Source organism: Thamnophis sirtalis, unplaced genomic scaffold (assembly GCF_051295495.1).
Source record: "Thamnophis sirtalis isolate CommonGarterSnake01/CBP01778 unplaced genomic scaffold, rThaSir2_p1.2 scaffold_12, whole genome shotgun sequence".
Classification (NCBI taxonomy): domain Eukaryota; kingdom Metazoa; phylum Chordata; class Lepidosauria; order Squamata; family Natricidae; genus Thamnophis; species Thamnophis sirtalis.
Genome location: NW_028261392.1, coordinates 52,971,876 through 53,214,204, shown reverse-complemented (window position 1 = coordinate 53,214,204; position 242,329 = coordinate 52,971,876). Strand labels below are relative to the sequence as shown.

The 242,329-nt window shown below is 42.3% G+C and overlaps 3 protein-coding genes across 9 annotated transcripts; all 3 read left to right on the top strand.

The window, feature by feature from the left end:
* Window positions 1-22,034: 22,034 nt before the first annotated feature.
* PDE4DIP (phosphodiesterase 4D interacting protein) lies at window positions 22,035-177,182 on the top strand. Of its 7 annotated transcripts, none has more exons than XM_087726564.1 (36): window positions 22,035-22,327; window positions 40,561-40,637; window positions 41,982-42,090; window positions 43,635-43,792; window positions 44,366-44,483; window positions 61,554-61,649; window positions 69,413-69,529; window positions 72,933-73,025; window positions 74,761-74,979; window positions 83,902-84,060; window positions 85,559-85,672; window positions 86,395-86,532; window positions 87,467-87,634; window positions 88,821-89,015; window positions 90,109-90,252; window positions 93,666-93,747; window positions 93,829-93,920; window positions 94,798-94,914; window positions 95,267-95,404; window positions 96,250-96,362; window positions 96,633-96,754; window positions 118,200-118,288; window positions 127,594-127,808; window positions 137,744-138,098; window positions 142,599-142,752; window positions 144,165-144,281; window positions 147,183-147,657; window positions 148,671-148,906; window positions 150,710-150,758; window positions 151,803-152,023; window positions 154,673-154,867; window positions 163,524-163,739; window positions 165,599-165,776; window positions 174,053-174,177; window positions 174,997-175,163; window positions 175,796-177,182. In XM_087726564.1, exons 1-36 carry the CDS (start codon window positions 22,187-22,189, stop codon window positions 175,991-175,993), a joined length of 5,700 nt encoding a protein of 1,899 aa, XP_087582690.1. In that variant the 5' UTR covers window positions 22,035-22,186; the 3' UTR covers window positions 175,994-177,182. The 7 variants fall into 7 exon arrangements, with proteins under 7 accessions (XP_087582690.1, XP_087582689.1, XP_087582691.1 ...); XM_087726563.1 differs by having other exon boundaries at window positions 69,410-69,529; XM_087726565.1 differs by lacking the exon at window positions 61,554-61,649 and having other exon boundaries at window positions 69,410-69,529.
* A 9,873-nt stretch (window positions 177,183-187,055) lies between these two features.
* Window positions 187,056-197,085, top strand: PLPP6 (phospholipid phosphatase 6). Its single transcript, XM_014060487.2, has 3 exons — window positions 187,056-187,139; window positions 192,396-192,834; window positions 196,297-197,085. Exons 2-3 carry the CDS (start codon window positions 192,417-192,419, stop codon window positions 196,662-196,664), a joined length of 786 nt encoding a protein of 261 aa, XP_013915962.2. The 5' UTR covers window positions 187,056-187,139; window positions 192,396-192,416; the 3' UTR covers window positions 196,665-197,085.
* A 33,956-nt stretch (window positions 197,086-231,041) lies between these two features.
* FAM78B (family with sequence similarity 78 member B) lies at window positions 231,042-241,661 on the top strand. Its single transcript, XM_087726552.1, has 2 exons — window positions 231,042-231,914; window positions 240,792-241,661. Exons 1-2 carry the CDS (start codon window positions 231,652-231,654, stop codon window positions 241,312-241,314), a joined length of 786 nt encoding a protein of 261 aa, XP_087582678.1. The 5' UTR covers window positions 231,042-231,651; the 3' UTR covers window positions 241,315-241,661.
* Window positions 241,662-242,329: the final 668 nt, after the last annotated feature.

The window sequence follows — 242,329 nt, the reverse complement described above, 5'->3', positions numbered from 1 at the left end:
TATCTACCCCCCTCACCCCCCTCCTTGCCTCCAATCCTCCAAGGATGCAAAAGAGGATCACGTGACCCTGGAACACTGCAACCATCATAAATATGAATCTGTGACCAAGCTGCTGAATTTTGATCATGGGACCAAGGGAATGCTGCAATGGTCATGTGAAAAATAGTCATAAATCACTCTTTTCAGTGCCGTTGTAACTTCGAATGGTCACTAAATGAAGTTGAGGACTACCTGTATAGCATATATGAATTGGAATTATTATCAGCTGACTTATCATCTAGTGCAGTGTTTTTCAACCTTGGCAACTTGAAGATGTCCGGACTTCAACTCCCAGAATTCCCCAGCCAGCGAATGCTGGCTGGGGAATTCTGGGAGTTGAAGTCCGGACATCTTCAAGTTGCCAAGGTTGAAAAACACTGATCTAGTGATTTGGAAAGGGTTTTTTTTTAGTCATTGACCAGCACAAGAGAATTGATATTCAAATATTTTAAAAAACCCTAAAATTAAATTAACATTAGGATAGTTAAGAAATGTACATACGGACAAAAAATAAAATGACTAAAAGACATTAAATCAAATAAGTCAAAGAACTTGGTCAGGCTACATATATGCAACAAGGAGAAAAGAAATTAAAAATAGCAATTTGGATAATATAGCAGTTAGACTTATATACCGCTTCATAGGGCTTTCAGCCCTCTCTAAGCGGTTTACAGAGTCAGCATATCGCCCCCAACAATCCGGGTCCTCATTTTACCCACCTCGGAAGGATGGAAGGCTGAGTCAACCTTGAGCCGGTGAGATTTGAACAGTCGAACTGCAGAACTGCAGTCAGCTGAAGTAGCCTGCAGTGCTGCATTTAACCACTGCGCCACCTCGGCTCTTTGAAGCAGTATAAAATGCATTTCAGTCCTGCAGTTATATTCCTGCCACACACTTAATTGGGAGAGGGAATAGTAAGGAGTAGAATTGTAGAATGTGTTGTTGTCATAATAGAACATTCCTTTCTAGAAGCCCAAGATCATTCTTTGTCTCCTCACACCTGCACCTGACCGGAAATAGATGGATGGAAATGCCAGTGTGGCAGAGGAAGATTGGACCATGTGATGGACTTGTAGGTGTGGGGACAAGGTCACAAACTTTCAACTGTGTGGAAACCAGATTTGGTTTCCACCCAGTTTCAGATTCGGGATTGCCACAGATGTACCAACATGTCTCTCTTATTAAATTGGAAGTTTAAGGAGAGTTCTGCCTTGGACTCTGATTTATTTCTGGATGTCATTATCCTGAATCTCCCTAAAAAATAAATCACCAGAAACCCCAGCACGGGGCTGGTGAGGTGCGCTGACTCCCAACGATGACCGGGTCAGTGTAAAATATCAGCGAACAATTAAGAGAAAGCCTTTTGAGATAAGAAGCTGAGATGAGACGCTTCTCTACATATCTCCCAAGCAGGAATTTGTAGGAGAGGAATTTTCAGATAAATAGCATCTGGAAATATGCAGCTGGAGGGGGCTGGGAAAACTAATTCACTGCACGGCTGGAGCCCAGATCAACTTGAGCAGCTAAACGTGAGTGATGCTCCCACTCCTTCCCCAGTCAAGGCTCCGGGGGGGGGGGGGGCTCGAGTGGAGATTTTGACTCCTTCCAAACAGCAATAAATGAAATGACCCATTACCCTGCAACTGAGTTGAAGACAGATTCCCAGTTAAAATGGGGAAATCAAACCAGCCAGCAGGAAGGATTTTGGCCAACATCTTCCTCTAGCCAGCAAACGATGTTTGGGCTGCAGCCTGTGAATCAAGCACCACCAGGTTAGGCTTTCTTCCCAGATCATGGATGGGACAGATGACAGTGGGCACCAGCTTGGCCATCAACATGGGCCATTTCTTCCCCTAACCAGCAACTGATGGTTGCCCTACAACCTGTCAATCAAGCAACCCCAAAATGGATTTCCTTCCCAGGTCATGGATGGGAGAGATGCCAGTGGGGACCTGTTGTCCCTCAGCAGATGGCACCATGGCAGATAACAGTGCAGTGGCCAACCCAGAGATTCACACACACCCCCACTGAGTCCAGTCTCACTTGCAATTCCCCAACAGGTTCTCACTCCACCTTCCTACAGAGAAGAGGTCTCGACAATGGAAGAAGGGATGAATGAGAGGGAAGCTGCAGGATGGATAGCGGAACAATGTGATAAGGTGGTTCCTAAATTTAGAGATGTAACTAGGTTCCTTCCCTCGTGGGGGCCAATAAAATTCCACCGTTGCTGTCAACTTGGCCACAGAGCGTCAGAGTGCTTGGCTCCAGCCCCAATGCCACAAACATGCATACCAACTGCCACAGCGGTAAAGAGAAGGCCCCAGATGCTACCAGAAAAGAGTCATCTGGGCCAAAAACCTCTGGAAGAGGATCCCCAACCTAAGGTGATGAAGATTCCTACCAATGGGGAGGCCTCGGAGGAGGAAAATGCCGAAGACTACCCAATGGTGAGTGCACCCATCCGTCCCTTCGCCTTTCAAGCCAACCTCCAATTACCTGAGACGGGGGTGGAAGGGGAAGTTGAAGCAGTTGTGGACACCTGTTGCACTCAATGCTTAATCAGCATGTCGATTGTAAAACAACGGCATATGCACAAGGCCTGTAGCCTGTCCCATTCGGGTTGAGCAGGTAGATGGAAAGCTAATTGGAGGGGCCCCAGCCACGCTAATAACTGAACTGGTGAAGTTACAAGTGGGCCACCACTATGAGCTTCTCAGATGCATTGTGGCTCCAGAGATGCCGGAATCAATTATCTTGGAGTTTGCATGGCTTGACAAGTGGAAGCCTATGATAAAATGGGAAGACGGTGGTAGGAAATTGATGATAGTGTTTGGGCCGCTACCATCAGTGGAGGAAAAGGACCACCCAGGGATGATTGAACCCAAGAGCCCAGAACCCGCAGCACCTGCAGCAGAGACAAAAAAAACCAGGGGTCCAACAAGTACCAAAATACGTATTGGGCAGTGGTGGGTTTCAAAATTTTTTGGAACCTACTCTGTGGGTGTGGCCTCCTTTGTGGGAGTGGCTTGTCGGCCATGTGACCTGGTGGGAGTGGCTTGCCAGCCGTGTGTTTTCTTTCTTTCTTTCTTTCTTTCTTTCTTTCTTTCTTTCTTTCTTTCTTTCTTTCTTTCTTTCTCCCTCTCTCTCTTTTCTTCCTTTTGTCTCTCTGTTCCTTTTTTCTTTTTTCTTTCATCTCTCACTCTTTTTCTTTCTTTTTTCTTTTTTCTTTATTTATTTCTTCCTTTTCTCTCTCTCTCTCTCTCTCTCTCTCTCTCTCTCTCTCTCTCTCTCTCTCTCTCTCTCTCTCTCTCTCTCTCTCTCTCTCTCTCTCTGTCAGTCTGTCTCTCTCTGTGTGTGTGGGGGCAGTGATGGGTTTCAAAAATTTTTGGAACCTCTTCTGTAGGTGTGGCCTGCTTTCCGGGTCCACTGGTGGAACCTCTTCTAACCGGTTCGGTAGATTTGACGAACCGGTTCTACCGAATAGGTGCGAACTGGTAGGAACCCACCTCTGGTATTGGGGGATGTTTTGTCGAGAAAACCGCAGTATGACAGTAAGAAGGGAGAAGTTGTTCACCCCATCATTTCTTCCTCCCACTAAAAGACAGCCCAAGTAACTAACCAAAACCAGGATAAGCTGATGACAGCTAGGAAATTGGCACTCCCAACAGACACGTGGCTCAACAATAACCAGGATATCCTAACGATGGAAGATGGATTAGCCTGGAAGGGGTCAAAACTGTATGTCCCCGCGGGATTGAGGCTGGAAGTTCTACAGAGAAGCCATGAGGCGGAACTAGGAGGCCACTTTGAATTCCTAAAAACGTTCCACCTCACCAGGCATCAATTTTGGTGGCCAAAGGTGAAATCGGAGGTGGAAAATTATGTAAAAAGCTGTGCTACTTGCGCAACAATGAAACCACTGGTGGAGAAGTCACCTGGACTACTACAATGAGTGGCCAACCCTAACCAATCATGGGAAGAGGTCGCAATGGACTTCATCGTCAAACTCCCAGACAGCAGTGGGAACAGAGTAATCTGGACAGTTATTGATTTGTTTTCAAAGCAGGTGCACTTCATCGCTTGCTATGGGTTGCTGTCTGCAAAGAAATTAGTGAAAATTTTTGTGAAACACATTTATCCCCTGCACGGGGTGCCCAAGAGGATCATTTCAGTCCAGTTCACAGCCAAGTTCTGGAGAGAGGTTCTGAGGTCCATTGGGCCTACAAAGAACTGAGCTCAGAGGTTCATCCCAGCATGAACTGCGCAGCAAAGAGGGTCAATGCGATGGTGGAACAATACATCCGGTGTTATGTGGACTATCAGCAAGACAACTGTTCGGACTTGCTACCCTTCGCCAAAGTGGCGTACAGCGACGCGGTCCACAGCAGCACTGAATTAACTCCTTTCCAGATTACCAGTGGCATGGAATTTGTTCCCATGCCTGAGTTGCTGAGAGTATCATTTGAGGGAAAGACTTATTTACTGATTCATGAACGAAGCACTAATAGAGCTCAGTTGCATTCCTTAACTAGCTTCCATCTTACCCAGCCTCTTTGGAAAGAAGATAGTCCAGGATTATTATTAGAGTGAGCAAATAGAAAAACAAATAGGAACAAAGAAATTTATGGGGGGTGTGTGTATGTTAAAGAGCTCCAATAATGTCAATCTCTCTAGAAACTTGAGAGACCGCCTGCTGCCAATTACCTCCACTCGACCGATTAGATCCCACAGATTAGGCCTCCTCCGAATTCCATCCGCCGGCCAGTGTCGACTGGCGACTACCCGGAGGAGAACCTTCTCTGTGGCTGCTCCGACCCTATGGAACGAACTCCCCGTGGAGATTCGAACCCTCACCACCCTCCAGGCCTTCCGCAAAGCCCTTAAAACCTGGCTGTTCCGATAGGCCTGGGGCTAAAGAACCGTTGCCCCCATCTCGAATGGTATGATTGCTGTGTGTTTTAAACCATGTATTGTTTTGTGTCATTTTTAATTTTGTCTGTATCCCCCCCTTCCCTGGTTTGAGTTGTGAGCCGCCCTGAGTCCCCTTCGGGGGAAAAGGGCGGCATATAAATAAAATCAACATTCAACATTCAAAATGGAAGAGATTCTCAATTATCCAGAAATTAATAAAATCAAGTTATTCTTTGAGGAGGAGGGAAAGACTGTAATTGTGCAAGACTGATTGTCACAAGAGCCAGGAGCAGTACAATAGTGTATGGCCTGGATAAGCTATCACAATGAAGCCTTCTGTCTTCCTGATGCACATCTAGGATGTGGTACAAAATGTATCCTGACACATCACCCGAAAGCAAGAGTTGAGCCAAAGCTAATTCCTTTCCATCCAAACCATTCCATTGGGACAGCATCACTTGGATGGTCAGAGGTAGAGATATATAACTGGGATTGTGTCACACCCTGTAGGAGTCTGACTCTGAAGCTGTAGACGAGCTGGAACAAGAACTGACAGCGAGTGAGAGGGCAGCTCCATTGGCCTTGGAGGAAACTGGGGAAGGGAAGAGTCAGTCCAGGCAAGGCTGTTCAGAAGGGAAGGTTTAAGATTGGATGAAAGTTATCTAACACTATTGGGTGTAAGGACAGCCTTTTAAAGAAAGGTCCATACCACTGCCTCTTTCAGTGAAGGCAGCACCATCCCCTCCATCAAAGAGACATTAATTATCTCTTGGGTCTAATCACATGCCATCTCCTATGAAGCCTTAGCCAACCAGGTGGGGGACAGGTGACAGAGCACCAAAGACCTTGTCCATTTCCTTGGAAGTAATTGCGTCAAATTCTTTCTGTCATTTCTTCAGTGACTTCCATAATCATTTCCATAGGATCTGACCATCTGGCATCCATGTCCAAATGAAATCAAACAATTTTATCTAACAGATGCTGAGAATATTCCTTGAAGCAGCCCTGCAAAGGTTCCCCTGGTCCTAATCATCCTGAGCATCTGGTTATCTCTGCATACAATAAGAGCAGAGAAGTAAGTATGTTTCACTGCTCTTATCACCACAATTTAAGCCCTAGATTTTATCTTTGCTCAGTTGGCTTCACCCCCCCCCCCCATCTCATCCTCCCTCCTCCCTCTGTGGGTTCCACCACAAAACCGCGGTAGACTAAAGCACATGTGACTAAAGTGCGGTGACAAAACCGCACCGTCAAAACCGCGCGACAACAGTGCGCCGACAACAGCGCGCCGACAACAGCGCGCCGACAGAAGCGCGCTGTAACATAACCCTAAAAATAACCCTAAACCTAACCCTAAACCTAACCCTAATCCTAACGCTAAACCTACCCTAAACCTAACCCTAAACCTAACCCTAAACCTAACCCTAAACCTAACCCTAAACCTAACCCTAAACCTTACCTTAAGTTAAATTGCGCTTCTGTCGGCGCGCTGTTGTTGGCGCACTGTTGTCGGCGCGCTTTTGACATCGCAGTTTTAGCGCCGCGGTGTTGTCGGCGCGCTTTTGACGTTCGCGGTTATGTCGTGCCACGCCCTCTGTGTATGTTTGTGCTAAAGTGAGTGAGTGAGTGACAGCAGAAAACCAAATCAAAGTTGAAGGATGAGGGAGAAAATATATTAAAGCTTTTCTGCAGAAATAAATGATGTGTGATATAGAATTATATAGGATTATACAGTGATGTGATATAGGATTATGCAAACTCAGTAAATTTGTTATTTTATGAGGGCATGAAGAACAGTGGTGGGATTCAGCCAGCTTGCATCACTTTGGGAGAACCAGTTGTTAACCTTCTGAGCAGTTTGGTGAGCTGGTTGTTGGAAGAAATCATTAGGGCAGAGAACCCGTTGCTAAATTATTTGAATCCCATCACTGATTCATTAAATTAAATCATTAAATTATTCAATATGAAATGATAATTTGTTAAATTATGTAATCATTAAAAGTGATGGCATGTTTCATGATTTGGGAGAGGGGCAGATAGAATCTGTTAATCAGCAAACATTTATATTGGTACACACGAGTACAGTGACATCATAGGAGAAAGTTCAAGGCAAACTGCAAACAGACAAAGGAACAGATTACAAGACTTATCTCAAACAGATTTGCTTCAATTTGACTTTGTTTCTATGTAGGCATATACAGCACATACACGAGTGTACAGTACATAGATATGAAAAATTCTTCATTATGATCTCCAGCCTCTCTTCACAAACTGCAGGAGCAATCTGGCTGGCTGTAATTCTTCACAATGTTTTTCCCTCCAGCTGACCAACGAGAAGCACTAAGAAAGGCAACTAGCAGTGTCCTGCTACCTTCTCTGTACTTCCTTTACAACTGCTTTCTAGAATGCTGAAAAAAATAAATCATAATCATAAATATAATTATGGTGTACCATGCAGGTGTATAGTAAAACCACCTTTCAAAAGAACCAGAAAGCAGCAGTATTAGTATTAGTATTTATTTGGTTTGTATGCCGCCCAATCTCGGAAGACTCAGGGCGGCTTAGAGGTAAAAAGGGAAAGGGAGGACATACAGAAAATACAAACAACATTAAAATTCGACAACATTCATGACTTAAGATGGGGCTGGAAAAATCAACAGCCCCAGGCCTGCCGGAACAGCCAGGTCTTTGTCACTTTGCGGAAGGCCGGAAGGGTAGTGAGGGTCCTGATCTCAACGGGGAGATCGTTCCATAGGGCCGGAGCAGCCACAGAGAAGGCCCTCCCCCGGGGGGTTGCCAGCCGACATTGACTAGCAGATGGAATCCGGAGGAGGTCTAATCTGTGGGATCTAATAAGTCTCTGGGAGGTAACTGGCAGGAGGCGGTCTCTCAAGTAACCAGGTCCGATACCATGTAGGGCTTTAAAAGTAACTACTAGCACCTTGAAGCGTGTCCGGAGACCAATAGGAAGCCAGTGCAGCTCGCGGAGAATAGGTGTAACGTGGGTGTACCTAGGCACACCCACAATTGCTCACGCGGCTGCATTCTGGACTAACTGAAGTCTTCGAGCAGAGGAACAGTGGCAAAACATCAGAGTGCCTTGACTCTGCAGGGTGAGCAGGAAGTTCTTGATGAAGACTGCATCATCTCTTTGCTAATCTTTGCCTATATTGATCGCCAAGGGAATGGTGAAAAACCTGGCGCTAACCTTTTCTTGCTTAAATGAATCTCTGGTTTTAAGGGAAGGTTCTCCCTCACTCCAAGTTGTAATTTAGATAGAACTGATGATTTCCCATTCCCATATACAGGTAGTCCTCAACTTACAATCACAATTGAGCCCAAAATTTCTGTGCTAAGACAAGGGTTAACTAAATTTTGCCCCATTTTACGACCTTTTTTTGCTGCAGTTGTTAAGTTAGCAAGATGGTTGTTCCCCATTAACTTTGCTTGTCAGGTAAAAAATGTGATCACATGACACCAAGACATTGCAACCATTATAAATATGACTCAGTTCCCAAGTGTCCAAATTTTGATAATGAGATTATACGGATGCAGCAATGGTTGTAAGTGTGAAGAACGATCATGTCACTTTTTTAGTGCCGTTGTACCTTGGAGCAATCACCGAACAAATTGTTGTAAGTCAAGGATTACCTGTATTTTTGAATAAATCGAGCTCCAAAACATAACGAAGGTCTGTTAGTATTCATTACTAGGCTAAGCCAATATCTGCATCCAGGACAACCATATTGTATGTATCTATAAATAAAATGCTGAGTCTGCTACTTAATTACTCTGGTAAAAGGATTTACTGTTGCGGTATTCAAAATGAAAAATTCTGTGTTGTTGCTTAAAACTTACTTGCAGATTGGCAAGAGAAAAAGTAACAATTCCAACATTCTTTTCCGATAACTCCATTACTACTGGGATATTCAAGTTCATTAAAATATTATCTTCTCTGCCAATGATCTGAATATGCATAATAATGGGAGAAAACTCTTGAAAAGGTGGGTTCGTAAGGATCCTTTCCTCTTGTTTTATCTTTAGATGGTTCCTTGTTTTATCAAGAAGCTAAAGGTTTCCAAGTTGCAAAATAAAGATTTATGAAAGGTGATGGAAAGTCTAAGTCCTAATGAACAACTTGAAACTCTTTTTGCTCTGCCATCCTGACGTGCTCTGATTGCATCACAAAAGCCAAGTTGCAAGATGCTGTAAGAATTTATGAAATCTATATATTATTGTGAAATACAGATTACCTATTGCAATGAAATGTCATCAGTTCAACGATGACATGCAACTGTTTCCCCAACCTCCAACATTTTAAGCAGTGGTGTCTTAATGCGAGCTGATCTCTCAGAATGGTCTACATGAGGCAAAGAGGGTCAGGCATTGTGAAGTGATTATTTGTTCTTAAAGAAGAACAAATCAATCACCTGGAAATTTTTCAGATTTTTCTGGATTGGGATATGATACTTTCTTCACTGTTACTTCCAAAACTGGATCACGTTTACTACCTCTAAAGACTAACACTGCTGGAAACCAGAGGCCAGCGAACCTGGCCCAAAACAGTAATTGTGAGAGGGACCTTGGAGCAGAGTTGGTATTCAGCCGGTTTGGATCAGTTTGCGCATACCGGTAGTGGACATTTTAACTGGTTCGCTGAACTGGTAAATATGACCTCTGGATGGTCCCACCACCACCTACCCGCTCGCCTGCTTGCCACTCACCACACCCACCTGGTCACCACTCGCTCTGCCCTCTCACTCACCCCACCCCACCCAGTCACTCCTCACCTCCAGGGGCAGCATAGCACACTGTGTGGCACTCGCACATGTGCACAGTCTCTACTCTGCGGCCTGCCTGCCTAAGCTGCCTTCCCATGCGGTGCCTGCCCTGCACCCCAACTGAGCTGCCTCCTCCTGCCTACAGATAAGCCTGTGAGTCGTGCTAGCCCCCTGTCCCTGGAGCTTGCTGTGTCACCCACTGGGCCTGCGTGGCTGGCTAAGCTGCCATGGCCCAGTGTGCCTCCATTCCAGGTCATGCTACCTGCAGACTAGCTTGCTGCAGGCCCCCCACCTTCCCCATCAGGCTCACGACCTTACCTTCTTCCTGTAGCTGGTGGCAGTGGGGTAGGTAAGTGCCCATGAGGAACTGAGGCTTGGAGCAATTTTGGACCTTGTTAAGGAAGACCGCTCCTCAGCCCAAGCCATGTGTTTTCAAGCCCGGGCAATTGCAATAGCTTTTCACATCAAGCAGCCTGGGCTTGCAAATGCATGGCTGGGGTGGAGAAGCAGTCTTCCTTAACAAGCTCCAAAACTGCTTCAAGCCTGGGCTCCTCGTGGACGCTGAAAGTACTGGCCTTCTACCTGGATGTTTCTGTGTGCCTGGCTTTCCAGATGGGTCCCTAAAGCTCTATGCTGTTAAAGATGCTTTGTCAGTTGCTGCTTCACTTAGTAATCAAGAAAGAAACCACTCAACTCCATTTTGCAGAATTAAGAGTACTTTTACTTTACAACCTAACATCTATAAGAGATGTCCATGATGCAGCCTATATTAAATTGTAAATACCAAAATTATATTAGATATAATAACATCTAAATTACAACAAAATGTTAATATCTAAAATTTAAATGAATTATAGCTGCATAGAATGCTTTACAGCAGTGTTTCCCAACCTTGGCAACTTGAAGATGTCCGGACTTCAACTCCCAGAATTCCCCAGCCAGCATTCGCTGGCTGGGGAATTCTGGGAGTTGAAGTCCGGACATCTTCAAGTTGCCAAGGTTGGGAAACACTGCTTTACAGAATATTAGCTCATCAGAGTCCAATAGATCTTCTGTGCTGCTGCAGAAAACCTAGCAATATGCGCTGTAACAAGGGGTATTTTATCTATGAGCACCATTTGAGCATAGACTGAATCTGGGCGATCAAGATATCAACTAATCAAAGACAGTATGGATCTGGTTCTGATGTCTCCATAAAAGGGGCAATGAAGAGCAGTTATATAGTTCCCACTTCTCCAGAATCACAGGGGAAGAGCATTTCAACCAAATGTACTTTTTTAATATTTACCATCCAATACTGCAGAGGGCAGCACAAGGCAGAGAAACCCGAGAGAACAATCAACCAATGGAACAGAAGTTGCCTTCAGAAGTTGAGGGAGCTTCATCACTGGACCCTTTCAAGAAGAGACTGGACTGCCATCTGTCAAAAATGGGGTCTGCTGGCAGAAAACCTTCCTTTTCTCATCATTGTATTTTATTTTGTTAGAGAGGACCCAGTGTTCAAGTCTGTCGAGATCCTTCAGGGTCTTGAGCTATACAGGTAGTCCTTGGCTTACAACAGTTCATTTAGTGACCATTTGAAGTAACAACAACAACACTGAAAAAAGTGACTTATGACTGTTTTCACATGACTGTTGCAGCATCCCCATGGTCGTGTGATCAAAATTCAGATGTTCAACAACTGGTTCATATTTATGACCGTTGCTGTGTCCCAAGGTGATGTGATAAACAAGAAATGTCAGTGGGGACACCAGATTCGCTTAACAATCAGGTTACTAACGTATCAACTACAGTGATTCACTTAACAATTGAGGCAAGAAAAGTGATAAAATGGGGCAAAATTCACTTAACAAATGTCTGACTTAAGTGGTCGTAAGTTGAGGACTACCTGTATTCTGGAGTTTTGGCTATTCCTGCCAACTTGGTGTCTCTGCAAATTTGATGAGTTCACCTTCCATTCTCTTAATAGTTTATGAAGGGATTGAAGAGTACTGGGCCTAAGACAAAACCTTGGGGTACTTGTTTATGTATATGTGCCTAATTTCTTTTAATGAATTTTTGGGGCAGCAAAATCCCTTGCTTCAAGCCTCCCATCAGCTTGTAAACGCTCCTCACGCCAAGACTGGAATGGTGCGAAAGTCATTTGCAAGCCGATGGGAGGTTTCAAACAAGGTAATTTCACTGCCCGCAAGTCTCGTTGATTTGTAAGTGATATTTGCGCCAAGACTGGGATGGCACAAAAAACGTTTGCAAGCCGATGAGACTTGGGGCAGTGAAACCCCTTCCTTCAAGCCTCCCATTGGCTTCCATACATCTTTCGCACCATCCCAATCTTGGCGTGAAGCGTATTTACAAGACAACGAGATTTTGGGGCAGCAAAATTGCCTTGCTTCAAGGCTCCCATCGGCTTGTAAATGCTCTTTGCACCGAGTCTGGAATGGTGTGAAAGACATTTGCAAGTCAATGGGAGGCTTGATGATTTCGCTGCCCCAAAGCCTTGTCAATGTGCTCTTCAGCTGGATCTGCTACAGGCCTTGGTTCACAGAGAACAGAGGCTTAAACTACTGTAGTGTGAGAGAAGTGCAAGATCTGAAGCTGCTGATCTCGTGTGATCTTACACTACAGTACTTTAGGCCTCTGTTCTCTACAAACTGAGGCCTGCACAAGATCAGCTGCAAAACATTTTGCAAATGAAGAGGCCTTCCTGTTTGCAAAGCCTTAGATCTCATGCAAGTCTCAGTTTGCAGAAAACACATGCTTAACGTACTGTAGTGTAAGATTACACGAAATCAGTAGTGTCAGATTTCGTGCTAGTGATCTCATGCGATCTCTCACTACTTCAGGCCTTTTCTGCAAATGCACCGAAGCAGACAAAGGAACTGACGCCTCACTAGATCATTGCAAGGTAAGTGAGTCTCCACAAGCCGAATAACTGTAGACCCTGGGCATCACAGTCAGAAGAATTCCAAATAATGTAAAGTTGGTTCAGTGGAAGGCTACAACGATGTTCAGGAGATTAGACAGATAAAATAAATTGAATGAATGTTTAGCATTGAGAAAAGATGACTGAGTAAAGTTATGATTACATTTGTCAGGCACTTAAGGAGAAGCATATGGTCCTTGAATAAAATTGAATACATTTTAGGGATAAGAAGGCAGATTCCAACTGAGTATTCTAAGTCAGTAAGAATAATTTAATAGGAAAACAGATTATGCAGTGAAGTTGTGGATTCAACTGGAAGTGTTTCGGTAGAATCCAGCTATCTGAAACACTTCAATTTGGCTACTTCCATTTAGTAGGACAGGAATGTCAAATTCAATTTCATTGAGGGCCAGATCAGCATTATGGTCATCCTCAAAGGGTCTGGTGGGTGTGGTTAGGGAGTTATGTGGCATGGCCAACTCGACCTTGCCTCAATGTTGCTCATGTTGAGGGGCACCTGTGATGGACCAGACAAGGCTGGGAGGTGTGATCCAGCGCCAAAACCTGGGGGGGAGGGGAAGCTGAGCATCGATGCTTGAGCATAGCTGGGGAAGATGCCTGGTAGGGATCAAAAGGTGCTGGTGCATGGCCGCAGCCAAACTGCCCATTTGGTTTTAGGCTGGAGTCCAGGTGCAGAAGCAAGAGCAGTAGGGAAAGGTGAAAATTGAATTGAATTGAATTGAATTTATTATATTTCTATGCCACCCTTTTCCCCGAGGGGACTCAGGGCGGCTCACAACCCAAGTCAAGGGGGGGGGTACAAGTAAGAAAAAGAACACAAACAAAACAATACCACAATTTAAAACACTCAACAACCATACCATTTGAGGGGGGACAAAAAAACTCATTAGCCCCAGGCCTGTCGGAACAGCCAGGTTTTAAGGGCTTTGCGGAAAGCCTGGAGGGTGGTGAGGGTCCGAATCTCCACGGGGAGCTCGTTCCAGAGGGCCGGAGCAGCCACAGAGAAGGCCCTCCTCCGGGTGGTCGCCAGTCGACATTGGCCAGTGGATGGAATTCGGAGGAGGCCTAATCTGTGGGATCTAATCGGTCTAGTGGAGGTGATTGGCAGCAGGCGGTCTCTCAAGTACCCAGGTCCAATACCATGAAGGGCTTTATAAGTGACAACTAGCGCCTTGAAGCGTATCCGAAGACCAATAGGCAGCCAGTGCAGCTCGCGGAGGATAGGTGTAACGTGGGTGTACCAAGGCGCACCCACAATCGCTCGCACAGCTGCATTCTGGACAAGCTGAAGTCTCCGAATGCTCTTCAAGAGCCAAGGTGGCGCAGTGGTTAAATGCAGCACTGCAGGCTACTGCTAGATCAGCAGTTCAGCGGTTCAAATCTCACCGGCTCAGGGTTGACTCAGCCTTCCATCCTTCCGAGGTGGGTAAAATGAGGACCCAGATTGTTGGGGGCAATATGCTGACTCTCTGTAAACCGCTTAGAGAGGGCTGAAAGCCCTATGAAGCGGTATATAAGTCTACTGCTATTGCTATTGCTATTCAAGGGCTGCCCCATGTAGAGCACATTGCAGTAATCCAGTCTTGAGGTCACAAGGGCACGAGTGACTGTTGTGAGGGCCTCCCGGTTCAGGTAGGGACGCAACTGGGAAGCCCCTGCCACTGCTGCCTGCCCTTTGCCCATGGTGCTCCCATTTTCACTCCCCCCCCATTGCAGTCTGTGCCCAAGACTGTTTTGTTTGAGCCCCAGGCACCCTCCTCAGTTGCGTACAAGCACTGATGTCCTGCAGCTCATGTAGTACTGTAGTGCAAGATCACAGGAGATCAGTAGCGCGACATCTCGCACTACTGATCTCCCACTACAGTAGTTTATGCCTCTGTTGTCTGCGAACTGAGGCTTGTACCAGATCCAGCCAAAGAGCATTTGCAAGATGATGAGATTTTGGGGTGGTCAAATAGTCTTGCTTGAAGGCTCCCATCAACTTGAAAACACCTTTCGTACCATTCCAATCTCGGCATGAAGAGCATTTACAAGCCTACTGAATGGAAGGTTTTAAGCAAGGCAATTTCTTTGCCACAAAGTCTTTCTCATAGGTCTGAGGCTGGACCTGGGCCAAACCAAGCAAAGCTAAGCAAACATGCTCAGAAACCATCAACCCAGCAATTGATTTATTCAGGCCAGAGCGTCGGTATACAATTAGTCCAGAGTTGGTGTAAAGTCAGTGCTGGGAGCGTCCGTCTCCCAGCCCGCTTTATTGGTGTTGGCCCATGCCCTCCAGCTGGCTGTGCACACCCACTTCGGAGAAAGTTAACCCGTATTGGAACAATATTTAAGATGTTTTATTAATTATCAACAGGATAGACCTGCCTTTTCTTATTTCATTTCAGTTCTTATTTCCTATTTCTACCATCTAACCACTTATACCATTTTCCCCAAATTAAATAGTACTCTCTTTCCTCCTTTCCTTGAATTTCCTTGGTCAATTTATCCATCTCAGTGCATTCTAAGATCTTCTGTATCATCTCATCTTAACTCAGTATTGTGTTGTTCTTCCATTTCTGCGCATATACTATTCTGGCCGCTGTAATAATATGCAGAATTAGATATAAAATCTCTTTATTATATTTTGTTGTGGTTAAGCCTAATAAAAATGTCTCTGGTTTCCAGTCTATGTGATCTTCTGTTATGGTTTCCAACCAGTTTTTGATTTTAACCCAGAATTTTTTGGCCGCCTCTCATGTGTGATAGTACATCCCATATGATTTCTCACATTTCCAACACATTGGGGATAAGTTTGAAGATATTTTTGCAAGTCTCACTGGCGGCAGGTGTCATCTATAAAACATTTTATAATGGTTTTCCTTGTATGTCACAGACGTGGTCAATTTCAAATTTATTCCCCAGAATTTTTCCCATCTTTCTAATTCAATGTTATAGCCAAAATTTTGTGCCCATCTTACCATAGTTTCCTTGACATCCTCCTCCTCCATTTTGTATTTCAGCAGAAATTTGTATACTCTCCCAATCATTTTCTTCTCCATATTTTGAATTATCTTATCTAGTCCCTGTTGTTCCAGTTGTAGTTCGTATGTTTTAATGTTACTATTGTATCTGGATTTGTTTTGCATGTATGTAAGTGAATCTACCTTTATGCCTTGATCTGTCAATTCTTGTATTGTTTTCAAATTCCCCCTGCTCGCTTATTAGATCTTTATATCTTATTAATTTATCTATGTCAGTAAAGTTTGGGTGCTTTATTGTTTCTATCGGAGAGAACCAATTTGGGATTTTAATATAGTGGGCTTTTAAAATTTATTGTCAATTTTGTAGCAGCACATTTCTAATTAAGTATCTTTGAAAATACTTGTGGGTTTTATTTTTCCCATCCCCCAAAATATGTGCCATCCCGCTTGCAGGTCATGCCCTTCTAATACCAGAATTCTCTTGTTTTTCAGTTCAATCCACTCCCTCAACCATGTTAGTGATGCTGCCTGGAAATATAATTCCCAATTTGGAGGTGCTAGGCCTCCCCTTTCCTTACTATCCTACAATGGTTTCAATTTAATCCTTGGCTTTTTTCTTTGCCATATAAATTTGGATGTTAATTTATTTAATTCTTGAAAGAATAATTTGCCTGGATTTATTGGTGTTACTTGGAATAAAAATAAAATTCTTGGGAGTATATTCACTTTTATCATAGCAATGCGCTCCATGAGCAACAATTGTATGTTTTTGCAGCTCTCTAAATCCTTTTTTATTTGTGTTATTAATTTATTATAATTGTCCTCCTTAAGTGAAGAGCACTTTGCCGATACCCAGATCCCCAAATATTTAACGTTCTTAGTTATTTGCATTTTAGTCGCACTCTCTTCTTTTTTCATCATGTTTTTGTTATTATTTTTGTTTTGTTTTTGTTGATTTTTAAACCTGCCACCTCTCCAAATTCCTCTAATTTTTTAATTAATCTAGGGCCAGATTCCAGAGGGTCTTCCAAAATGAACACTAAGTCATCGGCAAAGGCTTGATTTTTGTATTCTTCCTTTTTAATTTTTAGTCCTGGTATCTCCTGATCCTTTCTGACTTTATTTAGGAGTGTTTTTAATGTTAGTATGAACAGGAATGGAGAAAGGGGGCATCCTTGTCTTACTCCTTTCATTATCTCATTTTTTCCTGTTAGATCCCCATTTAAGAGAACTTTGGGTGTTATATACTTCTCCTATCATTTTGACAAATTTGTCTCCAAATTTCATATTTTCTAATTGTAGTATTATAAATTTCCAAATTACATTGTCAAAAGCTTTCTGGGCATCAAGGAAAACCAGTACAGACTGTTTCCCCAGGTATGTTTCATAGTATTCTAAAATGTCCAATATAATTCTCGTATTATTTTTAATTTGTCTATTAATTAATTTGTCTGGAAACCATTTTGGTCTGAGTGAGTTTGTTCAATTAGTATCTGTTTAATCCTTTCTGACATAGTTGTGGCGGATATTTTATAGTCCAAATTCAATAACAAAATGGGCCTGTAATTTTGGATTTTTTGAGGGTCGGATTCATCTTTTGCGATAAGAGATATTATTGCTTCTGTCCAAGAGGCCGGTATTTTGGCTTCTTCTAGCACTTTGTTAAAAACTTCTAAGATCAGTTCTTTCTGTGTTTCTTGGATACTTTTATATAATTCCACTGGGATTTCATCTGGGCCTGGAGTTTTGTTATTTTTCTGTTTCTTCAAAACCATTCCTAATTCTGATATTGTAATTTGTCTATTTATCATTTCTCTCTGTTCATCTAAATTGGGTTCATGGTTTCTGAGTTCAGATGTTGTTTGATTTTATCTTCTGAGATATTATCATGTGAATAAAGTTTTGTAAAATATCTTTGTATTATTTTCCTTTTCTGGTCTATGTTACATGACCCCGTCTTCGTCCTGTAACTGATATATTGTCCTTTTTTCTTTTTCATTTTTCAATTTGTATGCTAGCCAATGTCCTGGTTTGTTAGCATGTTTAAAATAGCTTTGTTTGGCCAATCTGATTTTCTGGGCTAATTCTTTCTGCACTATTAAATTGTGCTTGTGTTTTATTATTTCCCTTTTTTCTTTTTTAGACCTATTTTGTGGGTCTTTCTGCAATTCTGCTTTTGCTTCCCTTCTGCAGTGTTTCTTGCTATGCCCTTTGTTTCTTATTTTTCCTAGGCAATTATTAATCCCCTAATATATGCTTTTGTGGTGTCCCAAAGATTTTGTAATGATGTATCTTCTTTCTTGTTCATCATAAAGAACTGTTTCAATTCTTTAACTAATATTTGTACGTATTCTTTCTCTTTTACCAAATTTTGGTTCATCATCTGTCTTTTTTTCTTTTTCTGGCCTTTCCACCTTAATTTAATTGGATTATGATCGACCCAGTCATTAGTCACTATTTCTACTTCATCTAATTCATTTCGTAGACCAGGTGTCACCCATGCCATGTCAATTCTTGACCAAGATTGATGGGGATTCAAATAATATGTGTATTGACTATATGTCTCATGTGTTTCTCCATATATCATATAATATAAGCTCTGCTGTCATTTCAAAAAAAGATTTCAGTAAGATATTTTTCTTGGTTTTGTTCTTTTTAATGCTTTTATAATCTCTCTTATTGTTCACAATTGCATTATAATCGCCAATTATACAGATGTCTTCATAGTCCATTTCTGTTATTTTATTGTGTATTTTTTGTAGAATTCATATTGGTTGTGGCTTGGAGCATATATTACTATCAGAAGGGCGGGTTATTGCGCTATTTCTTAGTCAATCGTTAAAATTCTACTGTCCTCATTGGCAAAGATTAGTTTAGATCTTATTCTTTCTTTAATGTATGTTGCAATTCCTCTTTTTTTTAATTTGCTAAGAATGTATATAGTTTTCCCAATTTTTGATTTTTGGGGTAGATTGTTGTGATCCTTCTTAATATGCAAGTCCTGTAGGCATATTACATCTGTATCCAATTTCCAGAGTTTTGCAAAGGTTTGCATTCTTTTTCTTGGTGCGTTCAGTCTGTTTATGTTTATTGAAATAATTGTTGTTTCCTGTTCCATTTTTAGATGTGTTGTTTCCTAGAGCTTCTAGTTTGTATTTGGACTTTTCCTCTTGCACCTTCCCATTCCACTTGTTCCCTTTCTTGTTTCCTTTTCTCTTCTCTGGTTTTTGCTCTTTCTTCTATTGTTTCTTCTTGATTTATGCTTTCTGCTTCTTCCTTGCTTTCTTGTTCTTCTTCTGTCACAAAGTATCGTTCAAAAAATTCTTGAGCTTTTTCTACAGTGTCTATTTTGTATTTCTTTTCTTGCCGTGTTACAAGTATGCCTTCTGGCATTAGCCATCTATACATCACAAACTTCCAGCTTCTCCACTTTCTTCTCCATCTTCTTTCGTGTATCTCCTCCGCATTTCACTTTCTCTTATACGCTCATGCGCTGTCACTCTCCTCCATTCGCTTCCACTCTTTCTATTATCATCGGCACCAGCTTTAGACTGCAAGAAGTCTTCTCACAGGAGATGCTCTCCTTCCACTTCACCAGTTTACTGATCTTCCCTCCTCTTTCCTGGGGGTATTCGTCTATAGCGGTTTTCGCCAATCTTCTCTGCCTTCTCAAATCTTCCCTTCCCTCTTATGTGGTCGCCACCGCTCCAGACCTGCCTAATGGAAGGTTAGTCACTTCGTTGGTTTTAAGAGTTTTCTCCTATCTGCTGGGTTTTGTTTTTTGTTTTTTGTTTTGCTTTACCTCCCCAGTGTCTTCAAAGTACCTTCTTGAATCCGCCGGTCTCTCCAGGACCCGTGGTGTCCAAACCAAGCCCGACGTGGGAAATTTGGTATTCAGACACAGGCGCTCCATTCCTCAGCCCTTTGCGTGATCAGGGTTTACCCCTTTTCAAGTGGCCAGGGGCCAGCAATTCAATCCCATGCCTGAACTGCCCTCAGAGGACCCCCAAATCCCCCCCCTTAAGGAGTGGATCAACAAGATACATGGCCAGTTATCAGATTGGCCCTACAAGAGGCTAGAGCAGCTTTCAAAGCCTAAGCAGACAAAAAGAGGGTTGAACCAAAACCATTCAATGTGGGAGACAAAGTCTACCTCTCCACCACATTTTTACAGTCATTTCAACCCTCAAAGAAACTGGGGCCAAAGTTCATAGGCCCTTTCCCCATCACAAGGATTATAAATCCAGTCACCGTGGAACTACTCCTACCCAAAACACTTAGGCAGGTTCACCCCGTTTTTTCATTGTAGCGTATTGAAACTGGAGGTGACTTTCACCCTCAGACCACCATCACCCACACCCCCAATCTCCATTATAATAGAAGGCGAACAACACTTTAAAATCAAAGAAATTCTTGATTCATGTATACACCATGGGTCCACCCAGTACCTAGTGGCATGGAAACACCTCCCACCCTCCCAAAATGAATGGATTCAGATTCAGATTCAGATTTAGTTTATTTGTATGCCACCCTTCTCCAGGAGGGACTCAGGGCAGCGAACAACTCAAAAGGGGGAAGGGAACATAGAACACAATACACAATACACAATACACAAGATTAAAATAAACAAGAATCATACAGCCATACAGGTTGAGAGGGGAGGGGAACTCATCAACCCCAGGCCTGCCGGCACAGCCAGGTTTTGACGGCTTTCCGGAAGGCCTGGAGAGAGGTGAGGGTCCGAATCTCTGCAGGGAGTTCGTTCCAAAGGGCCGGAGCTGCCACAGAGAAGGCCCTCCCCCGGGTGGTAGCCAGGTGGCATTGGCTGGTGGACGGAACACGGAGGAGGCCGATCCTGTGTGATCTAATGGGTCTTTGGGAGGTAATTGGCAGCAGGCGGTCTCTCAAGTACCCAGGTCCAATGGGTGGCTAAAAGACATGTTAAGGCCCCTACACTGTTAAGGAAATTCCACCTGAAATACCCATCTAAACCCTCCTAATTATTCATTGTGTTTTCTATTTTCCAGGTGGATTATCTTTTTTTTCTAAGGAGAGGGATAGATCAGATCCGTGAATCTGCCATTCTTCAAGGGAAGAGGGTGGGGCTCTATACTTCCTCTAGACTTTTCTATCCTTCTTTCCTATATATCCTGTACCATGTAATTAATTGCTTTATAACTTCTAGCATGGTGCCTAGAGGACTGGCACTTTCTCACTTTTTGGGGAATGGGTGGGGAGGGAGGGCCACGTGGACAGCATTGCTCAGGAAGCACATCTGAGAAAATCTTCTTATCACTTTCCCAGAGCATCCCTTACAAAAAACATCTTCACATTTGTGGATTGGCCAAATCCACATTGGACGATTGGGAGAGGATTCTAACTTCTTTTATTCCTATTGTATTGCCTTAAGGACCACAGATCCTGCTTTGCTTTCACTCAATTATCACTTCTTTTTCAATAAAAGAACCCTTTTGAAATGCAAAGTTTCAAGAGTCTTTATTTCCTTGATTAAGGGGGAGAGGGGAGATTAAGGGGGAGCCTTACACCCAAGGTCATTGGTAAAGGACTGTACTCTCATTGATAATGTTTATGACACTCAGATTAGAGTGAAAGTTGAATGGCAAAGATAATGTTTTTACTCTGTACTGGATGCTTAACTCCTCAGAAACATAACTTGAAATCAATTATGTTAAGGGAGGAATTTTTACTTTAGATCATATTAATGTCAAAGCCAGAAAGCTGTTCAATGACCATAATTTCACTTGAGTTGAGAATTATGTTTCCCTCAAAATAGTGTCTCTATTCTTTTTTTCTACTTTTATTTTGAATTAGTAGCCTTGTCCATTAACTTAATTTTGGGGGGAAATGCTGTCTCCTTCCTAGCAATCCAAGCAGACAATTCAGAAGAGAGAATGGAGCCTCAGAGCCGTATCATATTCTGGGTTTTGCTTCTATTATTTGTCGACCACCACTTGTAGGGTTGCCAACCCAAATCACAGGCTTATTTGGAAATTCACTTGAGTTTTTTCTGTTTTTTATAATGCTTATTAGTCCACAGAAATGAAATTTGAGGGCTTCTTCCTATTCTTCTTGTCCTCTGTCATGGTGCTGTACTTTGTCTTACCCTCCTAACACCTGCTGCAGTCATTATCTGCCTATAGTCCTGAATGGAAAGATTAATTGCCAAATTAACTATTTCTCTCAGACTTATTAATCTCCTGCAGTTGGTGTGGGATGGATATGAAGTATCAGCAGAGTTACAGAGCAATCCTTATCTCAAATTACACCACTTGAACATGTGTCTGTTTGTCCATGAGAGTCTCTGCCAGGAATTTCTTAAATACTTCCCCGAGATAAAAAAAGAAAATGATTCTTAGGCTCCTTGTGTGTTGAGCAGGGCTTTTAGTTCCACAGTGCAGCTGATTTTGAAAGGTTGAGTTCACTTTTGTGATAAACTTCCACTACACAAGTATAGCCATTTTCTTGCTTCACAATATTATTGGAGTGAAAAGGATGTGAGAAGACTTTCACCCCATGGATTCCCAAAGATGTCTAATGGATATCGTACACTGTCTCAGCACCTCAATGACTTGAAGAAGGAGAACTTCAGCCTTAAGTTGCGCATCTACTTCTTGGAGGAGCGCATACAGCAAAAGTATGAAGACAATAGAGAGGATGTCTACAGGCAGGTGAGTTGGTAGTTGGTTATTTATTTATTTATCCATCAAACAAAAATTACAAATTTGAATGAACAAAAGGAAATAACTAAAATATGATAGGGATGATAGTGCAGGTCTCATGCCCACTTAGAGACCTCTTAAATATGGGATGAACTCCACAGAAGTTACGTTGGAATTAAAAGCGTGAAAGTTAATATCTGAGACAACAGAATAGGGTAAGATATTTCAGACTTTGACAACTCTGTTACAAAACTATTTTTTTTTTACAATTAAGATTAAACTGGTTTATATTACATTTAAAGTGATAGTTCGCATGCATTACATTATGATTAAAACAAGAGAAATCATTTATAGGTAAGATGTTACGATGTACAATTTTGTATGTAATATCTAAATCTGAATGCAAGCATCATTGTTATAAACTATGCAAATGAAGAATTTCAAGCTTAGTAGCATTAAGGTATTCTATTATTGGCAGAAGAGTGCAAGACTTCTTGTAAAGTACTTCTGAACTTGCTCAGAAGTATTAACATCTGATACATGGTAAGGTTTCCAAACAGTTGAACCATATTCTACGATTGGCCTAAAGTATGTTTTGTAAGCTCTAGTGAGCAGTACAGTGTTTCCAGGAAAAAAAACTTTGTAGAATTAAATTCACAAGTTTTAGTGCTTTTTTTAGCAATGCTGTTAAAATGAATTTTAGAACATAAATTGTAATGAATACATCTAAGTCCTATTGGGACTGGAGGATGGGGTGATGATGCCACAGTTGAACTTTTATGAATCTTTAGGAAGAGTTTAGATTTATTTTTATACTATGTTAAAACAAGCCATTGTAGGAAACTAACAATATTTCAACATGCTTAAAAAATGGTTTTGTCACTGAAAGTTAGACTCCTGGTAAACTTGGCTTTCAGTCAGGACCAAACAACTATTTCACTAAAGAAGGAAACAGGATCTGATCTGACTACTTCTGCTTTTATCAACTTTTATGCATAATTTCTTAAGGAAAATTATTGATGTCTAATCTCCAAAAATTCTGAAAGAATAGTGTGATATATCAAATGCCCATATGAATTTATGTGTGTATGTTCAGGGAACTGAACCTAAGGTGAAAAGTTTCAGTATCTGGGTCTATGTATGGTTTTAGTTGTAAAAAATAAAGTTGGGACATAATTTTAATAAATAAATGTAATGGCATGTGGCTAAAGATACAAATCCGCTCATTATTAAATATGCCTATAACTACTTTTACCTATAGCATGAAAATCATCAGTATAATCTGCCTAGCTGGTCATTAAATCAGGCAACATGAATAATTTATGTTAACTTTGAATCTGGAAAGTGATATCATTTAATAGTGTGTCAACAGTAAAATATAAAATACAATATCATATTTGGGCAAATAAAACATTTTTGAAGATGACTTCTTAATTACCCTGTTTCCATGAAAATAAGACCTCCCTGGATAATTAGCCTAATCGGACTTTTGAGCTCATGTGCTAAAATAAGCCATCCCCTGAAACTAAGCCCTCCCCAAAAATATTGCAACACAACAGCAGCCATGAGATGACCACGAGTGCTGCCACCTGCACCTGAAAAATAATAAGACATCCCCGAAAATAAAACCAAGTGCTTTTTTCATGAGTGAAAAGAAAATAAGACTCTGTCTTATTTTTGGGGAAACATGGTAGCAGTTTACTGATGGAAAGTGATGCTTTAATGTACAGTTGATGAATACACCTGGGTGCTCACCGAAAGAAACTGTTAGGTAGTTCAGATGTATTACTTGGCAGACTTGGGCTAATCAATATTTCTGCATTAATAGATTTCATAGTATTTTTGCTCTTCTACCTTTTTTCAACAAATTAACTATAAAAGGATGCATCTAAAACACTCTACTGCTTAAAATACTGGAGATACCACCTCAGTATTTCAAATGCTGAAATAATAACTTTTAAGCTGTGGTAAGAAATCCTGATGTTCTTTAGATGATTATCTGGTAGTTTCCACATAAAGGTCAGAAATGGAAGAAAAGCTTTCTTGAAAGACAGCTTGCCTGTCACTGTTGATTTTCTTGGCAATGTGCAGCTGTTACAAGTGATCAGACTTGTTTGGGGGCACATTCTCTATTCATTCGGTGGTAGAATGAAGGACAGACAGACTTCAAGTTTGTGTGGTCTATTTTGATCATTTACTAGAATACTGACTGCCAACTAGAGCTAAAAACTATATACGGCAATTCAGCAGTTTGAATCCCTAATGCCGCATAACGGAGTGGGCTCTCGTTACTTGTCCCAGCTTCTGCCAACCTAGCAGTTCGGAAGCACATAAAAAATGCAAGTAGAAATATAGGGATCACTTTGGTGGGAAAATAACAGTGTTCCATGAGCCTTTGGCATTTAGTCATGCCGGCCACGTGACCACGGAGACCTCTTCGGACAATGCTGGCTCTTCGACTTGGAAACGGAGATGAGCACTGCCCCTTAGAGTCAGAAACAACTAGCACATATGTGCAAGGGAAACCTTTGCACACACACACACACACACACACACACACCTTTTTCTGAAAGACTAATGTAGTCTAATGTAGCTGTCGGACTCAGTTTGCATAATACAGATACCCATTGTTGACCATAATATAACAGTGTACCACAAACCCAACACAGAGGTGCGTTCTCACCAAAACGAATTAAAACAAGGTTGGCTCATTTGGAATTCAATATGCCATGAAAAGCAAACATTAAAACTATGTACAAAGCAGAAAAAAGTCTAAAATATACAATTTATACTTATTTTACAAATGAGGAACACTTAGAGATAATGCATTGCCTCAAGATCAGTTATCCTACTCTTAAAATATCAAGAATCAAAAACTGTTGGAGATCTATTACAAATTACAAAGAAATCTATGTAAGTGTGTGCATGTGTGTGCGTGTGTGTGTGTGTGTATGCATGTATGTATAGCATACATACATGAAGGAAGTTAGCACCCACCCCTCTCCTAGAAAAATGAAATATCCTAGGAAAGAAGTGGAGAAACATGCTTTTTTAGGCAGGAAACAAATTCATTCTTATAGCCCCTACCTTCCTGAATAGCCCACAGCAGATGTCCTTAAGAGGTAAAAAGATAGCTAGGTCTATTCATAGGGAAATGCCTTCACTCAAGATTCAACAAAGGTAGGGTTAGCCTTCTTCCCATCTCACTATGTGGCACCTGGGAAGATTACATCAGCCAGCAATGGCTGAAGCAAACCTGGGACACAGACAGCCTACAAAGTTAGCTAAGACCCCCGCATCCTGGGAATCAGACAACCAATCTGAATACATTTCTTACACAGGAACAGGAAACTCTTAAGGTAGGGCCCAACAACAGAGGGCATAAAATCCAGGGACTCTCAGCACTCCCTTCCCTTCCCTTTTCAGCCAGGAGCTTCAAGGCATTAAACCATCTTTCCAAGCAATCTCCATGTTTCCAGTGTCTTTCTTCCCACTTGGAACTGAACCCAGATGGACATTTCTTACACACACACACACACACACACACACACACACACACACACACACACACATGTGTATAAGTTTGTATGTGTATATATATACTGGGATTTGAACTTGGGCTGTTTTTACATGTTAGGCAGTTATAATAGCCTCTAAGCCACAAGCTCTCCTTACTTTATCAGCTGAACCAGAGGAATGCTTAAGTGTTTTGTCAAAGCACCTGGTATGTCCAAATATGGGAGGGAGCATACTGCTTCCCTTTTGCCTTTCAGCCACACTCCAGGGGTCTTCCAGGCAGAAAAACCATTTTGTGTTGCATTTTTGCTGATAAATAGCTGATGAGAGCTAAATAGCTTGAAATAGATCTATACTAGTCTCCCTTCATTTATTTATCGGCAAAAATGCAACACAAAATGGTTTTTCTGCCTGGAAGACTTCTGGAGTGGGGCTGAAAGGCAAAAGGGAAGCAGTATGCTCTCTCCCATATTAGGGCATAACAGGTGCTTTGAGAAAACATGTATGTATGTATGTATGTATGTATGTATGTATGTATGTATGTATGTATGTATCCAAGCTTAAATGACATGGTGGGGTAGTTTTTAAAAAGAAAATAGGGAAGAAAGGATTAATGTTCTTTCCTTTAGATCCCTCCTTAGTATTGCCTATTACTATAACAATATTACGTTTTGGGCACTTCCACGCAGCATTTTCATTTCCTCCACACAATTTTGCAGCAAACTATATTATTATCTTTATCCTTTTCAGACCTTAAAGGCTGTTTCCCCAGATTATTAATAAAAGAGTGCAAATATAACATTTAGTCAATACTCTATCCTCTGAGATATAAACGTTCCTGGAGTGATAAATGTTCCTTTTCCAAAGAGAAAAGGGGAAGTTCCCCAGATATTCAACAGTGTTCCTAGTACATGAAAATTTTCCTGACATTTTTATGACCAATGAGCAATCTGATTATGGAGAGCAGAAACAAAACAAATGGTTAACATGAACTGGATTTCATGTTTTTCTGAGGAAATCTAGGCAGAAAACGAGGCTAGAATGCAAATGTTGAAAGATTGCTTTGAAATTCATTGCTTTGAAATGTGTGGTTTCTACCACTCCCTCAATTCATGATGAAAACAAACTTTTAAGAGTGGTCAAGAATGTATTGCCTTCTGTTCTTTTGGGGGGCATGGTGGTTCAGAAAGTAGTATTTGTGTACTTGCAGGCATTCTGGAAGGAGGTTATTTCAGTGCTCTTGTCAGGCCTGCAGCCGGTTCCTTTTAGGATCTTTGGCCTGCCACACTCTCTATTATTTTACTATGCTTTTTCATTAGTGGGGAATTGGGAGGGGGAATAGTAAGGAGTAGAATGTGTTGTTGTCAAAATAAAAAATTCCTTTCTAAAAGTCCAAGGTCGTCTTTTGTCTCTACACCTCTGAGCCTGACCGGAACTAGATGGGTGGAACTGCCAGCGTGGCAGTGGAAGATTGGACCATGTGATGGACTTGCGAGTGTGAGGGCAAGATCATGAACTTTCAACTGGGTGGGAAACCCAGGAAGTTTTCAGATTCAAGTTTTCCACAGATGTGCCAAAATAAATTGGAAGTTTGAGGAAAGTTTTGCCTTGGACTCTGATTTAATTTTGGATGATATTTGGAATGCTGACAGCTCTTTAGTCTGAGCTACATTTTGTTCTTGAATGGGGGAAAATACTGGTAGCAATGTTTCGCTTTATCCTTTGGGAGCATGGCACAAAGAATTTTACTACTGCTGCTCCTTTACCTATCTCATCAGACATTTTTGATACAGTTGGTGAATGTGACCCTGTGGCAAACACAGTTGTGTACTCCTTTTATAGAGAATAAAATTTGGAGTATCAACTAGGACAATACCTGTCTTGCTATATATTTTTGAATTTTTAAAAAGTATCAACAGCTATAGAAATGTGCGATCTAACACGATCAACCTTCTCAACCTGGTGTCTTCATAATATATTTAAAAGTAACTTTTGTAATCCCTGGTCTCCTTGATATTGACTAATGGTAATTTGAGACAGCAGAAATTATAATTGGACACACTAGGAAGGCACCAAGTTTAGAAAAAGGTCAAGGTCATACAATATATAAATTACTAAAAAGTTTGGACAAAAGTCTCCATAAAAATTTTCTGAGAAAGTGTGTTTATCAAGGTTAAGTGATAAATTAGGACATAGCAGGGAGCAATATATGGAGAATTTTTACAGTATAAAAATTAATACCAGTGGGGAAGGATGAAAAGTCTTTTACTATCCAAGAATGCGAACGACTCAAAATCATAGACAGCCACCACTCATCAAAACAGACTCTTGTTGATTCAATAGATCAGTAGTAACTAGGTATAATACAGCTTCACATCTTGATAACAAGAGCTTATACCAAGAGTTTGTAATCATATTTTGCTAGAGAAAGGTTACCATGGTGTTGACAGTTGCTGTTGAGAAAGCAAGAGCAGCTGCTATGGTACTGAGCTGCCAGCCAATGGCTTGTTGTTCTCAAATAGAGAAATTATAAATAACTGGGTTACTTAATCAGATGTTTATGATGGAGGCATGGGACTTATCAGTTTTTAGGAAAAGCAGTATCACATATAGTGGCTATGTCTCAGGAAAATAGTGACGCTGCTGCTTTTAGCAATATTTGCTAATTATTTACTAAGAGCTCTAACACATTATGGATACATAAACAGCTCAAAGAAAAAGGGAAAAAGAAAAAAATGGAGGAGATGAACTTTCTGATTCTCTTCTTTCTGATGTCTCATCAGCTGTTGGGGGCATAAACCAAAATATCCTTTTGGAAGGGCTATTTGAATATTGGACAAACAATTTTTCAATGATTTTAGAGAGCAGTGCAAAGATGTCGCTTGATCTTCTATGGTAGTAGTTCTACTTTGTTGTCAGGCAAATGTGCTGTTTAGCATTTCCATGATACCATTAAAGTTGGCTAGAAATGTGAAGTTTGTCATCAATGTTACATGATATCAGATTTCTCTCACACACTTTGTCCTTCTAAGTTTCTTAAATTAAACTGCTCAAAGTTAGTGCAACAGGAAGAAGCTGAGTTCAATGCAGAGATGTTATTAACTTCTTTTTTATTTCCTTTGTCTTAATATATTTTAGACTGTGTTTGTTAAAAATCTATACCGTTTACGGGCTCTGGGAAGTCAGGGGGGAGGGAGGTAGGGTGTTAGGGGGAGGGGGGAGGGGGATATATAGTATGTGTTAGATTTTAAAGTAACATGACTGCACTTGTATACTGTTGCTCTTTAATTCCACTGTAAAAAGAGGACAAGCTGAATATATTAATAGATAGTAGAAATACACCGAAGGGAGGAGTAGAGGGATAGAAGAAAGAGGGGTAGAGAGGGTAGGAGAGAGGATTGGAGGGAGGGTGAGAAGAAAGGGAGGGAGTGTACCGGGAGAGAGGAGTGGTAGAGGGGGAGGGGAAGTAGGGTAGAGGGGAATGAAGGAGGGAAGATGGAAAGTTGGAGGGGGGCGTAGGAAAGGGTGTATGGAGGGTCAAAGAGGTACATTGGGTTTCTATTTTAGGGGGTATTGTTGACAAGAGGAATGGCTGTGTTTATTGTTTAATGTTATATGGCCCCGGTTATGCACAGTATATATGTGACTGTACGAAAATGAAATGGAAAATAAAAAAAATCCCCTTTTCTCTGTCTTAACATTTGAATATCTTTATATTGTGAATTACTAATTCATATCATCATGCAGTTTGATCACATTGGGTTGAAATTAATAGATGGATAGATCGTACCTATTCTTTTCTCTTCACCATTATTTGCATCATTTGTTGATATTGTAAAACAAAAAGAAAAAACAAATAAAACCAAACTAAGTTTCTTAAATTTAGACAAGACTGCAGATATTCCATATCAGTACTTGAAAGTGATAGCGAACTGGATTAGAACTAATAAACTGAGGATACTTTCATACATCTGTGATCTTATGGCATTAACCCTTATAGAAAGTCAGTTTATTTTCTTCTTACTTAGCTGCAGTGATTTCTACGCAGAGATGTCTTAAGTTCGTGTATACGTCATCTCTTAAAATGTTTTCATTGGTACCAAGAAATACTTGATGCTACACTTAATACCAAGTGATTAATTAAAGGGATGGAAATGAAGAAAGGGTTTATAATCCTTCTTCATTCTCTGTAATCTATAGAAAATCACTACCTCTCAAGTCAATTGTTAAATTTAAAAGTTTTTCTTTAATTATAGATTGGATCTATTTAATCTTCCACCTATTGTTTCTTGTCCCGCCCTCAGGTGCTTTGGACAATAAGTCAACCCCCTCCTCTCTATGACAGCCCCTGAAAGACTGCTATGAGGTCATCCCTAATCATTCTCTTTTTAAAGTAGATATACCTAATTCTCTTAACAGTTCAACATCTGGTTTGGCTTCTTATCATTATTGTTGCTCTTCTCTGCAACTTTCTGTGCCTCAGCATTTATTTATCTTTTGTAACATGGTGACTAGAACTGGAAGGAGTATTCTAATTGTGGCCTCACTAGTGCATATACAGTGGTACTATCCAGTGGTGCGATTCAAATAATTTAACAACTGGTTCTCTGCCCTAATGACCAGCTGGGTAGGCATGGCTGGTTGATCATGTGACTGGGTGGGTGTGGCCAATTTAACGTCACCTACATCGAGGGGTGCTTCTCCTTGTCTGGCTCATGACTGTGGGGATACTGCAATGGTCATAAGTATGAAAAACGGTCATAGCTCACTTTTTTCAGTGCCATTGTAACTTTGAATGGTCACTAAATGAACAGTTGTAAATCAAGGATTACCTGTAGAAAAATACAAAAAGCTTCTTTGCTTGCAAAAAGCTGCCCTAAATACCAATCGTTAGATTAAAAAAAACCCTGCAAGCCAGAGTTACAAATCAGGCAGGGTGCCAGAGCACCTTGAGGAATTAAAATAGTTAAAATGCAATGATAACTATCAGCAGCCAACTCTTGCTCATAAAGTGAAACCCTTTAGCAGAGAGGTCATTTAAGCTCTCCAGAAAGAGTACACCCAGGAGAAGCAATACTTAGATCCATTTGCACCACTTAAAGATACTATCTGGTCTCACTCACCACACAAGATATCCTAAGGAAATTATCCAGATTTAAGGAACGATCACAAGAAAGGCAGTAAAAATATCAGTGCCAAGCTTGCATCCTGCCTCTTGGAAGTATACCCCAAAAGGACAGTGCCAGGAACCACTAAAGCAGTGAAGGAAAACTCCCTCCCCAGATAGAAAAAGAAACCATGAGGCAGGAAAAAATTCAAACGCAATACAAATAATTAAATCACAACAGTTTAAATCCTTTTAAAACTAAAACACAAGCCTTGTCTGGGTCATTGCCAGAGCTCACACCCCAGGCAAGCTCAATTGTAAACAAAGAAAACAACTAGGGCTAGAATGTAGCAAAAGAGTAAGCATAGTAGCTGTTGCTTGTTAAACCAATTACCAGAACAAATAGACACAGGAACTAGCCAGATTTCTCAACCCAGTTTCTTTTCAGGGACAGAGACTAACTTTTTTCCTTCCAAACAAAGCTGAATAGACAAAATTATCCCATCAATAAACACAGGATTAAATGTCACCAAGCATAGAATTAAACTTCACCAAAAACCAGCTTTAGACCAAAACTCAGAAAGGGTATGTAAACTCACGTTTGAATGTCAGTCTTTCTAGCTAGCCAAGAAGACTTGCTAAATGTCACTCATCTTGGTTCCTTGTCATTAAAAGCTTCTTTCCGGCAGCTCTGCTTCATTATCCAATTATTTCTTCAACGTGCTGATCATTGCATCCCGGCTGGAAAGAACTCCAACAGAGGAGCATTTCGTCCCAAAAGCAGTGTAAAAAGCTTAAAACACTTTCCCTTTTAAGAAAGTCAAGCCCCAGCAAAGTACCAGCAAAGAAAAAAAAAAAAACCCGGAGAAGCTCTGGAGGCAACAGTAAGTCTAGCATACTGCCAAGAATGTAATAAGGGTTAACAGGAGAGTTGGTTTCTGTAAGCAGGGCAATAGCGCTGGCTACCTGTCGATCTCCGGGTGCGCTTCAAGGTGCTGCTTACCACCCATAAAGCCCTCCATGGTAGTGGATCTGGATACTTGAGAGACCGCCTTCTGCCAATTACCTCCTCGCGACCAATTGGATCACATAGATTAGGCCTCCTCCGAGTTCCATCTGCCAGTCAGTGCAGACTGGCAACTACGCGGAGGAGAGCCTTCTCGGTAGTAGCTCCGACCCTTTGGAACGATCTCCCCGTGGAGATTCGTACCCTCACCACCCTCCAGACCTTCTGCAAAGCCCTTAAGATCTGGCTATCCCGTCAGGCCTGGGGTTAAAGTTGTAACTCACCCCCACCCGAATGGTATGAATGTTGTGTTCTATTTTAATTATGTATTGTTCTTATGTGTCACTGTTTGTATTCCCTTCCCTATGAATTGTAAGCCGCCCTGAGTCCCCCCAGGGAAAAGGACGGCCTATAAATAAACTTTAAAACTAAAACTAAAAACAATAAAGATTAGGCTAGAAACAACACCAGAATGTTTCCTTCTTGCCTTCTTTACAGGATTAGCCCTGTAAAGTGGAAAAAAACAAAAGGAGATTTCTTCCAACCACCAATTCTTTGAACTACTTAGAAAGTTAACTACAAGTTCTAGTGAATAGATGCGAACAGGTAGAATCCAACCCCTGGTACTATCATTTCTCATGATCTTTATGTTATTCGTCTGTAGATGCAGCCTAGGATTGGATTGGCTTTTTTGGCAGCTGCAGCACTTTTTACACAAGTGCATGTGTTTGCATAGTGCACATGCACACACATATACAGTATATATGATGAATGTTTTGCTAATCAGTTAGCTAAAGTACACAGGAAACACAGCACTGTAATAATGGGGGATTTTATTTACACTGACATCTACTGGGAGACAAACTTTGCAGCAACTGGGATATCAAACAGGTTCCTGACTAACCTAGCAAACAACTTGGTCTCCCAAAATGTAGTGGAGAGAACTAGAGAGACATAATTCTTACTAACAGAGATGAAATGATAGAGGGGGGTGAAGTTGCAGGAACTTTGGGGGAGAGTGACCATTTCACATTACATTCAATATAATGAAGACAGAAGCAATAGAACCAAATAAAACGCATGTCTTATATTTTACCATGTTTTCCCGAAAATATGACATGTCCTGAAAATAAGGCCATGGCAGATTTATGAGGTGGGCAAAAATATACACCCTCCCCTGAAAATAAGCTCCCCCTCTCTCACACACACAGGTCCCTAACCCCCCCCCAAACCTCCCAAGGCAGTCACATCCCTGTGAACTCCTGTGCCTCCCGCCTCTTCCGCCCCCCGTTGCCGCAGCACCAACAGTAAACCTTGAGCACCCATTCCTGCGCTAAGACATTGGCTCACCTGCTCTTGCCCCCCCCCCCCAGCCCTGGGACTTTCTGGCCTGGTCTCTGTCTCATCTGGTGACTCCCAAGGCAGAGGCGATTCCTGGGCTTGCCAGCGGGCATTCCGGTTGGTCATCGCTTGTGTGTGGGGACCATGGGGCGATCGGAGAGGAGTAGGGGAGGAATGGGAGGCCTCTGGTGGCTGTCACTATAGAGTGGCTGCTGCCCTGGCTGGCAGCTGCAGAGGAGGAGTTTGGGGAGAGAAAGAAAGACTTCTGTTGCTTCTGCCTTTGGCTGCATGCAAGGAAAACAGCCGAAGTAGCACACATCGACATGGTGAGGCCTGGGAGGTGTGCAAGCATGGTGTGTGTGTGTGTGTGGAAAACAGGTGTTCACACGGCTTGGTGCCTTTGGGCCACTCGCATTCCACACACACACACCCTGCAGGAGGGGAGGGACTTGATGGCAGCACATGGATTTGGATTTGGATTTATTGCATTTATATGCCGCCCTATTCCCGGAGGGACTCAGGGCGGCTCACAAATCAAAGGAAGGGAATATAGACAGGGGGGAAACAATAGCAATAGCAGTGGACTTATATACCGCTTCATAGGCCTTTCAGGCCTCTCTAAGCGGTTTACAGAGAGTCAGCATATTGCCCCCAACAATCTGGGTCCTCAACAACAACAAGCAAGCAGCTACAAACAACAAGCAAGCAGCTACAAAAGAATTTAAAAGCAATCCACAACCACACAGTTCGAGCAGGGACGGGAACTCGTCAACCCCAGGGAGGGAGCTTCTCTCTACTAAACTCCCAGCTCCCAGCTGTAAGTGCGCAGGCCGCCCAGGACTTCCTGCACTCCCAAAATAATAAGACCTCCCCAATAATAAGGACAAGGCCATATTTTGGTGTTCAAAAGAAAATAAAACCCTGTCTTGTTTTCAGGGAAACACAGTAAGTGAACTAATTTCAATAGATTTAGAGAGACCTTGGGAAGGATTCTATGGATGAAAAACTTAGAAGAAAAGAATTTAATCAGTTTGGAAAACTCTGAAAAGGTTATTATAAAAGCCTAGTACAGCACAATACCATTTTGGGGGGAAAAGAAACTAGCATGGTTGCATAAAGAATTGTCTGATAAAATGAAAGACAAAAAGTATTTAAAAATGGAATGAGGGACACATAACTAAGACAAAATACTAGCATATAGCCCAAATCTGCAAAGAGGAAGTCAGGAAGGCTAAGGCTCAGAATGAACCAATGTTGCAATAAATGTCAAAAATAATTTTATTATAAAAAGTTTATTTCAACATGTAAAAAACAAGAAAAAAGTCAAAGAAACAATCAGTCCACTAATGGAAGACAACGGCAAGGAAATGAAAGGTGGCAAAGAGAAAGCAGTGCTCCTTAATTCATTTTTTGCATATGTTTCACACAAAAGGAAAAAGTCAAGCCTACCAGAAGCAGAAATGAAAAAGACAGGCTAGGAATACCAATTAAAATAGGCAAGAAAATGGTGAGAGAACATCTCTCCACCTTGGATGAGTTCAGATCACCAGATGAATTGCGTGCTAGAGTTCTCAAGGAGCTGGCAGATGTGATCTCAGAACTACAGAACCGTATCTTTCAAAGATCCTGGAGCACAGAATGGGACAATTAACAATGGGCACATCTCTTTGCCTACTCTACTGCAGCTGACCCATCCTGGGCATTTATTGTAGCTGGCCCTCTGCCAGCACTTCTCCCCTGCCAGTGGTCCACTGACATTCCTCCAACACACCCACCTCCTAGGCAATTTGCTGAAAGATACTTGTCCCTGGCCAATCCATAGCGCAGGACAAGTAATCTCTGCCTTCCCATTGGATGCAGTCCCTTTTCAACTCAGTTTCTGAAGTGGAAACTGGAAAGGTTGGGGAGGCAAACTTGCTGTGCCTTGTGTGCCTGCAGGGAACTGGGATGGTGAAGCTGCTTTCTTACTGTTACAGGAAGTGCCTTAGCTGAATACTCCAGATTCATGGCAAAGCAGCAAAATGAACAAACTGTAAGGACCTGCCTCACCCCACCTTCAAAAAAGTGTAGACTCTTGAAAACCTTGTATTTCCAAAGGAATCTTTTTTATTTGAAAGGCGGTGAAAGCAAACCAACATTTGAAACAGGCTCTAAGACTCTCAGGCTATACAATCCATGATAAAGGAAATTAGGAACCCCCTCCTAACGTGGATTCCCACCAATCTGCAGGTGTGAAATGTTTTTGTATCGGCCTCTCTGAGAATCAGATAAGAAGGGATTCTCAGATCATCTTCCGGAGTTGCAACCTACATGGCTCCCCCACTGCAACCCCTAAGAGGTGAGGATTTTTCAAACCTCTGAGGCCCCAGACAATGGTTATAAGCTGGGCTTGTGGCTCAAAAACCATTAATCAGTTGCCAATGCTTGTTTAAAGGTTTGGGTGGTGTCATCGTCTGTCAACCTGTCTTGTTTTTCCTGGGATCTGGTGATTACTTTAGTGGCCAATTGATTGTTTTGTACTATGGGTTTTATTACATCGGCTTCGTACTATTGTATTGCAGTTTTCTGGATAGTGCATTTGACAGAAACCCTCCCCCCGTGGGGAGATATTTGAGAAAAAAATCAAATCATTTAAAGTACTGAGCCTATCATACTTGTTTTGGGGAGAGTTTCCTTGAGGTCTTCAGGGCTACTAATTTTTTGTGATCAGTCCAGACTTTGAAAGGGATCTTACTCCCCTCTAGGAAATGGCTCCAGGTTAAAAGCACCCACCGAACTTCATATGCCTGTCTCCCAAATGGCCTACCTTTGCTCAGTTTCATTCAACTTTTTGGATGTGTAAGTGCATGGTTGTAGTTGATCTTGCTCATTTTCTGAAGCAGGACTGCCCCTACTGTCACATCGCAAGCATCTGCTTGTCTGATGAATGGTTTCTCTGTGTCCAGGTGCTTTAGAATTGGCTCTGTTGAGAACAGCTGTTTAAGTTTTTCAAATGCAGCTTGGCATTCTAGTTCAAAGGCTGCTTTGGTTTTGGGTTGCCCTTCCCCCTTCATTTTTAAGAGGTTGGTAATGGGAAGGACAATCTGAGTGAAAGCTGGAATAAACTGGTGGTAAAAGTTGGTGAATCCCAGAAAGTTTTGTAACTGTTTACGTGCACAGGGTGTTTCCCAATCGAGTACAATCTGCACTTTTTGAGAGTCCATTTCTATGTCCTGGTGTGAAATGCAGAAATAGTCAAATTTTTCTTGGTGGAATTCACATTTAGAGAGTTTAACATAAAGTTTGGCAGAGTGGAGTTTGTTTAACACAGCCCAGACTAGTTTTACATGTTCTGCTTTGGTATCGGAATATAATGAAATGTCATCCAAATAAACCAGGACTCCATTATACAAATGCTCATGTAGTACTTCATTTATTAATTTCATAATAAATGGCTCCTTATAGACCAAATGAGAGTACTTTGAATTGGTAGCATCCAAGGGCGGTGTTAAATGTCATTTTCCAATTGTCCTCCTCCTTAATTCTGATGCAGTAGTAAGCCTCCCTTAAGTCCAGCTTTGAGAAAATTTTCCCTTTAGCGAAGTGGGCTAGTATATCTTTCATAAGGGGGAGAAGGTACATGTTCTCCACACTGTAGAAGCTCAGTGGCAAAATAAACTGTCTCCCCTCCCTGTCCTAGTTGGGGATAAACAGTCTTAAGGGGAGGGTAAGTGGTTTAATTAGTTTGCTTACCAGTGGTTCATCCTTTGGATTGCTCCCAAATGATTTTGGTTCCTCCTGCTGAGATGCCAGAGTTTTTTCCCCAAAGTGGGAAGGACATGGAAACTCTACAGTCTCCCTGCTCCTCAGGGCAGCCTCCTTCCCACACTGGCTAGGTTTCACAGGTTCCCCCCTTGATTGGTGGGTGTTTGAGAATGACATTCTGCAGCTCGGTGCCCAGCCTTTCCACACTTGAAACAGTCTAAGGGTTTTAGAGAAAAGGCAATTTGTGGTTTTAAGGGCTCTTGCTTCCATTGAGGTGGGGATTTCTTCCACGTTCATCCCGCTCGGTACTGGTTTCTGGCCATATCAATCTCAGCTTCTTCGGCAGTGAGATACCACTCATGTTGGTGCACCTTGGACCACACAGGCATTGTAGAGGTCATCACTCAGCCCATCCTTGAAATAGTTTACCAGGATATCTGCTGGCCAGTTCACACAACATGCAAGACCTCAGAATTCTTCAGTATACTCTACCACTGACTGCTGTCCCTGATTTACAACTTTAATGCGGTCATGTGCCTTGCGATCTGTGAGGGGGACCTCGAAATATCATCACAAGGCCATCATGAAATGGTTGAAGTCCCGCAGTTGAGGTGCATTGGCGTTATGTAGGGTCACCATCCATCTGGCAGCAGCTCCATCCAGGGCTAGGGTAACAACTCATACTTGGGATCCTTGGGTTTGGAACTCATGCCCTTGTTCTTGCATGTAGGTGAGCACATGTGCCACAAAAAAATCCAATTCGAAGTAAAACAACCCAGATGGCCATCCCTCCTATACATACCCCAAGAGGTGAGAAGATCCCAGGGCACTCAATGCCAGGATAGAAGTTATAAAATACCAGTTGTCACAGACAACACTAATGAATCGAATCCAAGGCTTCCCTTCTCTCAATTGAATGGCAGTATCACTTTTAGGGATTTGACACTGAGTGCATGTAAGAAGTGTGTGAGAATGTGAAAGGGATGAAGCTTCTCTATCACAGCTGGATCCCACCTTCTCTGTGCCTTCCTTAGCTGCACCCAGATTCACTGCGAGTCCCACCAGACTGTGAACAGTGAATTCTGAAAAGCAAAAGGGTTTGGCCAGAGTATGGACCTTCTGTCAGGGGAAGGAAAAATCACGTGAAAGAAGGACAAGGTATATATGTCAGTTTGCATTTGGGCAACTGATCAAAATATCTGACCAATGTTCCACTCTTCTAGGAGGAACCCCCATCCTCTGCAAAAAAAAGTCAGAGTTCTCCCAGACCCCTTTGTGATCTGAAACTGGGGCACAGGGCCAAGGGTGGCTTAAAAGGGTTGCCTTACCAAGGACAAAGGCTGAAAGACTGCCTTACCAGGGACAAGGGTTGAAAGATTTGCCTTGTGAAGGGCAGAGGACTCCAGAGAGTCCTGGAGTTTGAAGACTCGGGAGAGTCACGGAAGGAATCTTACTGCATATAACAGGAACAAGGGTCAGAGTCAGAGTCTTATCTGAAAATATGTGTAGCTTTTATTCCAAGGTCCTGCCGATGTCTCCTTTACGGAGACTGCTAAAAGCCTGGGATCAAAAGAAGTTACCTGTCCAGGCAGGAATGAAAAGGAAGCGCATGCACAAATTGTGTGAAGAGTGGTCTTTGCTCAAAAATGAGGCAGGGAGAGAGAGACTGGAAGTACCTCAGTGAGACAGACAGAAAAAACATGGGCTCTGAAGAGCCTCACATAAATTCTGGCTGACAAACCAATGCTGGGGATCTTTGAATCAGAACCTTCCTGAAGGTAAGTGAAGAAGGAGCTGCATCTCATCAGACCTAGAGGAATGCAACTGGTTCCTTGCAGGTCAGAGATTAGCTCTCTGAATTGGCATCGGGGGAGGCGGCATTGTAAAATGGCCACTACAAAGCTGAAGCTTCTGGACTAAGCATTGAGCAGGAGCAGTGTTTGGAAGGAATGTTGCGACCTGGCGAAAAGATTTAAATAACCAACTGACACAAATCAGAATTTGGAAAAGGCAAAGAATCTTGTGAGTACAGAATAACATTGATGGACAGATTGGGATTTGGGCAGAAAGGAAAGAAAGAAGGGGGGGAATTGCAGTTTAAATCGTTAAGCCCAAAGAGAACTGCTTCCTCTAAACAACTTGGAGACAGAAATGAGAATTGGCTAACCCATTGAAATACAAATTTTGAATTAGGATCTGAAAAGATTGTGTCTTTAAAAGAGATTAACTGACAATTGGGAAACTCACAGGAAAAGGAGGGGGAACGGAAGCTAAAATACTGATACTAAGGAGACTTGCTTTGTTGTAGCTTTGTGGCGTTGTTGCCACACTGGAGGGTCGCTCATGTATCTTTGCCTAATCAAAAGGAAAACACCAGGCAGAATTCCTCGGGATGAGTGAATGCCCCGAATGTACTCCGAGGGTCTCTTTTATTAGAAAAGTTAGTTACAGCGTCATCAAAAGGAGCGTATCAAATCACATGATACAAATAAACTAATGAAAAGGTCACAGCATTCCACAAACAAACCAATAGAAAATCACAGCATAGCATAGGGAGGGGAGAGGGGGAATAGAAAGTTACAGTGCAGCATAGGGAGGGGAGAAGGGGCAGGTGTGGGAGTAGCTTGCTCACATAGTTCATGTTACATGAGGCTGCATAGTGAGTCCTGACTGTTAGGCCGGAAAGATGTTTCTGATGCGATGTTTTTGCATCCCTGTGTGTGTGTGTTTCAGACAGACAAAACTGCCCTGCACACACACACACGGAATGGATTCCAACATAGCTTGTTCTAATTTACACATCTTAAGCAATCCTAATTAATGAGAGGTGGAAAATAACGAGAGGAAAAATCAAGAAAAGGTGTCGTTTCTTCGTAATTTTATCTTTCCTGGATTTAAAACTGCTAAGCTGTATCGCTGAAAATCATCGAGGTGAAAGAATACGGAGCCATTTGCCAGAGGGAAGAACAAAGAAAGCGAAGCGTTTAAGGAGGTCATATAGTTTTCATGTTAACATAAAATATTTTAACCAACCTTTAAAATAAATCCATAAATAAATAAAATAAAAATATTTTAAACAAAATAAAATAAAATTTATGACTCTCCTGCTTTTCCTTTCAACCAAAGATTTGTAGAATATATTGTTTTTGCTTGTATGTTTGAATGTTTCTGATTGCTACCATGAACAAGAGAAAACACTTAGGTTTTGCAATGTAATTTTGTATTGTCTATTTCCATCTTGCCAAAAAAAATCAGAGGAAGGCTTTCTGTAGCCTGTCAATAAATGAATATTTGCATTTAGGAAGCATCTCTCTCTGTGTTAGTAATGCTTTGATGAATAGCATTGGAAAGATATTTTTACTTACACAGTAAACTATAATATAAATTAAGTTGCACCAGTATGGGTTTGGATGAATTCTTCATAAATATGTTTGAAATAAAAAGCACTCACTTTGGAATTTGAATTTCTAGAGCAGAAAACCCAGCAGTACAGTTGATTATGTTGATTCTTCACTGGTTTTTTTTTAGAACATTGAGCTAAAAGTGGAAGTGGAGAGCCTGAAGCAAGAGCTCCAGGAGAAGCAGCAAAGTTTAGAAAAAGCATGGTAAGCAAAATATATCATATAGATTAACATTTTAATCTACATGAAGCCGCTGGGTGAGATCATTTGACAGCACGGGATAAAATACCATCAGTATGCGGACGATAACAGTTGTATCTGTCTGCCCCATGCCAACTCAGTGAAGCGGTGGACGTGATGTGTCAGTGCCTCGAGGCTGTTAGGGTCTGGATGGGGGTTAACAAGCTTGCACTCAATCCGGTTAAGACCGAGTGACTGGTGGGTTTCCCTCCCACTAATTGGCCAAGTTTTCCATCTCTCAGGCTGGGGGGTCAAACAGTACGCCCCTCAGACAGGGTTCACAATTTGGGAGTCCTCCTGGACCCACAGCTGACTTTTGAACACCACTTGTTGGCTGTGACCAGGGGGGCATTTGTCCAGGTTCGCCTGGTGCACCAGTTGCGTTCCTACCTGAACTGGGAGGCCCTCACAACAGTCACTCGTGCCCTTGTGACCTCAAGACTGGACTACTGCAACGTGCTCTACATGGGGCAGCCCTTGAAGAGCATTCAGAGACTTCAGCTTCTCCAGAATGCAGCCGTGTGAGCAATGCACCTCGGTACACCCACATTACACCTATCCTCCGCGAGCTGCACTGGCTGCCTATTGGTCTTCGGATACGCTTCAAGGTGCTAGTCATCACTTATAAAGCCCTTCATGGTATTGGACCTGGGTACTTGAGAGACCGCCTGCTGCCAATTACCTGCAATAGACCGATTAGATCCCACAGATTAGGCCTCCTCCGAATTCCATCCACTGGCCAATGCCGATTGGCGACCACCCGGAGGAGGGCCTTCTCTTTGGCTGCTCCGGCCCTCTGGAACGAGCTCCCCGTGGAGATTCGAACCCTCACCACCCTCCAGGCCTTCCGCAAAGCCCTTAAAACCTGGCTGTTCCGACAGGCCTGGGGCTAATGAGCTTTTGTCCCCTCTCGAATGGTATGATTGCTGTGTGCTTTTAAATTGTGGTACTGTTTTGTTTTGTGCTTTTTTCTTTCCCTTATTTGTACCCCCCCCCCCCCGATTTGGATTGTAAGCCGCCCTGAGTCCCCTCCGGGGGAAAGGGCGACATAGAAATATAATCAATCAATCAATCAATCAATCAATTTTATAAACATGGACCATGATCAATAGGAGTCATAAATGTAAAATGCTACATCAAGGAGCACACAACTTTTTCTATAAAATATCAAACCCTGCCTCTCCTCCACCTCTGTGTCACTGAAGTTCTGAAGGCCAAGGAGTGTGGCAGCCATTGAATAGCACTGGTCTGCCGGCAAGGAGGCATATTTTTCATTCTTTGACCATCATCTGAAACTATGAATTTCAGGACAGAAGCCGAGAATCAGAGCAATAAAGATGAAGCTGAGATCTGTCGTCTACCAAAAAATAAGCATGTCTATGAGACCCTGGGGAAAAAAATCCAGGCACTACATGAGGTAAGAAAAATACTGACTATTTTGCTTGACTCCATCAAACCATACTATTGTATAATTCACTGATGTGGCTATAGACAAGTTCGGGAAGCCTCACGGAAAAAAATCCTTCAAACTAAAGCAAATCTTATTTTAAAGCACAAAAATGAATATTTGTTGTTGCATTATTCCAGTATCCTAGTTTTGTGGATATTTTGCGGATATTCTGGATTCCATTATTCTATTGCAGCTGAAAGTGGTGTTTCCACTGGGGTGAATTATTATTATTTATTTCATTGAAAGAAAACATTAGGGAGCCACATGGTTGCAAAGGCTAGTAACGGGCATGATTTGGAAGCATGTCTAAAACGACTGAAGTGCATTTAGAAATTATTTTAGAGAATTTGGAAGAAATGTTCGTGTTTCATTGCCCCATCGGAGCCAAGTTCTGAGGGGGAGGGGTGGGTGGGGCTGGGGCTGATGGAGGAAAAGGCTGCAGCCTCTCTGGCCCAGGAGGACCAACTGGAAGAGCAGGACAAGGTAGTTCCAGATCCCTTGGGTCTCAAAAGGGTCACCAGAGAGGAAGAAAGGGCACAGGATGACCGAGTAAGGGGAGAGGAGATGGAAAGGGGAGGCAGCAGAGCAGAGGAGCAGAGGAGGTTTGGAGATGAGCAACTGCCTCCCTTGCCCAATCTATGAGCATGGAGAATGGAGAGGAGGTAGACTCAGAGCAGAGTAACCCCAACTACTCAGGAGGAGGGCACCCTAACTCTCTGCACAAGGCTCACCTGGAGAATGGGATTTAAGGAGATGCTGGGAGGAGGGGCTTTTGTCAGGAATAAGTGTTGTACTTGCCAGCAACACTTGCCATTATTCAAGAAGCCTTGTTATTGATGACTTGCTGCTTTGTTTTGCTTTGCCTTGCTCGGCCTTGTTCGCCTTGCCTTGCCTCACCTTGTCCAGCCTTGCCATGTGTGGGATGCAGCAACCCAGCTCACCTCTGGTTTGTGCCACAGCTCTGGCAAACTCTCTGTGTGATGACATAACCAAGTGTCCTGAACTGTTTTTCTTCTCAGAACTGTGCTGATCTCTCTCACTACTCACTTCAAGGAACTGCTTGAAGTGTGTGCATATAGAGCCTTGTTCTTGGGCTTACAGTGAGCTGTGGGAATTTTGGGGATGGTTGGTTCAATAAAAGGGGATTCCATCCTTTGCATTACCAGTGTTGCTTTCATGCCCCACCCCGGGTCATAACAGACTGTTAATGTTAAATGTTCTTGCATTTATTGAGTTACAAGAAAATGATCAATTGGTGCATGTGAATAGCCACCCGACTTCACCAAACAATCATTTTCCAGGAGCCCACAGCCATTAACTTTAATCTTTAACATATAAATATGAATTAACATGATTTTCAAACCCCCTGGTCTCTGATTTAGATATAGTAACAGCCACCATGATAGGTTATGCATCTTCATATTCCAGTGCAATACAGTACAATATTCAATTGTCTAAGTCTTCTGGAGTGTAAATATTATGTCTGATGTCATCCTGGGTTCTCTCTCCAGGAGGTGCAATCTGCAAAGACCAAAGCAGAGAAGATGGCAACCTTAGCTGAAATTGAAAAGAAACACAGTCTGGAACTCAACAAGCAACTGATGGAACTTTCTAAGAAGCAAGATGAAATTAAAAAAAGCCAGACACTTCTTATAGCAAAGAAGGACAAGTGCGTATATGTGGCTTTTGTATTATTACATCTATGTATTCCACCCATGAGAAGAAAATATTTTGTGATGTTCAAGAAAAGTGTTTTACTTTTCATTTTAAATCCTTCTGAATAGAGGCCTACAAACTTAGTTTTCTCTTTCTGATGTGTGTTATATGTTTAATTTTGAGTCCTACTGATATATGATGGAACAAAGCTTGAATTGCAGCTTCAGAGCTCTTTCAAAAGTTGCACTAATGATTTTATATTAATTTCATAGTAGAAAAATATCCATATAGTAAATAATATTAGCTAAACAATTTAATTTTAATTCAATTTAAATCAAATCAAATTTAGTTCTTTTTTGCCTCGTCCCTTACCAAAAAATAAATATTTATATCAGTCGTAATATTGATTGTAATAGCAGTTCTTGTTGTGGTGTTATCATCATCATCAATTTTACTCTCAAAAACATTAAATGGTTGATTATAAATGCTTGGTATGGACCAACTGCCATTCAAAAAGCAGTCATGTCCAAGAACCAACTATCAAGTGTTTCTCTTCTAAATTAATCAATCCATTTCTCCTCTATAGGAAGATTAATGAGCTGATAAAGAATATGAAAGGGAAGGAACAACTCCTTGAATTACAATCCACAAAGGAACTGAATCTGTCACTAAGTCTGGAGAAACCTGAACAAACTAAAGTGCAGGTAATAATACAACTTTTCTACATGTGGTTTTACAGAACTAGGTTAATGGATCTATGAGATGATTTTAGAAAGAAAGTTAACTAGGATGTTTGAATAGATAACAGAACTGGTTAGTCGTCTCCCCCCCAAACTAGTGCAGCTGGTGCTTGGGAGGAAAAGGATTGTGAGGGAAGCAAAACCAGCAGGATTTCTTTCCCCTTGATTGTGCCACATGGCTCAGTAATGGCTCAGCAAGGGAGCTACCTTCCCTATCCTGACCTCCTGAGCTTTGGATATCTTTGAAAGGTAAGTAACTGGATGATCACAGGGGAGGTGGGGAGGAGTGACTGGAACTTGGTGGGGGTTAGTTAGCAAAGAAGGCCCAGTGCCTCTGGGGACCTGGCAAGACAGGATGGGAGGGAAATAGGTGGGTAAGTATGCTGCAGCATCTCTGTAGTCAGTCATAAAGGTGAATGGGTGTGGGGATGCTGTAGGTTATAACTTTGAAATTGGTGTTTAGCTTTGGGGGGGGGTGTAACTTCAAATGTTTATTAAATGGCCTGTCATTCCTCAAGGACTACTTGAATAAAAGGGGAAAAAAATGAATGACATTGACATGGTTCCACCACAAAACCGCGGTGGACTAAAGCACGCTCGACAAAAGCGTGTATGTGACGTCATCACAGCGCGACAAAAACATCGCGCTGTGAGCGGTAAATTTAAAATTAAAGCGAAAACCTTACCCTAACCCCCCCAAACCTAACCCTAAACCTAACCCTAACCCTTAACCTAACCCTAAACCTAACCCTAAACCTAACCCTTAACCTAACGCTAAACCTAACGCTAACCCTTAACCTAACCCTAAACCTAACCCTAACGCGTAACGTAACCCTAAACCTAACCCTAACCCTTAACCTAACCCTAACCCTAACCCTAAACCTAAACCTTACCTTTATGTGAATTGGCTTGCTTTAATTTTATTTTAATTTTAAGTTAATTTATTTTTAATTTTTTCTGTCGCGCTGCTGATGACGTCACGTACGCGCTTTCATCGGGCGCGCTTTAGTGGACCGCGGTTTTGACGGGTCACGCATTGACATAGGCATAGACTACAGATCTTCCAAACAATCAGGGGAAATAGATACAAACTGTATCATACAAATAATGAATAACACAATCTGTCAGCTCTAGCTGCATTCGTGAGGGACAGCTGGGCCAGCTGCCAAGACTTGTGCTTACCAGATGGAGATTTCCCTCCTCCACAAGCAGTCCAGCTGAGAACACTACAAAGCTCTTCATGATTGACTGCCAGGAGGTTTCCACTGAGAACATTCCAGAACTGATAACTGACTGTGAACAAGCCATGATTGATTGCCGGGTGGTTTTCACTCTGGGTCACAAGTGATGGGTGTGTGCAGGGGAGCGGGGTTAGCCTAATTACCAAGTAACTATAAAAGGTGGTGGGGAGCACTGGGTGTCAGCTCTGACAATTTATTCATTGCCTTAGTGCTTTGCTGGTCAGTTCATGCTGGAGGAAGAAGATAAACTGCATTTTCAAACCATCTCCATGTTTGGCTGTTTTCATTACCCTTTGGAACCTGACACAATCTATATCAAGGGGGCAACATCAACATTAGCCACAGGAAGGACCAAAAGGAGAAGTTAGAAGTCTTAGAACTAAGGTGAAATTTCCTGACAGTGTAAACCAGGCATCTTCAAACAATGGACCATGGGCCAGATATGGCCCACTAATGCAAAATATTTGGCCCATGGAGTGGTGGGATGAAAAGCAGCTGCCAGCTTAAAGTAATGCTTTTAAAAACAGCCTTTCAGATGTTTTTCACAGCCATGTGATCCAGGGTCGGTGGGTGAGTAGGAGAGGGGCTGATTTTAAAGTAGCACTTTAAAAGTGGGTGGGTGGGGGACATGTCTCCATGTCTCCTAGCTTTTTCAAAGTCAGCTGAAGTTGGCTAACACTAATTCAAATGCAACCAATGTTAGCGTTCCAGATAGCATCCAAAATTAAATCAGAGTCCAAGGCAAAGTGCTGCTCAAAGTTCCAATTTATTAAGAGAGCCATGCTGGCACATCTGGGAAAACTTGAATCTGAAGCTTCTCAGTTTTCCCCATCCAAGTTAAAGTTCATGATCTTGCCCTCACACCCACAAATCCATCACATGGTCCAATCTTCCATTGCCATGCTGGCAGTTCCACCCATCCAGTTCCAATCAGGTGCAGAGGTAGCAAGACAAAGAATGACCTTGGCAATCTAGAAAGGAATTTTGTTTTGGCTACATAACATTCTACTCTGTACTATCCCCCCCTCCCTATTCCCCACTATAGAAAACAACATAGTAGAATAGAAGTGTGGCAGGCCAAAGATCCAAAAGGAACATGGCTGGAGGCCTGACAGGTGGCCTCTCCTCAGAAGAAAACAGTTTCCTGAAAAGAGAATAAGGGGGTTAACAGAAAAGAACTAACCACCTCCCCCCCCCCAGGGGGACCCTTTGGCTTATTGGGAAACTTATCATGGAATTGTTTTACTACCTAATCAGCTTTTAGGTTCCAACTTTTCACCCAAGTAGCTTCGGACAAAGAGTACCCTTTCCAATGCCCTAAATATTGTAAGCGACCTCTATACAGCCTGGAGTCTAATATTTTATTCACCTCATAATGTGTTTCCCTTTCTATCACTACAAGAGGAGGGAGAAGCTGGGTGGATGGTCTTATGCTAGACCCAATTACTGGCTTTAATAAGCTACAATGAGTTGAACTGTAACTGGGTTAATTATCTTCACTATTGGGAATGGACCTTGAAATTTTGGGCCATATTTCTTGCTAGGCATTCTTAATCTTATGTATTTGGTAGAGAAGAAAATGTTGTTCCCCACATGAAAGAGGGGCTGGAGCAACGGTGTTTATCAGCTTGCTTCCGCTGCTTCCGCTAGAGATTTTTTCATATTTTTCCACTCTTTCTTTAGAGTGTCCACCATTCAGTCAGAGACATGGAAGAGGGAGGTTCTCTGGGCTGTTCAGGCATGGAAACAAATTGCATGCCACTGGTAATTTGAAAAGGAGTTAATTCAGTGCTGCTGTGGACCGTGTTGTTGTACGTCACTTTGGTGACTGGTAGCAAGTCCGACCAGTTGTCTTGTTGATAGTCCACATAATACCGGATGTATTGTTCCACCATCACATTTGTCCTTTCCGCTGCTCCGTTTGTGCTTGGATGAAATGCTGACCTCAGTCCTTGTGTGGACCCATTGGACCTCAGGAACTTTCTACAGAACTTGGCAGTGAACTGAACTCCATGGTCTGAAGTGATCCTCTGAGGCACTCCGTGCAGGCAGTAAATGTGCTTAACAAACATTTTTGCTAACTTCTTTGCGATGGTAATCCTGAGCAAGCAATGAAATGGGCCTGCTTGGAAAACAGATCAATAAGTGTCCAGATTATACTATTCCCTCTGCTGTCTGGGAGTTCGACGATGAAGTCCATTGCTGTCTCTTCCCATGATCAGCTAGGGCTGGCCACCCATTGTAGTAATCCAGGGGACTTCCCTGGCCGTATTTTCATGATTGCGCAAGTGACACAGCTTTTTACCTAATCTTAAACTTCCGTTTTCATTTTTGGCCACAAAAATTGATGCCTGGTGAGATGGAGCATTTTTAGGAATCCAAAGTGGCCTCCTAGTTTCACATCATGGCTTTGCTGTAGAACTTCCAGCCTCAAACATGCAGGAATGTACAGTGTGGATCCCTTCCAGGCTAAGCCATCTTTCATCGTCAGTATGTCCTTGTTGTTGTTGAGCTATGGGTCTGCTGACAGCACGGATTTCATCACTGTCGTCAGCTTATCCTGGCTTCTGGTGGTGACTTGGGCCACCTTTTGGTGGGAAGAAAAAAGGATGGGGTGAACCACTTCTTTCTTCTTACTGTCGCACTGCAGTTTTCTTAACAAGGCATTTGCCAACAAGTTCTTCTCTGCAGGGATGTGTTTTAGTTCGAATTTGAACCTTCAGAAGTATTGTGCCCAGCGAACTTGTTTTGGGGACAGTCTTCGGGGGCTTTTGAGAGCTTCGAGGTTTTTATGGTTTTTCCAGACCTCGAATAGCACACGTTCCCTTCCAGGAAATGTCTCTGAGCAGGGCCCACCTGACTGCATACACTTCTTTCTCCTAAATGACGCACCTCCTTTCAGTAGCGTTGAGTTTTTTAGAGATGTAAGTGCATGGCAAGAGGTGCCCTTCTTTATTCTTTTGCAGTAGCACTGCCACTACAGTTACATTGCTGGCATCTGTCTGGATTATGAATTGCTGTTCTGGGTCAGAGTGTTGGGCTCTTGGGCAAAGAGCTGCTTTAATTTCTCAAATGCTTTCTGACAGTCCATTGTCCACTTAAGGGGGTAGGTTTGCTTCTGGCTTTGTCAGGGAAGGCCCCGTTTTTAACAGTTCAGTAAATGGGAAGGCAATCTCCACAAAAGCTGAAATGAATTACCTGTAGAAATTGGCAAATCCAAGAAAGCTTTGTAGCTGTCTGCGAGTACTTGCAGGTTTCCAGTCTAACACAGTTTTCACTTTTCCTGGATTCATCTCTATCCCTGCATTGGAGATGTGATAGCCAAGGTAATCTAGTGAGGTTTTGTGGAACTCGCACTTCAACAACTTTGTGTGCAGCTTGGCAGCTAGACATTTTTCCAGGATGTGTCATACCAGCTTCACGTGCTCTTCTACTGTTCCTCACCCATGTCCTTGAAACTGGTTTCTAGCTCTTGCAGGAATTTTTCAACATCCTTCTAGCCATTCATTTGCTTCTCCCTCTAATCCCACGGTTCACCATGGCTCTATGCGATCACTCTCACCCAAGATTCTGGCAACTGCAACTCCCTCTATCACTTATCTATTAGTAAGTATTAGGCCAGTATAATTTTTCCTCTACTTCACTCCTCTACCTTTTGGATGTCAAAATTATCAGCTGTTGAGCCATAAAATAAGCCAGTCAGAGAGACTGGCTGACATTGTGGCAACATGGTGTGGATTAGCAGGGCTCAACAAAATCAACTGAATTCTGCCCACCAGGAGGTCCTACATGGCCAAAGTCACGCCAGAGAGGTGACAAAGATAGAGGGACATTCCATAGATTGCGAGGAGATGGCAGTCTCCTTGCTCGGTCTGGGGGAATCCCTCAAATCATCAGGAAAAAAAGATGGCCATTATGGCCAGGCCACAGCTAGGACAGCCAGATTGAAGGAGGAATGAAGATTGACTGAGAAGCAGCATGGCAGATCTGGGTGAAAATTTTCTAACTTCTGTTGTGGAATCCCCCTCCCCCTTAACAACCTTTTTTTAGAATGGGACTCAAGAGAGGAAGAGGCAGGGGTTTTGTTTCCCACTCCCCAAAATAACTAACTAAGTGACTAAGGTTTTGAGCTATTGACAGATCCGGGGGGGGGGGGGGGAGAAAACAAGGATACTATAAAAGTGAAAGGAATATGGATAAATGGTGTTGATCTTTTTAGACGGGCAGAAAGCATTTGACAACTTAAATTGGCAATTTATGGTACTACAATTAAAATATATGGACTTTGGTGAAAAATTTACTAATATGATTATATATACTATTTATATTAACATTGGAAGGGTTAAACAGAAACATTAGGCAATACCCAGAAATAAAAAGCATGGAAAATTTTAAAAAATACAAATTACAGGCGTTTGCAGATGATTTGGTATTTATTCTAGAACAACCACAAGAAACTGGACCCAAACTAGAAGAGTATGGTGAAGTTGCAGGATTGAAAATAAAGAGAAAACTAAACTAGTTTAAAATGTTACAGATAGAGAAGGAGGAGCTAACATCGCGATGATGCCAATACTTTTACTGCTGGGTGGTCCATCTGGACCTAAACCATCCCGAAGAGTTGGTGACAGGGAAGAGTACGTCTTGCTGATCTCAGGGACATCACAAAGTCCCTGATTGATCCAAGAGAATCTCTTCTAGCTGGCGATAGAAGTGCAGCCCCAAGCTGCTGAAGTCAGGACAGCTCCACAACCGGAGGAAAGCAGAAAGAGAAAGTGTGTCCATCTGGTGAGGAAGTTTTATTTTTACAAAAGAGACTGCCCAAAAAAGATTAAAACCAAATTAAACTTGTAAAGAAAAGAAAGTAAGTGGTGAATTTAAGCTATTTTGGACAGTGTGTTATCCTTTTTCTAAATTGTCTTCTATGGATGGAAGTTTTGCAAACACTTCCTACTTTTTAAAGTGAAGGCATTGGCTTTTCTTCTACTACTTTTTTTTTCTTATGGATTAAATCTTTTTTTTTTCCACAATACTTGCTTGGATGGTTTTTTTTCTTTTTCTTTAGTTCCATTTAAGAGCCTTGTTTCTTTTAAGCTTGGAATATAAAGAGGATATAAAAGGAATATAAAGAGAGCAGTAACATCAGAAGAGAAAAAAGTTACACTGCCACTTGGACGTTGGAGGCTGAGTTCTGGAAATATTTTTCTCTCTGTTTGATCATTTTGACCTTGCACTTCAAAGGTTTTAGCTTGCAAAGAGATAAGATGGGTTTGTTTATGCAGGTGCCCTTTGGATGTCTCTTTGGCAGCGAGAGAGACGTGAAAAACAAAGCTTTGTTTTCCAACTAGAGTGGCAGTGTTTATAAATTGGACAATGACACAATACCAAAAAGAAACCATAACATTACAACAGATTATGTTTGAAATTCAAAAATTATTAGAAACATCAGAGAGAATTGAGAAGAAATTGGAAAATATAGATGGTAATATAGCAAAATTTGATGAAATTGAAGATAGCCAGCTAATGGAAAAAAATTGAGGTTAGAGTCTCAAAAACCCAAGGGAAAAATGAAAGATAACTGTGGATATTGACAGTGATCTGAGCGTGATTGGAAATGGAAAGAATGGAACATGGAAAGGGAAAAGAGATGGAAAGGAGCTCTACCCCAGATTTCAAGGTATAGAAGGAGAAAAAAAGAGAAGAATTGATGGATTTAAGGAGAGGAACTTTGACAAAAGCACTACTGATAACCAAAGATAAACTTATTAAAGAAGCTGATGGGGGGTTTCGATAATTTATAAGACATGCAACAAGCAACAAGGTGTGAAGAGAAGTCCACACAAAGTTGATTAAGGAAATAACCAGAAGATTAATCCCATATAAGGCAAAAGAAATAAGACTGCACTACTACTAGAAAGACACAGGTTGAGATATGAAAACTATTAACAAAATACTAGCTAAACAGTTAAAATTAGAGCATTATGTTAAAAATGAAGTGATAATGGATATAGCTAGAGAGATAATTGATAATGATATAATGTATACATATGTATTGGTTTGACAAGAGAAAATTTGGTATAAATTTTTAAATGGTGACCATGAAAGGAAGTTTAGAAATTTTGTTATGTATGAAAGCCTATAAGATTGAAATTGGATGGATCATGGATATAGTTAGATAAATAATTGATAATGATATAATATATACATATATATTGGTTCGACAAGAGGGAATTTGGTATAAATTTTATATGGTGTCCATGAAAGGAAGTTTTGAAACTCATTTATGTATAAAAGTCTATAATTGGATATAAATTGTAAACAGTGATTAAGAAAGGAGGTTTAGAAACTTTGTTATCAAACATAATTAATTTTTATTTAGAACATTTCACAAAGATATTGAAAATAGACAGTGAAATGTCATTATGTAGTTTTGCTTTGAATTTTGGAATATTTGTTATAAAGGGATGTTAAAACAACTATAGTCATATGAAGGATGAGGTATGATGATAGTAATATATATAAATATATTTGATGTAAAATATATAATTTGATATGGATTTTAGCTGATGACTGTGGAAGGGATGCACGAAGGTTCTGTGTAACCAATTGACACACTTTTTATAATTTGTAATGGAATATGTTTTTATGGTCTGTGTTGTGTCTTGTGTGTGTGTGTGTGTGTATGTGTGTATGTGTGTGTGTATGTGTGTGTATGTATGTATGTATATATATATATATATATATATATATATATATATATATATATATATATATATATATCTATATATCTATATATCTATATATCTATATATCTATATATCTATATATCTATATATCTATATATCTATATATCTATATATCTATATATCTATATATCTATATATCTATATATCTATATCTATATCTATATCTATATCTATATCTATATCTATATCTATATCTATATCTATATCTATATCTATATCTATCTATCTATCTATCTATCTATCTCTATCTATCTATCTATCTATCTATCTATCTATCTATATATGTGTAGGTCTCTAGTTGTTCGGGTTTTCTCCCGCGTAGTATTGGAGATGTCTTGGCGACGTTTCGACGAAGTCACATTCGTCATCTTCAGGCTGCTGCTGACTACTTCAGGTTTGGTGTTTCCTGGAAACACCAAACCTGAAGTAGTCAGCAGCAGCCTGAAGATGACGAATGTGACTTCGTCGAAACGTCGCCAAGACATCTCCAATTCTATGTGGGAGAAAACCCGAACAACTAGAGACCTACATACTAACACCCGCGAAAATCTCAGAAAACATATATATATATATATATATATATATATATATATATATATATATATATATATATATATATATATATATATATATATATATATATATATATATATATATATATATATATATATATTAGATTTTTACAACCCCTGGTAAGCCCCAATTATGGGAGGAAGCCAACTGCTTCCATCATCTGTCATTCGGCTCGTCACAAGAGTCCATCACGACAGAAACCCAACATTTTTACTGTTGCCTTTGTTATATTTGTGTGTGTTTTTTTTTTGTGCTGATAAATAAATAAAGGGAGACTAGTATAGATCTATTTCAAGCTATTTAGCTCTCATCAGCTAGCCATACCCTTACTGGGATTTGAACCTGGGCTATATTGCATATTAGGCATACTAGGCAGTATATATATATATATTTTGAGGTTTTCGCAGGTGTTAGTATGTAGGTCTTTGGTTGTTCGGGTTTTCTCCAGCATAAAATTGGAAGTGTCTTGGCGACGTTTCAACGAAGTCTCATTTGTCATCTTCAGGCTTCGTGCTTCCAGGAGCAATGTGAGATCTCGGCTGTTTCTTCCTTTTAACTGCCAGTGGGGGTTTGAGCTGATTGGGTGGGAGCTTGGCTGTGTTCTGATTGGGTGGGGGTGTGTTCTGATTGGTTGGGGGTGTGTTCTGATTGGTTGGGGGTTTGTGTTTCATGTAAGGATAGGAGGGGTTTAAAGTGGCTAATGGATCAGTGTGGGTTTTTGTCTGCTTTCTTTGTGGATGTTTGGTGGTGACATCCTGTGTGGCTCTTGTGAGTGTGGGCCTAGTGTAATTCATCATGTTAGGGACTTGTTTATCAATAAAGGCAGGCTTCCAAATGGCTGGCAGGCGGGAGGTATCGTCCCGCCTGTTCATGCTCTGTGGGCGTTTTTCTATCTCGATGGCTTCTCTGATTAGAAGAATAAGTGCACGCATTGAAGAACACAAAAACGCAATCAGAAAAGAGGAACCAACTTCTTCCCTGGTCCAACACCTTAAAGCCACAGGACATAAAATTGACTTCAAAAAGACCAAGAACTATTGCCAAGGCTGAACATTTTAACAACAGAATAATCAGAGAAGCCATCGAGATAGAAAAACGCCCACACAGCATGAACAGGCGGGACGATACCTCCCGCCTGCCAGCCATTTGGAAGCCTGCCCTTATTGATAAACAAGTCCCTAACATGATGAATGACACCAGGCCCACACTCACAAGAGCCACACAGGATGTCACCACCAAACATCCACAAAGAAAGCAGACAAAAACCCACATTGATCCATTAGCCACTTTAAACCCCTCCTATCCTTATATGAAACACAAACCCCCAACCCAATCAGAACACAGCCAAGCTCCCACCCAATTTATTTATTTATTTATTTATTATTTATAGGGTTTGTATGCTGCCCACTCTCGAGAAACTCAGGGCGGCTTACAGATAAAAGGGAGGGGGGAACATACAAAAAATTTAAAAAAACAACATTAAAATTCCACAACATTCATAGCTTAGGATGGGGCTGGATAAATCAACAGCCCCAGGCCTGCCGGAACAGCCAGGTCTTGGTCGCTTTGCGGAAGGCCGGAAGGGTAGTAAGGGTCCGGATCTCCACAGGGAGATTGTTCCATAGGGCCGGAGCAGCTACAGAAAAGGCCCTCCCCCAGGGAGTCGCCAGCCGACATTGACCAGCAGATGGAATCCGGAGGAGGCCTAGTCTGTGTGATCTTATGGGTCTCTGGGAAGTAAATGGCAGGAGGCGGTCTCTCAGGTAGCCAGTCCTATACCATGTAGGGCTTTAAAAGTCATGACTAGCATCTTGAAGCGTGTCCGGAGACCAATGGGAAGCCAGTGCAGCTCGCGGAGGATAGGTGTAACGTGGGTGTACCTAGGTACACCCACTATCGCTCACTTGGCTGCATTCTGGACTAACTGAAGTCTTCGAACACTCTTCAAGGGCAGCCCCATATAGAGCGCGTTACAGTAATCCAGTCTTGAGGTGACGAGGGCGTGAGTGACTATCCGAAGGGCCTCCCTGTCCAGATAGGGTCGCAACAGGTGCACCAAGCGAACCTGGGCAAAGCCCCCCCTGGTCACAGCTGACAAGTGATGTTCTAGCGTCAGCTGCGGATCCAGGAGGACTCCCAAATTGCGAGCCCTCTCTGAGGGGCGTATAGTTTCACCTCCCAGGCTAAGAGATGGAATAGCTGGACCATCCTTGGGAGGGAGCATCAATAGCCACTCAGTCTTGTCGGGCTCAATCAGCTCAAACCCCCACTGGCAGTTAAAAGGAAGAAACAGCCGAGATCTCACATTGCTCCTGGAAGCACAAAGCCTGAAGAAGACGAATGAGATTTCGTCGAAACGCCAAGACACTTCCAATTTTATGCTGGAGAAAACCCGAACAACCAAAGACCTACACACACACACACACACACACACACACACACACACACACACACACACCAGATTAAAAAAAGAATTGATGAAGATAGACATTCAGATAGCTAAAAAAAGTAAAGTACTTAGGAATTCAATTAACAGCAAGATGTGCAACCATCTCTCCCCACCCTTTGTTTTTAGAGTCTTGTAGCATTTTCAATCTTATTCTTGCTCCTTTGCCAAATTTATTTTAACATCATTTTATTTAGGTCTTCAAAGTATTTTTTTTCCTAAATTTATGAGGATTGTTTGGAACAAAAATAATGATCTCGGCATGATGTTCATTTTTATTGTAGCTATTCTCCCTGTCATTGATAATTTCAAGTTTTTCCATTTCTCCAGATCTAGTTTAATTTGTTGCAACACCTTAGTATAATCATCTTCTTTGATGGTTGCACATCTTGCTGTTAATTGGATCTTTGTCTCTGTCAACATCTATATCTTCATTGTTCCATCTAAGTATTTCTCCCATCTCTATCCTCCTAAACTGCCCAATCTCCAGAGTATCCGGCCTATCTCCCTTTCAAAAACATCTTCCAGGTTATCCAATTCCAATCCCATTTTTATAACTCTCAAAACATTTTTATCATCCTCTTGTTTTATTTGGTGATAAATACGGTATTTATGTTTTTAGTTTATACAGTTTTTTATGATTGTAAGTCACCCAGAGTTACCCTGAGGTAAGATGTGCAGCCTATAAATTTAATAAACAAACAAATAAAAACTAAATCCTTATTTTGAGTTTGGATCTCCCTCTGCTCACTGATTGGTTCTTGTCCTACCGGTGCAAAAATAAGTCCACCCATTCTTCCCTTTGATAACCCTTCAACTATTGGAAATTTGCTATCATATCACCCCTTAGTCTTCTCTTCTCTAACCTAGCATCCTCACTTCTTCATGGAATTTAGTGTCCAAGTCCCTCACCATTTTTGTTACTTTTTTTCTGCACTCTTCCCAAATCAGCATACTTCTTTTATTATGGTGAACAGAACCAAGAGATAGGAGGCATATAAATTTAATAAATATAATAAATAAATTTATTTTAAGCCTCATACATTCTTCTTATAGTCAAACCATCTCAGCCCTCTTTTAACTTGATCAATTATGTATTCAGTTCACCTATTCATGTTTGATCGGATTTGATAGGATTTATTCAGCATAGAAATACAGTAATTAAATTGCAACGAGGTTTAATCAGCAAATCAAATAGTTTTGGAGTCAGTAAGGGAATTTCTATACGAAAGTACGCTTAATACATCCCTTCAGTGCCTTGATTTCGGGGAAACCACGCGTTTTTACATAAAAGGAAGGTGCGGTTCGAGGCCGGTGGGAAGAGAGTGGATGATATGGCATCTTTAGCATTTATTCGCTTGGCAGGCTGGCAAACTACATTTCCCAAGAATCTTTGCGCGAAATGTGTGCTGACATTGTCACGGCCATCTTGAAATCCGAACTGCTATTAAAAATATTTGAGGGTTGCAGCATCTTCCACTCTTGCAGCGGCCTGGGAACAAAGTAGGGGAGACTCAGTAGCTTTTTGGAAGGAGGCGCTTTCGGGTACTGGTCAGCTATCCGATTCGGCTGGAGAGGTGTATGCGATTGAAAGGAGGGGCATTTTTGAGCTAGGCAGATCTGTGGGGAAGGAATTTTTTTGCTCCACCCATCTGAGTTAGTGCTCTTTCGGTTAGCTAAAGCTAACTCAGCTTGGAAATAACAACCGGGAGAGACAAAAGAGAAGGGAGGCCCCTGAAGAAATGAGGGAATCCTGTCGAATTTGTGGCCGGGAACTTTGTGGCAATCAGAGGCGCTGGATCTTCCATACCGCAACTAAATTGAATTTCCAGGTTTTGCTCTCGCACGTTCTGGGCAAGGAGATCTCACGGGATGGCAAAAACGAGTTTATCTGCAGCAAGTGTGCCTTTATGTTGGAGCGCATCTATCGCTTTGATACTGTTATTGCGCGCATCGAAGCGCTGTCAATTGAGCGGTTGCAGAAGCTGATGCTAGAAAAGGACCGCCTCAAGCTGTGCATCGCTGGAATATACAGGAAGAACAATGTCGAGGCCACCGACGAGACGACGGACGTCTCCAGCCTGCCAGATCTGCGCTACTCGACTCTCCTCCAGGAAGACTTCGCTTATTCGGGGTTTGAATGTTGGACAGAGCCGGAGGAACGGACTGGAGACCCACAAGGGTGCCCCGCTGCAGAAAGCCGCCCTAGGCGGTGTCGGAGTTGTGCTATGCTGCGCGTTACTGATGCTGATTATGAGGCAATTTGCAAAATCCCACGGAAGGTGGTAAGAAATCTGTCCTGTGGATCATCCAGGAGTTCTGGCAACGTTTGTAGTGAAGAGTTAATTCTATGTGAGCCAGTAGTTACTGACTTGCTAAGCGTCAAGGCGCCTTTGGATGAAGAAAGAGTGGAAGGGGAAAGTCCCGAATTGTCCCTTGGGTCGTTGGATGCAACTGCCATCGCTGATACATTACATCCAAAAGAGGAGGAAACGGACACAGAGGCAAAGAGAAACGCAATGTGTAACTGTGGAGCCCAGAGCTTTTCATTTCAGGGCAACAGGTTAGAAGTAGCCCTTAATTTGGTGAAAGCTTTTGACTGCAAGCCAGTCCAGAGTCCCAGAGGGAGCAAGTTACCTATTCCTGTAAAATCAAGTTCTCATTGGCAGAACTTCGATAAAAACTTTTCTTCTGGCTTCTCAGATGTGGTGCTAAAATCTCAACCTGGCTTTGCCTTAGAGATGTCTGATCTGCAGGAATTGTGGGAAGACTTATGTATGGATTATATTCCACTTCGAACTAAGGTAGAAGATTATTTCTTCCAATTCTGCCTTTCATATTGTCATCCTGCACTTTTGATGCACTTTTGGTTTGAGATGCAACCTGTAGTTTTTTTCTTTCTTTTAGCTTTCAGTTACGTTTGCTTTGCAAAGGATTACAATGAATATTATTTTTCTGCCTTACATGTGAAATAAGAGTTATCTTTTTAAAAGTCCTTGTAGAGTTGAATTTATTAGTCAAGATTTGTGCTAGCTGTGACCTGATTAGGATATTCACATAAAAATTGGCATGTCTTCTGTGGGTTTTTTAAAAAGGGAATTGTTATTGTCATAAAAATATATCACTTCAGATTGTCCTCACTGGCATGCTAGATACCTTGTGCAAGGAGATTGCATTATGAATTTCATTGACTTTGTTAACAAAATTTTATAAATTTTACTGATATGTTCAGTGGCTATACTTAACAAATAGTACCTCTAACAGCATTATTTAAAGATTTTTTATCCTGATTATTATTACTATAATACTATAGGTGGTGAGCATACATAATATTTTTTCCTCCTCCTACTTTCCCTTCAAGAGCAACTGCCCTATGAAGCAAGTTGGGCTGAGAGAGACTGATTGGTCAAAAGTCACCCAGCCAGCTTTCATGCCTATGGTGAGACTGGATCTCACTGTTTCTAGTTTCGAATGTCTTAACCATTAGACCAAACTGGCTTTATATTTATATATCTATTATATCTATGTTTGCATAGCAATAAATGCTAATTTCAGTTAGCAATAGCAATAGCACTTAGACTTATACTGTGTTTCCCCGAAAATAGGACGTGTCCTGAAAATAAGGCCATGCCACATTTTTGGAGTGGACAAAAATATACACCCTCCCCTGAAAATAAGCCCCCCTCTTTCACACACACAGGTCCCTCACCCCCCCCCCAACCCTCCCATGGCAGCTACATCCCTATGAACTCCTGCACCCCCTGCCCCTTCTGCCCGTCCACTGCCCGTGGCACCGACTATAGACCTTGAGTGCCTGTTCCTGCTCCTGCACCATGGTGATGGCCTGCCCGCTCTCGCCCAGGCGCCATGTCCGCATAGGCCGCAATACCAAGCACCTGCCACAGCAGCCACAGGGTCAGCATCGTCACCCCGGGGCTATCAGCAGGGCGGCCAGCAGCGGCAGAGAGGACTCCATGCATGGCGGGCGGACATTGGTGTGCATGCTTCCAGTGGGGGTGGCTGCTGCATGGTGGGCAGTTGCAGCTGGCGCTGGTCTCTTGGGGATGGCTGAGGCATTGCAGGTTTTGCTGCTGCTGCCGTTGCCACCTGCGGAGGCCCAGGCTAGCCCCTTGCGGCCAAGCTCAGCCGTGGGCGAGGAGTACTGGCCGTGGCTGGGCCAGCTGAGCTGCATCTGTCAGGGCTGCCCTCGGCGCGGCTGCTTGATGTCTCACTGCTGGGTGCCTAGGAAGAGTAAGCGTGAGGAAGGGGGGCAGGCAAGGGTACTGCGAGGCTCCCCTTCCCAAGAAGAGTCTGGCCACATCACCGTCCCATCCGTGACTCCCAAGGAAGAGAGGCTTCCTGGGCTTGCCAGGGGGCACTCCACACTTGGATGAGGAGATTGTGGGGTGATTGGAGAGGAGCAAAGGGGAATGGGAGACCTCTGGTGACTGTCACTATAGAGTGGCTGCTGCCCTGGCTGGTGGTTTGCAAGCCGCAGAGGAGGAGTTTGTGGGAGAGAAAGAAAGACTTCTGCTACTTTTGTCTGCATGCAAGGAAAGTAGCAGAAGCAGAACACATTGATGTGGTGAGGTCTGGGAGGCACGCAAGCAGGGGGGTAGGCACTTGTGGGGCTTGGTGCCTTTGGGCTGCTCACATTCCACACACACACTGAGGGAGGGGAGGGGCTTGATGGCGGCACATGGAGGGAGCCTCTGCCAGACTCCCGGCTGTGAGTGCACAGGCTGCCCGGGGTTTCCTGCACCCCTAAAATAATAAGACCCCCTGATAATAAGGCCAAGACCATTTTTGGGGGTCAAAAGAAAATAAGACCCTGTCTTATTGTCGGGGAAATACAGTAGTGCTTTACAGCACTTTCTGAGTAGTTTGCAGTGTCAGCATATTGTCCCCAATATTCTGGGAACTCATTTTAACCAACCTTGGAAGGGTGAGTCAACCTTGAGCCTGTCAGAATTGAATTCCAGACTGTGGGCAGAGTTAGCCTGCAATACTCCATTCTAATCACTGTGCCACCATGGTTCGTTACCTTAGAAAGTAGAAGAATACCTGTAACTACAGTATAGTAGCTGATTTTCGAATGACAATTGTATTTTCTTTCAGCAATTTTGTTTTCTCCTAGTTTTTTCACATTACAAAACTCAGTTAAATTATGTTAACTGCGTGGTGGAAATCCAGAGACACAGACAGAATTGAGTTTTGCTGAAGATTATCTTCTTGAAAAATCTCCAGGAATTGATTCTATTAAAATGATAAAGTTACAATTAATTCTGGAATTTGTAAAAGAGAAACTGCTTTCTATAATTTTAATATTATGTATGCACAATGTTAATATTATGTATGCACAATCCTACTGAACTCAGTAAGTAAGATTGTAGTCTTGCTTAAAATCATAAAATGTTACAAAGATATACTGGACTTAAACTAGTACTATTTAGGAAAAAACAGATTGAAGAAAATACAATAATAAAATACATATATACTAAATACAAAGAATCAACAATCAAATAAATGCATCATTTTTATGTGATATTCTGATCTGTTCAATATAACAGAGTTTTAGCTGAACTGTCTCATCTATAGGATTAGCAATTCTAATAACAATGTAGCTAAAATGTTAGAGAAGAAAAGCTGCATTCCATTAAAAAACTAATTTTACTTCTCTCTTATAGAGATATATTGCAGATATCTTAATGAAAGGTGTCTCTTGGGGTGTATACTTTATATTTTGAAATTATTTGCAAAAACTGCCTTCAAACTTGTGTAATTTCAGCACCTTCTCTGCTATTTATTAAATAAACAATGTTTCAGCTTCATGAACCAGAAAAGGAAGATAACGATGCTTTAAATAATTCCCTCAAGTTCAGCAGTTTAAAAAATATGGAGCTTTGTTAATAAATAAATAAATGTTGCACTTTGCCTCTTCCAAGCAGTTTTAGTGAAATGATATAACAATAAAAGGTAAACAATATCTCAGCAAATAATATTTTTCTTATTCTCTTTGTCTCTTCAGAATATGTTTGAGGCTAACCAGCAGCTAACATACTGCAACGTGTTAAATGATACAGAACATATGGAAAAAAACAGCTCTTTAAATGCTATGAATAAGGTATTTATTTAATTTCAAAAATGTTCAAAATTATCTTGGGAACAATACAATTGCTTCTAAATGTAACATCTTAAGTCAGCGTGCTGGCTAGAATACACCTTAATGTAATTTTGGCTTTCAAGGTTGGAAACAAGTAAATATATTACATGGCGGAAGGTTTTAACAAGCTGAAATATTGTGCAAAACCCAACACTATGAAATTTAATAGGATCAAATCAAAGTTATGAGTACAGAATGGTGGGCACAACAGTGCATGAAAAGAAAATTGGAGGTACCTTTGTAGCCGATAGAACTGTTCAACTGTTTAATGGGAACAGGTAAACTGTACATTTAAATTACAAGAAATTGATTTTAATTGAACATGAGGGAAAAAAATCCTACTGGAGATGCTAAAACAAAGGCTGGATGACTATTTGGGGGGGGGGATGCTATAGCAGTAGCTTTCAGCATTGAGAGTGTGTTCAAATATATTATCTTCCAAGTTCCAACTCATACATTCATATAGCAGTAATACCAAAGTAATACAAATTGATTGATTTATATTTGTATGCCACCCTTTTCCCCCGAAGGGGACTCAGGGCGACTCACAATTCAAAATACTTTTTGACTGTTAATGCATACAGTAATATTTTGTGCCTGCTAAAAAGGCATATTGATAATGCCTTAAATAAATGTGATTCAAAATTATCTGAAAGTCAGCTATAGATCTGGGGTTTATGGTGAAAATTTAGCTATTCTAAGTTTTTGGTTAAATATCAACAGTCTGACTAGCAAACCCAAGAAAGGTAGACACTCTCAGGAACTTTGTAATCCCAAAACTAAAACTTTATTGGATACACCATTTCAGCACTGAAGAAATAAAACCAGCTCTGGAGTTTTTCTCCGCAATGCTACATAGTTAAACATTAGTCTCCCCTCCTTCCCACCGATAAGGTCATGCTGTCCAATTATGAATCAGTCTTTTTTTTTGGGGGGGGGGGGAGAAAAGTTCATTTCTTTGTTGTAGTGACCTTGGTGAGTTCTTGGCTCACACAGTCTATTCTTGGATCGTCTGCATTCCTTCTCACACGTCCCTCTCCCCAGTTCTTTGGCAAGTTGAATAGCAATGTTTTCAAATGGTTCAGAAGTGGTTCAAATTTGACATAAAATAAAATTTAGCTAAGTTTATTTTTGACTCAGTTACAAAGAAGTTGAGTTTCCCCCTAGTTGAAAGCATCTTCAGCCATTCATTTTCCTTCTTTTGTTCTTGCTGTCTGAAAGTTAATACATTATTTGTTTAAATCAAGATGAAAGCCTTGTTTGTATGGAATATATCTTTCTAAATTAGCAAATCTTTATGTGCAAAACATGCCTGGAAATCTGAAAAGCTGCTGTAAGCTAATGTGCCATCTGGTATGTACATCATCTTTCTATAAGTATTTCCATGACTCGTGTACTGTAAATATATATTTATACCTGTAACTGTGCAGATTGAAAACAATATAGGAATTATCTAGTAAGCTTAACAAAAACTAGTGTCTAAGTTCAGGCCAGAGAAACATTGACATCAAGTATGTGAAGAAATTACATAAAACTTCATTTTTCTTACCTCTTTGTCAAGACTGACTCACATTTTCGCCTACATTTTTGCTTCACTCACAGCTTGACAATAAAAGGGGTGGTGGTGGTAGATGAAGTGCAAGAGTGGGAGAATAATTTCCAAGCATCCATTGGCTTCTGTGAAACATTGCTGACATCTCAAGGACACATCAAGCAGATGTAGCAACCGTTGCAGGGGTGGGTTGCTAATCCCGTTCCAACCGGTTTGGTTGGAACGGGGCTGGCGGCGTCTTCGTGCACGCACACATGCATGCGTCTTAGCGCCTGCGCGATGCTCCAGCTGCTCGCGGAGACTCACGCAGGCTCTGTATGTGCCATCCAGCTGCTCGCAGAGACTCGCGCAGGCACTGTATGTGCCATGCGCCTGCGTGGAAGCGCAGAAGCCTTCAAAGACCAGTAAGGAGTGCGGGCGGGCGGGCCCTTCGCCGTTCCCGGAAGTTACTTCCGGGTTCGCCAACCAACCGGTTCGCGGGGACCGCTGTGAACCGGTTGAAACCCACCCCTGAACCGTTGGTTCCCATAACAAAATGAACAGAAATGATTGGTGGATGTATTGGACTATGGATGTCCCGTGGAGAAAAGGGGAAATTAACAATGCTTGCTATTGCATGGGAAACCCAGTGCTGGTTTCGCTTCTTCTCTGTCAATGAGGTTTATTCAGTAACATTTTAGATTCTTGGTAAAATAATGTTCCATGAGCTTCTTTTTCTGGACTCACCAACTGGACAGTTGATACTCTGATTTGGAGTACTTCTCCATAATTTTTTGTGACTGACAAATTAATCAGTTGAGGGATGAAGTATTTATTGGGTGATATAGATAGAGAATTGAACAGAAAAATAAATTCTTGTTTATAATACAGACAACCATTTGTCATTTTTTTACATTCTTGAATTTAAATCTGTTGTGAGCTCTCAAAAGAAAAACGTACTTCTGTTTTTGATGCCAGAGTAGAATATAATGGTTACGTAGTTACATGAATCTGTTAATATTTTCCTTTATTCAATTATTTATTCCCTTAATAAAAAATGTAGAAGAAAAATGTATACCGTACTTGCAAGGCTATTGAAAGGAGAGAAACAGTGCACTCAAATCAGGCAACAGAGCAAGCTGGATATTCTTGTAGATTGCTTCTTACTTTCTCTTGAATTTCCATCCATCCATCCATCCATCCATCCACCCATCCATCCATCTATCTATCACCTGTGTCTGCAGAAGGCAATAGCTTCCCGGTGAATCCTTTACATTGTCAGACCTGAAAGCCATCTTTTACATTGGGCCTGCCACATTTTCTACTATGGGAAAATGGGAGGGGGGATTATATGGGTGTATGGTGATATATAGTCAAAATAACCTTCCTTTCTTAGAGAGTCAAGAACACCTTGGCCTGCAGCAGCCATGGTGTGACTGGAAGGCATCTCCAGTTTTGGATGGTGCCTGATTGGGCCTTGTGATGGACATGTGGATGCTGGGCAGGGACCTGAACTTTCATTTGGGTGGGGAAAACTTGGAAACTTTCAGATTTGGGTTTTCCCAGATGTGCCAATATGACATCTCTAATAAAATGGAACTTTGAGGAAAGCCTTGGTGTGTTATTTGGAACCCTGGCAATAAACCCTAATCCTCTTTAAAAATTCTACCAGCTCCTCCGAACTTCGGGGTGCTCTCCAGAGTCCAGAGCCCCAAGCATCGATCTGAACCCAGTGGTGAAAAGACTCAGGGAAGATGGAGGAAGATGAAAACCACAGAGGGAGCCACAGAGATGCTTCAGTGATTTATATTGAGACCATCTACTCCCCTTCCCAAACTCTGGTGGAAGTTGAAGAAGCCACAGAAAGAGAGCGCCAGCTGGGTGCCCGGCAAAAAGAACCGGCGCTCAAGCGGAGCCTGCAGCTGGACCTGACCCTGCAAGGTGAAGTTGTGGAAAGCACCCCACTTCAGGAGATGCTATTGGAACCACAAATGGGTGCGGTACAGGCCCAGACCCTTGAATGGAGAATACCAAAGCAGATGCACCGCAAATGTTCCAGAGAATGGGGATTCCCACTACCATTGCATAGTCAGTTGCTAGCTGGTCTCTTGGAACAATTTGACCAACTCGGCATGAGCAGCACTACTCAACCCCTTGGCACCGAACAGCCCAGATAGACCTTGGCACAGTCTACATTCACCTTCCTGGGCCAAAAAGTTACAGCGCAACTGAGCGAGCATCAGCTTTCTTCCACTTGGCGCAGAGTGGTTCAGTCCAAAGCCTCATGGAACGGACCAACTGTGGCCACGGTCACCACAGGAATGCAAATGACCCAACAACCAAACTTGCTGAACCAGCCCAGCCAGGGAATGATGGGCCTGCAACAAGGCTTCTGGGGTCTCACTACTCCACCGCAACAACCAGTCTTTGGCCAGTGGGCCAGATCCCTCTTGGATGGGCATTCTACCCAGACCAGGGATGGGTGCAATATCAGTGCAGCCGGCCCTGGTTCTGCAGCCGATGCCTTTCCAACAGCTCAGGCCTTTCCAGATACCAGCCATTGCTCCACAACAAGCACAGGCCCAGCTGCAGCTGCAGTTTCAACCCCAGTCCGTGATCCCTCAACAGGTCCCAGCCTAGCAGCAGTTGCTGGACTAACAACCCGCACAAGCTCAGCAACAGGCTGACCAGCCGTTCCCCCTCCATGTTTCCGGGCAGTGTTTGACGGGACTCCAGAGAGACTAGCCTATTTTCTCAATCAAGTCTGGGCTCACATTGACCAGTATGGGGATCAATACCCATTCGATTGGGAATTGATTTCTGCCATCACTGATGGCATGAATGAAGGAGAAGTGGCAAAATGGATAGCTGAGCTTCACGACAAAGAGACCCTTGAGCTAGAAGATGCAAATGAGTTCGTCCAGCTGATGTGGACACCATTTGAGGACATGGCCCATCGAGTGGAAGCCGAGTCTCAGATTAAGGTGCTGGATCAAGCCTGCTGACACCTGAAAGAATTAATTTGGGAGTTTCAGAGACTGGCCAGAATGCCTCCTTGTACATACTTTTAAGGAGACTCTCAACCCAGACCTCAGACAAGCCTGTGGAATCAGGAGAGTACCAGAATGTATATAGGCTTGGTACAACACCACTGTCGCCTTGGACCTGGAACGTCACTCCCATAGGAAGCCTGCCATAGACAAGAATGCCACTGGGGTGCCAAGTCCAAGTGAAGAAAGCCAATGTGTTGCCTCCCACACTGTCTGGGGCTGTCGAGTGCTATTGGTGTGGTCAGCACGGGCACCAGGCTTCCAAATGCTTGGCCCCAGCCCTGGTTTCCCAAGCCCAGCCTCCAGTCATGGCCAGGACAAGGCAAACCCTGCGGAAGCCGCCCGACAAAGGTGGCTGTAAAGGTTCCACTCCTTCCCAATGAAGTTGAGGGAACTCCAGCCAGTGAAACCCCACAAAGCCCCAGGGGGAAAACAGCTGTGATGACAACCCGATGGTAAGTACAGCCATCCGCCTCTTTACTATCAAAACTAAGATAGCAGTACCAGAAACGGGTCCAAGGGAAGTAGAGGCCATCATAGACATGGGCTGCACTTGATGCCTAATCATCCTCCCCATATTTGAACAGTTAGGTATATGCACAAGACCCCTAGGGCACCCCATCCATTTCAAGCAGGTTGATGGAACACTAATTGGCAGGGCCCCTGCCACATTAGTCATTGAGCTCATCAGACTGGAGATGGGTCACCACCAAGAACTCATTCGGTTTGTCATAACCCCAAAAATGACTGTGTCGGTTAAACTAGGGCTTGCATGACTGGACAAGTGGGGACCAACCATCACCTGGGAGGACGGTTATAAAAAAATATCAGCATTGGGCCGCTGCACCCATAAAACCAAGCCATTACCAAGAAACCACTAGCAGGGTCAGTGACCCCGAAGCCACAGCCCCCGCCACTGATGGACTATCTGGCAGCCAACACATGCCAAAAGAGTACTGAGGCCTATCTGGGGTTTTTAGTGAAGAAGACTGCAATTTCCTCCCCCGTCATTGTGCAACCTATTGCATGATAGAGTTTTTGCCAGGGGCTAAACTACCCAAACCTAAAGAAATGAAGGAATTGAGAAAATACATGGATGCCAACCTAGTGCCAGGCTTCAGCGCTGCACTGCCAACAAAAGGACAACATCTGGTAAGAGAACAAAGAATTATAGAAGTGAACCACTGGCTACAGGGTTGGTGTCGCCAGAAAAACTTTGGATTCCTGGACCATGGTCTGTACTATCTCCAAGATGGGCTTTTGGCAAGGGATAGATTGCACCTCACAAAGACTGGGAAGCATGTTTTCGGAAAACGACTGGCTCAAATTATCAGGAGAGCTTTAAACTAAAATTGAGGGGGGAGGGTGACCTGTCTTTGCGACTTCCAGGACCTAATTCCAAGTAAAAACCCCTAGAAAGCAAGGCAAATAATAAAGTAAGGAAGGATGGGAAGGAAGACAAACCCAAACACTAAATAGGAGACATAGAAAGCAAACCCAGAGTCAGACATAAAGATCTCAAGTGCACAAAGTCTGGGGAACAAACAGGGTGAACTTGAACTATTATTACATGAAGGTAGATATGACATAATTGAAATAACAGAAACTTGGTGGGATGAAACCCATGACTGGAACATACTGATAGAAGGATACAAACTCTTCAAAAAAGAAACAGACCCCATAAAAGACGAGGTGGAGTTGCACTGTATGTAAAGGACCACTACATTGCTACAGAATTGCATGAAACCAAAGAAGAAAACCTCATAGAATGCATATAGGTCAACATAAAAGAAAAAAAGAATGGCATGGCCATAGGTGTATACTATAGGCCACCCAATCAAGCAGAAGCAGTTTTGCCAACCAACTAACAAATATATGTAGGAAACACACTACAATAGTAATGGGGGACTTCAATTACCGTGATATCAATTTGAAAACTAATTCTGCACCAAGTGAGAATTCAAATAGGTTCCTAACCAACCTAGCTGACAACTTTGTCATCAAAAAGTTAGAGGAGAGAACTAGAGGGACAGCCATACTGGACTTAATATTTACAAACAGAGAAGAAGTGATAGAGGCAGTTGAAACTGCAGGAACCTTGTGAGAGAGTGAACATGTCATAATGCAAACACAAGCAATAGTATATAATGATACCAGAATCTTAGATTTTAAAAGAGCTAATTTAAATAAACTCAAAGAGAACTTGGGAAAGATTCCTTGGATGAAAATCCTAAAGGGGAAAACAATTCAAGAATCTTGGGAAACTCTGAAAAATATGATCATAAAAGCCCATACCAGCACAATACCAATGAGAAAGAAAAACAAGAAATCCAAGAAGAAACCAGCATGGCTTCACAAAGCTTTCTCTGACAAATTGAAAGAGAAAATGGACAAATACAAAAAAACAGAAAGAGGGACACATAACTAAGGCAGGATATCAGCAGATAGCCAGAATCTGCAAAGAAAGCAAAGGCAGAATGAACCAAGACTTGCAACAAAAGTCAAAGATTGAAAAAAAAAAGTTTCTTCCAACATATAAACAAGAAAAAAAATCAAGGAAAGAGTTAGTGCACTAAAGAAAGAAGATAGCAAGGAAGTAACAGGCAACAGAGAGAAAGCAGAGTTACTTAACTCCTCCTTTGCATTGGTCTTCACGCAAAAAGAAACTATAGCCCAACTTACCAGAAATATAACTAAATAACAGACTGGGTATGGGTGATATATAGTCAAAATAACCTTCCTTTCTCAGAGAGTCAAGGACACCTTGTCCTGCAGCTGCAATGGTGTGACTGGGAGGCATCTCCAGTTTTTGATAGGGCCTTATTGGATCATGTGGATGCTGGGCAGAGACCTGAACTTTCATTTGGGTGGGGAAAACCTGGAAACTTTCAGATTCAGGTTTTCCCAGATGTGCCAATATGACATCTCTAATAAAATGGAACTTTGAGGAAACTTAAGCCTTGGTTTCTTTTTTCGTTGGGGGTGTTACTTGGAAACCTGACATTCATGCTTTATTGTATCTAGTTATTTTAATGATACTTCACGGTTGTAAGACAATTTGCTGCTAGTTTGCCTTTTCTTAAATATAAGGAATAAATATAAAATTTAATTAGTGACATAAATTTATTTTTGGTATTCAGCAGCTCCAAGACAAAGTGAATGAAATGGATTTTGAACTGAAATCTGTCCAGCATGCATCCAAGAAACAGGATCACATAATCCAGAAATTGAAAGAGACGTTAGAGAGCAAGGAAAATGAGGTTTGTAATTCTTTGAAGAATGAATACTGATAGAGATCGAATGACTGAAATATAATTAGGAATAGAGCTGGAAAAGACCTTGGACATCTTTTAATCCAACTGCCTGCTCAAGCAGGAGACCCTATATCATTTCAGACAGTTGGCTGTCCAGTCTTTTATTAAAAACCACCAGTGGTGAAATACCCACATCATCTGAAGGCAAGCTGTTCCACTGGTTAATTGTTCTTACTGTTAGGAAGTTTCTCCTTAAATTCCAGGTTGCTTGTCTCCTTGATAAGTTTCCACCCATTGTTCCTTTTCTTGCCTTCTGGTGTTTTGGAAAATAAGTTGACCCCTTTTTCTTTGTCGCAGCCTGTCAAATACTGGACTACTGCTATCATAACCCCCAGTCCTTTTTTTCTCTAGATTAGCCAAACTCAAATCCTACAACTGTCCTTCATATGTTTTAGTCTCCAGGCTTCTGATCATCTTGGTTGATCTTCTTGCACTTTTTCCAAAGCCTCAACATCTCTGGTAATATGGTGGCCAAAACTGGATGCAGTATCCCAGGTGTGGTCTTACTAAGGTCTTATAAAGCAATACTAATACTTCAAATGATTTTGATTCTATGCCTCTGTTTATACGATCAAGATTGCATTAGCTTTTTTGGCGGCTGCTGCACACTTCTGGCTCACGTTTTAGTGATCGTCCACTAGTATTGCAAGGTCCATCTCACAGTTAGTTTTTGACCCAGGTTTCGCCTAATCTATACTTGTTCCTTTGTTTTTTTCCTACCTAAGTGTCAAACTTTGCTTTTCTCCACATTAAATTTCATTTTGTTGGATAGGGCCCATTTTTCAAGTCTGTCAAGATCTTGAGCCTACAACTAGCGTGTTGGCTATTCTTGCCAGCTTTCTGTCATCTGCAACTTTGGTAAGTTTCCCTTCTCCATAGTGAGGGGAGGAGTATCCAGGATGGGTTGACCTTGTCCTCTCTTGATTGGACTGAGTCAGATAAGCTCTTTTAGCCACACCTTGGTCATCAGGCTCCACCCAGTTATTGACTCAGTCCATCTGAAATCAGGTGCCGGGATTTCCCCCACCCCCTCTTGGAGCAAAGAGGAACATCCCGTTTCAATGAGAAAGGCTGATTATCTCTCCTGAGATGAAGGACACTGTTGTGATTAAGAAGAGGTGTTAAAAAGGGGCCAAGAGTTGCATGAGAAATGCAGCATCTAACACCTAGCTGATTCAATCTGCTCTGAAAAGTCTGTTTTTGTTTTTCTCTGATACACTGAGAAAGCAGATCCTGCAAAGTTAGAAAAGCAGGTTTCCTCTCTCTCCTTGTTTGAAAGCAAGATCGACTTTGTTTCCATCTAATTGAGCTCTAGGGGAAGGGATTCAGGAATCGCATGATAAAGCAACCCCACCCTTTCCCAACCTATGTAATCGGATCTGCTGTTGTTAAGGACAAACACATGTTGGCCTAACAAAGAAAGAGAAACCGATATACATATATACATATATACATATATACATATATACATATATACATATATACATATATACATATATACATATATACATATATACATATATACATACATACATACATACATACATACATACATACATACATACATACATACATACATACATATATATATATATATATATATATATATATATATATGCAAAAGACCACTCATGCATCATCACAAAATCTCCAGATCTGTAAAGCTTACAAACTTGAAATTTGGCACATATGTTCCCCTTGGCACCTAGGTGCTCGCTAAGAAAGGATTTTTCAAAATGACCATCAGATCATCAGTATTCCTTATACAGTATTATATTAACATGCGTCGATGCTAAGGAGTTAGACGTTCCCCTTATATGGTTGTGGCCAGAGTGTGATTCATCCACCCTGTGGGCTGGCCTGATCACATGGTTTTGTAGCGAAACACAGATATCCAGCTAGTTGACAATAAATAGAAAAAAAATATTGCAATAACATTTTTCTTTCACTAGATTTCCAATCTTTAAAAATGCAATGATTGTTGACACTCAATAGGTATTCCATAAATTAATCATGTGGTTTTAAGATGTCCTCTTATAAATAACTGTTTTTTATCTTCAAAAGGACATGTGGATTGAAATTCGATAAACTCTTTAAACAGCTAACCTGTTCCTAGGTCAATTAAGTATGCAAATGTTATTTGCAGATTTCTTAATTTAGTTGTTGAGCCTTATTAGCCATTTACAGTTCTACTATCAGTGAAGTAGCATTTGTTCCACTTTGGGCCCTATGCAACAAGATGTAGTTCAGTGATGAGAAAAGTAAGGTCCTACATATAGGCAAGAAAAACCAAATGCATAAGTATAGAATAGTGGTATCTGACCACCACTTAAGTATGAGGCAGCAATGTGTAGAAGCTGCCAAAAAGGCTGATGCAATCGTAGGCTACATCAACAGAAGGATAGTATCAAGACAAAGAGTACCAGAGGACACCCAGAGGGCAAGACAAAAAGTAATGGGTGAAAGCTTGTCAAAGAGAGATCCAACCAAGAAGTAAAGAGAAATTTTCTGACAGTGAGAACAATTAATTAATGGAATGGCTTACCTCCTGGTGTTGTGGGTGCTCCATCACGAGGTTTTCAAAAAATAGATTAGACAATTATTTGATTGGGATGGTATAAGGCTCCTTCCTTTCGATTTAACATTTTTATTGTTATAAAATATTGTAAAATAAAAAAGTAAATAGAAAAGCAGGGGGGGAAGGGAAAGGGAAGTGAGGAAAGATAAGAAAAAGAAGCATTAACTTCCGACTCTCTCTGTTACAGTAAAATAAGGCATTAACATCAAATCACAACTTTTTGCTTTTTCATAATAATATAAACAAAACATTTCTGTAAAGATCTATCAATCTACTCAATAAAACCCAAAATCAAAGTTTCATTCTTTTCCACATCTAGCATGAAGTTCAGAAGTGGTCTCCAGGTAGAAACAAAAGTACATGTTCTTTTCTTTAACCAAAATAGTCAATTTTGGCATTTCAACCAACTCCATCAACTTTTGCAACCATTTGTCCATAGTAAGAATCGAAGTGTCTTTCCATTTTTGTGCATACAATAGTCTTGCTGCTGTCAATATATATAACAAAGTTCCATTTTTTTTCTCCAGTTCTTTTTTCATTAGGAAAAAAATGAACAAAGAAAAAGAAAAGTTCTGATTTCATTTTTATCTCCATTTTCAAAATTTTCTGTATTAACATATGAATCATACTCCAAATTTTGTTTTGCTTTATCACATGTCCATTATAGATGATAAAAAGTCCCTTCTTTACTTTTACCTTGAGCTGTTTGGGTTTTTCTCTGGTTTCTGATTTACTTTCTGATTTCAAATTGCTCGGTCCTGTTTGCTGTAGTGTGAAGAACTAATTCAAGTAATTCATAATCAGAATGAGAAAATAGTCGAACTGCAAGACATGCTACATAAGAAACAGCTTGGACAATTACAGGTATGGCTTTTACTTGATTTTTTTTTTACAAATTAATGTTTTTTGTTCATATCTCTCCAAAAATGGGAGTTTATATTATTTGTTTTGAGTCTTACAAGATGATTAATCCTAATAATGAATACTAAAGATATAATGTATACTAAAAATGTTTCCCATTAAATTCAAAATATGCCTGCTAAAACATTTCTAGTATTAACACAGACGATACAGTAGTATATTATAAGATGCAAAGATCTTACTGTTCCCAATGAAGAAGTTTAAATAATTGAGTGCTTTAGAGTAAATCTTTACCTACTTATAGCTAATAATTAAGATGAGGAGGTAGAACAGTACAATAGTGATCTGCTGTCTACAGTTGAAAATCTGCAGCAGAAAGAAATTGATAGATTTTCTAGTTCAAAAAAACTTCAGGACTTCAGAATGTTGAATTCAGAGGTGGTATTCTGACCAGTTCTGGAGAACTGGTAGCAGAAATTTTGAGTAGTTCGGAGAACCGGTAAATACCATCTCTGACTGGCCTCACCCCCATCTAGTCTCTGCCTCCCGAGTCCCAGCTGTTCGGGAAGGAATGAGGATTTTGCAGTAACCTTCCCCTAGAGTGAGGTGGGAATGGAGATTTTACTGTATCCTTTCCCTGCCATGCCCACCAAACCATACCCACAGAACCAGTAGTAAAAAAATTGAATTGTACCACTGGTTGAATTGTGTTTGAAAATGAAACAATTGCTAAGAAGATATTGTAAGCCACCTGGAATAACCAATGTGTGAGTTAGGAAGCTAAAAAGTATAAACAAACACAAGCAAATAAACAGGCATCCTAGTTTATGACCTAATTCATCAATATAAGGCTTTGAGGTATATATGGGTTGCATCATACGAGGGTAGGGAGAAGTGTGTTCGGATAGAGCCTTGAAAATCTTAGCAGAATGACTTTAAAGAAGGGGACAGAAGAAAAGGCAAAGACACAGGAACATAGCTGCATATGACAATAGAAGGAGTCATGAGCCAGGAAATATAACTATAAATCTCAAGTTTTCAGTGATAGAGAAATGACTCAACAATGACATCTGTATGTTCCAATGTTTTATACAATTGTACTCAGAGAATGGATAACAAACAGAAAGAAATAGAATCCTAAAATGGGAAAGCAATGATTACATAAATATTAAAAAATGCAGTGAGATGAGAATCATGATTAGAAAGTAGAAATCAGAGAATATTAATTATTCAAAAAATAGACCCAATATTATCACAGTACAGGTTTCTCGACATACAACCATTCATTTAACAACCATTCAAAGTTATGACAGCACTGAAAAAAACTTACTTATGGCTGGTCCTCACACATGATTATTGAAGCATCCCTTTGATTATGTGAGCAAAATTTGTGTGCTTGGCAACCAGCATAAATTTATGATGGTTGCAGCATCCTAGATTCACTTGGGGACTTCTCATAAGCAATCAGTGTGAGTAATTTGCTTAATGACTACAGCAGCAAAAGTCAAAATCATGCATGACTCACTTTATGATCACAATTTATAGCAACTTAATGATCGCATCATGTAGCAACAGACGTTCCAGTACCATTTATCATCTTAGGTCAATGAATACAATGATTTCTGATGTCCTATGCTATAACTCAGAATGCATAAAACCTATGATCATGTCAGCATTTTAATGACCAGTGATTGCCTAAACTGCCTCTGTTCTGTTTCCTACTTTTGAATCTTTTTAGAACTTAGAGGGCTGTTCTTCATCACAACAGAAACAAACAATAGCATTTCTTGATGCGCAGAATGAACTTTTCTTCACTCAGTTGGAAATGCAAAAATTGAAATATGCCCAGCAGCAAAAGGATCGACAGTTAGCTGAGGCTAAAAGGACCAGCCACTTTCTAGAGACAGCATTGCAAGAAGAACAGCTACAAAAAGAAGCAGCTTGGGAACATAATAAGGTATGATTTTTGAACAACTAACTTTAGCAATGAAAGTGGAAGATACCTTTTCTGAATCATCTAAATCACAATCAGAGGAGAGAAACAAACCATATTGTCAGTGCATAATCCTCCCAATTAGAGAAAGGGAAGGAAAAGAATCCCTGTAGATTTTACTCCACTGATGGTTGCCAACTATAGGGGGCAACGCTGACCTCCATTTTGAAGCCATGAGCCAGCACTGTCTGAAGGTGTTTCTGAACTGGATGCAGTATTCTAAATATGGTCTCAACAGTACACTGTAAAGCAGTACTGTCACTTCACTTATCATAATACTATCCCTCTATTGATGCAGCCTAGGACTCATTGACTTTTTTTGGCAGCAGCAGCACACTATTGGCTCATACTTAAGTGGTAGACCACTAGGATACCTAGATTGGTCTCACAGTTACTACTGTTGATCTAGGTCAGAGGTAGGTTCCTACCAGTTCGCACCTATTCGGTAGAACCGGTTCGTCAAATCTACCGAACCGGTTAGAAGAGGTTCCACCAGTGGACCCGGAAAGCAGGCCACACCTACAGAAGAGGTTCCAAAATTTTTTGAAACCCACCACTGGTCCTTGGATATGATTATTCTACACTGTCATGCTCATATTTATAAAACTCAGTGCCTCTGTGAAAGGTAAGGATGACTACTGCGTTTGTGATGCAATCAGAACATTGCATGTGTTGAAGTTGTTTTAACGCAAACCAAAGATGCCTTTCAAAAAACAAGTTTTCATCATATTCTTATGCATGCCAGTGCTGTGTGTGAGGTAATTTAAGGTGGTTCTGACAAGTGTTGTTGGCATCTTCATATCCGGTCACATGGGCAGCAAGCCACTCCCATCCAGTCACATGGGCGGCAAGCCACTCCCACAAAGGAGGCCACACCCACAGAGTAGGTTCGAACAATTTTTGAAACCCACCATTGATCTAGGTACTGTCTATTCTATATGTCTGTATTTGGTTTTTTCTGCTTAAGGATCTTGCTTTTCTCTCCACAGAACTGTATCTTGTTACTTAGGGCCCAGTGTTCAAGTCTTTGAAGGTCCTTCTGGACCTTTTTTTAAATAAAGTTTTTAATTTTTTCCTTTTCATAACATATAATCACATGTATACTATTACATAGCCAACATCATACTGTATTATTAAATGTTTACATCAATTCATCTTACCATCAGCTCCCAAAAATACTCTCTTCATTTTTCCCCAGGCCACCATCAAAAGGATATTTTATATTTCTCTTTGTTGGGGCATAATCTCCTACTTCAATTTTCCTCATGCCACTAACGGCCTCCAAAACCTCTTTTGTCTGCTTTTTATTCCCTTTTGTTGGGACACCTCCACTTTTTACAGTTTTCCCTATACCACTGCCAAGACCAATGGAGTTTTTTGTCTTCTTTTTATTTCCCTCTATTTCTACCCCTTCGTTGTCTTGCCCCTCTTCTTCTTTGAATTCTTCTTTAGATATCTGCTTCTCTAGGCTCAGAATTCTGTTTAGGCTTGATTTTAATGGTTTATGCATATTTTTTATAATTTCACGTAGTTCTTCAAATTCACAGTTTTCCATGATGTCCAGTTCCAAAGTTACAATTAGTTATACAGTTCTTATTTCAGAGTTCTGATCAACCTTAAATTTATCTACTTCAGCTGCTGTGGGGAAGAGCAATGGGAGCCATCTTGATCTTTTGTTCTTCCTTAATGTCCAGTTCCAAAATTGCAGTTAGTTATACAAGTCTTATTTCAAGGTTCTGGTCCACCTTAAATTTAATTAATTCAACTACTGTAAAACTGGAAGAGAAGCTGCGGCCATCTTAATCTTTTGCAGAGAAAAAAAGGAAGAAAGGGGGGGGGGCGAAACCCCGTATTTCCCAGTTCTTGATTCTGTTATTATTCTTTCCCTTGCCACCTTCCACCTCGGGTCGACTACAGCCACTCAAAATATATCAATTGGAACAAACTTGCAAGCAATCAAATTTGGGTACGTTTCTCTTTTGCCTCCTGCTTTCCCAAATTCTGATTTATGGCAGTTGGTTAATTAAAACTTCCTGCACAGTCAAGGTTAGGTTACCAGTTATCAATGAGAAGAAGTGCTTTTTTCTTGATTTTTTTGGAGTTGGTTAAGATATATTAGTTGGAAGAAGTTCAAATGAAGAAAATCCTTTGGAATGTTTGGTTTCTATTTCAAATCCAAAACCAAATTTAGAGTTTATAGAGTGGATTTGTCACTTCTCTGCTTTTTTTTCTGTCCGAATTTGTTTCAAACAAATAACTTTTGTGGGGGGGCTAGTGTTTCAACCCTCCATTTTCCTTTTCTTTCTTTCTTTTTGAAAAAAATCCCAATCTGACCATCAATATTATTTATGCTCTCAAGATTTCTTTGCCTTTTTCAGGTTTGATTTATTGCTGGAGTTTTCCTAGTCTCACAGTATTCTGCATCACTCCATCATCTCCCTATGATTCCTTGTTATATCTTCCTTAATACATTGAAACATCAATAACATTTATTTATAAACTGCATTTGTTTTCCCCTGTTGAAACATTTTGTACTGGTATACTAAACTAATCACTGCTCAATAGTCCACCAAAATTTCAATATCCCAATTGTCCAGAAACACCAAAAACACCAGTATTATTAAAATTTACACAGTCCTGTAATTATTCCTCAAAAGCCCCTAAATTTATAGTCCTTAAAATAGTCCTTACAATTTTCCAGTTTGCACCTTCTAAGTTTTCCAAATGTTTAAATCTTGTTTAATTTTTCTTCTTTCTTCTTTCACCTCGTGGAATGTTCTGTCAGATTATCTTAATAATCCAAATTGGGCCACCTAATTTCCCCAAATGTCAGATATTCAGTTTCAAAGATGTTTCTTGTTAATTGTAATCCACCTTGCGTAAAAAATCTTCAACCTGCTCACTAATACTTCCAAGTAGCCAAAACTCCAGTAGATATGAAACCAAAATAAAAAGGTCACCCAGGTGTTCTTTGCCTTTTACTATTTTCTTTCTTCTCCTCTTTGTTATCCTTGTATTATCAAATAATATCAAATAATTCTTACTTTCCCAGGTTATTCTTCCACAGTCTGTTTTACTTGTAGGAGTTGTTGTTGTTGTTGTTGTTGTTATACAATTGTATCACAGCGGCCAGTTGTTTCGCCGATTTGGCATTGGTTATTAGTCGGGCCCCACTCCGGGGCCTAGGACGTTGTAACGTATTTTCGTAATATGCATGCAGATCCAAGCATTTGACTGATGGTGATTTTGTCAATTTTTAACTGTTTTAAATGTAATTCCAGTGCTTTTGGAATAGCACCCAGTGTGCCAATTACCACTGGAATTACCACTGCTGGTTTGTGCCATAGTCGTTGAATTTCAATTTTTAAGTCCTGGTATTTTGCGATTTTTTCATGTTCCTTCTCAGCGACCCTGCTATCACCTGGTATTGCGATGTCTATGATTGTGACCTTATTTTTCTCAACCAGTGTGATGTCTGGTGTATTATGCGCCAGTATTTTGTCTGTTTGTATGCGAAAATCCCACAAGATCTTGACCATCTGATTTTCGGTGACTTTTTCAGGCTGATGTTCCCACCAGTTTGTTGCTGTTTTAATATTATAATTTTTGCACAAATTCCAATGGATCATTTGTGCTACTGAATTGTGCCGCAATTTATAATCAGTCTGCGCGATTTTTTTACAGCAGCTGAGTATGTGATCAACAGTTTCATCAGCTTCTTTGCAAAGTCTGCATTTGGCATCATCAGAGGATTTTTCGATTTTGGCCTTAATGGCATTTGTGCAGATAGCTTGTTCTTGGTTGTTGTTGTTGTTATTATTATTATTATCTTTTCTGGTATCTTCCCAGGTATTAATGTTATGCTGATTGGTCTGTGGTTTCCTGGGTCTATTTTTATCCCCCATTTTTGAAGATGGGAACCACATCAGCTCTTTTCCAGTCCTCTGGTAGTTCCCCGGTGCGCCTGGATTTGTGAAAGATGTGGTAGTGGTTTTTAGATAACATCTGCCAGCTCCTTTAGAACTCGGGGATGTAATCTGTCAGGTCCCAGTGATTTCTATCCATCAAGATCAGATAGGTGTCCCCTTACCATTGTTTTGTTTATTTTAACTTTTATTTCTAGTCTGTCATTTACAGTTATGTTTTTGGTAGGTTGGGCTATAGTTTCTTTTTTGTGAAGATCAACGCAAAGAATGAGTTAAGTAGCTCTGCTTTCACTCTGCAGCCTGTTATTTTCTTGCCATTTATTTCTATTAGTGGACCAATAATTTCCTTGACTCTCTTCTTGTTTCTTACATATTGAAAGAAACTTTTTTTTATTATTATAGTAGCTATTATTATATAAAAGGATGCGGTAGCTCAGTGGCTAAGATGTGAGCTTGTTGATCAGAAGGTCAGCAGTTCAGCAGTTTGAATCTCTAGCACCGCATAACGGAGTGAGCTCCCATTATTTGTCCCAGCTTCTGCCAACCTAGCAGTTCGAAAGCACGTAAAAATGCAAGTAGAAAAATAGGGACTACTTTGGTGGGAAGGTAACAGTGTTCTGTGCGCCTTCGCCGTTAGTCATGCTGACCACATGACAACCAAGGTATCTTCGGACACCACTGGCTCCTCAGGTTAGAAATGGAGATGAGCATCACCCCTAGAGCCGGAAATGACTAGCACGCATGTACCTTTACCTAACTATTGTGATTAGTTACTAGTTTTACTTAGCTTTTCTGATCCCCTCCTTGCAGATTTGATGGTGTGAGCTAGGGGTCTGGTGCGAATGCCTAGTTGTTCAACTATGGGGAGGCCGAGTGCAGCACATGTCAATGACTGCCTCTACTTCCCCTTGGACCCCCGTCTCAGACACCACAATTTTGGCTTTGATAGCAAAGGAGCAGATGGCTGTACTTATCATTGGGTCATCTTCCCCACGACTCCCCTCAATTAGGTTTGTTTGGTCTCCTTTGACTGGCATTTCCTGGAGGAGCTTCAGCAGCCTGTTTGGTGAACCTCCCTGTATTAGAGGGCTCATTGTCACATAGAGGCCGTGACCACAACCCCGGTGATGGGCGTTGTAGTGGGTCATCATCGCCACGGGCATCTATTACGCTGGCTCTCCCCAGACCTGGGGACCTGTGTGTGAGGCAAGGGCCCTGCTGAGGTGGGTGACCATCCCTCTTCCATCTCCCCCTGCACTGCTTCTGGCAAGGAGTCATCAGCCCCACAAGCATCTGGCGACGGGAGTTTTTCCCCGTCGACTGATCTTCCCATTGCTTCTCTCATTTCACCCAGCAGGGATCTGCAGGAACAATGTCCCAGCGGCTGGTGCCTGACCCATGACTGTCTCCCCAGGGTCCGCATTACAGGCATCTAGCCGATCGGGAGTTCTGCAGTTTTTGCAAGTTCTGCGGCTTTTGCAAGTTCCTGGCCGCAAGGGAAATCACCGCCTGAGCTGGCATCTCAGCTGCAGGTTTCTTCTGCTTGAGTGGGGAGTCATCAGTAACGAAGGAGGCTGAGCTGGTTCCGGTGACTATGGGGTGAGAGCCACTGGTGAGCCAGGCCAGTCCTGCGATGTGCCGAAGCTGCTCCCTGGAGCCATTTGGCTCAGTGGCTGTTGCTGTTGGGGGACAAAGGTCCATGGCGATCCCAGCCAGTTGCATCCCGACTGTATCCTCCTGTGCCACGTCAAATGCCACCAGTTCTGTAATCCCACCCAGGCTGCACTGGCGGGGCCAGGTAGGAGAACCTGAGGCATGCTCCATTGGAACCCCACGGGAGGGAGGATCCTACGGCTCAGCCACTCCCAACTCACCCAGAGCTGGCAGGAACCATTCTGCCACATGTTCCACCACCACCATTGGGGAGCTTCCATCCAACCTTGAGAACGAGCTGTGGAAATGTGTCTCTCCCTCTGCTTGGCTTGGTTCCACCCTAGCTAAGACCAGATCACGCGTCTCAGCCAGGCGCCCACAGCTGCTCCGGCTCATCCCCAGGCACTTGAGGGGACCGGCTCTTTATTTGGGCAGTTTCCCTGACTTCCGTTAGGTTCCACTCTGTGCTCCATCTTCTCTGAGTCTTCATGCCACCTGGTTTCGGGTTGGCGTTTGGGGCTCAGGATCCCAGACAGCCCCCCAGATTTCGGGGAAACTGGTAGTTATTTTAGGAGAGATTTGGATTAATGTCAGGATTCCAAATAGCATCAAAAATAAAATAAGAATCCGTGGCAAGAGGTTCCTCAAAATTCTAATTTATTAAAAGAGCCATGTTGGCACATCTGGGAAAACCCGAATCTGATAGCTTCCAGGTTTTCCCACCAGTTGAAAGTTCAACATCCTGCCCCAACACCCACAAGTTTATCACATGGTCCAATCCTTCATTACTATGAAGAAAGATTCCTCCCATCCACATCCATCCAGGTCAGGGGTGGGTTTCTCGCCCCGTTCCAACCGGTTCGGTTGGAACGAAGCCGGCGGCGTCCTCGCGCACGCACGCGGCGTCCTCACGCACGCAGCACGCGCGTGCGTACTAGCGTCTGCGCGATGCTCCAGCTGCTCCTGGAGGATCGCGCAGGCGCTGTATGCGTTCTGCGCATGCGTAGAAGCGCAGAATTTGTAAAAACCGGGTAAGGAGCGGGCGCGGGTGTGCGGGTGCGTGCGGGCGCGGGGGGGGGGGGGGGCTTCGCCGTTCCCGGAAGTTACTTACTTCCGGGTTCGGTGACCAACCGGATCGCAGGGACCGGTGCGAACCGGTCGAAACCCACCCCTGATCCAGGTGCAGGGACAAAGTGACCTTGACTTTCCAAGAAAGAATGTTATAATGGCTACATATCACCCACACTCTGTACAATCCCCCCTCCCAGTTTCCCACAGACAAAATATGTTTGAATATGTGGCAGACTTGAGGCCCTATACAACTATGCTTCCAAGCCTGATACTGCTGGTTTCTTTCTACCACAGACATAGACACTATGATGTTTTTCTCTGTGGTATAGTTTTTGCTTGGGATCTTCATTATCTCATTTTTCAGGATTTCGTAAGCATCTTGAAATGTTTTTCCTTTTAGGAGACCCATCCATGAAATCCTTCCTAATGTTTTCTTAGCTTGTTGAAGTCAGCTCTCTTAATGTCTAAAACAGAATTCTCTAACCTTTCGGCTTTGCAGATCAGTGGCGGGGTAAAGGGGATGGTTCCATGCGAGCAGCTGGCAAGTGCATGCACAGCTCCATTTGTGCAAGCCGCGGGTACCTCGCCTGCTATTTATGCAAATGGAGTACACGTGCATCGGGGTGGGTTTCTCGCCCCGTTCCAACCGGTTCGGTTGGAACGAGGCCGGCAGCGTCCTCGCGCACGTGTGTGGCGTCCTCGCGCATGCCTGTGCACTAGCGTCTGTGCGATGCTCCAGCTGCTCCTGGAGGATCGCGCAGGCGCTGTATGCATCCTGCGCATGTGTGGAAGCGCAGAATTTATCAAAACCGGGTAAGGAGCGGGCGCGGGCTCGCGGGCGGGCGCGGGGGGGGCCCTTCGCCGTTCCCAGAAGTTACTTACTTCCGGGTTCGGCGACCAACCGGTTCGCAGGGACCTCCGCGAACCGGTTGAAACCCACCCCTGACGTGCATGCTTACCTGCTGCTCATACAAGTGGGAATGCACACACATACTTGGCCATCACTTCTGTGGCCCACTTGGACCCAGAGGTTGGAGACCCCTAATCTAAAGCATTAGTCTGACTTAATTTGCATGATGGTGAAATAGTCATTCTCCCCTAAAGTTCCTAAAACTGCTACTCCCTCAATCATCTTATCCCTATTAGTAAGAATTAAGTCCAGTATGGCTGTCCCTCTAGTTCCTTCCTCTATCTTTAGTATGTCAAAATTGTCAGCTAGGCACATCAGGGATCTAGTTAGGAATTTAATTAGGAACCAAAGTTGTTAGCTAGGCACATCATAAGAGAATAGTTAAAAAGGGGCATTATTAGGGAATGTAGTAGGTATAAAGTAGTAAAGAACCAACAAATCTTTAGGACAGTGTTTCTCAACCTTGGCAACTTGAAGATGTCTGGACGTCAACTCCCAGAATTCCCCAGCCAGCGAATGCTGGCTGGGGAATTCTGGGAGTTGAAGTCCGGACATCTTCAAGTTGCCTAGGTTGAGAAACACTGCTTTAGGAGAAGATAAAGGGCATGACTTTCAGAAGGCTAGCTTAAACTAGTGTGAGAAATTTTATCTTCAGGTGATGGCAAGGCAGCCTACATTTAGGAAAACATTATTATCGCATCAAACTGTGTTTCAGTGCTTTCTTGCTCAGGTCATTTATTCAGCTATAATTTAACCAAGTTTAAATTATTGGTTGAAACTAATATTATCCAACGGGTTTGGGGCCTTTCTGACTCTCAAGGATGGTAAAATGGCCACTGTGTGCATGATGTGTACAAGTTTGAATTCCTTTCTCGGGAATTAATTTCTCTTATGACTAGAATAAGAAACAGGCAAGTAAGTACCCTGTTTCCCTGAAAATAAGACCTCCCCAGATAATAAGCTCAGTCAGACTTTTGAACAAATGCTCTAAAATAAAACCTCTCCCAAAAATAAGCCGTCCCTGAAAATATTGCAACACAGCAGCAGCCAGGCTCACCACCTCCTGCACCTCAAAAATAATAAGAACTCCCTAAGAATAAGGCCAAGCGCTTATTTCAGGGATCAAAAGAAAATAATTATTTTCGGGAAAACACAGTACGATTTTCTGTTTCTCCCTTATTTTGATTTAAGTATTTCTGTTGTCTTATCTTGGGTTATAATTGAATGTATCATTCCCTAATATAACTCATTTTTTCTGTTATTTGTCATGTGAAAGTCTTTCTTTTCCTAATTTGCTTCAAAACTAATGGGACTTGTTTCTTTCAGGAATTCTTTGCTACTCTTCAGCGCTTAAAAACAAATCTACAGAACAAGAGTATGCAATGTTGTACTTTAGAAAAGGAAACATTTCTGAGGCTGCAGAGACAAGAGCAGAAAGTTAAGGATTTGACATCCAGTCTAGCCTGCAAAGAATGGCTTCTACAGGTAAGGAGAAGACAGAGATGGGCTTTTAAAGCCATCCTAGGAGCTTAGAGTGGCAGGAGAAAAGAGGCCAAAAAAGTTTTAATAATTAAAAACTATAATCAATAAATGCCCAAGAGCATATTTTGTGGATCTCATTCTACTGAAGAATAATCTTCCTAAATCCCTTTTAAAGCTTTTTTTTTGCTATAAGGGAAAATCTTTCCAGCGATATATATGTGTGTGTGTGTGTGTATGTGTGTGTGTGTGTGTGTGTGTGTGTGTGTGTGTGTGTGTATATATATATATATATATATATATATATATATATATATATATATATATATATATATATATATATATATATACACACACATACATACACACACACACACACACATATACATATACATATACATATACATACATACTTGTGTTTTTTTATTTGTGCTGATAAATAAATAAAGGGAGACTAGTATAGATCTATTTCAAGCTATTTAGCTCTCATCAGCTAGCCATACCCTTACTGGGATTCGAACCTGTGCTGTATTGCATCTTAGGCAAACGTCTTAGCCATTAAACCACAGGTCTCCTCCTTATCAGCTGAAGCCAGGGAAGAAGGTATATATTTAGAGTCACAACCCCTGGTAAGCCCCAATTATGGGAGGAAGCTAACTGCTTTCATCATCTGTCAATCGGCTCGTCACAAGAGTCCATCACGACAGAAACCCAATATTTTTACTGTTGCCTTTTGTTATATTTGTGTTTTTTATATATATTATATGTTATATTTGTGTAAAAATATTGGGTTTCTGTCGTGATGGACTCTTGTGACGAGCCGATTGACAGATGATGGAAGCAGTAGTGTAGGTGGGCGGGGCAAGAGACCAGGGAACCGGTTCAGGGGTATGGTAGGCCTAGGGCGCTGCTGGTTCCAGCAGCCCAGGCCACCAAATCACTACCAGTTCAGCCGAACTAGTTGGAATTGGTAGGAACCCACCACTGGTACTGTAGTTTGTATCTGGTATTGGAATATGATAAACAGCAATGTAGTTCTAAAAAGAGAATTGAGTGTCAGAGTTTAGCTACAGACTGGCAAATAAAATGGTGAGAAGCATTATTAAAACAATATATTTTATTTATTTACTTTATTAAAACAATTATTTGGCTTCTATAAAGTTAGTACTCTTTCTTACAGTGTTAAGAATTTTTTGAACTGGTCAGGTATATGCATAAATAGAAATTAAAATAGAAATTATCTAATTATCCACAGAAATATGTAAAGTTAGTAAAACAATTCAATCAATTATAAATTGAAACTGTTAACAGTAAAAATAATCTCTGTTTATTTTATTTTACTTTTACTTTATAGTGAAAATACAAATTATGTATTACATCTTGGGGGAAGTGTGTTAGGTCCTGAAAAGACTATATGGAAATCAGTAGATACTTTCTAATAGAAAAAATGTATACATTTTCTTATAGATTATTGATGATTCTGACATGCCTTCTGTTTTCTTAGGAATCTAAGGATCTTTTAGAGTATCATCAGAATTTGGACAAAAATACTACAACTGCTGATAAAATGGTACAGAAATTGCAGCAACTAATTAAAGACAAAAATGCTGCCCTGGAGGTACTTGCAGAAACTTCTAGGAAAATCTCTTGATTTTTATTTTTTGTTTATGTTTGGGATAGACTTTGAGGCAGTATGCTACTTTCCTTTCTATGTGGGATATAAGAATGTCAACTTATTTTTTTTTAATTAAGTGAGTCCTGGGTTTCTTTAATTTAGAGATGTGCAAGTCAGATTCAAAATGGAAAAAATACTGTTGAGGCATGATCAGTGGTGGGATTCAGAAAAGTTTACTATCGGTTCTGTGGTAGGCGTGGCAGGGGAAAGATAAAATCTCCATTGCAACCACATTCCAGGGGAAGGTTAATGCAAAATCCCCATTCCCTCCCGATCAGCTGGGACTTGGGAGGCAGAGAATAGATGGGGGCACGACCAGTCAGAGGTGGTATTTCCGGTTCTCCGAACTACTCAAAATTTCTGCTACCGGTTCTCCAGAACTGATCAGAACCTGCTGAATACCATCTCTGATGAACATATTTACTGCAACTGCCAATGACGCCTTAAAGAAATTGCAGCTTGAATGGCACTGGTAGTTGCTTGATCCCAAGAAAATATGTATTTGCAACCTTCTCATATCAGTATCCCCTTAAGCTGAATACATATTTTCCTTGAGCAGCACTGCTATTATGGAAACCCAAGAAAAATGAAAGCTTATTTAAGAATGCCATAACAGTTGCAGCAAGACCCCAGTTTGAGTATTTAACTTTTGGCCTCTCTTACAGCAAGCTATACGGCAGAATAGCTCTGCACTTGAAGATAAAGAACAGGAAGTGAACCAACTTTATTTGTCCATAAAAGATCAAGATCATGATCTGAAAGGTCTACACCAAGTTATTTCTGGCAACCAAGTGACTATCCAGGTAAATTGCCACCATAAGGGTAGTACTCTTGTTATTTTATAGCAGGGGTGGGTTTCAACCAGTTTGCGGCAGTCCCTGCGAACCGGTTGGTTGGCGAACCCGGAAGTAAGTAACTTCCGGGAACGGCGAAGGGCCCATCCGCCCGCCCGCGCTCCTTACCCGGTTTTGACGAGTTCTGCACTTCCACGCATGCGCAGGACGCATACAGTGCCTGCGCGATCCTCCAGGAGCAGCTGGAGCATCGCACAGACGCTAGTACGCATGCGTGCACTGCGTGCGTACACGAGGACGCCGCCGGCCCCGTTCCAACCGAACCGGTTGGAACGGGACGAGAAACCCACCCCTGTTTTATAGGCCGAGTTTTCTAATAATTAGTGAGATTGAAAGTAAAATGCAGTTGTTTTTGACAACCATGTCTTGAGGGTGAATCCAAGAAGTTCACACCTAATACTTAATTTTTAGATCAGTTCTATATAGGTAAGTTGGCAGACCAGTAGTTTATCTATCCTGGCATGCCTATCCTGACTGTGACATTTTGCAAGATCTCAATACTACCTAAAATTCCTTTTTACTACATATAAATTATCTAAGATTGAATAAAACTTTGTAAGTTAGGGAAGACAATCCAGTGTTCCTAGTTATTTTGGACTGAACTGCCATGAATGCCAAACAATATAGCCAGCAGTTAGGGATAGCAGAAGTCACAGTCCAAAATAGTTGGGGGTGTTAAATCCCTTCTTCTGCTGTAAGAAATAGAATTGGCTGGGTATAGCATGTTTGCTTCATGGATGATTTATCCTTTATCCTAATATGATTGGCTTTAAAATTATTAAAAAATGGATGGAATTAATAGTGTTTTGGACTTCAGGAAGTTCAGAAACAGATTTGATTTGTCTTACCTTGAGCTAATTGTTATTCATGTTTACCTTAATAGTGTTTACAGAGCTTGCTAAAAGCCAAGGACCTGGAACTGGAGAAACTGTTAAAAGCCAACCAGAATTTGCAGTGGCTGATCAAGAATATAGAAGCAAAATCTCAGAAGTGGCAATCTGAACAAGAAAGGATTATCCAGAAGCTCCATGACAGGAACGAAGAAGTAGAGGTAAGACTACTTGTGATTCAGCTTGTTAGGAAAGAGGTTGAAGAGACAGGAATCAACAATTCAAGACTTGTGGAACAATTATGTTATCTTAAGATTTAGACCACAGTGGCTGGGATGTGTAGGATATATTATCCCATTTTGTTAAATATATTTTGCAGTGGTGCAGATATAGTTTAGGCATTTTGTTATCTTTTTTTAGTATGCTGCTGATGGAACATATTTATTTTATTTATTTATTAGTTTGTCAAACATGTACAGGATAGCAGGTATAAGTATAAACATGCATGTGGACAAAGGAAATGAGTACAAGTAAATGGGGACAGTAGGACAGGAATGGTAGCAGAGGTGGGTTCCTGCCAATTCGCACCTATTCCGTAGAACCGGTTCGTCAAATCTACCGAACCGGTTAGAAGAGGTTCCACCAGTGGACCCGGAAAGCAGGCCACACCTACAGAAGAGGTTCCGAAATTTTTTGAAACCCACCACTAGTCCTTGGATATGATTATTCTACACTATCATGCTCATATTTATAAAACTCAGTGCCTCTGTGAAAGGTAAGGATGACTACTGCGTTTGTGGCGCAATCAGAACATTGTGTGTGTTGAAGTTGTTTTAACGCAAACCAAAGATGCCTTTTAAAAAACAAGTTTACATCATATTCTTATGCATGCCAGTGCTGTGTGTGAGGTAATTTAAGGTGGTTCTGACAAGTGTCGTCGGCATCTTCATATCCGGTCACATGGGCGGCAAACCACTCCCATCCGGTCACAAGGGTGGCAAGCCACTCCCACAAAGGAGGCCACACCCACAGAGTAGGTTCAAACAATTTTTGAAACCCACCACTGGATGGTAGGCACGCTGGTGCGCTTATGCATGCCCCCTTTACGGATCTCTTAGGAATGGGGTGAGGTCCATAGTAGACAGTTTAAGGATGAAGATATGAGGGTTTGCAGATGTAACAACGGAATTGGGTAGAGCATTCCAGGCAGTGACCACTCTGTTGCTGAAGTTGTATTTTCTGCCACTGAGTTTGGAGCAGTTTACCTTAAGTTTGTATCAATTGTTTGCATGTGTATTATGTGTTATGATTGTTTGCCCATGTATTAATGTTTTCCAGCTAGGGCAGCAGCTAACTGTAGGGGATAGAAGGCTGATCTCCTCTAGGCTTGTCTTTCTGTTATCTCAGAACCTTTCAGCAACACTGCTATGCAATCTGGAGCCTGGACAGAGGGACACCGTAGAAGCCCTGCACCTCCACCTTCAGCAAAAGGATCAGATCATAAAAGAATTCCTAAAGGACAAGAGCCAGCAAGTTGTAGACCCAGTAGCTGAGCTTGAGGAGTTATTTCAAGCATGGAACACTAGAGAGCAACAAAGTTATGTAAGTGGGACACTATGAATGAGAATATCAATCTGATCATAGAATCACAGAAGGAAAGGGGGAAAGGGTTCTTGCACATTTAGATTAGCTTCCTGCCTAGTGCTACATCTTCCTCTATAGATGGCCATCCAGACATCTTTAAACAAGATGGCCATTCTTGTTTGGATCTTAAGATCTTATTCATTGGTTGAGGAGCCTGATACAATGAAATCACAATAAAACCCAAGAATCTTGTTGATGAAATTTCACCATTATTCTATTCCTGGAATATTCAGCAGCGGTTTCTCAAAAAATCATTCTAATATAATCTATTCTCGCTAAAAGGAATTTGATGTTATTTTATTTACTTTTTATAAAAATGCTGTTTTGTGAACTGAAGATTAGTTAAAAAAAACTTGGAAAAACAAGGGCTATGAAATATTGCTTTTCTTCGTTCTGTCTGCCTGAAGGTGGTAAATGCATGTGATAGTGTATTTTCATCACATCTCAAGAAAGATGCTGTGACTATGGTACCCATTCTAAATAAATTCTTTTATGTTGCTGATTTAATCATGAGGCATAGTTAAAAGTGAACATGGGTATTGTAATAGATCCCTGAATTTTGTAATGAGAAGATGTGGCTTAGAGACCTAATAAAGATTAAAAAAAAAGAAGAAGGTGGTAAATGCATGTGATAGTGTATTTTCATCACATCTCAAGAAAGATGCTGTGACTATGGTACCCATTCTAAATAAATTCTTTTATATTGCTGATTTAATCATGAGGCATAGGTTCACGGCCTTTTCTGTGATGTAGTCAAAATATATACTGATATTAAAATAAACATTTTTGGACTTTTTGCAGCTTCTTTTTCATTTTTTGTAAGTGTTTAAAATTTGGTTTTTGATTGCTGATTTTGAGTTTCCTAATGATTTTGATTTCTTTTAAAGTAGTGGTGCTCAAAAATATTTATATATTTTTCTGTAAAATTGGGAACAAATAGTCTGGCCAATAAAGATAGGTATGTATGTAAATATACTATTGAACATTTTTTATTGTGTGACCTATTTATTAATGCTTGCCTTTCTCTCTCCTGGCTTTGTTGTATAATTAGAAATATTCCAAGAAGATTTCACAGGTTCTTCTAGAGAAGAATTCTGAGCTGCAAATCCTGAATCAGCAACTGATTAGCCAAATTCTACATCAGAAAATGGAGTCGTCTATTGTTCAGTTTGTACAACAAGAGGAGTCTATTGATGTAAGAGTATTTGGGTTTATGAGACAGCACAGACAGATGAATATTCAGCAAGCCACAGATAGCAAGAGGCAAAAGCAGTAGTTTTATTATATAGAGGTGAAGCTTGAATTGAAAGGAAAGAGTGGCAAGGGCTAAACAAATGGTAATTAAAAATAGAGATCTATATCTAAGCAAACATTTTGGGTACGAGTCAACATTGTTGCCCTTAAGAATGTATGTAGAATAGACGATTTGAGTAGAAATAGGTCCATCTTTGAAAAAGGGGAAATGCTATGTAGGTCTGTCAACTTCAATCAATAAAGGAAGCCTTTCTAGAATAGACTAATAACGGGTGGGTTTCAAATTTTTTTACTACCTATTGAGGGTGTAGCTTGGTGGTTATGTGACCGCATGGACGTGGCCAACTTTTAAAATGTGGTGAAACTTACTTAACAACGCTCTTGCTTAGCAATCAAAATTTTGGGCTCAATTGTGGTCATATTTCTTTCTTTCTTTTTTTCTTTCTTCCTTCCTTCCTTCCTTCCTTCCTTTCTTTCTTTCTTTCTTTCTTTCTTTCTGGGTCTTTTTCTCCCACTTTCTTTCCTTCACTTTCTTTTTTATCTTTCTCTCTCTCTTTTTTTTCTCTCTCTCTCCCTCCCTCCCTTTCTCTATCTTTCTTTCTCTTTCTCTTTCTATCTGTCTCTCTTTTTTCTCTCTCTCTCCCTTTGTTCCTTCCTTCCTTCCTCTTCCTTCCTTTCTTTCTTTCTTCCCTTCTCTTTCTTTCTTTCTTTCTTTCTCTATCTTTGTCTCTCCCTCCATCCCTTCTTTCCTCTTCCTTTCTTTCTCTCTTTTTCTCTTTCTCTCTTTTTCTCTTTCTCTCTTTGTCTCTCTCTTTAATATCTCTCTCTCCCTTCCTTCCTTTCTCTGTCTTTCTTTCTCTCTCTTTCTCTTTCTATCTTTGTCTCTCTCTCTTTTCTCTCTCTCTTCCTTTCTTTCTCTTTCTTTCTCTCTTACTCTTTCTTTCTCTCTGTCTCCCCTCCCTCTCTCTCTCACACACATATCCCTTCCAGTTGGCGAAAATTTCTCTGCAAAGCCTCCCTGCCATCCCACCAACCTGGAGACATTCCCAGCTCTGCTGGATGGTCACTCCTTTGCATCCCGTTGCCGGCTGCAGTTGGCTTTCTCCTGGCAATCCTTCCTGGCTGGGAGAGACCTTCTCGGGCAGCCCCACTGCTCCAGCCATGTCTGGGCAGGTGCTGTACCCCCAGAGTGGTCACATGGCATCGGTGTGTAGGCTGCTGACAGTCCCAGGGCTCGCCCGGACATGGCCAGAGCGATAGGGCTGCCCTGGAGAGGAAGGATCACCAGGAGAAAGCCAATTGCAGCCAGCAACGGGGCACAAAGGAGTGGCCACCTAGCAGGCACCGCATCCTGTTGTAGGCACCCAGAGTGGCCTCGACGCCACACCTCCCTGCCTCCTCCATCCCCACGCAACCTCCTCACCCCCCCCCCACTGAGGTTGGGACCCTTCCAGCTCTGTTGGCGTCCTGTTGCCAGCTGCAGTTGGCTTTCCCCTGGCAATCCTTCCTGGCCAAGAGAGCCCTGCCGCTCCGGCTGCATCTGGGTGGGCGCTGCGCCCCCAGAGCAGTCGCATGGTGATGATGCACGGGTTGCTGACCGTCCCAGAGCCTGCCCAGCCACAGCCAGAGCGATGGAGCTTCCCCGGAGAGGAAGGATTGCCAGGAGAAAGCCAACTGCAGCCGGCAACAAAATCTGAAAAGAAATTGCAAATGGTGTTCATGAGCTCAGCCAGCCAACCTCGCAGGTTTTCAAGCTCGTCTGGAGATGCATTTTTTTTTAAAGAAAACCCTGAAAAATCCGCAAGATCTAGAGAAAGAGGTAGTCGGTCTTTTTTGGGGGGATCCCCAGAACCAGGTTGCCCAGCATCCCGTCACTCCGGATCTTATGGCTTTTTCAGAGTTTTTTTTAAAGCTCTCCAGATGAGCTTGAAAACATCTGAGGTTGCTTCTGGAGGGGTCAGGCAGACGTGCAGCATTCCCCTTCTCTCTGAGCATCTGCAGCCTCACAGCCTGCAGCAACTTGCACAGTAAAGGCAATTAAGAACTTCTCACACGTGTGAGAAGATTTTCTTTACTGTGCAAAGGCTTACTCCAAGGCTGCAGCAGGCTCTGAGGCTGCAGGTGCCCAGGGAGGGCGGGGAAATGCTGCCCGTCTGCCCCCTCCCAAAGCAACCTCGCAGGTTTTCAAGCCACAAGATCCAGAGCCACCAGTCTCCGGTAAGATGTGCATCTCATGGCCCGGCTCACCCCATCCCCTGCCCCACCTGCCCCTCCCCCCCAATTGCATCCCACTGTGAGTGTCCCTTAGCTGTTGTGTGCAGGGAAAACTCTTGCACAGAAAAGAAAAACTTCCCAAGAATGCAAGAAGCTGTTAATTGCCTCGCACTCATGAGTTTTTCTTTATTGTGCAAGATTTATCCCTGCACACAACGGCTGAGAGATGCTCATGGTGGGGCACAATTTGGGCTCACCCCCCACCCCAAGGCCCTCCTGCCTTCTTGCCCAGCACCTGCTCAGACGCCCCCTTCAATCCCCTGGCTGGATGCAGCCATTCGCCGGTGACTGGAAAGCACGGTCATCCACCGTCTGTTTGTCCAGCGCTCACTCAGAGACCTCCTAGCTCCTACCCACCCACCCCCCAACATCCCCCCCCCTGTCTGGGCGCAGCCACTCACCGGTTCTTTCTTCTTCTGGTTCCAAACTAAGCCCCAGTTTGGTTGGTTAAAGTGCAGGTTGGATCCTAATGCTCCCATCACTGGAGGCTTTTTAAAGGGAAAACTTTTCGGTGGCTGGCTGGCAAAGAAAGCTCTCAGCTATGTCTGGCACCACTGCCACTCCTGCCGGCTGGGCCAGCAAAAGAAGAGAGTGGACAGGGCAAGCATGGTGTGGCTGGGCCGAGAGAGAGAGAGAGTGGTGACCGGGTGGGTGGGTGGAGCGAGCAAGGACAGACCAGGGGACCCTATCGGTATGGGATGTGGCCAGGCCACCACTGCTACAGGTCCGCAAACGTACGGCCGATTTCCGCTACAGGTATGCCCGTACCGGGAGCAGCCCACCCCTGGCTAATAAGTGGTTAAGTTATGGACAGTTGAAACAGTACATTAATTCTTTGGAAATGGCATGAGCTTATCAAAAATAACGTATACAAAACCAACTTTACAGGTAGTCCTGACTGTCAGTTCATTCAGTGATTGATCAAAGTTACGATTAGGCTGGAAAAAATTAGCTTACAACTGGTTCTTGATATTAGCAGCACCCCTATGGTCAAGTGATCAAAATTTGGCTAGGCCACAGTTACAGCTACTGCCAACCACCAGCCCTTAGTAAAACAAGTATGTATATTTTTATTCTAAGGCACCAAAGCAAGAAGATTCTATCATGAATACCCCAGCCATGATTTCTAACAGAGACGACAGTAAATTCAGGAGGGATAAAGGTTAGTCCATAAACAATTTCTGAACAGTCTGATCCATCTGTTATATAATGTTTGTCTAAGACTACTTTACTTTCTCTTCAGATGATTTGCAAACAACTGCTAGACTTGAGAAGGAGCTTACTAAAGCAAAAGAGGAGCTTGAATTGTTGACACAAAAAGAAAGAGAAAGCACAGTAAGTTTGAGGAATCCTGAGTTATCTACAGACAACGTTTAACACACAAAAGCAATTTACTAGTTGTACAGGTAATCCTCAAGAAATGACTGTAATTACAGCCACAAGTGGTGATTGCTATTAAGAGAAATGATATCACTTAATGATACTCACATCCTGCTCTCCCTGAAGCAGCTGTTAAATGAATACATGGGTCTTTAAGCAAAGCACAGGTGCCTTAGGAGGTAAGGGAGTCCTTGGGAGGCTCAGTGCAGGCCCCATGCAAGTTATACAGGTGCTGCAGCATGAGCCCAGGAAGACCAGGGAAAGACTGTAGCTACCCCAGTCTGGCCCAGAAGCACAATAAAAAAGCTCCTTGCCCAGGAAGCACAAAACACCTGGGAAGGTTCCACAGGGGGGGCATGAAGCAGCCATCCCCCCAGAGCAAAACACAGGGAAATCTCAGAAATGTTTGACTTTATGGGGTGAGGGGGCTGTTTCTCACTCTTGAGTGTCAATGACTTTGGGGGCATTGCCGAGGCCATACATTTGAAACTGGGTCAACTTTCAACTTTATTGGGTTCCTCACTTCTAGGAAGTGGCTTTATTCCACACTTTGGCTTTAATGTTCCATAGACATAAATGGTTTTGTTTTTTATGGAGCACTTTCTCCATGACGGTTTGTCCTACTTTTATGAGACCCATAGAACAATGGAATTTGCAGCTCAATTTTTAGCTTGGTTAAAATAGTGTTTACTGCCTAACACCCATTCTTCCAATCAAAGGACGATAGCGCTGGACTCTTAGACCAAAATTGTGCCAAATGGTTGGTCTATCACTATCAAAGGATTTAGGGATTTTAGGATACACAATTATCTTCATTTGTTTTCTCCCATAGCTGAAACTCTCTGCTCTTAAGTCTGTGGTGGCTTCCCAAGAGGAGGAGCTTCAAGTTCAATCCTCTGATATTGAAGCTCTTACTAGAAGTACCCAGATCAAAGAAGAACTAATTAAGGTTAGATTGCGTACAAAAATATTTTCAGTTTTGTCTTTCTGCTGATTTTACGGTGTTGGTAGTAGTGAGCAGATTGTATTGCTTTCTTGTTTCTTTGTTTTTGTTCCAGAAAGTAGAAAATTTACATTTTAATATCAATATATTATATATAGTTATAAGCAGTAGGAATTTTAATATAAAACAGATCTGTTCATTTTGTCTTTATTCCCAGACCTGTGCTAGACTTTTAATTTGAAAGCTTCTTTGAAAATTAATCATATCATTAAAGTTTGGTTGTTGTTTTCCTCTGTCATGATGCGAACACCGAGTTTCTTTCTTTAATTCTCCAGGACATATTCTTGTTCTTTTTCAGGACTTGCAGATGCAATTGATTGATCCTGAAGAAATACCAGCAATTGAAAGACTTACTCAAGAAGTTTTGATGCTTCAGGAAAAGGTAGCAAAAATGGAAGCACAGGGACAGGAAGCCATAGGAAACAAGAGGCAGCAGGTATGATTTAAAAGGTTCCACCACAAAACCGCAAAGCCCTTATCCGCGCCGACATAAGTGTGGAGGGCAAATCAGCGCCGTTCGAAGCGCTAAGGAAAAACGCGACCCTACCTCGATGACATAATCGCGGAGGGCAAATCCGCGCCTTCTGAAGCACTCAGCACCCTAAACCTAACCCTAAACCTAAACCTAATCCTAAACCTAACCCTAACCCTAAACCTAAACCTAAACCTAAACCTAAACCTAAACCTAACCCTAAAGCAAACCCCTAAACCTAATCCTAACCCTTACCTTAATTTAAATCGGTTTTCTGCCGCTGTGCTGTTTTAAAGCGCCCTTCTGTTGCCGCGCTGTTGTCACGGCGGTGATGCGCAGTGATTATGTCGTGGCTTTAGCAATGCGGTTTTATCACAGCTATTTTGACGAGCGCAGTTTTGTCGTGCCATGGATTTAAAAGGTGTCATATGATGAATTCAAACTAGCATGACTTAAGCTTCTGTCCTGCCTTTGTTCAAAGGAAATGGGATTCTGTATATAGTGTTATTATTTTTATGGTATTGCTGAGATACACTGAGAGCTACTTTGGTATAGCAAGTAAAGAATCAGGCTAGAGATTGTGAGTGATTCCTACCTTAAGCACAAAGTCAGCTGGGTGACTCTGGGCCATTCCCCCTTTCATTCCCAGGAGGAAAAACATGGCAAACGACTTTCAAAAACCTGACAAGAAAACTGCAGGAACTAGTTCAGGCAGTCACCAAAAGCCAATAGGGGACTTGTAGCAAACTTAAATGTAAGCAATGAAACCTACATTTATTGCCAATTGAAGTGGACTGTTCATGTTGCAGCTGCTGGAGATGTTGGAGGGCTTAGTAGCAGAGAAGAAGCAGCTGAATGAAACTCTGAAAGTAGAAAAACAACTCTATTGCGATTTGGTGAAGTGTCATAATCACCCTAACAGGTGAGGAAGATTATTCCCCTTTTTTAGTTGCAAAAAAAGATTGGTATATATTACTCATTGCCTACCTAAAAAAGATTGTTGCTTCACAGTGTTGAAAAGGATTGGATGGGGGGATGTCTGTTTGTATGCCTATAATTTTCCACTCTTTTCTTCATGTTAGTACGGTAGTGACATTATGTTACAATTTGTAGGATCTATATTGTGTTCAGAACAAGTTGATACACCTTGTCATAATCTCCTTCCTTTTGTGCTTGGCCTCATCAACTCCAGACAAGAACAGATCCTTCAAGTAGAACTGGAGAAGATCCAGGCACTCCGTGGACAGCTAGAAAAGGTCCTTGGAAGAAGTGAGGAGCACCTGAGCAGGCTGGAATCATTGGACAGCATAGGAGGTGGGGAACAGGAGTGTGTGACAATCCTACCCAAGCATGCCTGCTGAGCTCTGGCCTTCCCACTACCCCTGGTGCAGAACAGAAGCTGAACTAACATAGCAAGCTTGTGTTGACATTGAAGAGGTTGATTAGTATTTGCTGGAAGTGGCATTTTTTTTACAAGCTATGTGGGCATAATTCACATTCCTAATATGGGCGTGTCAGGAGAATGTAAATACATTTCAGTTTCTTCTTCCTTTCTAGTTGCACCCACTTTCATTTTCCCCTCCCTTCAATTTGGCTAAATAAAGATTATTCCTATCCCCATTTGGTGTTAATTGTTATGTGCCATATTTTATGTGCATACATTATAGAGACGTGGAGAGTAGGATTTTTTTTTTAATTTGCTGCATTTGTTTAATTGTTTTGTTTTTATTCTCCCCATGCTTTTGTGCAAAAAAATTCCTAAAGGTCTAGAATCAGCATAATCTTATTTTAGGTCATCTTAAAATTGTGATGACAGTATTGTGAAGAAATTCCACACAAATTTGGCCTCAGCAGAAACAGAATATGTCATGTTTTTAGTTGTATTTTGTGAAAACATGCAAAAGAACAATATGTGTTTTACTTTATTGGTTCTCCTTGCATAAAGAGAAAGTCTTGGTTTTCTTACCAGAAAAAAGTCTGCTCTCAAATAGCAAAGTTACTGGGGTTACCTAAGTTGATGTGGCTCCACATTCATGCCAACCACTTTCAGAAATTTTCTGTTAGGTGAATATAAATTCATTTTTTGTTGATTTATATAATCTTCCCCTTTTTCCTAAAGTCCCTTATGAAAAAAAATACATTTATAGACCATCATTGAAATTTTAAATGATAGTACATATTCTATATTGTATTATATTCAGATAGTACAGGTTTAATGTTGATAACTTATGCTGGAAAGGAATGCTACCACATACACATCTTCTCCAGGAAACAATAAGGTAAAATCTCCAAAATCATTTGAAATTTTTCATAATTTTGAATATTGTCACATACAGGTTTCAAAAATCACATTAGTGTTTCAATATTTTGTTTTGAATAAGAGCATTTTTCAGTCATGTATTAGTTTATGTTAGATTATGTTGTTTAAAAATATGTTATTTCAGATGAAATTTATTTGCTACTATCATTAAAACTTTGTATATGTTCTGGTATATAAAGGATGTCAGAGTAAACAAATAACATAAAAGTTTGCTCCTGTTTCATTCACTTCATAAACAGACATCCAACATTAGATGTGTCAGTATAATTATTCCCTCGTTCCCCATTCAATCAATTCAAGTAAAGGAATATTAGGATTAGAAAGATATTCATTAAACCATCAGGATTAATTTAGCTGATGAAAATCTCTTTCCTTCAAAAACTTTAGAATACCGAAGTCTGATAACAAGAAAAATATGCAAGGACAATCAATAAACTACCATCACTTTTCACAGGTATATAAAATGAAAAGTGGTTTTTCTGGGCATTGATTGGTAGTCTCAATTAGAAAGATCTGCTGTTCTCTCCTAGCTCTCCAAGGAATTTATGAGTGCACTTACTCATGGGATAACGGGGACATTTGTTACTAACTTTGAAATGGCAGAAGATATTTTAAGTATGCACTATCTCTTCCACAGTGACATTACATTCTCTGAAACACTCTGCTTTGAGGCATGCAATCTAAATGTCAGTTGATTGATTTGGCCAGACTTGTGACAAGTCTGTCCTTTGTTGCTCGTTGTTATAATTTTTTAACATGAAATTCACTAATGTGCGATGGGGAAGATCAGTGATTTGGCTTTGAAAGAGGCCAATGCCTACAACTTTGAAGGTGATCATTAGAAAGTCCATAGGTAATGTGCCTGAGGAACATGTGATAATGGCCTCTAATTTGCTCTGCTTATGAAAGCATCTGGTTGGCCAACGCCCAGGACAGACATTTCGATGTAATCCTGTAAAAGACAATTATTTTATTAGTATTATTCAGGAAGGCATACCAGCTCACTAACATGTCTTTATGCATACCAAAACACTCCAAATCCTTTAAAGTGCTGTAACAAGAATATTCACTGATACATTACTGAAGGCTAATGAAAGACCAGAGAAAAATAGTCATTTTTTCAAACCAGAAGACCTACTTAGATTAAAAGTTTTTTGCCATTCTGTTGTTTCAGTTATTTATGCAGCCATGCATGCTCATCTCTGACCAGCTTCTATCTGCAAACATATTTGCTTGGAATTAGGTCAAATACCACTTTTTTCTATCCAATTTATCTTCTGGCATGCTATTAGAACTGGAAGGGAAATTTTCATTGCCCTTTCTCTGTGAAACGAAACAGGCATTGGGTGAGGGATGAGGGTTATTGGCTCCAGAGTACAGAATGAAATCTGGACTCTTTAACTGAACTCACAAGAGATGTTATATGTGTGCTAAAGTGCTTGCTCTTTTATATAGGCATTTATGTGATTCCTAGCAATATAAACTTAAGAGTCAAAACTATACAGGCATAAATTGCATTATAAATTTAGCCAGATTCTGTGGTTGGGTGTCTGGTGTCTTATTGTACATGTCCAAATAATTAACTCTGAATGCAGGGAGGTGGGTTTTTTTTTTCATTTTCAAATTTCCTTTTATTTATTTCTACTTGATTTCTATCCATCCACTCCAAATCCCTTCATGGATTACTGCCTTGTTGTGGCAAAGGGGGTTTGCATAGCTCAATGAAGCTATGAGCTATGCCATGCAGGGCCACCCAAGATAGACAGGTCATAGTAGAGAGTTCTGACAAAACATGATCCACTGGAGAAAGAAATAGCAACCCACTCCAGTATCTTTGCCATGAAAACCCCATGGACAGTACCAAAAGGCAAAAAGATATGATACTGGAAGATGAGCCCCTCAGATCAGAAGGTGTCCAATATGCTACTGGGGAAGAGCAGAGGGCTAGTACTAGTAGTACCAGAAAGAGTGAAGTGGCTGGGCCAAAGCCGAAAGGATGCTCAGCTGTGGATGTATCTGATGGTGAAAGGAAAATCTAATGCTGTAAAGATCTATGGTCCTGGAATGTAAGATCCATGAATCAAGGCAAGCTGGACGTGGTCAAACAAGAGGTGACAAGATTGAACATCGACATGTTAGGAATCAGCAAACTAAAATGGACATGAATGGGTGAATTTAATTCAGATGACCATCAGGTATACTAATACAAGGAAGAATCCCTCAGAAGAAATAGACTAGCCTTCACAGTCAATAAAAGAATAGGAAAAGCAATACTGGGATACACTCCCCAAAATGACAGAATGATCTCAGTTTTAATCCAAGGCAAACCATTCAACATCATAGCAGTCCAAGTCTACGCCCCAACCATTTGTGCTGAAGATGATGAAATTAACCAGTTCTATGAAGCCCTGTAGCACCTTATAGAATTAACACCAAGAAATGATGTCCTTATCATCATAAGGCATTGGAATGCTAAAGTAAGAAGCCAAACGATAACCAGAATAACAGGCAAGTTTGGCCTTGGAGTACAAAATAAAGCAGGGCACAGGCTGATAGTATTTTGTCAAGAAAACACGATGGTCATAGCAAACACTCTTTTCCAACAACCCAAGAGAGAACTCTACACATCACCAGATGGTCAACACAGAAATCAGATTGACTATGTGCTCTGCAGCCAAAGATCTCTATTTTTGGAGCTCTATACAGTCAGTAAAGCTCTATACAGTCAGTAAAGACAAGACCAGGAGCTGACTGTGGCTCAGATCATGAGCTTCTCATTGCAAAATTTAGGCTTAAATTGAAGAAAGTAGGGCAAAGCACTAGGCTACTGAGGTATGAACTAAATCATATCCCTGGTGAATATACAGTAGAGGTGACACAGATTTAAGGAATTAGAACCGGTAGACAGAGTGCCTGAAGTACTATGGATGGAGGTTCGCAACATTGTACAAGAGGTAGCAACTAAAACCATCCCAAGGAAAAACAAATGCAAGAAAGCAAAATGGCTGTCTGAAGAAGCTTTGCAAATATCTGAGGAAAGAAGGGAACTAAAAGGCAAGGGAAAAAGAGAAAGATACACCCAATTGAGTGCAGAATTCCAGAGAATAGCTAGAAGAGATAATAATGCCTTCTTAGATGAACAGTTCAAAGAAATAGAAGAAAACAATAAAATAGTTAGGAGCAGAGATCTCTTCAAGAAAATTGGAGATATGAAGGGAACGTTTCTTGCAAAAGAGGGCATAATAAAGGGCCAAAATGGCAGGGACCTAACAGAAGCAGAAGAGATTAAGAAGAGGTGGCAAAATTATACAAAAGATCTATACAAGAATGAGCGTAACATCTCTGAAAACCAAGATAGGATGGTCACTGACCTTGAGCCAACCATCCTAGAATGTGAAGTCAAATGGGCCTTAGGAAATCTGAGCAACTAGTGGAGGTGACAGTATTCCAGCTGAGCTGTTCAGAATCTTAAAAGACAATGCAGTGCTACACTCAATTTATCAGCAAATTTGGAAAACTCAATAGTGGCCACAGGATTGGAAAAGGTCAGTTTACACTCCAAAGAAGGGCAATGCCAAAGAATGTTCAAACTACTACACCACGGCAATCATTTCACATGCTGGTAAAGTTAAATTCAAAATCCTACAAGCTAGGCTCCAGCAGTATGTAGATTGAGAACTACCAGAAGTACAGGCAGGATTTCGAAGAGGCAGAGGAACTAGAGATCAAATTGCCAACATGCAGATTGCCAACATGACTGCAGCCAAGAAAATAAAAGACACTTGCTCCTGAAAACAAAAGCTATTGTAAACCTAGGCAACTCTTAATAAAAAGCAGAGACACCACCCTGCCAACAAAAGTGCGTATAGTCAAGGCTATGGTTTTTTCCAGTTGCAATGTATAGCTGTGAAAGTTAGACCATAAGAAAAGCTGAGCGTCAAAGAATTGAGGCCTTGGAACTATGGTGCTGGAGAAGACTCCTGCGAGTCCCTTGGACTTCGAGGTGATCAAACCGGTCAGTCCTAGAGGAGATCAACCCTGACTGCTCTTTAGAAGGCCAGATCCTGAAAATGAAACTCAAATACTTTGGCCACCTAATGAGAAGGAAGGACTCACTGGATGCAGTAGGCGTGAGCTTAAATGGATTCCAGAAGATGGTAGAGGACAAGAAGGCCTGGAGGAACCTTGTCCATGGAGTCGCGATGGGTCAGACATGACTTCGCAACTAACTAACAACAACATACTACTGGGGAAGTACAATAAAGGAATTATATATTTAATGTTACATATAATAACAGCAGCTAGAATTACCTATGCACAAAATTGGAAAAACGGAGTATACCTATAAATGAGATGGTAAAAAAAAAAAAATTAGAACGTGCCAAAATGGGACATGTTAACAATGGAATTTAAAGCTTAAGGAGAAACAGAATACCACTCAATATGGGACAATGCATAAATGGTTGGATAATAGGTGTAGAAAGTAGAAAAACTTAATAGTGAAAGAGGATTAACAGATTAGAAATAAATACAGCTACAAAGATATATATATAAATATACATAGCAAGCAATAGCTCTATTGGATTGTACAACTGTAAATCAAAACGCATAGAGTAACAAATGTATAGATTGTAATGGTACAACCTTAGGAATAATGGATACTATTATGACATACAATACTATGTACCATATTTTTCGGAGTATAAGATGCACCTTTTCCACCCCAAAAGAGGGTGAAAATCTGGTCTTATACACTGAATTCAGCATTTTTGGCCTCCCAAAACCCCACCCCCGCGCATCCCATTTTTTGCAAAAATGAATGTGCAGAGGGTTTGGGAGGCTTGCAAAGTGCTCCTGGGGGCTGAGGAGGGCAAAAGGAACAAAAAACGGGCCATTTTTGCACATTTTTGCCCCCTCACAATCCCCAGGAGCACTCTATAAGCCTCCCAAAGTCTATGCATGTCCTGTTTTTTTGCAAAAAGCAGGCCCATTTTTTGCCCTTTTTGCCACCCCCCCCCAGCCCCCAGGAGCACTTTGCAGGCATCTCAAACGGGCTAGGACTATTCTCTTCGTACCCTTCACCGCCCCTTTTTCGTCCCCAGGATTCCGCCCCTAGCCATTCACCTCTACCATTTCTCCTCTACTGAAAGGACTCTAGCTGTTTGCACCGGCCAATGGAACCCAGCCTCTTCAGTCCCAGAACCTTCATCAGGGGCCATTTGACGAAATACTGTTCACCCCAGCCTTTTGTGCTCAGGAGACAGTTCGCTGCCAGGCAATCAGAGGAAGGGAAGGGAGAGGGGGGAGGGAGAAAATGTTCAGTGGGGCACCTTGACTCATAAACATTTTAAAATGCACTCAGGCGTAAAGGAGGGAGGGAAGAAGAACAGCTTCAAAAAATAAAACAAGCAATCCAAAAAGAGGCACTTTGAGTCAACACTCCAAAATATCAGATTCAATTCAGATGGAAGCAAATTCTCCAAAGGCAGCTGTCAGAGACTCAGAGACAAATAAACGAACAAACAGTGACATAGGATGGAGCACTTTGATTTCAACATCAAAGAGGGAGGGAGGAAGAACAGCTTCAAAAATAACAAGCTAAACAGCTTCAAAATAAAATAAACTTAATGAGGTATGTTGAGTCAAATCCAGATTCCATTCAGATGGAAGCAAATTCTCATTATGTTAAAACATGTACAAATGTAAGCAAAATATCTCAAAATCATTTCTTTTTATAGGTTTAATTAACCATTTTAAACCTCAAAAGAAAAATCAAAATTGTATTCAGAGCAGAAAAGGAAATATAACTGCATAGCTTTTATATGCAGATGAAAGAGCTCAAACGAGTGAAAGGTAAAGGTGCATGAGCATGTCACCCATTTGTCCCGAATTTCTCAGAAGAGAGGGGAAAAGTGAGCAGAAAAACTGCAGCTCCCCCTTAATGACCCAGAAGGAGGGCAAAGGGGGGGAATACACAGAGGCATTCACAGGTCTCGTTTGGGGCATCACACACACACACATACTCATGGTTAAAATGAGCAGACACCCATACTCCCCCCCCACTTGCCTGCTTCCCTCCAAAGAATGATCCAGAAGGAAGGGGGGAGAAACAAACCCCCAGAGAGGAAACTCCACAGGGAACACTTTCTCCATCCCTCCATCCCTCCCTCTCTCTCTCTCTCTCTCTCCCTGCCTCCGATTGGCTGGCAGTGAACTGTCTCTTGAGCTCAAAAGGCCAGGGTAAACAGTATTTTGCCAAATGGCCCCTGACAAAGGGTCTGGGACTGAAGAGGCTGGGTCCCATTGGCTGGCGCGAACGGCTAGGGTTCTTTCAGCAGAGGAGAAACAGTAGAGGTGAATGGCTGGGGAGGAACCCTGGGGATGCAAAAGGGGTGATGAAGGGTACGAAGAGAACAGTTGCATTCCATCTCAAACTCTCTGCATCCTGTTTTTCACAAAAAATGAGATATGCAGAGGGTTTGGGAGGCCTACACTGTGCAAAAACGTTTTTTTTAAATTTACCTTTTCAAAATTTTGGTGTGTCTTATAGTCTGAAAAATACGGTATGTAAAAAAAGAGATCATATTAAGTGTGTTTTCCTTAAATGTAAGTCCAAGAAAATGTATGATATTATTTGAAAGAGACGGTACCCGGAAAATACATTTTACCTCTCAGGGAAATGGAAGTTTATATATAATAAAGAAAGGAGAAACATGAAAGAAAAGGAAAGTGGAGAGATGAAGGGAGAGAGGGAAGTGGAGTAGAGCGGGGCAGGGGAGAGGAGGAGAGAAAAGTCAAGGGAAGAGGAGAAGGAAGAAGAGGGAAGTAGAGAGGGGAAAGGAGAGAAGGAAATGGACGAGGAGAGAGGAATAGGAGACAGGGAAGGAGGGGGAAGTGGAAAAGAGAGACAAGAGGGGAGAAGAGAAGAGGAAAAGGGAGGAGAAAGGAAAAGGAAGTAGAGAGGGGAAAGGAGAGAGATAAATATATAGAATGTTATGGTACAATTATGAAAATAATGTCTATATGTCATGCAACATTATGTATTTAAAAGACATTATAAATGTATGATTAATAGAATATTGGTTATAATCAGGATGTATCAACTATGCATAAGAAATTAAAAGACGCTTCCTCCTGGGGAGGAAAGCTATGGCAAATCTAGAAAGCATACAAAAAGCAGAGGCATCACCCTGCCAACAAAAGTGCATATAGTCAAGGCTATAGTTTTCCCAGTTGCAATATATGGCTGTGAAAGTTGAACCATAAGAAAGGCTGAGCGCCAAAGAATTGAGGCCTTTGGACTATGGTGCTGGAGAAGACTTGGACTGCTAGGCGGTCAAACCGGTCAGTCCTAGAGGACATCAACCCTGACTGCTCTTTAGAAGGCCAGATCCTGAAGATGAAACTTAAATACTGTGGCCACCAAATGAGAAGGAAGGACTCACTGGAGAAGAGACTAATTCTGGGAAAGATTGAGGGCAAAAGAAGAAGGGGACGGCAGAGAATGAGGTGGCTGGATTGAGTCACCGAAGCAGTAGGCATCAGCTTAAATGGACTCCAGAGGATGTTAGAGGTCACAAAGGCCTGGAGGAATGTTGTCCATGACTTCGCAACTAACAACAACATAAAACTATGTATACTCAAAAAGGACTAGATACAGCCAGTACACTGCTGCTACAAAACTGCAAATGTGATGTATTATAAAGAAAATGTAACACGATTACTGTAACACGCTCTACATGGGGCTGCCCCTGAAGAGTGTTCGAAGACTTCAGTTAGTCCAGAACGCAACCGCACGAGCGATAGTGGGTGTACCTAGGTACACCCACGGTACACCCACGTTACACCTATCCTCCGCGAGCTGCACTGGCTTCCCATTGGTCTCCGGACACACTTCAAGGTGCTAGTCGTTACTTTTAAAGCCCTACATGGTATCGGACCTGGCTACCTGAGAGACCGCCTCCTGCCAGTTACCTCCCAGAGACCCATAAGATCGCACAGACTAGGCCTCCTCCGGATTCCATCTGCCGGTCAATGTCGGCTGGCGCCTCCCGGGGGAGGGCCTTCTCTGTAGCTGCTCTGGCCCTATGGAACGATCTCCCCATTGAGATCCGGACCCTTACTACCCTTCCAGCCTTCCGCAAAGCAACCAAGACCTGGTTATTCCGGCAGGCCTGGGGCTGTTGATTTATCCAGCCCCATCCTAAGTTATGAATGTTGTGGAATTTGTAATGTTTTTATTTTTTGTATGTCCCCCCACTTCCTTTTTTTACTTGTAAGCCGCCCTGAGTCTCTCGAGAGTGGGCGGCATACAAACCAATTAAATAATAAATAAATAAATAAATAAATAAATAAATAAATAAATAAATAAATAAATAAATAAATAAATAAATAAATAAATAAATAAATAATTTATTAAAAAACTAAACTATTTCAATTATTCATGTAGACTGGCAGAAAGAAAAGTTTCAACTCAAAAGACACCTGTTCTCTCAGTAAAGGATTTGATTATTACAACTTTGCATCAGGTTTCATGAATAATTAGGCTTTAGTTTTGCAGAATAACAGAAAGTTTGAATATTATTTAGTGTGATTGAGCAATGTCAGTATCTCACCCTAAAGATACTGCTTGTGTATCCTTTACCTGGAAGATTAGCATTAATTTGCTTTTTTTAGATGTTTCAAATGATGAACTTGGTAATTGATTCAATTCAAGTGTCTCCTTCATAGAACTAGTTATGTTTTGATGATCCCTACTCAAATGAGAAGGTGAGTCGACCCAACTTGGTCAGTTAGAAAAGAAAGACTTTCGAATCCATTGTTAACAAAAGTACACTTTACGAAAGCCAAGTGGTTACAGATTAGCAAAGCTGGATCTGAAGTTTTGCACCCAAAATATCTGATGTCAAGGTTCTGACTGACGAACCCAAACAAGTCAGCACTCTGAGAGACAATCAGATCTCTTTAAGAGCTGCTTTATTTCATGAAAGCAAAACCAATTCTATCTATTTTCTGTGGATTTCAATAATGAAAGAATAGACATTCTCCTCCCTCCTTATCACAGGTCACATTGCCCAATTAGGTATTCTGGTGTCTCTCAGGTAACTCCTTCAAGTCTCTGCCCAGCACCTGTTGAGATGAGTTTCCACAAGAAAATCTATTATCGTCTGCTCTGATATTTCAAACTTCTCTCTCCCCACATTACAGTGGGGCAAGCTGAGACATGAAAAGATGGCTGTGGCAGCACAGGTCCATTTCATAGTTGACAGTCTTAGATGGGTCCATTTCGAAGTTGACCCTTAGAAAGTGAGAAGCATCTGGAAAACATTAAGTACACATACATTAATAGAGTTCATGGGTTTCTTAAGTCCCTAGGGAGGACTTTTTGGTCCCTGGGGGTATTTCTTATGAAATTTCTTTCTCAATCTATCCGCCTTCATGTTTTGCACTTTTAACCATCTTGCTTCTGATATTGGGTATCCCATCCACTGGACTAGATATTGGATAATCTAGTACAGTCTGGAATCCTTGTAGAGTCTAGAATCCAGGATCCTTTTAACCTCATAGTGTTTCCACCTCCCACTATGATTGGACCTGCAGCTAATCTTGCTACTGGCCTTAGTTCTGGCCCTACCATTGGCTTAAGCAGACTGTAGTGGAACATCAAGTACACTTTTTTCCAGTAGAGTACACTGGAAAAAGTACACTTTTTTCCAGTAGACTGTGACTGGGTTTATGGTTTTCACTATGGGGAAATGTCCTATATATTTTGGACCCAGATTTCAGCAGGATAACTTTAATTTCAGATACTTTGTAGACAAATACACTTTTCCCCCTATATGCAACAGTTTCTGGGGTGACTACCTCTTATCTGCCTGCAATTTCTGAGTCTCTGTTACCTTAGCTAGTGCTCATTTTACATTCCCCCATGCATTTTTTAAAGAACCCAACCATTCAGTTAAGCTCACTGAGGAAGGGGGTTCTTGAGGGTATTCTGGCATGGGGACAAAACTCCACCTCTGTGGCTACTTTGAACATGGTGAGCCCCATGCTGCTATGTACTGCATTACTGTACGCAACTTCAACAAATGGCAAGTGGTCTGCCCAGTTACACTGCTGATAGTTGACATAGCATCTTAAGTATTGTTCTATCATTACGTTTGCTTGTTCCATTCTGTTCGTGCTCAGATGAAATGCTGAACTAAACCTTTGGGAGGATCCTATCAACTTTATGAACTCTTGTCCAAAACCTAGCAATGAATTGGACCCCCTGGTCCGAGATGATTCTCTTTGGCATCCCATGCAGCCAGTAGATATGCTGAAGGAAAATTTTGGCCAGTCTCTGGGCAGATGAGAGACTTGAGCAGGCTACAAAGTGGACTTGTTTGAAAAATAAAATCACCATCCAAATCACAGTATTAACCCCGCATTCTGGAAGTTCAACTATAAAGTCCATTGCTATCTCCTTCCAGGGTTGGGTTGGCTCTGCCACTTGTTGCAACAATCCTGGACTGTTCCCTGGTCTTATTTTCATTGCTGCACACACTGCAACGTTTCACATAGCTTTCCATGTTCTTCTTCATCCCTGGCCACCAGAACGGAGTCCTTCGGGATTGGGCGGCCTATAAATTTAATAAATAGAATAGAATAGAACTGTCTTTTAAATAAATGTACAGTTTTTAAAAGGTGGCTCAGTGGCTAAGACGCTAAGCTTGTTGATCAGAAAGGTTGGCAGTTCAGCAGTTCAAATCCCTAATGATTCCATAATGGAGTGAGCTCCCGTTACTTGTACCAGCTTCTGCCAACCTCGCAGTTTGAAAGCACATAAAAAATGCAAGTACAAAAATAGGGACCACCTTTGGTGGGAAGGTAACAGCATTCCGAGTGCCGAATGATCACAGAGACGTCTCTAGACAGCGTTGGCTCTTCGGCTTTGAAATGAAGATGGGCACTGCCCCCTAGAGTTGGGAACAACTAGCACATGTGTGTGAGGGGAACCTTCACCTTTACCTTACAGTTTTTAAGAACCCAAAGTGGCCAGCTTGCTTGGTGTCATAACTCTGCTGCAGGATGTGGATTCGCAGGGTACTAGTGACATACAGTTTGTCCCACTTCCACGCCAGTCCTTCTCTCAACATCAGCTTCCCCCCATGGGCCTTGAACCATGAATCAAATTGTAACTCCCTTTTTAGTTACTGGGTCAGCTTGCCGCTTGGATGCTATGCTTGCTTTCTCACCTGCTGCCTCATGTTGCCTATGCTGATCATTGTTTGGGGAGGGTGATGACATTTACCACTTCTTCTCAGTTGCTCTTGTACCGTGGCATGCGGGACAAGGTGCCAGTTAAAAGGTTCTCTCCTTCCTCGGGATATATTTCAGCTCAAAGTTGAATCAATTGAAGTATTGTGCCCACCACACTTTCAGGGAGAGCTTTCAGGGGGTCTCAGCACCTTAAATTTTTGATGATCAATCCACACTTCAAAAGGCACTCTCTTGAGGAACTGGCATCAAGTTAGTAATGCCCATCTCACAGCAAAAGCTGCTTTTTTCTCACATTGCCCAGCACCTCTAAGTCTTGGTAAGTTTTCGGGAGGTGTAAATGCATGGTTGCAATTTCCTCTCTTGGTTTTTCTGGAGGAGCACTGCCCCCACAGCTACAGCACTGGCATCAACTTGGATGGTGAAGGGTTCCTTGGGTTTGGGGTGTTTTAGGATCAGCTCCTCTGCCAACAGTCTTTTCAATTCCTTGAAAGTGTCTTGGCACTCCATCATCCAGTTTAGTGGTTGACTAGGTCAATGTTTTCATCCCCCTCCCATTTTTAATAATTTGGTGATTGGCAGGATGATTTTCGTGAAGGAAAGGATAAATAAATTGGTTCAAGGAGCTTGCCATTCTAATATGGCTTTTACTTTCCCTGGGTCCATCTCTATCCCATCGTATGACACTCAGTAGCCAAGGTTATCTAGGCAAGTCTTGAGGGACTCACATTTGGATAGTTTGGCATATAGGTTTGTCTCCAAGGGTCTCTTGAGGACCTGGTTCACTCATTTTATGTCCTCCTCCATTGTCTCTGTGTAAATGAGGATGTCACCCAGGTACACTGTGACCTCTTTGTACAGATGGTCATGCAGCACCTTGTTAATCAGCTGCATGAATACTATGGGGACTCCTTGGAGCCCAAATGGCATCACTTCCTAATGGACAGTTGAAGACAGTTTTCCATTCGTTGCCCTTTTTGATCCATACTCTGTAGTATGCCTCCCTCAAATCTAGTTTTGTGAAGATCTCCCCCTTGGCCAAGTGGCCAACATGTCCTTCATTAAGGGAAGGGGGTATATTTTTTATACACACACTCCATTGATGCACAGCCTCAATGACACATCCTTCTCCTTAAACAGCAGTGGGACCATCACATAGGATTTGGCCAGTAGAATGAAGCCCCAGGCTATGTTTTTGTCAATATAACTCCTTAGTTTCTCCATCTCCTTTGGGGTTATGGAGTACATCTTTGGCTTGGGGAGTTTCGCTCCTGGCAGGATTTCTATAGCATTGTCAGTGGGGTGGGGATGGGAGGGGTTGGACGTCACATTCTTTCTCGCTGAACACCTCCCCCATGTCTTCTTTAGGGATGTGAGGAATCCCTGGTGGCTGCAGAGAGGTGGCTTTCAAGTGTTTATCATCCCCCCTTGACTCTCTACCTCTCCGCCTCTCCACCAGGTTTTCTTGTTGAGGAGGGGTGTTCCCCATCTTCACTCATCTCTCTCCTTTTCACCACTATATGGTAGGGGGTCACATATCTAACCAGGACAACCCTAGTATTACTGCCTCCATCATTTTCACTGCTACATGAATTGGATGGCTTCTTGGTGCTGGCCTATCTCTAGTTGCATGAGCTCTGTCAGGTGTGTCGCTGGGGAGCTCCCTATAAGCGAGCCATCTACCTGCTTGAATTTCATGGATTAGGACAGCTTTTTACTCATATCCCCAGCTTCAGCACCATTTGAATGCTTATTAAATACCGGGTGCAGCCTGAGTCTATGAGTGCCTTCATCTCTCCCTGGGTTCCCAACTTTGGCACTATGATCTTCACAAGGATTGAAAAAGGACTCCACTTACCATGGGGTTGTTCTCCCCTTCGTCTTCACTCTCATAGAGGATCAGCTGCTGGTTCTCCTTGGTTGGGGTTCCCTCTCCCTTGCTGCTAGCAGCGGAGACCTCTGTGATTTGGTGCACCACATTTGACTTATCTCACCTCTTCTGCTGTGGCTTCTTCAGCTTGGGGGGGAGGGGCCTTTGCTGCTGGCTGGGGAGTGAGTGCCAGGCACTGAGCCACTTTAAGAACCTGCCTCTCCCCCCTTCAAAAAAGCATAGACTCTTGAAAACCTGGTATTTCAAAAGAAATCTTTTTATTGGAAAGGAGTGAATGCAAGCCAACATTCAAGGCAGGTTCTGGGAGCCTCAGGCTATACAATCCATGATAAAGGAACTTAGGAACCCCTCCCACCCGACCAATATGGATTCTCACCAATCCGCAGGTGTGAAGATGTTTTTGTACTGGCCTCTCTGAGAAGCAGATAAGCAGGGATTCTCAGGATCATATTCCGGAGTTGCAACCCACATGTCTCCCCCCCCTCCTTTGAATCCTCCAAGAGGTGAGGATTTCCCAGACCTCTGAGGTGCCTGGCCACAGTTATAAATCAGGCAAAAAGTTATACAACAGGCAAGGCAAGACCTAGAATACTTAGGATACATAGAAAAAAGAGAAAGAACAAAATGTATCAAATCCACCCCCCCCCCCCAGATTTGTCCACTGAAGAATGGCAGATACACGGATCTGACAGCCACCCTATGGTCCTGCTGGCCACACCGAAAGCACAGGACAGCCTGGGCAAATGCTGACCTCCATCCCAGTAGGCATCTTTCTTGGTTCCTCTTCAGTTTGGTTCTAGGGGCACCATGCTTCTTGTGTTCTCTTATGTCAAGACCCACCACTGTCGCCATCCAGTACCAGTCACGGATCTGTTTGAGTATTCCCTGGGACAGGCAGGTGTGGAATAGCCCTCTATTCAAGCATCTCTAAAGTAGTAGACCAGTAGCTGCTCCAGCCAGTACCTTAACTTGTCTGCAACTCTTCAGAACTCCTGGATGTATTCTGCCACCAATCGGTTCCCTTGTCTAAGAGTCTGTATCTCTGATATGGGTCTCATCTTCAAACCTGGCTCTAAACTCCTCTAGGAAGTCATTGATTTTCCCCACGTCCAGTGCCTCTTCATCAAGGAGGCCCATCATCCACTCCATCACTTCCCCTTCGAGGTTAGCAGTCACAGCATTCACCATTGCCACCTTGTTGGGATAGGCTGGGGCATATATTGGTCCAGAAAGAACAACAGTTTCTCCAGGCTTCCATCAAATGTGGCTTTTATTGGCAGAGGATCTGCAGGTGGAGGCCCCCAGTGTCCAGGAAACTTGCCATGCCTAGGAGGGTAGGATCACAGCTGGGCATCGGGCCACCCCAACTGGGGTGACAGCCAGTCATCAGTGCCTGCAGGTGGGCTTGCAGCCTGGTGGCACCACAAGCAGACCTGCCTTGGCAGGGCTAGTTGAGGCAGCAGTTCTCCATGGGGGACTGGCTGCCCCTGCTGTAGCAGGCAAGCTCAGGTTCCAACTGGGTAGGGGCAATGGGGCCAGCTGGACACCAACCTTGGCCAATGGTTCCATTCGCCACACCAGTTCCACTCTGTTCACATCCAGGAGAAGAAACCTCAGCTGCTCCACCAATGGGCTGTAGCAGGCAGTCAGGTATCTCCACTCTGCCTGATCATCCCACTCCACTGCCCTCTTTGCCTCCTGCTTTAGTACCTGGGCAAACAAAGTCCAAGGGGAGATCAGGGGAAACTTGGCTTTGACTACCTCGGGTGGTCACCTTTTCCAGATGTCCTTTTCCACCTGGTAGATGTCCCTGGTCACTATTCTTCCTGCACCACTTGTCACTTTGTCTTCTCTGCTCAAGTTTTTGGTTGGGCCATCATAACTTAGTCTCCAAAATCTGCTTGGACCGCTCCCTGAAATTCCTTCATTGGACCCTTGCCAGGCTTCACCACAGGCTGTCCCTTGCGTTTCATCTCAATGAACTTCCCTAAGTTCCCTTTTCTGTCCTCCCAAAGGTGGGGCTCAGAACCCTGGAGGGATTGCTTGCTAATTAAAATCTGAGAAGTGAGAGTTGATTTAATGTTAAGGTTTCGACTGACAAATCCAACAAAGTCAACTGTCAAATTTCCTAACGATGCCCTAGTTAATTCATAATTATCGAGTCAAGTTTTTAATACAAAACCAGTAATTTATTAGGTGCTCCATTAGGCAATATGTGTTTGCAGTCAAGCCTGTGCTTTGTTTGATTTTCTTCTGAACTTTATCCCTGTTTAAGGCTACGTCCCGTCCCCCCCCAGGCTTGTTTGGATTTTTTTAATGGAATCATTTTATAAGGTGATCAGCCTGGATATTTCTACTTTTTACCCAAGATGCCTCTGACAAGGGGTAGCCATTCCACTTGATTAAGTACTGGAGCTGCCTCCTGTGCCACCTTGAATCAAGGATGTGTTGCACCTCATAATGGGTTTGGCCCTCTATGACCACAGGGCCTGGTAGTGATCTCAGAGTGGATCCGACCACAGGTTTTAAGAGGCTACTATGGAATACTGGATGTATACTGGCAGTTTCAATTGCACTGGGTTGATTATCTTTACTATAGGGAATGGTCCCACAAACTTTGGTCCCAGTTTCTTGCTAGGGAGTCTTAACTTCAAATATTTCGTGGAGAGGTAAAGAATGGTCGTTGCGGAGCTCGGTGTTTATCTGCCTGTTTCTTATAGGTTTGTGCTGCTTTAGCTAGTGCTTTTTTGACATTCTCCCAGGTTGCTTTTGCCATTGATATCCAGTCAGTCAAGCTGACTGAGGAAGGGGGATCCCTTGGATACTCAGGCATTGGAACAAAGTCCATGCCGCTCACTACTTTGAACAGTGTTAGTTCTGTGCTACTGTGAACAGCATTGTTGTATGCAACCTCAGCAAAAGACAGAAGGTCTGCCCAATTGGACTGCTGATAGTTCACATAGCACCTCAGGTACTGCTCTACTATAACATTTAGTCTCTGTCCCCCCATTGGTGCTCAGGTGAAAAGCTGAACTAAGGCCTTGGGATGACCCAATGGACTGCAGGAACTCCCTCCAAAACCTAGCCATGAACTGGACCCCTCTGTCTGAGATAATTCTTTGAGGTACTCCATGAGGTGGTAGATGTGCTTCAGGAACAGTTTGGCCAGCTTGTGCAATGAGGGTAGTCCGCTGCAGGGTATGAAGTGGACCTGTTTGGAGAACAGGTCTATTACAGTCCAAATCATCGTATTTCCCCCACTTTTTGGCAACTCTACTATAAAATCCATTGCGATCTCCTCCCACGGCCTCGTTGGTTCTGCTACTGGTTGCAGCAGTCCAGAAGGTTTTCCTGGTCATCTCTTCATTGTGGCACAGATTGTGCAACTTTTCAGATAACTGTTCACATCTTTCTTTATACCAGGCCACCAGAACTGCCTCCGGGCTAAGTGTAAAGTCCTTAGGAACCCAAAGTGGCCTGCCGGTTTGGCGTTGTAGTTCCTCTGAAGAATTAGTTTGCGTGGGGATTCTGGGACATAGAATTTCATCCCCTTCCATGCAAGGCCATCTCTTTTTGTCAAGATATGTTGGTTGTTTTGGATCCAGGGGTCTGCTAGCAGTTTAGTTTTGAGTCTTGTAGTTAGGTCACTTGTTGGTTGGTCTTGCCGGTCAGCGTTGTCATCTGGTGGTCACTTGGGCAGCTATTTGAGTAGAGGGAATGATGGTGTCCACCACCTGCTTCTGTTTGCATTTGTACTGGGGCATGCAGAAGAGGGCATCATCTAGAAAGTTTCTCCCCCCTGAATGTGCTTTAGTACAAAGTCAAAATGGTTGAAATATTCAGCCCATTGGGCTTGTTTGGGTGATAGTTTCCACTGAATCCTGAGAGCCTCAAGATTTTTGTGGTAAGTCCAGATTTCAAACAGTTTCTGGCCCCCTTCCAACAGGTGTCTCCAGGTTAGCAATGCCCATCTCACTGCAAAAGCCTCCTTTTCCCATGCGGCCCATCATCTCTCTGTGTCTGTGAGCTTGCAGGAGGTTGTAGGCGGAGAGTTATAAGTTTCCTTGGTTGTTTCTTTGGAGTAGCACTGCTCCCAGTGCCTGTCAGGGTTCCAAATAACATCCAAAATTAAATCAGAGTCCAAGGCAAAGTATTGCTCAAAGTTCCAATTTATTAAGAGAGTCATGTTGGCACATCTGGGAGAACCCAAATCTGAAAGCTTCCCGATTTTCCCCACCCAGTTGAAAGTTCAAGATCCTGCCCCCACACCCAAGTCCATCACATGGCCCAATCTTCCACTGCCATGCTGGCATTTCCACCCATCCCGTTCCGGTCAGGTGCAGAGGTGTGGAGACAAAGGATGACCTTGGATTCCAGAAAGGAATTTTATTTTGACATCACATTCTACTCCTTACTATTCCTCCCCCCAATTCCCGACTAATGAAACAGCTTAATAGAATAGAATATTAGTGTGGCAGGCCAAAGATCCCAAAAGGAACTGGCTGCATGCCTGACACTGCCATGTTGCTGGCGTCTGCTGGATCACAAAGAGTTGCTCTGCTTCCCTGATCCATACTCGGTAGTATGCTTTTCTGAGGTTAGTTTGGTGAAGACTTTTCCCTTGGCCAGGTGAGATAGCATGTCCTTCATGAGGGGGAGTAGGTATAGGATGTGTATGCACACTGCATTGATTCCTCTAAAGTCCATACACAGTCTCATAGTTCCGTCTTTTTTTTTCTTTGAAGAGGACTGATGCCACAACCCGTTGCTTGGCTGGCTCGATGAACCCTCATGCTAGGTTTCTGTCTATGTATTTGCACATTTCTTGCATTTCCCAGGGTGTCATGGCATATAGTTTGGGTTTTGGTAGTTTTGCCCCAGGAATGATTTCAATGGTGCAATCTGCCTCACGGTGGGGACCTAGAATGTTGCACTCAGTCTTGCTGAATACTTCTGCGAGGTCCTGCTATTCCCCTGTGATCTGTTCAGTCTCTGAGGTTTTGTCAGATGTGACTGCCAGATGTTCTGGTGGACTCTTTTGGGGGGTGCCCTGTTTGGGTGGTGTTTGTGCTTGCTGGTGTGCAAGGGGTTGGGGCCCCTTTTCTATCCTAAGTCTGTGGTTACCCCCTTGCCACCATATGGTCAGTCCCCACTTGTCTAGCCAGGAAAGCCCCAGTATGACTGCATCTGTCATTTTGAGGGCTATTATGAATCAAATTACTTCCCAGTGATGTGCTAGCTCTAGTCTCACTGGTTTAATCAGGTGGGTTGCATAGGCTCCCCCCATTAGGGACCTGTCAACCTGTTCAAACCAGATTGGGTGGGCCAGTCTTTTTGCTCTGATCCCCAGTTTCAGGACTGTGGTCAGGTTGATCAAGCTTCTAGTGCAGCCTGAATGTATTAAGACTTTAAAATCACCCTGGCTTCCTGTTTGGGGGGCTGTGAGGCATATTGGAAAAAGGAAAGGGTGAATTGTCCTCTTACCATTGGGTCATTTTTGCCCTCATTGTCACTGTCATAGGATTCTGGTGACTGGTCATTGTTGCCTGGGGTCCCTTCCTCTTCGTCTGGATGGGGAGGGACCTCTGCAGCCTGGATGGCCTTCCGGGATGCATGGGTGGCCCATTTGTGGCCCCATTCCAGTCGTGCCATGGGTGGTGGCTCGGGCCTTGGCAATGGGGTTGGGTCATGTATGCAGATGCCATGTGCCCCCCCCCCATCTGTAGCATTTCAGTGGACTTTGAGGGGGGGGGCTGGTTTCGGGGCCTGCTGTGTTGCTGTGAGTACCTGTCGGCCGTGCAATTTCAGGTCGAGTTGACCTCTCTCTTTCATGTCCAGTGGATTTCTCATGTTATTAGCAGGAAATCAACCATCAACTTTTATTGCTACTGGGAATCACTCAGAGAGTCAGTTTGGGATGTCGTGGTAGGCAGTTACTTGGGCAATCTGCTGGTCCAGACTTGTACTTAAAAAATACACTAACAGACACTCTGGTAAAGGGAGTAGCCTTCCAATGACTCTCCTAAATTCGCAGATGTGATCTTTGATGGGGCATCCCCTCTCCCATGTATGCACGGCTGGGACACAAAGACTACCTACCTGGCAGGAGGCACATGCGCCTGCGTGGTGGCCTGGGTGGGGCGATGTCTGCCTTGACTGCAGAGAGGGCTCTGGGTGCCATCTGTCACATGCGTGCCATAGATTCGTCATCATGGGAATCCCATCTCGCTTCTTCTTGCATCTCCATTTGGTGCTCTTGGACTTTTGGAGCGGGTCCCTCCCCCCCCAACCTAGAAGGAAGTTGAATGAAAACCAGATGTGTTCTGGAAAACACAGATTTATCATAACTGGCTCTCCAAACTCAACAAAAAATTAGGTATTGGTTATGCCAAATTGATATGAACCATCTGAATCCCACCACTTTGGAGATCCCTTCTAAACAATGCTTATCAAAGAGGTCTGGATCAGGATACACAAACCCAGATAATGCATGCACTGAATCCAGGAGCCAGAATTCTGCCAATGAGAACATCGCCATCCACAAACTTTATACAACTGCAATATTACAAAAGGAAAAACAAAAATCACTTTGTTTTGGTTTCAAATAAACTGATACAGAGCTGGAAATAAGTGGATTCAGTAACCAGCTGCTGTTGTAAATTTCAACTTCTAAATTGAAAAACATTCAGATAGAGCGATGATTAATCTCTTTAATTATTTTTCTACTTAGCTTGTTATTCATTTCCTTGCTATCTTTTTTGCAAGTTATGCCCTTTGCGCTTTTAATTTGTTTTCCTTTTTAAATCTTATTTTAACGTTTCCATTAGATTAAGTCAAATTAGGTTAATTATTGCTAGATTCCTCATCACTTGGAGACTTGAAAGGTTTTCTTTTGTCCTCTTTTGATTTATTTTTTGGCTGATCATAAATACATTAAACAAATTAACAGATTTAGAAATGATTAGTAAATACTTGGGTGGGAGATGCCCACGAGAGAATAGACTTTAGATTAGACTGGGAATTAAAAAAAGAAAATCTCAGAGGGCAATGACAAACTATTTCGGTATGGTTACCAAGACAATCTAGAAGGGCAGCTCTTTTTCAGGTTAAACTTGGGTTCAGACACAAAGTTATAGTATTTTATTGGTAAAAATTCAAAGCCCAGCTTGCTGATGAATGTATTGGAGATCTAGCATAAAATTTGCAAAACCTAAATTACAGGTGGTGCTTAGAAATTAAAGTACCTGAGACTCAAAATGATGATTCTCATTTTATCACATCATGTCTAGATCTAACTGCAGCTGATGACATTAAAGATACCAGCACTGAGTTTACAGATAGCATTGAAGAGGAGGAACAGCATGGCTCTCATGTACAGGTAAATCCTCAAAGCGTTCAAAGTGGAATATCTGCACTGGTGATAAATACATTGATGGTGTGAATTATGCAAATGCTGAAAGTTTGGGGAACAGGGTAAATTTGAATTATTAGTACATAAGGGTAGATATGATATAGTTGCAATTACCGAAACCTGATGGGATGAAACCCATGTCTGGAACGTACTTAGAAGGATACTGTCAGATCCCACAGATCCCTATCAGATGCTGCTCTTCTTGTAGGAAGGGGGCATGGGTGCATTCCTTAGTTTATAGCTTTTTTCCTGATGCCTATGTATCCTGTGCTTTGATTTACCTTCTGGAGAATGTAAGGGGGGAGGGCCATCTGTTTTGTCTCAGTTCTGAAGCCTTCAGCAGGAGTTGCCTGGAAACAGCTTCTTATCACCTTCTCAGCCTGCGCTTCTCACAATAACTTTGCACCTGTGGATTGGCTCATTCAACATCGGACTGAGGGGAAGACTTTATCCTAACTGAATTGCCCAGGAACTTTAGATCCTGCTTTCTTTTGTCCTGCAATCACTTTCCTTCAATAAAAGGTTCCTTTTGAAATGCTGATGCTTCAAGATTCTTTACTTTCTTGAATAGAGAGGAGAGGCAGACCCTTACATAAAGCAGGATCTGCAAACGTTCTCCACCCGAAGAAGAACTCATTCTACCGAGGGGCCCTACAAGCCATGTCCAAACAAAGTGGCAAGCAAGGAGAGGGAAAATGCTGGGGTGAAACCTCTACCACCACCCAGCCAGATGCAAGCTCTGTGTGCCCCATCGAAGACATTGAGACAGTTTTGTGGGAGTCCACAAAGTCAAGATGGTCAATTAAATTGGAGAAGAAAGACAGCTGGGATGGGAGAAACAAAGATGTCACCCTCATCTGCGGCTGCCAGCAACCAGGCTGGAAACATGAGCTGGAAGCCTTGTCAGATCAGGAAGAACTGACCGAGAAACCGGCTGGAGATAATCAGCTCAAAAGACATATCATGTGATTTATGATGGAGGCTTTGAGACTCTAAGAGCCACGGGGGAACTGGATCATCATGAGAGAAGAGGCAAGATGGCAGCAGCAGTCGATGGAGCCAGAGCCACCACCCCAGATCTGAAAGCTACAGATCAGGTGGACAGCATAATGGGAGCCATCCCAGCAAACCCACCCTGAGTTTGGAACAATGGATGGAAACTGATCAAGAAGAAATTCAACCTAGAAATAAGGAGTAATTTTCTAACAGTGAGAGCCCATCAACCAATGGAACAGCTTGCCTTCAGAAGTTATGGATGATTCATCACTGGAGGCTTTCAAGAAGAGACTGGACAGACTTCTGGTTTGGCTCCATGGCAAGATAGTTTAAAATAGCGGGGCTCTGTGAATCTCAGCCAATTCTTCTTCACTAGTAGGCCCTAAGGGGCCAAAGTCACTCTGGAGGGGTGATGAAGAAAGGAGGGATTCCTTGTTTTTTTTAAAAGTTTATTTTATTTTAATTAAACAAAAACACAAAAAAATCATCCTTCATTACATCTTGTAGAAAGCGTGTCGATTGGTTACAGATAACTTTCGTGCATTTCTTCCACAGTCATTACTTATAGTTCATATTAGATTCTACACTTTAAATCAGAAATATTTGTATATCTTACTATCAACGTACCAGAATTCTCATTTGACTACAATTATTTGAACATGCTTTTACCTCAAATAATTCATACTTAAAGACACAACCACATAACGGCGTTCATTAGCTATTTCAAAAATCCTCCAATAACATTACACCTTCTGCTATTAAAACTAGTTTGTCTTTGGTTGTTAATCATGCTTCTTTAAAGAATTTCTCTTCTTAAATCCATCATCATTTCTCTTTTTTCTTCTTCTGTATCTTGGAATCTGAGTTGGAGCTCCAGTTCATCGAATTTTCTTTTCCATATTCCCTTTTTTCCACTTTCACCCACATTTGCTCCATTAATAAAATCATCTATTGTCTATCTTCTATGTCTTCATTCTCCCCTTTAATTTTTGGGGCTCCAACACCTTCATCTTTTGCTGTGAGGAACACTAGTTTTTCCAACTTCTTCTCAATTCTCCCATATCCTTCCAGTAGATTTTGAATTCTAGCCAAGATATTTTGGAATTTTAAAGTTTCCTCCTCTGAGTATTGATCCGTGTTTCCAAAAAAGAGGGGGGGGACTAATAATCACTGCCACTCTAGCCTTCCAGGCCTCTTTTATTTTTTTATTTTAGATTGACTTAAACACAAGTTCTTTTATGCTCTTCAAAGGAGAAGGGTTCTGTTTTTTTTCCTTTCTCTCCCCTGCCAAAATAGTTCTCAAAGAGCATCTGTGAAAACAATTCGTGTTCTTGGCTCTTTATCACTTTCTGTAAACAAATTGCAAACCCTTCAGCTACAAAGTCAGTAAGATCAAAGAGAAAAAGAGAAGAAATACATTGTTTCAAAAACTCCAGCCTCTGACCTCTGAGTGGCAGTGTTGCTACCTTTCACTTTCTAATATTTATCTCTGGCTTATAGAAAACAAAGTTCTTTAATGAAATTTAATAACAAGTAATAAGAAGAATTGTTAAAATAAAAGGGAAGGTTTTAATCCAAAAGTCAAAAAATAAAGTAACAAAAAACAGAAGAAAAATTAATCCGTTCACTTTAAGAGTAGAAACAAAAACATTGCGAGCACTTCAATCCACAAAATATAGTTACAAAGAAAAAAAAGCTTTCATCTATTCTTTGGGGCGAGGAGAGCGGAGATCGTAGTTTTTTTGGATTGTGGTTTGGGATGAATGGAGTCGGGTGGCGTGGGGTAGATGGAAGGGTAGTGAAAGTTCAATTAGATTACCTTGATCCAGAATGTAAGCTGATTTTTGTATAAATTGTTATTTGAATACAAGGTTAAGAAAGATTATCTGGAGAGTCTACACGAGGGTGGAGTAAATATGAGAGGAGCAATGGATGAGGATAAAATATATATGCAGACATGGGTAAAGGCAGGATGGGAGGTATAGAATTTATATGCGGAAGCAGGTAAAGATATTGTTTAAGATTTTAAAAATAATGAGAAGCTGAGGTTAATGTTAGAGAGTATATTGACTTCTCTTTCTTGGGGGGGGGGCTTCCCCCCCCTTTTTTTCTTTTTATTATTCTTTTCTTTTTTGTTCTTTTTTTTTTTTTTTTTTTTGTAACTTCTAATCTATTTGGTTTCAATATACTCCAGACTTTGCTTGATAAAGAACGATGCCAGGAATGGGACCTGGGAAGTCGGAAGGGGGTCAGGTAGGGGGGTTCAGGGGGTGGGGGGGGAGGGTGGAAATATAGACTCAATTTTCAGAACAATGAATGCACTTGGATACTGTTGCTTTTTTTCCCTTTTTTTTTCTTTTCTTCGTTCTTTTCCTTTTATTTTTCTTTTGTTTTAGTATAAAACAAATAGACCAATGAATACTAGAAATACACCGAAGCAAGGTGTAGAGGGAAAGAAGAGGGGGGAATTAAGAGGGAGTGAGAAGGGAATGTAAGGAGGGTGAGATGGTGGGAAGGGGAGAAAGGAATGGCTGAGGGGGAAGGGAAGTAGAAGAGGGGATTGTTGGAAGGGGGAAATGAAAGTTGGAGGGGTAGAAGGAAGGGTGTATGTAGGATAGAAGTGTTATGAGTTGTTTATTGTTTCTTTTTTTTTTAACTGCACAGTATTTAAGTGATTGTATAAAGGAAAATGAAAATGTAATAAAAGAATCTTTGATATAAAAAAAAGAAAAAAAAGCTTTCCAGAGCAATCCAATATAGGTTAATTTCACCGCTTAATTCTTTTGCTTAAGGATTTAATTTGGCTTTAAAAAAGTTTCTTTGGACAGTCTTTCTCAAAATAGAAAAAATACCTCACCAGATGGACTCACTTTCTCTTTTCACTTCCTTCCTTTTGGAACCATCCCAACTTCATCAGCCTCGGGCTGCCTGTTTACTGCCAGCTTGAAGAGCTTCTCTTGGGTCAATCAGGGACTTTGCGGTGTCCCTGAGACCAGCAAGGCTTCATCTTCCTGATCACCATCTCTGCAGGACGGTTTAGGTCCAAATGGACTGTCCAATGGCAAAAGTATCAACGGTGGTCTCGGAGTGTCGAGACCGCACGTTGTATCATTGTGACGTTAGCTCCTCCTTCGGGCAGGAGGGATTCCTTGTTGATTGTGGGAGAGTGGCAGCTCCCCATTGGATCTGAGCCACCCTCCTAACCAATGAAGAAGAGAAGGCCATAATGCCTAGACTGAAGCTGGGGCAACTGAAAAAGAAGCACTAATGATCTATTCGTAAATAGAGTACTGGAACTGGATGAGACTACTTTCAACTTCTACACTAGAGACCTATCCTCAAATAAAAGAGGTTTTTATTATAAAGACAGACTCTCCAGAATGTAGAGAAAGCAGTGATTTAGTATGCGGAAATTGACTACAAAACCAAAAGAGAAATGAAATTTTAATGGGAGACTATTAAGCCTTGAAATACAGAAAGAATGGACTGGAATTTATAATATTGTGGAAAGTGACTTTAACCTTTAGATAATATATTTTCATTATTGGAAGAATTTTATAAAGCAAAATGAATTTTTTCACCACTTAATCAGCTGTTATATCTTTTGCTTCAATGCTGGAAGTTAAAACTGGGGTGACACCTACTGGTAAAAAAAAGATATACTATTACATAACTGGGAAAGACCTTGAAGGAACCCAGGATTGATAAGCAGAAGGTAAATAACACCTAGAAGATTGTTTTCTTGTTGCTTGGGACTAGGCTTGTTTTCTTTTTGGAACTTGCTGAATTTGGTGGATTATAAATACTGCTGGCTTTGCAAAACGTCTTGGAGACAGAGAACTGTCCACTTCTATAACATCCAGGCGCCTCCTTTGGTTGTGCAATTGGCAGGTGGACAATAAGAACAAATGGAATCTGGCGGTGGCGCCTTACTCAGGCACCTTCTTGTTCGGGGAGGCCCTGGATTCGATCCTGAATCAAGAAGAATGCCAAATGGTTGGAGACCTGTCCAGCCCCGTATTACCACAGACCCTCTTATAGGGGACCCGAACCAGATTATCAGAGCCACAGGTACTTTTCACCCAGGTCAGATAGGCAGAACCCTCAGGCTTAGTAACAGGGCAGGAACCGGTTTCAGACCCAGGCCAAGTGGCCCTTTCACAGTGGGGCAGGGGGTGGCCATCCCTTCCACAAAGGGAAATGACTCAAATCCGAGTCTTCCCATAGGCGACAGCCTGGCGTTCTTTGAAAATCAATGGGCCGAGATCACCATAGATGCCTGGGTTCTGTCCACGGTGAAGGACAGTCTGAGGCTGGAATTCCTCTCCTGTCTTGAACTTCTTCAGAACCTTTCTCCCATCAAGGGACCCAGAATGGTTCTCCTGATGGATCTCGCCATTCACCATTTATTGGAGATCCAGGCAATAGAGCGGTTCCGTGGGCAGAATGGGGGTTGAAGTTCTACTCCAACCTCTTTGTTGTTCTGAAGAGCTCAGATGGGGTGGAGTGGTGGAGGGCAATAATTGACCTCAAGCGGCTGAAAGCCTACCTAGTTTACAGGCACTTCAAGATGGCCTCCCTAAGATCTATCTTGCAAGGGATCAGGCGGGAGATCATTTAGCATCAGTGGACCTCACAGAGGGCTATTTACACATCCAGATTCTCCCACATCACTGCAGGTATCTCAGGTTCTCAGGTTCTCGGGGTCCCACTATCAGTACAGGACTCTCCCGTCCAGGTTGACTTGGGCCCTGTGCACCTTCATGAAAGTCCTGGCGGCATTGGCAGCTCACCTACGGTCTATTCCGGTGAGGTTCCAATGCTGTCTCGACGACATCCTGGTTCAAGCCCAGTCCAATTTGTAGGTGCCTCACGATCTACAACTCATGATCCAAACACTGCAGACACTGGGTTTTTCCGTGAACTTCGCAAAAAGTCATCTGTCATCTTCAACAAGAATTCTCCATCTTGCGACGATCATAGACTCTACAGCAGGACTGGTGCTGCTTTCTCCAGAACATCGCTCCAGCCTACAAGCCTTGGTTTGGCAGGTGCGCACAAAACATTCCATTTCCATCTTGGACCAATCACGGCTCCTGGGCAATATGATCTCTTGCACCAGCATCATTCTGTGGGTGCACCTGCATGCCAGGCCCCTTCAATGGGCGCTCATTCCGTATCAACGACAACTGCTCAGCAATTCTGCAGTTCTCATCAAGTTGCCAGCAGGCGTGAGGCTTTCCCTCTAATGGTGGCTCTCCCCAGTGCTGAATCGAGGAGCTGAGTTCAGGGAACCAGCCCACATCATGGCCACGACAGATGCGAGCCTTTTCATCTGGGCACTCATGGGCTCCCAGCTGGCACAGGGTCAGTGGACTGTGTCGGGCCTGTGCCACAATATAAATTGGTTGGAATTGAAGGTGGCTTGTCTGGTGCTTTGCCAATTTCAGGACCCTCTGGCTAGCCAGCATGTACTTCTTCTGATGGACAATGTCGCCACAAAAGCACACGTGAATCACCAGGAGGGCACACACTCAAGGAGCCTATGGCTCAAAGCCCTGAAGCTCGGGTCATGAGACATTTGTCAATGATAGTGGCAGAGCACATATCGGGGATGGCCAACCACCAGGCCAACTGGCTCAGCCATGCAACCGTGGACCACAGGGGGAGGCAGCTCCACCCCAATCTATTATGGAAGATTTGCCAGAGATTTGGCACCCCCCTAGTGGGCCTCTTTGCAATGAAAATACAGCTCCCACGCTTCTCACAGTTTCCAGCACGGAAAGCGGAGGGGACGCCCTGTGGAGCAGTTGGCCAAGCAGGGTACGTTACGCATTTCCACCCCTTCCTCTGATTCCAGGGACCCTGAGGAAAGTAGAGGCAGGGAGGGCAGTCATTATTCTTCTGGCCCCGCACCGGCCCAGACGGCCATGGTTCACGGATCTGGTCCAGATTTCAATCTCACCCCCATGGAAGATTCCTCAGGTGGAGATCTCTTTGTGCCAGGGGGTCCTGGTCCATCCAGAACCCCACTGGCTCCACTTGACCACTTGGAACTTGAGCAGAGCTTCCTGAGGAATGCCAACCTCTCTTTGAGAGTCATTGCGATGATTGAGGCCTCGAGGCATCTGTCAACTACTAGAATCTATGATTCTACCTGGGCGGCATTCGTAAAATGAGTGCCTCCTCGAATGTCTCGGCGGCTTCTGCATCCCCTCCTCAGGTCCTGGATTTCTTACAGGATGGGTTAGACAAAGAGTTGTCTCATAGCACTCTCCGCCGCCAGGTGGTGGCACTGTCTACAGTGCTCGCTGGAGAGGGTCTTGTTCCTCTCTCAAAACTCCCAACTGTCAAATGGTTCCTTCGGGGGGCAGTGAATATTTGGCCTCCCATGATTCACAGGTTTCCCACTTGGGATCTGCCATTGGTTCTTCGGGCTCTGACACGGTCGCCCTTCGAGCCCTTGAGAATAGTCCATCCTCGGCTCCTGACCTTGAAGGTTGCGTTCCTGGTAGCAATAACATCGGCCAGACGCATCTCAGAGCTGGGGGCGCTGTCATCCAGACGGGAACTATGTGTTTTTCATCAGGACAGGGTGGTCCTCAGGTTGGACCCGTCCTTCATTCCTAAGGTGAACACCCCCTTTCATAGGGTGGTTCTCCTGAACTTTTGTCCTGCCCCTTCACACGATAGGGAGCACCTTTGGCACAGGTTGGATGTCTGGCAGGCCCTTTGGATGTAAATCTTGCGCAAGGCCTCGATCCGCAGGTCTGAGGCGTTTTGTTTGTGTTTTTCCTACCCAGTACCTTGAGGGCTAGAGTTACCCCTTCAACAATCAGGAGATGGATTAGACAGGCCATTGCCATGGCCTACGAAGTCTCGGGTCAGGCCCCTCCTCTAGGGAATACTGCCCACTCCACTTGGAGTGCAGTGACCATGGCGGTGTGGTTGACCAGGGCTCTGTTTGAGGACATTTGCAGGGCAGCCATGTGGTCTACCCCGTCGCCATTTATTTGCCATTACCAGCTGGATGCCTTCGCATCGGCTGAGGCGTCTTGTGGTCGCAGGGTTCTCCAACAGGTAGTAGCCACCCCAGCTTCTACATCCTAGATTTCCCTCCCTCAGGATGATAGCTTGGGTACTTCCCATGTGTAGCCCCTCCCACATCACACACTGGAAAAAGAACATTGGTCCTTACCTGAATGTTAATTTTCTGTGTGGATTTGGGAGGGGCTACATCCCTCCCTAGCAAGACGTAGTTAGTTAGGTGAAGGGCTGGGGATGGCCTGGTTGTCTTGTTGTATCTTTCAGGTGGAGCCAAGGGAAGGAGGAGGCATGGTGAAAAAATTCCCTCAGTCTCTTGACCAATCAGACTGTGTTGATATCACATGCATAGCCCCTCCCACATCCACATCTAGACTGACTGTGACAAAACCAATAACTAAACCTACTGAGATGTGCTACATGAAATTATCATATCTTCATTAACTCAATAGCCAGGGCATAATGACTCTTTTTATTTCAATTATTGTGTAATTGTTCAGAGAAATTCAGTCTCTTATCAAGTCACCAGGTGTTGTTTAATAGCAAGATTTGATAGAAGTTCAATTGGAACAGTTTGACGTGATTAAACTTGCTTTAATGTGTAATAGTAACAATAACTGATAATTCTCTTGTTTATTTCTTTTTTCCTATGCTTCCTATGGTCTCTACACAGGGGTCATAGGACTAGTCTCAATCTTTGACATGATTTATCTAAACTAACAAAATTTCACCTGGGTTTGCTGTGTTTAACTTATCTTTTAATCCATTTTGTTTTATTTACTTTAGCTTTTATTTTATTTCTTTGGTGTGTTTTTTTATTATATAAAGCTAGTTAATAACTGAAATAAAACTGACTGACTACAGTTTGTCTCTTAGGCCAATAATGTAGATTTCAAAATATTGTTCTAGTCTTTGCTATTTCTTTTAATATTAATTGATGTTTCTCCTCACTATTAAATTATATAGAGTTTTTGTTATTGCATTGAAGACATTTTTATTGCAAGCACTGTGTATTCATATATTTATTTAATACAAAAACAGGGAGCTGGTGGCACTCCCAGATATTTCTGACATACAATATCCAACATCCTCAGATGGGAATAGCCAGTAGCTGTAGTTTAGCAAAAACATGGATACCTCAAAAATCCCTATGCCTGATTTAGCCATTTGTTTTCATAAGATTTAGATTATGTCATTAGGAATAACTTTTTTATTATATCTGCACATTCTAGAATTTTAAGGGGGATATCGATGACAATCTGATGAGCCATTCCAGTTATCCTGCTCTACTGACTTTGAAGAGCGAAGGCAACCAGCAAGCGATGCTTCAGTCTCAGAAATCGATGGTTCAGCACGTTTTAGAACAGAAAAAGAAACTGGAGGAAGAGCTACAAGAGTTTAAAGAACAGATTGAGGAAGCTGGGTTCTCTTCCATTTCTCAGCTAAAGTAAGTCAGTCTGACCCCAGCAGTCTAAGTTCTTATCAGGGGGCTCAGTATAGAAGTATAAAAACTATTAGGCTTGCCCCAGCTTGGGAAAGAAAGACCCTCGACTCCGTTTAGTTGGAATGATAGGTTCTTTAAGTTAAGGGGTTAAGGGGTTGCATCAAAAGAAAGTGTAGATATGAATATTCCTATGCAAAAGTTACACTTTCCCCCTTTCCTCGGCCCTCCCTCTTGACCAGTTCATCAATGTCCAATAGCACGCCATTCAGATGTTTTGAGAATGGCTTGGCTGTTTGGTGCAACTCAATGCAGTTTCACATTCCGTTCTGAGGCCAGGCGTCCTTGAAGAAGACTGGTGTATTCTGGGTTTGGCACCTCTGGATTCCATTAAGGCTGTCACCTTCCCTCTTCCCCCTTTTATCTTTACGTTCCCATCACTACTACTCGACATTCCCTTGCCCCTCCCTTGCATTTTATGACAGGATGCCAGCAAAGCATAGAAGCTGCAGATGACACCTGACATTCTGCCTCCCTTTTCAGAGACGTTAATCCTGTGTGGAGAAAAAAACTGGGAAGGGAGAGAAAAGAGAGAGAGAGAGAGAGTAGGCTTAGTTTGTTGGCATTCAATGAGGTTTATATGGGTATCTATCATGGAACTTTCGAAGAAGGTTTGAGGCACTTATGTGCTGAGTGTCTACCCTTCTGTCTCCAAAGAGGGAAGTCTTTCCAAGCTACTAGATACTGGATTTTTTCCTCTGTGTGTGCAAAAATCTAAAATGTCTTTGACTTCCAAGTGTTGCTCTTCTTCAATCATGGTAGGATCAGGAGGTGGTTTCATGATAGGGCATAAAGGAGAGGTGGTTGATTGTTTTAGTGACCTGCAATGGAATACTGGATGAATGCATCTAAGCATTTTAGGCAGTTCAAGTTGCACTGTTACTGGATTAATAATTTTGCTGACGCTGAAAGAACCAGTATACTTTGCACCTAACATCTTTGAAGATTGTCTGGATTGTAGGTACTTAGCAGACAGGTAAACTTGTTACCATCTTTGAATTCTTTTGGCTGGTTGAGAGTGTTTCTTGTTGGCTTGTATTTTATACGACTCTTGTGCTTCTTCAAGTGCTTTCTGAACTACTGACCAGTGTTTTGCAATTGCAAAGGCCAATCCATAAGAGTTGTGCTTTGGGGTGTAACTTGGGGAAATTCAGGGATTCAGGAAAGTCCTGCCCAGAAGCCACTTTAAAAGAGATAAATCCCATGCTGTCGTGTACAGTGTTATTATATGCAGCCTCAGCAAAAGGAAGAAGGTATGTCCAATTATCTTCTTGATTTTTTTTTGTATAAAGTTTTTTATTTTTTGTTACAAATTTTAAAACCTCTTTATAAACAAAGTGTTGTAAAGTGGGTCCTAGAGTCAAGGATTTCCTTAATCTCAAAGTGTTGTTCACCTTCTATCATGATAGGAACAGGTGGTGTAGGTGCAGTGGTGAGATTACTTCTCGTTTGAATAAACTAATGTGAAATATTGGGTGGACTTGCCTGAGTGTCTTTGGAAGGAGTAATTCTACTTTTACTGGGTTGATAACTCTAGTGATAGGGAAAGGTCCAATGAAATTTGGCCCTAATTTCTTTGATGGCTGCTATGACTTCAGGAATTTTGTTGATAGGTATACTCTATCTCCAACATGGAAAGGTTTGGGTTCCACTCTTTTCTTGTCAGCTTGAATTTTAAAAGCCTCTCTAGCTTCCTGTAAAGCTAATTTAACTACTGACCATGTGTTTCGTAGCGTGTCTATCCATTCTTTAAGTGAGGGGATAGTGGGTTCTTCTGTGGGTAGTTCAGTCATGGGGCTGAAATCCTGGCCTGTTGCTACTCTAAAAGGGGTGAAACCAGCGCTTGAGTGGACAGCATTATTGAAGGCCACTTCTGCAAAAGGTAAAAGATCAGTCCAATTATCCTATTGAAAATTAATAAAATATCTTAGATATTGTTCTAGAACTGAGTTCAATTTTTCAGTTTGCCCGTTAGTTTCCACGTGGTGACTGGAGCTCAATCTTTGGGTGGTGCCAAGTAAAGTCAAAAATGCCCTCTAAAATTTTGAGGTGAGTTGGACCCCTCTGTTGGAGATGATTTTCTGTGGGGTTCCATGATAAATGTGTATCAGGAATAATTTGGTTAGACTTTTGGCAGTTGGGATCGTTTGGCAAGGTACAGAATGTGCCTGTTTTGAAAATAGGTCTGTTACAACCCAAATGACAGTATTCCCCGCACTTTCTGGTAGTTCGACAATAAAGTCCATAGCAATGTCCTTCCAGGGTGCTGAAGGTTCAGTTACCTTCTGTAACAGTCCTGGGATTTTCCCTTGGCGTCGTTTAGCTGCCGCACAAATAGGGCAGCTAGCTACATAGCTCTCTATGTCCTTTTTTATTGATGGCCACCAAAATTGCCTTTTAATTAGGTGTAAAGTTTTCACAGAACCAAAGTGTCTTGCTAGTTTGGAGTCGTGGCACCTTTCCATTAAGTGCAGTCTTTGGCTAGCTGGAACATACAACTTCCCTCCCACCCAAGTTAAGTTATCTTTCATCAGGCAGCTGTCTTTGTGGCTCAAAAACCATTCATCGGTGGCTAAAGCTTTTTTAAAAGTTTGGGTGGTGTCATTGTCTGTCAGAGTGTCTTGTTTTGCCTAGGATCTGGTGTTACTGTAGCGGCTAGTTGATTGTCTTGTATCATGGGTTTTTATGACGTCTGGCTTCATACTATTGTATTGCGGTTTTCTGGATAGTGCATCTGCCAGAAACCCCCGACCCCGGGAGATATCTGAGCATAAATTCAAACTGTTTAAAGTACTGAGCCAATCGTACTTGTTTTTGGGAGAGTTTCCTTGGGGTCTTTAGGGCTTCTAAATTTTTATGATCCGTCCAGACTTCAAAAGGGATCTCACTCCCCTCTAGGAAATGCCTCCAGGTTAAAAGAGTGCACCGAACTGCATAAGCCTCTTTCTCCCAAATGGCCCACCTTTGCTCAGATTCATTCAATTTTTGGGATGTGTAAGCGCATGGTTGTAATTGGTCTTGCTCATTTTTCTGAAGCAGGACCGCTCCTATTTGCCACATTGCTAGCTTCTGCTTGTATGATGAATGGTTTCTCTTTGTCCAGATGCTTTAGAATTGGCTCTACTGAAAACAGCCGTTTAAGTTTCTCAAATGTAGCTTGGCATTCCATTGTCCAGTTCAAAGGCTGCTTCAGTTTCGGGTAGCCCTCCGCTTTCATTTTTAAAAGCTTGGTGATGGGGAGGGCAATCTGAATGAAAGGGGGGATAAACTGGTGGTAAAACTTGGCGAATCCCAGGAAGCTTTGTAACTGTTTGCATGTTCTGGGTGGTTCCCAGTCAAGTACCGATTGCACTTTCAAAGGATCCATTTCTATGCCCTGGTGTGAAATGCGGTATCCTAAGTAATCAACTTTTTCTTGGTGGAACTCACATTTGGAGAATTTAGCATAAAGTTTGGCAAAGCGAAGTTTGTTCAGAACCGCCTGGGCTAGTTTTACATGTTCTGCCTTGGTCTCAGAATATAACAAGATTCCATCTAAATAAACCAAGTAGCCCTTATATAAAGAAGATAGCCATGGGAATGCATGTTTATTCCTGGAGGTGAAATTCCTGAGATCCCACCACCTTGTGGAGGGATGTTTATGATGGCCATGTGGGACGCTTCACTTTAATGTCTAATGGAAGATAGCCATAGGAATGTATGCTTATTCGGCTCTCAGGGCAGTTGATAAAGGAAACATCTTTACCCTTGTGTATTGGTTAGAATTTGCATGGGAGGGGGTCACTACTGCTTTAATTCTACCTCCATTGCCTAAGGGGATTCAGATGTTGCTTTGCTTCTAATGACTTCCATTCTTCTTAATTAAAGGTTCCTTTTGAAATAATCCATTTCAAGAGTCTTCACTTTCTTAAGTTAGGAGAGGAGCCCTTACAGCTTGATAGTAACATTATAAAAATACTTTTCTATGAAATATTTAAACATTCAGAATTTTAAAATCTGGCAACCTTATGTCAAAAATGGCTAAAATGATATGAATATCTTTGAAACTGATTTTTTTGACATGGATTTCAAGAACTACAAGAAGACTAAACTACATTAGTTGTTCAGTGTAGTCTCACTCTAACACTAGCAAAAGGTTTCTCACAGATTCTCAAGCAAATATAAAAACTTGCTGGATTTATGATTATTCCCTCTTATATTGGAAGCTGCTCTGCTAGTGGAAGCAGCTATCTGTTAACATAGGTGCCTTCTAAAATTTTAGCAAGTACCGGTATATATTTTGGAAACAGTAATAACTGTATTTTAAAGTCATTGTACTAGCTTAGGGGTCCTCAAACTACAGGCCGCAGGCTGGATATTTTCTACTGACCCAATGTATCCAGCCCACAGAGTGGTGGGATTAAGCCCCACACCTTGCCCCACCCATTGCCCCTCCTCTCCAAGCCACTTCTTGCATGGCTGGCTTTTCCCAGCTGATGGGAGGAGGTAGCTCACCTACCGTAAGGCTGTGCCGCCCATATCACCTCTCCTCCAGCCATCACCATTATCTTCCACCATCCAGTCACACTTCCCAGTTTTGCTCATTTCAATGGTTCAATGCTCACTGTACTGCTGTTGCCACAAAGGTAAAGCTGAAGAGCACAAGTGGGTAGGGGAGGGGTCAGGGATGGGTTTCAACCGGTTCGCGGCGGTCCCCGCGAACTGGTTGGTTGGCGAACCCGGAAGTAAGTAACTTCCGGGAACGGCGAAGGGCCCACCCGCCCGCCCGCGCTCCTTACCGGTCTTTGAAGGCTTCTGCGCTTCCACGCAGGCGTATGGCACATACAGCGCCTGCGCAATTCTCCGTGAGCAGCTGGATGGCACATACAGCGCCTGCGCGAGTCTCCGCGAGCAGCTGGAGCATCACGCAGGCGCTAAGATGCATGCGTGAACTGCGCGCGTGCACGAGGACGCCACCGGCCCCGTTCCAACCGAACCGGTTGGAACGGGATTAGCAACCCACCACTGGGAGGGGTGATACGCTGGTGCAGCAAGGTGCTCCCGGGCTAGAGGGTGGGCAGGTGAGAAGCTGCAGCTGGCTCCCTTCATCCCAGAAGAACCAACTTCACACTCTCTCTTCTCTGCTAGTGGCCACCACCTTCTTCATATGGGATTGCCCTGCATCGAGGAGGGAGAGGGAGAAGAGAGCAGTCACTAGCAGAGACGGGAGAGTGTGAGGTTGATGCTTCTGGGATGAGGGGAACCGGAACGCATCTGGGTCTCACCTGGCCTCTCTTCCTCTCGAAGCCACATGTGCTGCCACTGCCATTCCAGAAGCCTGCCTTGGGAACGAGGGGGAATAAAGAGGAGAGCCAGCAGGCCAAAGGTTCACTTGCTTGCTTTGCTGTCCTGTCTTTGCTCTTGCAAGTTTCACTGCTTTTTCTCTTCCCACTCGGCCCTTCCGATCTTTGAGACTGTGGCCAGGGCAGTGGCGGGTGGACTGACGCACACAGGAGCAAAGCACCTCTGAAATTGCCTTTGCGCAGCACAGCATTCTGCCTTTGTGGTGGTACATTTGCTCTTGCAGCGCCTTGCACAGCACAGTAAAATTTAGCACACTTCAAAATGGGGGAGATGCTGGCCAATTCACCCCTGGCAACAACGGCATCAGTGTCGACATCTTACTCTCGTCTCCCGGATGTCAGTCACTTTTCCTGCAGAGCCTGCAGGCCCCAAGTATTGTGATGTCCCACCAGCCTTTGGCTAGTCCAGCTGGTCTTCGGCTCACCCACCCACCAGCTGGACTAGCCCAGAAGCAGTGTGTCCCTGGTTGTGGGCTGGATGTGGGGCCCAAGGTGAAGGGAAGGGTAAGTGGGCAGCCCATGGAAGAGTGCTGCACTGGGGTGCTCTAGGGCCTCCCACCCATCTCTGCTTCTGTGAGGCATAAAGAAAGCCATAAAAATCTTCACCCACCTCCTCCCGGGGCTCTGGTCTCAGCACTGATTTGAGCACATCCTCCACAGACCACTAAGAACCCAAGGCTGATGGCACCAAGGCAACCCTTGCTTCATACCTCTTTGGGCTTGGAGCTGTAAGCCACATCCAGGAAGTACTGCAGCAGAGAGGAGCTACTGAGTCAACCCTAGCTTTGCTGTCCATTGCAGCTTGGGATCTCAAATACGGCTGAGAATGAACATTGTGTTGTAGCCAGCCCAGATGCTAGATCAGCCCCCTGTGAACTCATCTCTCAAAGAGCCCATCCACTTGCTAATCGCAGAGTTGCCTGGACTCCCAGTGACAGGATGAGGTCCTTCAGACACTTAGCTTGGCTGTCTATTTAGTAGCTCCAGCCAATGGCTACAACACAAACATTCATTCTCAGCTGTATTTGAGATTCCTACCTGCCTTACTTACTGAGCACTGTTGGCCAGGAGAGGCAGGGGGAAAGGTGAGGGGGCAGCATAGTCGAGGGCACAGGAACCGGGCATGGGCAGGCAGATTAGAGGCAGTCAGCAGATTGCTGGCTTGCTTGCTTGGCTAATCACTGCCCTGAGTGTGCAGGCAGCGAATGAAACCAGTGTTGTGGCTGCTGCTGCAGCCGCCTACCTCTGTGAATCTAGGAGACCAAGAATGTGGACCTCTTGAGCCACAGAAAGCAGCTGCCAGCGTTGCTGTCAGATGAAGATGTTGCGAGAGGGGAGGTTCGATCCCCCTCAGGAGCTGCAAAGGATTCGCCGCCACTCTGACACCCGCCAAGCCTCCTCTCACCACAAGTGCTCTCTTCCTCCTCCTTGCCAGAAGCGCTCACATGCCCAGCGGGAAGGGGGAGGCTGGCGACTTGCTGCACCAGCTTTAATAGAGAGGCATCCTTCCCAATCTGGTGTGGCACAGAGGTCCACCTGGCCGATTCCTAGCTGCAATGGACAGCAAAGCTACAGTTGACCACAGCAGCTTCTCTCCATCACAGTGCTTTCCAGATGCAACTTACAGCTCTGAGCCTAAGTGGCAGGAGGCAAAAGCTGCCTTGAGTCTTCAAGTTTCAAGTGACAAGAGATGTGTTACTTTTGGGGAGACTGTGGGATTGCCCTGCCACCCTGCTTGCCAGCTGGTCTTCAGCATGTGGCTTGTCAGCCTCCGGATGTCAGATTCTTAGCACCCAGCTCAGGAGTTCTTCCCCCAGGGGACAGACAGAGAGGGGGGGAGGAGGGAAAGAGACAAAACACAAGCACACACAGATACACACACAGAGAGAGACTTGTTGATTGTAAGCTCCTTGGGGCTGAGAATTGCTGCAAAACTCAGTTTCCTGAGGTGGACCACTTAACTCCTAAACACCTTTAAAAAATATCTAGTAAAAAGAAAAGTCAACCAAAAGAGCACCATGCAAGCAAAAGCAAATAAAACACCCCCAGGAGCACACTTTGTTTATTAATTGCATAAATACTGCAGGGGCCCCTTGTATCCCAAATGGTAGCACTTTGAATTGATAGCATCCAAGAGGGGTGTTAAATGCCGTTTTCCATTCATCTCCCTCCCTAATTTTGATACGGTAGTAAGCCTCCCTTAAATCCAGCTTTGGAAAAATTCTCCCTTTCGCGAGGTGTGCTAGCATGTCCTTCATGAGGGGAGGTAGGATACATGTTCATACTGATCGAATTCAAATTTCTACATTCCTATGGCTATCTTCCATTAGACATTAAAGTGAAGTGTCCCACATGGCCATCATAAACATCCCTCCACAAGGTGATGGGATCTCAGGAATCTCAGCTCCAGGAAACCAGTTGTAAAATATCAGTTGTCGCAGGCACTGCCAGTAAATTAACTCCAAGGCCCCCCTTCTCCAAATTGAATGGCAGTATCACTTTTTAGGGATCTGACACAAGCATTATACATTAGGTTTGTCAAATTTCTTGTTTCTGATCAGATTGCATTTCACAATGCTTCAAGTGTATAACTTATTTAGTTATATTAACAGAATAGATATCAGTAAAAATTGTACCTTTATAGCAAAAAAAAGAGTAAGTAATCCATGGGAAATGGAGTGGAGAGGAGTAAGTGGAATCTGAGAAGCTAGCAAAGCAGGCCCAGTCTGTGAAGACCCAGCGGGGCAGGGTGGGGTGAGGGAAGCAATTGTGAGGACCTCAGGGGAGCATGAGGTATCTCCGTATATTGTGGGAGGCCTTGGATGGTTTGCTCCAGCACTAGGCCCCACATGCTGTTCCCCAGCCTGAGATACCTCATGTGCATTTAAAGACCTGTGCATTTGATTAACAAATGCATTAGGGAAAGCAGAGAGTTTATTTAAGGTGATTCAATCAAACGTATCCCCAAGTTACAAATGTAATTGGCAGGCTCTAGTACACTTGTAACTGGGGGATTATCTGTATAATGAGAGTGAGTGAGGGTATCAGGGAAGTACTGCCTTAGCACCACACAAGTCCTGTGTCATGCCCACCCTGGCCATGACCACCGAGTCACATGACCACCCAGCCATGCCCCCTCAGTCAGTCAGTAAGGCAGAGAACCAATTGTTAAATTATTTGAATCCCACCACTGCACATGACCATCAGGATGCTGCAATGGTCATGTGAAAAATGATTATTAGTAACTTTTTCCAGTGATGTTGTAATTTTGAACAGTCACTAAATGAACTATTATAAAGTTGAGGACTACCTGTATTAGCACATAGGAATTTCAATAGCACAGTGCATATAATAGTCGCCTTATAGGAAATTACTTGTTTGCAGTCTGGCAGAAATGAATTTTCTTTTTGTTGTTTATTTACTATTTTTCTTTTCCCAACTTATCCACTTTTCAGCTGAGCTTTTCTTTTTAAGTAACTCTTTTCCTTTTTTAAGAAGCATATAAAGTACATTTGGGAGTCCTCCTGGATCCCCAGCTGACTTTAGACCACCATTTGCCGACTGTGACCAGGGGGACCTTTGCCCAGGTTCGCCTGGTGCACCAATTGCGACCCTACCTGGATCGGGAGGCCCTTCAGACAGTCACTCACGCCCTTGTGACCTCAAGACTGGATTACTGTAACACGCTGTACATGGGGCTGCCCTTGAAGAGTGTTCGAAGACTTCAGTTAGTCCAGAACGCAGCCGCGCGAGTGATTGTGGGTGCACCCAGGCACACCCACATCACACCTATCCTCCGCGAGCTGCATGGCTACCCATTAGTCTCCGGACCCGCTTCAAGGTGCTCATCGTCACCTATAAATCCCTTCATGGCATCGGACCTGGGTACCTGAGAGACTGCCTCCTGCCGATTACCTCCCATAGACCGATTAGATCTCATAGGTTAGGTCTCCTCCGGATTCCATCTGCCAGCCAATGTCGGCTGGCGACTCCCCGGGGGAGAGCCTTCTCTGTTGCAGCTCCAGCCCTCTGGAATGACCTCCCCGTGGAGATCCGGACCCTTACCACCCTCCCGGCCTTCCGCAAAGCCACCAAGGCTGCTCCAGCAGGCCGGGGGGCTTGTGAAATATCCAGCCCCACGGTAACTGTGAATGTTGCGTATTTTAAAGTGTTGTTTTGTTTATTTATCCCCTTCCCTTGTTTATTGTAAGCCGCCCGGAGTCCTTCGGGAGTGGGTGGCATACAAGACCAATAAACTCAAACTCAACTCATTGCTCAAGGAGATAAAAATAATAATTAAGAACAAGAAGCTTATTTCTGCCAGGTTTCTAACTGGTGACATTCTACATGCAGGCAAGGTGTTACTGAACCTTCATTCTTTTTAACTTAAAGCAATCTTCAAACTGATGGAGACTCAGAATACTTTTTCTGTCATTAGTGGGGGAGCAATAACTGAAGAAGTGTGTATAGGCTGAATAACCACCAGGTTGGTTGTTAAATAATGTTTCATTCTGAATGTTAATCTCTGTGTTTCAACAGGAAGGCCCTGCTTAGTCTATGTCTAGAGAATGCAGAACTCAAGGAACTAATTGGAGAAGCAAAGTTGTCAGAAGTTTGGGAGAAAGAGGATGAAAATGAAGATAAAGAGGATTTGAGGTGGGGTATCAAGAAACTGCAAGAGAAACTGCACACTTCAGAGAATGTGATTGGCCTCCGTAAAGAACAATTGACTCTAAAAAACCAAGGATGCAAAGGCGCTATCATTCACCAGATGACAGCTAACACAGCTCTGATAAATGAGCAAGAGCAGTGCACTTGCCAAGCTGTCTGTGACCATTCACCATTGTTGCACTGCCTACCCAATAAAATTATGGGCAGCCCAGAAGAAATCAAGGTATGATCAGAGTTTAAAGAAATTGATTAAACCAACACCTGCCACTATTAATTAGTAATGCCTATTCACCTATGAGTCATACAGGGGTGGGTTTCTCGCCCCGTTCCAACCGGTTTGGTTGGAACGGGGCCGGCGGTGTCCTCACGCACGTGCGCAGCGCACACATGCGTACTAGTGTCTGTGCGATGGTACAGCTGCTCCTGGAGGATCGCGCAGGTGCTGTATGCGTCCTGCGCATGCGTGGAAGCGCAGAACTCGTCAAAACTGGGTAAGGAACGCGGGCGGGCGGGTGGGCCCTTCGCCGTTCCCGGAAGTTACTTACTTCCGGGTTCGCTGACCAACCGGTTCACGGGGACCGCCGCGAACCGGTTGAAACCCACCCCTGGAGTCATACTACCCTTTGGTCATCTATACATAGGGCTTAAAGTTGCAAAAATAATAGTTCTATACTAAAGGAGCATTTCTCAGGATGCTGCATTGTCTATTTAATGCAACCACATGGGATGGTCATAGAACACAAATGTATAAATTTGTAACTAGGGCTGTATTTTTCAGCCCTAGACATAGTATTTGCAGAGTCCTTGGGGGAAATATTTTGGAGGGGGAAGCATATTTCCTTATTGGAACCACTCATCAAACAAAGAAGCAGGACAAAAATGCTATCTGGTCCCCTTACAGTGGATTCAAAGCATCCCTAATCTTGTCTTTTCCTGCAAGAGATGGACCATGTACCAATAGCTTTGCCCTCCCCACTTTCTTGTTTTGAATTTCCTGTCCATATGTAATTGGATTTTTTTTATTTTTTTGGCTTGGAACCAAAGGTATCCAGGCTCAGATTTCCCCTTCTTCTGTCCTGGATAGGACATTTTATGGTGATTCAGTTTTCTTCCAGATAAATAATTGATGGGTAATTAGTTACGAATAAGGAGATGTCTCTTTCAATAATAGAAATTAAAACTATTTTATTTTAACAAGAAAAGAAGTAAAAATATACAGATAAAATTGGGATAAGAAAATGAAGAGGAAAAACCAAGAAATGATATTACAAAAGTTTTTCTTTTGTATTGTTGCTGAACGTATTTCAAAAGAAGGAAAAAATGAAGGGGCATAAAAATGCATTTCTCACATTTTTCTTAGAACAATTAGCTGAACTCTGCCTTGTTTATCATTATTTTAGGTAGTAATTTATCAAATCCAAAACACAATAAGCAAAATTTGCAATCTTTATATTTTGGTCTGTAAGTTCAAAAAACAGAGGTGAATTTCTCAAATGAAGCTACTCAGGGAAACAGAACCTTTATAATTGGCGTTATATTTTGGAAAATATAGCTGATATGAAAATGCTACATTTATATAATGTATGTTTAGTTTAGTTTAATTTAGTTTAGTTTATTAGTTTTGTATGCCGCCCACTCCCGGAGGACTCCGGGCGGCTTACAATAAGAAGGGGAGGGGGGATAAATAAAACAAAACAACAATTTAAAATACAACAACATACACAATTAAAGTGGGGCTGGATACTTCAACAGCCCCAGGCCTGCCGGAGCAGCCAGGACTTAGTAGCTTTACGGAAGGCCGGTAGGGTGGTAAGGGTCCGGATCTCAACGGGGAGGTCGTTCCAGAGGGCCGGAGCTGCAACAGAGAAGGCCCTCCCCCGGGGGGGTCGCCAGCCGGCATTGGCTGGCGGATGGAATCCGGAGAAGGCCAAATCTGTGTGATTGAATCGGTCTTTGGGAGGTAATTGGCAGGAGGCGGTCTCTCAGGTAACCAGGTCCAATGCCATGCAGGGCTTTAAAAGTAACGACTAGCACCTTGAAGCGTGTCCAGAGACCAATAGGAAGCCAGTGCAACTCGTGGAGGATAGGTGTAATGTGGCTGTACCTAGGTGCACCCACAATCGCTTGCGCGGCTGCATTCTGGACTAACTGAAGTCTTCTGAAGTATGTCTGTATGTATGATGTTTGCAATTCATAGCACTTGTTTCTTAATCAAACTAATAATATTTCATAACTGGAAATAGTTCTTGAAACCCACTGTATTTATTAATAAACCCTTATTATTTTTATTAATCAATGTGCTCATTAGATAATAGGGGGTTATAAAAATTAACCCATATCTACAAACCATTTGAAAGAAAAATCTGGTTTTTGTTTAAGTAATGGTTAAATAACTATAAACAGGCAGGTGCAAAAGTAATCCTCAGGGGAAGACAAAGAATATTTCACAAGTTTTAGATATATGACGTAAAAGGTACATGAGACAGAAATTATGCTTGCGGAATGGCTGGGAATGGGATTGCTCAAGTACTTTATATACATATAAATAGTCCTTGACTTACAACCATTTGCTTAGCAACTGTTCAAAGCTATAGTGGTGCTGAAAAAAGTGATTTAAGATTGGTCTTTGCATTCATGACCATTGCAGAATCCCTGCAGTCGTGTGCTCAAAATTCAGGCATTTGGCAAGCAGCATGTATTTATGATGATTGCAGTGTCCTGGGGTCAAATGATTGCCATTTGCGACCTCTTCAACTGGCTTCTAACAAGCAAAGTTAGTGTAGGAAACTGGTTCACTTAACAACCATGACAGTTTGCTGTGACAAAACTGGTCATAAAATTGGGTACAACTCATTTAATGACTGCCTCACTTAGCAACAGAAGTTCTGATCCTAATTGTGGTTGTTAGTTGAGGAATACTTGTACAATTTTAATAGATTGTAGTAATGGGATATGGTTAGTACAAGTAAAGAAAGATGTGTAGATCTTTGATAACTGACTCAAGGAGGTGGATTAAGTTAGTTTAAATCAGATTTAAGCCCAACCGACTTGGAGTCAGAGTTCAAGCAATTTCATTTTGCACAAAAATGTTGGAGGTGAGGCGAACAGCCGGGAGACCAGGTGAGTGGCTGGGCAAGGTGAGGGGCTGCGCAAGGCTAGGCCCCTTTGATGTGAGTGACTCGAGTTGGCCATGCCCACCCAGTCACATGACCACTCAACCATGCCTACTCAGCCGGTCATTAGGGCAGAGAACAGGTTGTTAAATTATTTGAATCCCACCACTGGTTATAACCAGCGCCTTGAATCAGACCCAGAAGCAGAGTGGCACCCAATGGAGGTCAGGCAGCTGATGTGTTACATTTGAATTCTTGGTTGCTCAAGATTTGTAGAGGCTGAAGTTTCCAAGTACTTTTTAAGCATAGCCCCATGTAAACTTTTTAACACATAGTACAAATCTTGATAGAATAAAATATCAGGCATATACAGAAGTTGGCCTGGCATCAGGATTATAAATCAACATTTTGATCTTCTCGAAGCTCTTTGCTGTTGTGATCTCATAGGAAAGTACATGGCCAACATTTTTCACACTATTGGGGCTTTTAAATGGGGATTTAGGGTTAAGATGGGTGTATGACTTTAATGGAGATTTCTTTTGATTTAATATGGATGGGGCTGGGAATTGGAGGCTTCCCCAAAGCAATCTTCTCCCAATCCCCTACCCCTTAAAACTATCCCTAAAATCAAAGTACCAGCTGTATCTTTCCTAGTCAAATTCTAGACAGGGGATTCCAACTGTACAGCATACATTATCCATCTGTCAGGCTCGTCCCAACTCAGATGTGTAGGATAAAAAGACCCTCAACTCCATTTCTTGAAGTGAAACATTCATTTACTAAAATCAAGTGGTTACAGAGAAAGCAAAGCTGGGTCTAAGTATTCCTGCTCAAAGGTTGCAATTTCCCCTTTCCACCTGGGCCTCCTCTCTTGACCAGTCCATTCATGTCCAATAGCATCTCTTTTTTGATGTTTGGGGAAAAGCTTTCCAGGTTGGCACCACCTCTGATGTAGTTTTGCATACCATTCTCAGACTTCCTCCTTGATCAGCTGGTTTAGTCGAGATTGACATCTCTGGTTCCTGTCACTCTGACACCCCCTTCCCCTTTTCCTGCTCATTCCCATACCCATTCCTTACTTCCCCAATTGCCTACCCCCCTCCCTTGCATTTTATGGTAGGATGCCAGTGAAGCAAAAGATGCTAAATATGGCAGGCCTGACACCAGTGGTGTGTTTCCGGCGGTACGAACCAGTATGGGCATACTAGTGCCTGCCGTGAGCACCAGGTACCATTCTGGTACGGTGCTCCGGAGGGCCCACCCACCTGCCGAGCTCCTTACCTGTATTTGAGGTCTTCGGCGTTTCCGCTTCCATGCACGGATAGCAGAGGGCCTGCGCAACGCTCCCCCGAGCAGCTGGAGCATTGCGGAGGCATCCTGGAGGCATCGTGGAGGTAAGGACACATGTGCGTGCTGCGCATGTATGCGTGCGTGCTACGTGCGTGCATGTGGGGAACACCAGGCCCCGTTGCACCATACGAGTTATAACGGGATCCGGAACCCACCACTGCCTGACATCATCTATCTTCTGGGTCAAGTAATATAAATCCCACCCTCATCTATCATGCCATTTCTTCTAATGGTTGAAGCGCTCGTGTTTCTTCTTGCAGGCTGAAGGAGGCAGAGTATCAAGTAGTTTTGGCCAGAAGTCTGAACAATCCCAATGGAGTCAACAGTGTCACAAAATACAAGACACACACTTGGTGTCAGAAGCCACCATCCAGCCACAGATAGCCCAGCTCAAACAATACAAAGCCCTACTCGGTGAGTAATATTGCCATCTAAAGTGATAAGCTGCATAGTTCTTCAATATTTTAATTACTTGGATGAAAATATGAAGGGAATGTGTACTCACTTGTACAGTATGCATACATGACATAAATTTGGGCTAAATAGTTAATACCTGGAAGAGACAAATGCAAATAAAAACAATCTTGAGAACTGGGCCAAAAATAACAGAATGAATGACATTTAACAGAGACAAACTGCAAAGTATTTGTACTGTTTTGCTGGATTTTGGAGAGGGGTATTATTTATTTTTTAATATTTTAATTTTGTTTTTGTTTTAGCTGGTAAGTCCCTCCTTAAACCAAAGGAATTTGTTGTTGAGTTGAAGGACTTTCAAAGTGGGTGTCCATGAAAAAGCCTCCTTGACAGCTTCACATCCAGATATTCCACATTTTTAGTAAAGGCTAAAAGAAATCTAGAAAATGCAGGATTGTGACAGAAATAAAATCTTGTGTTGAAATAGATTAAAAAAGCTTTACAAAAGAAGCTCCAGAAGAGTGAATGAAATTAAAAATAAAACCAGTGAAATTATTTGAGAGAGAAATCAAAATAAGAGAATGCTGAAAGGCATAGTTTAGCAATTTGTATGGAAATAATACCAATATATTAGAGAAAATTGAAATCAATATTAGTCAGTTGTGTCCAAAAAATAATAATTAATGCCATGAGAGAGGTTATTTTTTTTTGTTAACATTCTATTGTGACTGATAAATGAATGAGCTATTTTGCTGTTTGGGAGTAGACAGAACATGATATTCCAGTTAGGAATGTCTGAAAATTATCAAAAATTATATAATTAGATTCAATCCAAGTTTTAAAAAATGATGAGTCTGGATGAGATAAATGTGAAATGTACTTGTTTCATTTTAAACATAATGTGCAATGTAGCCAAATAATTTCTAAACTTCAAAAAACCCAGTGCTTGCACAGCAATGTTTCAAGATAACATTCCTCCTTTCTGTAGAACTTTCTGGAATGGCAATTGATTACATAACAGTGTGCCTTCATAGTAGTTTAAACGAAGTTGAAAAAAATAGATTAACCACTCATACATATAAACATTTCCCATAAAAAGTCCATCTGTGCAGTTTCTTTGTTGAACAGGCAGATACCGTGTTAGCTAATGGTCCTATCACGGATATCTTTTTGGATAATCTCACCAAATTTGTTATGATATTTTTAGTGGGTTTTTAATGTACTTAATCATAACTATATGCACATGGAGTCCTCCAAACCTCATTGAACAACTACTGACTTTTCCTGGAGTTTCCTACTAAGTTTTAAACCAAACTATTAGTGTGCATGCCATATAATTTGCAGTATCTTGTGAGGATCTGGATTTCTGGCAGAAGATCGATGCAAAGTAACTGAAACATTTCTTGTGACAGGTGAATCTATGGTACAGCAGAATAACAAGCAGATGCAGGTGGATATTCAAGACTTGGGCTACGAAACCTGTGGGAGAAGTGAAAATGAGGCTGAAAGGGATGAGGCTACAAGCCCTGGTACTGTAAGATGTTATTCCGGCTGCCATCCTTTTTTTAAAAAAAAAATTTTTGTTTATACAAACATAACATCTTCTTACACGGGAAAAGACCCGAATACAACAGGCCCCGAATATATATATATTCTATAAATATTGGTGAGGGTGTGTGGAGTGCTGGCTTTGTTGCTGTAAGCGGGTTGGTTGGCTGTGTTGTTATATCTTGATTAGTTGATGGAGTTGATGTATGCAGATTAGTCGGCTGTTTCGTAACATCCTGAGCTCTAGTGTAGTGATATCCTGAGTCCTGTGCTGCAACATCCTGGGAAGTTGGCTGCGTTGTAACATCCTGACCCTTTGCGTTGAGTTCTATGATGTAATGTCTTGAGCAGATGACTGTGATATAACATCCCGGGCTTTGGTTTGGCTCTGAGTTTGCAGTCTGGCCATGTGTTCATGGCGTGTGTCAGTTTGCTTTGTGTGGTGGTCGGAGGGGGGTGCAGCAAACCAAAGCCCAGGATGTTACATCACAGCCATCTGCTCAGGATATTACATCACAGAACTCAGGAGGTTACAACGCAAAGGCTCAGGATGTTACAATGCAACTCAGGATGTCATCACACGGCCCATTACCCAGGTCGTTACAACACAAAAGACTAATGGGCACACAGCTAGTACCTCAGCCACACAGGATGTTATGAAACAGCCGACTAATCTGCATACATCAACTCCATCAACTAATCAAGATGTAACAACACAGCCAACCAACCCGCTTACAGCAACAAAGCCAGCACTCCACACCCACCCACCAATATTTATAGAAAGACGGCAGTTCCAATCACGCTTTGCTCGCACAAGCACGAAGCCGAAAGCACCAGCCTGACTATGGCGAGTGGCAGCTCGTTGAAACGTCACCAAGATACTCTCAATCTTGATTTAATTAACCAATTAAGATGATTGACAGTATTTCAGAGACCCGAATACTCCAAGACCTGCATACCTGTATCCGTGAAAATCTACAAACACACACACACACAGATAGATGATATAGATATAGATATAGATATAGATATAGATATAGATATAGATATAGATATAGATATAGATATAGATATAGATATAGATATAGATATAGATATAGATATAGATATAGATATAGATATAGATATAGATATAGATGATATAGATATAGATATAGATATAGATATAGATATAGATATAGATATAGATTAGATATAGATATAGATATAGATATAGATATAGATATAGATATAGATATAGATATAGATATAGATATAGATATAGATATAGATATAGATATAGATATAGATAGATATAGATATAGATATAGATATAGATATAGATATAGATATAGATATAGATATAGATATAGATATAGATAGATATAGATATAGATATAGATATAGATATAGATATAGATATAGATATAGATATAGATATAGATATAGATATAGATATAGATATAGATATAGATATAGATATAGATAGATATAGATAGATATATAGATATATAGATATATAGATATATAGATATATAGATATATAGATATATAGATATATAGATATATAGATATATAGATATATAGATATATAGATATATAGATATATATATAGTGTCACAACCCCTGGTATGGGGTAAAGGGTATGCCCCCCTTTATTTATTTATCAGCACAAATATAACATATATATATATATAAATCATCTTATATCATTTTATTTCCCATTAGTATTGACTACAGTCTATTTTGTATTTCCACTTTTTATTCATTTTCTGGTTTTGTAATTGTTTTTTAATTTCTTGATCTTTCTTCTTTTCCTTATTGCTTTCCTACTTTTTTTCCTCTTTCCTCTAGCCAATTATACCATAAGTCCCATATTGAATAATATTCGAATTCTTCTTTATCTTTTAATTCTTTCGTAAGCCTATCCATCTTGGCGCATTCCAGTATTTTTTTTTATTACATTTTCTTCCATTGGTGTGTATTTATTTTTCCAATTCTGCGCAAATGAAATTCTTGCTGCCGTGATTATGTAGAATTAGATATTTGATACTTTTCTCATAATTTCCCTTTATAATTCCTAGGAGAAATAATTCCGGTTTTGGTTCTATTTGGTGTGCAGTGATCTCTTCCAGCCAGTATTTTATTTTTATCCAATGTTTTTTTTTTGCTGATGTGCACATCCACCACATAGGATTATACATTCTGTGTTGTTGATTGCACTTCCAACAAGTTGGTGAGCATTCCGGGAACATTCTCGCAATTCTCGCCGGTGGAAGATGCCATCTGTAAAACATCTTATATACATTCTCTCTGTATGCTGTTGCCATCGTTAATTTATAGATTGTTTCCAAAGTTTTTCCCATTCTGTCAATTTTATAGTATATCCGAAATTTGTCACCCATGTTATCATAGTTTCTTTCATGACTTCTTCTTTCATTTTTAATCTTAATAAGTAATGATACTTTTTTTTTTTCAATTTCTCTTCGGTTCCCTGTAGAATTTTACCTAGTTCTTGTGGCTCCTTATAAAATCCATCTCTTTCTCTATCTTTTTTGTACCTCGCCTGTATTTGTAGGTATGGCCACCAGTCTATATCTATTCCCTCATCTTTCACTTCTTGTCTGGCTGCCATCCTTAATGCTTTCAATTGTTTGACTTATAAAGGACTTCTAAACAATTTTGAGCAAAGAATTCTTAACATAAGAAGGTATAGAAAACAGAATATTTCAAAGTTCCATTTTGGTCATCATTGTACATGCAAATTGTAGATATTTATAAGCAAAAAAAAAGATGTATTCCAAAATTGGAATTTGCAATTTACCTGGAAGAAAAGCTTGATTATTTATTTAGTCCTAATTCTTAGTCTTTTTGTTGCTGTTGTTTTGTTTTGTTTTATTCAGGATGCAGAGTTCATGATGAGCAACTAAAGTTTTGGAAGAAATCAGTGGAAGCCCCTCAAAACAGGCTGATGAAACAGGAAACCTTCCTGGGTGTCAGCCAAAATGATGAGGCTGCAGTTCTCCGCCAGCATATTCAGGTTCTCCAGATGCAATTGCAAAGTTCCCACAAAGTTATCCAGAACTTACAAAATTGTGTGCGCTCTGTATCCACTACCAGTGACTATGGTTCTATGGGAGATCAGTCACTCAAATTGAGGCAAGGCTATACTCTGGGCAATTCTTCTTCCCACAGTATGACTGATGAAGATGAAGGCTGGCAATCTGATAGCGTTGGAACTTTCTGCCCACCAAGTCTCCAGTCCAATAAAGATTTGGCCAGCCTTATACAGAGAGTAACCCTGCTGGAAGCTCATATGAATGAGACCAAGCCAAAGGAATTTTTGACAGAGGAATTGAAATGTACAGCCTCCTTAGGGTAGGACATTACAAGATGCAGGGATAAATATTATCAGTTAAGTCTGACAAAGGGTTGGTATAGCTTTCTGCAACATCACAATGGGCAATAGGCAATGAGCCAAGGTGGCGCAGTGGTTAAATGCAGCACTGCAGGCTACTGCTAGATCAGCAGGTCAGCGGTTCAAATCTCACCGGCTCAGGGTTGACTCAGCCTTCCATCCTTCCGAGGTGGGTAAAATGAGGACCCAGATTGTTGGGGGCAATATGCTGACTCTCTGTAAACCGCTTAGAGAGGCCTGAAAGGCCTATGAAGCGGTATATAAGTCTACTGCTATTGCTATTGCTATTGCAATAAAGTATCTACTTCAAGAGGTTGGCTTTTACATATTCAAGCGGATGGTATAATCACACTAAACTTCACTGGGCAGTTTATGTCTCTACAGCACAACTCTAGCTTCCTTTCTTCTGGTAACACCAAATAACCATGAGCCGAGGTGGCGCAGTGGTTAAATGCAGCACTGCAGGCTATTTCAGCTGACTGCAGTTCTGCAGTTCGGCTGTTCAAATCTCACCGGCTCAGGGTTGACTCAGCCTTCCATCCTTCCGAGGTGGGTAAAATGAGGACCTGGATTGTTGTTGGGGGCAATATGCTGACTCTGTAAACCGCTTAGAGAGGGCTGAAAGCCCTATGAAGCGGTATATAAGTCTAACTGCTATTGCTATTGCTAATAATAGTTCTCTGCATAAGAACTACTGCAAGATAAATACTAGATAAAATTAATTTAAAACACTATGTTCTGTAATATATGAATCATTTCTGAATTACCCCCTCTCCTGTTAAGATTTTGTAAACTCACTCCAGAATGTGAAAGTGGATTCAGCTCTCTATGATGAATGTATAAGATACTTCAAGTATGGATGTCCTTTTGGTGAATGGGGCAAAGTGCACAGAAAAAAAACCTTGTTTCTTACTTATCCTGAAGTTGGATCTCTTAATAACTTTTGCTAATTGTTTGTTCTCTTTTCCCTAAGGAAATATGACTCGTTAGTCCAAGCTCAAGCTCGAGAGCTCTCCCATCTGCGCCAGCTAATACGGGAGGGACAAAGGGTGTGTCATATGCTAAAAAAATACTTCAAGGACACCATCAAATCCTTTGAAGAGCTTCTACGAAGCACTGATGTTGACTACTATTTGGGGCAGAGCTTTCGTGAGCAACTTGCAGAAGGGAACCAGTTAGCAGACCAGCTGGCCAGAAAACTGAATCAAGGTGAGTTCAATAGGCACTTGCAAAGTTTAAATTAGAAGCTTTATTTTGGGGTATTCAAAATAGATTTCCTATCGCTTTCTTTCACCAGTACTTCTGCATTATAGCATAAAGGGGCTGTTCCAAAAAGATGTACATCTTTTTTTTTTGAGTAATATTTTTTATTTTTTCATTTTCATTTTCATACACTCACATGTATACTGTGCATAGCCAACACCATACAGTATTAAACAATAATTGCAGCAATTCCTCTTGTCAACAATACCCCAGAAAATAGAAACCCAATATACTTCTTCCACTCTCCATACGCCTCTTTCTTCCACCACCCTCCAACTTTCTATCTTCCCTCCATCATCCCCCTCTACCCTACTTCCCCTCCCCCTCTACCACTTCTCTCTCCAGATCCACTCCCCCCCTTCCTTCTCCCCTTCCCTCCCACCCTCTCTCCCATCCCTCTCTGCCCATCTTTCTTCTTTCCCACTCCTCCTCCCCTTGGTGTATTTCCACTATATGTCAATGTACTTGGCTTATCCTATTTTTAAAGAGAGATTAAAGAAAAACAGTATACATGTGAAGTCACATTACATTGAGATCTAACACGTCGTGTCTAACCTAATATATATCCCTCCCGACCCCCCCGACCTCCCACCTCCTTCCCCCCCCCCTGACTTCCCAGAACCCGTACACAGTATAGATTTTTAACAAACAGAGTCTAAAATATATTGAGAGAAAAAAAGAAATAAAAAAAGTTAATAACATCTTATACAAGGGTTGGTTGCTGCCGGCACTGCTGCCGGTTCAGTGCCTCAAAATTTTTTGCAACCTAACAATGTGGGAGAGGGTTGCTACCCTATTATTTCATTAGGTTAAGCCTACCAAGTGCATGTCCATAGCAGCTAATGGAACCAGAGTCAAAGCAGACCTACAGTTAGGCTTTACAAGGCCATAGTATGTCCAACATAGATTATGGAGAAATCTATAGAATCATGGGCACAATATATGAGTAGCTTAAAATTTAACAAGGAAGCTAGTTGGAAACATTGGAATGGGATCTTTTTAATTCCGCAAGCTCCATGCTTCTCTATTTTTAATTTTTCACTAAAAAAAAGGATATGCCGTTATGAATACCTGCATAGAATTAGTAATCTAGCTTCATACTGTTTCTTTCCCCCCCCCTTTTTTTTCTTCCCTCTTTTCTTTTCCTTTTCCTTTACTTTCTTACCTTAGGTAGATATGTAGATAGGCAAGGTGAGATGAACTATGTATATATCACAGGGGTGGGTTTCTCGCCCCATTCCAACTGGTTCGGTTGGAACAGGGCTGGCGGCGTCCTCGTGCACGCGCGCGGTGCACGCATGCGTACTAGCATCTGTGCGATGCTCCAGCTGCTCCTGGAGGATCGTGCAGGCGCTGTATGCGTCCTGCGCATGCGTGGAAGCACAGAACTCGTCAAAACCGGGTAAGGAGCGCGGGCGGGCGGATGGGCCCTTTGCCGTTCCCGGAAGTTACTTACTTCCGGGTTCGCCGACCAACCGGTTCGCAGGGACCGCCGCGAACCGGTTGAAACCCACCCCTGATATATATGTATGAATTTTTGTCATTTGCGTTGTAAACATGCAATGAGTTCTATTTCGTTTTTTGTATTTTGTAAACCTTGCCTTTTTTACAACCTTTAATAAAAAAAAATAATTTTTTTTAAAAAAAAAAGGATATGGGGAGGCTGAGTTGCATTTCAAGTGATCGATACTGTAGGTCCTGTGATGGGAAGCTACACAATCACTAACTTTTAAAAAATTCTGGTTTTAGGGAATGATCTAAACATGGAGGACAAAACAAGTCATGAATTGTTAATGAGGTAATTATTATGGATTGTTAGATACAGGCTTATTTTGGAATTATCCAAATTACTTTGTCATTCATTTTACTGTATAGTTTGCACATAGCCCATGGGACTATATAGCTTGCCACTTGATAAATGCTTATTTGTGGTTTTTTTTTTAATCCTTTTGGCCAAATTGCTCAAGAAAAGCTCCCTTTTCAAATTGTCAAGAAACAATTGTCTTTCTTCATAAAATACAGGGCACCTCAATTGAATACCTCGTGCTGGAATCTATTCCATACCAGTATGAAATCCTTTATAGCAATAACAAAATTAATAATTGTATTGTATTTATTTGTCTTGTATGCCGCCCACTCCCGAAGGACTCCGGGCGGCTCACAATAGACAAGGGAAGGGGGAAGACTAGACAAAGACAACACTTTAAAAACAAAACCACAACATTCACAATTTCCGCAGAGCTGGATGTTTCACAGGCCCCCCGGCCTGCTGGAGCAGCCAGGACTTGGTGGCTTTGCGGAAAGCCGGGAGGGTCGTAAGGGTCCAGATCTCGACAGGGAGATCATTCCAGAGGGCTGGAGCTGCAACAGAGAAGGCTCTCCCCCGGGGGGTCGCCAGCCGACATTGCCCACATCCTGTGACAATATCTGTAACACTATCCAAATCCACATTTGCCTGTTCCACTTCCTTGGAAAGAATTTGATAAGTGGGCAAAAATGTCAAATCCAGTCTGAATATCTGTGCAAAGAACCATAATATTCTTCATGGGATTACTTAGATCACTTGCAGACTGTGGAAGTTTACTGGCTGACTAATAGTACAAAGATCACAAGCTCAAGATTGACTTAGCCTCCCAGCCTTCTGAGGTGGGTAAAATGAGGACCCAAATTGTTGGGGGCAATATGCTGACTCTGTAAACGGCTTAGAGAGGACTGTAAAGACTGTAAAGTGATATAAAAGTCTAAGTGCTATTGCTATCAGAGAGTTATATATACTGAAACTGAGGGAAAGAATGGGCTGTATCAATATCTTTGGTAATCTTCAAGGTTTGCCTTTCCTCAGGATGAACAAGGAGCTGCAGAAGGAACAATCCAGCAAGACACTCCAAGAAAAACTACAAGAGTGCTCAGTGCCCCCTTTCAATAGCCATATTATATCTGAGTCACCCTGCTCTCATAGCAACATCTCCTTCCTCTCTGATGGTCCAGACGTCTGTTCTGATGTGGAGGACTTTAGTGAAAATAATATAAGTGAAGGCCAAGTCTACAATGTTCCAAACAAAGGTATAGAACTTAAGATCTGGAGGGATATAATCAGGTTTGGCAAGTAAGAGAAACTGTAACCATGGCTGGAGGTTTTCAATAAAAAAAATTGTCCAGGATAGTATGAAGTATCTTGCCTTGGGCAGGGGATTGGACTAGAAGACCTCCAAGGTTTCTTCCAGTCCTATGATTCTATAAATTAATAATTATTTCTATCTTATTTGACAAATCAGAATAATCTAATTATAAATCAGTTGTTTTCCTTATCATCTTATGCTTAGCTAGTAAAAGAAAAGGTCTAGGACAATTAGCTGCAGCTAGCTTGCCGTGGCCAACTCACCTCTGCTAACTTGCTCCCACCAAGTTTCCACAGGAGAACTCCACACCATCAACTTGCCACAGGGACAACTTGCCACAGGTGGCAGGAGGGGGAGCTGGGGGTGGGCAGAACACACTGCATGATAGCTGGGGGCTTCCCATTTTCAAACTTCTTGCTCCTCAGCTGGCTCTGAGCAGAAGAGGCTGGGGGCAGCAGTGGCAATCAGGGCGAGTGGTGGGGAGACAGCAGCAGCTGGGGGCTTCCCATTTTCACACACCCCATTGCTGCCACATTGGGCTCAGGCCTGTCACTCAGAGCCACAGCTAATGCTGGGCTTGGAGCAATGGCAGTGGCAGCAGTTTCAACCCCAGTGCGGCAGTATTGTGGAGAGTAAAAATGGAAATCCCTTGGCTGCCATCATATCTCCATCACACGTTGCAACACACTCTGAGCTCTGCCCACCCGCTCACTCATCTGCCCACCTGGCTCTTCCTTCAGCTGCCTGCAATGAGTTGACTGTGCAGAGTTTTTCTTCAGTGACTTGGGAGCGGAGAGTTGGCAGTGATGAGCTGGCGGCTTTGAGCAAGCGATGGTGAGTTGTCCCATTCCATAAACGGAGTTCCAAAATCTGATATTACTTTGTAATCTTCTTATGAGTGGTATCTTCTATTTCTATAATACAGGTAGTCCTCGAGTTACAAATGTAATGTAGCCTGCCCATTCCATTTGTAACCCAAGAATTCATGGGAATGAATCTCATATCTGGAGCGGGATTACTCCCTCCTTTTGCCCACACATTCGCTAATCGAATGGAAGTCTCATTAAGTGCACATGAGATATTTCAGGGTGGGGAAAGCCATGGGGAGCCTACTGATGGAACAAGTCACCTGCCTAAGACCAACTAAGGCCTCCCTGATCCACTGAAATACCTCCTGCTCCCCACAATTGCTTCCCCACCCCAACGTGCCATGCCGGGTCACTTACCTTGTAAAGATCTAGCAAGCATTCCCATCTCCAGACTTGGGTACCCCTCTGCAGTTCCTGTTGTTGGAAGTACAGATGAAAACACCACCTGTGCTCCTAGCTCCTTAACTTTTTTGCCTATCCACTCGTAATCTCTTGATAATGATAATGTTTCTAGGTTCATTGTAGTGTCAGTCTCTACTGACACTACAACAATTTCTTCAACTTGTAAGACAAGCACAAGTGATAGCAGGTTTTCTCAGGATGCCCATACATCATCATTGCTATATAAGCTATATTTGTTACCAGTCAACTTCCTTCAGCAGTCTAAAATTTTGGTCACCATCTTTTTAAACACTTTTAACAGGTTTTGGGGGGTTTTTATTGTTAGATTTGGGGTTTTTTCCAAAGTAGATGGGTATAACAAATTTAACTGATATTCCTGTGCCTTGAATGAGGAGGGAAGAAACAATATAGCTACTAGATACATGTCTTGAAATTTCATCTTGCTGACTGAGGTTCTTCATTTCAACCAGTAAAAATAACTCAAACTTTGTCCTATTTTCCACAGAATTAGCTATTCCTCCAGGGCTTGTATCATCTCCAAAAATATCTTCTCTACATGTATATGCAAGTCATTAATTAATTAATCTTGAATAGCTCTGAGCCCAAAAAAGGGTTCTCATTTGAGATCTAGACTGATACAAATAGTTCATTGGCATGAACTTGACCAGTTATTTAACTTCCTAGCAAGGCATTGGTCAGTATAAAATATATCAAATATAAAATAATATCATCACAAGTGCTATTGAGAGGGAGATGAGCCTGGTTGTGTGGCTTACTATATTTTCACAATTGTGTCATTTTCAGAGTTATTTCACTTTAATGTTTGCCTGGATACTTTTAGCACTTTAAAAAAGGCAAAGCTAAGCAGCAGGCAGAATTAGCCAGTAAATGGGCTGCCTGCAGCCATACTGCTGCCAATTTCATTTTTGGAAGTGCTGCTGGGCTCCACTAACTGTCTGGCTTGCAGGAACTGTGCTAAATAAACTTGCTGTTATCACCACATCATTGTTTTAAAGAGAAAAATAAAAAACACTTCCTGCTGAATGGTGATGTGTGTGTAGAAATAGCTGTTATCTAGTAGGCATCTCTGAGAAGTTGCTTGTTTTGTTTCTTCTTGCTTTATCTTAAACAATCTGTTATGAAATAAGAATGCCTTCTTAGCTCCTCATCCAAATTTTGGCTCAGCAGCATTCATAATTAAAAGAGGAAGATAAAAGTTATTCTGTTTAACAATCTGTATCTTTTGGGAATAATCTATTTCCTCAGGATGTCCTAATTTAACTTGCCACTCTCTTTGTTTCTCCTCTCTTTTCCATCTCTAGGCTTTTATGATGACTCCTTGTCCAAGCCAACGGGTTTGCTTTTGGATTCACTGGACTCAGAACCATCGTCCTGCGCGTCTTTGGGACCCCCATCTTCATGCTCAAGGCCCCTGCTTGGCTGCTGCATAACACCAGCCTTCTCCCTGACCGAGGCACAGCAGGAGTTGAAGATGCTGCAGCAGCAGCTTGGAGAAAGTGAGCCTTCCTGGCCCAGTACCCCATGTGGCATGTAGCTTTGCATGACATGCCCAAGCCTTCCTGCATGATGCCTTTATCACTGCCAAGCATAGCAGAGATCCTAGTGCTGATGTAGAAACCAGCAGACTGTGAGTGTGTAAAGGTTGCCTCTCCTTCTAGCTTAAGAAAGTGAAGACTCTTGAAACAAAGTATTTCAAAAGGAAGATTTTACTAAGTAGAAGTGAAAACAATCAGTTCAAAGCAACGTCTGACTCCCCTCAGGCAAGGCAAGTAGAATTACAGCAGTAGAGACCCCTCCCCATTAGTCAGAATGCAGATTTTAGTTAATACACAAGTGTGAAGGTGGTTTCTTTACCAGCTGCCCTGAGAACCAAATAAACTTACATTCCCATGGCTATCTTCCATTGGATATTAAAGTGAACCGTCCCACATGGCCATCATAAACATTCCCCAAGGTGCTTCAGTGCCAAGTAACCAGTTGTAAAATATCAGTTGTCATTGGCATGGCTAATAAATCAACTCCAAGCCCCCTCTCCCCCCAATTGAATGGCAGTATCGCTTTTAGGGATCTGACATGCTGCCTTCCTTAGAAAAAGGAGAGATCCACCTGTGAAAAGATAGAAACAAAAATTCCATCATAGTATTTTAACAAGGTTTGTTAGGATATTGGGAATGGAATTATTTCAGTAAGGTAGGGGCCCTAATATAGTGTTTAGTTACCCATTCATTTTGAGATGAGGGCAGATGCTTCCAAGCAACTAAGTATTAAGTTTTTCCCCTGTGGATCCTAGAGTCAAGGATTTCCTTGATTTCAAAGTGTTGTCACTTTCTATCATGATGAGAACAGGTAGTATAGGTGCAGGTGGTCTTAGTGATGAGATTATCTCTCGTTTGAGTAAACTAATGTGAAATACTGAGTGGACCTGCCTGAGTGTCTTTGGAAGGAGGAGTTTTACTGTTACTGGATTTGATGACCCTAGTGATAGGGAAAGGTCTAATGAAATTTGGCCCTATTTTCTTTGATGGTTGTAATGATTTCAGGGATTTTGTAGATAAATATACTCTATCTCCAACATGGAAAGATTTGGGTTCCATTCTTTTCTTGTCAGCTTGAATTTTAAAAGCCTTTCTAACTTCCTCTCAATCTAATCTAATCTACTGGCCATGTGTTTTGCAAAGTGTCCATCCACTCCTTAAGTGAGGGGATAATGGGTTCTTATGTGGGTAGTTCAGGCATGGGGCTGAAATCCTGGCCTGTTGCTACTCTAAAAAGGATAAAACTAGTATTTGAGTGTACAGAGTTACTGAATGCTACTTTTGCAAAAGGTAAAAGTTCAGCCCAATTATTCTGTTGAAAATTAATAAAACATCTTAGATATTGTTCTAGTACCAAGTTAGTCCTTTCACAATTTCTGCTAGTCTGGGCATGGTGCAAAGAGTTCAACCCTGGGCAGTGCCAAGTAAGCTTTGAAATGCCCTTCAAAATTTGGAGGTGAATTGGACCCCTCTGTCAGAGATGATTCTCTATGACAGTGTTTTTCAACCTTTTTTGTGCAAAGGCACACTTTTTTCATGAAAAAAATCACGAGGCACACCACCATTAGAAAATGTTAAAAAAAACATAACTCTGTGCCTATATTGACTATATATAAAGTAATTTTCCCACGGCACACCTTACACTATGTCACGGCACACTAGTGTGCCGCGGCACAGTGGTTGAAAAACACTGCTCTATGAGGCTCCATGTGTATCAGAAATAAGTTGGCTAGACTTTTGGCAGTTGGGATCATTTGGCAAGGTATAAAATGTGCCTATTTTGAAAACAGGTCTGTTATGACCCAAATTACGACCCAATACAGTATTCCCCTGCACTTTCTGGCAGTTCTACAATAAAGTCCATAGCAATCTCTCTCCAGGGTGCTGAAGGTTCGCCTACCTTCTGTAAGAGTCCTGGGGTTTTCCCCTGATGTCTTTTAGCTGCTTCACAAATAGGGCAACTAACTACATAGCTCTCTATGTCCTTTTTTAATGTAATCTCTGCTTGAAGAATGAAAAATATGTCCTTATTTAGCAGGTTAGTGAAAATGAGAAAATTAAGACTTTAGAAACCAATTTCAGGTATATGGAATGTATGGAATTTTATAATGTACTTATTATAATTATAATAAACATTATTTCCAAAGTGCATTATTTTTTAAAAGCAAAGTTATTCTGGAAACAGTCCTACTTCCATAACTGAATTACTCATTCTTCTGCAGAAGGAACTTATACTAATGTTTTCTAATTGTATCTAATTTCTTTTACCTACCAATACCATTGTTGATCATTTGATTTCATCTCCTGGTAAAAAGTCTGTGAGGCATTTAAATTAGTGAAACTTGACAAGTATCATTTGAACCCTGAGATGGGTGGCAAATAAATTTAATAATGCTCTACTTACCAAGGAAAATAGGCACATTAAAGTAGCAACAATGGTGCGCTGGAAGATCTGCAAGAAATACCATTTGCCTGCAAGCAAGAACTGCTGGGACCATAAAATAATAGAAAATGAAGAAACTAAAGTGTCTATGGCTTTAGAATTCAAATGGACAGGCATTGCCACATACACTTTAGATTTAACAATTGGGGATAAAAAAAGACAAAAAGTCTGGATAGTGGACATGGAGATACATGAAGACCAAAGAATAGGACTTCCGGTTTGGCATTGCTGCATTACAGTCGTCGAAAGCAGGGCTCCACGAACCTAGGCTGAACTCTCCTCGTTGGGCGGGGGGGGGGTGTTAAAGGGCTAAAGCAGCGATGAAATTCAATTTTTTTTACTACTGGTTCTGTGCGTGTGGCTTGGTGAGCATGGTGTGGCTTGGTGGGCATGGCTTGGTGAGTGTGACAGGGGAAGGGTACTGCAAAATCTCCATTCTCACCCCATTCCAGATGAAGGATACTGCAAAATCTCCATTCCCACCCCATTCTGGGATGGCAGAGATGGCATTTGCCAATTCTCTGAACTACTCAAAATTTTTGCTACTGGTTCTCCAGAACCTGTCAGAACCTGCTGGATTTTACCCCTGGGCTAAAGTCACCCTGTAGGAATGACAAAGAAAGGAGGGATGCCCTACAGATTGCGGAGAGCCACAACTCTCCTGCTTGATCCGAGGCTTACTGTACTGTCCAGCAATGAAGAAGGAGGGGCGTCATTATGGCTGCCATGAAGCTGGGACAACCAAAGAAAAAAATGTGCTGAAGCAGGGTTTGAATAGTAGTCTGAAGCTGGCTGAGATGATTTTCAACTTTTTTTATTAGAGATTAGACCGCAAAGAAATGAAACCTCAGGAAGATATCTCTTCTAAATGCTATAAGTGACTTGAAAAAAAAATGAAATTTAAGAAAGGATAAAAATGTTAAAATACAGGAAGACTGGATTTGAATATTTGAGAAGTCCTTGGGATTAATTAGGAATACAGAGTGGAGATAAACAACATCTGGAACACTGTGTTTTCTGCTGCATATTGTTTGATAATTATTCTTTTCAAGACTGAGGAGGGAAAATTTCTGAGACTTTTAAAGATTGCTAAATAGAGTGGTTCACAAACACTGGGAATTATCACTGAAGTCAAAGATTTCGTTATGTGACTGATGAAGACAAGGGAAAATGTGGAAGGAGTAAATTGACTGGTGGAGAACTGTAAAGAACTGTAAATATTGGGCATTTGAGAAATGATTTTGGGACAGTGAAAAGCTGTAATATTGGCTTATTGATACTACAGACAACTAAGAGTTTGGGATTTTGATAGATTTATGTGTATTTCTTAGAACTATTAAAGTAAGACAAAATGCTTCAATAGGGAAACACAAGCATAATGCAAGAAGAAATATTATTGGTCCTTCGAAGCATGTATGAATGACAAAGAACCACGGGGTGATAAAGGATTTGATGCATAATATAGATGTTAGATTAGAAAATGTGCAGCAAATGGCAATGGAAAATAAACAGGAAACTCAGGTAATAGAGGAGAGAATAGAAACAGTAGAGGAAAGAGAAGAACAGACAAAACAACAAATGAAGCCAAAAGATAAGGAGAAGGTAGAGATAATTACAAGGGAGGAAATAGACCAAGCTGACAATATATTTAGAGACTCAAAAATAGAATTAGATAGGCAAAATACATCCCTGAAGTGAGGCTAGGATGCTGATAGACATAGTGAAGATCTGACAGTGAGGGATAGAGACAGAGATAGAGGGAATATTTAGACCAGGGGTCTCCAACCTTTTGGAGTTCATGGACCACCAAATCCATAATTTTAAATCCTGCAGACCGCTGGGGGGAGGGAGGCTTAACTACCTTTCAGGCCTACCTGTCTACTTCTGCGAGGCCTCCAGGTGGGATGCTCGAGAGAAAGTACCTGGTCTAGGCACATGCCTAGAAACCTCTTTTTTGTTAAAGTTTTTTTTATTTTTTATTTTCAAAACAAACACAACACATAAAATCTTCCTTTTTTACATACTATAGAAAGTGTATCAGTTGGTTACAAAAGACTTTCGTGCATCTCTTTCACAGTCATCAAGCATAATTCATATTAACTCAAGTATTTTAACTCAGATATTTATACATGTTATCATCATCATCATACCTCCATTTTCATTTGACTATAGTTATTTAAACATCCTTCATCATATAATATACCAAGATTTATATATAACGACATACTGGCATTTCATTTACTATTTCTAAAATCCTCCAATGACACTAAATCGTTATATCCTATTCTAGCTAAACATCCATAATATTTAATAACAAAGTTTTCTATTCTTCTTTCCAAATCATTATTTACAATTTGCATTTCATTTCCTTATATTGTACCCATACACATACACACACACACACGTTATTATCATTATCCCTCCTTTATTTGACTATATCCTGCATCATATCAATTTCCCCCCGTGACCCGTCAAAACCGCGGTCCACTAAAGCGCGCCCGATCAAAGCACGTACGTGATGTCATCAGCAGCGCGACAAATAAAATTTAAAATAAATTAAATTAAAATTAAAATTAAATTAAAGCAAGCCAATTCACATAAAGGTAAGGGTTAGGTTTAGGGTTAGGTTAAGGGTTAGGGCTAGGTTTAGGGTTATGTTAAGCGTTAGGGTTAGGGTTAGGTTAAGGGTTAGCATTAGGTTTAGCATTAGGTTAAGGCTTAGGTTTAGGGTTAGGTTTAGGGTTAGGTTAAGGGTTAGGCTTAGGGTTAGGTTTAGGGTTAGGTTTGGGGGGGTTAGGGTAAGGTTTTCGCGTTAATTTTAAATTTACCGCTCACAGCGTGCCGTTTTTGTCATGCTGTGATGACGTCACGTACACGCTTTCGTCGAGTGCGCTTTAGTCTACTGCGGATTTGTGGTGGAACCATTTCCCCCTAGTAATCAAGACTTAACTGAATCTAACTTAATTCTTTTTTTAATTATTATTATTATTAACCTTTATATATAATCTAAAAGGGTTTCTAATCTTCCTTTCATGGGTGCCATTCAATATTCATATCCAATTATTACTTATCATAACACTACACATTGTATACATTATTATCATTATCAATTATTTATTTAACTATATCTATTATCATTAAATTTCACTGAGTTTAGCTAGTTTTAAATTATACTCTTCCATCTATCAACCGATATCTTTCCAATAACAACACCCTGTCATATCTTCTGCCATTTGTGGCATCAGTTCTCTAATCATTTCCTTAATCAGCTTTGTATGGACTCCTCTTAGCAACTCTTTGTTTATAAGATCTCTCATGTAATTTTGATGCCCTTCTTCTGTTTCCTTAATCTGCTTATCTTTGATTGTCGGTGGTGTTATCAAAACTATTGCTAATAAGGTTTCTCTCTTTAAGTCCATAAATTCTTTCATTTTTTTCCTCTTCTGTATCTTCCCATCTGGAGAAAGTTTCCCCTCCATTTAATTCCTCTTTCAGTATTCCACTCTTTCCATTTTTCAGAAATAAACCAATCACCATAAGTATCAGCAATTTTAATTTCTTTATATTCATTTTCCTCTTCGATTTTTTGGATTTTAATCGCCACTTTTTCCATTTGATGAACATCTTCAACTTCTCTATCATATTTTACTGTTAGATGCACTAAGTAATCCAATTTCTTCTCTATCCTCTCATTTGTATTTGATATTTCTGCATTTCTGAGAATATATTTTGCAGATTTAAAAGTTCTTTCTGGTGTTGAAATTGTGCCATGATTTCCAGCTGACAAACACTGCTACTCTAGCTTAGAAGGTTTTAGCAGAATTAAGCACCACAATAACATTTCACCTTTCTCTGGTTAAGAATCTACTTCAAAGGAACAGTCTGTGCGTTTTTCTTATTATTATTATTATTACTCTATATAAACAAGCTGTGAGTCCTTGAAGTGCCAAGCCAGGATAATCAGTGAAAGAAGTATTTTGTACACAAACAATACACAAACATCTAGCTTCCGAGTAGCAGCGTTACAATGTTAGAATGTTACCACTTCTTTGTTTCTTTTTGTTTCTTTTTGTATTTCAAATTTTTAAAAAAGGTCCGATTCTTAAATGAGTTAGAAAAACACCCACAGTAATGAAAGAGGAAAGTTTTAGATTACGAAGAATAGTCAAAGAAAAAAAAATAGAAGAAGGTAACTTAATCTGTTTGTTTTAAAAGGCTTGCATAAATTCCATCAGTAAAGATAGCATTTAAAAAGTAAGATAACCCACTGTTCAAAACCAGTCCACATTTAATTCCACCGCTTATTTCTTCTGTTCTGCAATTTAAATTAATTTTAAGTTTTTTTATAGGCAGTCACTTTTAAAACAGTAAAAATTCCTCACCAGCTGCATACACTTTCTCTTTCCGTATCCTTTCATTTTGGAGCCACCCTGACCTCATCAGCCACTTGGCTGGATTTTTTGTTACCAGCTTGAAGAACTTATCTTGGATCAATCAGGGACTTTGCGATGTCCTGTGATCAGCAAGATGTATTCTTCCTGTTCACCGTCTCTACAGGACAGTTTAGGTCCCTTTGGACCATCCAGAGACAAAAGTGTTGACTGCGATCTCAGAGCATTGAGATAGCACGTTGTGTCATCATGACTTTGGCTCCTCCCCACTTAGAAACCTCTTTTGTGTTCCTTATCTCAAGAAGCTTGGTCAATCTGAGTGAAGAAAAATGAAGATGGGTAGACTGACGGTGGCTTGCTGACATTGATGGGAAAGTCTGTCACATATTCCAAAGCTGTGGTAGTCACAGGATTGACCCTTTGGTCATCCAAAGCAGCTCCTCCACCCAGATGCACTGGCATGTAGACATTATAAAATGTTTTAACATTAGTAGGTAGAGGAAAGGAGTCAAAGATGAAAGATTATCATATTATACACATTTAAATAACTTCACTAAGGTTTCCATGGCTATTGAATAATAAAACATTGACTAACTAAAAGATGATGGATTATATATATGGTGGAGTAAATATTATAATGTTAACAACCTTGATTATAATACATATATTGTTATGACAATGATGTGAGTATGCTAATATAGTTTAAAAATGTACAATAATGGAAATATTAAAAGGGATAAGAGAAGAAAGATAAAAATAGAACTTATTTACATAAGATTTGTATTATTAAGATATGAAACAGAGGCAGAAACTGGAATGGGGGGAAATAGCACAATATTACTATGAATATTTTTATGTGAGATATTAAAATTAGTTTACAGATGAAAGGATTATAAGTTAAAAATAGTTGTATTATGTACAATGTTGTAAACATATACAACATTGTAAGGTTATTGTCAAAAATTGTCAATTTTAATAAGTCTGCTTGGACTTGCAAGGCAATGGGATGTGCATGGGCAAAGACAACGGTGACGACAGCAGCCACTTTTTCGTCGACCAGAGGACTTTTCAGCAGCCTGCAGCCACCAGTCTCTTTGAGAGCTGGTATGCAAAGAGGTGGTGGCTGGAAGGCTTCTTTGCCAGCCATCTGCTTCCCAGCAGTGGCAGGTGGCTGGGGGCCACCAAAAACTCCTGTTAGCTTGCCTTCCAGACTGGACCAGCCACCATAGAAAGTAAGCAACTAAAGAGGCAGGGGGGTGAGGAAGCAAGGAAACGGGGGCAACTAGCGAAGGGAGGGCAGGGGTAAATAGGAGAAAATCCTTTAAAAATTCCTACCTTTTCCTGTGGGTGTGGCTAGGTGAGGGAGCATGTGACTGAGTGGGCATGGGTGTGAGTGATGTCAAGTTGGCCACACCCACTCAGTCACATGCCCCCCACCTCGCCACCCCACCGAACAGGTAGCAAAAAAAATTGAATCCCACCACTGCCCTCAAGATATGTCTGCTGTGATAAAGTATTTGTCCATAGGAACTTTCCTAATCTTCTTCGTTCCAAGTCTGTTTGTTTGTTTGTTAATTTGTTTATTAAATGTATATGAACATCCATGTCACAGAAAATAACTTTAGGCAGTGTACAACAATGTAAAAGTTTGTTATATTTGTACTGCTATAGACTATATTCCTTTGTCTGTCATAGTGGGCATGATACATATCTCTCCTATGGTAATTTATCTCTGTACCTTGGCCATCAATAAAAGGATCATTTACTGGCATTTTTCCCGCAGGTGGCCAAATTATCTCCTCCAAAAACAGCTCTCATGCTTGTCACCATGTTCCTCACTTATTGCATGTGGAAAATACTGCTGATTGGAAGATTAAATCCAAGGAACAATTGGAGGAGAGCTGCATCCCTCCATGTACTCATCCATTCAGGCAGCTTCAGGAGGGATTTTTCTCTGCATCATGTTGCCCACCAGCCCATCCTACCCAGAAACCTTCAGGTACAATCTGTGATTCTACCCTATGGTGAATGAATATGGGAATTGATTTCAGTATCACAAATGTATTGGTCATTTGAGTTATTTAGGATGCTATATGTAAGAGCTAAATAAACACATAAGAAATCAGTTTCAAGTGTAGTTTTATAGCATCTTTGGGTATTTTTTTCCTTTCTTAGGGATAGAATGCATGATATTATCATGTCAAGTGAACATCTTAATGATACTACTATTAACGTACATATATGTGCATTTCATCTGATCACTTTCTTATCCATACATTTCTTAAGGTGTCAAAGCTAGTTCTTATCTTCTGAATACTATCATGATTCTCTTTTTCATTTTGTTTGCACCCTTTGTTTTTTAATGAATCTAGGTGCTGATTTTCTAGAAGAACACATGTTTCAGATTCAAACTCTCTGCCAGCATCTAGAGAAATCCATCTATACCAATTACCTTTTGCGGGAACAACTGGAAATGCCATATTTTTCAGAGTATAAGATGCACCTTTCCCCCCCTAAAATTGGGTGAAAATTTGGGTGCGTCTTATACACTGAATGTAGCCCCAGCGACCCACCCACCGGCCCCAACCCTTTGGCATCCGCCTCCCAGCAATTTATCTCTTTGCAGCAAACAGAGACTTGGGGAGGCTTCAATAAGCTATAGCAATCCCTGCTGCTTGAAACAGCTGATGATTGGGACAAATTGAAAGTGAAACTTGCTGTTTGTTCCAAGAGGCAAATTCCTCAGAGGCAGAGGCAGATTTTTTTTTCTTGTGCTAATCAGGCTGTTTGCTGCAAGGAGGTAAGTCAACAACTATAAATGCCTATAAAATGTTCAAATTATTAGACTTATTTTTTAAAGACTGCTTTATTATTATTCTAGACAACTTAACAAAATGAAAAAAGGAAGAAGCTTTTTAAAATAAAAGCTTGATCTGAAGAGATGCAGTGCTATTGTTTTAAACAGTGCTATTCTTTTAAATAGCAGAGAATAACTATGCTTCCAGAAAGCACATCAATTTTAACAGCATCTGTACAAGTATAGTCTGAAATATAACACTACAAATAGTGTATATTGTCTGTACTGTTTGTTGCAAGGAGGCAAATTGCTGGGAGGCAGATATTTTCCCCTTGTTTTCCTCCCCAAAATCGTGGTGCCTCTGGCCAATGAAGAACAATATTATTTGATGAAGTGAAGTGTGGGATTGCCACTTTAACTTCGTTTTCATTAAAATGCAGTCCCTTTGCTGCAAAGGTTTAAGTATGGAAACATGCCCAGTCTTTAATATTTTGAGTTATATAATTGAGTACAAAAATGCAGTAAAGAAAAAGCATTATATTTTGCTCCTACAAGTAAAGTTTTATTGCATCCAACCATTAGGAGGGCAAGTGACTTCTGAATTCTAAGCTCTTTTAATGATTGCCTTCTATTCATTAATTTTGTTACTTACTAGCATATCAACTTAGAGTACTTGTAAAATTCAGCTTTTGGAGAGGCTGAACATCCAGAAAGCAATATTCTTATAACAGCAATGCTTTCAGGCAGACAGACCCTGACGTTAGCAAATGAAGACATCATCCAGCTGTTTTGTATTTTCTTTCCTAATTGTGGCTTTTTTTAATTATGAAGGAGAAAAATGGTGAGAAAATGGAATAGAATATAGTATTTGAATACATTCTCCTTCTCCTTCCTCCTCCTTTCCTGAATAGCCTGTTATTCCTTTTAGAACTGTTTCTGTTGGATCATGGGGGATCAGTAGAGAACTCTTTGGGAGCTCTTTAATGCATCGTATGTTACAAGACTTCCTTAATAAATTCATGTATTATAAGAATATCTCAGATACCTCTCTCAATTCCCAGAATCGGAGAACCCGCAGAAGGCTCTGTTTGAGTTACATTCAAAACTCCTAGATGGCAAGGTGAAGCTGGAATGGCAGCGGATTGAGTGGCAGCAAATACAGGAAGACATTCAGAGAAAGCAGCAAGATCTTGTGCTGCTTCAAAAGGAGGCCATGGCTTTAGAGATGAACAATTCCAGGTGAGCTAAAGCTGTGGGAATCTGCTGAAAAGGGGTATAGAAAAGAAGGGTGGATTTTTGTTTCCTGACCTGGCTCTTATGGAATTCCATACTAATTTTTTGGTCTTGAGATTGAAGGGGCTGTATTTCATATGTTAAGGGATTGATACTTCAGATGGGCGGTTCCACCACAAAACCGCGCTTGACTAAACCGCGCCCGAATAAACCGCGTCGCTGACATCAACAACAGGGCGACAACAGTGCAGAGACAGAAGCACGCTGTAAACTCTAAACCTAAAATTAACCCCTAAACCTAAACCTAACCCCCTAAACCTAATCCTAAACCTAACCCTAAACCTAACCCTAAACCTAACCCTTAACCTAACCCTAAACCTAACCCTAAACCTAACCCTTAACCTAACCCTAAACCTAATCCTAACCCTTAACCTAACCCTAAACCTAACCCTAACCCTAACCCTAACCCTTAACCTAACCCTAACCCTTAACCTAACCCTAAACCTAACCCTAAACCTAACCCTTACCTTAAGTTGAATCGGCTTGCTTTCAAAGCGCTATTTAAAGCGCCCTTCTTTCTCCGCGCTGGCTGTTGTCGCCCTGTTGATGACGTCAGCAACGCGGTTTAATTGGGCGCGGCTTAGTCGAGCGTGGTTTTGACGGGTCACGAGATGGGCTAGGAAGCACTAATAGAGATTCCCAGGGGTGTCTTAGGTTATCTTTAAAATATCACAAGAGTTCTACAGAATGAGACCATCTGGTTTACCATTTGGTATCACAGTTAGATGCACTTACGAAACTCATTAGATTGGATGGCCAGAGTTCTTTTCCATTGCTACTTTTAGTGATGTGCATCTTTAGAACAAGAACTGGTCTGGCAATTAAATGACTTAAAAATTTACTGTGGCAGAGGTTTGTTGATGATAGTAATAGCAATAGCATTTAGACATATACTGCTTCATAGTGCTTTTATAGCCCTCTCTAAGCAGTTTACAGAGTCAGCATATTACTCCCAACAATCTGGGTCCTTATTTTATCCACCCCTGATGGATGGAAGGCTGAGTCAACCTTGAGCCGATGAGATTTGAACTGCTGAACTGCAGCTAGCAGTCAGCTGAAGTAGCCTGCAGTACTGCACTCTAACCACTGTGCCACCTCAGCTCTTCATCACTGTTCACTCAATCATAGCATTTAATCCATAAAATCTTTTGAACAATAATGTTATTTCTACAGTGTCATTAAATTCTTTGAGAATCCAGACAAATTTATAACTGGCTGACAAACCACACTCGATGTGTAGCCCTTACTGGAACTACATTTACAAGGGGAGAAGAAAGCAGTGGTATACCCCAAAGTTCTGTTTTAGGCTCAGTACTATTCAATTGTCTTCAAAAATGATTTAGATGAGGAAATAGAAATATTAAATTATCAAATTTGCTGATCACCATCAGTATGAGGGTTTGATCCCTATTCATATACAGTACAGCTAGTTCTTGACTTATAACCATTTGTTTAATGACAAATGAAGTTACAACAGCACAGGGAAAAGTTATTTATAATCAATACACTGACAACCATTGCATGATTCCCATGGTCGTGTGATCAAAATTTGGGTGCTTGGCAATAGGCATGTATTTTTAGTGGTTGCAGCTCCCCAGGTCATAGGATCTCCATTTGCAACTTATTCTTCCAGCTTCTAACAAGCAAAGTCAGTGGGAGAAGTAATATTCACTTGTTAACAACATTGTTATCAATTACGAACCATGGCAAAAAAAAGTCATAAAATTGGGTTTGAATCACCTAACAACTGCCTTTCTTAACAGTAGAAATTCTAGTCTGAATTATGGTAATAAATTGAGGGCTACTTGTAATTTGCCATGTCAGGGTTGCGGGTATAATTTTCTCCTTGCTTGGGATATTCTCTTCTGTTTGGTTGTTTGGTATTAATCCTTGCTTATAAGGGTGTAGACCAGTGATCCCCAACCCCCGGTCCGCGGACCGGTGCCGGGCCGTGGAGTACCTGGCACCGGGCCGCGCAGCGGCCGGGGGCCATGATCGCTGCAGCGGCCGGGGGCCATGATCGCTGCAGCGGCCGGGGGCCATGATCGCTGCAGCGGCCGAGGGCCATAGTTTCTTTCTGTATGCAAATTAGGGCTAACTGGCACAAGGGGTGTTACTGGACCGCTGGTGGCACTCTGACGTCACCAGCGGCCCACCGCCCCCCTGTGTCCAGCGCCGCCCTTCTCATTCCTTTTCAGCGTTTCAGCGCTGGCCGATTCCTGAAAAAATGAATGAATATTCATTCATTCATTCATTCATTCATTCATTCATTCATTCATTCATATTCATTCAAAAAACCTAAGAGCGCCTGCGCAGCTACGTAGGGCTAGCGTAGACAGCGCTAGTAGCGTAGCCTTGCGTAGGCGCAGTTTGTGCTACGCTATCTACGCTAGCCATACTGAACAATCAATGTGTCGTCGCGAACAACGCCCCCCCACCCCTGCACGCGCTCAGCGGGCCACGGTAAAATTATCAAAGGCTGACTGGTCCGCGACGATAAAAAGGTTGGGGACCACTGGTGTAGACTACTGGAGAGGATTCATTCTAGTCTTTTTGTTTCCTTCTTAGCCTGTTTTATTGTCTCTTTTAGCAGTCAAAGTCATCACAATCTGTGTTTCATGACAAAGACTTAATGTTTTATCTAGCTGTGGATAGGTGCTAGGGGTGAACCTCACATGGCTCACAAGAACTGGGCATCTTTGAATATGAAGGGGGACAACGGGTGCCCCGATGCCACCAATATAAGGATATCATAGTTCTAATAGCAAAGGTGAATGGCAAACCTTTGCCCTAAATTCCCAATGGTTCCTCATATACGTGGTGGTCTCATCTGCTTCTTGGCTGAGAGTCCTACCCCAGAAATGGTTTTAGTGGTTTTGAATTTGATAGGGGATCTGAATTCAGCCTATTTCAGAAATTCCAAATCAATTAATCAGTGGAACGCCTTGTCTCCAGAAGTCGTGGCTGCACCATCACTGGTGGTTTTTAAGAAGAGATTGGACAGCCAGTTATGGTGTCGGGTCTTCTTCTTGAGCAGGGTGGGTTGGAGTAGAAGTCATCCAATGTCTCTTCCAGCTCTACTGTTCTGTTAATCAAAGAAAACTTTATTGGATGCCTTAGGATATTTACAACATAAAAAACAAGGCATGTTTTGCAGAGAAAGCTTTTGAATGGAATTGGTCTTTTTTGTTTAAAGTTCTGGAAATTATGCATTTTGACAACAATTTTATTCAAGGAATTAAGTCAATATGTACATCTCAGAAGATTCAAATTATGAATCAATATATTCAATTCAAATGGTCACTGGGCAGAAAAGCAAACAACCATTCCTATCCTAGGTTCCTATTCCAACCATAGTGTGAGTTGATGGTGTGGTAGTGCTGCAGCCTGCTTCGGGCTGCCCACGCAAGGCCAGACCCATTCTGGTGGATCACCCCAGGTACCTTATGGATACCGTTGATTTCTGGTGAAAGACTAATTTACCAGAGATCCTGGTCTCTTGCCACGATTGCTTCTGAAAGTTTGTAAGGTCTCCTTTGTTTGATTGTAAATTTAATTTGTTATTGAAAGAAAATACATTTGATATGATAAATCAGATATTTTTATGTTTCTGTCTGTGTGTGCGTTGTTCGCCAAGTATCAGGCAACGGCCCAGGGGCCGGAAAAATGGTTCCTTGAGTATCCAAACACAATGAACACACCAGTTAATGAGGAGATTTCAGGCTTTATTAAGTACCTGCAGAAGGCAAATTAAATAGAAGAACCCATCAAGTCTTAGAAGATGTTTCCCTTCTCATTCAAGAAGCTTCTTCAGCTCTGATTGGATGGTGGGAAGGAGAGGATTGATATTCCTTGCAGACAGGTGGTCATTTGCATTCTTTTAGAGTGTTGTTGAGACCACTTGGATGTTTGCCTGATCCTCAGGATCACCTGAGTAGTGCAAACGGCTTCCCCCATGTTTAAATTTGCAAGATGAGATCTAATGGAAGAGAATCTTTGTAGCTCAGGCTTGAAATGTAGAGTCCTTGGTGCTCTCTGAGCTTGGTTTATTGCTTGCAGACATTTCATTACCCAACATCATCATCACAGGGACATGCAGTCAGGGGAGGCAGGGCCTCACCAGCGTCATGAGGAAAAGAAAAGAATAATTAAAAGGAAAAAGGCTGAGGTAGTTGCTGCCAGAGTCATAGTGGATGACTCTGCTTAGTGCTTAACTGCAGTGGGAGGCGAGAGAACTACGGGCCTCCTTTACTCTAGCTTTATGATCACTTGAGCAGAGTTAAGCAAGGGTTAAAAGATGAAAAATTTCTTATGCAAAGGAGGCACGTGTTCTCTCGCCTCCTGTAGAGGGCATTTTTAGAGGCTTTTTTTTCTTTTCATGAGGGCAGGCAAAAGCAGAGTTGAAATCCTCTCTGAAACAGCTGGAAAAGGTGCGTGTGTGGGGAGGGTGGAGGAATTCAAAAAGTTTGATTGCATACAAAACCATGTTGCCTTTTCAAAAACACACACATACACACACACACACACACACACACACACACACACACACACACACACAGAGCTGGATAAAAATATATAAGCCCAGCTTCACTGATTACAAGTTTGAAAAGGCAAGGTGATTCACCTGCAATCAAAGGCTCTGATTGGAAGGCAGCAGGGGAATGTGGGGGGGGGGGAATATGGCAGAGGAGCTGCTTTCAAGCCTTTGGAAAATATATCCAATCCAACTTCTGTGTTTGTGTTTGTTTGAGAGTGAGTGAGAGAGGGATCCAATTTCTCTCTGTGTGCGTGTGTCTGTTTGAGAGAGGGGGAGGGAAGGAGAGAGGGAGGAAGGAGGGGGAGGGAGAAGAAAAAGAATGGGAAAACTTATTTTGCAAGGGAGAAAAATGCTGTCGCTTTAAATCGGAACTGAGCATGTCTGGCTATGGAATTCTGGGAGTTGAAGTCCACAAGTCTAAAAAGTGCCTCACCAGGCTTAAAGCTGACTGCACGTCACTGTTGCTGACAATACTAAACTGGCAGGAATAGTCCCATAAGATAGGCTCAAGATCCAGAGGACCTCAACAGATCTGAACATTGGGCCCTATCTTAAAAAATGAAATTCAATGTAGAAAAAAGTAAGGTTTTACATTTACGCAAAAAAAAACACCACCAAGTGTACAGGTACAGATTAGGTGAAACCTGGCTCAACAACAGTACCTGGGAGAAGGATCCTGGGGCTTTAGTGGATAATCACTTAAATATGAGCCAGCAATGTGTGGCAGCAGCTAAAAGAGCCAATGTAATCCTAGGCTGCATTAACAGAGGGATAGAATCAAGAATACATGAAGTATTAGTACCACTTTATAAAGTCTTAGTAAGATCTCACTTAGAATATTCTGTCTAACTTTACTCATATATTATAGAAAAGAGTACAGAAAAGAACAACAAAGATATATAGGGGCCTGGAGGATATGAAGAACGGTTGCAGAAATTGGTTATATCTAGTCTAATGAAAAGAAATATTAGGGGTGACATGATAACAGTGCTTCAATATTTGAGGGGCTGCTACAAAGAAGAGGCGGGTCAACCTATTTTCCAAAGCACCAGAAAGCAAGACAAGAAACACTAGTTGGATAATCAAGGAGAGAAGCAACCTAGAACTAAGGAGAAATTTCCTAACAATGAGAACAATTAACCAGTAGAACGGCTTGCCTTCAGAAGTTGTGAGTGCTCCATCACTCTTTTAAGAAGAGACTGGAGAACCACTTGTCTGAAATGATATAGAGCAGGGGTGTCAAATTCGATTTCATTGAGGGCCGATTCAGGGACATGTTTGACCTTGGGGGTGGGGCTTGGCCAGTTCAACGTCACTTGTGTTGGGGGTGCCTGTAAATCCAAGCACTCTGCCAGCGAAAATGGGCTCCCAAGCTCCGTTTTTGGTTGTGGCAGCCTTCTGCAACCCTCTGCCAGCTAAAACGGAGCTCAGAAGGGGCCGCCCTCCCAAGCTCCATTTTTGCTGGCAGAAGCATCGCGGGCTGATCCTTTGCAGCTTCCAGGGTGGGCCCCCCAGGTCAGATCTAAGCACCCTGTGGGCAAGATCTGGGCCCCGGGCCTTGGGTTTGATACCCTTATAGTCCCTTTTGAGCAAGGGGTTAGATTAGAAGACCTCCAATTTCCCTTCCGACTCAGAGGTGGGTTGCTCCTGGTTCAGACTGGTTCGGGCGAACCAGTAGTGGTAATTGGGCCTGGGTTGTCGAACTGATAGATACGGCTAGCTGGCCATGCCCCCAAACTGGCCCACTCCAATGCTTGCCCTACCTCACCTTCACCACGTACATCCACAAAACTGCCTCCTCCTGCCTACACACAGGTAAGCATTTGCGCTAGCATAGCCCCCCCCCCTCCCCACAGGCCAGCATCTCCTGAAGCCGGCATCATTGCAGCCATAGCGGGAGCAGCATGCTGGAGAGGGCAGCAGCAGCGGCAAGAGAGGGAAGTGGTGGCGGCAGGAAAGGGTGCCATCCCAAGTCCTGAAGTGAGAAACTGAAAGAGATGCCTTCCTTGTGCTCCGCTCACTCCCCACTGGAAATGTCTGGGTTTAGTTTGGATCTGGGGCCCGTCAAGGAATCACTCGGCTTCATCAAATTCCTGCAATGGGTAAGTTGAGCAGTGGTGACGGGACACACCCAACCAAGCAGGGCCCTGGCAGGCTGCGGAGCACAGAGCCAGAAGCCATAAGTTTCCTAGAAGGAATCAAAGCATTCAACTTTGCAGCCCGGAGGCCACACCTGTGTTTATAAATCCAGCGGAGGGGGAAGAGAACAACGGGAAGGGTGGGAGATAGGAAAAATTGCAGGGACTGGGAGGGAGGAAAGTTCACCCGATCCTGGCTCGGGACAAAGGGGCAGGAATGGTGGGGGCCATGGGAAATCACAGAGCCCGGATTGCACACAAGCACTTGTGCCCTGCAGTCATGTGAGCTGCCCCTACCCCACCTTGGGTTCCTTCTTTTGTGTTCCGTTTTTATGCTTTCAGGTGGAGGGAAGTGGGTCCTGCGCAGCATCTTGGCTCTGTGCTCCGCAGCCTGCCCGGCCCCTGCTTAGCTGGTTGGCTCCTGTCGCCACCACTCAACTTACCCATTGCAGGAATTTGATGAAGCCGAGCGGCTCCTCTGCTCCACCCGAAGGCTTTTATCTGAATCATTTTGATATAGCATTGCTCTCTTTCCACAAGCATCTGAAAGTGGAATGAAGAATATATTACTATAGGACATTCCTGCAGAAATTCTACAGTTGCTTAGTGAGCTTCTTCTTGGCTGTTTGGACTTTCTCCATCTTTCTGGCTATATGAACTTCCTAGACCAAAGTGCAAGAACGCGGAACTTCAAAGGCCAGAAGCTATATGAGATAAGGGATACTCAAATTATTCTTTGGGTGATGTCATCCAATCTGTCCATAGTTTTGTTGTTAAAAGAAATCCACTGATAACAATATTCCGATATGAATGATTTGAGTCAGGTTTGCAGTCTGTCAGCCTCTGCTTCGCTTACTTGCTATCGGCTGCCACAGAAATGGGGAGGACGGGGGCATGGTATTTGGGATGGGAATAAATGGTACAAGAGAGATATGAAAAAGGGAGTTTTCTTCTCACCATCTTGTGCGCATGTTGGTAGCTGGTGTTTGGACTTGGTCAAGGCCAACTATCCTACATACCAACATGATAATGCCTTTTGGAGATGCACCCCGCATGACACCTAAGGAGTTGCAGATTGGACACTAGGGTTGGGTCATTGGAGGGAGGGGGCTGGATTATCATTTGATATGTATTTGTTCGCGCCTTTTTGGCTCAGATCTTGCTTTACTTTCTCTGCTATCTTTTCATAACCAGTAAATGTATTTTAATTCCACAAACAATGGAGTTAGGAGTTTTCTTTCTTGGTTATTGATGGAGGCATGCCTTTAGGAATTTATTGCAAGATTTAATAGAATATCCCATTTGTCTGGGATAGTTTGAGGATTCCTGCCCAGGAAAGAGGGTTGATTAGAAGACCAAATTCTCTTCCAATCCAATGACTCTATTTGTGAGGGATTGCAGTCTCTTTCCACGAGACTTCAGTAATATCTTCAGTATGCAGGTATTGGCAGAACATTAGAATGAGCACCGCAAGAACATGTGACAGTTCATCCAATAACAGAAACCTCAATTATGACTCTTGTTTGTGGGTGGGGGGATTTTTGCAGGCTTCAACACAGAATGATAATGCTTCAGCAGCAGTGTGAAGAAAACAGAGTGCTCCTCCAGACCCAGCAGGCTGAATTATGTGTCTATGAAGCACAGCATGGACCACTGCAAAAGGCAGTCTCTGGTATGTCCTTACTCCTCCTGTTGCAGCAGATTGAGGTTTGTAATCTACTTACAAAAGACCAGGACTTGAGACCACGAAGGTGAGAGAAACAGGTTTATTTGATGCATAGAGTTCAGCGTGTTCACACACCAAAATCTGAACTGCCTGGGCTCTGCCCAGGATCCTACTTTTATGCCGTGTTCCACACTGTGCATTCTCAAGGCGTTTCCATACACGAGACAAGCATGACATTTCAAAAAGGGGAAGTTCACTGTGGAATGTTACAGAGAAGTACATAGGAAAAATACAAAAAAGAGAAGTTCCTATAATGTCTTAAGCTGTCAGCAGTTTTTACCTCTGTTCTATCTCTCACCCACGTCTGGCTTCCTGTGCCCCTCCTTTACAGGGTCTTGCCACACTGTTCAGCCCTATTTTTAATACTTATGAGGAAGTTGGAGAGAAAGTTCACTCCAGCTAAAATACAACTTTGGGACTCCAGGGCACTAGAATGAAAAGCCAAGCTAATATGAATTTATAAGGTCCATTCTATTAAGACCACCTAACCTGGCCAGCCACTGGTGGGTTTACCTGTGCACCCCCTCCTGCATCACTCCCACTCAAGCTTTGTTACCATACTACAGGATGTTACATTAAAATATTTTAAGATTTCAGAAAGCACCAGGTCCAACTGAAGCTTCCTGCACAAATACTATACTACTTCTTTCTGTGGTTGTAGGAAACAGCAACTGAGTCACTGTTCAGGAGCTATAGTTGCTGATGCCAGAGCAGTCCAGAACTGCAACTGCCAACCTAGGCTGACAGTATTCCTTTTTTTTGTAGGGAGGCATAAGTTGATGCTGACAGAAGATGCAAAGAACCAAGGAATTCATGTCATAGGATACCTTCGGGACTATAATACTCTTAAGAAACTGATTTTGGATGCCAACACTTGGATCCACCAAATGGCATCCCTTCTGCAGTCTGACCTGAAACTACAAGACAACATGGTAACTGGGAAGGCTTGGTTGCTGAGGACAGAGTAGTCTTTCACTGAGTTTTAAATTAGCAATAGTAGCAATAGCAGTTAGACTTATATACCGCTTCATAGGGCTTTCAGCCCTCTCTAAGCGGTTTACAGAGTCAGCATATCGCCCCCACAGTTTGGGTCCTCATTTCACCCACCTCGGAAGGATGGAAGGCTGAGTCAACCCTGAGCCGGTGAGATTTGAACTGCTGAACTGCAGATAACAGTCAGCTGAAGTGGCCTGCAGTACTGCACCCTAACCACTGCGCCACCTCGGCTCATTTTAAATTCCCTAAGGATTCCTTCTTTTGCCACTGGAAACAGTTCTGGCCAAGAGTCTGAATATCCAGGATAAGTGATAATTTATAATCCATCTCCATGTTACTGGGAATGGTGCACTGTTGAGCTATTTCAAGCAAGGAATGGTAAGCTTCTAACCCAAGATTGAGATAGAATAGCATTTATGAAAAGATACTTTATGGAGATGAGAGATGTCACAGGAGAGACGAGAAATCTATAGTCCCTTGCCAGAGGGAAACATCAAATGCTACCAAGGAAGTCAGTGAGGAAAATAGTGTAAGATATTTTCATTAACCAGCCTCTCTATTTCCACAGATTTTCTGCCAAGAAAACATCAGGAAATTACTTGTCCATACCAGTACTTTGCATCAGATCCTGGAGAGGTCAACTTCCCTCCTTGCAATGTTTTGGAGAGCATCACCTCCCAGCTCAGCTCAAATAAGGCAACATACAAAGGGAAGTATCTTGCTATTACTGCAAAGCAGTTTCTCCCCACTGGAAAATTTGAGGTGACAATTTGATTGGCCTGGATAAATAATAACCGGAAATCCATGTCAATATTATAGAATTCTACAAACCTTTCCCAGTCCAGTTCAAATAGTGCTGATTGGGCTTTTCCATCTATGACAGTATATTGCAACCCTCCCCTTCCTCCCCCAGTTAGGGTGTTTGGAAGCCAACCATTTTTCCAGCTTGTGACCTGTGTACTAAGCCTAGAGCTGTGTCCTTTGATAAGAACATGCCCCTTCACCTCTATGCTCTTCAAGATGGTTTATCTCCCTTCCTCTTTTACTTGGAACACTTTAGCTTTTTAGATTATTTCCAAGTGCCCCTTATTTGCATTCCATTCCATGTTAAAATACCAAAAATTCATAAAGTTTGTTAGGGAGAATTAGTAAGGGAATATAAGGGGGACAAGAAAGTATCATTGTTAAGATGATACTACTTCCCCTATTCTTCAATTTGTAGGGGTGTGGCAGAGATGGCCTTATTTTCCCACTCCATTGCAGCTGACCAGATGTTCCATATTGATCTATCTAGAGTCTCCTGTGATCATTTTGAATGGTTTAGAGTTGCTGGGGCTGAGAAACCCTTCTCATAATTGTTGGCAAGCTCTATGACAAGAATAGGGAGGCAAGTAGCATGGCAGATGGATGTATGAGGAAACAAGAAAAAGAGGATACAGAAGTCAACAGTAAGACAAGAATACAAGAAAAAATGGGGATATTGATGGAGATGCAAAAACCAGTGAGAATAGTATATAGAGATATAGCTTAGCAATGACAAAACAGAGAAATTAAAATGGAGAGGTAAAAGAACAGGGAATAGATAGCTCTATACGTTTTGGCTCTAGATGTGCCCATCCTTAACTCCTCACTACCATCATAAATATACTTTTACATTGGCGCTGTGACTTCTACATAGCTTACAAAAACAGTATTTTAGAAGACTGGGAAGAATTTTAAAATGCGTTCTCTTCATATATGAAATGTTACAGTCCATCTAATCTTCCAAGGGACTCTACACATCTAGGTTACGATAAAATATAAGCCCCTTCCTTTTTTAAATAATATGCAATTATTGTAGTCATCCTAAGAGATAAAATACTTGTTTTCACAGGATCAAACAGCAGCTGAAGAAATCCAAATACTTAGAGCCAAGTTGGCTGAGCAAGAGAATTGTGTGCAGAGTGCTAATCATATTAAAGGAAGTATGGAGAACTTCATTCTCACTCACTGTAAGTGTCCTCTTTCCTGGAATGGATTGGATAGGACCAATGTCCTGTTTCTGGTAGTCAAGCATCCCATGAGCATAACTCTAGAGTATTAATGGGTCTGACTGTATGTCACAATCTTTCCCCGCTACATTTTATTCTCTGCATCTCAAACCATTCTTGAATGAGTTTGAGGCACTGAATATCTAGATGAGGTGGACGAGTGACATATTTAACTTGCAAGTTTACAGTAGGTGCTCCTGCAGGATCTTGGGAATTTTGTGTTGGAAGGAGTGATATTCTCCTAGAATTTTTCAAGTGTCAAATGCCCAAACAAGCTTTGGAAATCTTTTCCACATGCCACTGGAAATACCTGTCTCAATCTACTCCTTGATGAAAAGGAAGAAAGTTAAATCTGCTAATGAAAGTTACAGTTATAAATTAGACAAAGGGGCTAAAGATTCCTTATGAAACCCTCCTTCCAAAATGACAATGGCTACATTTTTTGAAGACAAAATTACTCATCTTCACTTGCTAAATCTTTAGCAAGAAAGAAACATTTCACAATGGACTTGCCAAGTTAGGCAATTAACACAGAGATGAGTCAGGGACAAACGAAACTAATTCATGTTATGGTTGACACTTTCTTTGCTACAGTGACTGGAACATACAATGTGCTGAAGAAAGCAAGAATCAACCTGGAGGTATGTTCATTTTCATCTCTCCTTCATAAGATGCTGGTATTCCAAGACTGAAGATGGAGAGAAGGAAAGCTGTTAGTTTCTCAATCCAGAAAGAGGACTCCAAGTTATAGAGCAAATTGTCCCACTAAAATGTATTGCCTGGGCAACAAAGGTCTTAATTAAGACACATATGAATAATAGCTAATCAGTTTTGTGCTTCCCGTTCTTGTTTTTTACCTAGGTTTTTTTTTTTACTTTTTATCTAACAAAATATGGGCTTTTACAATCCTAAGGTTGAGCTTAATACGCTAATATTGATGTCAAGGTGAAAATCTTCAGCAATTGATGCTGTTAAACAAATACCTCAATCTTGATGCAATAAATAGGCATCCTGCTTTTCTGTTCATAGGGCCATCTTTTGGTCTATATTTTTGTGGTCAGAACATTAAATTATAACCAAAGGTACTAGCATGTGTTAAAATAACTGCTGTGAATGCTTCAGGGTGAGAGGGGGTATTAGAAAACAAAGCCTAGTAGAAATGCTTGAATCTCTTCTTTATATCATTTAATTACAGGGGATATCTCAGCAGCCTAAATCCATTTCTTCCATTGGCCATTGAAGAAACAGATTCATCCACAGAGTCAGAAATATGGAGAAAGAAAAATAGATCCAATATTCACTCCTAATCCACCTAAGCTTTTTCAAATCATCTCTTCATATGCTCTGCTGCTAGACTCGGTGGAAAATTTATTTGGAAATGCTCCAGACATTTCTGCAATGCAATAACTGAACTAACGTTATGTATATGGAGTGTGCAAATACACACAGAGACTAGACTATACCCAAAATGATATTGCAAGAGAAAAGGATGCTGTACGGATGGCACCCTCAGAAAGGTGTCCTTGTCTTAGTATTTGATTCTTTAGAGTATGGTGCAAGAGTCCGCTTATGTTATAGGATTAATGATCATCCATTATCATTACTATGGTTGATTGTACAATCAGCCAGATGTTTAGAATTTGGCAGTTTCTTCCACCTATCGAGCCCTGCCCAAGGACAAGGAAATCAGATGTCATTGTTTCATGGTGTTAAAAGGTATCATTGCAAGATGGATATAAGCTCTTCCCAGTAAAGTTGTCTTTTGCAATTGAGTAATGGTGATTTTGTCAGTGCTGATGGTATACAAGTGGTGCATCCAATTATTGTAACTACCTTGCTTCAAAGGAATATGACCTTGATGTATTCTTGGCAAGGGAGACCTTGTCAGCCTGACAAGATGCATTTATTTGATGCATTCTTTTGGATTATCTGAATTCCCACATTAAAAAAAAAAAACTATCTGCAATTTGCAAATGATGGAAATTGGCTCATTAATGGCATCTTTTTTTCTTTTTCTCTGTATAAACAGGCTCGTATTGCCTTCTAAATATAGCAGCTTTTCATATTATTGCAAACATTGCCATTCTCTTGCCATTTTAAGAGACTTTCAATGTGAGTTATAGGCCTGAAATTAGTTTGGAGGCCTTAAGACAGGGGTGTAAAACTCACGTGGTCACAGTGACATATCGTGACTTTTTTTTCCTTCACTAAACTGGGTGTGAGCAACGCGTGACACATCTACCCTGTAGGCCACAAGTTTGACAGCCCTGCCTTAAAATACAACCTAGAAGAGGGAAACCCTGTGAAAAGCAGCTTTTAAAGCCGTCAATGAATGTATCTTTCTTCTAAGTTATTTAAATTAAGAACTAAGGATTTTTTTTTTGACAATAGCTTTATTTGGATGATCAGCATAGAAAATCTGGAGAACTATGATTTACTCCTCATATTTATGTTATGGACTTTATTCCATATGTTTGTTCAACAATAAACCTGAGATGTGACCTAGAGTGGAGTTTTTATCTTTAATTTTCAATTGATCTAAAATGATTGACTGGATCTATTTAATGATGTTCAAGATGTCTTAAAAAAGCAAATTCATAGATTAGGACTGTTTCTTCCACCTGGTTTGTTCAAACAAGGACGAAAGACCTTTTGGCACAAAGCAAAGTTTAACAGCTACAGTTCCTCTGAGATGGAGTAAACATATTACAATGGATTTGACAAAGGAGCAATGCGCTTGGAGGCACAGATGTGCAGGAAGAGTTTTGTCATTATTTATCTTCATCAACTCATGACTGTATTGCTTTTCTGATTGTAGTCCTACATATTTTGAAAGATATACCTGTTGCATGCAAATGTTAAAGGTGGGGCCTACTTTTCTGCACCACGCTCACTTATGAAGTACTTGCCCAGGTAAGATTTTTGCCAGGTGTTTTATTGTTGGGTTGGTGTGGTTCTTTTTTTTCCTTTGCATTTTAACCACCTGGTATCTGAGTATTTCTCTTTTAAGTATTTATCTTATTAAGAGAATACTCTTAATAGTTGCTGGTACTAAATAACTGTTACAATTTTGTGCCACCGATTTTTTTTTTAAACTGTCCTAAAATGTTTTTGAAGTCATGGCATTACTATATTACAAAAGCCTTATTTTCTTATTTTTCTCTCAATATCAGATAAGAAACTAAGCAAGAAGACAAGTTCAGGCTGAGAACAAAATATCTTACTTCCCAAGTTGGTCTGTGCTGTTCTCAGAGACTCCAACCACTAGAAATAAAAACTTTCTAATAAATCACCCCAAGGAAGGGCTCTAAACTAACTCAAAGTTCAACAGGAACTTAGAATTGTTTGTTCTTGTTTCATATTTTTATTACTTTGACCTAAAAAAAAATTAGGGTTCAAAAGTTTTATTTCTTTTAAAACAAACATTTCATCATTCCTCAATCAGTAAGACATTGAAGTACAATTTTTTGTATGTCAAAATAGTTCTAGTTTACCACCAAATTCTTGTCTAGCCTAATGTATACCCCTCCCTCCCTCCACCCTCCCCCCCCAACCCCCCTCCTCCTCCCCCCCCGACTTCCCAGAACCCGTACACGGTATGGATTTTTAACAAACACAGTCTAAAATCTATTGAGAAAGAAGAAATAAAGAAATTAATGACATTCTACATTGACCTTAGCTTCTTCTTGCTGAACTAACTTTAAACAATTTAAATCATTTCTGATCGTAAGCATAGGCTAACTGGAATTTCTTGGTCCCGTATTTATTTTGTATATAGTCAATCCATTTTTTCCAGTCTCGTTTATATCTCTCATTTGAGTGATCTTTAAGATATGCCGATATTTTAGCCATCTCGGCTAAGTTTGTAACTTTCAATGTCCATTCTTGAGTTGTAGGCAAGTCTTCCATCTTCCAGTATTGCGCCACCAACAGTCTTGCTGCAGTTATTAGGTGCAGAATCAAGTTAGTCTCTACCACTGTAAAGTCAGTACATATACCTAGTAAGAATAACTGAGGAGTAAACTTTATCCTTCTTTTAACTTTGACCTAAATTTTATGAATCACATTTCTATGGATTTTTTTAAAAAAAATTATACATATTAAAAGTGGATCTAGACCTCTAAATTACCCCTGGAAGATTATTCAGACAGAATATTTGAATAGCATCAATTAAATGACTGAGTCAAAAGAGCTACTCCCCAATAGAAATGTTAGGATACATTAACAAGATAATACAAGTACCAGTTGCCACCCTATCTGTGCACTCCAATAGGACAAGAGTAGGGATTAGACTTTTTCCCTGTCACTGCAAGCAGGTACAATGTTTCATATCTGAACTAGAGAAGACTCAGCTTATCCAACTCTTTCTGATTTCAAGAATTTTTTGAACAAGAATAAATTATACTACATTTGCAATTAGACACAGTTTCTCCTTTCAAACTCTTTCCCTCAAAGTCCAAATGCAATTGTGGGGCAGAACTAATCCCACAATAGTTTAGTTAATAATTAGAAACAGCTGTACATGGGAAACAGGTAAATGTAGCAGTCCTTAAACTATGTATGCCAAAATATCCTTCAAGATTAGAAGTAGCAAAAAACTACCAACTGTGATAATAGAAACAATCTCCATCTGGGCTTCCGGTTGACATCAGGGCAAGAACAGTTGGAAGATAGCGGGCTCCGCTGAGCCTTGCAAAATCCAGCCAGTAACCGCTGTCAGGAGACCCTACAGGGTCATAGCTACCTTGTAGGGTGGTGAAGGAAAGAGAGACGGTTCACTGACCATGAGGAACTTGCAATTTCCTCGTTAGGTCCAAAGAAAGCTCTCCCAAATGGTAGCAGGGATCATGGCCGTTTTTGGCAGTCACAAAGCTGGGACAACAAGGACTGTAAGATTTATGCTGGAGCAGTTCATGGACAGAGCATTGAAACTGGGAGAGATAATTACCAACTTTTACTCTAAAGACCTGATTAGATAGATAGATAGATAGATAGATAGATAGATAGATAGATAGATAGATAGATAGATTAGAGAGAGAGAGAGAGAGAGAGAGAGAGAGAGAGAGAGAGAGAGAGAGAGAGAGAGAGAGAGAGAGAGAGAGAGAAAGAAAGAAAGAAAGAAAGAAAGAAAGAAAGAAAGAAAGAAAGAAAGAAAGAAAGAAAGAAAGAAAGAAAGAAAGAATTCTTTATTGGTCAAGTGTGATTGGACAGACAAGGAATTTGTCTTTGGTGCCTATGCTCTCAGTGTACATAAAAAGAAAAGATACATTCGTCAAGAATCATAAGGTACAACACTTAATGATAGTCATTAGTACAAATGAGCAATCAACTGTACTAGGCAACAATCAATATAAATCGTAAGGATACAAGCAACAAAGTTACACTCACACAGTCGTAAGTGGGAGTGCAAAGCATTTCTAGTCTGCTTTCGAGTTGCCATGGGCAGCAAGGGAAGAGCACATTTCACGCATACCTTCTTCCCGGGCTGAAACTCAGATTACCAAAGCCGGCTTGTGAGGCATGGATTTCTACAGCCCACAAGAGTGCCTCATTGGAGAATGTGATTTATGACACAGACTGAGAGGAGGGGGAAAACAGGGTCAAAGTTGAGCCATAAATTACGTGCGGCAGAGTTGACCGCACTTGAGAAGATGCCAACATGCTACTCCTAATAACTGTTTTTCTATTGAAACTTGCCTTGAGACTCATGAGTTAATTAGGGCATCTGTCAGAACCTTGACAGGGAGGAGAGGGGGGGTAGGAACAATGAGAAGATTAATAGTAATGCAGACTTATTGAATAGTTTGACAGTGTTGAGGGAATTATTTATTTAGCAGAGTGATGGTGTTCCGGAAAAAAACCTGTTCTTGCATCTAGTTGTTCTGGTATGCAGTGCTCTGTAGTGTCGTTTTAAGGATAGGAGTTGAAACAAGTTATGTCCAGGATGTGAGGGGTCTATAAATACTTTCATAGCCCTCTTTTTGACTCGTGCAGTATACAGGTCCTCAATGGAAGGAAGGTTGATAGTAATTGTTTATTTTTTTGCAGTTTTAATTATCCTCTGAAGTCTGTGTCTGTATTGTTGGGTTGCAGAACCAAACCAGAAAGTTATAGAGGTGCAGATGACAGACTCAATAATTCCTCTGTAGAACTGTATCAGCAACTCCTTGGGCAGTTTGGATTTTCTGAGTTGGCACAGAGAGAACAATCTTTGTTGTGCTTTTTTGATGACATTTTTGATGTTAGGTGTCCATTTTAGGTCTTGAGGTATGATAGAACCTAGAAATGGGGAGGTCTTTGCTGTTGATACTGTGTTGTATAGTATTGTAAGAGGTGGTAGTATGGGAGGATTTCTCCTAAAGTCTATGGTTTTGAATGTGTTAAGCGGTGATTACCATATTTTTGGAGTATAAGATGCACCAAGGGTTTGAAAAGGCAAATGAAAAAAAAAGTTTTTGTACTCTGCAAACCTCCGCAAAATGGCCCGTTTTTCACAAAAACGGGCCCATTTTTCACAAAAACGGGGCCATTTTTTTTAAAAAGGGGCATGAATAGTCCTTAGGAGGCTTGTAGAGTGTTCCTAGGGGGGTGGGGGAATGAGCAAAATCAGACCATTTTTTTGCAAAAATAGGCTCATTTTTTGTCAAAAAAGGGCATTAGGAAGCTTATAGAGTGCTCCTGGGGGCTGGGGAGGGCAGAAATGAGCAAAAATCGGGTTGTTTTTTTGCTCAATTTTGCCCCCACCCCGCCCCCAGGAGCTCTCTGAAAGCTTCCTACAAGTTATGCATGGGCATTTGGGTGAAGGGGTGGAGTTTCAGGAGGCAAAAAAGTGCTTTATTCAGTGTATAAGACGCACCCAGATTTTCAGCCTCTTTTTTTTTTTAGGGAAAAAGGTGCGTCTTATACTCCAAAAAATACGAAGAGTACATGGAAAGAAAAAAAAACTTAAAATCAAGAGGCAAAAGAAGCCCAAGGGAAGCTTTAAACAAAAGCTTAAACAATTTGAAAGGTGATTTTTGGGGACTGTCTTGTTTATTTCTTTCTAAAATCCCTGAATTTATCAGATAATCAGCTGTTTTTGACAGACTGTTTAAGGTTGGATTTGGGAATAAGACAGCCATCTAGTGGAAGAAGAGAAATACTACAGCACTATAGCTTCAGTATATCCCATGAAAGTGAATACACATAAAGTCTAATACACAGAATAGAAGTTACAACATCTGGAAGACACCTGACCTTGGCTTTAGGTTAGAAGATGATTTGGATAATTTAAGAATACTTAATGAGGTTTTTTTTCTCCTTCTGAAAATTTATAAAAGGGAACTAACATGCAAATAACTAAATTTTATTAAAATTGGCTATTAGATTATGGATCTGAAAGATTGGAGAAATCTAGTGGATTAATTTGGATTTGGACTATTAATGTTATTTAACAGAACATTCTATGAGACAAAAGAAGAAAGGTGATAAAAGAAAAGAGAAAAGAAAGTAAGTTAAATACTTTAAAATTTGGACAATTGGGAAGATATATAATTGGAAAACTATAAAGCTGTAAATTACTAAAGAATTTTAAAGCTTATAAATTTAGGGGGTTTGGAGGTATAATTACAGGATTGACAAAATTTTATTAAGCAGGAGTTTTTAAATATCAAGATGTTGGAGCCATAGAAATATACTAGATATTGTATTAAATTGTTATAAAATGGATCTACAGGGGAAAATAGAGGCATATGAAGAAATACTCTTGATTTTAAAAAGTGTGTGAATTTATAAAGAACAATAAGGAGGCAAGGGGATTGTTTAAAGACACAGAAATGAATGTATGTCACTCAACAATTGGAGGGAAAGAGCAACATGATATTCAGGAAATAGATAAGAAATTAGAAGAAGCAGTAGAAGGGAAAAATCAAAGTCTTGTTGATGGGTGTTCAAATAACACAGCAGAAAGAGACAAAGGGCACCCAAAAGGGAATGTTCAGTAGGCACAAATATATCAAAAATACCTGCAAGATTCCAAGAGAGAGAGGTAAAAGGCTGACTAAAAAGTCAATAAATGATGTAATTTTAAAAAAGATTAAGGGAAGATGTGGATAATGAGAAAATATATTAATAAAATGGAAAAATACAAATAGGGAAAATAGTAGTATATATATTAACAGATAACACAACTTATAATTAAAATAAATTAAGCTTAGTAGATGAAAATTTAGAATTAATTAATCTAATTGTATTATCAACATTAATAACGTGTTAAAGTATATTGTGAATTTAAAATATTACGGATTAGAAATTGTGCGGATTTTGAGATACACTCCCGGGATTGATTAAATATTGTTAATATTTGGCTTTGCCTTACACATTTGGAATATTGAAGTTATGGTGGAATAATGTAATTCTTAAAATATTAAATAACAGTAATTTAGTAAAGATTCCCCTCGCACATATGTGCTAGTCGTTCCCGACTCTAGGGGGTAGAGTTCATCTCCATTACAAAGCTGAAGAGCCAGTGCTGTCCTAAGACGTCTCCGTAGTCATGTGACCAGTATGACTAAATGCTGAAGGCGCACGGAACGCTTTTACCTTCCCACCAAAGGTGGTGCCTATTTTTTTACTTGCATTTTTACATGCTTTCGAACGGCTAGGTTGGCAGAAGCTGGGACAAGTAATGGGAGCTCACTCCATTACGCAGCGCTAGGGATTTGTACCGCTGAACTGCTGACCTTTCTGATCGACAAGCTCAGCATCTTAGCCACTGAGCTACTACGTCCCTAGTAATTTAGTAGGGGATAACAAATAACATGGCACAAAGAAATGTTACCTATGTTTCAATGAATTAATGGGAAAAATGATAAAGAATTATAAAGAGAGAATAGTATTGTTGAAGTTGGAAGATTAGGATTACACATACTTATTTGTATTATTATTGTTAGCACTGTTTAAAAAAGATTTGACCCAGTCAATACACTGTTCACAAAATATGTATGGTGTGAAAAGACAACTGCAAATAAAACATATTTTTTAGCAACAACAATTACTAATGGATTTTGGATTAGACTCAAAGATCAATACTTGGTTCTGCACCAGTTCAAAACCAGTCAAGCTATGCATAATCACAGAATTGCAGGGCTGTAAGAAAGCTTGGAAGGTCTTCTAGACCTTTGAAAACCAATTTTATTTTTTTTAAATGTTTTCTTTAATTCTATCTGTTTATCAGCTGTATCTCAAAGTACATGGCTTATAAGATAGGTTAAACTTACAAGATGTTACCAGATACTTTCTGACTTTGGGCTACCACAAAAACATGACTGCCCTATCCTGTGAAGGGTTTTTTGAGGGGGAAGTGATGTATAAGTGAATTCAAAACATTATAATTTCTAAGCACTTCCTTCAAAATCCTTAAAAGAAAATATTTCCTGCCAGCACAGGGCAACGCAGGTACCGCTGTGAACACAGTGATTATACGTGTTCAACCATAGCTATCAATATTCTCTTCTATCGGTACAATGATGCGCGCACTGGGTATAGGTAAAAGGTTTCCCCTGTCCAGTCTGTCGTGCTCCAGGGGACGATCCTCATCTTCGTTTCTTAGCCGAGGGAGCCAGTGTTGTTTTTAAAACGTACAGCATTTTTTTTTTACTGTGATTACAACGCCCGTAAATTCTGTTTTTGAAATCTTCGCATATCCGCCGCTTTGAAGGAAGCCAAAATCAAATGATCAAACACTTAAAAACACCGCACAGCCACAAGGAAGTAGTTGGATGTGCATGCCTTCTCACGTCTCCTACGCGTCCTATTCCGTCATCCCAGCACCCCGTCCGGGCGTGGCTTGTTCTGGTGCACAAGTGGAAGAGGAGGCGACTGCGCCGAGTTAAAGGCCGCTCGGTAATGTGGGGCAAAAACGGCTGGAGGGGGCCGATAATGGGCGGGCGTTGGCAGCAGTCACATGGCGGCGGCGGCGGCGCCTTAGCAGGGCGGTGGGTTTGGAAGATGTTGCATGGCGAGTTCGTACAGGGCGACCGCTGAGCCACGAGAGACATGCGGGCCCTGCAGACCTTGGTCAGGCGAGAAAAGGAGCCGCTGGGAAATGCGATCTGATGCTTTCTTCCCCCTTGTTATCCACGGGATGTGCGTGGTGCTAACCCTAAATCGACCATACTCGAAGACTCCCAAGTTCTCTGTTCCCTATAGGCCGAGCTGTTTTCTATAATATGCATTAATTGTAATTAAGCTGTTAAATAAAGATCTTTACGTTAGTAATTGACATTTAATATTAATTAATTAGAAATTAATAATTAGCAAAAGTGTTTTCATAGTATCATGTAACGTATTTAGGGATCAATTCAAACATGCAAAAAACGGGTGTACATGTGGATTGTGTATGGCCATCTGGGTTCAATTCCAAGTGGGGGAAAAGGCACTGGAAACATCCAGACTGCTTGGAAGGATGGTTTAATGCAGTGTTTCTCAACCTTGGCAACTTGAAGACGTCTGGACTTCAACTCCCAGAATTCCCCAGCCAGCATTCGCTGGCTGGGGAATTCTGGGAGTTGAAGTCCAGACGTCTTCAAGTTGCCAAGGTTGAGAAACACTGGTTTAATGTAAACAGGACCACATGGGGTTTTTGCAGCCTGGGCACAATGGGCATATATATGAGAGGGAGAGAGAGGGAGGTGTATCATCTCTTGGGCCCAGCCTTGGAGCTTCCTGTTCCTGTGAAAGAAATGTATTCTGATTGGTTGTTGGACTCCCATGTGAGTCAGCCAGGGGTAACTAGGTTGCCTTGAGTCCCAGGCTTGGTCAATCTTGCTGGGTGATGTAATCTCCCCAGGTGGTGAGATGGGTAGAGGGCTAATCCTATTATGTCCTGAGGGTCATGTCTTAATCCCATCACCCTGGAGCTGAAGGGGAGCAGCTTTGTCTTTAAAACATGTTTCTCCTTTTCTCATCCAGGGAAATATAATATTCTGCCCTTTTAATATTTCCTAAAATATTTCATTCTTCTAGGAGAGGGGTGGGTGCTAACTATCTTCATTACCAATAAATACTAGTCTGGACCATGTGGCAATTTAAATACACGCACACAGCCAGTGAGAGTTTAAATATATTATCCCCTAAAAATATGAATCAGCATCTTCCCCCCCCCCCCTTGCCTGTCATCTCTTTCTGAGCTGTCACCAGGCACTACACATAGTTTGAAACGATATGGCCCAAAGTCACCCAGCTGGCTTTCATGCAGTCTCCACTAAACCAAACTAGCTCTTAATTACCCCAACTTCTGTTGGATGACAAATTCTGTCAAACAAGATGTTATAAAACCTAATTGGTCTTGCTGATAACTTTCCTTTAAATGGGAAGGAAGGAAGGAGAGGATCAGTTGTCTTTGACTCAATAGCAATCTAGGAACAACTTTGCGAAGCAAGTGGAAATAGCAGAAACACTGGGCCAATATGATAGCATTTTTAATTTTAAGGGAAAACAAAAATGTATAATTATCAAACACATTTTAAGGACTTGTTAAAATAGAAGATTTTAATATATTTAGAGCAATGACGAGTAGGATTCTATAGCACAAAAATCTAATGGGCAAACAAGTTCAAATTTTCTGAGAATTTTGAATATTGAAGCATAATTGTGAATTACTTCATTAGGAAAAAATAATGGAGGACAGCAGAAATAGACCATGTAAAAAGCTTAGTAAACATCTAAAAACAAAAAAGGACAAATAAAACAAAGAGAAAAGTCACAAATAGGAATACAAATGAGCAGCCTGTAACTATTGGAGTGATGCCAAGAAGGTAATGGCCAGAATCATAATATTAGCAAAGAATGCATGCAATGACAAAATAGTATATTTAGATAAATTCCGAATAAAATGGGGAAAAAATCAATATGCTCTTCAGTGGGTTTTTTTGTTACTGGCTTGTATAAATAGATGGTATAAATGTCTATCAAATGTGCAGTTGACATACATTTGGATGAAATAAATAGAGTAATACTGAAAAAGGCAGAAATAAAACAGTAATGAAATGAATATAAGGCAGAGTGTAATGTGGCTTCAAAACAAATACAATTTTGAGCTGCATCAATTGAAATATAATTATCAAACAGGGGAAGCGGTTCTTTTCCCTTTGTTAGAGTTTATCTCAAGTGTTGTGTCCAGTTTGGGGTAACATACGTTAAAGAAAGATTCAGAGGCAGGTTCAGAAAAAAGCAGTGAGAATGATGTAGAGATTGGAAACTACAGTATATCCTATGTAGATAAATTAAAGGAGCTTGGTATTTGATCATGAGAAAAAGTCACAAAAGTGTATGTACAGGTAGTCCTTCCTAAATAATTGTAATTCGGACCCGAATTCCATCACTAAGTGAGATGATCATAAAGTGTGAAGTCATTTGACCATGCTGCCTAGCAATGACATTTCCAGCAGTCCCCAATTGCAGAGACCATGAAAGTCATCAAACAAGGACCTCATATGACTGCAGCAGGGGTGGGTTTCAACCGGTTCGCGGCGGTCCCTGCAAACTGGTTGGTCGGCGAACCCGGAAGTAAGTAACTTCCGGGAACGGCGAAGGGTCCACCTGCCCGCCCGCGCTCCTTACCCGGTTTTGACGATTCTGCACTTCCATGCATGTGCAGGACGCATACAGCGCCTGTGCGATCCTCCAGGAGCAGCTGGAGCATCGCACAGACGCTAGTACGCATGCGTGCGCCGCGCACGTGCACGAGGACACCACCGGCCCCGTTCCAACCAAACCGGTTGGAACGGGGCGAGAAACCCACCCCTGGACTGCAGCTTCTGACTTCCTGCTGGTTTCCCAATTGACTTTGCTTGTCAGAAGCTAAAAGGGAAGGTTGCAAATTGTCATCATGTGACTGTGGGACATTGCAACAATCAGAAATCTAGGCTGGCTACTAGGCTGAGCGAGGGACAGGAGGCGCCAATAGAGGTGTTAACACATCCAATTGGCCACGAGACTGCGATGAAGATGAAGCCACGCCTCTGTGCTCCACCCTTGATTTCCAGTTCATCTCAGTCTGGCCAAAAAACAAGACATAAATAATTTTTCTCCTGATTAATATCCTCTACTGGTACCTCTACTGTACACTTTTCCTCCCCTCCCCCTCATTCCCGGGGTCATTCAGAAGCTAGTCAGGGAACAGACAGAGCTGATCCTGGTGGTATCATATTGGCTGCAGAGGGCCTAGTTTGCAGATCTCATGACCCTGTTGGTCCAGCCTCCTTGGCAGATTATGGAGAGGGAGATAGAGTTGCACCAGGGGAGGTTAGTTCACCCGGAGCCACACTGGCTGCGGGAGCACCTGAGAGGGGTTCATTTGTCAGCACGCGTGATTAGGACCATAGAGGCCTCACACAGACAATCCACCACAAGGATCTATGACTCCACATGGTTTTCCTTCGTGACTGGTACCAGGCTGCCCAGGTGGTGCCCACAAGGGCCTCAGTTCCACAGGTACTAGACTTCGTCCAAGATGGGTTGGATAGGGGGCTTTCCCTAAGCACAGTGTGTTGGCAGCTGGCTGCCCTGGCTATTGTTCTTCCAGGCGAAGGTTCTGTTTCCCTCACCCAATTACCCAATGTTAAGAGGTTTATTTGGGGGGTCTCCAACTTATGCCTTCCCATGGTCCATAGGTTTCCCACATGGAACCTCCCTACTGTGTTACGGGCCCTCATGGCTGAACCCTTTGAGCCAGTGAGGACAGTTAGCCTGAAGCTCCTAACTCTTAAGGTGGTGTTTTTACTGGCTTTCACATCGGCTAGACGAGTGTCAGAATTGGGGGCACTTTCCTCCAGGGACAATTTGTGCGTGTTCCACAGCAACAGGGTTGTGTTGAGGTTATATCCGATTTTTATGCCAAAGATGAGTTCCATCGTTCCCAGGAGGTTATACTTCCGGACTTCTGTCTGGATCCGGTTAGGGAATGGGAACAGCAGTGGCACCGGTTGGATGTTCGGCGGGCCCTGCATATATATTTGAAGCGGATGGCCTCCTTCCAGAGGTCACAGGTGCTATTTCTATCCTTCCAACCTTCATCGCTGGGTAAGAGGGTTATGTCTACCACCATTAGTCGGTGGATCTACTTGGTTCTTGCCCTGGCATAAGAGGCCCAGAAGTTGCCTGTGCCAGCCGGTATTATGGCACATTCAACGAGCATGGCCACTTCGGCAGCTTGGGCCTCGCACGTTCCAATAGGCGAAATTTGCAGAGCAGCAACGTGGGCCTCACCATCGCTGTTTATTCGGCAGTACAGGTTGGATGCGTTCACATCGGCTGATGCTGCATTCGGGAGTAGGGTGCTACAGCAAGTCATTGCAGATCAGTAATTTTCCCGCCCATGGGACTTAGCTTTGGCAGGTCCCTCTATTGGAGCCTTCTGTTCCTCGCTCCGGAAAATGGCAGTTGGTCTTACCTGAACTGCTATTTTTGGGGCTGGGGCAGGAGGCTCTAATGCCCGCCCTAGGTTAGTTAGTCTAGCTGTGGTGGAGGGAGTTCTCCTTTGTGCCTTGTTTTCAGGTCTCGAGGGAGCTCACTTCGATAAACTGGAAATCAAGGGTGGAGCACAGAGGCGTGGCTTCATCTTCATCCCAGTCTCATGGCCAATTGGTCGTGTTAATACCTCTACTGGAGCCTCCTGTCCCAGCCCCAAAAATAGCAATTCAGGTAAGACCAACTGCCATTTCATGATCATATGATTGTGGAGGTGCTGAAATGGCCAGAACATTGAGGACCATTCTCAGATACTATTTGTTCAGCTCCTTTGCAAATTTGAATGGTTGCTGAATGAGTGATCGTTAATTGAGGACCACCTGTAATGGAGCTGTCCATATACTTGAAAGGATGTCATTTTCATTTCTATAGGTCACAGAATAATGAATTTAAATTATAAGAAGGCAGATACCAATTGCACTGAATGTCAAATACCCTTTGCTAATAGTAAGAGCAGTTCAACGATTACAGTGTGTGGGCTTTGGGTGAATTCAAGAGGATGCATAGTTTGGATTCCTATATGGAGCACATGGCTGGGCTTGATGGCCTACATAGCCTCTTCCATCTGTATGATTCTAGGTATAGAAACATGTGGTTTGATGCAACAAACTTTTTCTTTTTGTTCCACAGATAAGCTGTATCAGCATCATCATGCCAAGTCCTAGGAACAGTCCAAAGAGCATACGTGAGAGACGGGCTTATGACAGTAGGCTAGAGTTCTTGTCATTGACAAATCAGAAAGGCCCAATATCCCCAGAAAATGCGTCTCATCATAAAGACTCTCCTACTAGTACTGGCACTCAACAGGCTTTACCTGAAGAGGACTGTATGAAGCTCAACCCTTCTTTCTGGAGTATTGCCCTGCATTCTCTTTTGGCTGTTGATTTGTGGGCCTCTAAACTACTGGGTGTATGTGCTGGAGAGAATTCCCCATGGGGCAGTGTCCGTCCTCTCATGATGGTCATAGAGGTGTCAGGACATGGAATTCCTTGGCTAACTGGTACACTGTATGGGCTTTACAGAAGTGGCAGCTCAGCAGGTCGTGAGGTGCTGCTCAATCTACTCTTTGGTAAGAGTCTTCTTTGCCTTACCCAGTGGAGGTTTTGTTCCTTATACCGCATTTTTCGGAGTATAAGATGCACCAGAGTATAAGACGCACCAGGTTTTTGAAGAGGTAAATAAAAAATAGGTTTTTGCCCTGCCTGGCTCCCAGGAGCACTCTGCAGGCATCCCAAACCACCTACATGCCCTGTTTTTTTGTGAAAAATGGGGCATGCAGAGAGTTTGGGAGGCCTGCAAAGTGCTTCTGGAGGCCGGGGAGGACAAAAATGCAACTCGCTTACTCAAAGAGTAAGGCTTTTATCAATCTCAAATCCATCTACCCCTCTCACAGCAGGGCAGGACCAAACATGCTTTATTTTTTTCTCCTTCCCTCGGACTGGCGGTGACGGTGAGCTGCTTGGCCCAAGGAGCAGCAGTCAGCTCACTTCTTCTCTTCAGCGAAGAGGAAAAGACATGTGGGAGCTGCTGAATGGCTGCTGCTGTGCTTGGCTGGGAACAGCCCATTGGATGAGGAGGGGTGGGGATCCCTTCCATTTGGATTAATGGTTCCTCGCAGCTACCGTATCTCTTTGCTGCATGACAGATCCAGAGAGATTGGGGGGGGGGGATTTTGGCTAGTGAAAGAAGCACGGGATGGAAAGGAAACTTCGGAATATAGGAGCGCTGTATTCCTGGAGCCTGGCAGCTGCCACATTCCGAAGTTTCCTTTCCATCCCGTGCTTCTTTCACTAGCCAAAATCCCAATGAAGCCAATAGCTTTTTCTGGAGAGAAAGTGGAGATCTAGGGTCCTGAGAAAAGTCTTCATGCAGAGGAAATTGATCCTCTCCACCCCCACCCCCAGTCTCTCCGCATCTGTCATGCAGCAAAGAGATACGGTAGATGGGCACAGTAGCAGCAGTAGCAATAAGCACTGCATGACAGATTGGGGGGATTGCAGCGCCCCCTTCACCAGCCCTTTCTCGGGCGGTTCCGGATGGCAGAGCGCACAATAACAGTGTTTTCAGGTGGCAGCATGGTGATCTCACTGCCTGGAACCATCTGAGAAGGGACAGGTGAAGCGGGAGCTGTGTGAGAAGTGTAAGGCAAGGTTGCTCGCTGCTCAGCCTCCCCCTTCTCCAGACAATCCAGTTAGAGGGCGGTCAGCTTCTGCTCCTGGCCAGGGAGATGGATCTGGCCAGGAGGAATGCAAGGCCCATTTTTTCAATCGGGGAGGAAAATTAGCATTTCAGGCGGCGAGCGGTTCCAGGCTGCAGGGATCACCCGGTGCCTGAAATGCTCTTTTTCCTCCCCAATTGCAAAAATGGGGCTTGTATTCCTCCTGGCCAGATCCATCTCCCTGGCCAGGAGCAGAAGCTGACTGCCCTCTAACTGGATTGTCTGGAGAAGGGGGAGTTTTAAGAAGCAAGCCACCTTGTCTTATGCCATGCCTCCTGTGCAGTGCCCACTTCACCTCCCCCTTTCCAGATGACCCAGGCGGCTACATTCGGAGTATAAGACGCACCCAGATTTTCACCCTCTCTTTGTGTGTGTGGGGGGGTTGCGTCTTACACTCCGAAAAAATATGGTATTTGTTATTTCTTTCTCTTGTGATGATTGGCCCAAGATGTGAATAATATCACAGAGAACTGATAGAGAAAAGAATAATATTTTCACCTTCTTATCCTTCGATTTTCTTTGTAGATAGTTTCCATAATAGTGGAAATTCTTTTATATGGACATGATACAGTGCTGTTCTCCCAGATTCAAATTGGTTTAAAAACAGCATTGTGTGCTTTGGCTGAACTCTGTAATGGAGAAGCCTTAGGAATTAATTAAAATAAAACTAAAGTACTGCTGTTTACAAAATGCCCTAAAACGCATATAATCATTCAATAGAGCAGGTCAAGTAATTTAAGTACCTTAAAATTGTATTTTGTGTCATAATATGCAAGTTACACATGAAATATGTGATACACAAAGCTCAAAGAATTATCACAGCCCTCCAAATATTCTTCTTTGCCAAAGGGCCATTGTATGCTCGGTGAGTACATTCAACCCAAATAATACAATTATTATTTGGTGCATATATAGGCCCTAACAAGTACTTTACAAAGATACATATTAAGTTCCCCAGATCCTGTTCCAAATCCTGTGTTGTTTTTCAATTGTGATCTTCCATCATGGTACCAACAATAAAGTTGAATGTAGTTGCCTGGATATATATTTTCAGATATTGAACTAAACCGCTTTACCTCCTCTAAATCCTCAGGTCCTTAGTGATAAGTTTGTTTACTTCTGGGCCATGGTATAAAAAACCTGGAACTTTGGAGTTTTCCCTTAACCTGTGTGCATATGCTAGGACAAGAATATACAGTAAAGATAGCAATAGAACCTCTTCACACTTGAAGACATCCTTAACTACTGTGGAAATGTATGCCATTAATAAAATCTTTGCTATTTTATTCTGACCTTTTTAACTTTTGAAAGGCCATTAAAAGATTGGAATGTGTTTCAAATACACATTCATTCAGTGGGAAATGGTGGCTGAGGGGCCAAACCACAAAGTTAGCAGGGACTATGCAGGCGTCTGGGTTTTGATAAGACCCAGCACATTCTCTGTCTAGACATAATGACAATCCAGAAGTACCTGGACAAATGAGCATTGTGGTGAAGTGGACCAGAGGTGGGTTCCTACCAGTTTGCACCTATTCGGTAGAACCGGTTCGTCAAATCTACCGAACCAGTTAGAAGAGGTTCCACCAGTGGATCCGGAAAGCAGGCCAAACCTACAGAAGAGGTTCCAAAAATTTTTGAAACCCACCACTGGTCCTTGGATATGATTATTCTACACTATCATGCTCCTATTTATAAAACTCAGTGCGTCTGTGAAAGGTAAGGATGACTACTGCGTTTGTGGTGCAATCAGAACATTGCGTGTGTTGAAGTTGTTTTAACGCAAACCAAAGATGCCTTTTAAAAAACAAGTTTACATCATATTCTTATGCATGCCAGTGCTGTGTGTGAGGTAATTTAAGGTGGTTCTGACAAGTGTCGTTGGCATCTTCATATCCGGTCACATGGGCCACAAGCCACTCCCATCCGGTCACATGGGCGGCAAGCCACTCCCACAAAGGAGGCCACACCCACAGAGTAGGTTCGAACAGTTTTTGAAACCCACCACTGAAGTGGACCTAGATATGGAAATATGCATAAAGTTCCTGGGTCAGAATATTGAGAAGTATAATTTCTCAGGTATGGAAATCCATCGTTATTTTATGATCGTAAGCCTACAGCGCTGCTGCAAAAGTCACACTGAACCTTGTTAATTGAATAGACTTCCCTTAAACCTAAAATAATGTAATTTGAACATTTCTACATCTGAAAAGTGAATTCACGGGCAACATTGTTATTTGTTAGTTTTAAAGCTTTGTCATTTGTAGTGTTTCTCTTGAAAATATCTGAAAGTTGTTTCTCTGCCTTATCTCACAGCTCTGATTCTTGATCTAGTTTTGGTGGCAGCAGTAAAAGGACTGGTGAAACGAAGACGCCCAGTCCACAACAAGATGGATATGTTTGCCACTCTCTCTGTGGATAAATATTCCTTTCCTTCAGGCCATGCGACCAGAGCCGCCATGGTGTGCAGATTTATACTACATCATCTTGTACTTGCAATCCCTCTGAGAGTGCTGGTTATACTTTGGACCTTCATAGTGGGAATCTCTAGGGTGATGCTCGGCAGACATAATGTAACAGATGTGGTCTTTGGGCTAAGCATGGGCTACATGCAATATAATTTGGTGGAATATTTCTGGTTGTCACCTGTAAATGCTCCTGTCCTCTTTGTCTTGTGGAACTGATGGTTCTTGAGGGAAGAGGAACATTTGTCTTAGTGTAAACATTTGTGATACTTCATCTGATCATCAAAATTAAATGAATAGAGCCAAGATTTTCACAATATGTGCGATCTAACATAAAGTTTGCTCTGGAAGGCTTAATTCAGAAAAATAAAGGCTTGCCAGGCAGCAGATTCTCTTGCATGATTTTATGCAGTATTGAGGACATTGATACATAAAATGTATTTAAAAAATGGACCAATAAATGTAAGTTGGAGCATGCCATTTAGGCGGATTATTTATTGTCGAATCTTCTCACTTATGCTACACGTTGTTTAATCGTGATTTGTGGGTTTATTCCTTGGCTGGACTATGAATCAACACATAAAAACAACACAAACCTATACTTTGGGATGACAGAACATTGAAACTGCTTTTGAACAGATCAGCCACTCGTGTCCCCTTATTTTTTACAGGATTTGTGATTAGGCTAGAAATAATTGCGTGAATTAGTAAAATGAGTCTGCTTGTAGCACAATAAGACACAAAAATAATGATATAAAATGATAAACGCTATTGTCAAACTCATTCCATAAATGGTATGTATTCCAATTAGCACTGATAGTTTTTGATATTCAAATAATAGCATTTATTGTAATTTCAGCTATTCTGACATATAAGTTGATTAGTTCTTTTCTGCAGAGTTTAAAATTTTGCTTTATAAATCATATCAATTTTGTAATATATAGTCATGTGAAAAAGAAAGTGCGCCCTCTTTGAGTTCTATGGTTTTACCTTTCAGGACATTGTAAAAATCCTGTAAAACACAGTAGACATCACAGTAAAACACCATGTCATCATTTTTTTACAAAGAGAAAGCCAACATGGAGAAGCCATGTGTGAAACACTAAGTATTTGTATTTGTATTTAATGGATTTATAGGCCGCCCAATCCCGGAGGACTCCGGGCGGCTTACAGAAAAGAAGTAAATTATAAAAAATAAAGAATTAAAAAGACAAAGAAAACAGATTAAAACCTCACCATGCACCCAATCTGGTCGGGGCTGGACCTCAGTAATGAGGTCAACAGCCCCCGGCCTGCCAGAATAGCCAGGTTTTGACAGCCTTTCGGAAGGCCATGAGAGAGGGCAGGATCCGGATCTCGGGGGGTAGTTCATTCCATAGGGTCGGAGCGGCTACAGAGAAGGCCCTCTTCCGGGGAGCCGCCAGCCGACATTGCCTGAAGAAGACCTGCCCTGTGCAATCTTACCGGCCGTTGGCACCTGAAGAAGACCCGCCCTGTGCGATCTTACCGGCCGTTGGGAGGTATGCGGCAGTAGGCGGTCTTGCAGGTACACCTTGTAAATGAATAGCATGTAGCACCAATAACTTGAAGTATTTTTTTTCTGCATGATTTGGTGTCTCACATCATTGTGGAGGAATTTTGGCCCATTCTTCTTTATAACATTGCTTCTGTTCATTGAGGTTCTTGGCATTTGTTTATCTCTTTAGGTCTTGCCACAGCATTTCAATTGGGTTGAGTCTGGACTTTGGCTGGACCATTGCTACAGCTTGAGTCTTTTCTTTTTTTAGCCATTCTGTTGTACATTTGCTTGTGTATTTGGGATCTGTTATGGCCCGCCAGCAGATCTGGCAGCAGATTTGGACAGTGAGGAGGTTGGGGAGGAACATGGGCCAGTCCTGGAGTCTGGGGAAGGCTCGGATGAGTGCTATGCGTTGGAGACAGAAATAGGGCCAGGGCTGTCTGACAGTTATCAGCTGCCTTCAGAGTGGGACATTAGCGGGGCAGAAGAACAGCTGGAGTCTGTTTCCAGTGTGCACATGGGCAGATCTGCCAGGAGAAGGAAACAGCTAAGGAACAAGAGTCGACTCGGGAGTATAGCCACAGGTGGTGGCTATACTGAATGGCCCCTCCCATAGGGAATAAAGAGGAGTGAAATGAGAGACAATTAGTTCAATTCATTAGAGTGGTGACCTGTTTCTGATTTCTTGCCAAGTATTATGTGCTACAGAGTGGTGTTTGGAATATATCGGCCTAGCAGCTCTCCAAGCCTGATAAAAGTCTGTAGTTGTGAAATCTCTTGAAAGACTGTTGGCCAGGACTTCGTTGGAGAGGAATTCACTTTAGGCTAAATGAAAGGGGGTTTATCGGTACGAGGAGTAGGCTTCGTGTTTTTGGGAAGCCTAGGTCAGAACAGGATCATTGTCCTGTTGCATGGCCCAATACCAGCCAAGTTTTAGCTATTTGACATTTGATTCTAGAACAGTGGTCCCAATCTTTGTGGCTCGGCGGCTGGCTGAGGGGGGAAGAGGGGAATGGGGCTGTGCAAGTGGTGAGCTAGCATGTGTACTTGCAGCTCCATCCACATGAGAGAGAAGCCTTTGGGGTGTGGTTTCACACTCCTTCAAGCTTCTCCGTGCCGAAAACTTTTGAAAAAGGATGGAAGGCCTGAAGCAATGTGAGATTGCTCCCCTGAAGGCTTTGGTCCATTTATAAAAGCTTTTGGTGCAGAGAAGAGAAGCTTTTCGGTCTGTTGTCTCGTGCTCCTGCAGACTCACTGAGGCTGTCAGACGTTCCAAAAGTGGATTGAGTATCCTGCACATGCAGCCTTGTTGAGTCCCACACAGTCTCTTGCTCTTACCCCTCTGGTTTTGGAGCATCGGAAACAGGTGGCTTGGCTGGGGTGGTGATGGGGGAGAGGGGAAATTGGTCAGTCCCCACACAGTCTCTGCTTTTACCCCTCCAGTTTTGGAGCATCGGAAGCAGGTGGCTTGGCTGGGGGGTGATGGGGGAGAGGGGAAATGGGTCACATGAGCAGCAGGCCAAAGCTCACACATGTGTGCACAGCTCCACTCATGCAAGAGAGAAGAGAATCGGTTGGGGCACCACATGCGTAAGTGGAGCTGCATGCATGCACCACCCTGCCCCTCACACAGCCCAGTTCTGAATAGGTCATGGCCTGATGTGCTGCAGCCTGGGGGTTGGGAACCCCTACTTTGTGATATTTCGGTATACAGAAGAGTTCAGGGTGGATTCAATGACTGCAAGGTGGCCAGGTCTTGTGGTTGCGAAACAAGCCCAATAACACACACCGCCAATAACCGTGCTTGACAGTTGATATGAGATATTTCTGCTGATTTGTGTATTTGGTTTTTGCCAAATGTGGTACTGTGCATTATGGCCAATTTTCTTCACTTAGGTCTCATCTGTCCAAGCAATGTTCCAGAAATCTCTTTTTTTTAAGTTTTAAAAAGTTTTTATTAAATATAAAAAAATTCAATATCTACATAAACAGTGTATTGTCTAATGGCTGAGGAACAAGCATGAGCCATGATGGAGGCTTCCCTCCTCCTCCTCTTTCTCTTCCCCCTCCCCCTCATTCTCCTCTTGGAATCCACTGACTGGCTGTGGTGGGGCTGGCAGGGTGCGCACAAGCAGGGAGACCCTTCTCAAGGGAGCAGCCACCCATCTCGCATGCACCTTTGCTGCACTTTGGCCGAGCCCATCTGCTTACTTGAGAGTATGCCTGCTCATGTGCACCCTCCCAGCCCCACCACAGCTGGCCAGGGGGTCGCAAGAGGGGGAGGGGGGAGGGGGGGTCACCCAAAGGGAAACCTCCACTGCAGCTCACATTTGTTCCTCAGTTAGCCCAGATTTCCAAAAGGTTGCCAAGAAGAAAGGAGTATCAAAAAGCCCAAAGAAGAGCTTGCCCAGCCTTAGCTTTCTGAGAGAGAGAGAAGAGAGAGAAGGGGGAGATATATACAGAGACAGAGAGAGACAAATAGGCATACACACAGAGAGAGACAGACACACAGAGAGGGGGAGAGAGATACAGAGAGAGGAATAAAGGGGGTGAGAGACATAGAGAGGTACAGTGGGGAGAGAGCAGTGTTGTGGTTCCCGATATTTTTTTAACAACCAGTTCTCTGTTCTAATGACCAGCTGGGTAGGCATGAGTGATGTCGAATTGGCCATTCCCACCCAGGTTGTGTGGCTCCCATGTTTTTTTTTCCTGTGGGAAATGGATCCAAATAGCTCTTTGAATGTTTAAGGTTGCAGACCCCTGTTCTGACATGAACATTTGTACAAACAGGTCCTGGTTTACCTGGATGACATTTTGATATACACAGAAACAAAAGCAGAGCAGGGTCCAAGTGGTCCTAAACAAACTCCACTCTGCAAAACTGTATGCAAAATTTTCCAAATATGAAGTTCACCAGGAAAAAATTTACTATCTAGGATACTGCATTTCTCATGAGGGCATAGAAATAGACCCACAAAAAGTACAGGCTGTCGTCAACTGGGAAACACCCTGCATCTGCAAACAGCTGCAAAGTTTTTTAGGTTTTGCCAATTTCTATCGACAATCCATCCCAGCTTTTGCAAAGCTCTAGGAGCACTCTCTATGGTGGGCCAGCTGCCGGATAGAGAGTCTTCTGGGCAGAGAATCTTCCAGCAGCCGGCCCACCATAGAGAGCACTCCTAGAGCGGCTGATGCTGAAAGACTCGGCCCCCAGTTTTGGAGTTTGGAAGTTATGCTTGGAGCATGGCGGCGGCCAGTGGTAGTGCCCTGGAAGAGCTGAGCAAGGGCTTGGTGAGGCTGGGGGCGGAACAGGAGCTCACGCAACCCCCCTCTCCAGCCGGGCAGAGCTCCATTCACTGACCTTGGGGGTATCCTGAATGTGCCAAGCCGCGGGAGCTGGGGGGCAGGCAGAGCGCCATGTGGCTTGGCACCTTAGTGATACACCCTAGGTCACTGAATGGTGCTCTGCCCGGCTGGAGAGGGGATTTGGCGGGTGGCTGCTCGTGAGCGTGGTCACCTCATGGCTGCTTCGCCCCTGAGGCTGTGCCCGGCTCTTCAGGAGCCTACTCGCAAGGGATCAGCTGTCCCGGCAACTTCCCCCTCCGGCCAGGCAGAATGCCACTCCACAACCTAGCGGTATCCTGAAGGCAGCAAGCAATGTGAGCGCCTTTCCCCCCTTCACGGCTCCCGCGGCTTGGCGCCTTCGAAATACTGCTAGGTCGGTGAGGGGTGCTCTATCTGGCTGGAGGGGGGGTTGTCCAGGGGGTTTATTTTTGGGAGTGGGCTTATATTTTTGCCCACACGAAAAATGTGGCAAGGTTTTAGTTTCAGGACAGGTCGTATTTTTGGGGAAACACGGTATCACTCAACAGGCCCTTTGCCAATAACAGCCAAAGTCACAAAAAATCTCATAATTGTCCTTTACACAAAACCTATCCAAACACAATTCTCTTAATCTACAAAATCACCACGTTAGGAAGAAGGTTAGGGTTATATGTGACTTGGGAAAGGGCAATTTCAGTCTTAGGTGTTCCACAAAACCACCTCTTGTTTGCAACATATAATGTCATATAATGTCCACAATCCCAGGACCAATACAGCACTACAGAGAGCTCACTCAGGTTTTCTCAAACATGTGTCTCCAGGGATTTCGGAATGCTCTCTGTCACAATCAATGATTTTTGACTCAGCACCTGCTTTTCTGGGGAGGAAGCGATTCCAGAAAAATGAATATCCAATTCAGCAATTCACAATAAGGGCAAGCACACTCACTAAAGCAACAGATAATGCAGCTATGGCTATGTATGCTCAACTATCCATCCTCTGACAGGTGCCCAGACTTCCTAATAAATCTTATATCTAATAAATAGAACGTTGTCTTCCTCCTCCAAATCTTCGGCCATACGTAAAGACGTCAGCTTCCGGGGGTGATACCAGTAAGGCCTCTTTTGTCCCATGTGTAGTCTGCTGCCCATTGCCGGTAGGACAGTTATAGGGGGCACTATCTCAAGCGTGCCACTAAAAGACGGGCTTCATCCTCATCTGCCTCCCAATACATATCAGCAGCTGGCTTAACTCGAGTCCGGTGAATCCAAAACTTGGATTCCAATACTCTTACTGCAAGTGGAGAATACCTAACCACAGTATACAGGCCCTTCCACTTGGGTTTCAAGTTCTTCTCCTTTCCAGTGTTTTACCTATACTTTCTCCCACCTGAATATTATGAACTAGAGGTGCTTCGAAACGGTAGGCTAAGGGACACACAATATTGTTGGATTTCTTTTGCCTGTTTGTTTAATTCTCCCACCATTTGACTCACCCATGAGGCCCCTAGTTAGGCAAGAGGGTGGCCAGATTTAGGGCATTTGTCTTTGTTTCAAACACTTGTTTCTGTTCCCGCTCCCAAACAAAGGGTTCTTTTTCACCCTCCTTTGTAAATTCATAGGGTAGTTTGGCTAGCTGGGCAAAATTTGGCATCCATTCCATCCTGTCTTTAAGTTGTTTTGTGCACAACAGAGACAGGCACTTTCTTTCCAAATAGCCCCATGGGCATGTAGAACTCTAAATACATATTTTATGTCTAAGAGCCTCAGCAAGGAAAAAAATTGTTTCCTCTTGTCTTTTAAAGTTCCTTCTCTGAAATTTGAGCTGTATTAATATATGCTTTGTATGCTAATTCCACAAGTTCAAAGATGCCTTTCCTGGGGGCTCCTTGGTCTTCTGTAGTTTGGCTCTAATGTCATCTGCAAACTGACCAATGAAGATCATATTGACCATTTCTTATTTTCTTCAGCCTCAGGATCTAATTTGGTATATTAGACCACCTCCTGCCAATTACCTCTCTCAGACCAATTAGATCTCACAGGTTAGGTCTCCTCTGGATTCCATCTGCCAGCCAATGTCAGCTGGCAACTCCCCGGGGGAGAGCCTTCTCTGTTGCAGCTCCAGCCCTCTGGAACAAGCTCCCTGTTGAGATCTGGACCCTTACTACCCTCCCGGCCTTCCGCAAAGCCACCAAGTCCTGGCTGTTCCAGCAGGCCGGGGGGTCTGAGAAACATCTACCTCCATGGAAATTGTGAATGTTGGCTTTGTTTTTAATATGTTGTCTTTGTCTCGTTCCCCCCTTTCCCTTGTCTTTTGTGAGCCTCCCGGAGTCCTCCGGGAATGGGCGGCATACAAGATAATTAATAAATAAATAAATAAATAAATAAATAAATAAATAAATAAATAAATAAATAAATAAATAAATAAATAAATAGCCTAAAGGTTTGATAAATGCATTCTAGGATTTCCCCTGGATTTTCATCCTGTTTCTGTTGAATTTAATAGACCCTCCCTAAGTTCTTAACTTTTGTTTGAGTCCTAACAAAACTAAGGTCCAATAGTTTTGCAGCTGAATGGACTAAGGTTTCCAATCTGGTTCCTTTAGTAACCATGTCCAGTTTAGATCTTTTGCATGATCCTTCTGCAAAAGCTTATTCATGGTTCCCTTCACCAGCCTTCTTTTCTCTGGGGGTTAATAAAATTTCCATCAGACTTTGTATGTCTGCCCAAGTAGACTGGTGAGTTCAGAAAAATGGATGCAAAAAGGACGTGCATCTCATCTGGATTTTCTCTATAATTAGGAATTTGATTTTTCCAATTATATAAATTAGCCATTGAGAATGGAGCATATATCCGCACCTTACGTAGCTCCCCCTCAACTCCTGGCAATAAAATTCCCTTAGGAGCAATTTGTGTTTTTGTCTCAATTGCTCCCTTGGACCTGGTTTGTGGTCCACCTGATCTGTCCCTTTGGTAACCTTTTTGGTTTTCTTCCTGGGTCTTCTAATTCTTCAGTGCCAACCATTTCATATCAAAGATACACAGGTGGAGGGCACTGATGTCAGAGACTCTCTTTTCTTTTTTGTAAAACAAAAACAAAAAAACACACATATCAAGAAAGACAAACAAACAAGTTAAAACATCACAGGAACTAAATGTTTCATTGAGACTCTCTTTTTCTTTTTTCTTTTCTTTCCTCTTTGAGGCTTGTTACTCATCCTGGTAACTGACTATATCTCAGGTTTTTTCTTTCTTTCTAAGAGTGTTGTATCCTGTCCACCCAGGACTACACACCTTACAACTCTTTTTCCTCTTCTTCTTTGTTCTGGGGTGTTCAGTGTCTTCTCTTTTCTAATTTTTTTTTATCTCCCAGCAAGTGCTGGCCTATTTTTAAAGATCAAGATATATAGAGTAACATGTATTGAAGAGGCCTATTTCTAAGACACCGTCAGCGACCTGAGGTGCCGGAGTATCACGGTTGCCTTTAGGAACTGGGGTGACTTAACCACCCACACAACTATAGAGCCTCATTAGGATACGCCGGTTCCATTAGGAAGGGATGCTATCCTGGGCTCAGGGGGGTGATCGGGTCCCTTCTTCCACTCTCAACCGAGTGGGTCTACAATTCCCACAATACTTGCCTGCAGGTGTCTTCTTTTCTCAGCTGGCGTTATTTATGAGCTTGTCTTGATCTCGTGGTAGTTCTTGGATCAGTCCGGTGACCACCAAGTGCCAGAGTGGGGGCCGTGAGTCTCCTTCCAGAGAAACACTCTCTGAGGCGCCTGAAGGTATGGCTAGATGGCCCCAATTGGGCACTGGTCAGTCCGTGCCGTCCTCAGCAAAATATTGCTCCTCAATCTCCTGCCACAAATGTTGCAGAAAATCAGGAGATTTGGACTGCGAGATCAAGAAATAGCTTTATTTGGCCAAATGGTTCAGATAGAGATAACAATTTTCTAACATCTGAACAGTGTTCTAATCCAAACACACATTTTTATATTGTATTCAAAGCATCAAAAACACGGAAATATTTTAAAGCATTCTTATTGGCTAAATTCCTTAATTCTAAGCAAAGAAGCGAATTTTACCGTATTTCCCTTTCATGTCTAGGCTGCAGTACGCAAGCAGGAAGCACTGAATACATACTGGCTTTTGTGGTTAAGCTATATGCCTGACTCATAGGCAAAACCTCTAATTGACTTGGCCTCCTTAGAACAGATGTTGTGGTCTGACATTTGTATTTCCAGAGTTAAGTTTCCAGTTCAAGACTCAGTAAATGTATAATAAAATAGAAGGGATAGATGGGGCCCCCAGGAGATCTTATAGTCTGACCCTGTTTCATGTTATGTCCAAATTTCGCTTTATGTCCTGCCTTAACATGGTTCCCTTTTTCCTCGTATTTATTTATTTATTAAATAGATTTATATAGTTGCCCAACTCACACACTAATGTACGCTGGCGTACATTACAAATCAACAACATAAAAACCCCTTAAACACACACACACACACACACACACACACACACACACACACACACAATCTGTGATAGTAACAAACACAAGCCACATGACTGGCTCCAAATCAAATGAGTACCCAGTCCCAATGATAGAATTATGTTTTCATGGCCTTCAACAACAAGGGTCAGCCTTTACTTCTGCAGGAAAAATGTTCCAAAGGGAGGGAGTCATACAGAGAAGGACCTCTTTTAGGTATATTCAATCCCTTTTAATCTAAAATCCAAAATCACAATTTTCCTTTTTTAAATTTTTAACAGAAAGTCCATAAAAGCTTCCCAGTTTTTAAAATAAAAGTCCATATTGTTTTATCTCTAATCAAACAGATCAATTTTGCATTTCTGGAAAATCTCCCATCTTCACTATCCACACCTCCATTGTGGGTATTTCACTATTACTCCATTTTGGTGCATGTAAATCTGCTGCAGTTACCAGCACTGTTCCCTCTAAGCTGCGCGGGTGCGCGGCTGTGCACGTGGCAACAAAACACCGCGCAGCAGTTTCCAACTGCTGCCCAGTGGTTTTTGTGAGATGCCTTCCACAATAATAGGAGAGGAGAGCCAGCCTGGAGACAGCAATCACAAGACAGAAAGCAGCTGAGAGAAGGGGTGTGGGGGTTGGGAGAAGGCATGGGACGGGCTCCCAGCAGCAGCTGCTCGGATTTGCCATTTGAGAGAGAGAGAGAGAGGAAGGGAGGGAGGAGAAGGAGGGGGAGTGAGGGAGTGAGGGAGTGAGGGAGAGGGAGAGCGCGAGCGTGTGTATCCCTACTTCCTTCAGCCCAACACTCTTGCTGGCATCCTGGCCAGACAAGAAGGACTGCAGAGGGTCTCCTCGAGTCTAGGGCAGTGAGTCATTCGATGGGAAATGTGCCTCTTGGAAGGAATGACCTGGCTTGGCTCTCACTTTGTCTCTCCTGTCTCTTCGCTTCTCCATTCGATCGTTGGGCGGCAGATTGAAAGTGGGAGCCAAGCCGGGTCATTCCTTCCAAGAGGCAACTTTCCCACCAAATGACTCGCTGCCCTAGACCCTCTGCAGTCCCTCTCATCCGTCCAGGATGCCAGCAAGAGTGTTGGGCTGAAGGAAGGAGAGATATTCTCTCTCTCTCTCTCTCCTTCCCCCCCCCCCCTCTCTCTCTCTCTCTCTCTCTCTCTCTCTCTCTCTCTCTCTCTCTCATTAAGAGAGAGTGAGTGAGTGAGTTGGTGGGCAGACTTAGCACTTAGTTAAGTTTGTTTCTCTGTGTGTTGTGTATATATACATGTCTCAATGGGTGCAATTGTGCAAGCATTTTTTTCCTCTTTAAAAGAACTTTTGGATTTCTCCTCACCAAACCTTTAAGACTGAAAGAGTTAGAGTTGAAATATAAAGAGATTGTCAATCGCCATACTGTTAGATTGATAGGCAATTATGGACTATCTTGATTATATCCTCCTTAGAAAGAATATGCTACTGTATGGTTGAAAAAAAGAACAAACTTCATTCCATGGAAACCCAACAAAGTTCATAGGGAGGGTTTCTTTCTACGATGGGCTTCTTGGGTCAACGTGAATATCAGTTATCAAAAATGTAGGTAGAAAATTAAGCAGGCAATAGGCAATTACAAAAAGGGAAGCCAACTTTCTGAATCTGTTTCTTTGCACTTAGTGACTTATAGACTAATGTTCTGAAAACCTGGCTTAAATTACTATATATTTTAAATAGCTGTAAAGCTATGCTGAAAAAGTTGTTCTCACAGTATTGTGATAAATTCAATAAAAAGAATGGAATTCTTAATGAACTTAAGGAGAAATGAGAGTATTGAGTAAATGGACAAATAAAATTACCAATCAAAGAGAATATTTGCACCTCAGGGTTGAAATGAGATGTTCTCTCTTACTCTTTCCTCTTCCTCTCTTCTCTCTCTGTCTCTCTCATCCTCTTTCTCTTTGTCTCTCTCCTTCTTTTCCATTCTTCTGTCACTTTCTCTCTCTTCCTTCTCTCTCTTTGTCTCTTTCTGTCTCTCTTACCCTCTTTCTCTTTGTCTCTCTTTCTCTCTCCTTCTTTCCCACTCTTCTGTCACTTTCTCTGTCCTTCTCTGTCTCTTTCTGTCTCTCTTCCCTCTTTTTTTCTTCCTCTCTCCCACTCTTTTATCACTTTCTCTCTACTGCCCAACCTGTCCCCATACTTATCTTCGATTGATCATGTTTGCAATATTTTACCTTATTTCCTAAATAGGCACAGTTCCCTTACCGGATCCCTCACTCACTCAAAAACACACACACACACACACACACACACAAGCACAAAACCATTTTTCTCCATTCCAATTCAGATCCTATAAATCAATTGCTCTGTGAAACATCTGTGAAAAAAATTCAGGTGCTCAGGCATGAAAATGTGCTGCTCAAATACTATACTTTTCCGCACTGAAAAAATTAGAGGGAACATTGGTTACCAGGTACAAAACCAATTTTCTGGCCTGGCCTGATAAGGAGGTTTGCAAAAATCTGACCAACCAGTGGACAACAAGAGAGAGTTTGCACTTCACATTCTATCTTTAAAGAGCAACAGAACTGAGATTCCTATATTCATCGCCAGCCACTTTTTCTTCTCATGCTTTTGTGTTTGAATGTTTGTTTCCCCTGACGTTATGCTGCTAGGAGGGTTTTCTGTTTCGTGTTCTACGCGTTAGGCAGAAAAAGAGGGTCGACTGGTTGCTTTACTGTATCGTTCAGTTTCGTTCAGTTGTGCCTGCTTACAAAGAATTTCCATGCCAGAATTCGCCAGCGAAAGATGCTTCTTACCCTGAGCTTTGTATTCCCAATCTTTAACCTTACACCATACTTATCTTTTGCCCAGGTCTACCCGATTGTAGCTGAAAAAATCAGGACATCAAACCTTCCTTCTTCCTGGGCTATTTTTCTCAGAGAGATTTCTGTTCAATAAGAGGCAGCACGATGGTTCCCAACACACTTTTCCATTGTCCTCATCGCCCTTTGAGCGTGCTTTGTCCAGCGCATAGTGCAGAAAAAAGACTAGCGCTCTGCGCATGCGCCGCCCTCAGATTTCTATTTCTGGCCATTTTGATATCAGGTGGCTTTGAATAAGCTGGAGTCGGTGGGAATAATTCTCCAGGTGAGCTCTTTGCCTTGCATAGCGCTCTCCTGTGGAAGGAACCAGCGAGAACAAGGAAGAAACAAGGGTAAAAATTCTACAAATTCTCAGTTTCATGGGTATAAGTCAAGTCTGAGGCCCTTGTTTCAGTGTAAGGAAAGGCAATTCTCCACGACAAGCTCGAAAAAGCGGCTGCTGCCTGTTCTCCTAGCGTCGCGATGTCAATCTGGGAATCTAGCGCCAATTGCCCATCGTTCACTTGAATGAGTGGGCGTGCTGGTGTGTGTATGATAAAACACGGGAGCACGTCTGAGCCCTATATTGAATCCCTGAGGGATAAAAGGGGTGTGCCTTAAATCTCATGAATTTAGTGGGAATTGAGGCTAGCGACTTCATCTTCTTCCCAAAATTGTCATGGTGGGATTCTTCTTGCCTGCCCTCTTGCTTTCTTCGGAAGGTTGCAGGACTGTGCGGGAATTGATACACTTTGCTCTCATTCTTTAAAAATCGTTTTAGAGAAATATTCTGCAGTTAAAGAAAGATGCATCCTGGCTTTCTTCCACAAATAGAGTTAGGACAAGAAAAGCCCAGCTTTGCCTGATCAAGGACAGATTCCCAGGAATTTTGTCCAAGGTAATAAATAGAAATCGAGATCACATGATTCAGCTGTCTCAGATGGCAGTATAGAAATCCTTATTTATTCCATTTATTTCTTAGCATTTCCATATCACATTTATTGATGTATCTATAGAAAACAATAGTTTTTTTATTGTCAAAAGATTTAACTTGTTCTAGTATCTCAGCTGTCTCAGAATCTAAGAATAATGCTAATCCAAACAATATTATTAACAAATATTATAACTACCAGTATATATGTTGTCATAGACAATAACTGTTTCTTAACATGTTAGAAATTCATCTTCATTATTTATCAATTGATCCAAAGTCAGTATCTCCATTTCTGACCAATATTTCCATATCATATTTTTCCCAATTTTTAAATTTTAGTTTCCCCATAAAGTTAATTAGCATAGGGAAAAGGATCAAATCTTTTTTTTAGACATTTTGCCCCATATGTTGCTGATATAATTGTTTCCAGAGATACTAGAGGCTTAGTATAATTACATGCTATTAACTAAGTGATATCTTTCAGTATATGCATACCTGGATATATAATGGATTCCATACAAATACAGAACTGATACTCCTTAAATGGAAGTTCAGTTATAGGCATCAATTCCAATTTGCACAAAAGGCACTAAGATATCCCTAGGAATAGAAACAGAATGCAAACAGAAAATTCTGAAGGACCTGGCAGATGAGATTGTCATGATCCTGATTAATGAATCCAAGCAAATCAGAACTCTGAGGCTGAGGTCTTCCTCTAAGAACTACTTTATTGGGTACATCACATCGGCATGATCAAATAGAAAGACACCTCTAAATGTTTTCTGTTGGGAGTATACTCCTAGTGTTGGGTAGGCAATATAGATTCATATATAATAACAAATGGTTGATGTTGCTTTAACTGGGTAAATGTACTTATCAGCTGTAATTAACTTTGCAATAAGAGGGGAGCCAGAAAGCTCACTCTCTCTCTCTGGTTGTTCTATGCTTGATGACTACTTGCTCGCTTGATGACTGGAACATGAACTGCAACTGTAAGCAATTGTTTGTTCTTTGAATTGTGTTTGGACACACATCTACTATCACTGCTTGTGAAGCTATCATTAGTAGTAAAGCTACTTGTTTTTACTAGCAGTGTCTGAGACTCTATTTGTGTATTTCTTCTACTAGCAACATTCCTTCTCTCTAGTTGCACATTCCACTGCGCTACTTACTGTCTCCCAACGAAGATAACCCTAACACTGGTTATGGGCCCAGTGTACCCAGTGTATCCAGAGTGCCAGCTGCAGTGTTAGGAGAGTGGAGTTGCTACACACGTTATTGTTTTGCAAACATCTGGTTAGTCAGATATACCTGGGAAGATGGCACAAGGACAAATTCCGAATTTACCATTGGTCACCCGGCTGGATGGCACAAACTACGTATCCTGGTCCGCAAAATGTAGTTTCTATTGCGTCGTGAAGGGCTATGGGACGTAGTACAGACCCCACTGGATATCACTGCCTGGGATCCAAACGATGATGATGATGCAAAGATGATTGCAGAGTTCCAGAGACGGAATGAACGGGTGTTATGCATTATTGGTCTCATACTGGCTGACCAACACCTGAGTCATATCCGAGGTAAAAATTCTGCTGCTAAATGTTGGGACAATTTAAAGAAAATATATGTGTGAGACTCTATGGGGGCTCATATTAATATTACAAGAAAGCTCTTTAGAACATGGCTCACCAAAGGTGGTAACATGTTAGCACACCTGAAGTACATGAAACAGATGTTTCAAGAGCTACATGAGAAAGAGTTAATTTTTTCGGAGCAGCACCAAGTTTATATTATTCTGTCATCACTTGATGAAAGCTATGACGATTTTGTAACGTCTTTTGAAGTTCTATCTCAACAGGACATTACATTGATCTCCACTAGCTCACGACTGCTGGAAGAGTCTAGAAGAAGAGAAGATAGAAAACAGTTAAGAGAGAGGATGCCAGAGAGTAGTGATTTACCTAGTTATGTATATACTGTAAAATGTTGTTATAATTGTGGTAAGAAGGGTCACATTGCCAGGTTTTGCAAGAAACCAAAACCACAGAAACCTCTACAATCTATAAAACATGAGATTAATGTCACTATAGCTAATAATGCATCATTTAACCACAATTTGTGGATTATCGACAGTGGGGCGTCGATGTGCATTACTAAAGATAGAAAAAACTTTGTAAAGTTAGTCACAAGTAAACAACACGTTTCTTTAGCGAATGGGTGGAGGCTAGAAGTATCGGGTGAAGGTATTGCTAAATGTCCATGTATTGCTGAACCATTGCACATGTTATATGAACCAGAAATTAGGTTTAATTTGCTTTCAGTTAGAGTGTTGGTTAATCGTGGCTACATTGTAACATTTGAAGGGGATAATTGTTTTATTGAAAAAGGGAGTATTAAGGTTACTGCTAAGCTACAAGATGGGTTATATGTAATGTCTGATTCCTATGTTGCTAATTCTGTGTGTTCGAACATTAAACCACACAATGAGCGTATTCACTTAATGCATAGGCGAATGGGACATATCAGTTTCAAAATGTTGCAAGAAACAGCGAAGTTAGTTGATGGAGTGAAGATAAAGCCATGTAGCCAGTATATAAATTGTAATGTTTGTAATGAACAGAAGAGTAGAGCTACTCCAGCTAATAGGTTAAACGGATTTAAGACCAAGAAACCACTAGAGGTGGTATTTGCAGACTTAATAGGGCCAATGAAACCTAGTTACTTATAACTAGGTATCGGACCTGGGTACTTGAGAGACCGCCTCCTGCCAATTACCTCCCAAAGACCTATTAGATCCCACAGATTAGGCCTCCTCCGAATTCCATCCACCAGCCAATGTCGACTACTCGGAGGAGAGCCTTCTCTGTGGCTGCTCCGGCCCTCTGGAACGACCTCCCCATAGAGATTCAGATCCTCACCACCCGTCAGGCTTTCTACAAAGCCGTCAAGACCTGGCTGTTCCGGCAGGCCTGGGGCTGATGAGTTCCCAGCCACACTTGAATTGTTGTGACTGTTGTGAGTTTTTTTTAACTGTTCTTTGTAATTTGTTTCTCGTTTTGTTTGTTCTTGTATTGTTCCCTTCCCCTTGGTTTGTTAGCCACCCTGAGTCCCTCTGGGAATAGGGCGGCATACAAGTTTAATAAACCCTTAAACCCTTAAACCCTAGTTTGGGGGGTGCCTGTTATGTACTAAGCATTGTAGACCACTATTCCAGATATGGTTTTTGTTTTTTTGTTAAAGAACAAAACAGAAACATTTCAACGGTTCACTAACTGGGTTAAATTTGTAGAGAGGAAAACAAACCATAAGATTGTTACCATAGTGACTGATAATGGTACAGAATTCACAAATTCCAATTTTACAATTATGTTGCAAAAGGCTGGTATACAACATAAACGTTCTGCACCTTATCGCCCACAGCATAATGCATTTGTGGAAAGAAGAGGGTAGACATTGCAATCCATGGTTAGGACAATGCTGGCTGATGCTGGATTGCCTGAATCATTGTGGGGTGAAGTGATGATGTGTGGAAATCATATTTTAAACAACATAATTAACACCACAGCTGGTGAAATATTGTTTATTAGATGGTATGGCAAGAAACCAGACCTCAGTTACATACATATATTTGGAACTCCAGCATGGTTTCATATTCCCTCGCAATTAAGACATAAAGGCCAAGAAAGAGCTCAACAGCTAATGTTTATAGGCTATAATTCCAACCACAGGTTATACAGATTTTGGCAAAAAGGATCAACAAAGGTTGTTAGCGGTGCAAATGCCAAATTTATGGAACATATAGGATGGAATAAATTAGATCCAAATAATGAAGTGATAGAAACCAAGCGCTCTGTATTATAGAAACCAAGCCAAGCACCAATGAAGATGTTGAGAAACCAGGATTGAATAATAAAAATGAGTTGTCTACTGAAGAGAGAGTAGTAGAGCAGGAATAAGTGAAAATAGAAAGTCCGGTAGTAAGTCCTGAGTTACCAAGGCATTCAACACAAGTAACTAGGCCACCTGATAGGTATCAGGCACCTATGGCTTATCAGGTTAACAAAGTTCCTGCAACATACCATGAATTGAGTACATTTCCTCTAGAAGATCAAAAGGAATGGAGAACTGCAATGACTAAAAAACTTAAGTCTTTGCAGAATATGAAAGTATATGAAAACACTGATTTACCTCCAGGTAAGAAAACAATTGGTAGTAAGTGGATATATAAAATAAAAACTGGAGTAGACGGATCCATAACATATAAGGCTAGACTAGTGGCTCAGGGTTTTGACCAAACAGCCACAGATTATGATGAAGTGTTCGCACCTAGTCTAAAATCTACTACACTTAGAGCCGCTTTAGTTTGGGCTGCAAAAAATAAGTATTTGATTAAACACTTAGATGTAGAAACAGCTTATCTACATGCACCATTACAACACACAATCTATATGAAAAAACCAGCAGGAATCAAAGACAATGACATGTCTGAATGTTGGCTTCTGAAGAAGAGTCTTTATGGCTTAAACAGTCTAGTTATGAGTGGAACCAGTGTGCAGTCAATGCTTTAACTAGCAGTGGATTTAAAGCAGGTTTAGCTGATCCATGTATTTTTAGAATGGAAAGAGATGGAAAAGTGTCATTAATTCTTTTATTTACCGACGATAAAGCCCTGTTAACTAAGACAGATCAAGAGGCTATTACTATAATCGAACAGTTGAAGAAACGTTTCACTGTAAAAGATCTGGGTGAAATACGTCAGTATTTAGGATTAAGGATTGATAAAACCAGGGGAGGGTTTAAAATATCACAGACAGATAAAATAAACAATTTATTGAAACACTTCAAGATGGAACTATGTAAACCCTCAAAGACTCCTATGAGTCAGGATTTCAAAAATAGCAATGAACAGAGTGCTATGTTTGATAAGGGATTGTACCAATCACTAATCGGAAGTCTGTCATATCTAAGCAATTGGTCAAGGCCTGATATTGCATATAGCACGAACCAATTAGCTAGGTATAATTCAGACCCAACTGAGAGGCATTGGCAGGCTGTAAAAAAGATTTTAAGGTATTTGAAGCAAGTGATGCACTATGCATTGTACATTGAACCTAATGATGACAGAAAGGGGGAGTTGCTACCACTTTGGAAAATAGACTCAAGAATCAGACTTGAGCATTGGGCCCTAACTAACAAGATGTGGCTTGGTGGTGAGAAAAGTAAGATCCTGCACTTAGGCAGGAAAAACCAATTGCAAAGGTATAGAATAGTCAGTACCTCAACAGTAATAACTGAGAGGGATCGAGGGATCCTTGTGGTATAAGCCAGTAGTGTGCTGTAGCTGCTAAAAATGTTGATGCAAAATGTTGATCAATAGAGGGCTAGCATCAAGATCATGAGAAGTGGTAGTACCTGTCAGATCTATGTATCTGCCATTCTTTGGTGGGAGAAGGGCGGGAGGGTTTTGGATTTGATACATTTAATTTCTCTTTCTTTTCTTTGTATCCTAAGTAGCCTATTTCTTGCCTTGTCCTTTTATATAACCTTTCACCTGATTTATAACTGTTGCCTGGTGCCTCAGATGCCTGGAAAGTTCCTATCTCTTGGGGAAAGCAAGGGGATGGAGAGCCATGTGGATTGTGACGCCGGAAGATGGCCTTGAGAAAGAGAGGCCGGTACAATAATATCTTTACACCTGTGGATTGGCAGAATCAACATCAGACTGTGGGGTGGGGTTCCTAATTTCCTTTATCCTTGCTGTATGCCCTGAGGGACCTCAGAGCCTGCTTTGAATTTTGACTTGCTTTCACCCCTTTTCAATAAAAGATTCCTTTTGAAATATAAAGTTTCCAAGAGTCTATGCTTTCTTGAAAGGGGAGGGGGAGACCAATCCTTATGGTACCTCTTTATACTGCACTAGTAAGGCCACATTTGGAATACTATATTGAATTCTGGTCAATATATAAAAATGCTGAGATCCTAGAAATTGCAGAAAAGACCAATGAAGATGAGAAGGTGTCTGGAAGCTAAATGAATGGTTAAGGAAACTAGCTATGTCTAGCCTAATGAAGAGGATGATTAGAGGTTTCAGGATAGCTCTCTTCCAGTACTTGAAGTGCTGACACACAGAAGATAGGGTGGACCTATTCTCCAAAAAGCCTGAGGGTAGGAGTGAGGAGAAGAAATCAAAGGGAAACAAAACTAGGAGAGGAATAGCAATAGCAATAGCAATAGCAGTTAGGCTTATATACCGCTTCATAGGGCTTTCAGCCCTCTAAGCGGTTTACAGAGTCAGCATATTGCCCCCCAACAACAATCCGGGTCCTCATTTTACCCACCTCGGAAGGATGGAAGGCTGAGTCAACCCTGAGCCGGTGAGATTTGAAGAGCCGGACTGCAGAACTGCAGTCAGCTGAAGTAGCCTGCAGTGCTGCATTTAACCACTGCGCCACTGCGAATAAGGGTGACAAACAAGTAATAGAATGGAGGAAGACGTGAAATTAATATTGGTCAATATAAATGGACTAAATTCACCTATAAAAAGAAAACAAACAATTTCTAAACTCCAAAAGCAAAACATGGATATCACATGCCTGCAGGAGGTTCATATTAAAAAAGGACATGGTAGTATCCTGGAATCTCTGAAGTTAGGGAAATTACATCTGATCTTGGCCGAAACAAAGAAAGGGGGAATTGCAGTATATATAAAGGATTGGCTAAAACCTAAATAGGTATACATGGACGAAGAAGGAAGAACACTATTAATTGAAGTATCAATAAAAAAGTACTCATTGCAGTCATATGTGCACCAAACATGAACCAGAAAGAATATTATAGTAAATTACATAAGCAGATTGCAGAATTGGAACTGGACAAAATATGTTTACTAGGGGGCTTGAATGCAGTGGTAGACCAAAGAAAGACTATAAAACAAATAATAATAAAAAAATAAGAAAGGAGAACACTACCAAATGCATTCTTTGAAATAGCCCGAGAATTAATTTAAAAGATGTCTGGAGAGAAATCAACCCCCCGAAGAGTCAATACACATGCTTTTCAAACCCCCATAATTCATGATCCCAGATTGACATGGCATGGATGGACCCGGAAATGGACAAGAGTGTAGAGGAAGTAGAAATAACACCGAACATGGGGGTGGACCATAAGCCATTAACAGTCAAATGGAAAGGAGAGGCAAAAAGGAAAAAGAGATGGACCATGAATCAGAGGGTTGTGAAAGAACTATGTTCAATATGTGTAAAAAAAAATAGCGTTTTTCCTAAAGGAAAACTGGATTGAACAGACAACCATTGAAAACCTATGGGATATAACCAAAGCCTATGTGTGGGGCATTATGATAGCATATACAGTGTCCGAGTCGGAGTTGGGTGCATTGCGGGACTTTCTGGACAAGAACCTCACCCGGGATTTTATCTGGTCCTCGTCTTCATCACTGTCTGCCCCGGTCTTGTTCATCAAAAAGAAGACCGGGGATCTGAGACTCTGTTGCTATTACCATCACCTGAATACCATCATGGTGCACAACCATTACCTGCTGCCCCTGATTCCTGATTTGTTGGAGCAGCTCCGGGAGGCGATGGTGTTCACGAAACTGGACTTGCGTGGGGCTTATAACCGGGTCCGAGTCCGGGCGGAGGACGAATGGAAGATGGCCTTCAGCACTCGGTACGGACATTTCAATTACACGGTTATGCTGTTTGGGTTGACCAATGCCCAAGCAGTCTTCCAGCACTTCATGAACAATATCTTCTGGGACTTCTTGGATCAGTTTGTCGTCATTTACCTGGATGACATCTTGATCTACTCGATGTCTTGGAAGGATCATCAGCAACATCTACGCCTGGTCCTGCAACGACTCTGGGAGCATCATTTGTTTGCAAAGCTGGAGAAGTGTCAGTTCTGGAAGACTACCATCGAGGTCCTGGAGCACTGTACCTCCCCTGAAGAAATTGCGATAGAGCCAGGCAAGGTAGAGGCGTTGCGCAGTTGGCAACATCTTCGGTGTATGAAGGATATTCAGAGACTGCTCGGATTTGCCAACTATTACTGGACCTTTATCCCCAGCTTTGCTTTCTTGACCACGCCCCTCACTCGGTTCCTGCAGAAGAAAGTGCCATTTCGCTGGCGGCCCACAGAGAAACATGCATTCGAGGCCCTGAAGCATGCCTTCACGAAGGAGCTGATCCTGAAGCACCCTGATCCCCATCATCCGTTTGTGGTGGAGGCGGACGCGTCTGACATCACAGTGGGCACGGTGTTACTGCAGGCTCATGCCCCTGGCGGTACCCTTTTCCCTTGTGCTTATTACTCACGGAAACTCAATCCTTCCTAGTGCAATTACACCATCTGGGAGAAGGAGTTGCTGGCTATCAAGGTGGTATTTGAGGCCTGGAGGCATCACCTGGAGAGAGTCAGGCATCAAGTCGAGGTCTGGACAGACCATAGGAATGTAGAGTTCCTGACAACAGTGCACAAGTTGAACCAGCGCCAGATCCGGTGGTCTCTGTTCTTTGCCCAATTCAACTTTAGAGTGACCTAAATTCCAAGTGCGCAAAACCAAAGGGCAGATGCCCTGTCCCGGAAACCGGAGTACTCTGACACTGCAGACTTGCTTCCACCATGGACAGTTCTACCCATCAAATCCTTCGCTGCAGTTCGTGAGCCTGTGGACTTATGAGATGCACAGCGGTGCGACAAATGGGTGGAGCAACGGAGGGCAGAGGTAGAGTCAGCTTCCCCATGGACCTTCTATGATGACCTCTTGAGGTACTGGGACTGGCTCTATGTGCCCGCAGGGCCCTCCGTGGACTGAATCAAGCAAAGGAGGACAACAAGAGGGTGGCGGATAGGTCTCGGCGGGTGGTGCCGGAGTTGGCTGTGGGAGATCGTGTATGGCTGTCCACGTGGCATCTTCTGTCCCACTGGCCGGCTAAAAAGTTGGACCACCAGTATCTTGGGCCATTCCCCGTGGACACCGTCATCAACCTGGTGGCCTATCACCCTGCCACACTTGATGCGAGTGCACCTGCTGTTACATCGCTCGCTCCTGATCCCTGAGCGGTCAGCTTGTCCTCTCTGCCAACCATCTCCCCCCCAGCCATCACCATGTGAAGTGGAGACACGGCTACCACATGAAGTGGCCCGGATCCGAGACACGAGATGGCTAAAGGGACGTTTCCAGCACTTGGTATACTGGAAGGACAAGGGGTCAGACAATATCCCTCAAGGCTGCACCCTAAGCGTCAGACCCAGGGGAAGAGCCCTGCAGTGAGGGATAGTGTTGTGGCCCAGGAGGAGCCATTAGAGCTGCCAACAGACTCCAAAAGCGAGGGACCCTATGAGTCGGCTCTGGAAGATGTGGAGGACTCTGGGCAGGGTTCAGACTCTGAGCAGGGACCAGAGAGGCTGGTTGGCCACCAGGAGGTGCCTGAGGCATGGAGCAGCAGTGAAAGTCAAAGGGAGTTTGTTCCTGACGCCTGGCAGAGAAGGGTGGAAAAGCGAAGGCAGCAATTACGGAGACAGACTCATAGGAGATAATCAGGCCCAGGTGGTTGTGATTTGGCTCCTCCCAAGAGAATATATAAGAAGAGACTTTGGGAGGAGACCTTTTGCAGGACACAACCGTTATACTAGGCTGGAAAAGCTCTTGTGTGTATCTCTTATTTGTGGGAGTCTGGGTTGCTGCCAATGTCTTGTCTGTGAGTAATTACTGTGAATAAAGTGTGGCTAACAGTAAGCTTGTTTCGGCATGACTCACTGGTTGGAGGGGGGGTCAGAACACGAACGGACTTGGAAAATTGGGCTAAATTAAAATGATCGCTGATTGGTAGAATTGTGACAATAAAAATGAATATTCTACCCAAAAAATTATTTCTGTTCCAAACTGTACCAGTAAAATTAGGGAGAACATCTTCGTGGAACTAAATAAAATAATTTTAAATTTTATTTGGCTGTGGGGGAAAGCTAGGATAAAATTAAAATTACTACAGGACTCTAGAATCAAAGGAGGATTTGGCCTCCCAGATTGGAAGCTTTACTACCAGGCAGCAGCTGTAAGATGGCTCAAAGAATGGATAGTACTCCAAAATAAAAGAATATTGACAATAGAGGGTCATGACTTACACAGCTGGGCTGGCATGCCTGAATCTGGGAGGGAAAGAGTAAAGCCCATAAATATTTCCAGAGACATCAGATAAGCGGGGCCTTATTAGAAATATAGATGAAAATCAAAAGAAATTCTACACAAAAATTCCCAGCTGGATATCAACCATGGAAGCAATTATCTACCCCAATGTAATAGATTTGAACAGGATATTGACATATAAGGAGTTATTGGATGGACAAAGAAAACTTAAAATAAGTCAGGAGTTAAAATTACAGGGAATTGAATTAGGCCGGTGGGCCATATCTACAAATTCAAACAAGATACAAGAAGAATTTAGAACAGTACAGATTTCAAAACCAACAACAAGAATTGGACAAAATAGTAGAAGAAGCAGAAGAAAAAATGATTTAAGAAAACATACAATTGTCTCTTAAAATTCAAAATGGAGGAGGAAACAGTGATGGAAACAATGATAATTTGGGCTAAAAACTTCGGGTACAATATTGAATTGGAGCACTGGGAAAAATTATGGGGAAAAATTATAAATTGACAATGTCAGCATCCTATAAGGAAAACATCTACAAAATGTTTTATAGGTGGCATTTACCCCCGGTGAGATTGGCCAAAATATTCACAAATAGATCTCCAAACTGTTGGAAATGTAAGCACCAACAGGGGACCTTCTATCATATGTGGTGGACGTGTCCGAAAGACAAAAAATTCTGGACAAAATTCAAAAATGGTTAGAAGAAATAATAGAACAAAAAATTGACATGAACCCTGAACTGTTTCTTCTAGGAATAATAAAAAAAATATTAGTAAGGATATTCGATATATAATGTTTCATATAATCACTGCTGCCAGAATCTCATTTGCCCAAAGATGGAAACAAAAAACCATTCCATCAAATGCAGAAATCATAAAAAAGGTGCTAGAATGCTCAGAAATGGACAAACTAATGATGGAACTAAGAGATAGAGAGGAAACAGAGTATTACACGATATGGAATGGGTGGTATAACTGGCTTGAAAAGAGATGTAAAATCAATGCATAAGGAATGTACAGCAAACACAATGAAAAGAGATGGCATATATTTAGAAAGCAATAGAGATGGAAATATTGTATATAGATATATATATTGTAAAAATGAGAAAGTATGAAACAAAGAAGAATATGGAGGAAGCTAGCTATCTTGACCCCTTCCAGTCCGGCTTCAGACCTGGTTACAGCACAGAAACCGCTTTGGTCGCATTGACCGATGATCTCTGGAGAGCCAGGGATGGAGGCCATGCGTCCATCCTGGTTCTCCTTGACCTCTCGGCACCTTTCGATACCATCGACCATGGTATCCTTCTGCGACGACTGCGGGAGGTGGGGGTGGGAGGCACTGTTTTGCAGTGGTTCTCCTCCTACCTCTCGGACAGGTCGCAGTCGGTGTTGGTTGGGGGGCAGAGATCGTCCCCGAGGCCCCTAACATATGGGGTGCCGCAGGGTTCGGTCTTATCACCCCTACTATTTAACATTTACATGAAACCGCTGGGCAAGATCATTCGGAGGCACGGGATAAAATACCACCAATACGTGGACGATACTCAGCTGTATCTGTCCGCCCCGTGCCAACTCAATGAAGCGGTGGACGTGATGAACCGGGGTCTTGAGGCCGTTAAGAACTGGATGAGAGCTAACAAACTGGTACTCAACCCAGACAAGACCGAGTGGCTGTTGTGTTTTCCTCCCAATAATTTGGCCAGTGTTCCATCACTCAGGCTGGGGGGTCAAATTTTACACCCCTCAGATAGGGTTCGCAACTTGGGAGTCCTCCTGGACCCACAGCTGACTTTCGACCATCATTTGTCGGCTGTGACCAGGGGGGCATTTGCCCAGGTTCGCCTGGTGCGCCAGTTGCGACCCTACCTGAACCGGGAGGCCCTCACAACAGTCACTCGAGCCCTTGTGATCTCTAGGCTGGAATACTGCAATGTGCTCTACATGCCCTTGAAGAGCATCCGGCGACTTCAGCTAGTCCAGAATGCGGCCGCGCGAGTGATTGTGGGCGCACCGCGGTTCGCCCACATAACACCTATCCTCCGCGAGCTGCGCTGGCTACCTGTTGATCTTCAGGTGTGCTTCAAGGTGCTACTCACCATCCATAAATCTCTCCATGGTAGTGGATCTGAGTACTTGAGAGACCGCCTCCTGCCGATTACCTCCCTTCGACCGATTAGATCGTACAGATTAGGCCTCCTCCGAGTTCCATCCACCAGTCAGTGCCGACTGGCGACTACGCGGAGGAGAGCCTTCTCAGTAGCAGCTCCGACCCTTTGGAACGATCTCCCCGTGGAGATTCGCACCCTCACCACCGTCCAGACCTTCCGCACAGCCCTTAGGATCTGGCTATCCTGTCAGGCCTGGGGATAAGATTCTAATTTGCCCCACCCAAATGTTGAATGAAAGTTGTGTTTTATTGTTTTATTTTTATTTATGCACTGTCTTGTGTTTTTTGTTTTGCACCCCCCTTCCCATGTATTGTAAGCCGCCCTGAGTCCCCTCAGGGAAAAGGGCGGCCTATAAATCATAATAAACTAAACTAAACTAAACTAAACTAAACTAATATGTATATGGTAATAGAATGGAAAATGGAACACCCAAATTTTAAAAAAAGAAATACCCATAATAGAAAGCTGTAAAAGTGTAATTGTAATTTTAATGTTTGGAAAATGTCAAATAAAATTTTCTTTTTTAAAAAAAATGGGTTTGGCCCCCTATGACCACACAGCCCAGGCGCTCCCAGGATAGTGATCTCAGAGTGGATCTTGATAGATTTTAAAAGTCAGATTTGGCTCTCTGAAGTTTCCAAAAATGCCCTAATTAATTTACGAGCCTCGAGACAAAGTTCAAAAGACATCTAGTTATTTATTAGGAGCAACATTTTGGCATGTTCTTCTGCAGAGCCAAATCTGATTTCCAGTTAATGGTGTCTGACCTTTACCCTTGTGTCTTCCCTCCCCTCAGTCTGTGTTATAAATCACATCCACCAATGAGGTGCTGCAGCAGGCTGTAAACTTTCACACCTCACACGCCTGCTGTAGAAATCTGAGATCCGACCCTGGTTGAAGATATGCATGGAATTCTCCCTCCCTTTTTCATGTCAACTTGAAAATAGTCATGGAAATGCTTTACAAGTTGATATAACATTTACCCAGTTACCCTTCCCCCAGTTACCCCAACCCAATGTCCAATCTGTAACTCCCAGAGGTGTCATGTGGGGTGCATCTTCAAGTGGCCTCATTCAGTTGGTATGCAGAGATGGTTCACCTTGACCAAGCCTAAATAGAAGCCTTCAGCATGCACAGAAAATGGTGAGAACAAAACTCTCTTCATGCACCAGCAATCCCCCCCAATACCACAAGCTCTCCCTCCCTGTTACTATGGCAGCTGATAGCAAGCAAGCAAAGTAGAGGCTGACAGAAAGGTCAATATCAAATTACAGAACAAAGGATTTTAGAATTCTACAATTGGTTTAAGGGTTGGTGCCACCAAGAAAACTTTGGATTCCTAGACCATGGTCTGCACTATCAACATAAGGGCTTTTGGTAAATGAGGGTCTGCACCTTACAAGAACCAAGAAGAATGTATTCAGAAAATGACTGGGTTAACTTATCAGATGGGATTTAAACTAAAAATGAGCTGGGAGGATGGCCAATCTTTAGGATCTTTATGACAATCTTTAGGATCTTTGAGACTTAATTCCAAGCACAAACCCCAAGAAAACCAATTAAACAATGAGCTAGTAAGTGATAGGAAGGAAGAAAAACCTAGATATAAAATAGAAGCACACCCAGAGTCAGCCATAAAGAATTCAAATGTCTATACACAAATGCTCAAAGTTTAGGGAACAAACAGGGCGAATTTGAAATACTAGTACATGAGGTATGATAAAGTTGTCATTACTGAAACTTGGTGTAAGTAAGAGTAAGTAAGTGAGTAAGAGTGAGTAAGAGTTTTCATCTTGGCTCTCACCTTACACGGGCTAGTGGGTCATCAAAGCGCTTCCTCAGGGTGGCCATAAACACATTGTAATTCCTCAGCAGGAGGGAGTCATCATTATGCAAGGCGACCATCTAAGCTGCGGCCTTATTCTCCAGTGCCATAGTCACAGATATCACCTTGGCTTCCTCGTTGGGGACATCATCTCCAAACTGTTGCATGAAATTCCAGATGTGGACCAGGAAAAATCCCAGTTCTTTGGGGTCGCCTCTGAATTTCGCACCAAGAGGAGGAACTTTTGCCATTCGGCGTCTGCGGGGGGCCCTCCCCCCCCTTGGAGGGGCTTTTGTGCGGCTGCTGGTGGTGGTGGTGCTCTCCCATCCTGACCAGCTCCACTGTCTGTCTACATCCCCCCACCCCGAGGGTGAGACAGGTCCTCTGCATGTCTCCCTTTTTGATCAGGAAAATCAGCTCCCCTCAGCGACATTTCTCCCAAGCCTCTTGGATGAATTTCATAGCGTGGGACATCATGAGATCCTCTTCTTTGGCTTCCTGCCAGGAAGCTGCAGGTCGCCGATGTCAGCTGGTGATAACTCCGGCAGGATTATATCTCTGCCCCACTCCCAACAACCACCTAGGGCGAACGGATCTTTCCTCCAAACCCAGTTCCATCATCCGCTCCATTTCCAAGGGACATGAGGAACCAGCAGCCCCCATGTCATCCTCCTGGTCACTGCCTGGATTGGACATTTCTTTGGAGGTTTTATTTTTATTGCACTCCCCTCGGAAGGTGTTAGCTCTGGGATGAGCATGAATTATCATGAATTATCAGGCGTGCCTCCTTCATTAACCAAGAAAGAAATCTCCCAACTCCATTGTTTGTGGAATTAAAAGTACTTTTACTGGTTATGAATTGATAGCAGCGAAGTAAAGCAAGGTCTAAGTCAGAAAAGTGCAAAATCATACATATCAAACAAAGTCTCAGAGTGCTGAATTGTTTGGGTTCATTATTTGGGACCTTGACACTTGTCAGGGAAGCACTGGTGGAACTGATGAACCAAATCAGGGGCATGAACATACCATGCTTTCTCCCAGCAGCAATCAGAAACCAAGTAGCCCTTCCAATGAATCAAATACTGCAGGGGTCCTCAATCTACAGCCCATGGACTGGATAAAGCCTGCTGATGCAGTGTATCCTGCCTGTGGAGTGTGGGATTCAGTCCCACCCCTCACCCTGCCCCACCCCTCACCCCTCGTCGCGTGACTTTTCCTGGCTGCTGGGGCCCTGGGGAGGAGGTGCCTCACCAACCGCAAGGCTGTGCCACCCATATCACCCCTCCTCCAGCCATCAGCCTTATTTTCCAGTGTCCAGTCGCACTTCTGCTCATTTCAACTGCATTTCTGCTCACCGCATCACTGCTGCCAGCAAAGGTAAGACCAAAAGGCATGGGTGGGTGGGAGATGGTTGGCTGGTGGAGGGGTGATGTGGGCGGGTGGGCATTGCAGGCGGGCACTGTTCTCGTGTTTCTTCTTCTTTCACTTTGTAGGGGCTGGAAGTACTCGCTGCCTTGAGTCTCCCTCTTCGCTTTATCCAGTGGCAGAGATGGCATCTTAGGAAGCCATGGTTTAATTACAGCATTCAGAACATGATGGAATCCTCTTTCTTTGACCACCTTTCTTGGGGGAAGTGAGGGCATCTGGATGGTGGAAGGAGGAGAGAGAGAGAGAGGCCCAAGTCAGCACCTTTCCTCAGTGGCGTCTCAAAATTGTGGAGGATGGCAGGGTAGGTGGTCTGTGGCACCGCATGAGCCCAGAGACACATACACAGAGAGAAAGAGAGATGGGGGAACTGGGTGTGTGGCTGACTATTGCTTCCAGCACCAGAAAGGGTGGGGAAGGGAAGCGGCCATTGTCTTTCATTGGGGTGCGTGGAGCGAGACAAGGCTTCTCTTTCTGTCTCTTCTCTCCACCCTTCCCTCACCAGAAATGGCAGGCCTTCCTGCCCCTCACTTCAGCCGGTTTGCTAAACTACCGGTTCTAATGAACTGGTGTGAACTGGCTGAATACCATCACTGATTATATGCCTGTTTATACAACCAAGGATTGTATAACTTTTTTGGCTGCTGCTTTTTTCACGTGCTGCAAACTGCTGGTTTATGTTTAAGGGATTGTCCACTACTGCTTTTGAGCTAGGTTTCGCCTAATCTGTACTAGTAGTTTTAGTTTTTTCCTGCCAAGTGGAAAACCTTGCTTTTCTCCGCATTAAATTTCATGTTGTTGGATAGAGCCCATTATTTAGTCTGCCAAGACCTTTTTGGATTCTGAGCTTGTCTTTTGGGGAGTTGGCTACACCTGCCAGCTTAGTGTCATCTGCAAATTTGATGAGTTCTATACCTTTATCTAAGTCATTTATGAAACTATTGAAGAGTACTGGATTTCAACAATGGAAGCATTGATTCACCCTGTCATTAATATGGGAAATATTGTTAGATATAACAATTGTTAGATATAAAGACATTTTGAATGAAAAGGGGGAGCTCAAAACTAAACAAGAAATGAGTGAGCAAGGGATCAATATAACATGATACTCATAAGTGCAGATACAGTCTAGATATGAGAAAGATGCTAAATTGCATGGTTTTTTTATAAAGAACTAACAGAATTAGATAAAATATTAACAGGAACAGAAGAAAGATTGATAAAGAAATCCTACAGTTACTTATTTGGTATAAAGTTAGAAGAGGAACAAGTAAAAGAGACAAAATATTGGATAAAAATAAAGACATGGTTGGAGAAGATGATAAAAAAAACCGCATTGAGTTAAAGCCAGAAATATTTTTGTTGGGGATTTTACCTGAAACTTAATGAAGAGAACACCTATTTAATTCTCCATGTATTAACTGCAGCTAGAATTGTATTTGCACAACATTGGAAAAGTGAAGAGATTCCTATTAATGAGAAGATGATTAGAAAAATATTAGAATATGCAGAGATGAATAGATTAACACTAATAATTAAAGAGAAAGAACATACTGAATATTATATGATATGGGAAGTATTTTATCAATGGTTAGAGTACTAAATCAATGGTTAGTATTTTATCAATGGTTAAAGGGAAATTGAAAATAAAAGAAGATTAAAGAAGAGTAGAAAATATGTTAAGATAGAGGTATAAACAAGATGATAACTGTTAGTATTATGATGAGGAAGATAATTATGCTTAATGTTATTATTGTAGCTTTATTAGAAGATATGTTAAGAGGAGACTGAATAGGTTAATAATGTTCCATTGTTTTATACTACAATTTTAAGATTGGAGAATTAATATTAAGGTGAACAATGTTTTGAATGCTGAAAGCTGTTGTACAGAGATATTTGTACCCAGACGACACGCTGTTTAAGAAAAGATGAAATATTTATATGTTGAAAAATAAAAAACTTTTTATATAAAAAAAGAAGAGTACTGGGACTAAGAAGGAACTTTCTGATACCCCACTGCTTACTTCCCTCCATGTAGATGTATGTAGTACCCAGAGGTGGTATTCAGCTGGTTCACACTGGTTCACACGAACTGCTGGTGGCCATTTCCCCGAGGTCAGAGAACCGGTAGCGATGGCCAGCTGGCCATGCCTCCAAACCTGTTCCCCTGTCGCTAGTTGCTGTGGCGAGCTGGAAGTGGCAGCTTTGGCTGCTGCAAGCATCCCATCTGCTACAGGTGCACTTTGCAGATGCGGGTGCTCTGGTGGGTCCGCTACTGCACCGTCTGCAAAGAAGAGCTGGCGCCTGCCAGGGAGGTGAGGCGCCTGCCAGGGAGGCATGGCGGAGGGTGGGGCTGCCAGGCTGACTATGATTGTCATGGGCCTCGGCAGGGGAGTGCTGAGTGCTGGAGCAGCTGCCAAAGAGGCAGCTGGGGCAAAGAGCCTCCTCCGCTGGGTGCAGACTACCTGGGTGGCCTTTAAGGCTGGACATCTCTAGTTGGCGGGGTGTCCAGGAAGGTCTTCCCGCGCCTGTCAGCCCCCACCCCACCCCTGTTCTAGCATCTCCTGAAGCTGCCAGCATTGCAGCTGCCCCCTCCCTGCTGCTTGGAGCTCACCCACCTGGAGCAAAAGCTCACCTTTCACCCAAGACTGCTGCTGCAGCCACCCCACCACATGGAGCTCACCGCTGCCACTCACCGCTGCCGCGCCCCGCTGCTTGGAGCTTCCTGCTGTCCAACTGCTTGGAGTTGTGGGGGTGAGCTCTCAGCACTTTTTTCCAACAGACCCGGGAGATTTATACAAACGACGGGAAAAGTTTGGGGGATCCTCGTTCACCTTTTGCCTGCTGCCACCTGCCACCTGGAGCTCACCGCCATGATGAGCTCCAGGCAGTGAGCAAAAGGTGAGCAAGGATTCCCTGAGCTTTTCCCACCACTTGTCTGCTATAAACCACACGGGTCTGTTAGGAAAAAGTGCTGAGAGCGCACCCCTGCCACCACTGCCTGAAGCAATCATGTATACTAATACTTCAAGAGAGCCGAGGTGGCGCAGTGGTTAAATGCAGCACTGCAGGCTACTTCAGCTGACTGCAGTTCTGCAGTTCGGCTGTTCAAATCTCACTGGCTCAGGGTTGACTCAGCCTTCCATCCTTCCGAGGTGGGTAAAATGAGGACCCGGATTGTTGTTGGGGGCAATATGCTGACTCTGTAAACCGCTTAGAGAGGGCTGAAAGCCCTATGAAGCGGTATATAAGTCTAACTGCTATTGCTATTGCTATTCAAGTTCACCCTCTTTGTTCCCTAAACTTTGAGCGTTAGTGTGTAGGCATTTTAGCCCTTTATGGGTCTTGGGCAGAGGTGGGCTGCACTTTCTTTAACAAAGGCTAAAGACTGGTTGTGAGCGTGCACACACAAACTTCAGTCACATGGGCCCCTTTGGGAGAGAAACGGAGCTTCCAACAGGCTCCCAATCAACTCAGGCAGCTCCAATGAGAAGAGCAGGGGTGGCGCAGAATGCAGCTGGGCCAGCCAATGAGCCAGAAAGTTATAAATGGATAGCATAGAACATGGGCGGGTGGGCGGGCCCAGCCAGCGATCAGAGCTAAGGGTTCACCAGAATCCTTGTGACCATGCAGCAGCCCTTTGGGTATGTTTCTTGTATCTCCTACTTTGTAACTGGGATTTCCATGCTTTCCTTCACTCTCTTTCATTGTTTTTCTTTATTTCTTTTTTCTCTTTACTCTCTTGCTCCTTAAACTAAACAATTTTTAGTTTAAAACCTTTTTGATAAGATGAGCCAGTTGTTTTCCAAATACATTGTTTCCAGTTCTTGTGAGGTACAGTCCATCCCTTGCCAGTAGCCTAAGGACTAAATAATGCAGACTATGGTGTAGGAAGCGCAAAGTTGTTTATGACACCAGTTTTTAAGCCAGTGGTTCATTTCTAAAATCCTTTGCTCCTTCATTGGATGTTGGCCTGCCAAGATTCCTTCGATCCTGACTGGCTCAAGGTTGACTCATCCTTCCATCCTTCTGAGGTCAGTAAAATGAGGACCCAGATTGTTGGGGGCAATATGCTGACGCTGTAAAACACTTAAGAGTGCTGTAAAGCACTGTGAAGTGGTATATAAGTTTAAGTGCTATTGTTGTTGCTATCAGTTGGTGAGGAACAAGAATAGAAAACTGCTATTGTATTCATGTCATCCATTGCTCCCAGAAGAATTGACTAGCCAATGTGGGAAAGGAATGCTGGACTAGCTAGATTTTGGCTCTGTGCTTCATATTCTTAAAACCCTTTGCTTAGTAAAGTCTGAGATACCAGAATGCTTATCCTTGCCTGTTAGCTATAAACATCAGTAGATCCATTAGTCTGGTGTGCCTTGCTAAAACAGAACGCAAACCAGAAAGATAGATTAAAATCTCCTTATTTATGTACATAAGTAAGGAGACAAACCTCACCTAAGAGAGTAGAGGAGCAGCCTAAATAGGTGGAGAATTATTCATGACCCGACAAAAGGGCGAACGACAAAACCACGCCCAACTAAACCACGTCGCTAAAACCGCAACATCATCAATGCGGCAACAACAGCGCGGTGACAACAGCACAGAGACAGAAGGGCAATTTCAGTCGACAGAGGGGCGATTTAAGTTAAGGTAAGGGTTAGGCTTAGGCTTAGGGTTACGTTTAGGGTTAAATTTAGGTTTAGTGTTAGGTTTAGTTTTACAGCGTGCTTCTGTTGCTGCGCTGTTGTCACGGCGGTGATGACGCGCGGTGATGATGTCGCGGTTTTAGCGACGCGATTTAATCTCTGCTATTTTGCGTAGCGCGGTTTTGTCGTGCCACGGCAACACCAGCAGCTTCAGAGGGCTCCTTCCCTCACTGGTTTAGAAGAGCCGAGGTGGCGCAGTGGTTAGGGTGCAGTACTGCAGGCCACTTCAGCTGACTGTTATCTGCAGTTCAGCGGTTCAAATCTCACCGGCTCAAGGTTGACTCAGCCTTCCATCCTTCCGAGGTGGGTAAAATGAGGACCCAGATTGTTGTTGGGGGCAATATGCTGACTCTGTAAACCGCTTAGAGAGGGCTGAAAGCCCTATGAAGCGGTATATAAGTCTAACTGCTAACATCTCTAATGTAGCACACATGCTCAGTAACTTTAGTATGTAAAGTTCTAATCAATGTCCATAATAGGTTTGAACCAGTTCTCTTATCAGGCATTACACTACTTTCTTTGTTTACCTAGAACTAGAAACATTAATCAAAAGGATTCCTAATTACTGAAACCATTAATCGAAAAGAGTCCATCCTGAACCCTATCGTCCTTCTTCCTTTTTTTTCTTAAGTTTTTTAAAATCATGTTACATAGAAGAGAATATTTGTAGTTCATGGTTGAACTGTGGGGTCCTTGGTGCTTTCTGAGCTTGGTTGTTTTCTGGTAATGTTACCTAGTTTGGTAATGAAATGTATGGACAAGCGTGTCCAGAGAGCACCATCAAGACTCCTCAGTTGTGTTAGTTTAGGAAATTAGTTAAAACCTATGGGGCTCTATTCATGTTGTCATAATTTTTCCTTCTTATGACCAAATAGCTACTTCTGTCTTTTCTATATGTAAAAGTATTTTCTTACCCTTGATGTCTATGGCAAGGGAATCTGATAATGGTAACTGTTCATACAAGAAAAGTACTGAAAAAAGGACTGGTAGCCCTCTTGATATTATCATCACGTCCAAGGGACCAATCGAAAATTTTTGAAAGGAACCCTCCATTTGACGTTAGTTGTTCCTCAAGGACACGCTGACGGGAAGCACTGATTAACCGCTAGCAAATTGCCTCGGAAAACCAGAATCCATGAAATTAAAAAGCATCAACCTTTTTGCCCATTTTTCGGGCACGATAGAGGCATTTTAGAGTTAACCGCGCGTCCTAATTTAAATCTGCACGCTTTAAATTCAGTATTTGGGGGAAGTGTACCCTTCAAAAAAAAAATGCTTCCCGCTAATCCGTGAATGCGCTATCCGCGCAAAACAAGTCACTGCCGCGACGCAAAATCAAGATTGAGCAATTCAAGGTGATTTCCTGCCGGCTACGTTACGTTTGCCGTGGAGACCCCCTTTTTTTCGCCTGCCCTTCACGTCATTCTCTCCCCGGCACGTGTCCTCGTATCCACTCTGCTGCTAAGGATTTGATGGGTGAGCCAACCCCTTTCCTTCCAGACACGCGCGCGGGCCCGCAATTCCCTCGGCGCTGCCCCAGCCTGCACTGCTCATACAGGAGCTTCGAGGAAGGTGGGAGAGCTATGCGATCCCGGCCTAGGAACAGGTAGAGTCCTCCGACAGCCAGGCGCGCTTTGCATTGGAGCTTCGCCTCCGGGACTTGATGTGTGCTAGCCTCCGGATGCTGAAATGATCCCGAGCCGGAGGGGTGCTCGGGCGCTGGCTGATCCTGAGGCCGGCCGGATGCGGGGCCCCGGCTGGGGAGGCTAGGGGGCAGGCCTCGCCTGGCTATGGGCTGCTTGCAGAGCGTGGCGTGCAAGGCGCGAGTGCGCAGGGAGAACATCGTGGTATACGACGTGTCGGCCTCCATCGAGCCGGGAACCACCGCCATCGAGGAGACATCGCCCATCGTGCTGCGCTACCGAACACCCTATTTCCGCGCCGCCGCTCGCGTCCTTATGCCGCCTATCCCGCGCCGTCACACCTGGGTGGTGGGTTGGATCCAGGCCTGCAACCACATGGAGTTCTACAACACCTACAGCAACCTGGGCATGTAAGTGGAGCGTGGGGGAGAGCAGAGCAGCCACGGGAGCGAGCAAAGGGCGACGCCTTCGCTACGGTTGCCAGTCCACCCCTAACGACCAGAGTCGTTCAGAGGGTATCATTTTGTCTCCCTAGTAACCGATTCGCTACCAAAAAGAAGCGCTTCCGCGACAGAAAGCATGGACTTGGCGCTAGCGATGCCCTTTATCTAGGCAGATGGTCTCCTTAGCAAAGGATATCTGCAGACTCTGCCTGCGCAAATAATGCCTGTGCCCTCTAGCAAATATGGCTGCTCCCCCCCCCCCCTTTAAGTCAGAAGGAAGACACTCCTTTATGTGGCAGACAACAGACTTCCTTTGGGCACCAGTGCCCTTGGCTGCTTTTTGCCTGGCTAATAAGTGTGGTGGAGGAGATATTCTCCTAGGCATTGCCCTGCCTGCCAATCACAGCTTCAGCCCTCATTGAAGTTTGTGCATTAAATAGTAGAGCACATTTTCTATGCACCATCTTCAGTGAGCTTTTGTCACTGCCATTTGTTGAGGAAGTGAATGAGATGATAGAAAGTTGCTCTTTGTATTTTTCCTTATGTTTTATGTGCCATTGCCAAATTACACAAGGCACAATTGATCCATGAATAAAATCATTCATACTGTAGAAATGCTACTTTAGTCAAGAGCTTCCTGGGTATTTCAGCTAAATAAAAAGAAATCCAGAAGGGAAGATTTATGTAAAAAGTGGGTTGGCCCTTCGTTGTTTAGTTATGTTAATATTTTGCTCTCTTCTTGATGTTTCAACATCTATAGCAATAGGAACATGGCTCCACAATGGTGCCAATTTAAAGAAGTCAAACAGGTGACTGATTTATCATCATGGCACTGGCCTTCATTTCTCCTTTCCTAAAGAAAGAATCCTGGACAGAATGCTTGCCAAAATTACCAATTTACATTTGAAAGTATGAAAACCGCAATGCACACATTTAATCTGAATTTGATTTTTGTGTATTTAGATTGCTTGGACTTTTGAGGCAACCATACAATATTCCGCCGTGCACCCAGAACCTTTTCGGTTCTTGACAATAATAGTTGACACTTCAATACCACTTTATTTCAGAAGATATGAAGATAATTTTAAGATATCTCTGTAAAAACCATGTTACTGAGAGAATTCCTGCACATGAGTCACTCAGCTTTACAGCAAGCTTGTTAATTGTGGAATGTGTGTATGTGTGTGTGTGTGTTGTGTGTGTGCGTGCATGCACACATGCATGCACTCACGTACACACACACACACACATAACATGTGCATCTTAACATCTGTCTAGGAATTCAGTAACATATTTCTGTCAGAAAACTCATTTAGCCTTCATATTAAGATACATGTATGGATATTGATACATGTATATTAATGATATATACATGCTAAAATTACTTCAATGTTCTCTCTAATAATTACCAAACTATCAATTTATTAAAATACTAGAACACATCAGCAGCATAGAAAAATAAATATATATTTTCTTTAATTAATTCCGCAAAAGATAAAATGAAATTATCTTTGTCCTTGTGATAGTAAAGACTGAGTTCGTCTGAAAGGTCTTGTAGAAGAATTAACCATAGTTTTTCTCAGAAAAAAAGCTTATTTGTTGTTACTTTGGGAATCAATTATCAGGGAAAGCTTTGTTCCAAAATGTAACCAAGGCATTTTGTGGCTTTTAAATTTAATATTAAATTGCCTTCTGAATTGATCCTCATGCTTCCTAATGGTATTTTTTTCTTAATGATTTCTCTGCCTGGCCTTCATTGATATCCAGTAAAAAAGTTATAAAGCAAATACCAAGATAATTGTTGTTATTTCATTGTTAGAATTAAAGAACTCATTTGTCTCCAGTTTTTCACAATTAGTGTATCTGCTATTTATAAAGATACAAATATGATGGATAGATACGATTACTTCAGTTTTGATCATCAGAGAGAAGAGTTTTTTCTTGGTGGATGCAAAAATAAACTTCTGGGCATCTGTATTTTTACACATTGCTGTGCTTCATCCTGTATGCCCTCTCATATCTGTGCTAATTCAAAACATCTATGTATTGTATTCCCCAGTTGCCAAATGAAATTCCTCTTACACTGTTTCTTTTTATTCTTTAGTATTACCGATCTAAGGCATTTTCACAGAGATAACAATTTCATCCCCAAACCATCAGAAACATTTTTGAACTGCCAATGAGTATTCTTTCTCTTACAATCCTCACTTCATATATTAACCTACCAGGACTTCCTCCCTCCACCATTCTTCCCTTACCCAAATCTTTGTTTTTCTAGTGAGGAAAAAGAAAAAGGGAAGTGATAGAGGAGACTGGCAAGACACAGCTGGATATGCATAGTTTCATGAGATTAGCCGTCTCTTTTCCAAAGAAACCTCATACCTTGAATTAAAGATCTGGCTGGACTTGAGCGGAATAGCAACTTAAGTCCCAGAATTTCCCAAGAGTGGTTCCTTGCTAGGAATGTTTAGGACCATGAGCCGAGGACAGGACAGAAACAACAAGAAGTTATGGAGGATCTGAAGTAGTGGCAGAGATGATAGACATTCTGGCTGACAGGAATTGCTTCTGCTCATTCCAAATTGTTGCTGCATAAATTATTCTATATGTGCTGCAGTTTATCACCATTCTTTATAATCTGCACCCATGATTTACTCCCTGTTCAAACTTAAACCCCATCAGGTTCATGTCTACTTGGTATTTTTCGGAGTATAAGACACCAAGGTTTTGAACAGACAAATTTTTTAAAAAGTAGGTAGGTAGATAGAGGGATAGAGAGGGAGAGAAAGAGAGAGAAATATAGTAGGTAGGCAGGTAGGTAGGTAGGTAGGTAGGTCGAGAAAGGGAGAGAGAGAGAGAATGAGAGAAATACAATAGGTAGGTGGGGAGAGAGAATGGGTGTAGATAGGTAGGTAGAGGGATAGAGAAATAGAAAGAGAGAGAGAGAGAGTAGGAAGGGAGAGAGAGTTGGTAGGTTGGTAGGTAGAGGGATAGAGAGAAAGAGAGAGAAATAAAGTAGGTAGGGAAAGAGAAAGGTAGGTACGTAGGTAGAGGGGGAGAGAGAAATACAATAGATAAGTAGGGAGATAGAGAAATACAGTAGGTAGGTGGGGGGGGAGAGAGAGAGTAGGTAGGTAGGTAGATGTTTCCAGATGTATTTATCCATGACCTGGGTACCTGAGAGACCGCCTCCTGCCGATTACCTCTCGCAGACCAATTAGATCGCACAGGTTAGGTGTCCTCCGGATTCCATCTGCCAGCCAATGTCGGCTGGCGACTCCCCGGGGGAGAGCCTTCTCTGTTGCAGCTCCGGCCCTCTGGAACGAGCTCCCTGTTGAGATCCGGACCCTTACTACCCCGCAGGCCTTCCGCAAAGCCACCAAGTCCTGGCTGTTCCAGCAGGCTGGGGGGAGCTGAGAAGCATCTACCTCCACAGAAATTGTGAATGTTGGTTTTGTTTTTTAATATGTTGTCTTTGTCTCGTTCCCCCCTTTCCCTTGTCTTTTGTGAGCCGCCCGGAGTCCTCCGGGAGTGGGCGGCATACAAGACAAACAAACAAACAAACAAACAAATAAATAAATAAATAAATAAATAAATAAATAAATAAATAAATAAATAAATAAATGTGCTGGAGAAGGAAATTGCTGACAATCTGCAGCACCTTTTTTCTGCTAGCACAGCACTTGATCAGTGTAATTCTCATCAATCAGTTAAAGAGCTTTCCAAAAGGAAAAAAAAATTTCACTCTGCAAGCCTCCCAAAATTGGCCATGTATAAGGTGCACCCAGATTTTCAGTCTCTTTTTTGAGGAAAAAAGGTTCGTCTTATACTCCGAAAAATACGGTAATATGTTATGTTTGTTTACTTAATTCATAGTTGTATTGTTTGAACAGAAGTTGAGGGAAGCTGGATATAAATATAAAGCAAACCAGCTTATGAGAGTGTTCAACTTCACAGGCATGATCTGATGACGTCACAACCGAAAATACATATAAAATAAATAGAAAACTAGAATAGAAATCTGTGAGGCTTTAGCAACTAGATTAGAAGACCAAAGCAATCAACCTTTCCTTGCAGCCTGAACTTTCATAACTTTCCAAATAAACTTATTCAAGAAGATGGGAAGCAGCAGAGACTATGCTTGGTACAAATATCTTGGTTACTCAAAATTTGTGTGTATGTGCTTAGTGTAATAAGTTCTGGCAATCAGAAGCATAGTAGAACAGCCCATAGTAGATAGTTGACACAGGCTTATCCCGATGTCTTCGGGTTTGAGTTGGCTTTGGAAGGAGTGATTTCATGCTCCTTTTGGGTAAGGCTTTGGCTAATTCATGCAGGAGTTACCTCGACTGGACTTGGAGAGGCAGCCACGGAGTTGGTCAACGTGCCTTCTCCAATTCCGACCATCCTCAAGCTCTACGAGATAAGAGCGAGGCCCGATGATGGCAAACACTGTGGCAGGAATTCACAGAGTTCCCCCGGCGTAGTTGTGGGCATAAACTGAATCCCCTATGCTAAAATTCTGAATTTTGCTTGTGGAGTCTGGGGGCGATGCGGCAGAATAATTTGGGTGTAGCCGGTTTAAGTGGCGACCCATGAGAAGCTCAGAGGGGATTCTCCCCGTAGTAGTGCTTGGCGTGATGTGTTGAATTAGAAGATAATGATCAACCCATGTTTGCCAATCTCCCGGGCCCATCCTGGATAGGGCCTCTTTTGCAGATCTCACCACTCTCTCTGCCTGACCATTGGAGGCCGGATGGAATGGCGTGACCAGGGCATGTCTGATTCCCTGTGCTGCTAAGTAGGTCTAGAATTGCATGGCCATGAATCTCATTGTCAGAGACCAGGACATCGGGCAGGCCGTGTGTGGAGAAAAGTCTCTGTAGTACCTTGATGACCGCTTCTGCTGTAGTGGAGGTCATGAGGACTACCTCTAGCCATTTCGAGTAGACATCAACAACTGCTAAGAATGTCTGGCCATGATCTGGGCCAGCAAAACCTATGTGCACCCTAGACCAGTGTTTCCCAAACTTTTGACATATGTGTACCCCTTCTATAATTTTCGTAACGCTGAGTACCCTTCATAAAAAACATATGCTTTAATAAAAATCAAAATATTTTTATTTTTTATTTTTTTGGTACATACGCAAAATAAACGAAAGTTATATTATAAAGAACATTTATTTGATTCAATGAGAAGGATGAAATTGTTTACGTTGAGATGACAGATCATCATAATTTGGTTCCCTGGTTGTTAATTTTAATCTGAGATGCGGTTCCACGTCCAATAGTCTGTTCCTTTTTGTACGATGGCCCCAGTTCCCATGTAAAAACTGCGATACGCGCCTATTTCTTTCCTTGTTCTGTGGGCGCAGCTAAGCACGGTGCAGTGGATATTCCCACGTGATCCCCACCAAACTCCGGTGCAACGCGTACCCCCACCAAACTCTTCCCGCACCCCTGGGGATATGCATACCACACTTTGGGAAACACTGCCCTAGACCATGGTGCTTGAGGTCGCTCCCACTCCTTAGCGGGAGCCTCTGAGGGAGCTGGTCTGCACTCCTGGCACAGTGAGCAGGTAGCCACCCATTCTTCGATCTCCCTGTCCATGTTAGGCCACCACACGGAACTCTTAGCCAAAGACTTCATCCTGACAATTCCAGGATGCCCTACATGTAAAGCCTCTAATACTGCAACTAGGAGTTTGGGTGGAACAACGACCCGGTCCCCCCACAGCAAACAGCCATTAATAACAGACAATTCATCTCTTTTACAAGAATACATTTTGAAATCAGACCCAACTGGCCCCTTGGGCCATCCCCTCCACACCCAGTTCAAAACTTGTTTGATGGTGGAGTCTCTTGCAGAGTGGCGGGCAATGTCACTAGATGATACAGGACCAGTCTCTAAGCAGTCAATAAGACGGACTGGCGTCTCGGGGGTAGGGTCTGCAAGAAGTTCTGGCAGCGGGCAGCGACTCAAGAAGTTCTGGCAGCGGGCAGCGACTCAAAGCATCGGTGTGCCCCAAGTTTGAGCCTGGACGATGGACGAGGCGATAGGTGTAGGCTGCTAGGAAAATAGTCCATCTGGTCATTTGCGGCGATAATGATACAGGAGTGGGACGGTCCCCAACCAGCAAGCCCAGTAGCAGTTTGTGGTCTGCGATGAGTTTGAAATCACAGCCGTAGGGGTACTCATGGAACCTTTTTACACCGGCCACTGCAGCCAAAGCCTCACGGTCCAGCTGGTTGTACCGCTCAGCAGCGGACAATGTCCTTGAGTAATAGGCTATGGATGCCTCGGTTCCATTGGGCATGTGGTGGCTGAGGAGCTTGCAGTACTGGCAGATAGCGTCGTGGAAATGGCAAGACAATATGACATGGTCTCCTCTGCAGCTTGCCAAGGCGGGAAACGCGGTTTGAATTTGTGCGCTGCCTTGGCGCGGCTACTGCGCATGTGGCAGCTGTCATCTTCATTTTCTGAGCTCTCAGCCTCTGCAGACTCGCAATGTACGTGTGCGCACTTTCGTGCGTCTTGTGGAGTGCTTTGGCACTGCAGGGTTTCTGTAGTCATAACGGCAGATTCGGATGCCCTTACTTTGTCCAAGGCAATTTGTAGAGTGGGATTAAATTTGGCAAGTAACCTCCTCTGTAAATTAATGTCCCGCACACCGCATATGAGGCGGTCAAGTATAAGTTCATCTAGGTCTCGGAACTCGTAGTACACTGCGGCCTTTCTTAGCACTGCAACATACTCGTTGATCAATTTGCCTTATGTTTGCGAATATTAAATTTGCCGGCGGACGTGCTTAGACTGCTTCGGAGTGTAGTATGTCCTCAGCATCTGTTGGAGCACTGACCAAGCGGCTGATTGGAGCAGTATTGGCTCTGATAGGTCTTTGGCTATTTCTAACACTTCCCATCCACAGTAGTTCAGGAACATGTTCTTCTTGCGGCCTTCAGAAAGGCCCATGAGGTCGTTGGCTTCGAGGAAGCAGTCGAACCTCAGCATATACGAGACCCAGTGCTCAGTGACTGGGTTGTACGGTGGGGTGTGCATGGCCATTTTGTGTTCTGAGGGAGTTTTGAGTTGGCCGCTCAAAAATGGCTGCTCAAAGCCATGCTGAGCTCCAGGCTGGATTTACTTGCTGGATTGCTACGCTCTTTTTGGTTCACCTAGTTGCCTTCCAATCCCACCTTCGTCACCAGTGTTAGATCGGGTAATGGAAAGGCACACTCAGGCTTAGACAACAAGAGCTCTTTATTGTAACAGAACAAGTATGTACAATCCAGCAAAGGTTCAGTCTGATATTGGACCCCGGTTACCCTGTGCCTGGTGCCGTGCTCTAAAGTGGCAGGATGAGAGTCCTGGGATGTGCTGCAGTGGCAGTAAAGTCCACCTCTCTCCCCTTCAGCCCTGTCTTGAACCCTTACACAGCCTTCTCACCTACCAGCATCCAATGGCAAAGCACTTTCTGCTGTCCAGAAGTACAATGGATGCTTCCAAATGACATCTTTTGGAGCCAGAGAGGTGAAGGAGGGAAATTTTATGCCAACATTTAAAGTGCAGGGCCAGGTTTACAACAGGATAGGGAGTATTATGGCGGGGCCTCAGCAGCAGTGTTCATTTCTCCAGATGTACTTTGTTGGTGATGATGACAATGAGAGGGACATCCATTGTGGAATCTACTCAGGTGTTAATCCACAACTGGTTAACCAAGTGCAGAAGTTGTGCGTGAACACAACAAGTATATTCTGGAACTTAAGGCTGCTGTTGATTCTGTTCCTAAGAGCCACAAGGACTTCCAGGTGGTGATTAACACCAATAGGAAGCCTTCTGGAGACCACCAAGATCATTTCAATGCCCCCATGACTACGGAAGTGGCTATTCTCATTATTGGTCAGGAATTTGAGAAGAGAGATATTGTTCTCCACAGCAGAGACAACAGGTCGTTACGAATCAGACACAGCGTGCCTATGACACCCTCCAGTACTCTCTGATGTTCTGCCATGGAAAAGATGGCTATTACATCAATATACCTCAGTATGACCCAAACACCAAGGTTCCTCTCAAGAAGACCATCTTTGCTGTTGCTGCCTTTACAACTACAGGATAATGGAGTGTGATGGTGAAGAATGCTACCTACTGCTGTTCCAGTTCCGTAGCGAAGCACGTCTGTTCCTCTTGGCTTCTAGGTCCTTGCTAAGAAACGATTTTTCAAAATGACCATCAGAGCATTAGTATTTCTTATATTATTATTAACACACTCTCATGCTAAGGAGTTCTACTCCCCCTCCCAACCCAAAAAGAAATATCTTCCAAGTGCAAAACACAAGCAGAGGAGAGGAGATTCATGCTACCTACTGCTGTTCCAGTTCCGTAGTGAAGCACAGGTATCCAACCAACTAGTAAATTATAATAGTAATATCAATAAAATAGAGGTGTAACAACAGAGATGTATATTTTCTGTAATGTCAACACAGTGATAGAGAAAATCCTCCCCCATAATATTAAATCCAGAAATTTCCAATAAAGTAGCATGTTAGAAAATTCAAGGAAAGAAAAGGAAAAATAGTGAGGCTTTGAAAAGCAATTTAATCAATTCACAAATAATTAAGATTTTTAGGAATACTAGCTTTGATGGCTATATATTACTTTTAATGTGATAGTGCCTTTGTACTAATTTTTTCTCTACTCACTTTTTCCTTTAAAAGCCTAAATAACAGATAGCAAGTTGTGACTGTGTTGTGATCATTTTATAAAGCACAGGAATTTACAGTAATTGTTTAGTCATTGTTGCTACATCTTTCTTAGTGTGTATTTTTCTTCTGCTCTTTCTAGGTCAAGCTGGGAACTTCCAGACTTGAGAGAAGGACGTGTAAAAGCCATCAGTGACTCTGATGGAGTGAGCTATCCCTGGTATGGGAACACCACAGAAACTGTTACCCTGATTGGCCCTACCAATAAAGTTTCCAGGTTTTCAGTCAGTATGAATGACAATTTTTATCCTAGTGTGACATGGGCTGTCCCTGTGAGCGATAGCAATGTGCCACTATTGACTAGGATCAAACGGGACCAAAGTTTTACTACATGGTTAGTGGCCATGAATATGACTACTAAGGAAAAAATAATTTTGCAGACTATAAAATGGAGGATGAGAGTAGACATTGAAGTTGATCCCATGCAGCTCTTGGGCAAGCGAGCCCGCCTCGTGGGGAAAGCTCAACAGGAACAGCCTAAGATTTTGAGCCGAATGGAACCCATCCCACCAAATGCACTAGTGAAACCCAATGCCAATGATGCCCAGGTCCTCATGTGGAGGCCTAAGAGAGGTCTGCCTTTGGTAGTGATACCACCAAAATAAAAAATAAAAATGCATTTAAATGAGAACTTTTGCCACTCTAGAATGGATATCTGAGCCAAAGAAGACCTTTCAGATTCACCTGCCTTTTGTTACTGCAAGTGTGAAGAGGGCTTCTTCAATATAGTGTTAGATGGCAATGGCCAAGTATGTGCCATTGCAGAATAGTTGAATTCCTGGACTTTGGAAGAAGAAATGTTATTCTACACTTTCAGGGGCATTCTCATGAAGAAGAAAGTTTCTATTCTTAATCTTGAAATATAATGAATATGAATATAATTTTCAGTGCCTGTGGCTTAATGCTGCTTCCCAACCAATTAAATGTGATTATAAAGACTGTTCTTATGAGATATTTATGGACTCCTATTGTCTTGCTTGATTTCTGCTGGTTTAGGACAGGAAGGGATGGCAAATTACCACATTATAGCTATGCATTTTAATTGATAATCAAAATGATCAGTCTGCTCATTGGAATGAAGAGAATGTTTACAAAAAGCAAATACTGTCAGTTTAATCTCATCTGTATAAAAAGAGCAGTTCTATTCACGAGGAACTATCCATAGTGCTGAATTTTGAAAATCAGGACCTTCATCTAATCAACTTCTTTCTGGGGCTAATTATTTGAAATAATGAAATTAAGACTTTTTGCATGTTTTTCAATGTGTTCGAGTAATTGTAACTCTAGGAACTTTGCCATAGAGTTTTACCAAGCTATAGGTGAAATCCAAGATAAATAACTGGCAACAGCCTAAGTATTTAAGGAATGTTTTTGTTTTCATATACTAACTCTGTTTTTTATACAAACGTAAGGGATATCTGCACATAGCATGTTTTGGGGGGAGAAATAATTAATTACATTTGGGATGGAAGGTGTTCAGATGTTCAGAAAGTTAGGTGCAATCCAGCTCTATCAGCATTGTAAAAAAATTGATATGAACTGTTACTAAATATGGATAAAAAGGGAGACTTTAAAAATTCAGTATGAGTCAAGTCTCTTTGCTCATGGGGCGGGGAGGGC

What these genes read in the sequence shown, in the direction of transcription:
- PDE4DIP (XM_087726561.1), top strand. Translation starts at nt 57,268, where the DNA reads ATGAGGGAATCCTGTCGAATTTGTGGCCGGGAACTTTGTGGCAATCAG. An exon ending in TAGAGAGCAAGGAAAATGAG is followed by an intron (nt 69,530 to 72,932) that starts GTTTGTAATTCT and finishes TGTTTGCTGTAG; the next exon opens with TGTGAAGAACTAATTCAAGT. An exon ending in AGCATGGCTCTCATGTACAG is followed by an intron (nt 118,289 to 127,593) that starts GTAAATCCTCAA and finishes TGCACATTCTAG; the next exon opens with AATTTTAAGGGGGATATCGA.
- FAM78B (XM_087726552.1), top strand. Translation starts at nt 231,652, where the DNA reads ATGGGCTGCTTGCAGAGCGTGGCGTGCAAGGCGCGAGTGCGCAGGGAG. An exon ending in ACCTACAGCAACCTGGGCAT is followed by an intron (nt 231,915 to 240,791) that starts GTAAGTGGAGCG and finishes TGCTCTTTCTAG; the next exon opens with GTCAAGCTGGGAACTTCCAG.
- PLPP6 (XM_014060487.2), top strand. Translation starts at nt 192,417, where the DNA reads ATGCCAAGTCCTAGGAACAGTCCAAAGAGCATACGTGAGAGACGGGCT. An exon ending in GCTGCTCAATCTACTCTTTG is followed by an intron (nt 192,835 to 196,296) that starts GTAAGAGTCTTC and finishes CTTATCTCACAG; the next exon opens with CTCTGATTCTTGATCTAGTT.